Source organism: Echiichthys vipera (genome assembly GCF_963691815.1).
Source record: "Echiichthys vipera genome assembly, chromosome: 13".
Classification (NCBI taxonomy): domain Eukaryota; kingdom Metazoa; phylum Chordata; class Actinopteri; order Perciformes; family Trachinidae; genus Echiichthys; species Echiichthys vipera.
The window spans coordinates 6,657,679-6,946,036 of record NC_139838.1 but is presented as its reverse complement, the minus strand read 5'-3'; the positions used below and the strand labels follow the sequence as shown (position 1 = coordinate 6,946,036).

The 288,358-nt window shown below is 40.8% G+C and overlaps 1 protein-coding gene across 1 annotated transcript; it reads right to left on the bottom strand.

Annotated features, from left to right (window-relative positions):
• Positions 1 to 114,257: 114,257 nt before the first annotated feature.
• On the bottom strand, positions 114,258 to 283,277 carry ptprua (protein tyrosine phosphatase receptor type Ua). The gene is made up of 29 exons (XM_083926147.1): positions 283,194 to 283,277; positions 234,399 to 234,670; positions 218,747 to 218,828; positions 210,729 to 210,844; positions 205,072 to 205,243; positions 202,900 to 203,193; positions 191,921 to 192,241; positions 187,608 to 187,717; positions 183,613 to 183,814; positions 179,721 to 179,823; positions 173,248 to 173,527; positions 168,918 to 168,954; positions 161,874 to 162,012; positions 158,721 to 158,750; positions 158,116 to 158,273; positions 157,583 to 157,770; positions 152,434 to 152,506; positions 150,852 to 150,928; positions 145,221 to 145,257; positions 139,712 to 139,809; positions 138,401 to 138,517; positions 135,886 to 136,040; positions 134,557 to 134,692; positions 132,307 to 132,456; positions 129,174 to 129,488; positions 124,593 to 124,718; positions 118,493 to 118,650; positions 115,427 to 115,562; positions 114,258 to 114,370 (listed from the first exon to the last, which is right to left on the bottom strand). Exons 2-29 carry the CDS (start codon positions 234,660 to 234,662, stop codon positions 114,308 to 114,310), a joined length of 4,137 nt encoding a protein of 1,378 aa, XP_083782273.1. The 5' UTR covers positions 234,663 to 234,670; positions 283,194 to 283,277; the 3' UTR covers positions 114,258 to 114,307.
• Positions 283,278 to 288,358: the final 5,081 nt, after the last annotated feature.

Genomic DNA, 288,358 nt, shown 5'->3' with positions numbered 1-288,358 from the left:
TGGATATACTGACTTGACATGGTCTCCACTCTGTCTCTTGGAAAAATGCATTCTATACAACTGCAACATGTTGATCCCGCAGCCAGTCAGGCTATCTAGCAAGTATTTAGGTATAAAGCCAACATGCTGTCCAACCCACCAAACAAACCAGCCAAGCCTCTTAAGCTACCTCATCCTAGCTGATACAATACCATATGCTTCTCGAGGAACTTGATTACTTAAAAACATGCAACAAATTTGCATCAAAGCTTAATTTAATATGCAGCATACTGTGATTCCCCACCAAGCCCCCACCACAGCGACTTGTCGTGTTCTAGACTTTTGGTCCTCAAAACCACTTTTTTGTGGTCTTGGCCGCAAGACAGTCTTTGGTCTCGGCCTCAAGGTCTCTCGGTCTTGCAATATCTCGGACTAGCCAAGCAGTCTTGAAGGGATTTGTAACCTATAATATCCAAGCAGGCACAGTTGTTTTTATTTACGCCCCTTCAAGTTGTACCAATCACATGCATTTTGTGACACAGATGGCGTCAGGGCTCGTCCTCGTCTGTCTTGGTCTCGATACTCTCTGGTCTTGTTAGTATCTTGGTCTCGGTTTAGGCAGTCTTGACTGCCAAAAATTGCAATTTGACGAGTGTCCACTAGGGGCTGGTTTCACAATAGAGCAATTTCTTGTTGACCCTCATGTTAAACAGGCCATTTTCACAGCATGATTAAACCTGTTTAAGGCCTGGTACAAAAAAAAACCATTCTAGTCTGCATGCTAGGTCCAGGTCATATATCTCCATGACAACACGGGGGGGGGGGGTTGTACCAGGCCGGTTTTTATTTTAACTCCATCATCCCTGGACTGCGGTCATTCGTGTGTTGGTGTTACCATAAGTGACAAGATGGTTTGCCCTGAGATCACCCGTACCAACACATGATTTAGGAACACAATGTGTTAGCTCTGTTATGCTGATTAAATAGCCCCACTTGCACCATGACTTGCAATATAGCCTACAATCGATGGCATATACACTAGATGCTAATCTGGAGCACCGGGAGGATTTGGGCTGTGAGGGTCGGTGTTTGTGAGCATGGTACTGTGTTGAATGTTAGTTTAAATCATAGATCATAAATTCTGCCTGGACTTCACTCCCGGAGCCGTTGTGTTCTCCTCTGGAGTGCGCTTGAATCTGCTCTACCCTCTAAAAAATCCCGTTCCCAGAAAAAAATTCTCAACATTGTCTTCCACTCCCCTTTATCTAGTAACGTGTTCTGATAGCCTAGTTCCTGGGCAGTGGTGCTAATTTGGCTAATCCAGTAAACATCCCCTACAACGACACATCAATGCCATTTTTTGGTAAGAGGAAATGAGGCAGAGTTAAAGTCTGACAAGATGGCGATTCCCGTAGGCGAGTACGATTGGATCAAGTTAAGAGGAAAGACCTCGACAGAGAGGATATGTCCATTTTTTATACAGTCTATGTTCCACACATATTATTATAACATTCGCACAATGCTGTGGACAATAGAGAGAAAAAAGAGGAAGAGAAAAATAGAGAGGGGTGAAGAGTAGAGACAGAACACAACAGAAAGTGTCTACTGTAAAATCCCACAAGCTTACCATAATAGCACAGCGTCAACACTAGCATATGATCAGAAAGTATTCCCAGTATCCACAGAGCAAACCCAACATAAGGGAACATTAATGATGTTACAAGGTAACGACACCTTTCTTCTAACCCACAGCCATCCTCTGGAAGTGGCTGCAGTTTTTCACTGCCTGCTTCAGGCACTGCACACTTATGGCCAGGCCACACATCTCTTCAAAAAGCAGATGTCAGCTGTAGCAAACTAACTGTACTGCCTCGCTAAACCAAATAGCTTTTTTTTTCACTGCCCACTCCGGCTGCGTGTCAGCTGCGGATCATCAAGAGAGTCGAGGTCTTACCTATTCTTACCGTAACATGCAAGCCGTTTGCAGCAACAGTGAAATGGTCTTTTGACAGTCATATAGGCATCATAACAGCACTTTCACTACAGCTTTAAAGTCTGTCAGAGACATGAAGAAAATAACGGTATTTGTACTTATACATTACACTTGCAATGAAATGAAATTAAACATTCTATTATTTATGACCAATAACAGAGGCAATGTAGAAAGGCAATCAGTACTGCAGCAGCACTGCAGCACAGACAAAATGTGGACACCACACGCACCATCCGCAGCAGTTTCATCGAGACAGCGGCCACATACTTTTCTTGCAGTGAGATGGGTGACTGGGTCATTATACCCAGTTTAGTTAGCAGGGACAAGACTGATCTGCCTAGAACAACCCCTATAGCCTACCTCCACTAGGAGGACCTTAGGTTTTCAATCAAGCTTCTCTTCTGCAAACTCTGTTTATCTAAGTTTTTTACTCACATAGGCCATTTCTATTGCATCCTCCCATGGGATTGTCAGCCCCACAAAATGTGTAACTTTCCAGAAACTAAAAGTAATAGGGCTTACATTGTAAGGTATAAAAAAAATTAAATTAAATGTTTTTTGTGTTATTGTTTGTGTCTGTTTGACTGTGAGGGGACACGAAATCTCCACAGCAAATAAAGAAATACATACTGCCTCCATACTGCAGTGTATATGGCTGAATTGTTTTTTAAGCAACATTCAATTACCTTTGGGCCACTTGACGGCAGTCGAACAAGTCGTTAACACAACAGGGACATGCAGGATCTTATGGTGAACGTGTTAGCAAACCAATGGCTGAGAAAAATATATGGCTCTTTAGCAGCCTATACTATTCTATATCATGAGAGCCTTTTGACTCAACTATGGCTCAACTCTAATAGTATGTTCACATCATTCATGAATCGTACAAATTGCACGGCGTGATTAAATACAGAGTCAATACAAAGAAGTGACAAGATATGAATTGGTGGGGAGCGAAAATGGTGCAAGGCCAGATTCTCTCCATTAATCTCCACAGGAATAAAAATATTTTCACTCTAGCAATCAAAGCAGCACAAATTTACACAGCAAATGATAGTTCTAAACATCACACCACTGTGCCGCCTGAAAATTTTACCACTTAAATTAAGTAAAGGAATTATTTTACTTAAATAATTTTCAAAATCACATTTGCTCCCTAACAGTCCTTTTGAGTCCAAAAAATGAGGAAACATTTGAAGTACGTCTGCTGATTGCCTATGGGACATGGAGCATCTTTTGACCATAGTGGAATGTTTCCCTCATCTTCTGGAAGTCTAAGTCACGGTCAGTTTTGTGGTGAAGAAAAGACATGGCCTCCGTACATTAATTTCCATCCATTCAAACGCCCAGTATCTTAAGTCTTGACCACAGTCATCACCACTGGCTTAGAGTGGAGAATCTGCTTCACTCTCTAAATACAATAAATATAATATAGACCAACAATTAACAACAAAAAAAGCATTTTTAACCAAAACAACTATTGCTATCTACTAATTATACAGAAAATCAATTAATGTGTTTTCTTTTTTAAATTGTTGATCTAAATTTGTTTAAGCCTGTTATGGCCAACTAAGTGTTAAAGTATGTAGCAATAGTTTTTGTTTTTTTTGCACAAGTGCTGTTCAGGACAGGCTGAACCATTTGAAATCCATTATTACTTGTGTCACTGCTCAGACTGCTGAGCCAATGTATCTATTGGCTCTGCGGAGGAAAGCCCTTCTCTGTCTTCTTGCAGGACAGTAAAATCTGAGGATTAAAAACACAAACAGCAAGTTCTTTAAAATATTTGGAAGGAGTGCTAATCTTAGCCTTTTTTGACTGACAGGGAACGGGTTCCGCTCGGGTTCACGGACCAGAGTTTGAACTGGACGAATTGTTTCGATCAAAAATAACTCAGTTCAGAACCAGGAAAGTTCGCTACGAAGCCAAAACTGACAATAGCTGTTTTTTTCAGTCAGAACCGGTTCTACCGTGACACCATTAGCAGGTGTGCTAATCAAAAGATAGAGAAACGCAGCCTTCTTCTCTGAGGGCTTGACCATTAAATGACATGAACATGTGAAAGGAGATGTGTTCTGAGTGGTAGAGAGAGCAGAAATAAAGTTTATCAAGATATGTGTGGAGATAAAGTGAATGTACAGCAGCTACAGTTTTCAGTTTGAGAACCAAAAAGATCCATGGAGGAGTCATATGTGTTGTTTCTGCTGCTGAGTGAAGTGACAGAGGTTAGCTACAGGAGATCAAATAAAATTTTGTCCTCCTGTGATTTCTGACCAGGAAGCCTGTGCATGTTCTCATTTGTCCAGGTCATCGTTATCCCCAAAGCAATTTCAGTCTAAAGCAACTGGACTTGGTTATTTGTCTAGGAAGACTTTTCACCTCTCATCCAAGAGGCTTCATCAGTTCACCGACCGTTGTTTTCCTGACCAGGAACAGCTAACACTAAACAACTATAAGATATTTTATTGAGTTCCATCCTAATGAAATGCTCTGAATGAATTTCAGTTTCCTCTGGTAAACAGTTAACTACGTAGTGTGTGTCTAGAGCTTTTATTGTGAAAGGTAAGAATGGAAGAAGTGAAGCTATCTGCGCAGCTTTTGTCAAGGTTAAAGTGGAGATATAGTTCACTGTCTGCACACAGCAGACCTCTGTTGTTATCTGATAGTCCTCTGAAGTAAACAGCACAATGTGATGAGAGGGACAATGACCAGCACATCCAAAATAAGAACTTTCACATGGAACTAAATAATAAGGAGCACTCCACATTATGGCACATTCAGGTCATTTATGAAACCCAGTAACACACAACACATCAGGCTCACTGCTCACAATACATTTACTGCTGTTGTGCGCTGAACACGCCCCCAGTGGCTAAGACATCCTTGGTGGTTCCGCACAAAACTGATGGACATGCCTGTCAACAGTACAGTATTCTGCAATAGGAAATTTGCATTGCTTGATGCTGTGATACCCTTACAGAATGAAAGTAAAGTCTGATCACTTCAACATTGTACATTTAATTGTGATTGTGTGAAAGGAACTCCAGACCGATCCCTTCCGCAAGACAGCACACACATCATGGAGAACTAAGCTTTAAAAACAGATCGAGGAGTCAGGAACAAGTCAGTTTTATACATCATGCTTCTGATCGAATTCATCACCTATTTGTTTTTACCTTCCTGCGTAGCATGACATCTACTTCTGTCTGATGCGTACTGCTCTGTTCGCTGGTCATGGCAACAGTTCCATCTGTACACACTGTACACCCACACACTAAAACTGCTCAATTACATTCAATTCTTGATACTCCTCTAAAATTCAATACATGTATTTTCCCCTGACTCTACCTTTGAGTGCTTTGCAAAGCATTGCTTCCTCCACAAGGTTCTCCTCATTCACAAAGGAAAGTGTAAAAAACATTGTAGGACTGGATGGAAAAAAAAAGAACTCTCTGTACTTTTATCCAGCTGAAATGCAAAACACACCAGAAGCTGAGATAATGTCCAGGGATAGTGATTATCACACTTCCTTCAACTTGATATGTGTAGAACAAGAAGAAAAAAGAACCATGAAAATACTGCCTGTGGTGTTGGGCTGGGTAAAAACCTTTGGGCATCCTTGACCTATAGCTGCCTATATGTTCCCAATTAGAATCTGATATGTACCATCAACTTTCAACCTTTTTGGCCAAAAGTGCAACTATGTTTAATAAATGGTTTTATTAGTAAGGCTGACTGTCCAGAATTATCAGTAGCTGCACTGCACAACAAAAGTGTCAGGAAAAGATCAACCAATGGAAGAATCAGCTACACATGGGGAACAGTGTTCATAAACAAACCCAGACGAAGGCTGAGCAGAATAACCTTGGTTTATTGTTAAATGCACAGTCCATCACTGATGCTCACGTGCTGCCAACTGGTCTGCATCACCCACCATCATATCAGGGTGTGGAGAAATCATTCCGCACAACAATCAACAACAATTCTTTTTCAAGTTCTCCCATTGTCCACACAATCAGCAGCAGCAGCTTTCCACATCACCACAAATGTCAGACGAGCAGTTCAAGCACACAGCATAACATCAAACAAAGATGTGCAACTTTAATTAACCCCACTTGTACTGTTGCAACGCATGGTCAACAAGGAAGAATAGATCACGTTAAATCAAAATACATACTTATGACATTAACACAAACAAACATACTGAAAGCATAAAAAATAAAACTCAGCAGATTGTTTCCACTTTGAAGACAGCTGGCCTTTTTTAATCATCCTTTACACGTCTGCACATCTCCTTTTCAACATTACACACATTACACACTTCTTTCTACACAAAGAACATTATGACTGTCCAAATAAGAGGACGAACATACTTTCTACATTCTTTAGTAGGGATGTAATAGTGCATCGTGACACCAATAAAAATCGGTACAAATGCGTGACGGTTCGCATTTGTAAAATCACGAATGCGAGAGAAGTAGGATACGTTCTTTTCTTCTTTTTGTAGTTATCTTAAAAAAAAGTCAGTGGTTGGTGATTCATTTGTTCAAGGTCAGACGTCAAGACACTTGACTTAGGTCACTGCGTAGGTACGCTACATGGCACAGAATGAACGAAGACATGGCGACGGTAGGCAACAACTTTTAAATAGAGGAAGCACCGAGCGGTTTTGAAATCACCTGTGTGGCGGCATTTTGGATTCCCCCTATACACAGATACATCCGATGAGAAATGGACAGACAAAACCAAAACAGCATGGAAATATGGCAAGAGACTGCTGAAGTATACCGGCAACAGAAGCAACATGCGCAGCATATCAGCCGCCACCACAGTGAGAAGCAAAGTAACGTTACGCCACCTCCTGAGGGAAAATTGCCAAAGGGGCAAACCACACTGACGAGAGGCTTTGCATCACCTCTCCCCCATAACAACTCAAGAGCGCACTGAATGACCAGGGCACGCGGTTATTTTATTGGAAGATTTGAGGCCATTTTCCGTTGTTGAAAATGAGGGCTTTCAGCTGTTGATGAACACCTTGGAGCCAAAATAACCGCCTCCCGTCAGGACAGCACTTTATTCAGGTGGTGATGAAAAAATTGTGAACCGTATCAAATCGTGACTTGAGTGTATCGTTACATCCCTATTCTACAGACAACTGTGGGCTTGTATAGGTTACGTGGAAGCTCACATTTCCACTACAATTGAGGGTCCACATTAGTCTGGCATTCCATGAATGCACATTTCCGGATCCCTTAGTGTTTATATGAATGTGGGTAACAGCCGATCTCCTCACACAACCTCTCCCCAAAACAAATATCCATCATGCCATCTTCTGCTCCTTCTTGGCAAACAAGCTAAAGGTGCATGTGCCACCAACTGGCTGGACTGGAGTTTGGAACAAGAGATGGAGCATGCACAGTTGGCACACTTGCTATAACTTCAGTCTGCACAGTCACACATTTTTGGCGATTTAGCTTTCTATAAGCTTTTTGTTATTGTTTATCTGCATTCATATGCAAATATCTGTTAATAAAGACATTGTCTCTTTTGTCGCATTTTAAGTTGTTAACTGGACCGTAAACAATGACCGCCAGATATCTGCTGGCTACAGACCAATAGCTAAGAGTTCATAGATTTAACAAGGTCAAACAATGTATCAAATAACTTTTCAACACATCACAATAGAATTTGGATAATTAAACCTGAGGGTTGCTTCTTCAAAGTCTCAACAATTTATGTTACACACCGGTTCTGTGGTAGCTATTCTCAATAGCACCAGTAGCTTGTGTAGTTGTAATGTTATAGAGGAATAAATAATAATAACTTCAAAAGCAGATCACTCAGCAGGTCCTTCTTTCTCAAATCACGGACTGTGAACAGTCTGCGAACCCCACAGACATACAGATCACAGTAACACAGTTAACAGTTTTTGATTTGACTGGACCTGAACGCACTGCTGTAAAGCTACTGCGCTAATGGGGGAGAGGTTATCCTGGGATTCTCGTTAAAAAGGAAAGCAGTTTAATTTCTGGTGAAACCCTGAAAAAAAAAGCCAAATTACAACTGCAATGTATTTTTTTGCATCATGCCCTGTCTCCTGCACTCCTCAAAAAGAATTCCCAGTAAGTGAGAATGCATCTGACAAAGAAAACCTCCTGTTGTGTGCTACATGTGAAAGGGCATCTCTGGATGTGCAGATCTGATTCTCCAGACATTCTCTAGAGTTCATATGAGAAAACAGCTCTGATAAGGAAAAGATATGTAATTTTGAATTCATATACATATGAAATGGCCAGCTGCAATTTCCCAGCTTGAAATCAATAAAACATTTGTATTCTATTCTATTCTATAACCTTTTTTGATTCAAACTAGCTTAAATATTTAAAACTAGCAGAAGTGAAACCAAAAAGATGCAAAAACACGTTTGCTCTCCCAAGTCTAATCCTGTGGGTGCGGCTGCTCTGCTTGCTCCATTATTCAGGCGCCTATGACTCTGACCATGATGAATGTGTACTCAAAATCTACAACATCAGCACTTTCAGGACCTTTCATTCATTCAGAATGGTCACATTAATGTGTGACACATGCATTTGTGTGTTATCTCTGGTTGTGGAGTTATAATCTCAAGAAAGTAGTTGGGAACGGAGAGAATGACACGCAGCATATTAACATTTGATAAAGCTCATTAACACATGAGTGAATAGGTGAATGAATAAATCCGGCAGTAATGTACTGTTTGGTTGAAACACCTCATCAATTCAAAGATCTGAAATCCGGAGCTGCTTCACAGAACATTGTTTTTTCTTTACCCACATTCAGTAAGCAATGCAGAAGCATAATTAATATTTGATACATGTGTCTAGCAAGAAATATGCTCACGGGATGACTGGTAACACAACGCACCATCTATTCCAGCTCATCCAGCTAATTGTGCGCTGGAAGTGTAATTATATTTTTTTCAGTGAATGGACAAATATGAGATAGCACAATCATGGCCAATCTAGAACTGCTCATAAATTCCGTCCACCAAAAAAAATTAAAGTACAAACCATGTTCTTAGTCTTCAAATATACGGGCCTATATTTCCCACCACTATCTTCTGGCCGGGTCAGGCCGGGCCTTTGATTGAGTGTTTTTTTGTTTGTTTGTTTTATAATCATTGCTTTATTGGCCTAATCTAAGGAGAAAGATATGCCATAAGCAGAATTATTCCTATATGTATTTAGCAGAGTAGGCCTACGTAGTAGTAAAGAAAAAAAAAAAAGGCACCTTATGTTGCAGCTCACAGTGTCTCCTCCCCCTGCCCACATCCCAACGGGGCTGCTGCTGTGCTATGCAGCTAAAGTGCCACATGGAGCTTGGAATAAAGGATAAAATAAAAACAGGAGAGTTCACTTTTATCAACTCTGGAGGAAAGTCTGAGGTATGGAAGCGTTTCAAACGAGTCGAGGGCAGTGTCAACATACGTATGTGTGTGTCAACTTTGTCCAGTGCATTAAGTGCGGTTCACGTTTCTTTATTTAGGTTCTTTTGTGTGTCAATTCCATTTTGAATGATTCCATTCTGTAGTTCAAACAACTCCAAATTTTATTTGAGAATCTTAGAACAGCCCATGTATTTAAAAAGTTGTCGGGTTGAAATCGGGCTTGGGCTCATAATTATTGTTAGGTTCGGACCGAATATGCACAGGCTCGGGTAGGGTCGGATAATCTGGGCCTGATCTAATCATGGAAATACTTTCTGCAGACAGCTGCAGAATTGTACCGGCTGTATAACCACGATGTTGCATGCATTGTTGTGGACACATGAAAGTCCAAATCTGCCCATGGAGTGTATGTCCGAGTCGTTCCGTGCTGCATCCAGTTGTCTGACATACTCCGATTTAACCTGATAGCATCAATCATCATTCTTATTGTCAGTTATTGATGAAACAGTTTATAACATAGTTTGAATCTACCTCAGGTTTCAAAAAATTAACTGTCTTGACTACTCTCTGTATACTGCCAGAGGCTTTACTAACAGATAATCTACTACTAATCTCTATTATACCCGTGAGGTATACTGTAAACTGGTTTGGTGTTTTGTACAGTTCTACTCTTTCCCTTCCCCTAGTGTGGTCACATTTAAAGACACATATCCTGAGCACAACATTCTTGTCATGATTAATTGACTTGGGACAAATCAATATTGCCCACAGCCAGCGGAAAAAAAAACATGAGGGAAAAGAGACATGTGAGAATCGGTCTGAAATTCCGTGACCTTCAAATCACAGGATAACTCATACCATGTGACAGGAATCAATTTATATAGCTGAGAGTGGACAGGGATGGAAGTTGGTGCCTCAAAGCGGGGAAAGAAGAAGAAAAATGCTTGAAATTGTTACCTGGGCTGTGTCTGTCATTTCAATCTTTGAAAATTGATTGCTTTTTACAAAAACATGTATAAAAAATATTTTTTCTAATCTATCTAAACAAGAATGTATTCTAAAAGCCTAATTATGACTCGGCAGTTTTAGTCACAGTAATTGCAATAACAGAGAGATCGTTCATATTGTCTTTTTCTATTCATGCAGAAAGAAGACAGAACAACATATTCAGTGAGGAACGATAATTCCAGTAGTCTACATGCTAATGATGCACTTAACCATATGCAGCCTGTGGGATTATTCTTAAAACAGCTTCATATAACAAAGCAGACAGATGTGAAATACCCCAGAAATGGATTTCCACACTGACACTCTTCAATGAAACATAACATTTTAACAGAGGTTTTTCAGGTGCCATAATAGACCATCTGGCATACAGCTAATCATCTGTGTCTTGTTGGTACAAATAATGTATGCTAATGAGTTGATACTACTAAGGCAAAAAGAACAACACAAGACAGTTTACTGTCATATAACCAGGTGCTTGAAATCAAAACTACCTTATATCTCTTATTAATTTAACCATTGTTGAACTGACTAAATCCTTGTTCAAGCTTTATTCTTTCAGCCTGGTTGCCTATGTTTAACCATAGTCTTTTTCTGTCAAGATATAAGGTGGCACATATTTGCCATGTTGTACTTTATTTTAGACATTTAGACATCAGCAAAGATGGTTTGAAGCTGGTAAACTACCTGAAAACTGACCGTTTACTGAACTCCTTCCTCATTGTTTTGTCATAACCTTCTCCCTCATAGCTAAGCAACAGTAACTAGGGCACGGCTGTTCTGTCAAGCTTTAAATCTCTTCACATGTTGGTGGTGTGCATAGGGATCTATAAAAGAGATGTGTCTGCTCTAATGCAAGCTGCAAACTCTAGCATGCTTGGTTAACAAGCTTACAACCTACAGCAATAACCCATAATATCAGATAACTATGTGGGGTTATGGGTTATGTTTGTAAAAAAGGGTCAATTAGTTCCAATATATTCACTGTGTTGGAGCCAGTGCTGCTTGAAGAAGGAACTGGCACAAGCTCCAAAACAACTTGAGAAAAGTTTTAGACTACTTTGAAAAAAATAAACACAGCTGGCCTTTATCCCAGCATTGTATTCATTTTTGTGAAAAAATAAATTTTAAATATTTCTAAAGTTTGGATGATTATTTATGACGAAAAAAATCGGCTCAAAATTCATCCTAATTACTAATTTTACATCAATGTCCTGCAGTTATTGCATTCACTATTTGGGTTCATTGTACAGTTTATAATTACAATAACCACAGTACATACAGTTCTTCCTTATTGTTATTGTTATTCAATGAATCTACTATGAAATATCCATACAATATGTCACTTCCTCAGGGGGTTTCATGAACGGTGCAGGGAATAATTCCGAGGAGCAGGACCCAAATGCAGACACGGACAACGAATACAATTAAAACAGATATTTAATCGATGAAAACCAGAAACAAACAAAAAACAGAGAACGGGTATAGGGTCCAGATGGAGACGAGGGGAAAACAAAAACACAAAACAACGCAACACGGAAAGGTAACACGATCATCAATTAGGTAGCCAACCAAACGAGAGACACAAACCACAAAATAGCAATAACGATGTGGGTCACATCCGTTTCTTTATCCAGGCGTTGGCGAGGAGATGAGCCACAGCTGGGCGGAACCACGCCTTCCAGCTCCAACAGACAAACACAAAGGGAATGACACATGCAGGGAGAAACAGACAGAGGGAGACAAACTCACACAAAAGGAAGAGGGAAGAGACTGACAAGACCGGAATCCTGACAAGGGGTCCTTTAAAGTGAAATTCCGGTGTAAAATCATCCCAGGCTCTTTTTAGTCAAATACACTCATCAAATAAGCCTTTGAGACAACTTTTTTCATGTATGAACTACTAAGATATCGCTGACAGTCGCTAACAGCCAAATGTGGTTAACACCGATTAGCAGTGTAGTGAAGGCGTTAAAACTACTTTTTTAACTGCTCGAAATAACACCAAACCTCTGCAGTAGCATGATAAGAGTCCTTACACATTAACCTGAGCACCAACTAGTTAGTGAACCCAGAGTTTATTAAAAGAGTGTTTTGAAAGACTTACCAACTGGCCCCGGTATCAGCTCCTCTCATAGTAAAGTCCATTCAAGTGGATTACTAAATGCAATCCAAAAGGATGGAGCCCATTGATGATTTATTCCAGCAAAACACGTAAATGTTGTGGTTTGTGACAGTTTGGTGAAATATAACTTAATAATAGATGCTAAAAGGTTTGGAAAAGTCCCACACAGCATCATTCCCTGCAGCACCGAAACATTACGCGAGATATTAGGGGGTGGGGGGCGTGTGTTGCCGGAAGGGCTACAGGTAGCTTTAGCTCACAGTGAGTCACATCCAAGCATTACTAGATGGCATTGAAAACTCACACGTAGGAACGAAATGGCTGAGTCAACAGATTTCAGTCAAACAGGGGACTTCTACAATTTCAATGGGCGCCCGAGACAGAATACACAGAGGAAGAGCTGCAGCAACAGGATGAAAGTGGTCGGAGGATGGGAGAACAGCCAGCAGAGGAGGTCGAGGCATCTCGGTGTGCGGGCATTTTTCCGTGTCCTGTGGGCCTTGTGAGCCCATCGGCACTGAAGAAGAATGTTTAGGAGGAGCTGGTACAGGGGCCAGTTGGTAAGTCTTTCAAAACACTCTTTTAATAAACGCCGGATTCACTTACTACGCTGTTGGTGCTTTGTTTTATGTGTAAGGACTCTTATCATGCTACTGTAGATGTTTGGTGTTATCATGAGCAGTATAGGGGTTAAAAAAGCTGTTTTAATGGATTCACCTTGCTGCCCCGAGCTAATCCATGTTAGCCACATTTGGCTGTCAGCGACTGTTTGGGATTTCTCCGTTAGTTGTTCATACATGAAAATAATTTTCTCAAAGGCTTTTTTGATGAGTTTATTTGTCTAAAAAAGAGTCTGGAATGATTTTGAACAGGAATTTCACTTTAAGGAATGAGGTTGGGAACCACTGTTGCAAAAACATACAAACTAAAGGAATAAACTAAAAAGAGATTTTGATAAATTCACGATGTATAAATGGATGAGGTGCACAGGCTTTAGGAATATCTTCAAAGTGTTTTCAGTGGTTGTAAGTTAGAAATAAGATATTAGAAAGAGAACCTTTTAAAGGTTTGGTTGATCTTCACCTACTGGCCTTTTCTGGACCTTTAAACCACATCTTGTAGTCTTCCTCAGCAGATGGAGTTCACTCACTGAGACGGCCAAGTTGTCCTCACGATTTTGGAACTCTGCCACGTTAAACCTGAAGAAGAAAACATCAGAGACCAGTTGAATAAACAAAAGTATACAAACGCATTTGCTAGTCCAACACAGGAAACTGTCACTAATAAAAGAAGCATGTGCTGTGAGAATGACACATGCATACTTCAGAGTAGGCGTACACTCAGTCTACGTATAGACAGATATCACTGTGATGATATAAATTAAGAATTATAAAGTGAGATGTACAAATAAATATGCTTATTTCACTGGTTGTGTTATCATTTCAGCATACTCAGTGTTTTTTTCAAAATAACAGTCAAAGGTGCATTTATAAATTTCATTTTAAATTATTTGTGAGTGATTTCTTTTTCTTTTTTTAGAATTTGTTTTATTCAAGCCACCATTTCCCTATGTTAGGGGTCAAAGGTCATTGGCCAGGAGCCAGATGTATAAGAGATGGATCCACACACAAACCCTGCTTGTGCCTTTCCCCACACATAAAATGGTGTTTATAAAAGAATAATGTGCCATGAGAATGTGTGCACCTCACCCATACTATAGACCATGTGCACATGTTTATTTAAAGCCAGCTGCAGGCAATGTGATGGGGTAGACATGAAAAATAGGGTGAGAGACTGCATCTAAGTAATAAAATATTCTTAATTTAGATTGTTTGACATTTTCCACAAAGTTTGGGATTTTATTTTGAAGTCCACACAGCAATTTGTCCATCAAAGGTGTATATAACTCAAAGACCAAAAGATGTGGTTGCTGTATTAACTGCCATAACATATAAGTCATATTCACATTACTATAGATATAATTATAGTTACTGGAAGTGTGTCTGTCTCTGTCTTTGTGTCTGTCTTTGTCTTTCTCTGTCCATCCGTCCGTCTTTTCTCTCTTTCTCTCTCCTTTTCTTCCTCCCCAACCGGTGCAGACAGATGTCCGTCCTCCACAGAGCTGGGTCTGTCTGACGTTCCTACCTGTTATAGTGAAGGTTTTCGTTGCCACCGTACTCTACGGGGGAATTGTTGGGTCTATGTTTATCATAAATAAGTCATAGAGTGTTGTCTTTACCTAGTTTGTAAAGTGTCCTGAGATAACTTTTGTTATGATTTGGCACTTTAAATAAAATTGAATTGAATTGAATTGAAAGCTCAGGGAAAAGCTAATGGGCATTCATTTTAAAGCACGTTATTGTACGTCATGTAAAGTCACATGTCTCTAAGTTATTAGAGATTTATTATAGGTATATTAAACAGAACTTCAAATGATAAAATAAGTTAACCTAGTATGCTGGTAAACTGTTGTAACCGATTCCATTCCTTCCAAGGTAAAAACTATAATAATCAAGCAGGAAACTGGCTTATTTCTATATTTCTGTAATGAAGGCAGCACGAGGTCCAACCTTGAATAATGACTTCCAACAGTGCAGTGAACCTTTACATGATGGTCTGACTGACTGATAGGCCTGCAATTAATGATTATTTTCATTATCGATTATTCTGCTGAATCATCCTCTTCATCGTTTGGTCTATAAAATGTCAGGGAATAGTGAAAAATTTTAATCGATTAGTTGACTAATAATTAAAGCTTGACTGACTGAATGATTTCGGATCTGCAGAGACTTCTTATTCTTTCCCAAGTGTTTTACAAGTGTTTTGAATTCCTTGAGAGATGACCACAATGAAAATGTCGTCTATTATAAAAGATGGGCAAACTCCTAATTTATAGCAACAAAGGTGTCTTTGTATTACCCAACTTCCTTTAGTTCGATAAAATAGCAGTCATGAGCTTCTACTTGGAATATCCAGTAATTGCTTTAAAGTGGCTGAATTGTAGACATGCCAAGTATATATGGAAGCACTGCTCGTTGCATCCGGTACTAATAATGACTGATCCTACATGAGCCTCAGTCAAAGAGGAGAAGTGGGTATGTGTGAACTTGCTCTGGTTTTATGTGTTTTTTTTTCTTTTTTTACAACAATAGCAGCTGGCTTCCCTACGCAATTGATTGTGAAAAGTGGTTTGTCTCGTCAGTGAATCACTTTGTGGCTCATCACCCACGTTTTACCCCGTCTGAATAGGAGTGTACAAAGTCAATTTATTTCCCCAAGATTGCAATTTCTCTTGTTTATAGAACGAAAATGAGTTTGTATCGAGATGAAAAGGAATCACATTCTAATTTGTTTGGAGCTTGCTTGAATGTGATAATGAGATTCTGTTGTACACCAGCAATTTTAATATATCTCCTGGTGACGATGATGGAAAAAGCCAGTGCAATAAATACCAGAGTGGAAATCATGTCATTGCATCATACACAAAGTCCCTGACATCTTTGTTTCTCCTGGTAATAACCTGGCCTGCTTTCCTCCTTAAATTATGCATAAGGTGAGTGATAACACTGTTTTTCTGTTATTTTATTTGCACACAGTTGAATTATGTGATCAGAACCTTATGTCCAGATGAATAATTAAACAAACTTTACAATGGAATTACATCCATGTCTCTTCAGACTCATATGCAGTGAAAACTCTGAAGGAATTGAATGAAAGGTATCTAATGGATTTTCGGTGAAATGGAAGTCCACTATATTGACATGTATGAGTCCATTTGATACTTTTCAATGAAAAACATGTCTTCACATAGACTCAGGCTCAGACTCAGAAAAACTTTATTAATCCCACCAGGAGTAATTGATTTCAGCAGATTGCATACTGGGACAGTACAAAAATACAATACACACCATAAACACATAGGGATTAAGTTAATAAAGCAAATAAATAGAATAGAATACAAAGGAATACAGTGTCATCAAGGATCAGCTTAACAAAGTGAACAAATACTTAGGTTGCACATGCCCGACCAACAAGATGCACATGGTTAAAGAAATAAAATCATTATGAAGAGTCTATTTTTACAGAGAAGTACAGAGGACGTCACATGGTGTAACAAAAATCCCCTGAAGACCATCAGCAAAACCAATGAGCCGGTAGACTACCACAGGAACAGGTACACGACTGTCCTGGTTGTCATGCAGGGAAGGGTCAAGATGGTGGACTTGTACAAGTAACTCGGGGTCCAAATCAATAAAAATCTGGACTGGATTTACAACAGCTGAGATACGTTCACGAGAATGGCACGGAGGACTGAGATGAGGTCACAGTGACCTTGACCTTTGATTACCAAAACATAATCAGTTCATCCTTGAGTCCAAGTGCATGTGTCCTTCAAAGTTCACGAGAATAGAACTGGCCTAAAAACATAATGCCTCTGTGCAGTTGATATTGTCATACCCAGAATTGAGGTGTGTAGCCTAATAAAAAGCCATGAAATAATTGCTAAAGAATTATTTTACTTTGGTGCGGGAAATATGTTTTATTGATGCAGAGATGACTAATCATCTTGTTGTTTCAATCTTTGCTTAACTCGGTGGATCTTGATTGACGGCATGTCAACAACTTGAAGAAACCGGACAGGAAGGTGAATCTATGGACCTTTTTTCAAAAACCCTGTGTTCGGCCTTGGCAAACAAAAGCCCGGGCAGGAGGCATTTAATCTGAATGTATGAATAAAAATATTCAAGGGTGTTTCAACGAATTAGAGAGTAATATACTGTATCAAAATGTAGTTTAAACAGTATATAGAAATGATAATTATGTAAATGACTGCAAAATGTAAATTTCATATTTACATGCATGCCAAATTACTGTATTATTAAGCATTTGATGATAACGTTTTTTTTTTCTATTATTAACAACTTTATGCGTATGAAGCACAAATGTGACATGCAATTCACAGTAATGTTGCAGGTAACCAGGTGACGTAACAAGTAATACATCATATTATGACACAAAGGGGGACGTGGGAGTTGTTGAAATGTGTTTAAGTGTAGTTCATCCTACATGTTATTACCCAACATTAATCCAACAGTACCTTCTAGATTATTGCACTACAGTACTTCAGGGCTGCTCAGCAGACACACAGCCAAGATAATAATGTTGTTACATGTCTTGAGTGTTCAAGGTGGCACTGTGAAGGTCTCTCTGACACCACTGTGAAAAAAACCGCATTCATTAGGAGCCACAAACAGGCAAGGTTACAAAAACATGAAAAAAAACTGTGTGAAAAAAGTTTGTCTGTAGTAGGGTCAGGCCAGTGTTTGGCTGTCTCCTTCACTCCTCTAAGAAACTGATCAAAGTGCTGAAGTAATTTTCAGAGCACTTTGAAGATGTGGAGGGAAATGAATAAGCTATTATTCCTATAAATAATAACCACTGAGCAGTTGTACCATTTGGCCTTAGATAATTTTGAATTCCTACCTAACATACCTTATTTTATATGGAGGTATGACAACATAATAACGTTAAAAAAGTGAAGATAATTTAAAACATTTTTCCCCCTCAGTTAACTCTATTGAGTGCACTCAGTCTGTCAGGATTCCTGTTTCTGCCAGGCTCTCTCTTTCCTTTTGTGCTTGTGTTTGTGTCCCTCTATCTATTGTTCCCTGCATGTGTCTCTCCTCTTGGTGTGTATCTGTCTGGAGCCTATAGGCGTGGTTCCACCTAGCTGTATCCAGTTCCACTGATGACCTGCTCTGCTGCTTAAAAGGCCGGATGTGGGACACATTCTACGCCAGACCGTTTTTCTCATTTAAGTGGTAACTTCTCGTCGGTTGGCTCCCGTTCTTTGTTGGTTTGAACCTACGCTCTTCGCAGTTTGTTTGTTAACGATTGTTTCTTTGTTCCCCTTTGTTATAGTTTCCCGTGATCCCATTCTTGTCTACCCTCGACCGTCTTGTCATGTTTAGTTTGGTCCCGTTTCCCCTGTGTTTGATGTATTATTTATCTACTTAATGTACTCATCTAGCAATTGTACTTTCTTATTACACAGAACATAATATTGTTATATATTTCTCCAAACAATTCAGACATTCATTGTACTTTCCCATAGTAACCTTAACCAGAGGGTTAAAAGCATTATTTACATACCATATCTGCCTCTGGTGTTGCCTGGTGGACAATAAATTGGTCTCGGGTTCTCCTAGTTTTGGTGTCCCTTATGTTTCTTGTGTGCCCACTGCCCACCACTGGAAGCCTGTCACTTTAGGTCAGTCAGTCCACCATGGGCTATGGGAAAAGTCACAAGAGGTATTGTGCACTTTTTCCACCCATGTTTTTCCTTCTAACCATTCCTCTCAGTATTTTTGCATTCTTTTCTGTTTTTTTCGGAGGAGTAGCTGCATTGCTGTAGCTGCATTGCTGCTAGAAGATGTACCGCCCGAGACCTGTACCTGCTTTGTTGTCTTCCAGTATCTTCGTCGCAAGCAACAATACCTCGACCAATGAGATGAGCGGGATTCTGGCTCGTCATACTCGTGCGTGAGTGTGCTGTCAGCTCATTGGTCACAGAGCAGAAGAGGCTGAGAACAAGTTTACCCTAACTTTTCTTATAAGGAGCCATTTATTAATTCATTCTATTTACATTTTACACATTATTTTTGATTATCAGGGTAATACGGGACAAAGTGTGTCCCTTTTCAGCTCATTACGGGACGCGTACTTTTGTTTCTGAATATGGGACAATTCCGTTTTTCAAGGGACGGTTGGCAACCCTAGCTCAGAATAACAATGTTAACATGAAAAAGTTTAACATGTAAAGTTTACAATATTCATCATACACGTTCCATGTATCATGTAAACACATAGATAGTCAGTTAGATTGGTAGCTAACCTTCTAGACAGCCATATAGATAGCTAGCTAACCAACCTGCCCGATCAACCTGTACTGTCTGTACAAGGCCTCACATAAATAGGGGGGGGTAGAGGGAGCTCCTGCTATAGCATGCCCGTTTACAGGCAAACATTTAGCTATTTATCACTTTGTACAAAGTGGAGCTGAGGATGATGGTCATTAGTTCAGCAGGTATTACATGATAAACCAAAGTACAAATTACAAATTAAAATACTGACCTGATGTAATATGTATGTAAAGGAGCTCTGTATGATATGAGTTTAGGCAACAAAGGGTGATGGTTAAGGTTTGGTACCAAAATGACTTGGTGTAAGATTTGAAAAGAAGGTTGTGGTTTGGTTTAGTTCTTCCGGGACACCAACACTGGCCCCCTGGGTGACAGTCCTGCGTTTTGGGACCCATCCACCACCCCAACCCTCCTCCCTACACAGATTTAAGCGCTTCTTTATTCTACGTCATCTGATTTTCTTCTTTCCGCTGGATGTAACTTCTACAGAAATAAATATGTGGATTCGGTCCAAAAGTCCAAATGAAACTACCAAGTTGGCTAACTAACGACCCCCCGGCAAAGAGACTTCTTTTTACAAGTGTTAGTTATTTTACAAACATATTTTTCTCTCCAGCAGTCGTCTGGGAATAATTTTAAGGGTACATTACTTTTCAACGTTTTTTCAAAGTTAATGTGGGGGGATTCATTAAAATAGTACAGGGATCACAGTGGCAGAGATGAAAAGGTGATTTAATTACCGACATCAGGAAACACTGGAATAATGGGGAAGACCTGGAGCCTTTTGTTAATGTAATTGGATGTTTTAAAAGTCATTTTGAATCACAGTCAAATTTTATAGTGTCTGTCATAAGAGTTTTACATCTGCACTAAATTATTTCACATTTCTTCAGCTCCAGTGTTTGTAATTACTAATACTTTGATACTCCTCTGTGTGTTTATGACATCAATCAGTTTAAGAAATAGTTTCAGCTTTGACCAATAAGTAGCAGATGAGATATGCACACTTGTGTTAGCCTGTCTAATAACTTCTCAAAGTCACTCCAGGTGGTATTTTAACAAACATGTTATTGTGTAAAAAAAATAAAAATAAAATAGGACACGGAGAACAAACACAGAACAGGTGCATCTTTGACCTACCAATTGTATTTTCATTTTTATAACCTTGGAGCATAAAAGAATCAAGACTCTTCAGAAGAACAAGCTGGGAATGAAAAACTTCAGACATAAAGAGGAATAACAATATGATTTTAAGCACAATCAAAGACATTACTGTGACAGTGTCTTTGCTCTTTCCTCTCATTTTCATCTTATCAAAGCGAGTATAATAATAAATTGATGGTTTCGTGACACTGCACCAAACCCTGAAGCTATTGGCAAAACAGAAACGGGCATCCGAGCAGTGGTTCAGCTTGGATTATTGATAGCCATGAGTTAATTCAGGGTCGTGTTCCACAGCACATCAGAATCAGCAGGTCTGGAATAGAGTTGAAGGGTGAGAGAGGGGTCAGGTATGTGTGCTGGATAGTAATTATAAAATCAGGACCATATGATCCTTAAAACATGTGAAACTTCAACTTCAGTATTTCAATAACTATAAACTGTCAAATATGCTCTGGTACACAGATGGAAAATTACTTTTGTGTATGGAAATGGGATGTGAATAAACTTGACTGATGAGCTAACAAATATTTACATCACCAGTGTTTGGGACCAGTATGTTGGAAAAAAAAAGCAACTGTAGACATCGTCCACCAGAGCTGTCACTACTGTGGTCGAGGGGGAAGCTCAGAGATTCTGCACACGCTCTTACCACAATGCTTTGCTACACTGAGAAACCTATTCTAGAAATAAGGTTGATCTTTTGATAGTATTTAATAGGGCTGGGAATATGACTTTGTGATCCTTGTGAGGTTGTGATCCTTGCACGTTATGTTTATTTTGTACCAAAGTTCTTAATAAAATGAGAAAATACTCTGTACTTTTCATTTGTCAAGTATTTAATGTACACTGGACTACTGAATCACCAGAAGACATACTATATCAAGATATATCTCTTGTATCTCTTTAAGGTATGAAAATTACCTTCATCAGGATAGAAGATTTTGGCAGGATTGTCCAGCATTAACATTCAAAGTAGCTCAAAGAAAGTGTTTTGAAAAAATGTCAACAAGAAGTAAAACTAGGGTTGTCTACAAATATTCTAAATTCAAATATATATTTGTATATAAAAAAAAAACAGATATTCAAATGTGAAAATGAATATTTGATTTTGAAAAAACTAGCCTAACTTACTTCACTAGAGGAAAGCTCTCCATGGTGAAATAGTCAACTAGGGGTGGGGAGTGAGTCAGAGGGAACATGCTGAACCGGGGTCAAGCCAGCCGACACCCTCATCTCTCCAAACTAATCTGCTGAAACTATAACTGTAGTGCACTCTTACACTTACATTCAAAGTTAATGCATTCAGTTGAATCGGTTGATCTGACCATGTACACCGGCAGGTCCGACCCCAGTCCAGGGGACGACTGGCTGGACGGGTGGCTGGTTTCTGTTACTAGTTACTAGAATTTACAGGATGCTGTGTCGCTAGCAGCCGCCTCGTCCTCGCTAAAGGTACAGCTTAAGGCCTTGTTTGGCTTTCCGACGTATCTCGGACTTCCAACACGTGCAGCAATGGCGGTTATCTCAGCCTGAAGAGAGAAAGAAAATAATGGAAGAAAATGTTGTTATATAGGCGGGTTCCAATCATTGCTGAAGTGGTGATCCAATTGTGATCAAGCAACGCGACACTTGCGTTTCTTGGGATTAAATTGCATCTGGTCCAAATGCACCTTGAGAGAGAGAGAGGGAGAGAGAGAGAGAGAGAGAGAGAGAGAGAGAGAGAGAGAGAGAGAGAGAGAGAGAGAGAGAGAGAGAGAGAGGTCTAAATTAAGTTTATTTGTTGTATTTGTTTTTATTTGTTTATTTTGTAATGTGAGGGTATGTAGATCTTTTAAAAGACATGTTTATGTTTAAATAGATATACCTATACAAGTAGTTAGGTCTCCTGTTGTATTGGTTTGCCTTTGTATGGACATAATGCACAATCATAGATAACTGATTATATTCAAACCTATGTGTTTTCTAAGAACAAATATTTGAATGTCATTTTTGTCATGTGGAGCAGTTTTAAGATGATGACTGACAGAGGAGCGTCATGCTTGAGGTTACTTAACATGACTGGCAAAGTGTGTCCAGTACAATTTACCAGGCTTGGGGAACTCAGATTAAGCTGTCCAACTAGGCAGTGCTGATCGAATATTACTGTTGCTGTATTACCTATTGCCTAAAATGTTGCACAAACAAATATGAGTGTACTGTGTAGCATTACTTTGAGAAAGTGTCTTACCCAGCCACCATTTCTTTTGCTTCAAAACAGATTAAGCACCACCTCAACTTGTATGTGTCTATGTCATATTGGTGCTCTGATTAGTTTTGGGTCTAATTACATCCAGAAGCATTTTGCCCTGCATTTTTGATAACACTTCTTGGAAATCGAAAACGAACTAAGAGGTACCAAATGAATGTGGATTTGCGATTATATAATGCTTACTTATTATAAACAAGTCAAGTAGTCTACAGCTATTCTAGCCCCTCTGTGAAGCTGTGCTTGGGACCATACTGACATGTGCTCATGAGCACTAAACACAAAATACAGCTGAGGCTTAAGGGAATGTCATTAGTTTTGCAGGAATATGGTCATCAAAGTATAAGATAAATAAAATGTTTTAACCTCATGATGGCACTAGATGAAAAGTCAGAGGATAATCAAAGTTATTAAAATTCATCCTGAAGAGATGTCTAAAACTACAATTTCTGCAAATCCATATACCAGAATTGGATATATTTCACTAAATAAGTGATAAGTCTGACAAGAAAGTTATCTAATATAATTTTGGTTGGTGCTGCTGAAATTTATATGATCACTTTGGTGATAAAAACGTATTCACAACTGCCTACAGTGTCTGCTTTCTCTCCTGCCAGTGACAGAAACATGGCTCTTTCACATTCCCTGTCTTTCTGCATGAATTAACTCAAGGTACTGTAGGTTGTTGTGTTTTATTTTGTTTTGTTTTTACCATGAGTCAATATAGCAGTATGTTTTGTTTGAAACTCTCCGGTAATTTTCTTTAATTAGTGATTTGAAAGGTGGCAATATTTGCACGTGGTGTTACAGTCAGTAAGTTGTGTATGAAACTTGGGTGTGTTTTCAGCTTGATTTTTTTATCTGAGATCTTCCTTCTTGATCTTTGACCCAAACAGCAGCAGATTGCCGCTTACCGCAATAAATACATTTTTCTGCAGCCAAGAGGTGGACTCAAGCAGGAATACATTCTTTGTAAACATAGGTCAACATGTCACAGGAGTCAGAGGACTGGCTGCAGATATTATTCAGCTGCACTTTACAGCAAAAAGTTAAACTATCCCCAACTTTTAGTTTGGCCACACTTCACACAACTTGGTTTGCTTTCAGTGTTACCTTTTCTTCCTTTTCATGTTTGTGTTTTATGTTTACTGTCTATAGATACAAAAATTGAATCAATTTCCTCAAAATAAAATATATATTTTTTGCTATCCTGATACATGTATGCCTTTAAATGTGAAAAAATGCCATGACCTCAGCAGAGTTGAGGGGAACTGCTGAGTCAGGGGATAATTCTCTGTTGGCTTGTCACTAAAACTGATCCCTTTTACATTGCACATTGTAATCAAGCAGCAATTTTTGTGTCTCAAAAAGGGAAGTCAATGTGAAAGTGCCTTATACCTGGATTTTGCCAATGTCCAGCAGTGGCAACTCCGCTGGTTGCAAAAATAAGTCAGATTGTATAGAAGTCAATGAGAACACTTCCCTACTTCTCACTTGATTTATTACCTTGGTAAATTTTGTCTTCAATCCAACATGATGGTGTGGTGGTTAGCACTGTCGGCTCGCAGCGAGAGGGTTCCTGGTTTGAATTCCGGCTTCCTCCCACAGTCCAAAGACATGCATCTGAGCGTGTGTGTGTATGAATGGTTGTCTGTCTCTATGTGCCCTATGATAGACCGGCGTCCTGTCCACGGTGTACCCTGCCTCATGCCTGATGTCAGCCCGTGGATAGATGCTTTAGGGTGGGACTACCTTTCCTTGATGTATATGTTTTAATTCATGCAGAAGCAGGAACAATAATATCAAGACTGATACCATATTCTTGAATAATACCTGCAATTGTCACCAGCTGGTCATTCCTATGTCCCCACACCCCTATGTTCCCACATTTCCAACATTTCTTTTCACTGAAAATTAGGCCCTGTGATCCTACAGCCCTATGTTCCCAGATTAAAAGATTTATTTTCAAAGTTAGGCCCTATTTATTATGGTTAGGTTTGGTGTGAAACGCAGTGGAAGGCATGGACACAAGGGGACTAGGGTTAGGGTTAAAAAGCATTCTGCCCGTCACACCGAGTGATAAATCTCAAATGTGGGAATATAGGACTGTGGGAACATAAGGCTGTGGGAACATAGGCTGTGAGAACATAAAGCTATGGGAACATAGGGCTGTGGGAACATAAGGGTGTGGGAACATAGGGCTGTGGGAACATAATGCTTTGGGAACATAGACTGTGGGAACATAGGGCTGTAGGAACATAAGGCTTTGGGAACATAAGGCTGTGGGAACATAGGGCAGTGGGAACATAATGCTTTGGGAACATAAGGCTGTGGGTACTTAGGGCAGTGGGAACATAAGGCTTTGGGAACATAAGGCTGTGGGAACATAGGCATGGACTCATCATCAGTGTTGGGAAAGTTCACTTTCTACATGAACTAGTTCAAAGTTCAGTTCACAAATTTTAAAAATGAACTGGTTCAGTCCTTAGTTCATAATTAAAAATTAAAATTATGAACTAAGTTCACAGTTCCAAAAATGAACTAGTTTATAGTTGTTTTTTCAATATGTTGCTGCAAGGTATTAATTTTTAAAATTATTGCCACTGCCCATATTGAACCAAAGACAGCAATTATTTTAACAGTTTTAACTTTTAACTGATGGCACGTATTTGGATGTCTGTGTCGCGAGCGGAGGGAGGTCACAAGACACGGTAACGCCAAATTGCCTGTGTTCAAAGGGTAGGACTGCGACAACGCCACCATTGGACTTTCACCCAAAGATTTAGCTCCGTCAATTGATCTCAGGACACGCAAGTAAGGTCACTCATTAGGCATGAGACGTGGTTCACAATCAAATACAGTTTTATTGTTAAATGTTAAAACAATGCATACAAGTTATAAAATCAATAATTCAGCCTGAGGCTCGCTGGTGTGGGGAAATTAGTGAGGGAAGGGGTCCAAACTAAATATAAGTCACCCGGGGACGTGACAATCACACTCACACACACATTTGGTGAATAACGAAAAAAACCCAGGGAAGCACAGCACACAGGGAAGGAAAGGACACCACCACCCCCGTCACCAGCACCACCACCACCACTGGCCTCTGCAAAGAAAACAAACAAAAGAATAGTCACAGTGAAACAAAACTAGTATAAAAATGGACACTAGGCTATATGATTAAACCAAACAAAATATCTAATGCCCCAAATAAACCAGGAAAAGAAAACAGATAGCATCGATTGGATGCCAACACAACTAAACACCACCTACCCTAAACAGAGGAATTGCACTTGTTAATTAAATCAAATTAACCATGTATGTATGCATGTATCGACTAAGACCATGCAGACAGAGAGGACACTTACCACCGCAGGGACCAGCGCACACCAAGCGGGGCACGTCAGCTCAGCCGCTCTGCAGCAAAACGTACATGTGCTCTAAGAACAAAAGGGTCAACACCTGGCTACGTGGTAAGGACAAGCAGTGTGCAATCCTACCTGCCGAGAGCCACAACTTCCAGACGGGAAGTGACGCCTCAGACAGGAGCGCAAAGAGAAAACACCGGGGAGAGCTGCCCTATTTATACTCCGTTCCGCCTACCATGGGTGGCTACCATTGGCCCTCAATTAATGACCAGATATAAAAGCATTCTGCTGCTACTTCTGCAACCCCTTAATGAAGTTTATGAAAGTTGAGCTTTCCACTTTACTCAAAGGCTGCAGGTCCCCGACAGAAAACTGCACCACCAGGTCATCCAGCTGTGGCTGGGAGATGACAGCGGAGCCGCTACTGTACACAGTTAATGGGATTTGGGCTTTTTACTTGCTTGCGCATACCTTGAAATGCCGGGTGCTTCAGTTCAATGTGCCGTTTCAGGTTTGCTGTTGATGTGAGTGAAGGGCGGGCAAAGTTTGCACAGAAGTATAAGGTTTTTCCTATCCTCACTGAACTTGTCATAAAACTTGTTTAAATGAGAATACAACACCCCCTTGCAGCTTTGTCACCTCCATGCTGTTTTTTGTTATGATTACGTGTGCGGCGTAAGATTGGGTGTTTTTTCCGCTACATATTAAGGCCTGTTTAGGATGTGTTTCTGCCTGGGTTTTGCCTGAAAGGCTCTATAGAAATCTGGCGACCCACTGAACAAAGTTAAACTGGGAGAGCGTGCCGTTCACAGACACCAGAATGAACGTGTTCACAGTAACGGTCACCAGGCAGTAATACAGTACGTTCAGTTCACGTTCACCCAAAATATGAACAAGTTCATGAACTATCGTTCACTGAACGTGTTCAGGCTCAACACTGCTTATCATCATCCATGGGCACATCTGGCAGGCATCATCAGTTGCTGCGTCAATTGAGGCACATCATACAAACAGAAAAGGAGGGCACTTTAAAGTAAGGTGGTGAGCAAGACAGATTTTACAAGGGATTGTTACCAAAACAGCATGAGGAAGAATCCAGTGAAAATGAAGCAATGATAGCAGGGTCAGGGTTCAGAAACACAGGAATACACTTTAAAAATGAAGTGCAGTTCACAGCAAGCATTGAAAAATCTCAAAATTTCCACTCACTGAAAGACAGCCGACTATAATATAAACGACAGCAGCCGCTCCTTAAAAAAGCTAATCAAAAAGTCTCTCCTATAGAAATATGATTAAACAATAGCAGCAGTGAGCCATGGGATAACAATGTTTAAACCTCCCCCGATTGATAAAACACTGACCATAACTTTCAGATAGATAGAAAGCAAAAATCAGCCTCAAGGTATCCATGATTTGTTCTGAATTACTGTTATTTTTTATTGTTTATAATTTGATAGAATATCCATTGTGGCTATATGACTGCTGAACTAGCATGTACTAGCAGAAATGAACAGGAAGTGTAGATGCCACAGCTTTGAATGAGTCCAGCACATCTCCGCCCACAGGACATCACTAGCTTCTCACACTGCTCTGGTTTGATCTTGGTCCATTCTTCTTCAGTCTCTTGCACAGTTCAGTCACTGTAGTGGGTTTCTTAGACATTACCTTGTCTCTAAGGATTTCCAGAGATTCTCTATGGGGTTTAGATCTGGACTCTGGGCTGGCCATTTCATTGTTTCAATATTCTTAGCTTCAAGGAACGGCTTAACCCATTTTACAGTGTGACAGGGGGCATTGTCTTGCATGAAAATTGCATCTGATTGGAGTGAGGCTATTGCATATTGCAGAAGGAGGTTCACATAAACATTTACATTCACTCTGCTCTGTAGCTGAACAAGAGGCCCAACTCTTGCTGCAGAAAACATCCCCCAAAAACACAAATAAATTGAACATCCTCTCATCACTGAAGTGCACTCTGGACCAATTCTCCACAACATGCTCCTCAGCAAAGGCAAGTCTCACCTTTTCATTATTTCTGCTGATGAGAGCTTTAGTCACTGCAGAGTGGGCTTACAGTCCAAAAAGTGTTAAACAATGAGACGCTGTGTGCAGAGACAGATCCTTGCCCTGTTCAGCACTGAACTGGCGAGCAACTCCAGCTGCAGTGTTGAACCAATTTCCCATTGGGATCTTTCACTTTGAAAAATATGCGTCCATTAGTCGACTAATTGCTCTAAATGACGACCACTGGTCGATCAAGAAAATCCTTAGTCGGGGAAAGCCCTATTACAATGCCTGCTCTGTCATTCGTGATATCCAACATTTCATGGCAAACCTTTCAATAGGTACACATTTCATTTCAATTTGGACCAAAGCTAGCTTGCTATAACAAAGACAGTTATTGACTTGCTCCATTTTAGGGGTGTCCCCTGAATTTACATAGTTGAATCTGGTCAAGTCTAGCCGACTGACAAAAGAGTTGAAACTTATGGTTAAAGCTTTATGAAGAAAACATGCAAAAACAATAACATTATGGCCGAGGTACATGATGTGATTGCCGCTTAGCTGTTGTTTCAGTGTGTGTATAGGTACAGCATGGTCCAGCTAAAATGGAGTGGACTCAGCAGAGGAGATCAATAGACAGACAGGCTGAAAGACACGTTATTTAGACTGCTTGCTTTTCGTCGTTTTAAATAGAACTTTGGGCCCAAATGAGTTCCCCCTTATAGTATCAATCAACAGACAGTGAGAGAGAGAGGTGAAGCCCCTCCCCCCTGCTGATTTGACAGGGGATCGTTCATAAACACTTCAAAAAATATTCTGGGCTGGGTTGTGCTCGTGCTAATTAATAAATATGTTCCAAAATATGCTCTATATATCACAATATATTGGGAGAAACCAAGCAATGTCCAAGGCAAATTTTTGCACTGGGACAATACGGTAAAGTCTTCTTATCTTATCCCAAACTCTTCCTTATGCTTACTTACTCATCATAGCTACCTGCTACATTCATATCTCTTTAGACATAACTGGGGAAGGATGTTAATGTTACGTATATTATCTATTCACTCCATGGCTTCAGCAGATGCATGCATGTTATTGAATAATACCACGATACAACAGTAATTGTTTAATTTGTCATTTGACGTAATAGTTTTTATTTGTTGATACGACTCTAAGACATTTTCTAATCTAGTATAATCTATTGTGTTGTCAAATGTTACTTCATATTTAGTTTGTGTCCTTTTTTCGTTGTGAAAGAAGGCTATCAACAAATATTCATTCAGTCATAGATTTGATGAAAATGTATCCTGGAACATAAGGGCCCTGTGCAGCTCTTAAAAACCTTATTTCCTGTGTCTGCATGTCTTGCTAACAGCGATGGCACACTCAACAATGTAGCACAGATGGGCACTCACAACATTAGATCCTTTTCTTGGATTTGATCTTGAAGGATCTCAACAGCCTGCTGTCCCTCTAACACAAACATGAAACTTTTCTGTTTTCTTTAAACTAATTGTAAGGCAGAGCAGCTTGAGGCACTCGTTTTCCAAGCAAATATTATTTTGCTGAAACATTCCGCCAGGTTTCCTCATCAATTTTCTTTTGTTCTTGCGAAATCTGTCTATGTATACACTATACAGAAAGGCCAGCTTAAAGGTGAAAAATCTGGCTTGGGGCATGGTAAGCTGCAGTGATAATGGTCTTTTGACCCTCAGAGGGTGATGTGTCTCATGTGATGTCTCTGCGGAGGGCTATAAGGCCGAAATCCAGCTGACAATACTGTGATGATTTATAGTTGAACTTAGCAAATAGCAAAAGTTTCAGGGTCTTTTATTTCAAGGGATTGAGTAAATATGACTACGAAATGAGCTTGGGACATAATCAGAAATACTTTAATAATCCCAGGGGGAAATTGTTTCTAGCACATATTTAATCAATGAAATGTACACACAGCAGTACATACTGTATTTCACCACTCTTTTTTTTGTTGGTGACATTTTAGGGGAAACTGAGCTTCCCTTGCAGTCTTAGAGCAATGTTAGTAGCAATGTGAAGTGCCTCTTCTGACTGAAATGGTCCCACACTTATAGAGCACACAAGTGAAAATTGGTTAATGCATATACAGTGGGGATCAAAATAAGAGAACAAAGTATTAATACTTACTTAGCTAGTATATCATCTTATTCAAATGCAGTTGCAGGTTTTATCCTTGCAGATATGGTCAGCCTTTAACAAAGGCTGCCCACATTTTGAACAAAGTGGCTGCCTTTAAAAGAAATAAAGCGGCAAAGACGAGACAGAACAAAAACTTATAATTGCAATTCTGGCTGCAGTTTCTGCAGTACTGTAAAATTTCTTATTTGTCCAAATGGCTACTTTTCTTTTTCTTGAAAATGAGCCTTTGAACTTTCTTTCCTGAAAGTGCTCTGTGGTAACGGCAGTCTGCACTCACTGATTAGAGGTCTTCAAATGACAGTGGAGGTGGCCCTTTTGCAAAAGCACAATCAAATGGAGGGATTTGAAATCTTGAGCTCCCCTACAATGTCCACTCATTATACATATTGTGTAGACCTCTTGGAACCCAAAAATGGGAACAATAGCGCAAGAACACAGCATTGTAAAGGAGCTTGGACATGTAACTCCGAGGATGAGGAAACTACTTCTGGTTTCTGTTCACTGATTCTTATTCTGCACAAGGGTGGGCTTGATTTTACTTCAGTGCAAATTATATCTCATTCTTAAATTTTGGTAAAGTGTAGGCAGAACAGAAAAAAAAAAACTTTCATAAAATGTCTCCTCAGTCCTTTCTGCAAGCAGGCCGAAAAGAAATCGGTGTGTATTCACAGAGCTGGTTCTGAAAATGGGGAACAAACAAAGGGGCTCTGATGGAGTCATACAACACTAGGGATGGGTATCAAAACCTGGTATTAAAATTGTTTGCGTGGCTAAAATGATTAAAAACTGTATTGATATGGACCGACGTTTCGTTTTGATGTACGTTTTTGTCACGCTGCAGCATCTCCACTGCTCTCTGAGTTGTGGCTGAGCTCCTCCAACTATGCTCTTTAAAATCAGTGCAATAAAACCTCCTCAAGTAAAAAGCCAATACATAATCATACACCTGTTCGACAGGCATAAAGGTCTTTTCAGCACTCTGCCTACATACTTACTTGGAGCCACAGGGTCACATTGCACTCTTGATGTGAATAGACAGGCAGACAAAAGCTCTGCTGGTAAACGCCATACACTGTTACTGCTGAAAGCTAAATTTAGCTAAATTCGCTGTAACTTTAATTAGCTAATTTAAACTATAGGCTATGTAACATTACCTAACACATCCAGTCATATAATCAATCTGCTCTGTCTGCAGTCTCCCATCCAGAGGTGAATGAGACATATCTTTTAATTGTAAACTGATAGAAACAAAAAGGATGAGGACAGAGGAATGACTGATAGTAACTGATGTCTGTGTTCTTTCTAAACTTCACTCAGTATTGTAATACAGGAACACTGGGAAACTTTGTTTCCAGTGGAGTATTATTGAGTTCATATAGTGCCATTGCTGTTGTAAACACAGTTGTTGCTCTAGAAACAATATTTAATTATACTTAAAATATAAATACATTTTAATCTGGTTTTGAATGTATTATTTTCTAAAATAATATCTTTTTAAAAAATCAGTTATTTAGTAATGAAAACGAACCAATGAGATTATCGATAATAGTAAATAAATCATTACAATACCCATCCCTACAAAATACTGCTTGTGCTGGTGCACAAGACAAGAGAGAGGCCATGGATGTATAAAGAGAGATGGGGCTGATCTAATATCATACTGACACACCAAATTATTATTGTCACGGACATCTTTCTCATGAAGAATTTTCATTAGAAACATCAGGTTTCATGATTTTGTAAGTACACGCAATGGTTGGATATGTTCCTATTAATTGGTTAATTTAACAACATTACATACATTAATCGACAGTAAGACCTCTGTAATACTTGTTAGAGTTTAGGACACTTGTGTGGCCCTGAAACTGGTTGGCTGACAGGGTGCTGAGGCTCTTAATAATGACAATATATCCTGAGAGGCATTGCTGCAAAACGGCAGTCAGCCCCTTACCTGATAATCACCTTTGTTGTGTTGGAATGATTCTCTTTTGAAGCTTAAAATGTTTGACTTTTACTTTTGGAAACTACTGTCAGGTGCACTGGTTCCATATTGCGTTCTCTAATTTTAGTGCATTTTAAGTGCCATGCAACAGTGTTTGAAAAAAGTAAAAAAAATAATAATAATAATAAAGGAAGTAAATCAGTTCAAGCCTACAGGCTTGAACTCCGGCAAGAAATAATACTGGAGAAATTACATTTCCTGGTCTCCTGGAGTCCACATAGGGCTGCGGTGTTAATAACTGCTACTGCCCGAAAATACTATTCTAGCCTCAAAGTTGTAATGAGATCCATTATCCGAAAAATGTGTCATCACTATAAAAGCTGATGAGATTTGATGTTAGAGACATATCAGGCATCCCTATAAAATGGGGCTAATATTGACATTCAGCCACACTATCAGCCTCCAATTGTTAGGAGCAGCTGCAGGCTGTGAGACAGCATAGATTACACTCCAGTGTCACTCTTTGAGACGTTCTGAACATTCCCTCATGACTGGACCTCTCCATGCGACAACATAGCCACCACACATGCTCTTAAATTCAGGATCTTAAACTTTGAAGCAACTGAATCATTTAGTGTGTTCTTCACTCATGGCAGCAGTGTAATGTCTGTGTTAATAGCATATCTCACTCACAATGGCTTATCTCATTTGAAATGGTCCAGAGCACAGATGATTCGTGATTCCGGTTTCCTTATTGGTGGGTATTTTTGGAAGCTAGATGCATTTACTGTCTGAAATATGTGGGGAAATGTATACGGAATCACATATATGAATTATTCTCTGCATGCTCTAAAATGTAAGGTTTATCGATCTATATAACTTATAAAATTTACAGTGTAACTAAACTAGCAGGATGCTTTAAGAAGGATACATATTAAGGTAAGAGTTTACCTTTACATTCTGTGATTACACACATCACAATATCTGCCAACACTCCTGATTTTCGCAGACTACCAATTTGTAAACCCTCTCTCCCGCTGTGCCCCCACTAATCTCCCAATTTCATAGTGATATACAAAGCAAATGGGTGTTTCTATGTAGGATATATGTTGCCAGATCAGACTGGGGGAGAGTATAAGCTTCTTTTCTGTGCACATCATGCTTAAAGATATAGTTTATGATGTGGAATATTGGTAATTATTATTAACATCATTTATACATGGGTTATGGTCCTGTAGTCCAGTCTACACAATATGAATAACAAAAAGTACCCAAAAAATCCATTCAATCTCTCAGCCTGTAGAGAAATTAACCAATCGGAGCCTTGATTGACTACCACCCTCCATCCAATCCCCGGGTCTCCCCTGGTACTCATCATTGTCCACGTCCACTTCCCCTCCCACTCCCCCTCCCTCTCTGTAAACTCTGAGAGGTTAGTGATTAGCTTAGCAGCTCAGCTACTGTAGCTTCCGTTACCATGGGGAAAGAAAAGAGCAGCGAGCGGCCTCTGTTTGCCCCAACAGCGAAGGTTAGAGAAAACGTAAGTCGACCAAGGAAGAGGCAGAAATGTGACCTACATAGGAACCAAAGAGGAGTCAACATCGGGGATTCCTCTGACCGGTGGAGAAGGCTACGCCAGGATCTGGGACTGAAAACAGATGCTGACAGTAGACTTTTTGTTGAACAGGTCATTTTTAGTTTTATTGTTACATAAATAGCCTCCATTAGTCGGTGCCAATAATAATAATAATAATGGATTGGATTACTGACTATACTGGAATTCTGAATCATGACTTTGAATGTCCCCAGTCTGATAAACGGCCATGTCACACATGTTAGCATACGTTAGCCATGTGTTTTTAGCATTGTAAACATAAGTAAAGATGCGCCAGAGGGGGCGTGTCATTTGGAGGCCCAGGAGGGCAATACAAGGTCAGGGGGAGGAATCGTGGAACACTGAGCAGAGGGGTTTGGTTGGCCGGGGGGGTCAAATCTGTCACAGGGGCACAACTGACTTTCAGAATGTAGACCATAGCTTTAATTATGTGTTACCTGGCAGCCCTGTCTGCATGCAATATGTCCTCAAACCAGGCTGCCTGACTGAGCACGCTCAACCTGTGCCCTTTGCCCCAATACCTGATGAAACTTAGCAGTTACAGTGCAACACTCACATGTGTTTTGGATGTAATAATCGGTGGTTTCAGTGGCACAGATATAACGGATACTGGCCATAGACAACCTTATTTTTAGGTCCATAAAACATACCCCATAATCCAAACATATTACTCACACAGCCCATTGGCACAAAGACGCGCGCACACACACACACACCTCAAACTTTTGAACTTTTTGAACATTTTGTAGACATTTGGAGCTATGAATTTAAGACCAATCATTTTACTTTCACATGCTGTAATGTAAGGCTACATGGTGGTGTAGTGGTTAGCACTGTCACCTCACAGCAAGAAGGTTACAGGTTTGCATCCCGGCCTGGGCCTTTCTGTGCAGAGTTTGCATGTTCTCCCCGTGTCTGCATGGTTGTCTGTCTCTGTTCGTCTCTATGTGCCCTGTGATAGACTGGCGTCCTGTCCAGGGTGTACCCCGCCTCACGCCCGATGTCAGCTGGGATAAGCGGTTGAAGATGAATGAATGAAAAAAATGCATTACCCCTACCCCCAGAAAATCCCCCTCTTTTTCAGAACCTAATGTTGGCAGGTATGTATTACATGATGGACATTACATATCTTGAAATTGAAGTGCTTTCAGGAAAAAAAAAAATTGATATAGTCTGGAGACGGCTTGGGAAGATTTGGAACGTAATTTTTTGCGGCCGACCTTTGGTCCGTTATGGCTACTCTTCTAATCCTAACCAGGTGCAAGATGTTGGCTTTGGCGTGATACCGAGTTTCTCTCTCTCAATCTCTCTCTCTGTCTCTCTCCCACTCCTCGTCCGGCACACCAATGGCGAACTGCTTCCGTGCACCGGGTGTTGATACGTGTCCCCTCATCTCAGCAATCCTCACGGACCCGCTTATCATTTGCCGTCCTGTTTTCCCGCCTTTCTCTTTCCAGTGCTCTTGCTCCTCCCTTTGTCTCTTCTCCGTCTTCTCTTCGAGACCTGCACACCTGACTCCTAATAAATGTATTCACCCTGGACCAGATCCCACACTCCCCCCTGCCAGTGCACCAATCCCCTTGCTGCTTTCCCAGCATAGGCAGGTGTTTCAGATTCAGTGTGTGCAGCTAATCAGTCACAGGTAACGGGGGTGAAACCAAACAAACCACCCACAACCTGTGACACTCCCCTCAGCCACTGTGTTTAGTCCCTGAAACCCACACGCACACACACCCTGTGACATGAATAATTTAGATTAATTAATTACAAAGCATGCAACTAATAAGATACATTTTTTTATCGTTTTCAGCACTCGTTTCAACATTTTCTTGTAGCTCTCCCTTGTTTTTTATTCATAGGCTTTAACTGTCCAATTGTTCTGTCTTTCTGTCTGATACAAACTGAAAAAAAGGAGCTATTTCTTGATTATGTTCCATCTCATCTGTAGACTGTCAGAATAAGAACGATCATCATCACGATCATCAGTTTTGACATTTCCTTATCATTTATTGAACTCTAAGACCAAAATAAATGTCAAAATCAAGATAATATTGCTAATCTATTCCACAACTGACTACAAATAACTTCACTAAAGGCAAAGCATCTACATATACAGTATTGCAGGCCTGCCGTCACTTCCCTGTGCCCGGGACAAGATTTTCTTTATAGTGCCCCCCACGCAAAAGGAGGTGCTGAGGCGCGCACACTAATGCGCATAATCAAGACAGTGTTATAGAGATGTTTTGTAAAAAAGTGTTGCTGCATCTTAAGTAATCTGGCAAGTTTTAGCTTGAAGCTCAACAGCATCATGGAATCAACCCCCCCATAGACTAGGTGGGTGTCACACAAGCTTATTAGTGAATGAGGCCCCAATGAAGTACAGTATCACTAAAACTGGTTTCATTCCTAAACTTGAGTGAACACTTATTCTTCATAGATCAACATATAGTTATTTAGATGGCTTTAATTAGGCCCTATGCTTGGTGGGCCAAGTTTGGCTCTGAAGCACAGAACTTAACTTGTGGTCACCGTGGGTCTGACTCAGAGGCGGACGCATTGTCTCCCTCCTCCCTCTCCCCGGCACAGCTAGCCTCTCCTGCTCCGCTCTCATCTGCAGACTGACTCTCTCCTATCTGCCCCTCTCTGACATTTGGCACAACAGACAGTGCTACACTTGGTCGCTAACGGACCTAATGTTTCTTTTCTCTCTCTTTTTTTAGTAATGGTAAGCACCCTGGAGGTGGTAGGGGCCCAAGGAGACCTTCCCAGATGGCCTGCTCTGGCCCCTCCCACTTCCAGGGCCCAGGGACAACTGTACAGGTGCCCCCCACTTGACGGCGGGCCTGGCCTGCAGTATTGTATACAGTTTGAACTAGTGATTAAAATATCCTCCATTCACAAAGTCTTCATGTAACCTTTCCCCATCCACCTGTGGACACTAGCTGCCAGAATCCTAGTCATGCATTGAATGGCAAATAACATGGATGAATGCATTTTGGCCTGCTAATTTAATGACAAACTAACTCATTAAAATCTCAGCGCTAAAACCAGACCCCAACACCAACCATCATAACAGAGAGGAGGCTGCAGAAAGTCATATTTCAGCAGGACTTAGACTAATTGGAAGAGATGGATGCGAGCGAAGCTTAGAGGAGGCGCTTTTGAAGGCATAAAAGTAAATACCAAGACAAAATGATTCCCATGACTGCACTAAGTCTTTCTATTTAATACATACTGCCTAGGCCTTATTTATTACCACAACTGTGTTCTCTCTGGCCACAAATCAGTTTAGTTTACTTTTATGCAAGTCTAACTTTGTTGCATCAGCTTATTAACATTCCCTTAGATTAGTATTAGGCCTATTTCTTTGCACAGCTTGTTTGAATTATTCTCAATTACCGATACCTCATTTGGTGATCCTCTGTATTAAATGATACATGGCTGAAAGGATAGTCGTTTATTTGTATCCATCTTGCACTATGAGATAATAAATATGCAGCGCAAGCAGGCATGTTTTTGCATTTTGGGATTCTTCAAAAGAAATCAGTGAGCTTTTAAAAGCCCTTTGTATCCAGCTTCAGGCACAACAGTCAATACCTGCTGCTTTCCATCTAATGGTCCGCCTCTTAGGGAAATACAAAGCTGCAAGCTATTCTTTATTTCCTGTTTTTCGAACTATCAATTTGAGCACCTCTTTTCTTGATTAGCTGACTAGAAACTGCTATAAAATGGGGATATTTTGGAATTAATCATGGAGCTATTTAATACCAAGAAAGAAGGGCTAGACTATGATTCCTGCATTGCCTTTATCTTTACCAGACAGGACGTCTAATGAACAATTGTGTCTACTACCACACATAACTTTCTCCATTTAATTATAGTCCATTACAGAAATGAGGGTATAGCAGTAAAAGGGAGAATTTTTCATCATTGAGTGTTTTTCTCGAGTATTGGATGCCACTGAGGTCAGCAGCCAATTTGGGTTTTGCAAACTGAACTTGTTTTCCTCATTTGATGTGCCAGTGCTTATAGCAACACCTGTTCCAAACTGGAGACTTCATTCAACATGATGCTACAGAGAGCCTGCATAACCACAGAAATCTAATTTGAATGTACCTGTGGATCCACCCCCTGTTGTGTCTTTGAAAGTCACTCTCCTCAGGACCTGCTTTATTTGGCAAGAGTTATCGCTACACCAACAGCACTGTCACACACAATGATGCTTGGGAAGATTTCTGTCTATGCTTATGAAAATCATAAATACTAAAGGAGTAAGTCGTTTGCTAAATCATGATTCCATGTCGAATCTGATTAGATTCATTGGTTTCATATGTGATTCAAAATTGATTCTCAATTCAATACATGGGTGTGTTTCTCCAGTCTGTTATGCTCAAATAAAAGTGTCCATTTATGGCATGAAAGTGAAAGACAAAGACAAAAAGCTAAAAAATGTTCATGCTAAACTTGCAATTAAATAGTTAATCTGCAACAGTATACTAAAACCCCAAATTAGCATGCTTAAAGTAATGTTCTGCAAATAAACCAGAGCTTGGGACTTACGCCATCCCAACATCCGGGGGACAGTCAAATATTTATTTGGAATTAAGTCCTCCCAGGGATGCATGTCAGGATGAAGATTTTCGACATGAAAAATGTAAACTGAGCCAAGTCACATATGGCTATCACTGGCAAACCTTGTGTGTGTCTGAGCCATAGACTGTATAAAAAAATTTCTGGGTCGCCATCTTGTCAGACAGAAAACGGATAAACTGTGGCTGCGGTCACCACTCATAAATGGATTACTAACTGCAAGATTATAATTTTCAGGGAGCCATGGTAACAACAGCAGCATTTCCGATAGCACCATTGAGCCTAAGAGACATTATGTCCTCCAGTCTCATTTATATGTAAACAGAGTAAAAATAGTGCTATACTAGAGAGCGCGCATTTCATACTGCGCCACTTGAATGAAATGGTATACAGTTCTGTTCTCCTAAATGGGCATAGCCTCATTTAATTAGTGGTAGTAGTTAGTGTAGTGAACAACATGTGTATGGATGAAAAGTTACGTATAAAGTATTTATATTTTCTTTTGCAAACATGATATATTTTCACAGCCAACATTTAGCCACATGTAGCGTTACAAAAAGAAATTATCGAAAGATCTGGTGAGAGTTTGTTGCTGAGACAGAAACAAGTCTTAAAAAAAGTTCATTTTCACCTGATTTTTTGTCTGAATGTTCTGTAGATATATGGCTGATAAAAATGGGTCCAATATTTACTTCAATGACTATGGGTGGAAGGGACGTGTCATAGTGTGTGTTCAGGTTCACTTCTCCCATTGGCATCAGTACACTCAGGACCTGCAGCTAGTCTCCTACAGAGGTGGTGCAGTGGAGAAACCCATCTGTTCAAGATTGTTGAAATATGATCAGGCACCATATTATAATCACTAGTTCTGGAATGTATGCATATGTCTGTAATTGTTTCTTTTTATGTCTCCAAAAGGCTGTACAAAAGGTTGTTTTATTATTCTGGCGCCTAAGCAGATAAGGGGGTCCCTGGTGTTTGAGACAGCTCTCCATATTATGTGAAGTTCTTTGTATTCTTCAAGCTTTTGGTATCTGTATCAATGCATACATGCAGTGCCAAGAACTTCTCTGATCAGATATTTGTATTCAACAATTCCATTCAAGTACAACTTGTCAAGGACAATTGAGGCTCTTTCAGTTATTCTTTATCCATCATCAGGAAGAATCCTCATTGAGTATGAGTTTTCTACATCACCATATGAAACTGAAATTAGGAAATTTCTATGATAGTGCCTCTTGCTCCTAAAAAGTCTCCGACAGAGTGTAACAAGTTAATAATTTGGCCTTCTTTATTCTTTGGATTTCTAAGGCAGCTGGCATCCATAATGTTGCATTGCGCAATCCACAGTAACTAATCCAATACTGAAAGTTAAAGTTTCTTCTTGTCAGACAAGTTAGTAGTATGGTAAGGATGTCCTCTTACGTATGACGCATTTTATGCAACTAAAGAAGACATTAGGAATACAATCGATCTAGTATATTACTGTTCCATGACAATTCAGTCTGTTATCAGGCAGCAATATCTAGGTTTATAAAATAATCAATTTTTGGAAATTGAGAATCAATTCAGAATCTTTGAGGATAAGAATCTCGATTCTTACCCCACAACTTAAAGCCAATTTATCTACTCATCTGCTTCCCACCTCCTTTGCGATCGGTTTAATTTAAGTAAGGGAAATCCATCAGGAATAATGGTTTCTACCTGGATTCTTCAGTTCATCAGTTTACTTCACGAAAAAGAGCAAAATGCTTTGTAGTCAGTGTACACCAACAGCTTTACAATTGGCTTTCAAACTCACAGAGCCACAAAATAATTTGCTCCGAAATAATAAAAGCAAATAAATACATAAGATAAGGACTTTTACACTGAATGATGCGGTCTGACTGATTTGGTTTGATGTTGGCTGTGATAGTCGGAGCGGATGTCAACTTCAAAGTGCTGTTGTGGTCTATGAGAGGCTGTAACGAAACCCGGGCGACAAGCAGAGTCAAACAGGGGGACTCTGTGGAATACTAAAGACCAAAGTCAATGCCAGCTGACGGCTCATAACAGATTGAGTGATTTCAGCTGACTGCAATCCCAAATCCAACCAGATCTCAGGTGTTTCATCAGCATCTGGAAGTGCCCAGACTCATCTGGAGGTATGCTGTCCCGAATGCAAGAAAACGTTGCATTTGAAAACAGGCAATTGCTTTTTACATAACAATTTCATACAGGCTGCCTATACTGTATGTCCATCTAATTTCACACAGAGTTCTTAGGTGGTGATATATATGAGAAAAAGGAAGGAGATGCTCTGCAGGTGCTCTCAAACAGCATACAGATGTGCACCAACATCAGAGTGGTATGTTCAACTTGAGGTTTTTTTTTCAGACCAAGCCAGTATGAAAAAAGCCTTTTTTTGAAATACAACCATGCTGTACAAAAATGAGAGACACGCAATTAGTGAAAAATAAGATGATAATAAGATGACAACAAAAATAGACCTGTCAGAACTATGTTTATAAGTAACCACAAATATTGTTTTTACAAGAAAGCAACCAATTATTAAGATTTAAACTGTGTTGATTATGTGTATATACATGAGAGTACCATGCACAACAGTGTAGCATTAAATACCACTATACTGACTCCAGGAAGTCTTATTCCATTGAAGTGAATAGGAATTACTTGGAATATAAATTAAATTAAATTTACACATAAAATGTTTTGCTCTCAAAAAACACAACTTTGCTGTTTGAAACTCGTTGTTCCATTACACATTGACTTGGTCGAGCCCTGCTGACTTTTCGTCAGTTTTAGAGATAGATATCGAGAGTGAAGATATTGGTATAACATGCAAGCTTGTCGCAAAGTGGGGCTAAATAACGCTAAAAAATGTATCAAATAAATTTGGGCGAGGAAAGATGTTCAAAGGGGTCCCTTGACCTAAGACCTCAAGATAACTGAATGAAAATGGGATCTATTGGTGTTCATGAGTCAGACATGCCCACTTTGTGATAATCCCAGACAGTTTTTGGGCAAAAGTAAAATGGTGTATTTGAATATTTCTGCATACTGGGGTGCATAAACAATCTTAGAATTAGAAAAATTGGGGGGGTTAAGCTGATACTCGTGTGTATTCAATTAGCCCCTTGCCTTCATGTGCTATGATGTTGGTCCTCATAGTAGCCATTTTATTGTCGCGAGACCACTTGAGGTTACTGTATAAAATGAGCTGATATTGTTATTACTCTCTGTGTACATATAGTAGTTAAATAAAAAGGATTTAGCATGCTTTCACATTATTATCAATTTAACCCAGATGGCATAGTTAAGGGGTGTTGCAGATATAGATATATATATATATGGTATAATGTATATATATGGTATAATATATATATATGGTATAATATATATGTATGGGATATGTAGTATGGGTATAATACTGATACTAAAAAATACTATACTATGAAAATGTGGACAAAGAATGTGCAAGAGTTTACAGATCTGATTTAGTCCAGGTGGGTGATTGAGGCTCTGACGGTGGTTTAAGAATCGAAAAGTCTTATTGCCGTGGGTAGGAACGATTCCCTGTAACATTATTCAGACCAGCAGGGTTGAATCAAAGTCATCACAGCATCATGAAACTTTCCACCCACAAACTAGAGACCTGGTGCATGCTGGGTATGGAATGCTTTCCTATGTATACTGACAATAAGGGGTTTGAGAGCAATTAACACATGAGAATGACTGAAAAAGGCAACTCTAGTAGAAATCTCCACATTTTTCTATGTTCTTCCTCATGGTCTTGGTCTCTTAATATGGGATTTTGTGACAATTTGTATCAATTCAAGTGATAAGAAATGGTTAAATTTAGGACCAAATCCACAATTTATGATACAAAGCAGACTAAACTAAAGTGACTAAACTTAAATCCTAATGTTCTAAGCCCTTATTCACTTTCACAGATTTTTATTACAAATTTTTCAACTGCAAAACCATGACACATGATGTTATGCTGCATCTCAAATTCATTTTCAGGCTTCCAGCGTTCAGATAATGTACACCACTTCTATGTGACATCTATTGACCTGCTGTCTCCCCCTGAACATACCTTGTCCCCCACCCTCACCCCTCTAGAAAAATGATGAGGGGTCAGATAAAGGGTTAAGGGGATATTAATGCTTATACATTTAGGTGTCTCGAGTGATAACATTTTTCTATTATGGTTTCTTACAGTAGATTATTCTTGGGTTCCCCAGGAAGCCCCGTCAGTAGTGTACGTTAAATATGTCTGTAGGATAGGGGGTTAAGGGGATAATGCGGAAATAAGTGCATCTTACGAGGTGTGTTTGCAGCTTAATAAGAAGATTGGCGGTTCAATTCTTGGCTACATAACAAAGTGTCTTTGAGGAAGACACTAAACCCAAACTGATCCAATGTGGTGTAAGAAATGTAATTTGATTTGAGCTGTCTGTCAAATGAATACAACGTAATGCTGACTGACAGGTGTTACAAATTAGCCATGGTCGTTACCACTTGCTATTTATTGTGCATTTTTACACACCTGGTTTTAGTGACTTCCATTCATTTTACACTTAAGTAAAAACAATATGAAAAGACTGCAACTACAGAGACATAAAAATGACCACAAAATAACACTCCACATTGTTTGTGTCTTGCTCCTACATAGGAGGGGGTGAGGTCTCATTATCTGTCCATTGCTAAACAGAGTTACAGATAGCAGCTTTAACTTATATTACATGTAACTATTTAATGTACACTTTGTAATGCCGCATTCTTTCTCATATTACTAAGTTTCTAAACCTGCTTTCACAACAGTGTTACTGTAAGAAGAAAAATCAAAAACATCACAAATTCCACTAATTACTACCACTCCAAAACCCAATTTTTCATATTTTTCACAGCTGACTGAAAACAGTGTTTTACAAGGCTGGTTCTTTTGCACTAATGTTTTAATAGCTTTAGAAAACCAGATTCTTAAGTGTTGCTCGTCACTCAGGAAGTTACTAAGAATAAATTAACAGTGCTGGTTGTGTAATCTTCACAAACACTTTCTTAAATAAATATAACATGATGACACATCCTAGATGGTGTAACACGCCTCCCAGTACAGAGACGCCAAACAGAGGCAGGCGTGATGGCTGGATCATCTCTTAGAGAAGTATTTGTCCAGCTGACATTTTGGCACCTGGGAATGAAGCAGTATTGATGTCAGCCCCCACATTCCTTCATGGGCATGGAGGAGCCCATCGATGGGATTGATTTACGTGGAAGGAGACTGAGAGCAGGAAATCACAGGGTCAAAAGATTCTTGAGGGCATTATGCTGATGTTCTGCTTTTTTCCTGTCCGGTTCTTCATCAATAAATGGACCAATTTGTGTTTATGATCATTTCTTTGAGTGTTGTATTAACAATAAATGAAGTCACAAGGTTAAAGCTATTAGGGTAGATGTCTACAGGATATAAAACACACCTGCCTCATCAGCGGAAATACCAATGAACGGAAACATTAAGAGTGCGTCTTTCAAACCTGAGTGGACCTGATTGGAATGGTATCACTCCAGTGGATGGTTGTTATCAGTGGTCATCGGTCTCATCTTTATTGGTTAGAAGGGACCTGCTACACCTACTGTAGTATATGTTCAGTTTCAGTTCTCGGCATGAGCTGATTTAACTAATATACACCATAGAATACTGTTGTGTGAATGAGTGAAGTACAGCTCAGTGCAATGTGATTGTTAAGTTTTTACAAGTCATTTCAACTGCATTGATAATAACATTCATTGAAATTATCTAACTAAAAAGCCATTGGAATGAATCTTTTCTTTGTTTCAGGGATAAAAACAGTGTGACAGTAACCATGGCACGTGCACCCACACAATGCCACCAAAGTGAGTAATAGTTACTTTTCTATTGCTATTTAATGTAAAACAGTACAGCAGACTTTTTATTTTATCTTTTACAACTTAGGCTTTTCCTCTACAGCCTACAATATGATCCGTTTCTCACCATTACACATTTTTCTGTCCATCCAGCCACAGTGTGGATTATAGGAGACAGCTACAGAGACCATGGGGATCATGGGGCTCATCCATGGCATTGAGGGAGCTGGCATTGCATATTTTTTGTATTTACTGTATGTATTTTTACATAGATACTGTTGAATGTAAATTTTGCACTAAATCAATTCTTATTTATTTCATTCTTCTGTATATATAGCTGGCGACACGGTGTTGTGGTAGTTAGCACTGTCGTCTTGCAGCAAGAGGGCTCCTTGTTCAAATCCCGGCTGGGGCCCTTCTGTGTCGAGATTGCATGTTCTTCCCGTGTCTGGGAGGGTTTTCTCCGGGTTTTCCGGCTTTCTCCAAAGACATGCAGGTGTTAGGTTAATTGATGACTCTAATTGATGACTCTAAATTGCCCGTAGGTGTGAATGGTTGTCTGTTGGCACCATCTGTTGTTGTGACTGTATATTTACATGTAACGCTCACACTGTGACTGAGTGACTGTGTCTATCGATGCACTTACTTGGCCTTTAAAATCCAGACCCTGAAAATATGATAACCCCCCCCCCCCCCCCCCCCCTCTTTTTTTTAGATGGATTTCCAGGAAAAAAATAACTCTTATATTTCAGAAGAATACGATATTCCTCACCTGAGTCTGGGTCTGACAGATGTTGGGTTCAGGATTAACTTAATTGCCGATCGCTAATGTTAGCTCCATGGGCAGGCAGCTCGTGATCCGTGTCCATCCATCCACCTGTGGGGCTTAACGAGTTGCGCCCAAGGGGCTCTGCTGCCCTTCCTCTTGTCTTAAACTCAGAGTCGAAAACTACCACGAGGACATGCGGGAATGCAAGCACAAGTGGAGGGTAGGGCGAGGCCAGATGCAAAGAGAGGAACAGTAGATGTGCTTCCAGCTCTATCTCTGAGTTTTTTAAACTCCCATGTGGGAATACATGTTAAACAAAATATAAATCTAGAGTGGGATTTTAAGAGCTGAGGAAAGTCTCTTACATCTTGGGTTAAAAATATATAAAAAACTGTCTAAAAATGAACTGTCACTCAAAAGCTTAAGACATGGCTGTTTTATGTTCCCTGACAGGCTGACATTTTGGAGATCCATGGTTTTCAATGGATAGTGCAGATATATTATTACCTTCCTCCATACTCAAAAACACAGCCTTTACCTCTCTCCCTTGACTCAATTTCAGGGGCATTTCAGTGGTGTATCATGCCAGTGGAGGAAAAGAGGGCTTATCGTTTTCCACATTTCAAGTTGAGGTTACGGTAAATAGTTGAAGTGTCTCAGTACTTAACACAAATAAAGCCACGCCACAGAGTGGCTATATTTTCCAGCATTTTTTTTTTTGCTGTGGCCTGGGGCTCTCTGTGGACAGTCGACCAGCAGCTGAGCCTCTCAGATAAGCTCCCAGCCAGAGAGAAATAGAGGGAACAAAAAAAAGACGAGTGAAATAAAGAGCAGCCAACAGCACTGTGTGATTGAGAAGGGCTCCATTTCACAGTAAAAAGCAGGCGAAAGAGGGAGGAGGTCCCGGTCAACAGAACGGGAATGGGAGAGCGGTGGTGATGGGTAGGGGGTGGGGATAAAAGGCACAACATAGTATTAGGATACGGCCTATGAGAGCTCTTTTGGGGGGTTGGGGAGGTGGGGTGTGTGGGGGTTATTGGGAGAAAGTTGCGAGAGCATGTCGGTGACTGCACCCTTCAGTGCCGCACTGCAGGGAAGGCAAGTTTGGTCGGTCTCACACTAATGGGGGTGACAGCCAGCACTGAATGCTGAGATGCACTCTGTCTGTCTGTCTGTCTGTCTGTCTGTCAGTCTGTCTGTGTCCACTGTGAGCCTCTCTCTCCCCCTCCGTTTGTTGATGTATTGCTGGTGTTCAAAAGTTATCATTTCCTCTTTAGAGGAAGTATAGTACATCATTATCACCTGTTTTCAAAGAATATATTTGGAGTAATGGTTTAGACAGACATGAACAAGAGAGCCTACTTTTTTATTGTCTAACAAAGCCTAGAACTTTGAAAAACAACACATCCTTATCCTATATGACAGAATGGGGTGATTACCAATGACTCCAAAATTGACATATACTGTATTGCAATTATTGATTGTTTTTTTTTTATTATCAATTAATGTGTGATTTCCCTGATGAATGTTTAGGTGTTTGGTCCATAAATTGTCAGAAAATGGTTTAAAAATGCTGATCAGTTTTAGTGTCATAGAATAAAGAAAATATTCACATTTGAGAAGCCAAAATCTGAGAATTTTAACAGTTTCACTTACAACCGAGAACTTGTTTTAACTTATCATGATGTAAAGTTTACTGTACAATGTAATAGCTATAGAATGAAGACGCAGACAGCGCTTGAATTGGTTCCCCATAAGCTTCGCTTTCACTATGCAATTCTGTCTTCCACTGGTACGAACTCAACAAACACAAAGGAAGAGGAGAACATTTGAAGTGTGCCTGTATTTATGAAGGTCATAAGGTAAGAAAAGAGGCTTCATAGTATGAACTATGGTGGGAACTAAGACAGCATACTGTTTTCTCTTCCCCATTATCAACAGCTTCACTACTTCCTTCTCACCTTTCACAATAAACGTCCTAGACATTAAATGCTACACTGCATAACTTCTTAGAACATTTCTCTCAGAGGCAAGTCAACAAAACAGCTTACACAGGTTAGAACTGTTCTTTATACATCAGTGAGTAACAAAACCTGCCTTCTTATTAATAATACTGAGTTTTTTACTGCCTTTCTCAGAGCACTAAGATCAGGGTCTCAGTTTAGAATTGGGATATCTGTGCCTTGCTCTGGACAGTAGCCACGCTGCTAGCAGTAGTCATTTTGCTAACGATATGAACAAGTAACTAAAGGACCCAGTGACTGCATAGCAAGCCAAAGAGCTCATGCTCCTTTTTCATATGAAAATCAACCACCGGAAATGTTATAACCATATCCAAGGAACAGTGAAATAGATCTCTATCCAGTTGTCTTAGTGACTGCGGCACCAACAATGCCTAGGTGAGTGGGGGTGGGTATTCTATCTGTTTCCACCTTACAAAATTGCTCAAAACAATGAATCGATTATCAAATAGTTGGCGGTAAATTTAATAGCTGAAAGCTAATCAATTTATTGTTGAAGCTCTAGTGCAATTTCAAGTTGAGATAGCGGTACAGTGGCAGTTTCAAACATGGCCGCAGTGATCATGTGACAGTTATACAATATGTGACCTTTGTATTTAATTTTGTGAAACAAAGTACTTAAACGTTGAATATGGAGACATTTTAATGCCATTTCTCTGCTTTCTCTCAGTCCATGGAGTGAATGCTTGGCCTATATTGACTCTGGTTTTTGCCCCTCTCCGCTCACTCAGCTGCTTGGACAAATAACCCCCCCTTCACTGAGGCTCCGAAGCAGCTAAAGGATTGGAAAACTCCATTTGACCCAGTGCCAGCCTACAGTAGCTGCACCCAACAACAGACAACCCTGGCAAGCCACAATACCGGCCGCTATTGGCTGCTACAATGTAAACAGAACGTGACAGAAAGTCATTGTCAAACCCCAAAAAATCACGGATTGACTTGAAATTAGTTACAGATGTAATGAGGTTGCAGACAAAATTGTTGAGTTTCATAGGTGACATATACAGTAGTCTCATCTATTAAAGTGTTCGTTTGACCCATCCAGCCACGCGGATTGCTTCCTCTTTTGCTCCAGCAATAATTAAACAATAAATGTAAATCAATAAATGCTGATTAAACATTCAACCTATCAGGTCATGTTTTGGGTTAGGACAGCCTGTGGCCAACAGGGGAAACCACCACCTTTATCCCCAACTAAATTGAGTTATTTGTCTTATACCTATATGCGTGTGTCAAAAAACTGCCCTGCAGTAGCATGTTAATTGTTTTACACAGTGTTTTACATTTTTGCCACTATTACTGTGAACACTTTAACAATAACAATTATTTTTGTTCCCTCCAGCATTTTTCTACAGGGACATTTTAGCATTCAAGTTCTTCTAATGGAAATTTCTATTATTATTGGAATAAAAGTTATGACACGACCAGGCCTAGAATTTCATAATTTTATGGGCAAGGCCACTTGGCATGCAGCAGGGCCATGGGTTGAAAAAACCCCAACAACAGCTCAAATTTGATTCCACTTAAATAGACAAATTATTTTCTAAAAGCATTACTGACCAATGAACAGTGTAACACTTATAAAGAAATAAAAATACTTAATATGAACAAATATAATTTTAATGTAATTATAGAATAGAATAATATAACATAATAAAATCATTCATTTTTAATTAGTACTATGAGTAAAGGTTTAGGATTACATAACATCACTACAATTATTGAAACCATAAGGGCACTAAAATGAACAATTAATATTGAAAAACAAGCAAAAATGATTATTGTTATCATGTCATATTACTGAGTCCTCATCATTTGATGAGGGGTGTTCTGTTGCTTCTTTGGTCAGTGTGGTGTATGAGCATGCAAAAAGTGTGCCGTTCATTGAACATGATTTTGGTGAACTGAACGTATTTGTTTGCAACTCATAAATAAACGTGAGTGTCGTTCCATGTTGTAGGACACTCAGCATGCCGGTGTTGTGTTGTAGGTTTCATAAGTCGTTCAACATGCCCCCGTTCACTTCCCTTCTGCACGAGCCCTCAGAGGAACCCCTGTCACCATCTTAAGAGCTGTTCCATTTGTCTGAAAAACTGAATATAACTTCAACCTCAGAGGGCTAAGGGAGTGAGTTGGCAAGGATGGTCACTCCAGAGGTGGATACAACCCACAAGACATTGCTGTCATGCAAGTGGTGCAAGAAAATACATCCATAGTTAGGTGGCATTAATGTACTGTAGAAAAAGGAGAAGATTAATAAATGCAAAGAATGCATTTCACTTTGTAAGCAGATAGAAAGAAACCCTCATTGATAGCTTTGTATTTTACTAAAAATGTAATGTAACCTATTGCAGTTAATATTTACTTAGATTGTTGCAAGTTTCAGCCTGTGCGATTATCTGTAATCCCATGCTGTGTTTGCCGGATATTATAAACCTGTAACAATAATGGTTCTGATCAATCATGAAACAGATCACAAACTATCTAAATCAGAAACTTATGCAGATAATTACCAAGCCTCATTAAAATGAGCCTGCTTGTATTTCTGATGATTTGTAAAAAGCAGTGATAATAAGAATACATTTTATTTTTATAGCACCTTTCAGAAAAGAAATGCTGCATAACTTGTTGCAGCAAAACTTATCTTGTTTTATAATAAGGACATTGCATGACATAAAGAGACATATAATGAACACAGAAACAGGGATAGAATGCCACAGTAATATAAATTAAGAGGGAGAATAAAACACACTTGAAGCTGTAGCACTAAACCCAGTTTTGCCAATTCTTTTCAAATGAAAGTAGCTAGCACAAGCTCATAAAGCAGCCTGGTCTCACCAAAAGGCATGTGAATGACATGCTATTTCTCTCAAGCCATCTCGCGTATAATTACAACGCATGTCATGATTTTTGCGTGTCATTTCACGCCATGTAGTCTCAATTGACTTGTATAGTGCAGAGATGGCGTTGTCATTTCACGCACAAATGTCATTGAGGAAAAACCCATGTGTTCGTATTTCTCCGCCACCTTGCGGAGAAATACGAAGTGGTGGTCTGTTAGAGGGTTGTTTTTAAATCAATATTTCATGTGAAGGATGGCTGAAATAACGGGCGTGAAATGCCCTAACCCTAACCCTAACCCTAACCCTAACCCCTAACCCTAACCCTAACCCTGGGGAACTACGGGCATTAAATGGCACGCGAAAAGCTTAAAAAGCTTAAAAGCTATTTATACGCCCTCCCATGAGTCCACGTAGCAAAAAGTCACCAGCTGAGATCAGTTGCTCATTTGCATATCGGTGACATCATTGCTTTTCATTTAAGCTAAGTGATTGTGTCAGATGCAGCAAGGAAGACATGAAAGGAAAAAAGTCATATAAAAAAGGTAGATCAGGAAATCTTTAACCAAATATTTGCACAGTAGTCAAAGTCACCAGAGTCTGTGCACTGAAACAATAGGTTTACCTCGCAGAACAAGGGAGTAAGATTGATAACACACAAGTCTCAAATAGGGCTGGCTCTGTCACAAAAGATGCTCTGCGTCATCAGACAGACTCCTCTTGCATCAAGGGCTGGAGGGAAGAGGAACTATTAATAAAACGCAGCAGAAGACTGCTCCCCCTGTCGATACAGAACCGGAACCAAACTTTAGCCCTGACCCACAGAAAAGGTGTGCCACACATTTTAACAAGAGGGAAACACTATTCAACGGTAGCCTTGTGAGACCATCCTGATCTCTGAGCTCCATTGTATTTTACTCTGGTGACGTGCAGCAGAGAAAATTTGGAGAAGTTTGCCAAGGACCGAACCAATCAGCGTTGGTTCTGAGGCGGATTTAAGTGATGAAATGAGAAGCGACTGATCGTTGTAATAAATATGGCGGCTTCCACAGATGAGATGAGCGCAGATGTGGAGCAAGCCACTCACTAACTCTTTTTTCTCTTGGATCCTTCTGTTGGAAAATGGACCGGGCACCTGAAATTGTGCCTTTTATCCGTAAATTCACGTTTCACAAACGGTAAATATCCTTTACCGACATGTTGTTCACTTTCTGAGCTAAGCCTGAACGTTGTTAGTATGTCATACGCTTCATTGATCTGATTGGTTGATTTGGCCTATATGTTGGTGATAGACAGATGATTTATCCAATCAGCAACCGGTATGTTCGCCCCTTACCAAAAGAAGAAGAAGAAGAAGAAGAATTACTTTATTTATCCCGCACGGGGAAATTGAATTAGATCTACAAAACGAGAATTCCCAGATGGAAATGCTGAGCAAGTGAGAATCGATCCATCTCGCGGAGTCAGGTTAATTCAACGGAGGAAGAGATTGCAACAAAACAATGCTGTTAGTGAAAAATGGCAATTCAGCTAGTGGTACCGTGGTAAAGTTCTGCAAAAAATACTATGTAGAACATTAGTAGTTAACATTAACAAAACAGGAAAAGGGAACCAAAGTACTCTACATTACATGCATGTATGAATGATGGTGACTGCTGACAACTGTGATAGGTGACAGTATGAAAACCACACTGATATTAAATATGACATGAAGGTAAAGTATCATTGGAATACTGTTGACATTTTTAAAATGTACTCTATGTTGCAGTAAAAGCAGCTGAGAAACAAAATTATTTGTGTTGAGAGCAAATTCTGACTGAAAGTTTGTCAGTGTAACAAAAGAGCTGTTAATGCAACTTCATGTTGAAACAAGTTTTAACTGTGGACCATGGACACTGTTACGTTTGTACATAACAGCGTCTGATTTCATATTCTATGTGCAGTGAGTGTGTTGACGTTGTCAAGGAGGTTTAATAGAACTGTCTCTGTTCCATGAATCCACTCAGTTAATATTCACCGCTGTTCATTATAACGTTAGCAGGAGTTTCTTCTTTCAACTCTCATCCCAAAATTATTCATTTTCAGAAATGTAATTTCATCCTTTCAAATGGCAGATTTGCCGTCCTTCAGAAATGAGATAACCTATATGCCTGAATCAAAATTGCAATATTTTACTGCTTAATCATGCAGCCATATTGTCTGTGGAGCCGTTACACACTTTATACTTGATGTCATTACATATTTGAGTTTTAGGATTTGGATTTGTGAGAGAGTTTTTCATGTACACTTATAGGTTTAGACTGTCATGCTTGACTGACATAGGAATAATTTGGCACTAGTTCCCCTTTAAGGCTGGATTGGAACTTTTTTAAGTTGAACCAGTATATTCACAGAATTTATTTTACAGAATTTACAAGATTTGAGGACTCTGTGAAACTACATGTACTATTCTGTGAAACGATATGAACATTAGCCAGAGCTGCACACCATATAGAAGTTAATGTGAGTGTGCCACAAAGATGCTTGCTCACAGGATGTGTTACAAAGATCACTGACGTAATTTTTAGCGATTTTGCACGAGAAGAACTGATCACTGCCCCAGTCCTTTGAGGGAGCATTTTATATTGCCATTAACCTTGAATTCCTATTTGTTGCAGATCAGTACATTATTTTTTATTGAAATACTTTACAACTTACTGAGAGTTGAAGCAATCAGGAGACAGAGAGTATCCAGAGACGGCCTGCCTGCAGGCATGTCGACTAAATCATAATGGGAACTTTTGCTGCTTCATTACACAATCTTAGCACAACTAATAAGGGACCAGTTTGGATGGTTTACAAGGACAAGACCCATATAAATTATATAGAAATATTGTGTGTGAATGAACAGATGGGATCTAATGCATAGTCAGATATGTGTTTAGCTGAGGGAAATGAGGGAGGCGGAGGGCGGTTATTTTGCTTTTCAAAGAGAGAGTTCTTTCTTGGCTTCGATGGGGAAGTTGGGGAATTGTTGGTGCACAGAAGGATTATGAATCTGCTGCAAAAGCAAACACATTTCTCATGAGTTGCTGTGTTGCTTTGAATGTAAATGAGGTGCGTTGCGTGCTTCCTGAAATATACTGTCACCTGTGATCTCAGCTTTGTAGCTCATGTTCATCCGACCTCTGTCCCAAAAGTGCTTCCAAATTAAATATTCAGCATGAACAAATGTGATAACAAATGGTGCATCACTTCGAGCCTTCAGATCCAAGTTTAACAAAAAGAGCCCTGTGCAATTGAAGCCATTGTTTGTATATTTATTTATGTGCTTGCTATTGGAGAAAACTTGCTAATGGACTTTGGCACAAGCATTAACCTTTTTATATTCAGTTAGACTTTCAGTTATCTCTGTTACTGACTAAAATGCCACAATGTAAAAAACAACAAAATACCATTGCAGTGCCAGTACTGGAAGGAGCTACTATAAATTTGTGTTCACCAGTAAACAAAGGGCCAAACCAATTTGATCTCCAAATGTGAATTAGTTTTGCATCTAACAAAAGATTTAATCATCAACTGTTGGGTGCAGATAAATATAGAGACATGGATATTTCTTTACAGCCTGGGCAAATTTGCTGCAATGTTTCACACAAACAATGGCAACTTTAATTATCTGTTATCAGCTGTTAATTGCACGCACAATTTTTGTTGGAGCCACTTTGCAGTAGTAAGATATTGCAGAGTCAAGGAAATTAGACTTTAACACCAGCAAACCAGGATTGTTAAAGCTTGCAGGGACACAAAGTAACACACTCTGATGTCTTATCAAAAGATAATGAAAATGTAAGTTGAAAATGTAATAAATAAAATATGATAAATATGACTTATGACAGCTTTGTGAAGAAACACTGCAGTTGTTTATTTGTGTTTAAGATGGAAAAGGAGACAAAGAATGATCAGATGCTAAAAGTCAATTCACGACTGTGCTTTAAATGTAGGACAGGAAAACAACAGGTCCTCCAAATGAAATGAAAATACATTTCTGATCTGACATCCATATCAGTGGGATAATATTATTTGTCAGTGACTTCAACAGCTGGTTCAAACCACTGATAGAAAATGAATCTCTTATGTGATGTGACATGATTATAGTGATACATTACTGAAGGTTTAGGCACAAAAACAACTTTGTTAGGTTTGGGGAAGGATAGTGCTTTGGGTTCATATTATTTAAAGTTAGTTGACCTTCATTGGCATTGTTAAAATGTGACAGATTCCTCATTTGCTTTGGCTCAATTCTTGAATGAGAATTATCTTTTCAAAAGAATAAGTTCAAATCTGTGAACAATAAGTATATTGTTTAATAAACAATAAGTTTATTGTTCACAAAAGATTTAAATTCCTCGTTCAAACACATTGCAAGAGGAAGCGCAATTTTCTACAATTTGCACAATGACCACTTGCACATGGTTTGCTGATCAAAACTAATGAGTGGATTTTCAGTGAAATTGTCACACTCTTCACAATTCCTAAACATTCTTTCATCATTTTAGCCATCACATGCAAACTGAGTCATTCAGTTATCTAAGCCTGTCAGATATGCATCTATATTCCATAAATATCCATGACGTGGAATGTTTGTGGTCTACTCAACTGGAAAATTCTACCAGGTGAAAGTTATGAACTAGAAATCATAACCAACCACCAAGATGACAACTTCACATGATAGACCAAAGGTAAATTTTGTGTTTATAGTACATGTAACACATTGCTACATTTACTGTACATACAAATGTGCATATCCTTTTTCTATGTACTACATTATTGTCACTTTTCTTACTACATTTGTACCTACTGTTGAAATAAGAATCTAAAAAACTCCTGTGTTTAAATGGAAGAAGAAATTCCAGGGTTGACTGCCATGATGAAAAAACATCAAACATTTAGAGCAGTATGACTCAAAAAAACAAACTTTGCATTTTGGTGGCACATGCCAATTTACTGAGATAGTAACTGGGGTTTGAAGCATGTATGAAATGTTGCAATAGCATTTCTATGTCCCATTAAACAGTTGTGACAACTGTACTTTCTGTTTAAGTTTATGTTAGGACTAGGGATGCACCGATTTATTGACAGAACATCGGAATAATATCGGTATTGGGCGATGTTTGCCAAGTTGACTGGCATTGGCCCAACGGTAAATAAGACATTTTTCAACAAATGCCGTGGCAGAGGTTTATGTTTTGTTTTAATTGCAGGGCTCCAACAACAGTCTGTAAGCATAAGCTGATACTGCAGCAGCAGAGAAGAAGCTGCTGACGGACATGATGCTGCCAAAACATAAAAGGTCAAAGGGAGCCATGCGCATGCATCCATCTGGGACTATTACACCATCTTTGAGGAAGATTAGCTACATAAATCGCCTACTGGAATCGCTGCATAGGAAAGTTGCTTCAGAAGGCTGGGCCTTATCAAAAAAACCTTTCATATGATTGGACCTGTGAATTAAAGATACCAAACAAACAAAGCCACCTCACCAAACTCTCAGCAGTTGAAGAAAGGATCTCCGGTCCTTGGCAGAGCCTGTGTCAATCTCCAGCAGTTGTAAATGGAGGTCCAGTCCGGTAATCCTCAGCGGAAGCTGAACAGAGGGACCAGTAGAAGATTCTCTGGGAGAGAGAGAGAGGACGCTGATATAGTCACCTTGGCAACAGGTTTTCAGCTCCAAGGGTTGATGATTTTCAGCCTTTTTATCCATATAAAAGTCTTTCCTTTGATGTCGACACAATTGAAGTCTCCAGAAGTCACAGCTATTAAAGTAATGTGCGGATGAGGCTCAGCTGGTTTCTGTTTGGAAACTCCTTGCAAATGTTGGATTTGATATAAACTTTAATAATCTTTACTTCATGAGATGACTGAGCTTATTTCCACCGGCCGAGATAAAACACGAGGACTAAACTTAAAAAACGGGGCTTGGCTTTCTCTGAAAAATACAGGTTTAACAAAATAAAACTGAACTTCCTACAGAGTACACTTTAAACGTGGGCAAAAAGAAAGCTTACATGATCTAGTCAACTAGAAATCTATAAAGTTAGAAAGACGAGGACACAAGTAGGTAAGACAAGACTAGACTGAGCTGAGACAGCTTGTATCTGCTATCTTGAAATTCAGCTTACATGGCGTGTGCTGGGATGAGTTCAATGTAGCGCTTCAAAATGGGAGAAAAGCCCTTCCCTTTGTTCTGAACACGAGGCCTTTATTGGCTTACTGTGTGGTGTTTCTTAGTGTATTATCAATACTCAATAAACCTTTGGGGTTTCTCATTAAACAAACAATAAAACAATCAGAGGGGATCAAAAATACTATGCATTAAAACATTAGATAATAAGCATAGTCATATATAATGTTAATAACCTGTGGGAGGTCATGTTATAAGAATATAGTGACACAATAACATCAACACATCAGTTCATAGACATTCGAACATTAGTTATTCTACTAATTCTTTTCAGTGAGGGTACTTTAATTTTTATATTTGATAGTGCATGAAACTACTTTCCTAAGATAACAATGATGGCATGAAACATTCAACCATATTCAAATTCCGCATTTTAACAGTCTTGGCTTGTAACATTTAATTTCGATTTTACTTTTTCCTCTTGGGGTATAAAATGTCATCTTTCTTCTGAAAAGAAAGAACAGATTGTTTATGATTGAGTCCGTATTACCGAGATGGGCTGACAGACCCCTAGGGATGCGTTGTATAGTTTAATGACCACAGGCAGGAAAGATTTCCTGTGGCTCAGTGGTGCATCTGGATGCGAGGAGTCTTGTGCTGAAGGTGCTCCTCTGCTGGGCCAGTGTGTAGTAGAGAGGGTGGGAGACCCTTGTCTCTGCCACGGTCAGGGTGTCCAGCTCCTCCCCCACGACATCACCGGCCCTCCAAACAGGTGTTTTTGGAGCGTTCCTCAACTTTCCCAGTCTTTTTTTGCCCCTGTCCCAGCTTTGTTGGAATGTGTCGCAGGCATCACATAAAAAATCTGTGAATAATTGCAAAAATAAAAACTAAGTTTGAACATTCAATATCTTTTCTTTGTAGTGTATTCAACATATGTTGAAAAGAATTTGAAAAGGATTTGCTATAAATCATTGTATTCTGTTTTTATTTATGTTTTACACAACATCCCAACTTCATTGGAGTTGGGGTTGTAATACTGCAGGGTTCTTTGATCATTTCATCAGTATGTATAGGAGTTACAGTAAAGTACTTAGATACTTTCTGATTTAGTCTATTACTACATTTCTTTTGTCCCTTGTCCAGGCGCATGTTGAATATTTATGAAGGTCACATATCTGAGCTGTGGTCACAGAGCATGTAACCATGAAATATAAATATGCCTATTATATACAGAATCTGTACAAAAAAGTAAGGAATGAATATTAAGTATGCTCTTGGCATTGCAGTCATTGTAACAGAATGACGAGCAAATCACTGAAAAATAACAGCCACTTGATTCAGCGTGAGCTGGTGTCTCCTGCTGGCTGTAGCACCTCGGCTCGTCGACTGACACATTAAATCTCCGTCTATGCAGCCATCATCCTTCATAAAGCTTACATTCACTCTTTTGAAGAGTTATTAAAAGCAGGTTAGCCGCACTAGTAGCTGCATCCAATTTAATTAACATTCTAGGATATAAAAAAGTCCAAAGATCATTTGCCAGAGCTATTAGGTTTCCTGACTGAAAATTAAGTTCAATTTTTGACCCACGGAGCCCGGGGGCAGATTCCCATTCGCGCTAAATCCCAACGCATCAATTAACAGGAGATACATCCATCAAATGTGGTCCTCCCGAGCTGCAGCTACAGCACTGCCAAATGTTGAACCCCTGCAATTATCAACATGAAGACAGAGGCAGTATCAGTCTATAAACATGCTATGAAGAAAGAGATCAGGATCAAACGAGCCCTATATAGAATCTGTATAGAATGTGTGCAGTCTGTGTTGGTCATGCCATGAGTTCAGAAATTAATTCATGAAAATGCCCCAGAAATAAAAGCCAAGTGGAAAATTGATATATTTGCTACGGCTGTCAGGAGATGTGGGGTTGTATTGTTATCATCTCTGCTTCATATCCGAGATATGTGTGTGTGTGCTTGCGTGCGTGCGTATTTGTCTGTGTGAATGTGCGTGTGTGTGTGTGCGCACGTGTGTGTGTGTTTGCGTGAGGTGGGTGTGCATGCGGAAAATGATTTCAGACCTCCTACCGACATTGTGCAGTGGCCATAAAAAAGCTCATGGAAAATAGATTTTTTCCTCTGTTTCCTTTCACATTTTTGTATGATGTATACTTAATCCAGCTATAGCATTTGAGAGTTTGATCTGAGGAAACTATCGGAGTTTGGGGCAGTTGAGAGAGGTATACATATGTAAGAAGTTGCTATTCCATAGCAGGCCATGAATTCCATTGAACTCCCATGAAAGCAAGTGGATTTGGTGTAAAATGTCAAAGAAATGCCTATGTTTTGACATTTTCAGAGCTCTCCGTTTCATTCGCCCATTGTTTTGAACCTCCTTTTTACAATGACATGCAATTTTTGTTTCTTCCTCTCAGGGGACATTTCTTTTATGTAGTCGTACAAACTTGCAGACAAAAGACAGACCTCAGACAACCATAAATGCACAGCGCTGAGATTTTCCTAAAAAAAAATCCAACTTTTCCTATAATTATATATCAAAATGTGTGAAAAATAGCTCTTGTGTCTAAGATGACAGATTTCTCTGTATGTGCTGTACAATCCCCAAAATAACAGCAGTCTGCAAACACTGCCCATCTCCTCACTGTCTTCTGAGCTGTCATCCAGGACACCTTCAATAAAGTTAATAAACTGTAATTGTTTATTGTCGCTCTGTTTACCCAGCCATCACATCACGCTGGCTGTAAGATTGGCTCTGAATTTAAATATGCTTCAAGGAGCTGAAGAGCTTCAGTGGACAGACAGAGGCCCATTTAGTGGGAGGCTTTGGATCTATTGAGCAATGCCAGACCGTCTCATGTGCCATTATTGCTGATGGCCGAAAACGGGGCCATAATTAAGGGAGAGGCTTGTTTTGTGAGGGTGTCTGAATGTCTATGGATCAGCAACAGCTCTGCTTTATCCATGTGTGACGCATCATATGTGTTATCTGGCCTTTGAGAGGGGTTGGTGTTATATCATCTATTTAGTTTAGCACATAAAATAATACAGCAGTTTGCAAAATTATGTTATCGAATAAAAAAAATGTATTCATATTAGGGCTGGGACTTTAACGCGTTAATTAGAATTAAGTAATTACAGAAACAAAACGCTACAAAAAAATAACACAATAATATAATAACATAATTTATTTTTGCAGTCAGTGCGGAACGTTGGGTTAGGGTTAGGGTTAGGGGTTCGGGTTCGGGTTTTCCTTATTATCGATGCATTTCAACCATCTGCTGTTAATCAAAATGTTTATTATTTTCTGACCATGGATTACACACTGAGCCGCAGATATGATATAGAAACCTTGTTCTCAAAAATCTCCATTTTGTTCTCTTTAGCGGCACCTATGGTGATAAGCATTAATCGCACATCTTTTTTGGATGGCTCTTCGATGGTTTGGCCATAGTAACTGTTTTCTGGAAACACTAGCAGAGACTGGGGATAAAAAAAAACAGTACGCTGCTTCACACACAACTAGGTTAAAGAGCGTGTCTGTTGTTTTAGCTCCGCCTACCCCTCTGGCAGATCAACCTCTGGCACATCATTCATTTCAAATCTGGCTTCAGTTCACCACCTCACTGCCTCTCTAATGTTTTGTTTACTTGGGTCAGAGTTTACAGGCCAACAGGGCCCAAAATTAACTTTTTCACTCAGCGAACCAATGTGTTAGGTAGATGAAAGACACCCTGCTAAGCATATTTTTTTTCAAGCCTTAAAAAATAAATTAACACAAAATTACTTTTATAGAATTGTGAATCAATACAACACATCAAGTCTTGATCCTAAATAAATCAGAATCAGGCACAAATAACATTAATGTATTTGTGTATAAACACAAACAAAGCAGATACATGAAAATCGCACAAAATAGAAATAAAAATGGTTTTGTCATATTGCATTATCATTTAGATTAAGTTAAACATATCCTTCCTAACAGGTTATACCATGATGACTGACATTTGAAGTCAGAAAATGGTTTTGCGTTCCTGCCAATGGCATGAATAGTCCTAAATAATATTTTCATCTTTGTGCTTATCTGCACTGACATTGCCATTAACGCCGTCGCAGAGGTCGTTGAAAGGTGAGTAGTCTTTAGCATACTGTCGACATAACATCATTGTTCTGTAGCCAGTCACTTGAAACACACACATCACTATACCACCATTTCACACAACAAACAGTAACAGCTTCTCCCTTTCTCCTGCTACTCTGCTGTTGCTGCAACCGGTCAGCTGCCAGCTAGCCTTAGCAAAGCTGCTTTTAATTACATGACTATTTTGGTACATTTACCAACCATGTGATGCATAATCCTCTGAGATTTACTCGCCAAACCGAAAAACTGCTTGCATCTAGGGATTGGTTCATTTCGGACCCTGCCAACAGGCGCGCACATTCTCGCACGCCTCTTTCAGGCAAAGTGTTTTCCTGGGAGCAACTATGTTCATCTACAAATGTAACCGACCTTTACCCTGAATTCAATTTCAGATTTCTCTTGTTTGAACATTGTTGGAAACATTTGGGATAATGTAAGTACACAACTCAACTAGATATATAACATAGGTGTTAGGGAGGAATTTCTTGTGATGCCGGAAAAGAAGACGAAGTATCAGAGTCCTGTATGTCTTCTGCTGAAGGAGTTTATTTATACTTGATCAAGGAGAACAGAAGAGTTGTCAACAAAAAGCAGTGCGTGAAGACACCTTAATTCTAAGGTTCAAACAACCCAATCAGCAACAGCTCTGCTTTATCTATGTGTGACGCATCATATGTGTTATCTGGCCTATGGTTGAAATGCATCGATAATAAGGAAAATACTTATCACATTCTCTAAAAATGTTGAGGGCTGTCGTGCCAACTGTGCACACAAGAAACAGTAAATTCATTCATTATTTCAGAAGCTGAAAGTTTAGTTCTGTTTCTTCTGTCGATTTTGAAACTACTTTTTTTGCTGCTTAAATGTCCCATGATAGTTGCTGCAGAGATATTACTGTGTGCATGATTTCAATCACTGAAATCTACCTGTGATCGTAAAGTAAGTCATTAAAGTAAATACTCATACATCATTTAAAAAGTAACAGCCCACAGGGGGATTGAGTATCATTATTTCAGGCTGGTGGCAGGTGGATGATTTAACGTATAAGTGGATTTGGTTGGCATCAGAGATCAATGTTGGGAAAGTTCTATATGAACTAGTTCAAAGTTCAGTTCATAGTTCATAATTCAAAATGTTAAACTAAGTTCACAGTTCAAAAAATGAACTTGTTTATAGTTCTTTTTTGTTTAACATGTTGCTGCGGGCTATTCTTTTTTAATTATTGCCACAGCCCATATAGAACCACAGACAGCAATTATTTTAACAGTTTTAACACTGAAACTATGCGTCAGATTTCATCTTCCTATCCAATTTTGAATCCTTATCCAACCAGGGTTTGCATTAGAATTGATGGGACAGCATTTCCACATTGTTGCTTTAACACTTTGCTGCTGTCCATTCAGTCCACACTAAGAGCAGCTGCAGCTTTCACAGTATATTCTCAAAACCATTAGGAAAAACTTTCTGCTTAAATGGTCTTTTTTTAATAAGGAATTAGAAAAAGAAGACAGGACAGTAATCCTTAAGGCACAAATGTTCTTTTGATTCTAATAATTTTCCAATTCAGTACATTCTAAAAAGGAATACTGGAATCCTGGAAAAATATACCAGGCAGGCTCAACAAAAAGTTACAGTACATGATTAGATCTGTCTTGACTGTCTTTTGATCTTTTATTTGCTCACACATGCCGTGAAAGGCTTCCAGGTGCTTCAGTTCAATGTGCCGTTTCAGGTTTGCTGTTGATGTGACTGATGTGCAGATTCCTTTTTTTTTTTTTTTTAAAGCCGACGGCCAAAGTTTGCACAGAAATATAAGATTGTTCCCATCCTTACCAAACTCGTTTAAATGAGAATACGACGCCTCCTTGCTGCTTTTAGCCCTACACGTTGCTGTCCCTTCCATGCTGTTTTTTGTTATGATTACGTGTGGAAGTGTGTCTGTCTCTGTCTTTGTGTCTGTCTTCGCTCTCTTTGTCCATCTGTCCGTCTTCTCTCTCTTTCTCTCTCCTTTTCTTCCTCCCCAACCGGTGCAGACAGATGTCCGTCCTCCACAGAGCTGGGTCTGTCTGACGTTCCTGTCTGTTATAGGGAAGGTTTTCGTTGCCACCGTACTCTACGGAGGAATTGTTGGATCTATGTTAATCACAAATAAGTCATAGAGTGTGGTCTTTACCTACTCTGTAAAGTGTCCTGAAGTAACTTTTGTTATGATTTGGCACTATAAATAAAATTGAAATGATACATATTAGGCCTGTTTACGTTGTGTTTTAGCCTGGGTTTTGCCTGGAACACTCTATAGAAATCTGGCACCCTACTGAACAAAGTCAAACTGACAGAGCGTGCCGTTCACAGACACCAGAATGAACGCGTTCACAACAACGTTTAACAGGCAGAAATACAGTATTTTCAGTTCAGGTTTGCCCAAAATATTAATATTAATATTGTAAATATTACTATCGTTCAGTGAACGCATTCAGGCACAAAACTGTCAGAGATACTGCATGTGCCATAATTGTTAGTAGTGTTGCATGGTAAACCGATACTAGAAAGGCACTGCGGTACCCTGCCGTTAGAAACAATACTGTTACACTGTTAACTAGGATCGATATTTTGTGTGAGAGCGGGGTAGCGTGTCTGTGTGCAGCTTCTCTCTGCTTCATCACTGACTGAAGCCAGGGTGGGCATGGTTAAAATTAACAGACCTTTTAAAAAGGTCTTTTGTTTCCAGGACCCGTTGTCAAAATAGCAAGGTGCCTGCTGCTGGTTATGCACAAAACACACACATGACTAATAAAGATACTGAATACAACCCCTTTGCCCCTTGTGCCTTACTTTGTGCCCAGAATATGCATCGTCTAACTAGCAAAAGTGGAGTTGGACACGCCCCCTAAATGCATTTGCATCATGACTATGGACAACAGATGGTCTAAATAGAGCCCGCCCTAACTTTAACTAAAAACAACTGAAACAAACTTCTGTTAAAGGACTATTCTCTTTGACCATAGACATTGTTACTGAACTGCTCTAAAATAACAAGAATGGTGGCCCTGAAAGCTCAATGCACCAATAAAATGCAATCACAAACAACACACAGCTTCATTTCCTGGACAACCCCGAGGGACACTACTGCACTGGATGCATATTCTCTCATTAAGCTTCCTCACAAGCATATCCTTAACATCATCTGCCTCAGCTGAGCAGCTTCTCTCCGTTGGGCTGGGGTTGAATGTCTTCTTGGACATTCATGATTATTACTTCCTGGGATTATATCACTGATCCTGCTAGGAAATAAGCATTTCTCACCATTACACAAATTTGAATGTAAAACACAAAAACGTAGCTCATTAATCAACATTGTTGTCACATTGTTTAATAAAGAGTATTTTATCATAATTCTGAACTGAATTATTAAAGACTAAAGACAGGACTATTTATGTTGATGTATAGGCAATGCATGAGTTTATATACTGCTGATTAATGTGCATTCTGCTTATACATTGTGAGTGTTGGGTTCTACGCACAATGCAATCTGCTTATTTTAAATCCAGCTCTGTATCATGACAGTGTGGCATGGCATGAACTTTTTGATGACCTGCGCTGCTCCTTCCCTTTAATGCACATATCAGGAGCAGCGCTCTTCAAGGCCATGGGAAGTGAGTTTTGGTTGGGGCTGCTGTAGTTGGGGGGTATTTTATGTATGTATTTATTTATTTATTTAGTAAGGACAGTGTGCAGTGGCATATAGCAACCTATCTCAGTTACAGGACAGCATACTGGCATTGCATGGCACACAGCACAGATAATAGATTACTGTCAAGAATAGACTTAGACTTCCCACAAGGAAACTGAATTTCCAGCAGCTTACAAAAACACAATGGAGGTATAAAAAATATAGTATAGGATAACTACATACAGAAATGATATATAATATATATATCTATATATATATATATATAAAAACAATAAACAGCAAACCATAAAACTCCTAGTCAAATATATATGAGGTAGAAGTAAGAATACAGGTAAAATACAATTCACGGAAAATGAAATCAGAGAAGCAAAATGATGAGGAAATGTATAAGATAAAATATGTATGACTGTATATGACAGAAATGAGCAGAAAGATTAAATTATTGCACTTAAGTGGGGGACGTTAACGTTATTGCACAAAGAAAAGAAGATAAGTGTCCAGGTCTGTAAGAGTAGATTATTAATTGCAAAGTGAGTGGCTCCCACTCCTTCCCTTCTGTCCTCTTTATTTCCTCCTCCCCCCGAGTGAGGAGTTGTGGCCTGAGGGACAAAGGAGTTCTTGAGCCTGATGGTCCTACACTTGGGCAGGAGCAGCCTTCCACTGAACAGGCTCCTCTGGGTGCTGATGACGGTGTGCAGGGGGTGGCTGGCACACCAGCGAGTCCAGTTCCATGCCGACCACAGAACCGGCCCGCCTGATCAGTTTATCTAGTCTGGAGGTGTCCTTCTTGGATATGCTGCCCCCCCCCCCCCCCCCCCACACACACACACACACACACACACACACCACAGTGTAGAAGAGGACACTGGTGACCACAGACTGGTAAAACATCCACAGCAGTTTGCTGCAGATGTTAAAGGGCCGCAGTCTCCTCAGGAAGCACAACCTTGTTTGTGTCTTCCTATACAGGTGGCTGGTGTGTGTTGTCCAGTTCAGTTTATTGTCAAGCCACAGTCCGAGGCATTTGTATGAGTTCACAGCTTCCACCGCAGCTCTCTCTGGCAGGACTAGTCGTGGTCTTGGTCTGGACCTCCCAAAATCAATGACCAGCTCCTACGTATCTTTATGGCTACACAAAAAAAAATGTATAGCCTTGCACCGAAATTGACGGTGAAAACAAACACATGAAAATATAAACTTAATTAATTAAACTTAATTATTGACGCTTCTGACATGGGCGTGAAAACAGGCTAATATAACCCTATCTCACAGAATTTTAGACAGAACACATTGACACAATGGACACATCCATTAAAAGATGGGACAAGGGAAATATTTTAGGGGTATCTCCAGGGGTAGTGGAGATAAAGTCCTTCATGAGGGTTTTGATGTCTAAAGCATTCAGGATGTCCAAGTGCACACTTAGGTTTATTGTAAGATTATATTAGTGCATAATGGACAGGGGGACGGAGAGCTCTTTTTTTTTTTTGTGAGTGGTATGACACATAAATACTACAGGTGCTGCCGCACCCCCAGCACCCCCACTTCCCACGGCTATGGCGCACTAAAATCCTGGGACACGCTGTGTATGTTTGGACCACCCACTCCCACCTGCACCAATGACAGAGCAACTTGCTCCCGCAAGATTTGGGTAGTCCTTCAAGAACACAATCCCATTGCGCAGGCCTTTAGTACAAGGCCATATTACTTACTGTAGTAACAGTGTAGTGTCTAGTAACTTAGTAATAGTGGCATTGAAAGTTTCTGCAAACCACACAAACATTGAATCTCAATGTTTCTGAACTGCTGCAACCCGTTCTCATTTCCTACTCTTCACATACCAACCCAAGGTTTAAACACGTCAAAGTTGTGAATACAAACAAAAAGTATTTCTTAGGTTTAGGCATCAAAACTACATGATTAGGTTTAGGAAAAGATTGTGGTCTGGGTTAAAATAAGTATCTTTGTTATGTTATTAAGTTTCACTTTCACACAGGACATGAACAGAGTTTGAGGCTTGTTATACTGCATCACCTGACTGCTGGAGCACTTGCTCTGAACCCGTAATACTGCCACAGATGGTTTTTACAATGGAGTTAGTTGATATCCCTCTGCATAGCATACAGACACTAAATGTTGCCAAATATGTGTGGTATCAATATTTCTGTGGTTTGGAGAAAAGTACAATGGCAAAAAGAACTGGTGACTGTGCTGGTAACTCTGCTGTTAATCTCACAATGGTTGACACAAAGGATTAAATTATGTGACTTTTCAGAGTTATCAAATCTTTAATAATATTCCAAATGTACATGTGCAGTGTTGAGGTTTCTATTGAGTATTCAAACTGATAGATCTATAGCTCAAACTTACAGGATTATATTTCATCATCTCATGAGTACCTGACACAACATGTCCCCATCAATGCAGTCATTCAAGCTACTTCCATTGCTGCTTTCAAACTGCTTTTAACATGAGTATGAGTGCATGCAAACTAACAAAAAATAAAGAAGAAGTCAAAAACTTAGGATAGAATGCCTTGGTTCTTAAGAACATAAAATAAACATTTCTAGCACCATAATCAGGACCCCAACACATATCCCTAAAAATTCTCATTCTCCACTGTAATTGACAGTTGTGTCTAATATAATATGTCTGGATGCATGGATGCAGCATGCCCTTTTTTTTGTTAGTTAGAATATTACTTGGTAAAGAGCTCCAATAAGTAAGCAGCCTGTTGTGTGACAACAAGTTATCTGTGCACTTCAAATCAATGCAAAGCTGAATATATTGTTTTTGGAACAAGGGACCTAACCAGTTTTCTTTCTGTAATGGAACAAAGCTACAGGAAAAGTGTTCTGTTACCTATTTATGGATGTGGATTGGACCGTCAAATCAAGGCAAATTCATTGTGATGCAAATGACTTGGCAAAAAATTCTGATTCTGTTTCCTAGCAAGAGGGCACCGGCTATATATGTGGTCCACTGCAACTGTGATTTAACTGCATAATTTGGTACAGTGGTGTAACTAAATGAACAAAAGGTAAACTTCAAAAAACTAAAGCAAACTAATAAGGGCCATCCATAATCTCAGTGTAAGAACGCATATTAGCCCAAACAAACAGTTAAAACTCGTTATGGTCTGCAAAACTTTACAACGTCTATGTCTACGTTAATTACCAGGCTTTTTCAGTATATGTGGGATTCTCATGGCCTGAATACTGAAGGACTAGTGGTTCTAACCAGAAACAACACAAGCTTAAGAGTAAAGTAGGGAGAAGCTCATTCTCTGCACTGGTAAAGAGGAGTGCATAAGTATAAAATCCCAAATAAAAAAAAAATATATATATTTTTTTAGAGAGACAGCAACAGGTCTTCCCTAAATGGCGACTCCACCCCCAGCACTGCTCGTTGATTGGCTCCGTGCAGCAAGACCTGGAGTACTGGAGAGGAGGAGGAGAGACAAGAAGCGGAGCAGACATAGGAGAGGAGCTCCGAGGGCAGAGGCCACCAGCCCTAGGGCCGTAACAGGTGAATATATGGCTCTCGTCCCTTTTATGAACTATAGTCTCTCTTAAAAAACTGTTTCAAAGCTCCTTTAAGACACTTCAGCATCTCTTTAGCAAACAGCTGAAAGCCACTCTGGTAGACTAAAGGACAGTCTGTCGCTTTCCAACTGATTACAGCATCTTCAGCCTCAAATCAGTGTCTTCAACTTGCTCTTCACACACGACACCTACTCCTATCTCTGCCTAAATATCCATCTTAACACACGATATAAGATGCGTCAGAAATGTCAAAAACATAGACTGAAAGTAAGTACCACAGTCCTTAATGACAACTTGAGTTTTATGGTTAAATGATTGCAGTAGCATAAGGCGATGCTTCTCTAACTTTATGGCTTTTTAACTCTTTAAATGAAGCAAGGCTTTCTCGCAGTCCCCCATCAAGGTGTGCATAATGGTGAAGTCCAATCAAATGAGGATTTCCCTTTATAGATTGTTTCATTCAGCTAATTATCAGGGGAAGGCCTAGAGGCAGTTTTTCACAGTGGTGATAATACATTTCCATTGAATATGTCTTTTCCTCTGCTATAAATGATCCAGCAGCTCCTCCTAAATCCAGCTTACTAGGCGGACCTGACGTCTATAGCTGAGAACCGTATCCCCACAACACAACTGACAGCTTTTTCAATGTTACTGACCTACCTTCTTGATGATGTCACAATTATGATGAAAGGACTTACAATTGTACACTGACTGCTCGGCAAGCATTTATGGAGTCTTTTTTTTTAAATGGATACCCACACAAAGACACAGTGCACTCAGTGGCACCTTTATAAGGTGCACAATCGGAATTCTGCTGTATTTCACATTCTTAAAGGAGCAGTGTGTAGCGTTTAGCAGGGAGCTATTGGCAGTAATGGAATATTATATTCATAATTATGTTTTCATATTTACATTTGCTACGGTTGTCCATATGGGACAAAGCAAACACTGGCTCTCACCTGAAGGCCACCATAGGTTCTACTACATGCTTAGAAAGAGAGGATTGAGGAAAGAGGTATTTAGTTCACTGCTAGATGTCACTAAATCCTACACGCTGCTCCTTAAATATTAATGTACATTTTATTTTTATACTTCTTATTTTAAAATGAGTCTGTGACAAAGAGTATGAATGAGCTGCAGTAATCTGACAACAGCCAGGCTAGGAATACTAAGTTACCAAAATGCCACAAAGCTCGGCAAAGCCTTTTTGAAAGGCGGTAAAATACCCAACAGTCATTGCACTACTTGAGCTAGTCGTTGTCCCCTAACGTTTTACGTTTTTGTCATGTACCCTACAATTATATTTTGTTAGGCCTACTTGACTTACTGGATGCATCATTGTGTGTACTCAATTTCATTACATGAAGTTATAACTGAGTTGTCATTCTAACCTCACTCGAGATGTTTATCGACCCAGAGCGGGTTTGATAGTTATGTCTTAAGCAAAGTTGTTGCTCTTCTTGTATGCCTTAATGCACCAACATGTGATGTACATATTACATCAAAATAAGTCAGGAATATTGTTCATTATTATGTGGTTACTGCATGACTGCCCCATTGTCTATGGCAGTTCATCAATGTCTGTGGATTTATTGATGCCACTCACGGTGTACACGTTGAAAATATTGCCTAAATTCGAAACATTATATTCTGTTTTAATCATATCTGCAAGGCATATCACAGAAAATGATGGCTGCATGCAAGCAATCAGTGCCACTTAATTTGTTTGGCCAGTGGATAAGATTATTTCGGGCGCTGTTCATATGCACTGCTGTAACGGATTTGCACAAATCACAAATTGATTGGAAAAACATGCAGCAGATAAATGGGTAAAAAAGTTGTAGACTAATAGTGTACAGAAAATGAGATTTTAAATTGCCTGCATACGCACTCTATGGATTCATGCGGGACAAATACTTCAAGTACCACTAAGTGATTTAAAGTTGATTGGAACTGTCCCTGCCATGATAAATGATGCTGGTAATGAATTGATCTTCGTCCTGGGATCAAACTGCATGCAACGCATGACACCAGTTGGGCTTCCCATACCGCCTGTGCTTCCATCTGATAAAGTGTGAAGTGATTGGTCGCCTTGTGCTGTGTTGTCCCATCAATCCTGACTGGGTCAAGTGTTTGAGGCTGTTGAGTGTGAACCTGAGAGGGTCTCCAGGGGTGTTAATGTGAAACAGGCAAGGCTCTGATGGAATTTGGGCATACCAAGCACAGTGAGAGCCTCTTATCCCTACCAGCAGATACTGTCATTGCATGTGCACCACCAGCCTGAGCTAACAACTGTTTGTTTGTGATGCACTTCCCTTCCTCCTCAAAACTGCTGCTGGCTATTTTTTGATGCGAATGGGAATCAATGGAGAGCCACCGAGTCTCATGCTGAAAAATGAAAGGCCTTTACTTCAGCCATGACAAATGTTGAGATTGTCCCTTCAACATGACCCTCTCTCTGTTAGTATCCCCACAGCGAACCATTCTGACGTGGTTACTGTAGCTGTGATCTGCGCTTAGCAACCACTTTAGTATCTTCATATTCGACCGAATCTCAGAACTCATTGGAAGACGTTTCACCTCTCATCCAAGAGGCTTCATCAGTTCATGTACGTATCTGACCAGGCTGGGACTGGTCCGACCTCATATACTGTAGGTCTGATGACAATTTGGTGGCCATCCACACGAACGTGGGCTCCTGAAACTGGAGCTTTTTGTAACAGGAGTCCAGGGTGAACTTTTTCAAAAAGTCTGGTTTCAGCAGTCATGTGTGGACAGGAAAACCGAGGAAAACCACAATTTCTTGTCGAGAATGTTTGACCTCAGACTGTGCAACGGTAAACAGTAAGTTTTCCATGGATTCTTGATTTTTTTTTTTAACCCCGGGCCATAAAAGTTTGGTTTCAAAAATACCTGTATTCATGTGCATCAGCAAGTACTTCTGTCTTTCCAGGGCAGCTAGTGGATATCTTGGCCAAGACTTCCTCTTCCAAGTGGCAGTCATTTCCTATATACAGTACACACAAGGATGTGTGCTGTCATGACAATGACTGTTTACAGTAGAGCATCTGAAAAGTAGATATCTGCATATCTGTTTCAAGTGCATGGACTGACTCCTATTTCTTGGAAATATTTTGCTGACAACGGAGCAGATGGTACAGATGCTGGAATGCAAATACCAAGATTATTTTTGTGTTGCAGCATTAAACATAATCAGAATTTACATTTCATTATGCAAGAAATGCATAATAAAGGAACCCTGCAAAAGCCATTACTATCACTGTTGGTGTTTGTTGTAGTTAAAGTCACTGTGTAGATTTTAAACATATTCCATAATGGCGCCCCCCCAATGGGTGACTAAAAAAATAAAAAAAACATGGCAGATTGCAAAGCATGGATCCCACGGGTACACCGAGATGAATGTCCTGAAAACAACATTTTTCACAAGTCTTGTCTCGTTTCTCTAAGAATCATAAAGCCGCACTAATCCATATTTTTATATATCAACAATGGATCAAATAACTGATAACAAACCCAGAGAAATATCACATCACCTCAGTTTTCCTCCACTTGTGAATGCAACAATATTACGATGTGCATCAGTGTTTATGTAAGGCCATTTTCCAAAGTTGACTTTAAAGACAGTCCACCTCTGTCCCTGTGAGAGGTTCAACAGCATGAACAGTGAATGTGCAGAGATCTCAGCTTCTGCCTGAAAATGTAGACATGCTTATGTCAGATGTTTTCAGGTGAATTGTTGATGTTTATATAGCCAAATAAACACCAAAAAACTCAACAACTTCACCTGCCTTCAGCGACTGAAGCACAGTGTCCTGGCCCTCGAAGTTCTCTCCGACAGCCAGTTAATTACACCTCATGTCCAAAAAATAAGAGTAGTTCGCTCTTATCCCAAGCTCAGACCCGCTTTGAAAGCACGGTGGTCCGAAAATGCACACTGTTGTTGGAGTCCAGTGACTGTTGCCTTACTACTGTCCAGAATTAATTAACATTTTGCTCAATTTAACATATCTGGGTTCCCCTTTGCACAGACGATACTCCTAAATCATAAGGTAGGACTTTGTACAATTCCTTAAGAAATACTTTTTATTTTGGTTGATATTCAACTTCTGTGATCTAAATAAATTAAAGTAAGATATGTGACGTTACTGTTTAACATCCCAAAAAACAGCCAGTCTGCCTGCCCACAATATCATGCAATTTCATTAAATCAGAATTCTGCTTTGTGAAACATGACAAATTTTTCAGAAGAACTGAGAGAAATGTCTGTTTGACAAGTTAATTAACATTTAAATGAGTACTACAGTAATACAATCTTCAACTGTTTCCTACCGTCAGAGGAACACCCTCCTTATTGCTCAATTTAACAGAGCCAAGCTGAACTCCTGAAAGATAATTTGTGATTACTTACGACCCATAAACTGACACATGGCAGACTAGACTAACATATTCGACTAATGACCCCTCTACCTTCTAATCTGTCTGCTGCTAGAGGATGGTTAATATTAGAGCTACAATGATTAAATAATAAATCAATTGTCAACTATTAAATTAATTACGAACTATTTTTGTATTAGATTTAATCGTTCTCTGGTTTCTCAAATATGCATATTTTTAGGTTTCTTTCCTCATTTCTGTTCGTCACTGAATGTCTTCGAGTTGTGGACAAAATAAGACATTTGAGGACGTCATTTCACGTAACCACTTTAACCATTTTCTGACATTTTATGCCCAAACAACTAATTAATCAAGCGAGAATATAATGTAAAGATTAATCAACAATGAAGATCCTCAGTTGCCGTAGATCATATCACCAACTGGCTGACAGGATGCATCATGTCACGCTGTTTTATTATACTGTTGAGAAGTCGCTTCAACAGTATATGCTTACTCTTTCAGCGTTTGTCTTCAACATGACATCTAGTACACATGCATAGCTTTCTGGCAATCGACGTGTGTGTGTGTTTGTGTGTGTGTGCGTGTGTGTGCGTGTGTGTGTGCGTGTGTGTGCGTGTGTGTGTGTGTGTGAGAGAGTGTGTGTGTGTGTGTGTGTGTACAAAATCTAGATCTCTAAAGGGATAGGCTGACACTATGGATTATAAGAGTATTGTTTTGTATCTATATATTATACCTTTGGACTCTGTTTGGCTGTGCTTGGTGGTGCTGGGAAAACATGATGCTGCCGGGAAATAATACGTTATGTCCAGGCCAAAGAGCAGGATGACTGGCCAAGAATGATTAGGCAAGAATAGGAGAACATTGATTGAAAAACAGGATTTTGAATTCATCATGGGCCAGACCAGGAAGGGCTTTATTTAGACAGTAACATCGGAAACTTCGGTAATAACTTGATTACAATGAATGGCTGTTGCTGAACACCAGCTAGCATAAAAAGTCATACACAAAAGTCATATACAAAAATGGTCATGATATATAAAAATGTTGAGGAATATAAATAAGCTGTCAAGAACGGTACAGGGATAACACAAAGGTGGACTCAATGCAGAAACGGACAAAAGAAAGTTACAAATTAAACGTTTAATAATACAAACGGAAACACACTACAGATAATCAAACAAAAGACTAACTACACAAACGCGGAAATACAAGAACGGGGAGACGACGGGAGATTGGGAGACGGACGGGAAAGCGGGAACACGGGAAACTACGGAGAGAAAACAGACCACAAAACACGATTAGTAAGCTTACAACGGGGAGCGTGAAAATCACTACGAGAAAGGGGATGCCAGTCCGGGGGGAATAGTTTTACCAAGGTTGGGTCGACGACGGTCCGGCGCTGCATGCCTGCCAACCTCAGGCTTTTAAGGTGGTGGTGTAATCAGCTTAACAGGCAGCAGCTTTGGGGAACGCCTACCGGACCTACAGACAGACAGGGGAAGCACATGCAGGGAAACGTAGACAGAGGGAGACAAATACACACAAGACAAAGGAGAGGAGGGCACGGACAGAGCCAGATCATGACACTACCCCCCCCCCCCCCCCCTCAACGAGCGCCTCCAGGCGCTCTACTGGGCCTTTTGGGGTGAGCCCGGTAGAAGTCCCGGATAAGGGACGGATCCAGGATGAGAGATCTCGAGATCCAACTTCTCTCTTCGGGTCCATAGCCCTCCCAGTCCAGGAGATACTGGAACCCACATCCACACCGTCGCACGTCCAGGATCGTCCTGACCGTGTAGGCCGGATGGCCGTCCACAGTACAGGGGGGTGGTGGGGCGATGGCAGGCGGGCACAACGTGCTGGTGGTGACGGGCTTGATTTGAGAAACATGGAAGGTTGGGTGAATCTTGAGGGACGTAGGGAGCTTGAGACGAACAGAACTGGGGTTCACGATGGTCTCGACCTCGAAAGGACCAATGAACTGGGGAGCCAGCTTCTTAGAAGAGATACTCAGGGGAATATCTCGAGAGTTCAACCAAACCTTTTGTCCAGGTCGGTACTTGGGTGCGGGGATGCGATGACGATCCACCATCCTTCGATTCTGCTCTGCCGTTCGGAGTAACGCCCCGCGAGTCTCCCTCCAAATCCGACGCACTCTGCAGAGATGGTGCTGGATGGATGGTACGGCTATTTCTGCTTCCTGGGTCGGGAACAGAGGAGGTAAGTAACCCAAAGATGCCTCGAAGGGGGATATACCTATAGTGGTGCTGGATAAGGAGTTGTGGGAGTACTCGACCCAGGAAAGCTGCAAAGACCACGAAGAAGGGTTGCGAGCAGTCTCCAGATCCTGGTTCGCCCGCTCCGTCTGACCATTTGACTGGGGGTGGAAACCAGAGGATAAGCTGACCTTGGCCCCTAAAGCTTGACAGAAGGCCTTCCAGACCCGGGAGGTGAATTGAGGACCACGGTCGGAGACGATGTCCGCAGGGATTCCATGGAGGCGGAATACGTGGTCCACTAGGATCTGGGCAGTGTCTGGTTGCACGAGAACAGGGGCAGAAGAAAAACGCTTCTTAAGGGCCAAGAAAGCGCTGTTAGCAGCAGGGGACCAAAAAAAAGGAGTGGAGGGAGAGGTTAATCTGGTCATCGGGGAAACTACCTGACTGTAGTTGCGAATGAACCGGCGGTAGAAGTTGGCGAAACCCAGGAACCTCTGAAGGTGTTTGCGAGAGGTAGGTGTGGGCCACTCAGTCACAGCCGTGACCTTGGCAGGGTCAGCCCTAACATGTCCGCTCTCGACAATATATCCTAAAAAAGCCACGGACGAAACATCAAACTCGCATTTCTCGGCTTTGACGAACAGACGGTTCTCCTGAAGTCGCTGAAGAACCTGACGAACGTGCACCACATGCTCATTCAAGTCCTTAGAGAAGATCAGGATATCGTCTAAATACACAAAAACAGAGCGATTGAGCATGTCCCGAAGAACATCGTTAACTAACGCCTGAAAGACAGCCGGGGCATTAGTTAAGCCAAAAGGCATAACGAGGTACTCAAAGTGACCCAGTGGTGTGTTGAACGCTGTTTTCCACTCATCCCCCTCCCTCAGACTCACAAGGTGATAAGCATTACGGAGGTCAAGTTTGGAGAAAACGGTAGCGCCATGTAGTGGCTCGAAGGCAGAGTTGATCAGTGGTAAAGGGTATTTATTTTTAACGGTGATTATTAAGACCCTGGTAATCTATACAGGGGCACAGGGATTTGTCCTTCTTGGCAACAAAGAAAAACCCTGCTCCCAGTGGAGAAGACAAGGGACGGATGATCCCAGAATTGAGCGAGTCGTTTATATAAGTCTCCATTGACTCTCGTTTGGGACCAGACAGATTATATAGGCGACTCGTGGGAAAAGTTGATCCAGGCAAAAGCTCAATGGGGCAGTCGTAAGGACGGTGAGGAGGTAAGGAAAGCGCCTTAGTCTTGCTAAAGACCTCGGCCAGATTGTGAAACACGGGAGGTACGGATGTCAAATCAGGCGGATCGGGTACCGGGGAACTAAGAGCACAAGGACCACTAGGAGGAGCTGAGCGTAGACAAGAGGAATGACAAAAACTACTCCAACTCACAATCCGACCAGTTACCCAGTTGATAACCGGGTTATGAGTAATAAACCAGGGGAGTCCCAGGACTACTGGAGCATTGGTGGAGGACATGACGTGAAACGCAATAGTTTCTGAGTGGTTACCAGCTAGAGCCATGGTTAAGGGCAAGGTCTCTGCGGAAATCTGAGCGAGTTCGCTCCTACTGAGACTGTTGACACTTAATGGGGTCTCTAGCTGGCTCACGGGAATGGCGTTACTGGCCACAAATTCACGGTCAATAATATTAGTGTCAGCACCAGAGACGACGAGTGCCTGAAGGGAAAACTCCCTGCCCTCACACGACAAGACCACTTCCAGATTTATGCGTTGACGGGGATTATTAGGGACCACTGAACGACTCACCAGGACCCCACCTGTGACTGATGAGTCTGACCGTTTAACCTCTTACGGCAGTAAGAAATCTGATGGTTCGGATCCCCACAATAAATGCATAAATGGTTCTGAAAACGTCGTTCGCGTTCCGCGGGGGTCAGGTGGCTACGGCCTAGCTGCATGGGTTCCTCTTGGTTAGGGACGGAGGATAAAGGAACCCGGCGGCTCACGGGTGTCACAGGGATACGCTCGGAAAAGCTAACGGGGGGAACAGGAATCAAGGGAAACTCAGACCGTCTATCACGGCGTCTCTCACGCAGACGGTTATCAATCTTAATAGCGAGGCTAATGAAGGTCAGCAGTCTCAGATCTACCCACCAAACTGTCTTTAACCTCCTCATTAAGCCCCTTAACAAAAATGCTCTGAAGAGCCCGATCATCCCATCCTAATTCTGCCGCTAATGTGCGAAACTCACATAGTAATCCGCAGCGCTAACGGAGCCCTGACGTAAATCCAGCAACCGGTTGCTGGAATCGCTATAAGCGACGGGATGATCGAACACTGACATGATTTCACTAGAGAACTGTTGGAACGAAGCCTGCGTTTTGGAACAAGGGGATTGTTCCAAAACGCAGCTCCCCAGGCTCGAGCCCTACCGGACAACAACCCCAGCACATATGCTATCTTTGTGCAGTCGTTGGCTGCTGACCGAACACCAGAGAGCACTGGAAAAGGAAAATTCCACACTCACCCAGCGTTCCACAGTAACGCTCTGGAGCCGGTACATAGGGCTCACGAGGTAAGAGAGTACTCACAACAGTAGCGGGTGACTCAGCATTCACAGAAGCAGCAAGGACAGGTCTCACCTGGCTCGACTCCAGACGAGAGACGCAGGCCGTCAACTGACTGAGAGTCTCCAGGATTCCTTGCAGCGTCTGAGAATGTTTACCGAGGAGTAAACCCTGAGAAGAAACCGCATGACGCACGGAAAAACCCGGGGGTTCGGTTTCCATGTCCGCGGAGTCCATGTTATGGCCGGACCGTTCTGTCAAGAACGGTACAGGGATAACACAAAGGTGGACTCAATGCAGACACGGACAAAAGAAAGTTACAAATTAAACGTTTAATAATACAAACGGAAACACACTACAGATAATCAAACAAAAGACTAACTACACAAACACAGAAATACTAGAACAGGGAGACGACGGTAGATCGGGAGACAGACGGGAAAACGGGAACACAGGAAACTACGGAGAGAAAACAGAACACAAAACAGCTTTGGGGAACGTCTACAGACAGACAGGGGAAGCACATGCAGGGAAACGTAGAAAGAGGGAGACAAATACACACAAGACAAAGGAGAGGAGGGCACTGACAGAGCCAGATCATGACATAAGCAATCAGAATAATTAAAAATGATGCTTCATAACAACAAGTCAATTCTACACATAGGGGCTTTAAAAGTTATGATTGTAAACCAACTTAATATAAAGGTTATACTGAGAAACAGTGAGATCTAGAATATTTCACTTTGGCTGAATTTTTTCCTTAAGCTCAAGAGGATGATGATGAATTCTTGCTGAGCTCACCCACCTCCTCATTTATTACATCATGACTGGATGTATGCTCAGAAACATTTTCCTGAGCTCCCCTTCACAGCCTTCTCATTACCTGGTTTACTGCAAGTCATACAGGGAAAACCTCTGCACCTTGCAAATGCTCATCTGAATGCAAAGCTGAATGCTAAAAATGTACTCCACCACTCCTGAAAGCCTGAAATAATTACCCTGTGCTGGATCTCTTTTCTGCTGCGAATGATTTCATCATTTTGAGTTTCATAGCTATTTCTTTTTATTCACATGCTCAGTTAAAAAGGAAATGATGCACATTTTCTGAGAACATATATAAGTATTCCATCTTCCCATGAAATTGGGTATTCTTTGTCCTTAAAATGGCACTTGAGCCATACATTTCCGAGCATCACACTTGATAGCTGAATAACTTCCATCCATCCAGCTTCCATCAACTTTTAATTAAAGAGACGAGGGAAACTATGATGTATATTTTAGACCTAATTAGCACGCCGACTCAGGGGAGAGAAGTGATTAGATGAGTAAAGACTCCCCATGGATGCTGCAGACGAGCACGCATACAAATGCATACACACTCGCTTGCATTCTCAGGGTGTTTGCACTAGGACTCTGAGCATTTCAGTACTTAAAGTGAAGTCTCACTTGGTCTGACTATCTTTTTCCAGCATAAAGTGCAATCCTTCTTTTTACCTTCCCTTACATACATTTATATAATTGGAGTCATTGGAGTCAAGCACAGTTATCTATTGAAAGAAGACATACACACAGGATAACAATAACACCACAGGGCTGTTACAGTGGTAGCTTTCACAGCGCCTATTAGTCATGAGAGGGTGTTCTCTGCCTTTGCACAGGCAGAGAACACTGCATACAATAGTGACATCAAGCACAGTCACACATTGTGTTGAAATAGCCATGATGGAGTTTGCACGGTTAAAATGCATTAATCGTGGCTAAAATGACAAGTCTGAAATGATGTGCGAAATCACGAAAATATGCAATCAAATATGCATATTTTTAGGTTTATTTCCTCATTTCTGTCTGTCACTGAATGTCTTCAAGTTTTTGACAAAATAAGACATTTGAGGATGTCATTTCCCCTAACCACTTTAACCATTTTCTGACATTTTATGCCCAAACAACTAATTAATCAATCGCGAAAATAATGTTAAGATTAATAGACAATGAAGATCCTTAGTTGCCGTAGATCATATCACCAACTGGCTGACAGGATGCATCATGACACACTGTTTTGTTTTACTGTTGAGAAGTCGCTTCAACAGTATATGCTTACTCTTCCAAATGCCTGACAACAGCGTTTGTCTTCAGCATGAAATCTAGTACACATGATTGTGTGTGTGTGTGGACGGTTATTCTGGGTATATAATATTTGATAAATGTAAATAATAAATGCCCTTAGACATCTAAACTGATTGGTGTATGAATTGTGTGTATTATTGATGGTGGTGGTTTTAAGCCAAGTGTATTTCTTTGTAGGTTCACACTTTTTTCTAACACCTCTCAGCAGAGTTTTCGATTTAAGCTAGCTTTCAATCATCTATACTTAGTGAACCAGCTGTATGCACTTTGGGAAAGAGGGCCTCCATCTACAAACACTATTTTTTTACTGAGTTCATGGCTTTCATAATACATTGTCCTGTGCTTCTCAGCTGAACTCCATAAACCAGCAATGAGTAGTAAGCCAATTTTCCAGCAACGACACCAGCCTATGGATCAATTCTGGCTCCTACATCAGACTCTGTTTGTGAGTCCTCATCTCGTAATTATCAAGCTGGCTCTCATTTCATAGACATATTGTTTAATTTAGGAGCAGTTTTATGCAAATAACAGTATTATAAAGTCAAACATATTTCTTTTTTTTATCTAATGTATGTAATGGGTTTAGAGTTGGGTTTTTTGGAAATTGCTCATAAAGCCAAAGTGGTCTTTGTCATGCAAAACATTTTAACAGATCCTTGATTTTGGGAGAATCGTGGAGGGATGTCGCGAGCTTGCATTTTCCCATCTCTTGCTAAACAGTGACACTGTGACTTTGGTTGTTAAAATAATACTTTCAATTCTTTATTTATGTTGGAGATGGCTCAATGTTAGGTGTGAGTCTAAATTAAACTCTTCGACCCCACCAGACCTACTGCTGGGTCCATCAATACAAATGCATGCTGCATGGCCAAGCATTTTTGTAACCCACATAACGTTATTTGAAATTCTTGTCAAGATTGCAAAGTTTCCAAAGAAGCTCACTAAGTTCAACTGATCTAAGGGAAGTGTGTGAAAAACTGAAGCAAAAACTAGGAAGAAGTTAGAAAAAGAATATTCTGAATATGCAATATCTGTCATTATTTTCTCATGTAAGCCTGATATCTTCATATTTAAAACAACTGACATTGTATGCTCAATTGACTTGCCCTTACATATTCTAGTCTTCTGACCACTCAAGGAGCTTTTTAGACTGCTTGTCACGTTCACCCCTTCACAGACATTCACAATGATGGAAGCCCATCGTCTAATTTTATCACTCAAACCACATTGACACATTCAAAATACATTGCAGCACAGGGAGCAATTTGGGGTTCAGTGTCTTGCCCAAGGACAGTTCAACATGAGGACCGAATGCAGGACGACCCGCTCTGCCTCACATAGGATGCACTGTGCAGCGTAGCTTCTCCAGTGACTCGCGATCTGGAGTGATCTGAAGCGGTCGTTGCAGCAACTGGTCTATTTTTTCTACAAGCAATCTAGCAAGATCATAAATTATATAAAAGATGATCTGCTACTAATAAACTTCTACTGCCCCACTTGCTGTTTTCCTGGAGTTTCTATTTTCCCCAATTTTACATCCATCCATCTACTATATTTATTTAGATATAGCCTGATGTCAGTGCTGTTTTAGATTGTTGATAAATGATGTACTTGTTCCACACATTTGTCAGTTAATTGTGTCTGAAAAAAGATGAACATGAAGGCTGTCCTCTCACTCCTGCACATACAGATGCACACTCACACAGACACACACACGTAAACAGCAGAGGAGAAGGGCAGAAAATGCTTGTTGACCTGTGTGGAGAAATGCGTTCATGGTGGAAAACACTTAGGCGCCTGCTCGCCAGTCTCTGGATATATCTTGGTACTTCAGCGGCTAGTGAAAACCTGCCATTAAGGTTGTAGTCAACCTAAGAAAATCTACCTCCCTTTCAACCAATTAATAGGTCAATGGGAAAAAAACCTGCACATTATCTCTTGATGACTAAATTGTCCAGTGCACTGAGTGCTACCTAATAAAGTTTTGTGTCTACCAAAGTGTTTTGTCCTAAGGGCAGCATGTGTTTTTTTTATCCTTTGTAATGGGAGTTTTACTTACTCTCTACTCCAAACAGAGGCAATGAGGTGCTGAGTGTTCTGGTATACTGTGCTGCATTATTAATAATACTAATGCTTGCATTACAAATTGACCCCAAAGCAGTTACATTAACGTATTTAGCATAAACACGCTACAGTAGTAGAGAGTGCAATTAAATGTTTCATATCTGCTCTTATGTCCCTTAGTGTATGATGACTGTGTTTTATTGCAGCAATTAGTCAACTTATCGATAGGTCGATCGAACCATTTTGATTATAGATTGTCATCATAAATGATGTTTTCAGTCTCTTGCTTTTCTCTGTTTCATATCATATTAAACTGAATCTTTGAGACTTGGACTGTAAAAACGAGATATTTAAAGATTTCACCTTAGACTTTGAGAAATTGAAATGAACATTTTACTATTACTATTTTCCTACATTTTATAGACCTTTAATGGAGAGAATAATCTTCAAATTAATCAATTATGAAAATGATAGCTAGTTGCAAGTCTACTTAGAATTCATAGTAAATTAAGCAAAGCAAAGCTGTGCCTATCTTATTCTCACTGCACTGAAGAATCTGAGAGGTTCTACACATACAACTATAGAAGCCAAAATGGCCAACAGAGAAAAGGCTGTTTGCAGACTTCGACAAAAGCAGCTATCGCACTCTATAGACATAACCATTCAAGAGAAGGTTCTAGGATAGTGGCAGAACTATAGGCACAAGGCACAAATATAACTGCACTCTATGGTTCCTACCCTGCAGACCAAGGAAGAACAAGGAATTACTCATTTCATTCAATTGTTTTTAGAAAAAGGAAGAAATAAGATCATAACACTAAGAAATAAACATGTCCCTAAAGCCGAAATAATGTCAGCTAATTATGTATAATTCAGGTATTGTATTGCTATGTTAAAGTCCCACTCCAGACACGTGTTTAAGTATTTAAATATGATGAATCTGATATGATTAATATTTTGTTAAACATGGATTTCCCAAATAGAATGTAAAAACAACTCATACGGAGCTGGAAGCACATCTACTCTTTCTCTAAACATTCAGACAAGCTGCTAGCGGCAGACTGACTACAGTGTTTGTTATTCAAAGGCTGTAGTGGGCTCAGTTGTGAATTTAGAGTAAAGCTGTTTGTTAAATGCCCTAAGTCTCTAGTTTGTTGTTTGTTAAGTTCCATGAGCCTGTGATTATGCTAGAGGTCACAACAGCTTTTTTTATACAGGGGGGTCAAGCCAAAAGTTTAAAAAGATGGTCTTACGACAATGGAATGGGACTAACATCATCGCACATGAATACAACTGGGCTCAATGAATCCACAAGAGTCTCAGCTTTACAGTCAGACCCAGTTTATTGAATTCCACACTGTTTATGGACCCCAGTATGCAGAAATATTCTAATACTAGATTTTAGAATAGGACAACGTAACACACATTTGTGCTGGGTGAGAAAAAATATTTTTTTGACTCAAACAGTGTGGATCATCACAAAACAGGCATGTGTAGGTGCAACCGGCATCTAAAGATGATTGTTCATTTTTTGGATTAACTCGAACTGTCAGTTTGATTAAAAGTAGGCCCACAGCCTGCTGAAACAAAGACCTCAAAAGACTAGGCCGAAAGCCTTCGCTTCCATGCCGTCTCCCCCAAAACAGGTCACACCCAGGTGTGAATCCTCCAAGGCACCCAAACTGTTCATTGGCTGAATTCACCCCCAGGTGATGACATCATCCGGGCCTATATAAAGTGAAGCACACAATCTCTCGCTCTCTTTCTACTGGATCTCTTTCTACTGGATCTTCCTCCTGCTCTTCTCCAACTCTACGCGATCCCGATCCAGGAGACCAGCTTCCCGCTGTCCCATCGGCCCTGGACCTGGCCTATGGCGTGGGATCACCAGCAAGGTTAACCAACCGGTTATCCTCAACTGAGCCCCTCACAGAGCGATCCTCTTTTGCCTAAGAGCAACTAAGACAAGCTTCCAACTTCCAACTATAGGACTTTATGAACGGCTAGATACCATTGTAACTTTGTCATAAGAACCGAGAGATCAGGCTGCTTAAAGGTTCACACCGTCTCTGCAGGGGTCCGAGCCCCACCTCTTCTCTTTGTCTCTCTCTCTCTCACACACACACACACACACACACACACACACACACACACACACACACACACACACACACACACACACACACACACACACACACACACACAAACACACACATTTGCTGTTAGCTTTAGTTAGTTTATTGTGTTTTGTTTGTTGCATTTATTAATCTGTTAATAAATGTTTGTGTCTACCATATGTCTGTTTATTTAATATTACACAAAGATGAATGAGCCAGCTTCTACTAAGAAAAGAACTTTTAAATCCTTCAACTAATTAAACAATTACATTTATCAGTGTTTAACCCTTAATTAGTAGTTTAATATATTTAATGAGACTTTAATATTAGTTATCACTCCGTCTATGACGGTGGTGCCCCGAGGAACTCTGGTTTAACTAGAGTCATTTTTATTATTATCTTTGATAATTATTGGTGATAACTAATATTTCCTTGATTAACGATAAGTTTATTGAGAATACTCATTCTCATAATCTGAACGTGAGTCAAGGCCCAACATTTGATTGGTTCTCCGTGTGACGTTGTTAATAAAATGAGGTCATTCATTTTTAGTAATTTTTCTTTATTAATTTTCCTTATCAAATATTTCATTTGATAGTCACACTATTGATCCAATTAAACCCAAAGTACCTACATATGTCTGTAAAGGGGAAACTCATGGGTACCCTATTTTCATTGAGATATCTTGAGGTCATATGTCAAGGGACCCCTCTGAAAAATGGCCATGCCAGTTTTTTTCCTTGCCAAAATTAAGCCTAACTTTGGAACACTTTTTAGCCCCCTTCCTGAAAAGTTACAATGCCATGATAACAATGGATTCCTTAAAGTTTCATTTGATACCTTTATCTTTTGGGATAGCTCCTGGATACCTGATCCAGCTATTTGAGTCAGTATTGCCCCAATTTTTGGATTTTAGTATCGGAACAGTTTCATCCCTAGAACATTTTGTTTTTTCAATTAATTATTTCAATGATTACTTTCAGTTAAAAAAAACATTTGTTTTGTACAAATTATGGTTCCATTACTTAAATCAAATCAAATTTTCTGCCATGTGCTGTGTGGCATGATAAGAAGCTGATGTGACAGTGCATAGTAAACATTTAACCGGAATAAATGGAGAGAATGAGCAATAAAAGCATGACATTATTTCAGCAGTGTATGAAAGCATAAAGAACACAGCCTTCCTGTTTTGGCATTGAGCAATGTTTGTGTATTTGCATGGCTGTAGGAAAAAAATGAACATACTGTCATACCAACCTCCAGCAACATGACTGGAGATGGGCCCATGCAAATGAATGCTATCAGAGACAAAGTGTGATAAATGTGCTGTCAATAGAGATAGTGCGGTGCCACATCACCCCCCCCCACACACACACACACCCACCCCATCACAGCCCAGCAGAGCCAAAAGAAATCTCAGCGGCCCTCATAGGCAGCATCAAACATCATCTAAACAGTGTGTAAAAGACTGCAGCACTGTGATAAACTGTACAATTTCTACTATTTGCTGGTTGGTTTTAGACTAGCTTTCTCTATGCCTCAAAGATTTTGGCCTTGTACCCTTGTGGTCACTTGTTTCACTGTTTTAAGCATAGACTGTATAAGAAATTGACATAGCATACCCGTCAAGGTCCGTTCTCTCAACTTGATCCAATCGTACTCACCTACGGGGGGCGTCATCTTGTCAGACTTTGACTCCGCCTCATTTCCTCTTACCAAAAAAAGGGCATTGCTATGACGTTGGGGGGAGGGAGATACGTCAATCTGGCTGATGTTTACCTCAGAGGGGAAGTGAGGGCCAAAGGCTAGCTGTCACTCAAGATGCTGATAAATTCTAACCTCCAATGAAATAAAAACAAGCCTGGTACAAAAAATTCACCCCCTCCTTCATTGTTGTCAAGGAGATATGACCTAAACATACAGACGAGAATGGGGTTTGGATAGGTTTAAGTTTCAGCATAATTAAAACTTAAATAGGTTGTGAAAAAGGCCTGTTTAACATGGGGGTCAATGAGAAACTGCACATTGAAATCTGCCCTTAGTGGACACTCGGAGAACTCCTGTTTTTGCCAGTTACCTATTGGATCAACCAGGAAATCGTTGTGGTGCAGGCTTTGTTCTAAGACTACTACTACGGTGTGTTTCCTACTAGATTGTCACACGAGTGCTGCACTTGACTCACCGAGCCGGTGTAAACTCCACAAGAGACACAGAGTGCCGTGTCAGTCTTTACCCTCTAAAAAATCCCATTCCCATTACAAAATAAAAAAAAAAAGACTCCCGTTCCTTCCCTGTCCCGTAAAATAATCTTAACATTGACTCCCAATCCCGTTTATCTAGCAGCGTGTGCTGTTAGCTTAGCTCCCAGGCGGTGGAGCTAATGTGGCTAATCCGGTAAACGTCAGCCAGAGGGACGTATACCCCCCACCGTCACATCAATGCTCTTTTTTGGTAAGAAGAAATAAGGCAGAGTCAAAGTCTGACAAGATGGCGGCCCCCATAGGCGAGTACGATTGGATCAAGTTGAGGGAACAGACCTCTATGGAGAGGCTACGTCCATTTTTTATATAGTCTATGTTTAAGACCTTACCTGACCTTCTTAAATATACCGTATAGCTGAAGCTCGGCACTGAACTCCCTTTTGTATAGACAAAAGTACAAAGGCTGATGGCAGACTCCTAAATTATCAGTGGAATAGTCTGTTATCTTTTCTGAATAAGCTGTGGTGGCAGACAATAAGATAACCCTAAAGCTCAAATACTGCTACGTGCCATTAATTTTCTTGCAAAGTCAATCCCTCTTAAACCTGCATATTGTCCCATTGGCAGCTATTCTGTGAATCTATTTTCTGAAGAAAAATGAGAAGGCAATGCATTTGCCCATTTGGAGTTAATGGCTGGTCCTTTTGCTATTCTCCTACATTTTCTCAACATCCCGGGATCTTTCAAATGTTCCATACCTGTAGAGCCGGTCACCATGCATTGTGCTGATAAGTAATGCAAAATTGTCGTTTAATTGCCTACTAGGGCTGCATAACACTGGAAAAAAACATTACATGATAAAATAATCTCCAGAAATTCTCACCTTCTATGGGGGTCACAGAAAAAGCATACAATTACTTACATTTCATAGTTAAATGCATCAATCCGGTGGGACTGTTGCACATGAAATTATATATATTGCAGTTGTTTATAATGGGAGTAACAGGAGGCACTTATTTACAAAGTTTCCATGTAAATAAGTGCTGTAGATGTATGCTGATGTGAAGAGTGGTTCATGTGGATTTTAAAAGTAACTAATAAATAATCATAATATCAAAAGGAACTTTAAATTGTTTCATTTGAGAAAAGAGTTTGGTGTGGTGGTAGCATGGGTAAGGTTTGAACCTAAAGTTTTGCATTTTAATATTTGTTTACATTTTGCTTTTGTTGAGTTATAATACAATTATATACAGTTTGTCAAAATAAAATAAACAAATAAATTTTATTTACTGGAGGAAAGTTAATCGTTTGAATGAATTGATAAATTAGTCAATGGACTAGTGGATAGAAGAATATTCATTAGTGGCTTCCCTAAACGTGGATCTTATTTTCAAAGAATTGGTAATGATAATTAATGTTAATGCTGGGAACTGGGAACACAGTAACATCACTCCAACAAAGTCATCAGGAAAACTGTTTATTTAATTACCTAAACCACTTTTATTTGCTTGTAATAATAACAGAAATCCATAACTTTGTACATGTAAAACTACAGTAAGAACACCAGCTAAAGTTGAGCCTGAAAGTCCGAGTGTAAACTGTGATGAGAGATTCTTCAGGGAACACAAAAACCTAAAAGTTGAGGGATATGTGACCGACTTTAGTTGACCGTTAGTCAGCTAATGTGCTAGCATATTGACTGCCACATCACCACCTTTGGCAGAGTGAGCTTATAATGTCACAGGCTACCCTGCTTGTGGGTTTCAGAATAGCCAGGTTTCCATTCAAATTGTGCATATTTTATCCAAATGTTTTGAAAATTGGCAAAAGAAAATTTAAATTAATGTTTCCATTCATTACTGTCATGTGGATATTAGGATTTTGAATAATTGAGATAAACAGCTGGTGCTACTAATTCTGCAGTTAGTGCCATTAAACCATTGGAGAGGAAAGGACACTACAAGCTGATGTCATTGAGCGCCAGGGAAACCTCAACGGCTGGAACGCGTCCCTTGGTCCGATACCCATACCATACTATTTTTTGTATGCCAGAAAGAGGTTTAATAGGTCCCAATACACAGCATGCAAAATGCAGTATGTCAAAAATACCAGGCCCGCCTACTAAATCCACTCATATTTTGCAGTATGCAAGCCGACAACATGCTTCTCTAGTTACTCTTACCCACAACCATTTGTGCAGTATATACTGTATATGAGCAGAATCATTGTGGCCAGAAAGTTTAGACAGAATCAAAGAATCTCATATTTACTGTATATATTAATTTGTACAATATACTGTATATATTAACATACCATACATGTCATGAACGGTTCAGGTATAACACAAAACGGTGGACCTAATGCAGACACAGACAAAAAGGTAAAGTTACAAAATAAACGTGCTTCTGAAGACAAGTAGAAAGGGGCTAAGTCTCCAATCAAAGATGGCGGTAGCTTTGGGGGTATGACACATGTGCAGTAAAATCTGGTCCTTGCATCTTTCCATAGCTTGGCCTTTACCCCCCGCCCCTTACCCCGAGAATAAATGAATGAAACAATGAATGACCATATTCACCAAAACAACGGTGATTGTAGCAAAAAAGCGACAAGTTTGCAGGTATGCATTTCCAACGTAAACAAAATATAGAATCTTAAAAGCAGTTTTCAAGTATTTGCAGCACTTAAGAAGGTGTAGTACAGCTGCAAACAAAGGCATATTTACCTATTTTTCTCACCATAAAGCAGCAGTGTTGGAAGTGATGGAAGGCAAACAGCGTCTCCTTGGATACCATCACTAAAAATATTGACCTAGGTGAATTTCTTCATGATTTTCTCTCATTGAATGGAAATGGAGTTTGCCCTGCATGGCACCAAGAGGAAACTGAAAGCTTCTAACTTTAGTACCCAGAAAGCCCATGCCAAAAGGATAACTGAATATCCTATAACTTCTTGCAAACAAGGTCACCATATTAGTGCTGTGTTCACAGCCGCCCCTAAAATCAGTTTACACCAGAATTGTTTTTAAGTAAACGTGGTTTTTCATAAAATCTCACCAAATGCAGCTTTGAAGTGACAATCTTAATAATTCATATACGTTTTGTTGGTCATTTCAGCCAGAAAGTCACTGCCGAGAAAGCAGAACATTAAGAAAAACGCAATGAAACTTAAACTAAATGTATTTCCAGTCCGACCTATCACTTCTTTTATTTTATATTTTTATTTTTATTTCTTATTGTAGTTGCTGAACATTGTCCACACCTCCAGTCAACAGGGAAAATCGGCGATGCAGGGCACTCGTGGCACGTCTAGACTCATGAAGGGAATTATATGTAAATCCCTTGACATATTACCTCCCTTCTCACCTTCACAGTGCAGAGCACATTTATGCAATGCAAATGCAATGAGCAAAAGATTTGTCACAAAGCAGATTGGAAAACGCGCAATTTTTGAAGCAAGTGGTTGCATTTCTGAGTGAAATGCTTATTGGTGTGAACAATACAGGCTCAGTGATTTGACTGATAACGCATGTCTGTGAAGGCAGGAGGGGTCAATTGAAAGAAAGACCTCGGTGTGTCAGGCAATCTGCTCGCTCAAACTGTTTATGTTAATCTTTCCCCTGCCAAGGGAGAGTTGTAAGTCATTACATTAGATTGTTGAGTGGATCCTGCGGAGAAAAGAAAGCGCTGGTTAACGATCTGAAGAGAGGGGGGAATAATAGTGATGACAGGATAGGACAGAAGGGACGTGACCATGACTTGACAACCCACTGAAGAGATGTTTCATTAAAGACACGTAATTGTTCCTTTTAGATCTTACTGTCAGATCCTTAGGACCACAATCCCCTATTGTTTTTCAACAAGTGGCTTTTCACAAGATTAGTATCCAATAGTTTTCCGTCCCATTTGTCCACTGTGCTATCATAAAGTATTAAACTGGAACAATTTACCCCCACCTCTATTAGAAGAGGTCAATGCTGCTAAATGATTCCCTTCCAATTGACTCATTCTCTCTCTCGGCATACTCTTTTTCAGCAAAACTCAACAGAGCACTTTCCAGGTGGTAGAGCAGGCAGCATATTTACAGAGGCTGAAAGCCCTCGCCGCTGCGCCTCAGGTTCAACTCCGACCTGGGGTGGCCCTTTGCTGGATGCCCTTTGCTTGATGACCCCCCCCCCCCCCCCCCTCATTTTTTCTGTCAATCCTCAGCTGCGCCATAATATGTCCAAAAAAGCAAAGAGCCAAGACAAAAAAAAAAAAAAAAACATCTTTAAAATGAAAAAAAAAAGAAATCTCACTTTCAACTGTTGGCTACCGCTGTGACATGTCTCACTGGTGGCTCGTCTTCTGTGTCACGGAGCAGTGTCTGAGGCCAATTGTCACTCTTCAAAAAGCTTTCATTCCAGCGTCTCCTCACACCAATGCAGTAACCACAGCACACACAATACTATGTCTATCTTTCTTCCATTTGTGGATCGTGAGGCACAGGGAAGCAGCTGTAGAGATGTAGTTTCACACACACACACACACAGACACAATCAAAAAAATCAATCTATCAATCAATCACACATCTCTATTGTATGGGCCCAATTTAAGTTTTTGCTCAAAGAGACCATCAGAAATAGAGACATGCCAGACACAGAACAAATAGTCTCCTTCAAACAAGAGGAGTCATCAATAATCAATACTTTAAATATGAACTTATGCTAAAAAAAAAAAAAAAAGCTCATGCACAGGCAATGGAGACATAGTCCCTTCAAGGAGCAAAAATGCATGCTAAAGTGCCTGCTAGGAGCCAAAACAAAAAGTCTGCACGCCACTGTGTACAGGTTTGCTTACCATATGTCCAGTGCGACTAAAGTTCCGAGTCTTCATGCATCAGATGTCGGGCATGCTCCTCCCCTTCTGCTATCTCCACTATTGTGCTTAGCACGCGCCCAAGACAATTGTGATGGTTTAAAGAAATACAAACAAGCCAGAGTGTTTTTTTTGTTTGTCCCAGATTGATAAACCGGTGTAGCCAGACCATACACCACAGTTTGTGTAATAATGGAGGCAGAAAGTAGCCCACGGCTGATCCCTTAGGAAGTAGGATGTATCTTTGTTTGCTTTTTGCTTTATATTTGTTATTGCATGAGCCCTTGCAATATTAAAGATTATACGTCTGTTATGTTGTCTGAGTGAAGCCCCTGTTTTCATTAGTCCTTTAATTTTTTTCTGACATTAACACTCATGAAAAATGGTAATTTTATTTTTTCTCAGGTGTGTATTCTTACCTGTCACCTCAGTTGTGTTTATTAATAATCGATGTCCCTCTTCTTCTGTGGGAGAGAATTTTGTCTGATAAAGGTCTTTGGAGCGCCAACTATAAATACATACAAATAAACAGACAATAAATTGAACAGATACAACAGAGAAACGTGTGAGGGTGCTCTGATTTCTTGTCAGGGGTCTTTCTTTTTCAGTAAACATAAGACATCATGTCCTGTGCAGCAGAGATGTCATAGTTTATTGTGCTGGCAATGGTTTGAGTCATATCTCTGTTGGAGACAAAAACAGAGCGATGTAGTATTTACATGCAAATTTTAGATTATTACTGTAAATGCCTGAAGAGATTGGTATTCATTCATAAGACAGCAGCTGTTGCACAAATATTGACTACTTACCGGGCTTGCACAATGTTTGTGCGTTCACACAGACAGACACACACACACACACACACACACAGCGCAATATAAAAAACAAAACAAATGCATAGTCTACATTTGCTGTCATATTTTGTATTTTTTTGCCTCAATATAACATATATATATTATATATAATATATATATATATATAATATATCAAATCCATTCACATTGAGCCTTCTAGTTAAAAAGAGTGCTGATGGAAGCACATGAAATACATGTCGATGGGCCCAAGGGAGTGTTTTTTAAACTATTCAGAACAACACAAGACACCCTCGGCAGAATGAAACGATAAGGGACAGATGAGTGGGTAGGAGCTGGGGGTGGCATAAAGTGATTCACCACGGCCTAATTCACTCCCTGGTCACTCTCAGTCCTAATGTTTCAGAGCAATTTTACACCCTTCCTTGATATGCTGGCAGTCTGCCTCAGCCTCACTCTGGGTAGTCAAAAAGACGAAGGCACCACTGGCTCCCTCCCAGAGCACACGCTGCAGCCCAATATTTCCACAGAGACGCCTCACTGTCACTGCAGGCTCAGACACACATGTGCCCAGCAGAATCAGTACAACAGATGAGTCTGAAATTGGGCCTCGAGGGGAGCTTTCATGTACTAACTCAAACCCTGTCTTGCTAGATAACTACCGGTTGCTCCAACCGAGAGTCGGCGCTTTGATAAAGCGATGAAGGGCTGACGGATGTCTGCAGATATGGGTTCTGCAATCTGATAAATATTAAAGGTAAGAGTTCAGCTTGGTTCACTACCTAGTGGTGATGGCTGGTTTGTTTGGGTTGGATATCTGCCGGCTCATTCCACCTGGCCAGAGATGGAAAATCCAAGAGAAGTCTATATCAGTCGACTACTTAATATTGCAAACTTCTACCTGTCAGTTTCCACAGAAACAGATACTGACTGTGGTTCTCAGTTTATCATACATCAGTGTGCATGATATGCACTTTCCTCACACTCTACAAAACTATATCTCAACGCAATGAGATCCACTGGTATTGCAGTCAAAATAATACTTAACTCCTTCATCATTTCACTGTGACCAAATTCCAAATGCTGTTTGACAGAATGAGGTTGGAGAATTGCCCATAGCACCATTGAGAGATGTCAAAAGGCAGTGTAGAAAGAGATTTTCATTTGACAGTCCGTGAAGCCTGGGCTTCATTTCTCCTTTATGAGTTTTTACTATATGGCTCAAACACCACATTAAAGAGAGGTCGGCTCACTCTGGCCGGTTGGATCACAGGACAGAAAGACTGCTTATTCAATATTTTCAATTAAGACTTCAAAACAAGTTAGCTGAAAGAGCTGCTGCTCTGCACAGACCCTTAGCTTTACAATCAGGAAGAATTATCCTGTTGGGTTTTGTGTGCAGACGGTCAGAAAGCAGGGGAAAGCAACAAAGCCTAACATTGAAATGTGGCCCCTTAGAGTAAAAGGGTTCTGTAGAAAGAGTGTAGTTGAAATCAGTCCACCTGCACCAACTTTCCTCTTTGAGAAAGCTTACAGATAGGGCTTAGAAGCCCTTAGCTATGTTGTTACTTTTAAGCTGATTCTGTTATGCTTAATGATGCTGCTATAGGCCTAGTCTGCCGGGGGATAACCCTGTTTCTGATACTCTGAGTTTTTATCCTGTCCGTCTGTATCATTCATGTCTCATCAATGCATGTAACTAATTCAACTCCATGTTTGCCACCATAATTATTATCATTGCCATGTTCTTTCACTCTAGCTGTGCCTGTTTCTTGCTGTTCTGCTGTATTAACTGCCATAACTTGTAAGTCATTTTCACATTGCTTTAGCTATTACTATAGTTACTGTTACTTTGTGGTTGCTTGCATCTCTGGAAGCGTGTCTGTCTCTGTCTTTGTGTCTGTCTTTGTCTTTCTCTGTCCATCTGTCCGTCTTTTCTCTCTTTCTCTCTTATTTTTTTCCTCCCCAACCGATGCAGACAGATGTCCGTCCTCCATAGAGCTGGGTCTGTCTGACGTTCCTGCCTGTTAAAGGGAAGGTTTTCGTTGCCACCGTACTCTACGGAGGAATCTTTGGGTCTATGTAAATCGTAAAAAAGTCATGGTGTGGTCTATACCTACTCTGTAAAGTGTCCTGAGATAACTTTTGTTATGGTTTGGCACTGTAAATAAATTTGAATTGAATTGAATTGAATTGAATTGAATTGAATTGAATTGAACTTGCATCCAGGGTGATCACAATGTAATTGGATGAAGAAAAAAGCAAATAAAATGATGTGTTAAAGAACCAAAGAGGCTCTTTAATTCAAAATGATGTCCAAACCACTTGATCTTTGCCCACGCATTTCAAGCAAATTGTGAAAGCATTACAGTATTTCAGCATGATCGACAAAGTGCCAATAATAATAAAAAATAGTAACTTTTGCCCCAAAATCTTTAGTCTCTGAGCAGGGGATCTGCAGCCTGTTGTACCAGCTGAATGTAAGTTGTTGTGAATCTTAAGTTTGAGTGTAAATTCAACACTAGCTTTAACACTGTAACTAATTAGTTACAGACCAACCTCAGAACCGGCTATCTGCCTGACGACAAATTAGCTGTAATAAACAGGTTTCAGACACTTCACCCAAACTAAGGCCTCCTCCTCACACCAGATGATTTTCACAAGATGTGTGGAAGAGTTTTAAACGTAAAATGCCACAGTTCATGTTGAATGACAACCTCAGGTATATGGTTTTAGAAAAGATATGGTTATGAGGTGGTTGAATGTGTTTTCCATTAATGTGGGTGGAAAATAGCAAACAGCTGCAGGCATGATATATCTCCTCTTGTTGTACAATATTAATGTCTTATTGTTTTTAAATTAAAAATGACAAATGAAAGCCAAAATACCTTACATCTGATTTACCTAACACAATGTAAAAATATATTCAATGTATTAATATCCGTTTCTAGTCATAATTTTAATTTTCTGATAGGCCTGAAATAAAGGCCTCTGTGTCTTCACTGGCTTACCATATGCTGTGAAGAATTAAATGTTCAAAAGGCCATAATGGAATTCTGTCTTTCATCCACAGCCAAACAGATCTGCTGTTCCTCTGCTCTTCCTCTATACCTGTCTCCACCAGAGCCAAACTAAACTGGATATTATATGTAGCCAACCCCTTTTGAAGGGACTTTTAAAACTTTTGGTTCATCCTATTGCCATTGTAATATTATTGTAATGATTGTTAGCTCTAAGCATTTGAGCTCAATAATAAACACAATGAAGAGGTGGGTCTGTCACCACAGTAACACACAGTGACTTAGATAAGTAACTTTAACCTGACTACTGATTTGGAAATAGTAACGCGTTAGACTAGCCTCCTGGTTACTGGAACAAAGGAGTCAGATTAGAGAAGTGTTAGTAAGTAGGCTAACGTGTTAGTGGCATCACTGGTCATCACTGACACTGACAGGCCGGCACAAGGTTGTGATGAATAGTTTATAATAAGTTTTATTTAATGACAAGTTACCAACTACGTCTAAGGAGCTATTGTGACACTGAAAAGTCATAATAACACAACTGTGTGCCGTAGATTAGTGCTAAACAGTTTCATCGCTGCTGATAATGTTAGCAATAATAACAACCAGATCTTTTTTATCACACGTATTGTAGATAATAAATACATATAAAAATCAAATGTTAAATAACATATAACATATATGATAACAATAACACTTACAAGAACACCTTTGGTTCACCTATCCAATCCATGATATTTCTGCTGTGTCTACTATAGCTGGATGATTGGATGCATGAATTCCATGAAAGAATTGGGCATTCTGCCCTGAGCTCTGGGCTGGAGGTGCTTGTTGTGACTGGCTTTAGCCTGTGCGAGTTGTAGGGCGCGCAACTATACGTGTTGTTTGGTCAACATTTATGTTTTTTTTTTCATTTTTCCTATATTCCATTTTCGGATCTTTCAGTCACAGTGAAAACCGGGGACGTCTGGTCACCCTAAGCTTGGCACTAATTGACCTACCATGAGTCCAGAGATAGCAGACTGTGACCAAGAACGGGGCCTCTCTGTGAAAACGTCAGAGGCTCCTCAGCGAGGCATTAAAGTAAACAAAAGAAAACAAGAAATATCCAGGGTAGCTAATACATCACTGTAAAACTATAAATAATACAATAAATAAGTGATAACTAAGGAAGGGAAAGTCTTTCTAAATATATTATAACGTTGCATTATGTGTAGGATGTTTTTGGAGCTTGATAAAGGCCATCTCTGCATCTGCTGCTTCAATTTGGAAAATTGTCTTCAATCTATCTCACAACTACCCCAACTTAGTGCAAAAGTAAATCTCTGAAGTGGCCATTTAATTTATTTCAAGTAGGGTACATTTATGGATAACAATAATTATGATTAATTATGGTTTCTGTTTTTCTTTACTGTCATAACTGCACTGATTAATTTCACAGTCTGCTTCATTTCATCAATGTTAAAAAACAAGAAATTGTTAATTTTCCTACAAATGATCTCATTTGGTATGCAGTATTGAACAGTGTTGATGTAAATACCAAAAAATATCTAATATAATAAAAATGCCTAAAAATATCAAATGTAGATATCAAATGTATGTTAATTCTGGATGTGAAGGGGGCTTTTGTGTCACAGAAGAATATAATAGCTTCTGTATTTAGAGTAGAAGAATAAAGAACAATGCTCCGTTTGTCCTTCTGTTTAACTCCCATTTATTACTCCATTGTGTGACTAAACCTCAGATCTCTGCTAACAGCCGTGGGCCCTTCAGGAAGCCTGTAACTAGCCAAAACAGAAACTAATTGGTGTTGCTGAGGGCAGGTCTGTAGTGTATGACTCATTAAGTTTAGTTTTAATGAACTAGTGTAGTGCACGATTAGGAGTGCAGGACAAAGACCCTATGCCCTGGCACATTAATGTGCTTTATAGTCTGACACATTGAGTCCTGGAGAGTCGGGGGAGTTGGTGAGTGCCTTCTGATGCCACACATTTATTATGGAGAATCAGTATTGAATATTTCAAGTTAAGGAGAAAGGAACATTTACCTTAGGTTATCCAAATCAAGCGACAAACTCAGTGGCCCAATCCATTTATAGCACAAACCAGTAGAAAAACTTAAGAGAGAGATTACGAAAAATACTGGCGCATTATTTATTAACCAACATGCTGATCTTTAATCATGCTGTGCTGGTTTATGTCCAGGAGCTATATGCTCGGTGTGCTCCACTATCATTAGAATGACAGACATGCATGGCTTCACTCAGCGCAATAGTGCACATCAACATTTTACTTAGGCCTACTAGTTGCTGCAGTGCGACGGCTGGAGCCCACCAATGGGAGCGTCGACCCCAATAAAAAAAAACAAGCTTTAGTGGCAATTAGTTTAAAATGAACATGTTGCCATTGATTTTCCCTACCAAATCTATTTTAATTACTAAATGTGATGTTAACCATATGGATCTCTTAAAAGATAAAGCGTGACTGATCCCCCAGAGCTCTGTCAGTGCAACCTGAAGGCACTTTCATTACTGGTTGCACACCAAAACCTCAGCCAGGCAGATTAAAACACTCAGACATGCAGCCTTGGAGAAGATTGCTGGGAGCACTGGCTAAACGAGATTGCCAATGGCTTCCTAGGATGTTCATGGTGAAGATTCAAAAGCCCCCTGATGAGAGAACCTTAATCTCCATCTCTTTCCTACATCTGTCTCTTTCTTACTCCCTATCTGTCTTTTCTATCTATCTGTTTCTCTGCTTTGAGCTGCTTACATAAGGTAATGCAGGATGTGATATCTCAATGCAGCCGCAAGATATCAATACAAATTCAATGAAAAGACTTCTCAGAAACCAAAAAACTACAGAAAAAGCCTTACTGTTTCACCGGTTGACATACTCTTTTATTACATGTATGTACTCGGCCGGTGCAATTTATCAGACTGCCCTCATCATAAAAACAATAAGCATTGATCATTTGTTCAGACTTAAGGAAAAATATCTCTGATTTGAGAAATAGACTGCTTTCTTTCAAAAGAAAAGGGCAGGAGTAGCATGACATTGGCCTAGCACCACAAAAAACCTCTGAGGGAGGTGGTTGGAGATGGTAATGTCAAAAGTGTCAAATGTGTTTCTTTGATTCATTTCCTACCATTGGTCAACATTGGTGCAGCAACAATTATGGATGAATCTACTGCTTCTTTATCTATTCTTTTTTTTGGATGAATCCTTTGACAAAATATAAGGTAGTGAAAATAGTTAAAAACTGAGGCCAAGGTGATATCTTCATAAGTTGTTTTGTCCAATAGTCTAAAAGCAAAAGATTGTGAGTTTATAATGATAGAAAAACAACTAGCATTTATTCACATTTAGACCCAGAACATAGACTAAAGCCATTTAATGTTTGCTAAAAAAAATAAGACTTCAAATCAATTATCGTCTATTCATTTTCTGTTGATCAACTAATCCATCATCTAATCATTACTGGAATTTTTTTTGTTTCAATATGTACCCATTTGGTTTAAAGCACTTGGTTGATTCTGAAAAAACTCCATTAACAAAAAAATGTGACTGTTCAAAGAAGAGTGCAGCATTGTTTTCGTCAGTCAGATAACACGTGTTGTGTTTATGCTGCAGCATATTAATTGATTTGCGACCAAGATTCACATTCAGTACCAACAGTGTGACCTTTATGTGACGAGGAGGAGCCTAGATAACTGTCCAAATTAGGGCTGAACCAGTTTAAGATGATCATTATCAATCTGCCGATCTGCGATTCACCATTTACAGGTTAACAGGTTAATTCCTGTAGTGCTCCTCTTTAATTTGCAGACTGGCGAATTCTTTCATTTGAGCACCAAGCATCATTGATGTGAACACAGAGACTGCCTCCATCGTCTCTGGGGTGGAGGTCTCTTCAAGATGTGGCCACACTAGTGTCAGAACTCCCTTTGCTAGGCCAGCCCGATTCCTATTTAATTTTCATCCATTACACTTTCCTGTGACCTCCACCAGAAGCTTACCTTACCTGACACAAGATATATTGATTCGCATGATTCCCATTTGCTCAGCATAGACATCTGGGAACTTTCGTTTTGAGATGTTTTGGGAAGGGGCAAAAATATGGATAAACCATCTGTCCATCATCAACATACGAGCAAAATCAACCAATCAGATCAACAAAGCGTAGGACATACTAACAGCGTCAAGGAAAAGCTCACAGAGTAAACAACATGTTAGTAAAGGACATTTACTGTTTCTGTAACATGCATTTACGGATAAAAGGCACAATTTCAGGTGCCCCGTCTATATTCCAACAGAAGGATCCAAGAGAAAAAAGTGTTAGCAAGTGGCTTGCTTGATAGCTGTGCTCATCTCATCCGTGGAAGTTGCCATATGGTTTACACTGAACAGTCACTTTTCGTTTTTGTCACACCTAATACCGCCTCAAAACCAACGTTGCACGTTACCAAACTGATCTGCGAGTAAAATACAAGGGAGCTTGCATGATCAGGATGGTCTCACGAGGCTAGACAGAAACAGGCTACGTAATGAAAGGGCCCAAGGTCCAAGGGGGGCCAGCCTAGCTCTAATCCCTGCTCTCTTCCCAGGGCAGTCACAGGACCCTCAGTGGCACTGTCTTAGGCAGTGACCTCATTTAGCAGCTTAGGGGCCTGAGGGTAGAAGTTCCTCCTGAACCTCTCAGTGCTGACCTAATGTATCAGGTACTTTCTTATCCTTATCAGTGAGAAAAGTCTGTTACCCGGATGGTTTGGATCTTTAATGATTCTCTTAGACTGGTGTTAATATGCTTTAGGGCCTGTGTCCACGAGTTTTGTGCCAGCGTATTTTTTCACTTGTTCCCATTAAGGAAAGCCTATGGAGCCACCTAGAGAATTTTCATTGGACCCAGCAGCACAACATCTTCTTTTATGTGCAGGATGCGACCAAAAAAATGTTGTGTTAAAAACACATTAAAGCGATCACTGGTAATTTAATTTAAAATGCTCATGTGTTTTCATGGTTGGACAGTGTTTACCAAATTGTCTTATGGCAATGTCCACAGTGACACATCACGTTGGACAATGACATAGGCTTTGGGTGTGTCTTATGGGCCACTCCTATAAAGAGGTGCTTTGATTTTAACTGATTATGATGAGGTTGAATTTAAATTTGATGAATCAATATTCAGGCATCTTGCTCCCTTTGTGCTCTTGTTGCACATCTATATAGGTAGACCTTTCTGTTTATTCTCACTGCAGTGCTACTTTACTGAGCACTCATACTGTGGACTGGGGATGTGTAAATCATCCAAAAGGAAATTCAAATCAAACGGGCACAATGTCCATCTGCCCCCTAATTGAAAGGACAAATGAACCAAATGACTAGCTGAGAACAGTTAAACAACATTGGCCATTGGGCTTGAGGGATTATTCTTGCTCTTGGTATTAGTATTTTGACAAAACAAACTTACCTCAAGGTCCATCATCATAGAGTCAGACAACCATTCACACTCACATTCACCAGAGAACCCAGGGAGAACCCACGCAGACATGGAGAGAACATACAAACTCCACACAGAAGGGCCCCAGACCAGATTTGAACTGGGAACACTCTTGTCATGAGGCGACAATGCTAACCACCCCACCACCGTGCTGCCTAACTCATGGTCCACTTACAAAATTTCTCCTGAAAAAGCTTTCAGATACATCTCATGGCCTTAATCAGCAGATCGATACCAGACATGGAATTGATTCAGATGTACACGTCATGAAATAAAAAGAACCCTGGAACATCTCCATCATACTGTCCTAATAAAGATAAAGATGTGGATAAAAGCTCTGGAGGAAATCTGGTATGTGGGCCTTAAGTTAAGAATTATTTGTCAAACACTGGACATGTTCATTGTAAGGGAAATTAATATGTCACCCGATGCATTGATATAGAGTGTCAAGTGTTTTTTTGAAGTTTTCGAAGGATGATAAAATTCAGAAGCAACAGGTACAGTTACATGCGGCTTTGGCAACACAGAAAGAAGAAGAAGAATTACTTTATTTTTATCCCACATGGGGAAATTCAATTTTTTCACTCTTATTATCATACATGTTACACACACAGGCCCGAAATACACACATGCACAACCAGGACCTATACACGCAATTGAGGAGAGATGTTAGAGCGAGGGGGCTGCCAGTGACCAGCGCCCTGAGTAGTTGGGGGTTCGGTGCCTTGCTCAACAGCACCTCGGCAGTGCCCAGGCACCTCTCCAGCCACCAGTCCACGCTCCATACATGGTCCACACAGGGACTTACTAATTCTTTGTTGGATTTTGGTGTTTCCATGGAACTTATTGATAATAATAAAAAGACAAAGTAACACCAAGATTATAATAGCCAATGGGTTTGTTGTTTTTGTTTTGGATATCTGATTCTGTCTACGTATATTAACTTCTACAGCCACTGAGCTAACACGATCTTGAACTTTCACTATATTTCAAGCCCTTTCTTAATTGCACAATAAACAAACAATAATAATAAAAATGAAAATAATAAGACTATTTAAAACCGGTTAACTGGTCATATTTCAAAGTCTGGTGCAGTCTATAGCATGCTGAGAATGGTTTACAATAGTTCCTGTACTCAAAGGCCTTTGTTTTCTCTTCCCTCCTGTTATCACAATACGAAACCAAGTCTGCATTTTCAAAGTAAAGCCTACAGCAATAAGGAGCCATGTGGTTCCATACAGCTGGCATAAAAGTAACAGAAACCGTTGATCATACTCCTGTGTGTTCACAGTGCCATACAGTTATTGACTGCTGTTCCCTTAGGTCCATCTCATGGGCACTGGAATTTCTTTGAAATTGTACATGACAACAAACACACAGGGTAAAGTCTTAATAACAGAACATCTCTTTTCACTCAATGGTTAGTATTTTTGGTATCTTAATTCAAATGGAAACATTTGTCCTGGGGCTTAACTACATAAGTACACCAATTCATGTCTTTGCTAGGTGATTGGTTATTGATTTTCCATCTGTGTACTAGATTGGTCTGTGGCTTTTGCCCAACAGAGACAGAGGAGAGAACTATGGTCCTTCACCATTTCATTTCTAGGACCATTAACACTGAGGAATGCATCAACTATTGTTCATGGACTGTCTGTCATGTTCGTACATGACACCACTTCATTGTGTAAAGTCCACGAAATAGCTCCAGTTCAATAATCAATTCAGAGGTGTAATGGTATGTAGCACATTACTGTGGAGGTATTGACTGAAATCACTCTCCAGTATTGCCCAGTGCTTTGGTAGCCCAGCTTTTCTATTACATTCAATGACAATGCTTCTGCTATGTGCTGCTACCTCGGCTACTCCGGGCTGTTTTTTTTTCACAAAATAAAGGTTATTGTCGAAGTGCCATTGATATTTAAAAAAAACATGCTAGTACAGGTACAGGTGATCTACTTCCTGCTTTGCTACAGTGCAGACGCTTTTTCTGCTTGCTCTCGCCTTTGCTTGCATTTTTTGCTACTATCTGCTACTATTTGCTTCTCCTCAATAAGAAACAAAGAGCAACAGCTCCTGGATACTTACAAAACAAGTGGGATTATATTTCTTTTAGATAACAGAGGCATTTTTCAATATTTTTACGACTTCCTCAACGCTAGGCAGGGAGGCCTACCATTCAAGATAAGCCTGAGCCTGTGCTACAGTGCTAAAGGTAATCAGCAGAAGATGCCTCCCTTCTCTACGGAAGATTACCACAAACTACTAGAGAAGATTTTACTGTTGGAAACAAAAATTAATCGGTTAGAAGTATATATAGAAGTGAATGTATATTGTGGAAACAATACCACTCTAGCACTGACAGTGGACAGGGGCATGCCAGAACCCAGCTAACTAGCAATGATGAAGCTACGAGGAAACGGGAGGTCCCTGTACGGGGTAATAAATCTACCAGCGATAATCCTCCCTAGAACACACTTGGTGCAAAGCCAAAGAGAAGACCACCTCCTGCGACAAGGGAGAACGGATAACTGGGAGGACCCAGCGCCCCGATATCTCTGATCTGACCGGTTGGCCTGCGCTACCATCTCCATCCAGGCATAGTGCTTCATCAACTCCACTGCCACGTAGGACACAGCAGCGGACAGCAGTACCAAGAAAACTCCCCAGCAAGCAAGTGTTCAACTAAAGAACAGGTTTGCTCCACTGTTGCCGGACAATGGATCCCCCTCTGATTGCCTGAATAACCCACCATCACCACGCAGCAGGGTAAGACCTGCTAACTTTAAACCACAGAGAAAGCTAACAAGTGGGCCTGAAAATCTGATTGTGGGTGACTTTTCTGTAAAAGATATAAAAAGCAATAATAGCACCAAAGTACTCTGCTTTCCGAAGGATACGGTGTCTGACTTGAAAAAAAGAATCCTGGAAATTGTGGCTGCACACCCAAATGTCAAAAATATCATTCTGCACATTGGTTTTAATGACATTGAAAAACAACAATCGAGGGAGCTGAGAGAGCACTTCAATAAACTCTTTGAAACAGTCAGCGCTGTGAATGCTGAGGTGTTTATCAGTGGTCCTCTACCCCTGATCGGGAGAGGAGCTGAGAGATTCAGTCGACTTTACTCACTGAATGAGTGGCTCTCCAGCGCTTTTCTTGCTCGTTCAATGCATTTTATTGACAATTTTAGCTTTTTCTGGGACCGCAGGCATCTTTTCAAGGCAGACGGACTTTGTCTAAATAAGCTGGGAGTAAAGCTTTTCATGACCAACATGTCTAACTTCCTGCGTCATCCATCTATCATCACTGCCAAGGACAAGAGACAAGAGGAACCAACGAAAAAGGAAGACACAACACAGCTAATCATGAACGTCGAAGGAGGACCGCCATTGCAAAAGGAGACACTGACCATGAGAGACACCAGAGCAAAGAGGAGAGGTGTCCATCCCCCTCTACCGCCCCCTTCATTTCGAATGCGCGTGAAAAGTCCTATACAAATAAAGTTGCCTTGCCTTGCCTTGCCTTACAGCAGTGGTAAAGCCACAGCGGATATTCTATCAAATTTTGGACGATTTTGATCTCCAGTGTATATGGCAGCATTGTTGAAACTAAGAGTGGTTCCTGAGAAGTCCTGAGAAGAGGTCTAATCAGGCAACAGAAGTGAAAACACCTGTGTGGATGTAGCACTACTATGTAGGGGTTTTAATAATGTTGGATTCAACTGATCATACATGGATTTGTCAAATCTTTAAAATGTATGAATTAAAATGAAATTCCAGCGTAAAATCATCCCAGGCTCTTTTTCAGCAAATACAGTCATCAAATAAGCCATCGAGACAATTTTTTTAGTTTATTAACTATTAATGGAGATATCCTGTAGAGTAGCTCGGGGCAGTACGATACAGGCATTAAAATGTCTTTTTTACCCACTAATACTGCTCAAAATAACACCAAATCTCTGCAGTAGCATGAGAAGAGTCCTTACACATAAAACAAAGCATCAACAACTTAGTTAGTGAACCTGAAGTTTATTAAAAGACTGTTTTGAAAGACTTACCAACTTGCCCCGGTACCAGCTTCTCGTAGTAAAGTCCATTTAAGTCGATTTCCGAATGCAACACAAAAGGAAAGAGCCCATTGATGATTTATTCCAGACAAAATACGTAAACTTTGTGGTTTGTGGACGTATGGTGAAATATAAGTTAATGATAGATTTGTGAAAGTCAGAGACAGTGAATTTTCCTGCAGCACTGAAATGTCACAAGAGGGGGTGGCGGTAGCATCAGACATAGCATGAGTCTCGGTGTGCGGGCATTTTTTGGTGTGCCTGTGGGTACTGAAGAAGAATGTTCAGGGCAAGATGGCGGTGCGTCAGAGGCAGCGGCTGAGTGTGTCCATTTATACTATTCGCGTTAAAATCCTGTTCGGCAAACACCATCTATAGCCAGCAGGATCTCTTAGGAATAGGCTTACCAACAGGGAGGCGCCGGAGGCTGCGCCAGGATCGAAAACAGAAGCGGGATGCAGAGTTGGCCTGTTGCTAAGGCTAAGGAAGCGGCCACACAAACTGCCGCTTCCAAGTATCTTCCTCACAAACGCAAGATCACTGGCAAACAAAATGGACGAACTAAGACAACAACATTGTGAAGGATTGCTGCATGCTGCTCATCACAGAGTCTTGGCTTAATCCTTCCATTCCGGATACAGCTATTGAGCTAGCAGGTCGCACAACATTCCGGCACGACAGGACTAGAGACTCCGGTAAAAGCCGCAAAGGGGTGGACTTTGCATTTATGTTAACAACTGCTGGTGCGCTGACACCAGGACAATAAACAGCCACTGCTCGCCACATCTGGAGTATGTAACTGTCAAGTGCAGGCCCTTTTATCTGCCCCATGAGTTCAACGTTGTGATGCTAACAGCTGTTTATATTTCTCCGGATGCTAATGCTAACATGGCACTATCAGCAGCCAACAGAGTTCGTTTCCTGAGGCTATTAACATCATTGCTGGGGACTTTAACCATGTGGATTTAAAGACTGCACTCCCCAAACTCCATCAGCATGTCAAATGTGCTACGAGGGGAGACAACACACTAGACAAGGTTTATTCCAACATTAAACAAGGCTTCAGGGCTAAACCACTTCCTCACCTCGGTCAGTCAGACCACATGACCCTGCATTTAATACCAACATACACCACTTGCAGGAAGGTGCTTCTACCACAACCAGAACTGTTAAACATGGCCTGAAGGTGCTTCTGAACAGCTTCAGGACTGTTTTGAGTCAACAGACTGGGACATCTTTAAACACCAAGATCTGGAGCAGTACACAACATCTGTCTTGGACTATATAAAATACTGCAGAGACAATGTAACTGTGGAAAAAGTGCATCCGGGTCTACCCAAACAGGAAGCCATGGATGACAAAAGAAGTGCAGTGCCTGCTCAGGGAGAGAAACATCGCTTTCAGGGCTGGTGATGCAGATGTTATACAGCACTGCCAGATCCAACCTGAAGAGAGGCATCAGGGAGGCCAAGGCTGACTACAAGAGGAAGATTGAGAACTGCTTTGAGAGCAACAACCCCAGGCAAGTGTGGCAGGGGGTTCAGCACATCACCAACTATCGACCGAACAACACTTCAGCTGATGCCAGTGACATCTCACTGGTAGAGGAGCTGAACCACTTCTTCGCCCGCTTCGAGGCAACCTCACAGGACACAGCCACACCACATCTTTCAGCCCACAGCAGTCACCTTCTCACAGTGAAGGAGCACAAGGTGCGACGCACGCTGAGGGCGGTGAAGCTGAGGAAAGCCTCAGGGCCGGACGGCATCACAGGACAAGTGCTCCAGGACTGTGCAGACCGGCTGGCTGGGGTTTTTACCACCATTTTTAACCAGTCACTATCCCAGGGCACCGTCCCTTCCTGTCTAATGTCCTCAGAGACTGTACTTCCTGAGAGTTCTCAGGAATAACAATCTGACTCAGAAACTTTTGGTGTCTTTCTATCATTGCTCCATAGAAAGCATCCTGAGCTGCACAGTGGCTGCCCGGAAAGCCCTCCAAAGGGTTGTTAACACAGCCCCAAAGATCATTGGTTGCTCACTCCCCACCCTGGAAGAACTGTACAACTCTCGCTGTCTTGGTAGGGCTAAAAACATTGTAAGGGATTCGTCCCACCCAGGTCACCAACACTTTGAGTTATTGCAGACGTTTCAGGTCTCTGAATGCTCGGACTAATAGACTTAAGAACAGTTTTTATCCAAAAGCTATACCAGTGCTGAACACCGCAAATACCTTTACCTATGATGGTACTAATGATCAGGATCTCTGCAGTCTACTGTTTTTTGTTTTGTCTCCTTAAGATGCTACGGTGTGTGTGTGTGTGTGTGTGTGTGTGCGTGTGTGCGTGTGTGTGCGTGTTGGTCTGTAAGCTGTCGGTTTAAACGTGTCTTTTAAAGGTCTAGCCTATTCTTTTTGATGCTTTTAATGTTAAATTATTTCTGCACTTTAAGGGATTGTACTGTAAATTTCATTGAACTGGTACAATGACCATAAAGAAGATTCTTTATGCTGCCAACAGAGTAACATTTTTCGCTGTGCCCTGGAATCACTGAAAACCGCAACATGCTTTGTGACTGCTATGGAGGATTCCCCATCCCTCATCAACCCCACCGTACTAGAAACCTTTTTCTCCATGTCCCCAGAATAAATTGGAAGAGGCGACCAATTCCTAAATAAATCAATAATGGGCTCCTTCCTTGTGGATTGCATTTGGTAATGGACTTGAATGGATTTTACTACGAGAGGAGCTGGTACAGGGGCCAGTTGGTAAGTCTTTCAAAACACTCTTTAAATAAACTCTGGGTTCACTAACTACGTTGTTGGTGCTTAATTTTATGTGTAAGGACTTTTTTAGCAGTATTAGTGGTTATAAAAGATGCTTTAATGCGTTCACTGTAATCAATGTTAGCCAAGGCCAGCTGTTGGTGTCAGTTGGCGACAGACACTAACACACTAATAGTTCATACACAAAAAATTGCCTCGATGGCTTATTTGATTACTGTATTTGCCGAAAAAGATGATTTTACACCTGAATTTCATTTTAGGGAGGAAGTTATGTACCCTTTAAAATTTATTTAATATGTTATTGAAGGTTTTTTTCTTAATCATAATGTTTTTCCTAGGTCACTTTTCACCTTTTTAAATAAATGGAAAATTGAAGGGATATTGGCTCCTTTAACATCCCAGAACCTTACATTAAAGTAGTTTCATGGATACCTTAAGGATCAGTGCACAACCTGTTAAAAAAAAAATAAAGTGGAAAAGTTTCATCAAAACAAAAGAGAGAGTTACAGCAGATATTGGGAATTGTCATACATAGGCTGTAGGTCAGCAGGTCAGTGTGGCAAGGGGTGGTCATGGGTCAAGGTTGGAATACTAACTGGGCCACAAGACAACAGCCCTGGGGCATCATGACTCCAGGAGCAATGACAGCCTCAGGCTTGCTGTTCGTCAACTAGTTTGTGATGAATAAACATAATATTTGGTTTGGGAATGTGTATCACTTAAGCATAGTATCAACTGGGTATCAACTGTCATGGGCCACATTGCATGAGACAAAGGAGCCCAGCAGGTCATTTTTGCACCTGGGCATCCAAGCAACATCATCCAGCCACTTTATGAGGGAGCTTATCCGCAAGAACATCCAAGTACAACTAAATAAATTACAGTAGCAGGCACCACACAGCAATCACATACTGTACATAACACATCACCAGTATGGGGACTAACTGCCCAACATGTTCTAATGGTCAAAGATAACACACCGACTAACACAGGTGGTGCTGCTGTATTGTGGCAGATTGGTGGATTTGCTTTTTATTTAGAGGCTGGCTAGTTAGCTAGCTAGCTTGCTGGCTAATTATATTTTGGTTAGTTTCTAGTTCAAAGTGAAGTTCAATGTCAAAATCAGTCCAAGTGAAACACTGGCTCCATTAGAGTGGTGTTGGCTCTCGGGACGTGAGTGGTGGTAACAAGGTTCTAACAAATGTATGTATTGTGGTGAAAAACACAGTGTTTCAATACATACCACAAGAGGAGAGTGATTTTCAAAACAAAACAGGAAAGAAACTAAACCAAAACCTAAGACCATGACACTAGTCCTTTCTGATTTTTGATAGACAATGACAAGATAAACTTATGCTGTATTGTAATCTTTACGACAAATAGTTGCTGTACCTGCTGCCCCATCTTTCTTTATATTCAAGAACATGAATATGTAAATAAAGGATTCATTATATTGAGAAATAAAACACTTTATTTTAAGGGTCTAATAATTCGCAAATAAATCTCTGGGAAGAACATCATTATTTGGTGCAAATTGTCAGGAAATATTAAGAGGGTTTGGTGTATTTATAAGCAATTGCTGATTTTGTGTGTTATTAACACATCTTTCTCAATAAATATTGATGTTCTCTTCTTCACCTCATAATCCCTATCTCCAAAATCCTGTTCACACTCCAGACATACAGGGAATGATGAACACGATACCAAACCACCTGCAAAAATGTCTCTTTAGACATATTTTAGGTGAATGGTATACTGCCTGCCTCTATATCCAATAACAGTGAGGTGCTTGAATAAAAAAAAATCATCCTTAAACCCACCTTCATTACATTTCCAAATGAGTAGAAATACTGTCTGTCAGAAATCAGTGTCACATCAATCAGTGCGAGTTGGGCATGGCGCTCTGACAGGTGTGTATTTATCAAAAGTGAGGAGTGTGTCTCAGCCAGGGTGTGCAGCATTACTCATATCAGGCATGTACGTGCAGGTCAGTGGTCATGGCTGGACCCCCTCAGCCTCCCTCCAAGCTCATTGTTATTGTGTTATCACACAGCAAGATGGAAGATGGAGATGCAGGGTCATTATTAACTTGCCCTTGGCCATTGCCTCACACCTTCCTTCCCACCTCAGTAGATTATGCCGTGAGGGGGAGAACAGTCTCATCAGTTTTTTCCTGTCTCAAGTTTTCAGAGCTGCCACAGGCTCCCCCGAATGATGTGCTGCCTTCTTACCAAACGACATATTTGCCATTAACTGCCTCCTTTGCGGACGTTCTATCAGCTGGGCCTGACACAATCGATGATGACTGCCGTACTGAAAGAGACATCTTCTTAAAATACACCAGCTTTTATCGTCAGCAGCCTTACCACCTTGAAATAGGTTTTGCAGACCTTGTGCGACATTATTCGATTTGACTGTGTAAAGAGATGAGAAAGAGGCTTCCGGTCCACATACCCATTAAGAGCAATCTAATTTAATGCAATGTAAAGTCATGTCAGAGATAAGATGAATCCGCAAGGAGCTCAAGTGAGCTCAAATTGAATCTGCCATCAGATACGTACATGCAGCCAGGCTGCGGTCCACCTACCATGGTGAATTTGTGATAAAATAAAGGGGATCAATTGATTTATGTGGCGACCCACTGCGTGGCTGGAGCCAGTGGTGTAGTGGTTGTTCATGAGGTGGGTGTACTACTAGGTAGATGGGTAGGTTACTGAGGAGAAAGTGGGTATACACGGCTATACGATATATTCCAATGGCAGTCAGGCTGATAGATGGATATCAGTGGTTTAGTGCAGGGCATATGCAGCAATAGAGTATACAGTAACCACCTCTTTTTCTGGCAGTTTACAGTATACCCACCTATCAGCTAAAAGCCACCGGAATCTGGATAACCCTGAATGTCGTGAATATTTTGAATATTGTTATTGTTATTATCGTTGACTGGTGAATTGATTGCAGTTTACTTCAGTTTCCTCCAGACGTAACTATTTGTCCACAGCCAATAAGGGGAATTTGTTTTATTTTACGGAATCCATCTTTTCAACATGTGTGTCTTGTGGAAAAAATATGTCTGGGATATCTGTGATACAGTTAAAAAAAATGTCTGTGTCAAGGAAGTGATTCCACGATTTTTTGGTGCCCTTTTTACGAGTTTCAAGCATATTTTGCTGATTATCTGGAAAATATCATGAATCACAATTATTTTGCCAGGATAATCATAAATCATGAAATTTTCATATCGTCACATGCTTTAATACACACTTCCTCCTTGGCAACCTACCTATCTACGTAGTAGTGCATCCACCACATCAACTACCACTACACCACTGGTGGGTATACTGTAAACCACCAGAAAAAGACCTGGGTATACCTGTGTAAAACCTCCACCGGAGCCTTAACAGAGAGAGAGGGATGTGTCTTTGTGTTTGTGTTTGCACAGCTTTCCTCCTGCAGACCTATGATGCCAAGTGTCAAGGCCTGCACTCACATGCTCGTACATCCCATCAGCCCATTTGACCCCGATGTTCTGAACACTACAAACAACCGACTGATTGATTACAAAAGTTAAAAAGCTGTGGACTTACACAGCAGGGGTAAGGAAAAGGTTAGTCCTGCAGAGCCGGCTTGACTCAACTGAAGAAAAACTGTATCCTGTCACCAGCAGATCTGTCATGGAGAGCAGCCCGGCGTTATTTATCATTGGCTTATAGTCTGCTCAAACAGCTCAGCACGTCTGCTCTTTCATGTGGATATTAATAACTTATGAGTGAGAATTCGAACAATCAAAAGGCGTGCATGAGTCTGTTGTGATTGCTCTCATAGTAGGAGGGTGTGACAATGAAAAATGAAACAAAAGAGCAAATAATGAACTATTCTGATATAATAATAATGAACTACACTATACGCAGAGCTGTAGTGAGAGCGGTACTCTGCAGGTAGTCTGGGGCTGAAACACTTTAAACACAGCTTTATTACCACCTTTATATACTAATTAGTTCATCTGTATGTTGCTTTGATTGCCTGAAATTAATAGAATTTGTCTGCGAGTGTGAGTTTGTGTATGTGTGCAGAAAATGTCTTATGATTAATGAAATCCTCAAGATAAGCACCCCCAGATACCCACAAGCCCTCTGCTTGTTTTTCATGGCGTTCAGTCATCTAGAAAGCCTCAGTCTCAGTGCTTGAATGCAGCCTGTCAATTTGAAACAATGGCTTCTACAGTAATTACAGACACTGCCGCTGTGACAATGAGACTCACACTGTACTCTTAAGCGTTCAGATCAGCATCCAAAAGAAAAGGCAGCGGCGGCGGAGACAAATCTGAGAACCTGTGTTTTCTTTCCAGCAACATATGGAGAAGAAACATATCCAGGTTTGTGTAATCTGACATGAACAGATGCTTTGAGGAGCGCGATCCTCGTCCTTTTGTGCGCTTCACACAATAGCGATTGTGTTGTTGTTTTTTTTCATCCGAAGCGCATTATGCGGCATTTCATCTTCTTTTAAATGCAGTAAAGGGAGATCTGTCGCCTCGTAAACACAAAGAAAGAATGTCATTGAACCTTTGGAGAAAACACTGACAGCCAAACAATACATCGAGTGTGGCCTGTGACCTTTTACCGCATTGTCCGACTCTTTCTGGAGTTTATTCTCCATGCTGTATAGGCACTCTCCTCTGCATATGTTCCACAATCATCTGTCACTGTCCCGTCCCTCATTTAAAAAGTGCACAGGCTGCAGATGGAGTACAGTGTATTGATAAGAAGCAGGGCGCAGAGTGCAGAAAGGGGTCAAACAGTGAATCACCAGAGCTTATCAGTCACTCATAAAACAAAGCAACTAGATGTGACATCGCTTGTAAAGCGCCACATGCAGATTAAGTGCTTCAAGCCCTCGATCAATGGATCATCAAGACTCTCCAATTAAAGAGGTGGCTGAATCCAAGAGGCTGTTTGCTGGTAATGATGGAAAAAAAAGTCCATTAAAGTTGCTAATTAAATGATAAGCGTAAATTAAAATACAGGTCAAGCAAGTGAACTGTGGGATTTTTGCTGCTGGTTGCAAGTGGCTGGGGCCGTGGTGGTGATGGTGGGGGGCATCAACAACTCTTCCATGAAAAGTGCTTGAAAACACTTTTGCAGACTGAAGCATGGGTCACATGTGGAGCTGGAGGGACGTTTTTTTTTTAATAGAAAATTAGTAAAAGGGTGTTTAGAGCTTGGGTTCTTACCACTCATAACAGTTACAATAAATGGTTTACAGCTACATTATATAATATCAATAAATAGCTACTATTTTAACTACAAATGTCGACAGATGAGATGATGGGCTCCTGGACACAGACATGTAACCCCCCCAAGTCTCTTTGTGGTCAATTTGCGTCTCTGTGGTCGTTTTGAGTCCCTTTAAAGTCATAATTTTGCGTTTATTGTGTCTCTGGTCGTTGTTGAACCTCTTAATGGTTGTTTTGCTTCTGTTTGTGGTCGTTTTATGTCTCTTTGTGGTTGCTTTGAGTCTCTTTATGGTTGCTTTGCAACTCTGTGGTCGGTTTGCTTCTCTTAGTGGTCATTAAGCATTTCTTTGGTGCCATTTAGCTTCTCTTTGTAGTAGCGTTTAATCTTTTTGTGGTCCCTTTGTTTCTTTGTAGTTGTTTTGTGTCTCTTTATAGTTATTTTGCTTCTCTTCATGGGTTTTTTGAGTCTCTTTATGGTTGTTTTGCCTCTCTTTTTGGTCGTTTTGCATCTCGTTATGGTCATTTAGCATCTCTGTGTTTTTTTTTGTGTATATATGGTCATTTTGCATCTCTTCAGCCCAACTGGAACAGGATTACTTTTACGTGGGGACATGGGATAAGGTCATTTTTACGAGAGGTTTTAGTTGTGTCTGAAGGTGCCATGTCAGTAATTATTCTGGAGAACGTCAGTAAAAAATACGGCAATTTTCACCTGCTGTAAAACGATCCGGAAAAAATACCTCAGGCAAAACCCATCCCATCCAAATACAACCCTCTGTAATTCTGTCATTTCGAGACAATACGCACGTTTTTTTTAGCATAACGGCCCTTGAAGAAGCAGTCTTTTTCTTTAGATGAACCATTCTGTCCATTTAGTTAGTTTTGTGATATCAGGAAGCTACCAAGCACGCACATGGCAACGGGGAGCTGATGGCAGTGTGTATATCGAGTAAGCCCTCTTACCACTGATAGAGTACAGGGATTTCTTATTCCCGTGTGAATTGGCCATATTACAGCGTCCTGAAGTAAAAATATTTTACCCCACGCCCCTGCATTAAACTAATCATGTTCGAATAGGGCTTTGGTGGTTGTTTTGTGTCTCTTTAGCCCCATTTATACCTCCATGTCTCCATAAGCTCGGGAGCTTCCTGATATTATAAAAAAACTAACTAAACACGCAACGAAAGGACAAATATCAATAATATAAAAAAAGGCATGAGTGCTTCTTCAAGCGCCTTCATGCTCAAACAAATGTGGAAACTACTACTACTACTATTTACGGGGTATGGCAGAATATCAACCGTATTTTTTCCGGATTGTTTTACAAAAGGGAAAAAAAAGCCATCATTTTTACTGACATTCTCCAGAATAATTACTGAAAAGGCAAATTCGGACAGGACTAAAACCTCTGGTAAAAATGCCCTTATCCTAGTCACCACATTAAACTAATCCTGTCCAAATAGGGGTTCTGTAGTTGTTTTGTGTCTCTTTGTAGTCATTTTGTGTTTATTTGATGTTGTTTTGTGTCTCTTTGTGATTGTTTAGTGTTTTTTTGTGCTTATTTGATTGACATTCCAACATGAACTGTTAAGAGTCACTTTATACGCAGGTTCCGGTCAAGGAGCCCCTGGCCTGTATCAAATAGGCTTGTTCCGTATTCCTTACATGATTCTAACAACCTTTAGGCTCTGGTGGGGGGTGGGTTCTGTGAGGTGTAAAGAAATCTCTACAAAAAGCGTGGTTGTTAAGCAACAACATATTTTATTTTTATCTTTCCTGTTTTATACACTATTTAGAAAATAAAACACATTGAATAAATACAAATTTAGAAAGCGACAGATTTTCGCCGTATTCTCACAGCAACACGTGGTTATTCTTACGGAGCTCTCTCGGAACTAGCGGACAGATTCACGTTGCAGAATCCATCCTAAAGCAGACTTGGGCCACACACTGCAATGAAACACTTAAGACTTGGCATGCAGATGCTGAAGTGGTCCCCATTTACAAACACAGAGAGAATGGATTGGCACATTGATAAGACGTTGAGAACATCTAGAAACACCCGGGGGTAGAGAGGAAAAAAGCATCTATATACATGGAAAATAAATAAAGAGAAATTAGGTCCAAGACAACTCTCTGTACAGATATGTCCATCGCATGTGACCAGCTTCTTTGCTTTTCACCCTCAGTTTACCTTCAATCGTCAGCCTCACTCACTATAAAGCTCAAATATAGTACAGTACGACATGGGATGTTCACCAACAGCAGATTGCACCATTTACAGTGTTACAAACAAACACAAAATATCAGTGGTTAGCATCAACTGTAGTTCCCTTTCAGCGTTTGTTCATAGTAAGGCAGGATACAGCTGAGCTCTTTGAATCCTGTCGCCGAGTCGTACGACAGGTAGTCCGGCTGCCTTTGCAGTGGTCGTATATAAAATGAACTCTGTTAAGTGTCCTCTGGTTTAGCAGATGTGAAGTGGCACAAAAGTGTACAGGTTGGATCAGAGCGCCGAGTAAAAGCAATAAGGGTGTCAGTAGTATGTTACAAGTTTTCCAGTGAGCTTTTTCAATCAAGTCTTTATGGCAGACAATGTTTCATCCAGGCATGGCAAAGAACACAACCAGAGCTGTATACATGGACTGAAGAGGCAGGAGCACTGATCCAGGATCCAGACCTTTTAATCCAAGAGGGATGACAAGTAAGGGATCGGTGCTATCTGACTTCCAAGCAGTCCAGGTACTCCTGGGCCAGGTCATAGCAGAACCGATACTGCTCCTGGAACAAGCACAGATATTGACCAGGATTATTTTCCATATCCACAATAAATCATTTGCGGGAACAAAAAATTTCCTTTGCATGTTCCTGAAGCATGTGGTTGAAAATGTATTTGTTATAATTTTCAGTGCATTCCAGGAGTAATTTAGGGGATCAAATATTGTAATTCTCTTTCCCCCTGCTTCCACTCTTTGTGCTAGGCTGAAATGATTATTACTTGACTTTCAAGATTTCAGAGCTTCAGATTTAACAGACAAATACATGAGCTGTATCAATATTCTTATGAAACTCTGCAAGAAGGTAAAATAATGCATTTCCTAAAATGTCAAACTATTCATTTATCATTCTTCATCAAGTGTGATATAACTGCTATATTATTAATTTTTGGGAATGCAACAAACTCAGGCCATATGGTCAAATTTAAATATTGTATTTAAATGAGCTGTACTTATATCAAAACAAACAAAAGAGAAACCCACACACAGAGTGACATATTAATGGCCTCCTGAGCATACTCTGCTCAGGAGGCCATTACTCAACTCTTTACATGGAGAATAGCTGTTTGCTTCTATAGTGTTAATGTTCTGAATGTTGAGCACAGCTCCTTTAAAAATGGGAGAATCGCTGGTCCTGCCTTCGAATTTGATGATTGGAAATAAGCTCATTTCAATGGATTTTCAATTTAGAATTAAATCCATGACACCACAATCGCTCAACTTGACACGTTTTCTCAATTTGTGATACCTTGAGAGAATCTGTATCGATTTGCGCCTACTTGCTGCTTTCCTCTGACTGTGTATGCTATATGCCGCATCTAAAATTGAATTTGCATTCACTGTAAACACACCGTAACTGTGGAATTATCCATTTATGCTGTTTTTCTGAATAGATATACTTAGAATAGCAACAATCACTAAAAAGATTGTTAGATATTAGACTTATTTCTCTGTCTTCCTGCAGAGCACTTCTCTACTTCCCTGCCATCCCCTGTCTGAGGCAGCAGCATAGTATGATATAATATGTAGTAAAGAGAGATGAACATCACTGCTTGCTCACCATTGTCTCCACCATGTTTGGCTTAGAGTTGCGCAGTGTTTTGGCAGCAAAGAACACGTCCACCATGCTGTGGTGACGAATCATTTCCAGGATCATGGTGCTGGCACAGAAAGTACCGCTTCGTCCGCCGCCATTCCTGCTCCAGAAGTGAACGAACAAAGACACACAGACACAAACACAGAATAGAAGCATAAAGACACGAGTGACCTAATAAAGATGTTGTTGAGCAGCACAGTCTGACTCTCAGAGGGAGTGCTCAGAGTAAAATGTCACAGATTGACTGAGCACAGATCAAGCATGCTGTCAGAAAAAGGCCAACTAGCAGACTTTTCAAGATGAATATCTGAGTAAAGCTCTCATTAAAATACCGGAGCAGGTATTTAATCAGATATGAGATATGTAACACACAGCCTGACCTCCAGGGATCAAAGGGCCCTGACTTGGAGATGGAAGAAAAATCTAAAGTGTAAAGTCTAAATGTAAAGTTTGTATACTTTTCAGAGTCATTAAATCTCATTAACTCTGAGTTTCAGAGGGGAAAATGCACATTAAGTGTGACCATGACAAGTCTTAATAACAGTAGTGAGGTGAATAATATGAATTCAGTGTGGCTCATTAAAACCGTCTACTCAAGGTCAAAGTCGAGCCTTCAATGGAGAGTCTGAAAGTTGTTTTAATGCATTTTCATTCAGACAAGAAGAACATTTATGACGAGTTTGAATCCATTAACTAACTATAAAGATTGCCTGTCTGTCGTCCTTTGCATATCTCAAAAACCTTCCATCCAATCTGCTTCACCCTTGGTCGGGTGTATTGCTCCATACCCAAGGACATGTAATTTGGACACGCTACATATTCAGTATTAATACACTGTTACTATTCTCTTAATTTTGCTCACTGCTTTTTTCACAAAATAAAGGTTTTTGTTGAAGTGCCTTGGTTATTTAAAAAAACATGCTAGTCAGCAGTGGTATAGCCAAAGCGGATATTTTATCAAATTCTTAACAATAAGAATAAATCAAGTATTAACTTGTTCTCTAACTTTGATCTCCAGTGTACACTTTGGTTAAACAAGCAAACAGCTGTGCAGCAGCAGCAGGGGTGGGACTTCAGGGCTCTGCGGATTAAGCTATGGGACTGAGCCTGTGTCAAAGCTAGCTCACCCTTTCTTAAATTGGGAATGTTGGTATTGGCAATGGTAGAGGAAATACTCAAAACCTATTTTCTAGAGTAAAGCTATGAACTTTTAATAGTACTACTACTAATTCCTGCATTCAAATGTTCACTTAAGGCAGGGACACACCAAGCCGAGTTATTTCCGTCGGCCATCAGCTTTAGTCTTTGTGGTGTGTTCAAGTGCCACTTTTTGGGCGAGACAAAGGCGACACAACAGTCGGCCTTCATCGTCAATAGTTCTCTGAAGTGGGCTTGGAGTGCCCCTGCCTTTAAAGTGATGAGTGAGAGTGAGGCTGTTAAAAAAGCATCAGATTTACTGACTAACCAGTAACATTTCCCTGTAAGGTAAATGTTATAGTACAACGATTTCCTCAGAAGTAGAAGTACACAGTAAGTGAGTCGTGAACAGTTCAGTTGCACGCTTTTTAAGTGCCTTGGGGGCATGTTTAAGTTATTTCAGAGTGCAATGATTTATCTCATCTTCATCTTCAACCGCTTATCCCGGGGTCAGGGTCGCGGGGGTGCTGGAGCCGATCCCAGCTGACATCGGGCGTAAGGCGGGGTACACCCTGGACAGGACGCCAGTCTATCACAGGGCACATAGAGACGTACAGAGACAGACAACCATTCACACCTACGGGCAATTTTAGACTCATCAATTAACCTAACACATGCATGTCTTTGGGAGGAAACCGGAGTACCCGGAGAAAACCCACGCAGACACGGGGAGAACATGCAAACTCCGCACAGAAAGGCCGAGGTTGGGATGCGAACCAGTGACCTTCTTGCTGTGAGGCGACAGTGCTAACCACTACACCACCGTGTAGCCCTGCAATGATTTAGAATAATATAATTCAATATTTTCTTATTAAAGTATAAATCACATTAAATCTTAAACTATTTGGGGTCCTTTTGTTGGGGCCCTGGGCAGTTTCCTACCTTGCCAAATGGTAAAGTCTTCCCCTAGAGTTTTTCCTGTGAACCAGATTGTATTTCACCAGTGGTATTGATTGCAAGTAGGTGTAACATGGGTGTGTGATGTAACCATGCCATGGCAGGGAGCACAGTGTGAAGCTGTTTGGGTGAGTGGTGAGAAAGCTTGAGCTGAAGGGCCACGCAGGCAACATAGTCAGTCCGTTGTGAACAGCACAACTTGAACCGGCTGAAGTTTTGAATGTCACGTCAAGATCACATGAGTAGGTGCTTACAGTGTAATTCCATCATCCCATGGTTTTCTCCGGCACTTATTCATCAAATAAGCCACCGAGGCCGTTTTTTTGGTGTATAAACTATTAACAAAGAAATTAGGTAGAGTTGCTAAAAGCCAGACTAGGCTCTCACGGATTAGCTCGGGGCAATACGGTGAAGGCTTTAAAACGTCTTTTTTAACCACTAATACTGCTCAAAATAACACCAAACCTCTGCAGTAGCATGAGTAGAGTCCCTACACAGAAAACAAAGCACCAATGGGCTCCTTCCTATTGGACTGACTTTGGTAATCCACTTGAATGGAGTTGGATTGGTTGGAGCTGGTTCTGGGGCCAGTATGTAAATCTTTAAAACACTCTTTTAATAAACTCTGAGTTCACTAACTATGTTGTTGGTGCTTTGTTTTCTGTGTAAGGACTCTTCTCATGCTGCTGCAGAGGTTTGGTGTTATTTTGAGCAGTATTAGTGGTTAAAAAAAGCTGTTTTAATGCCTTCATCATACTGCCCCGAGCTAATGAGTGTTAGCCACATCCGGCTGTTAGTGACTCTACCGGATTTCTCTGTTAATAGTTCATACACAAAAAAAACAGTTTTGATGGCTTATTTGATGTATGTAAGTAAAGACCACGGGATGATTTTATGCCGGAATTGCGCTTTAAGTCTGTATGTTAGCGGACTCACAGGCAGTGGACGATGGTGCGTCCCTCTCCACACTCCATCTGCCAGTTGTGAACCTGAGCCAAAAGGCTGAGGAAGGCCTTCTTGGAGTCAGGAACGTCGCGGTACGGGGACCAGCGCAGGAACTGGAAATGACGCACCACAAGCTGGCCTTCCTGAAGCTTTGGGGAGCAAGAATTGAGGAGTGGGAGGAAAAAGTGAAAAGAGGTTTAATTTTGTTCCAGACATCATATGCATAAAACCCACTGCATACGCTCCGCACATCACAAACTCATTCAAACATCTATCTGGTTTTCAGCCGGAGGGGATTTTATCCACACTTCAAATCGGCTCCAGTTTAACTGGGGAGCGCCGATTCTGAACTTCTAATTGGCTGTATAAGCAAACTGTAACCGACCACATAAAAGTGAGACAATATTGAATTCATGTCAACATGTAAACAACAGACCAGTAAGCCATCAAAAGTATCACCACTGCCTTTTTAGGAAGGATCAATGACTGCTGCGTTGTAGCCAAAGCACAAATGACTTTATATGAAGAAAAAAAAAACTGAACATTTGCAGTTGTGTTAACAATCGTGATGTCAGTTAGATTTGGTTTGCTCAGGGCTATGGAAAATTAAATCATCCATCTTTGTTCACTACATCTTAGCCTTTCTCAACCTCGGGTATTGGCGGCCTTGAGAAGCAGGTAATAATCGGTTATCTGTATCAGCTGAAAGAAAAACCTTTATTTTACCTTTAGTTTAGATGAACACAACTACTAACAATACCACTGGTGTGAGTCAGAAGCTATCAATCATCCTAACAATATAACAAATATTTCCAGTTAGCATAAGTTCATTATTGCTTTGCAACATACTCATAGCAACTTTGCTGTATTCCCAAAATATATCTCGGACATGCTTGTGAGCTATGAACCAGCCAGACCCCTGAGTTCATCTGAAACAGGCTGGCTGTTTCCCCTGGACTCGGAGCTGCAGGATCATCCTACCCAACCATGTTAGATGTGCTCAAACACTATGGTTCTTAAAGTGAAATTCCGAAGTAAAATCTTCCCAGGGTCTTTTTCGGCAAATGCACTCATCAAATAAGCCATCGAGACAATTTTTAAAATGTAACAACTATTAACGCAGATATTCGGGAGAAACGCTAACAGTCGCTAACAGTCGCTAACAGCCGAATGCGGACTAACAACACTTATTAGCTCTGGGCAGCACAGTAAGTGCATTAAAATGTCTTTTTAACCACTAATTCTGCTCAAAATAACACCGAACCTCTGCAGTAGCACCAGAAGAGTCCCTACACATTAACCGAAGCATCAATGGGCTCCTTCCTTTGGGATTGACTTTGGTATTTGACTTGAAAGTACTTTATTATGAGAGGAGCTGGTACCAGGGCCAGTAGCTTAGTCTTTCAAAACACTATTTTAATAAACTCAGGGTTCATTAACTATGTTGTTGGTGCTTCGGTTAATGTGTAAGGACTCTTCTTTTGCTACTGCAGAGGTTTGGTGTTATTTTGAGCAGTATTAGTGGTTAAAAAAGATGTTTAATTGCCTTCACCGTGCTGCCTCGAGCTATTGACTGTTAGCCGCATTCGGCTGTTAGCAACTGTTAGCGACTGTCCTGGATATCTTCGTTAATAATTCTTAGATGAAAAAAATTGTCTCGATGGCTTGCTTGATGAGTGTATTTGCTGAAAAAGTCCCTGGCATGATTTTACGCCGTAATTTCACTTTAATGATGATTTTAGATTCTTACTTCTTTAATTGGCTTTAACTCATGCTTTGTATTATTTTTCACATGGCTTATTATTTCTTACTTTAATTGTGTAATATCACAGCATATTGTGCTTCCACCTGGACTGAGCACTACATAAACAAAGTTTGCTTGCTTGTATCTACTTGACAATGGAGTACCTTCTTGGGACAGAGGCTATCGGTGTCTTGCACTGCGGTGTCTGTCTCCTCGGGATCCTGCAGAGAGCCATGTGGGAACAGTTTCTGACATGGTGTCAAGATATTTGAGGGGCTGGGTAAGAGTGGAAGGGTGACGGGGCACTAACTGGGGAGGCTTAGGCCAAAGTGAGGGTCATGTAAGGTGGAGCTAGAAGGGTTTGTGAACTAAAGAGGATTTATCTACAGGAGACTAATGAAGCTGCTGAGGTCAAAAGTGAAGGCTAAAGCTAAGCTAAATTACTCAGATAACACCCAGACATGACTCACAACCCACACACACACACACACACACACACACACTGAGTAAGACAAAAGCCACACTGACATATTGGATATGGTCAAATCGAGAAACGTGTAAAAATTGTATAAAAAAACATGGACTTTTTTAGTGAAAGTTTTGTTTCTTACAATATCACACAATTGCGCAAACAGGATCCTGTCTGTTTATTAAACAAGTCTTGGGACAATATGTGGCTAATAACATTACCATACTGTTGCTTTGATTTTGATTTTATTATGCTGTAAATCACTTTGAGTGCTGGGACAACAAATGCCTGTTGGGACCTGGGTTACCATTCCGGATCATTATATTAGCAACGGGCTTCATTAACCTTAAAAATAAATTAATTGATTCAGTGCCAGAAAATGCCTCCCAAAGCAATACAGAGCTGGAACAGTCTGGCGCTGAGGCAGGACTTAAGTAAGTGTTTTTGTCTATATCCAACATTAAATAAGAAGGTTAAACTTTTAACAGCACATTTACTGTTAAAGGGAAATTTTGGTATTTTTTAACCTTGACCCTATTTCCCCATGCATTTCTGTGTAAGTGACTAAAGACATTTTTTCAAATTGGTCCACTGTTGAGTGGAGCACTGCAGTCTGGCATCTGTGAACCGGGCTGCAATGATATCTAACGGGGCACCTGCACACCACAATACACATCCACTAAAAGTACATGTTTCTGTGAATGACAGAGTGCTATCACAAGTCAAGTCAAGTCAAGTCAAGAGATCTTTATTGTCCCCGGTGGGCAATTTGCGGTGCAGCCAGCAGCATTATGAAATGATGGTGAAGTCTTGTTCTGAAATTCTAAGGGAGGAAGAGTGTGTTGTGTTATCATTGCCATTTTAATAAAAATAAAAGTTTGCTTTTGAATATTTCTGAATTGTGGCAACAATATGCAGAGCTCCACTTCAGCTTCCATAGACCAACATTCCCTTTGGATGCAAACAGGCACAAGTTGTGTATAGTAGTGCTACAGATGGATCCTTATAACTCCAGATACATGGCTCCTTCAGACCATCACCTCTGCAGTTTGACCGGGACACTACGGCCAGACAAAGAGAAGAAGTCATCCTACCAAAGCAAATCTTCATCCAGAAAAATGCTGCTCCAAGAGTGGAGACCCTTGCTGCAGACAGAGCAGAGGTAGGCTAATGCTATCAGCTAAAGTTACTGCGTTGAACCGCATCAGTAGCTACACACCAAAGCATGGCATATCTTTCCATAATTCAGTCAGATACTTCAAATAACAGTCTGAACCTGTCAGTTAATGCGTTTACATGCAGTTTAAAAACCCGATTGTATTTGGGTAAAGGGCATATTCCGGTTTCTCAAACACCATATAAACACTGTACCCCGGATAAAATAGGAGTTTTCGTACCATGGTTGACAGACCGAGATAACTCCTTCAGTGATCTGATTATTCGTGCATGTAAACAGCCTTCCGGGATTACTATCGGGTGTTGTGTCTGCGCACGCTCCATGGGTTATAACTCCCCCTTCCCTCTCCGTGGCAGTGGCTTTTGACCCGGAAATAGAATAAACCAGGTGCCGGAAACAATGTGAGAAATACAACAACAATAGAGCGTTTCCTTTAAACTGAGGGAGGGCGTCGCCACGGCAAGAAACATCACTACCAAGAAGACCCGTGTCTGTTGTAATTCTTTCCAAAAGTCGGCTGTTTGTGAGTTTGACAAAGGGAACATGTTGGTAGAGCACCACCTACTGAACCGGAGGTCGAGTTACTCGAGTTACATTTTCCCATTCAACCCCCTTTCATGTATACGTGGGGAACTTCAATAATGCGATTATTCCCTTAACCGGGGTAAGGCCATTTCGGGTTACTGATGTGAATGTAAACACACTAAGTGGCAAAAACAAACACTTTTAGTTGATGTATATATTGTCGGTGCAGAGGGGCCCCACAGTGGCTGGACTGCAGGTTGAAAAATATATAAATTCACCATTTACTCTGTCAAACTGACATTTTCCATGCCTTCAGAGTGATTCTGAGTTTACACTTGTTTGTGCTTTGAAGGCAGCACAATGAAGGTAATTACATCCTGTCATTACACTGAGTTAGATAAAACAGGGTGGACAATGTGGAAAAAGTAAATAGCTTTCATAAGGGAACTAAGAAAACTTAAAATATGAGCAGCTTCTCACCATCGAGAGCTCGGAGTTCAGATAAGGTAAACCACTGCTAATGTAGAGCTGCACACTACAGTAGTAAGTTATGTTTACTGTAGTGTAAAACTCTACAGTATTTATCTCTGTTTTACTAATACAACTGCTTCCTCAAGGACATTATAATAAGATATAATATTATTATAATAATAATAAAAAAATAATATATATATATATATATATATATATATATATATAATATACATTTATTCAACAACAACAACAACAACAATAATTTGAAATCATGTGCAGTGGGGCACAGACTGTCACACTTTTGTTGCGAGCTGCTTTCAGGTAAATCCACTATAAGAACTAATAAAAAATATATTTTCAGCAGTTAAAATAACTTGGACTACACTATATATATATATATATAATAATAAAATCAAGTTTTCTCCCTGAGACGGATCAACACCTTTTTCTAAGAATGTCAGGGTTCTGTGTCAGGAGGAAGAACTCCCCCTGAAAATGGAAAGTAGCCCTGTTGTCTATCTTTAGCTCTTTTTTCTTTCAATTCTTACCAACCTGTTCTCATCTCAACTCATCACCTACATGAGCTTTGTCAGAACCCCTTGGCGTCACTTGTCAACGCATGGGGTAGCCCTCTGTGTCACACTGTGATATTGCACTACGGATGCTGTTTTAAACATGTGGAACACCTTCATTCAAACAGAACTATGTGGTTATGTTGAGGCAACAATTTAGGGTTTGGTTAAAGTAAATGTCTTTTGTAATGTATGTCTTTGCAGTATTTTTGCTGTTGGTTTGTTCACACTATTCTTCAGGGTTCGTACACCTTTTATTTGGTCAAATTCAAGCGCTTTCAAGTTCCATTTTCAAGCTTTTCCAGTACCTTGCACTTGGTAAAATAACATATTTCCATGAATACATGCACTGATGACGATTATTTCACGTTTCAGGCTCTGTCTTATTGTATTTCTACACAATAGCTATTTGTTGTCAAATAATTGAAGATTCAGATTCAAGCACTTTATCCAAAATTCAAGCACTTTTTCAATCTTGAAAACACAACATTAAAATTCAAGCCTTTTCAAGAATTTCAAGCACTCGTACGAACCCTGATTCTTTTTGCAATGTGAGACATATTGTATTTGTAATAACAAGTAAGAGGCGGACACATGGCTTTTTTCTTTTCTGTGTTAGCATGGTGTTAGCTGTCCAGGTACTGTTTTTTGGCAGCTAAGAAGCTAAAATGATTACTAAACAATACTGCCAGAATATTAAGGGGAAATGAGCAGCAAACCTAAATACGTAGAAAACTACCAATCATGTTTGTTTACACCTCATTCAAGCTACATGGTTACTAACAGAGCCAGCTCGTTCACAACAGTTGTGCTCTAATTGTGTTTTCCAATCCAAAGAGGACGTGATTTCATACAGAGTCAATGGAAAGATGCAATTAGACATAATTTCACCCGCGGTGGCACGAATTCAGTGTTTTTCACTGATTGCAGTTCATTTAACCGGTGTTTCTCGAAACTGTGTTCCCAACTGGTACATTCTGGATTTTGGATTGCAAAAAACTGTTTTTGCATGTAGTCTGACAAGGTTGGCTCCCTGTTTGCCAGATACTTGTATGTTCAAATATCACTAATTTTAAATCTTCATCTTATAAACAGGACAGTGTGACTCATCCGGTGGTGGATTCACCTACCCGAGTGATGTTCTGAACCCGGAAGAGACGGATGATGACATCATCGTCGGCCGTCCTGGACAGAAGCTCCACCGTCATTGGACCAAACTGCTGCAACCCCGGTTCAGGCCAATACTGCAGACAAGGCTGAGGAGAGGAAACAAGGAAAGGAAAGGAGGAGAGGAAACAATACGAGGATAGAAGAGGAAAGGAGTACAGGAAAAAATAAGAGGAGAGGAGAGGAAACAAGAAGAGGAGAGAAGAGGAAACCAAAAGAGGGAAGGAGGAGAGGAAACAATAAGAAGAGAGAAGAGGAAACGAGAAGAGAAAACAAGAAGAGTAGAGGAGAAAAGAGGAGAGGAGAGGAGATGACACAAGACAAGGAGAGGAAAAAGGAAGAGGAGAGGAGAGGACACAAGAGGAGTGAAGAGGAAACCAAAAGAGGAAAGGAAATGAGAAGAGAAGAAGAAACAATTGGAGGAGAGGAGAGGAAAAAAAGGTCATTAGCCCACACTTGCTTGAGGCAGGACAAATGATGGTGTCAGCAGTAGCCAGTGGTGTTGAGGCCAAGTAACAAGACACCTGAGTATTGACAGCAGAGACAATTAGCCTAAATGACAATGATTATCTACAAATAGCAAGCGTAAATTAAATGAGCAAAAAAAAAAACAACCGGCTCATGGCCAGGAACCATCCTGCACATAAGCCGCGCTCACCTGGCTTGAATTATTCATGAGTCTAAATCATTACCGTTAGCTCATTATGAATTAATGGAGAAGGAGACCTTGGCAATGCCTGGGAGAGATAAACAGGAAGTCAACCAAGAGGCTGGCGCACTCAAAAGCCGAGGCCCCCAGTACTTCAAAGACGCATCCCCCCAGCCAATGGGAGAGGGCAAAAAACACAAGGGAGCGGTGTTGACACGCTGACGAGTTCTGCGGTGACTTAGGGGTTGAGGGGACCCCCGGAGTCAGAAGCGATAATGGCATTTCACAGTGACAGAAGGATATTAACAGGTGACATTGGGCAGGAGGGGAGATAAATATGTATACATTCAGACAGACGACAGGCAGCTCCAACTCAGGGGGGCAAACTGAGGGGGAGTGAACAGATAATCCACTGGTAGTGAAAGACAAGGAAGGAGAAGAGGTAAAGAGTGACAGAGGAAGAAGGACAGGTTGCAGCCGACGGGCACGGTGGAAATGTTGAGCAGGAATCCAACATGACACAGTGACAGAGAGGCGATAGGGAGACTGCAGAACAAACCCACGCATGAGCAAACATGGAAGGAAACGATAAGAAGGTGTTAACGCCATGACAGCCCGTGTCAATTAAATGGACAGTCTGAATGCTGGATTGAGCTTTGTGGCGGAGCACCAGTCAAAGGCCAGATATGTGATGACCCATCCTCACTGTACGGTGAGACACATTCACAGCTCATCTGAAGGAAAGATGTCACCACTACATGTTACACCAGAAGAGTACAAGCAGTCATGTTTATTGACATGCAGCAACCCTACTCCTGGAGGACCATTGCCCTGCATGTTTTAGGGCCCTTTCACACCAGCCTTATTTAGTTTGGTTGAATCGGACTTGAGTGCGTTCCCTCCCTTGCTGCAGTTTGTTTGTGCAGGTGTGAATGAAGACTCGGGTGCGCAGCAGAAGTGGCCCAAAAAGGCGGACGGAGGCCTGGTAGAAGAGGTGGTCTGTCTCCGCTTCCAAGCGAACTGTGGTGCGGTTCTTTTGTGGTGAGAACGGGATTGGACCATTCTGACCAATGAGTGAAGTGCTTTTTTTCTCCCCTTTTTTTATCCCAAACCTTTATTGAGCCGAAGTGCAGCTACATTTTAGCCGTTTCTCAGTACTAAGTACGCAAAGTTCAGACTTGTGGACTTAGTAGACTTTGCAAGTACGACTCAGGAGTCCAGACTCCGGAGGACGGGAGGAGTCAGGACATTCAGGACATTCTGCAATTAGAACAGAAGCGGACTTGATCACGTCACCATCTCAGCTCGTTTTGGTTGTCAGGGTAACCCCAGGACCTCACATCTCCAAAAACTTTGAAGCAGATTTTAAAATAGGCTCTATCTTGATACATTGACCACAGATTCAAAGTTTAAACAACTATAGTCTCGCCAAAAAAATCATAAATCTGCTTTTCTTGTCACAAATACAGAAGCATTTTGAAATTATAACTCAAAGTTGTGTGCAGTTGGGTGAAATGCATTCTAGGACACCTGGCTGTCTGAAGTCCACACAAGCGACCTCCGATGCATCCTCGATGATATGGGAGGAGCAAGTCACATCCGGGCATTTGGACTGTACTTGGCGAGATGCGGATTATTGAATTGGAACAGTACTTGGGATGCGACTGATGACGTTTCACAAGTCCACCAGAACACAAGTACAGAGAAGAACGCAGATTGAGAAACGACTTTAGTTTCACTACAGCACGTCATCGACTGATCCGGATCAGATCAAATGAGTGGGTGTGAAAGTGAACCACAACAGCTGGGGAAAAAAAACCTATTCATTTTCACATCTGGTGTGCATCAGGGAAGTGGTCTAGAAATGGACTATCAGATGTGGATGTGCGCCTTCAGGTTTCTCCCTGCTCTAACACACCTGAGTCTAACGATTATCAAACCTGTGACATGCTTCAGCTGCTTGATAACCAGCACATCATTAGACTCAGGTGTGTTGGAGCAGAGAGAAACCTAAAACATGCAGAGCAGTGGCCCTTCGGGAGCAGGATTGCCCACCCTTGCTGGAGTGAGTAGGCTCATAAAACATGATGTCATCCACAGCAACCAAATCGTCTACTCTTATCCTAGCAGTTCTCTTTGTTCTTTTCCCAAAGTGTCTCTCGGCAGCTTTGTGAATAAGAGGAAACACTTTAGTGCCATTTAGGCACTATGGCCCCAGGTTACAGTCCCAGGTGTCTCACCCTAATTCATTACACTCCTCATATCAGGTGATTACAGTGTACACTTGACACAAAGCAGACTAGCAATACAGGGTTTAATAGTCCTACAATTAATATGAATTGACAGATATGAACGACTTTTCCAGTTTTCATATTTATTGGAGTAAAAAGCTCAGGCGTACTGTGAAATTCAAATGTGAAATTCTGTGTCAGAGTAAGGGGTACAGCAGGTATATTTTGCCTTCTAGACAACAACGTCAGAGCTCCTCTTCTTTGACAATATCCAGAATTAAAAGGGCTTCTTTTTATCTCTCAGGCAGGAGGAGAACTGCTCTTTTGCAGGAGGGTCTGCTGGCTAAGTGGACAGGACTTCAGAGAGAGCCTGACAGCTTTTTTGTCTCACATTACTTTTCGTTGTTGTTTGGAGCTGGTTTGCAGCTTAGAGTGAATGCCTCACAGTGTTTGGTACGGGTAGGAAATTCGCCCAGACACTACACTCCCCATATCTTCTTCTAGGTAATAAATGCTGCACATTTCTCAGAGGTAAGGCTTCTCTGGTAGCAGAAGTAAAAGCTCAGTGAGCTGAGTAAATAAGAACAAGTAAGAATAACTCAAGTGGGCTTGAAATCTTTCATTACCTCTGCCAAGGAGGTTCGGTTTGTTGGTTTGTCTGTTTGTCAGCAAGATTGTCGAAAAACTACTGGCTTTATTCTCACAAAACTTGGTGGAAGGCTGAAGCATGGGCCAAAGAAGAACCCATTACATTTTAGAGCGGATCTGAATCACAAGGCGGATACACTAATATTTTTCACTTTCATTAATAGTGTGTGAGAAGACATTTGGCCTTGGTCCTCTGAGAATTTTGGGTCCTTAAAACAATAGCTAACTTTTCTGTTTTAAGTCATCATAATGGGGTAAATGTTGATTGCACAATGTAATGTTTATAGAACAATGACACCACTGGCGTTCAGACTGGTTCTCCATAAGCCTTGCTTTCACCATGCAATTCTGTCCACAACTGGGTACCAACTTCTGCGAAAATAACGCCTCGATTTACGGCACGAAGGAAGAGGAAAACACTTGAGTTGTGCCTGTAATAATAACACAGAGGCTCCGGCAAACTTTATTGACACTGTAACAATATTGCCTCCTATATTGTCAATAGCAGCTCATTACAGCTTCACTACTTCCACTCTTGTCTTTCACAATAAAAGCCCTAGACATATAACGTTACGCTGCATCACTGCATTCTACAAAGAGGCAACTCAGTATAGCTTACAACTCAACAGAACAAAAAGGAGAAAGAGGGAGAGTGATAAACTTTCTTCCTTTCAGCTAAGCTATATCAATAAGTAACCAAACCATTATTAATACCACCTGGTGTTTTACTCTACCTCTATCAGTGCACTGATATCAGGGTTTCTGGTTTTAAGCTGTCTGTTTCCACTTTAAAATGGGCTCATATTCCTGAAAATGTTAAGAAACCCTGTTCTAATATTATACTGCGGGAATGTATTATTTAAGTATATGCAAATGGCACACAGAGGGTTTTCAAGTTCTCCATGACTAGAAATGAGAAGCCGATAAGATAGAAGTTAATAATGAAATTACTTCTACCTCCAAGATATATGTAGACAGTTTTATCCCAGCTGGATTAACAGCCCCTGTTCTCTTACCCAAGCAGAGTTGGACTGGTTGAGCTGGTTGAGCATCACCACCGAGGTGCAGCCGTAGTCGTACAGGAGCCTCCAGAAGTCAGTGGTGGTGCCGGGCAGCGGATGCGGCGTCACCACAAAGGCGGCGGGCCGGAGAAAGCTGTCGGCGAGCGCTGCATTGATGTAGTTGCTGCTTTCTCCCTCGGTTGTGACGAGGAAGGCCAAGGAGCGGTCCGGGGGAAGGACGTCCATGCTGCGATTCTTCTCACGGTTTCTGGGCATCAGAGAAATGCTGCACTCCTCCACATCCAGGTGAGGAGTCACCGAGTTCAGAGTCTGAGGGAGGAGGAGTAGAAGGAGGAGGAGGTGGAGCGGCAAAGTGAAGAAGAAGAGAGTGCGCAAAGAAGATAATTAAAAAGGTTTGGGAACGTGTTCACATTCTAGATGCAGAGATAAAATGAAAGCCTGAGAATAAAGATTGTGATAACAGGAGACAGACGAAGCGGAACAGAAATGGGATCAAAGAGAGATGGACAGAGGCTGTGAAAATACTCTCCACTCAAACAGCCTGACTGTCGATACTTGACAGGCACAACTATCTCCAATCATCTCCGGGAAACTTAAAAACACATTAATTATCAGTCAAAGTCCCCACAGGGCTTAATGGATAAAAACACAATCTCATACATTATGAATAAGCATATTAAGAAGCAATAGAAATTTAAATGAACTGATTATCTAACTTGCTTCATATTGTCGATGACTCCCCATTGGTTTAGACAAAATGAATAGAACATTCCAGCTCATAACTGGAATATTGCCTTCGGACTACAAATCCCAATTATGACAGGCTGTCTTATTGGATGAGAAAGGCTAATTGTGTTGCATGTGGGAAGGAAAAATCCTAATTACCCCAGCCAAAGGTCACCAATCAATTACATCATTATAACTGGACAAGGCAATACCATTACGTTAAAGACAAATACACGTTTGACTGCAATGTTAAACTTTTCTGCGGAGCAAAATCTTTCTTATGTTTAATGCACACTAATTAGAAGAGCAGCTTCAGCCATGGTGGCTTTCACTCCCATGCTGACTATTGATTTTTATTTCTAACAAACCGAGCCCCAAGGACTTACAGTGCACGACGCAGTGTGTTACGAAGGCGAATGAAAAAGCTATCATAACTAGGATATACACTCGATCAGAGACATCGGCGAGTTGTAGTGGTACAGACAATCCATCAATGATTTTGAAGATGTACAGCCAACAGTAGTAAAAGTTGAGTAGAGCACATCTGAACTGTTTTAGTTCAAATGCCAAATATCATTTGCATGGTAAAGTGTTGTTACTGTACACATTTAAATATGATATATATAGCTACACACGTCGCTGCCAGAGGTAAGTAACTAATGCGCACCTCCTTAGAGCGTAATTCCGGCACAAATCATCCCATGGTCTATTTCAGCACTTACATACATCAAATAAGCCATCAAGACAGTTTTTTGCGTGTATGAACTATTTACGGAGAAATATGTTTTATGTGTAGGGACTCTTCTCATGCTACTGAGATTTGAGCTACATTAGTGGTTAAAATTGTTTTGATGTCTTCACCTTACTGACCCGAGCTAATCAGTGTGAGCCATGTCCAGCCTTTAGCAACTCTACAGGATTTCTCCGTAAATAGTTCATATATGAAAAAAACTGTCTTGATGGCTTATTTGATGTATGTAAGTGCTGAAAAAGACCATGGGATGATTTGATGAGATTTTTACACTTTAAGTGTGACTACATGTGGATGTGTGTTTTCTGATGAAAGCTGAGATTGTTGAGAGAGAAAACAACAGAAAACAAGTTCCAGAATGAAAAAAGGCAACATGGATACTGTTTTAGTGGGGAATGTGATGAAAGCATGACACAGTCTCACCATGATCATCTGTGGAGTGTTGTGCCAAACTGAAATGGGGCAGAGCTGATCAAATATGAATCAAGATTCTATTCCTGTATTGCCTATTTATAAATGTTTATGTTTATAAAACAGCGTCATCCAAAATGGCTTCTGGTAAGCTGAGTCCCAGCCGCCAGCACAAGAACTTGACCATAAACATAGTAAAGAATATTGGAATTCAAAGATAGATTGTGCTCTAGGCAGCTAAACGATATATATATATTATATATATATATATATATATATATATATATATATATATATATATATATATATATATATATCGATATATATTATTTCTATTGTCATTCATTCATTAGCCCCATTTGGGTCTAGCTACAAATTCATTCTCCACCGCCAAACAAACAGAAGAATAGACTTTTCTGTGTGTAATGCTTTTTATCGGATGACGGATTTAAAGGGAAAATACAGCCTTGGTGTGTTAAGATTAGCACTGGTAGCCAACTGTGGTTGGCTTGTTATTCAGCCTTGTAGGTCTGGGTATCATTTCTCTGATACCATGGTCATGAAGCAGTGACTGCAGTGAATAGGGTCTGTTTGAGTCAGAGCACTTCCACAGGTAGGGGAGGTATGTGTTCTCTGCCATGTTTGTAGTTTTGTGCATTTAAATAACATCCAAATTCAAGTTGTAGTTAGGTGTTTCTACTAAATATTAAAGCTGCAGTTGGCAAGTCTGGCAGATCGAGTTGACTGGGTCAAATTTCGAATGTTTACAACACTCACCGCCCTCCTCAGCTCCCTCCAAACGAGTGCTTGTCAGTGCGCGTGCACCAGAGTCCATTGAACACACCCTTGTCTTAAACTCATAGATAACAACTGCTAACATCATTTAGCCTAGCTTGAGGCATGTGCCTCTGATATTGTAACATGCGCGAGGGAGGGGGGGTCTGTGGCGTGTGCACGAACTGTGAACTGTGTTTTTTCTAAAACCGGATGATTTATTTTGTTCTATCAGAGCATAGTGTCGGTTTCAGTGAATATGATGACAAATGTTGCTGACTGCGACTTTAAATATAAAAACAGTATGTTATGTGTGGAAAGGTAAAGGGTAAAGTAAACTGTAGCTGCAGCGATGAGACCACAAACACACAAGATGTTGGCTAGAGAATGAGTGTAACCAATCAACAAACATCACACAGACGCTAATACCAACTTAAATTCGAAAGGCGTGTTTGTGTGTTTTACCTGAAACTCCTCTCGGAGCTGCGAGGTGTTGCTCTGAGAGTCAACCTTCAGCATCTCCTTATAGGTGAGAGCAAACTCATTTACCGGGATGGCAGTCTCTCCACACAGGCAGGCCTCCAGAATGGCATCATGGATGAACACATACTGCTCCTGAGAGACAGACAGCAGGGGAAAAACATTCACACAAAACCCTCACTGCACTTACATGAGCCTCCTAACTGTTAATTGCCCACTTGTGAAGGACAATGTAGAATTTAATTACTGCTGTTGAATGTTGACTAATAGCCCTAACTGTCACACATTCTTCAATCGCCTTGCCCACTCTCAGGCATTGTTCCCAATCAGAATGTGTCTATAAATGGGGTAAAAAGTGCAGAAAACACACATCAGAGGAGCAAAATCACTGCCCACACACAATAATAGTTAAATACCGTCATGAGCTGTGCAATTAACGGGGAAACCAAGAAATATGTTTTGACATTCAAGCACACAAAAGATCATAGAGGCGAAGATACATTCAAAATCACTGGCAGGAAACTGTTCCTCTCCCAACGTATTTATCTTTTTTAATGTTTTCTGTAATTGCAGGAATATTTTTTTCAGCTGAAAGGTGAAGAGATGAAATTAAAAGGAGGATAAATACTATTGTTTTGGTATTAACTGTACTGCCTCAGCTTCATTTAAAAAAACTTTAAATAGTTTTACTTGTGTACTCTAGTAATTAATGTTTTCTGGTCTGTTTAGTTGAAGATTGTGAGTTCACAGTAAGTAGACTTTAAAAGAATAACTTGCGTGTTTATAAATACAATTAAAGTGAGTATCTCAGTAAATTAAGTGTAGACTTGACTCGTCATATTATTCTCGCCAGTTAGACTTCTTCTCTGGAAGCCAATGTTTTAATATAATTAGCATTTTAAATGAGTGTTGAATAACGATTATACTACATGGCCTTTAAGTCACGAACCCATTCTTAAATAATTTTTCCTTTCACGTTGAAGAAAGCAAGTTCACTAATGTCCTTGTATTTTATGCTGCTTATACCATTATATTCATATTATATTCACTATTTTTCAGGAGAAATAATGTATCCATTTTACTCTACTACTGCATGAATTCATTTCACAGATAATGGTCAAATTAAAATGTTATAGGCGTCTACTAGGAGTAAGTTTTTATTAGTATATAATCACCTGTTAGCTTAGAATGAGCCCTTCATATCTACATAGGGAGCGAGCCATGTTTCTACAGTAGCCCAGAATGGACAAACAAAGTGAGGGGAGGGGGATTAGGCTGCAACCTCACCGCTACATAAAACACAATCTTACACCCTGCTCCTTTGGAAATGATACATTGTTATTAAACTGCAAAAAAATTAGCTCCACCGATAGCAGCTGCAGTATCCTTTTATTATAAAATTATAAATTATAAAACCTGCCCAGCCCCATACTGCAGACACACAAAGTGAGCAACTAGCTGCTTACACTGTGCCACTTGAGTATTTTATTGTCTAAGGTCTTTTTTTGTTTTTTATATTGTATTTTATTGTATTTGTCATTTTATATTTCATTTTAGACTTTAATTCATTTTTTTAATGCTGCATATATTTTATTTTACTATAGTATGCCTTTATATATTCATTGTTTTTTCTTGATACTTTATATTGCTTCATATTGTTTATTTTATCATATTCTATATGTTTTTATAGCTACCGTTTTTCTTTAATTCATATTTTGTATTGCTGCATATATTTTATCATTTATATTCGATACATCTTTTGATTTTCACAATTTTTTCTTGTATTAATGTTTTTTATCACTGCATATATTTAATTATATTACATTATATGTATAAATGTATTTTTATATTTACATTTTGTTTATTTAATTCATATTTGTTATTGCTGCATATTTTTATTTTAGTGTATTCTATATGTCTATTCATATCCACAGTTTCTTCTTTAATAAAGTTGCCCAGCAATGATGTACACACATGATTGTACATACAAATTGAAGTGACAACAAACCGTTGTCATTTTGTGTTAATTAACCCTACCTCCACCCCTGCCAGAGGTTTTTGGAATGCTTCAGCCTGACAAGATTAAAACACTAGTGCATAAAATACAAAAATTAATGGTCAGATATATAAGCAAGGATGTGGGCTACCAGCAGCCTTGCGTTGTGAAGATCAAACCTGTGAACTTGTGGTTAACAGTGTCAGCCTCTCTCAGAACACCCCGGCCCTCCCACTCACTTCAGTCTGGATCATGTTGATGCGTCGGGAGCAGAGAGTCTTGACGCAGTTGTAGATGTCCACCACTCCTTCGCACTCAGCCATATCCAGCATGACATCCAGCACAATGTAGCAGCCGGTCCTGCCTGCCCCCATACTGGTGCAGAGGAGAGAGGAGAAGGGTCGACAACCTGAATATACCACTGAAATTATGTCAGCAGGGTGCCTTTAGTAATGATCCAGGGACTCCGCATAAAGTCAAGTGTAATAAGGGGCTTTGTTCAGTAACCACTGTGTTCTGGCTTCATAAAAAAAAAAACAGCTTGAGTTTGAAAGTGAAAAGCCTTTTGGTTGGAGAATAAGAAGACATTTAAACAGCAGCTGTACCGGCCTCCATGTCTGGGTCTGACATGGAGATAAATGAATGTGTGGAAGTGCCTCAGACTGCTCCAGATAGAGCTTGGTTACTTTTAAAATCTTCTGAGTTAAATACTTAAATACTACCCTTCCTTTTTCCTACTGAACAGGGGAAAAAAAATCTGCAGTGAATCAATACTGTTCTTTTAAGATAAGATGCATCAAAGGAATGGTGCCTTATCAGAATCGGAACCCATAGTCAGATAGCTGGTGTAATGCAGATGACAGGTTTAAAATAAAAACAAAAACAAAGACCCATTCAAAAGAAATAGGTTTGAACTAGTCCAAACAAGTGAGGCATCACAATGGGGGAAAAGAGACGGAGAAAAGGGTGACATGCATCAAGGACACCCTCTGGACTTTAACCAGGGACACTGTGGTGCCTTTTATCACTCTTTCTGGTATAGTGGAGGCTTATACCAAGGCTGGCAGAATGTGTGTCTACAGTTAAAGAGGCAGAAGCAGTACTCCAAGCCAAGTATCAGAAAACTAGGTTTCCATTTCATCTTATTGCATCTCCCATTGAAAATTGTTCCACCTCAACTGAGCTAATCTTATTAACGATATTTCTTATTTTCCCGTATTTGCAGGGATTTAAATGCAAATATTAACAGGTGGTTGGAAATATCCTACAAAGAAACACTATCCTTGCCTGCCTACGTCTTTGTGAATTTCTTGCTGTTTATGTGCGAAATGCAACATCCTGATAATCTTATTTAGTTTTTTTGACTTGTTATTGTCACTTTCATGCTTTCCGCCTACACAGAACCGAGAAGCTAAAAAGTTAATTTGGAAACTATGAAGTAGAAATAAACAGAGCGAATTAAGTGCGCTCTGAACATCAAGAAATATGATATTAAGGAGCATGAATACATGAGCCCATACATCTGCTCAGGGTTTAGGTCAGTATCAGCATGGAAAGTGATGGGATACCTGCAGTGGACCACCACAGGCCCAGCATCAGGAGGTGTTGAGGCCTTGACCCGGCGCAGGAAAGCCAGAAGGCCCGTAGCGTGGTACGGCACCCCATGCTCAGGCCAGGAGGTGAAGTGGAACTGACACACCTCATGTTTGGCCGGGTAACCTCTCTACAAGACAAATCGAATGAGATGCTATTATTATTTAGTGGAGTGGCATAGCTCAACACACCATAACAATTGTTCATTTTATGATAAAAGCACCAAATCTGGCAGGTTTTTGGATTGATATTTATATACATTAGGACATTAAAAACGGATGCAGTGGCAAACAATTTTCAAAATGATTGGTTAAACTTCCCATAGAAAATACTCACTTACAATTCTATGGACTTATACAAACTAATTGGAGGTTTTCATTTTATTATATTTTTATTATATAGAGCCATGAATCGTTAAAAACATTTCACATAGTATCTTGTCACATGGTGGATGCTAAAGAAAACATTTTTTTCTTAGTTTAGAAAAGTAAAGATTATTTAATTATGTAGATTGTTTATGTCTCATTAATTAATATAATCATTGCCCCAAATCAGTAACCTGATGCTGCCAGATGGATTGATATGCATTTTCTCAGCAAGTCCATCTGGGAACACAGATTTGGAGATCTTTGGGAAGGGGTGAAAATACTGGTTGCTGATTGGATAAAACATCTGTCTATCACCAACATACGGGCCAAATCAACCAATCAGATCAATGAAGCGTATGACATACTAACAACATTGAGGCAAAGCTCAGAAAGTGAACAACATGTGGGTAAAGAATATTTGCTGTTCCATATTCCAACAGAAGGATCGAAGAGAAAAAAGCGTTAGCAAGTGGCTTTCTCGCGCACATCTCATCCGCGGAAACCGGCAGGTTGTCTGCACTGAACAGTCGCTTCTCGTTTTTTTTCACACTTAAATCCGCCTCAAAACCAATGCTGGTTGGTTCGGTTGCTTGGCAATGGTTTAAATTGTCACCTGCCACCTGTTTTCCTTTACATAAATAAAGAGACTTCCACTATACATCCAAAAAAGGCTGAAATTAGTACAAAAAAATAACCAGAATGCGGGTTATAAGGGCTCTATCTTCCACCCAGCAAAAAGCTGCACAGAGAGCAGCGCAACTGTCATTGCTAGTTTCAGGCCGACACAGTCATTTTCATAGTGCCCATGTTGTGTAAGTAGCAAATGTACTTGCACCTGTCTGTGAGCCCATCAGGGTGTTGCTCTTAAAATGAGATGTAGGAAGGCGTTTTTTTAGCACATTGCTATCTTGGGGCAGCAAAAAGCATTTGCGCCATTGACCCAAAAAAAACCTTGTCTAAAGTCAAAGGGGCAGTGCTTTCCTGCTATTTCATCACGTACATTAGTTATAGTGAGATTAGTGATTGACGGACTGCAGTTACATCCACTGCTCCGTGGTTAACCCATGGATTATTCATAAAAAAAACATTCTGATTGATAGCACATGGGTGAAATACATCGTTAATCAGGAAAACATGAATCACATTCTCTAAAATGTGAACAGAGCAGAGCTGCTGTCTGCTGCTGCTCCCCTGTGAGCATTTCTGAGGGATGTACAGTAACTTCAATGATTATTTTAGAAGATAAACCTTTAGTTGTGCTTCCTCTGTCAAGTTTATAACTACAGTTTTAAGTTTTGCTGCTTAAATGTCCCACAATATTTGCTGAAGAGACTTAATTGTGCACATGGAAACGTTTGCATTTACTGAAAGCTGCCTCTGATCAATACAACACATTTAAAAAGCTAGTTAAGATAGATAGGTAATCTAAATAAGGCCTTAAGTGTTTGACGCTCAAAACTTGATGAATCTCAAATGTGGTCAGCAGAATCACAGGACCTTCATGTCACCAAATTGTAAAGCATTTGTGTTTTACTGAAACAGGGTAGTTGTGGTGAGGTGGGCAAATTGTATGTTTTGCCATGACACAGTAAACTGGTGACTGTTGTAAATGACTTTACATTGTCCATTCTGCCCCAGATTTCACATTCTGTATGATAGTTCAGACCTGAAGACACCTACATACTCAGTTTGAGTCAGAGTCACAGCGCCACCTACTGACACCTGGAAGTAAAGCTTCCCAGGAGCAAAGTGTGGGGAATGCTTTTTTATCCTCACCCTCATGTGATGTACCCCTTTCCTACTCTCTTTTGTAAAAGAATCTCCCCTCACTCAATTATAAAGTATAATTACTCAATTAATCAATCACTGCTGAAATCATGGAACAGCAGCTTGTGGGTTGCCATTGTCATCATCATTTTCTAAATATACTGAGTTATACATGTGGCAATTTTGGTGCTTTCATAACAAGAGGTTAGCCATGTTGCCCCTCTAAGAGTGTGATATTGAGAGGAGTTTACAAATAGAAACCACTTGAACAACGCCGGAGCTGAATGAGAAATGTACTGGTACATGATACAGAGCCTATAGAGAGAGAAAAAAATAATGTTAGAGTATGGCTCACCCTCTCCATGGCGAAGGTGCGCACGGTGTACTCTGCCAGTGTTTCTGTCTTCAGTAGTGTTATCTTAATGTCGCCGTAGAGCTCAGTGTCATCAGGCCAATACTTACAGCACTTCATCTGGACAAATAACAAACAGCTGCATTTAAGAGAGGTTCACTGCTGATTCATCTCAACAACAAACATTCACACCACCAGAGATTTCAACAACCAAATTGCAATGTTCTATTGCTAAATATTGTGACTCTGCCACAGTCATTCCAATCATCTCCACAGTCACAGCTGACACATACTGTAAGTTTTGACATTGAGGTTACATAAGACATGTTTCGATCTGATTGAACTGTTGTTAATGGTGTTATTTTCCTCTCTCTGTCTCCAACCAGACAGCTCTCCAAACCTCCCCTTTTAACTTTTCAATTACAGGCCAATTTACAGTATATTTCCGTTGATGCTTTTTTTTTTGTGCAGTCGACATTTTATTCAGCTGCTGGTTGTGTGGTGTCAACAGTTTCTACTGCTTCAGGCTGTGGAATCATTTTCTGATCCAAAGGTGCCTGGGAAAGGCTCTCAAGTCAAGACAAGTCAAATGTTATTATGCCACCAGGGGAAATTTGGTTACAGCCAGGTAGTGCCATCCCCTATTCCCCTATGAAATATAAAAGGCACTCTTGGTTATATATATATTTTTTTACATTAACTGTTTCCTTTTCCCTGTCTAATATGTTACCCTGGCTGACACACTTTTTCCGTTTTTTGAATAGCGTTACAGATGTTTCCTAATAACCAATTTACGCATCACTTAAATTTCTGGAAGCACAGGCTCTGTAACTCGATTAAGTAAATTACATAAACCCAACAGAAGCTAGAAGCTACCGAGACCTTAGGAAGGACTGTACACACAAACATGTAATTTATAAACAGTGCAACCCCATCCACAGCCATAGAACACAGGTACAACTGTGCATGACTGTGGTACCAGCACATTTTATAAATGGCATGTTCAGTGAAAGCCAGAAACCTCATGTATAACACATTTTGAACAATATAGGCTCATGTATTCACCAAAGGCACGAATGGTTAATAGAACAGAGGCCACAATGTTCCTTCATATACATCAAAGCTTTGACCTTAGAGCACAGCCACAAAAGCAAAAAGTGATCACTCACAACCAGACAGTGGCAGCCATTTCCTCCCACAACACAGCCCCTCTGATATATAGTGTATGATAAAGGGAGCCCCAGAAATACACTCCCTTCATCCATCTTCACAGGTGGCTGGAGAGGTCACAGGACAAAGGGAAGGGAAACCTACCCTGCCCACTTCCACCAGCTTGGTGATCATGACAATACTGAAGCAGTTCTCCTGCCAAACCATCCGCCAGAAGTCATAGATCATCTCCTGCTTGGGGCCTGCAGAGGAGGAGATATACAGTGGTGGTGGAGGTGGAGATGTGGGAGGAGAGAGAAGGTGGAAGAAGAGAAGGAGGGGAGGATGAGGAGGGCGGAGAGATGAGCCATAAGTCAGAGAAAATAGCAGCAATAACCATCAATGTAGAGGCGCTGTGTAATCCATGCCAGGGAATAGAGTAACAATGTGTCATCCATGAACTATTGCTCGCTCTGTGTTCTCCTAATACTACAAAGAAATGTCATTTCAATACGCCCACAAATCCTCAGCCATTGTGTAAACACGCTCCTGTATTGCCTTTCTACCAAACACCAGCGGAAGACACAAATCACAGCCCCCCCCCCCCCCCCCACGCCCAGAAGAGATGACACTTTCATTGATTTCATTACAGCGTAGCATTGATATCACAAGACCCTCCTTCATCCTGCCTCCTCTGCCAAACACACTTACGCACTTTTATTGAACAACAAGTCTATTCAGTTCTACCCACGCAGATTGTTTAATAGGAACATTATCTTGTCTCCTGTAACTGACCTGGATGACTCTGTTAAGAGAAGGTTGCACCTTATCATCCCTCATAGGTACAGGCCGAGCAGAATATATTGTTGACTCTTTATTATATATTTCTTTTCTGTTTGTGTTTGATAGTTAATTCCAGCTTTATTTGTACAGCAACATTTCATACCAAAGCAATTTTATTCAGCAATACTGTTTGTATTGATAGCTTTATGACCCACATTGAAACTGTGACATCACATCCTATTTCGCCTAATAACTTCAATTGAAGCATGTGTTTCTGGTATGATCTCCAAACCACCTGTAGCATTTTACCAAGAACCTTTCATATGATTTCCTGACAATAAATAAGAGAGTTGACCTAAAGGCCTTCACACACCAGGAACATGATCTATAAGATCTACAAAAATGCTTAATGCTCACCTATGAATATTCATAGTGGCAGGTAAACAGTTATAGTCTTGTACCATTTTTCCATACACATGGGCTGGCTCAGCTAAGCTCGGCCTAGTTGTATTTAGGCCATTTTTGTATTTTAAAAAATTACTATTTAAAAAAAAATGTTGTACTGCTTAGTAGGCTGTTATTCTGCCAATGCTTTTTTAGAAAACAGCAAGTCTGAGTGGTCAAAGTAGCAGCTGTAAAACTTTGAATAAACATCTTTCATTTCCTTTCATTTGTAGGGTTTTCCTCAGCAGTAACTTAACTGGAAAACCTGGAAAACATGACACGCTTCCATTTATCTGAAAGAATAAACAGGGACGCCTGAGAGAAACTAAACTTTAAATGACAGAGCTTCAATAAGAAGCAACTAAAGTCCTGAGAGTTGAGACTTTAAAAAACATCTTTCTCTCTGGTGTCCATACACGCCTGTTTAAGGGTGAGAAGGTTGTGTCTCCACTGGTTGGCTGCGGTCAGCATTACATTACCACAGCCTGCTTGGAGTAGGGTCGGGCATGCTTTGGCCTAAAGATGCGTTCAGACCAAACGTGAATGACGCGAATTGAGCGACGCCTCTACATTGAAAATCAATGTAAATGGCGCAATGACACACAATTCAGGCGGAGGCGGGGCGAATGGAGATTCTGGCAGGACGCAAGTGAAGTTTAAAATATTGAACTTTTCAGGTTACATCGCGCCGTGACATCTAATCAGCGACGAGTTCAGGCCGACGACGTCACTTCCCTCACGTACTGTTGTTTGTTGACCAACATTTACGAGAAATTAATTGTAGCTGTGTTAGGCACCTGGTGCTCTACGACACCACTGCCGTCTTCTACTGGGACAAAATAAAAAATGGGTAAAGGTCAGTGAGGAGGTGGGACCCTCCGGTAAGTTTTGAAGCCATCTGCGGCTTGATTTCCAACGTTGCTGACCGTGTTTCTCTATGAAATGACAGCACCAGTTAGCACTTGCTGAGAAATTCCACTCCCCCGGCGTCAAGTGTGAATGATGCGAATGACATGAATAGTCCAAAAACACATTGCATTGCCAGATGAGATGTTGGAGAATCAGAGTGATGTGATTGAATTTTGGATCCTGGTTAAGATAGGGTCCAGATTGGAAAGAGCTGAAGCCATTGAATTATTTTACAAGTAGATTAGCCAAAGGGGCATTGTTCTAAACCCTTCTGCTGATGACAAAGAGGACAAATGTGTCCCAATCTGACTAACAAAAAAACAAAACAACGCAAAGCAACACATAGTCCTATCAAGGTGTTTGTCTCCACAAATAAACAAATAGGAGAAATACAGTGGTGGTTGTTTGTCCACAGATGTCTTAATAAGATGAATCAAAAGGTATGTATTGATCACATGCCCCAGGGCAAACATGGCTGAGAAACATGGAGAAAATGGAGAAGGCAAAGAATCAACCTTACTTGTTAAAAAACAGCACATGATCAGAGCCTTCTCTTTCATAACACCAGATACTGTTTTTTTACTGTAGCTGACCTGAGGTGAGCTGACGCCAGCCTGTGTACGTTTTAATATGAACATGTGGGCAGCTACTTTAATCGCTATTTTCCCTCCTCTTCACAGGGTTATTCACATCTCCCTCCCTTGTCAGCAATCACCGTGCTGGTTTCTGTGCGTATTAGCGATATGAGATGTTAATTTTTTTAACAGCAGCAGGAGAAGCCCACTAATGCATCGCCAGAGGTACAGGGCAGTCAGCTCAGAGACAAATGATGTGTGATCCCAGCGGCTGGGGTGAATTTGTATTCACAGCGCAACATGCTGCCGCTTTGGACTCGGGCTTTCAGAGTGCGCTTGGCATTTCTCCTCCTTGTCCGCCTCCTCCTCGCCCGCCTCCTCCCTCTCCCTCATCTCTGGACATAATAGCAAGTTAGCCCAGAGCACCTGCCGCCTGCTGCACAAGCACAGCTGCCTTAAGACTCATCTGAGATACAACAAATCAACCTCAACCTGCCGTGACAGCCAACCACACACTGCCCGCCACGGGTATACGTAGAGCGAGTTGTTCAGCGCATACAAATTGTGAGGCGCAAGTGACAGCTTTAATGATGCAGTGTCTGTATAGTATAGTTTGTGTGTGTGTGTGTGTGTGTGTGTGTGTGTGTGTGTGTGTGTGTGTGTAAGTCAGTGCACATGTAGAAACTCTACTTTTAATGTGTCCCAGGCACCCACACTCATGAATGTATAATTAACAACCAACATATTGACATTTGCATAAAACCAATAAAGAAATTTCTATAATACATTCCTGTACGTCAAAAATCTTGCTTTCCTTTTGAAATTAAAATGGTCTGTTAGAGACTGAGTTTGCCAACTAATCAACTACCTGAGGGCTATATAATATGTTTGGAAAAAGCAGCACTTGTCTTTATCCCTGTATACATATTCTGCTTCAGTGCAGTGCTCAGACAGTGCTCGGGGTTCCCACTCTTTTTAAGAAATCATTTTCCAGGACCTTTCCAAGACATTTTCACAAGGTTTTCTTAAAAAGACAGGACAGCACTTGCTCAGAGACGGTTATATCATTTTCAGTAGGCCTAGTATTGACACATTTAACCCCAGTTTTATTCCTGCTTTTTTAAAAGATGTGATGCAGGGTTCATGATGAAGTGTCATTACAGCTGACGGCTACACCCATCGCTGCTAACTGTCTCCTATTTTAAAAAGCCTATATCTATCCAAGTTACACCTATGCCCGGTCTTAAGAGAAAGAACATAGCAATGTATTCTTTTTAAAGATGATAGTAATATTCCAATGTCATTTGTTTGTATCATCTTTCAGTTGGTTAGAAAGCGCCTCAAGGAGAACATCTTATATTTCCCGCAGGACTTGCTTGAGCCTTTGACAGTTCTGGGAGCCAATTGGAGTTGAGGGGGCTTAACTCAAACTGGTTCTTCTGCCCAGCTGACATCAGAATATGTCTACAAGTCCTTTTAATTGAATTTAAGAATCCTTAAAGTGTAATTCCGGTGTAAAATCATCCCATGGTCTTTTTCGGCACTTAAATACATCAAATAAGCAATCGAGACAGTTTTTATTTGTAAAAGGATCTGAGGGAATGTATTCAGAATGTATCCAGATCTGTGGCATGGCAGTGTGGAGCTCGCACGGAGCTCTGAGCACTGAAGGTCCGTCGAGACTCGATGTCATCCTGATCAGCAAGATGATGGGGAACGCAGCGTTCAGCTGACCTCTTTTGCTCTGTGGGGATTTTCGCCACAAAGGGAAGCCAAACGTAGTTCATCTGCACACACTGCCCACATTGCAATGACACAGAGCTGGATTTAAAATAAAAAATATGCTGTAGCTACCACATCGTTCTGTACAGTGACTACGATCTACGATAATGATTCATGTCAACGGTACCTATTTTTGTCGCAAACTTTAAAATTAACTTTGCATGTTCCCGTTAAATGCAGAACATCATGCTACTTTACAGTTTTGTATGTACATATAAACGTTGTGGTAGTCTTTGTGCTTTATATATGCCTCTGTAGGTTATGTATGTTGATGTTTCATGACAGATTCAAATAAAACTTATTGACTTTTAGGCATTTTTCAGGCAGTATTTTTAGCACAGGAAGCTTTTGTTTGTTTTTAAGTGAAAATACTAGGCAGTATTCTATTCAATGAATAAAGAAAACTTACTTTGTTTTTGTTTTTTTACATTAAACTTTAAATCAGTAACTACTGTGCAGGTAGAGGTAAAATTTCCCCCTGATTGTATATTACACTGTGACATGCTCTCCACCTCTGCTTGCACTCTATCCAGAAAGACTTTGGAGCAAAATGTGAAAGAGAGAGAGAGAGAGAGGGATAGGGAGGGGCCTTTTTAGCGGTTACTTTTGTGAAGCGGTAGAACTGAGACCAAAGTGAAAGATGGAAAGAAATCAGAGGGGGATTACGAAGTGAAAAACATATTCACTGAATAAATAGGATCAGAGCTGGTTGAGAATAAAGAGAATGTCTTGCTCTCTTTCTCTCTCAGTCTCTTTCTCTCCTTCTTTGTGTGTCTCTCTCTCTCTCTCTCTCTCTGTGAGTGTGTGTGCCACTTGGGGAAAGCAACCTATATCGTGTATCAAACTGACATCAGATAGATGGTGCACCACAAATGCAGATGGCGGGGAGGAGAGACACAAAAGCAGAACTTCACAGAGAGCGACAGTCAGTAGTGTTACAGTGCAGATTGACTGACAGTTACAGTCGACTGTCGTGGGAGTGTTTCTCACGGGCGGGGGAAAGTGATGCGTTATGGTGGAGATCCAGATGTGAGCATGAGGCAACACAGGCTTCTTGTTGTTTACACATTAATAATTCAGCAAAGTCATTTAAATATTGTCAGCTGAGTTGCTGTGTAAAGGACGCCACAAAAACGCGAACATTAGCAGTCAAAGAGTGCTACTTGGTATTTCACACTCACCTTGGGTGGCGATGAAGTGATTTGATCGCTGGTAACCCTGTGTGAGAGGGAGAGAAAGATGGTGCAGAAGAGAAAGAAAAAGAGACGGTAGAGTGTTAATAATTACAAGAGCATGTGATGAAGTGAGACTCAGGGACCTCTAACTTTCAATTCACCCCTCGCTCCATTCTCTTTCTCCGTTTGCAGTGTCAAGCAATCTCTTATTCATCTCAGAGCTCTCTTAAATTTCTGCCTTGCCTTTGACTGAAGATACTTCAGCGGCAGTGAAAACTAATCTGCACCGTGCCATCTGCTGATGCTGGTGAGGCTCTGCTTTAAATACATCAGCACGTTTGGCTGGTCAAATTCTTTGCACTGTTAAGGCTCTGAGCTTGGGGTGAAGGATCACGCTTGTATTATAATGTAGAGAGTAATGGCATTAATTCCATTTTTTTCCTCTGTCTGCCTGCAAGCCAGGTCATTGCATGCAGAGAGAGGGAGCTGCATTTCAATGTTGTCCCGGCGTGTGGTGCTTTGCATGCAGTCGGGGCTGCTGATCAAAGGTAGATTGACAAGTGAGGGATCTTCAGCTCTGGGAGTAATTCTACCTGAGTCACACTGACTGATCTGGCTGTCTCCTCTCTGCTCAGCTCGGCATTAGTGCAGTTATGATACAGTGTGCACAGTCCTGAAGGCTATTAGCGTCGCCCTGGCCCTCCACCAGGCAAATCTGTGTGCTGAATGCAAAGCAGTCAAGCATGATAGATCCCAAGAATTAAGATTAGTGTGCTCTCTCATCACTCATGGGTAAAGTGATTCCAACTGTTGTGTTGGGTAAACATTTGTACAAATACAGTACAGATGCCCCAACACACACACCAACCCCTCCCACACGCACTGATATACACATTATACAGCCAGGCAGGCACACAAATTACATTCCATAACTGTCATGCCACAGAGGGAAGTTGAGATGGATGGCCATCACTATGAAAAAGTGCAGCAACCCTCATTCCCATGAGCCTCTGTTGCTGAACGTCCCTGGGCCGACCAGTTTCCTGTCTGTCACCTTGGCAACCACAGTTTTGAACAGCAGACGAACAGAAAACATCAAGCAATGTAAATTCACAATGGATCGAAAAAATAAAAAATAAATAAAACATGCAGACGTGGAAAGCTTATCAGAAGCTTATCAGCAGAAATCTGACCTTGATATGTAAGTAAATGGAAATCAGAGTTCATATTGATCATGCATCTCAGAATCATATGAATGCTGCAAACTTTAGTTTAAATGTTAAGAGAAACCCTCCATGAAAGCACTGGAGGACCTGAAAGAGACATTGAGAATTTATGACAAGGATCAGGGTTTTGTAAAACCTAAGTTTGTTTTTCTGTCCGTGGAAATCAACTAATTTAAATGATTTACAGCCTGCATTTGAAAACCAGCTGCATGGAAAGTGAGACACTGAAAGAGTAGCATTGCTTGTGGTTGGACAACAAGCTTCCTAAGCACATGTAGAGGCTAGGAATAAGCTTATACAGTATTATACAGTTTCAAAGTACACAAATAGTAGTTGATGTGTTTTTAGATTCAGAGGGACCACAATTACCCCTGCTTTAGCTTCATTTCCTTGCCATAAATTGAAATAACTCATTACCTGTGGAGCAATAACTAGCCCAAGCAAAAGCTGCCACTGTCACAAAATGTGATTTGATTTATTCAATATATTTCATGAGCATTTTGGTATTTTTGACTTCTTACTTGTGTCACACTATAGGAATTCAAATAACTCTGCTAACCCAGGGTAACACACAGTGAACAAGCTATCTAACTTAGTCATTGGCAGTTAACTTGCTAACTAGTAAACAGTCCTTTTAAACTTGCTTACTGGGATTTAACAATCTTCATAACTAGCCAACTGACAATTATCTAACTTGCTAACTGGCAGTTTATTATCTTTCCAACTTGGATTCTGTTAGTTAAGCCAGTTTTGCTGGCTTTTGTGGCAAGCTATTGCTAGTTACTGCTAGCACAATACTTTGCCAAGTAGCCCTGTCAATGAATGCTGATGCCTCATTCTTCTTTGAGATGCTTGATGAATATAGGCCCAGAGAAACAGCTCTGTAGGTTTCTCTAACATAATTCCTGCGCTTTTATCTGTTTTTCCCCAGTTCACTGTGATGCAATATGTATCCAGTGCTTGCTATGATCTGACCTAGTCAACTCTCCTCTTTGGCATACTATCAGGTCTTTTATAAAACAGCCTGATGTTAGGCAATAACCCCAGGTGAGCATCTAACTATGAATGAAAGAGGACACTGCTGCACTCAGTTTGGAAAGCATTTCTCTCAAGGAAAAAGTGGTGGCGGACAGGCTCAGCAGCTCAGAGTGGAAAAGGGAAGGAAGATCTTCACTTGGAGAGGAGCCATAGAGGGCTTGCAGGGACAGTGAGGGGGCAGGATGAAAAGGCAGAGGAGATGGGAAGAGAAGAGACGCAAGATACTTACTTCCCTGTTTATCCGAATCTAAGAGATGCCAAAAGGTTGAAAACGGGGGGCGAAAAACAGAGAGAGAAAGAGAGAAAGTAGGGGAGGAAACAAGAGCTAGTTATTGTGATTAAGGACAAGGAAGAGAGGGTGATGAAATGTTTCTAGCAGCTTTCCCTAAAGGACCTGTGGAGACAATAATGTTCAGAAGACTCAAATTCCCATGTTTATACACAAAAAGACCGCTTTTGTTTATAGTAACCAGTCTTTCTTTTGTATTAATCTCCCTATCACCCTAAGCATGGTACATCTTTATTGAGATAGCGACACAGAGACAGGCAGAGTGTAATGTTTCTGATCTGAAGCCAGTGATGATAGAATTGTCCTTGGTGTTAACACAGATGACATTTTACCCAAAGATAAATGTGAGGGATAACATTTCAGTAAATACATCATGCCATTTGATGCATTCTCTCATTTGCAGTGACTCTTTCGATTGCATGGGTATGATCTAGCATCTACCCCCAGTATTTCTAGGGATTATATTCACAATGGATGATTCTGCACTTGATGATCACAGAGTTCAATTTAATTCACATATACGCATGCAATTAATATAGTATGACCTTTTATTAATTACAATCTTATCCCTAATTGTTAACATGCTCAGTTACTGAAGTGAACAGTAGATGTGCTCAGCAGCTTCATGACATTTAGAAATGTGTATTCACTGAAACAAGTCAGACAAAGAAGCTGGACTATCAGACTGGTTGTAAACAAGCCAACATATTGTCCAGATTATCTAAAGCACTTTATTTGGTGGTAAAAAACAAACAAAAGTAAGCTCACTCAAAATATTACTCCATGAATTTAAATTGTGTATGTGCAGAGTTGACACAGGAAGTAGGTCTGTAAACTATAATGGATCTGGATCTGAAATGGATCTCTATTTAGAAAGTTAGTTACTTAGTTTGGGTAAAATGTTTATTGGTCACCATATTTCACTCCTTGTGTTTCTTGCCACATCTAACTTTAAAGTGTAATTCTGTTGTGAAATCATCCCAAGGTCTTTTTTTGACACTTACACTCATCAAATAAGCCATCGAGACAATTTTTTTCGTGTAACAACTTTTAACGGAGATATCCTAGAGAGTCGCTAACAGCCAGACGTGGCTAACACTGCCCACTCAGGGCAGTACGGTGAAGACACTAAAGCAGATTTTTAAACCACTTATACTGCACATAAAACAAAGCACCAATGGGCTCCTTCCTTTTTGGATTGACTTTGGTTATCCACTTGAATGGACCTTACTACAAGAGGAGCTGGTACCTGGGCCAGTAGGTAAAAACACTCTTTTAATAAACTCTGGGTTCTCTAACTACGTTGTTGCAGCTTTATTTTATGTGTAGGGATTCTTATCATGCTACTGCAGAGTTTTTGGTGTTATTTTGAGCAGTATTAGTGGTTAAAAAGGCTGCTTTAATGTCTTCAGCATACTGCCGTGAGCTAATAAGTGCTAGCCAGCAGTTAGCGACTGTTAGGGACTGTTAGGGACTGTTAGGGACTCTCTGGAAATCTCGGAAAAAGGCCATGAGATGATTTACGCCGGATTTTCACTTTACAGAAAAAACTACACATTTAAGAAGCTGAAAGTTGTTTGAACTAAGTTTTAGGAAACTGGAATTCTTTACAGCATGAGCAAATAAACCAGGTTATCCCGCCCTACCAAGACGGCACACAGACAGTCAAGAAACATACAGAGTATAATGAGTTTTAAAACAAAGCAGAACTTGTCTGCAAACGAAATTAAGTTTTTGATTTGTCTGCTCAGCCATGGCTTCCCATGCTCATTCCCATTTTATCTTATTCCAAACTAATTACTGCTGATTTTAACAAGTGTGACAGGCGTCCCTTCCTGACCACCGGAGCAAGAAAACACTAGCTGACAGTGGGTGTTAATAACAGCGAATGCAGAGTGTGGCGATTATGGTGTCACTTTTGTACACCTGTCAGCAATAGACGGCAGCAGAAGGGAACATCTAAAGATTTGACACAAAAATGTAATGTCTTGCTACCCATGCCAAAGACAAATGATGTAAACCTGCATGTGAATGAGAGGAGAGAGTGCTGGAACTTTTCAGCTTAACCTTTCAAAAAAGCAATGTTCCATTTATTCCAACCCTGGCGTCCCCCATGAATCATTGGGAATCATTTGGCTGCAGTGTTGTGAGCCAGGGGTCTTGGCATGACATGCAGGCGCTGCTGTAGACAGCACATTTAATGACACAAAGGTCCTTGGAGTGTTCGTCCTAATGGAGCCCTCACGGAGCCCTCACGGAGCATTAAGGGGTTATAGTGGCCACGCACAGCACTCTGAGCTTTGACGTTCCTCTTTAACCAATGCTGCCAGCGTAGGCAGTGAAACACCCAGTACTGATTGTGCCCCCTTCTGTCCACTTTACATTTCCTTTTGTTCAGCAAACAAAAGAAACAAAGGACGTTATACAGCATGCGGAGACCACTCACTATAAACGCTGCAATGAGTGCCGCAGCAGGCAGTGCCAAAAATGGAGGAAACACTGTTGAGAGCTTTTTCACAGTCACCCACAAGTGACCCCTCCATCACGAGTGAGCAGCTGATCTCGGACCCTGGCCTGTGCTGGAGGAAAAAGTGACTCCAGGTAGTTTGGGTCCATCTAACGCAAAGCTGCCGAGATAGAATCTGGTAGGAGTGCACACTGGAGAGGCTTCCTGAGGTACTCACTCGAGCTGAACTGTAGGTGAGATCAAAATATCTAAAAGTAGATGAAAGGATCAGCTGTGTTATATTGAGTCCAATTGCGGTGCAATTTTGCCTTGCTAAAGCATTTGGGTGAGTCATGAGGCCTGCTGCTCGGAGCTTATGGGCTCTCGTAGGATCTCCGCAGTGGCTGCGATCAAATCTCGCCTCAAAGCCTGCTTGTACTAGCACACAGAGTGAATGCTATATGTTGTGGGTGCCGTGTAGAGCTCACACAACCCTCAGAGTTCAGCGATTGGGAGATGTTGTCTGGTAAAGCACTCGGTCAACCTCAAAAATAGAAGATGACTAGTACAAGCTTTTAAGGCAAAATGTGGGAGGAGGAGGTAAAGGAGGAGGAAACATTAGACTGAAGGTGACTTACGTCTATGTAGTTAGCATTGACATAATCAGAGCTGGGGTCTGCAAGCAGAGAGTGGAGCTTCACTCGATGGCGATCATCTGAAATACACAAAAAAGGATTGAGGGTTCGCTGATTAGACAATGACAAGACCCATCTCCTCTATCAGTCAATATTGGCTATCATTAAAGGTTGAATATGGAGGATGAGCAGAACACCTCCATCTAGTGTCTCAAGATCATAGTAGCAACAACAAAGCAGTCGTTGCAGAGTGTGTCAAATGATCAGCCTGCACCATGTCAAGTGATGAATCATACAGGGTAACTACTCATTTAACTAATCAGTTAATTTGACAACAGTATTTAACGTTAGCCAGTCTTCAACTGGAAGTCATTTGTAATCCATTAGCTAGTCCTCAACTCAAAATGATTCCTTGTTTCTGTAGCAACAACAGACAACCCTGGCAACTAGCAATGGCGGCCGCTAAAGGCTGGTACAATGTTCACAGAATGTGACACAAAGTCATTGTCAAACCCCTCAAACATGATTAAAATAGTAATTCAGACTAAATATTTTTTTTATGGAAAAACAATACTTTCATTCTGTACCCCTAAAAAACGCCCCGTGGGTGTATTACTTTTTTTAAATATCGTTTTTAATAAAGATTATACATATTCAACCTTTAATACAAATACAGTTGCTATCACACCTGAAAAGTTTCATTCATCTGGGTATAAATGCAGAGTTTTTGACTCTGAATATAATGCCGACTGAGACAGTTTTCTCCTCCATATCAGTGTCCTTGCTTGTGAGCAGATACACGCACAACTGGTTAGTATGTGCTGAGTGCCAGCCTCTTAAAACTCTGTTCAGACCCTCCTGCTCTCTGTGGTACTGTGTTTTAATAAGCCCATATTCATTGTTTCTGTTATCAGCTAAAGGAGCATGAAAAAGTTATTTAATCATGGCCCATAAACACTACATGTTAAGCAGTATTCATTAATCTGATGCACTGCGGCGATCAAATCATTGTTTTATAATGGCGATGTTGTCAGCAGCTCTGCTGTTGTATGCATTCAGCTTTACTGGGATTTAAAAAGAACAATTACAGAAAAAGTTAAGAGACAGCAGTAAGCAGAACTTTAGTGAGAAAAATATGCATTTACAAATGAAACCGGCTTAGTTTGGACATACACTACTATCTGTCATGAAACAGTGTGAAATAAATGTGATTTTCCACAGTGACTGTAAAAGAACAATACAATGTATGGAAGCTGTGATACTGAGTGTACCTGTAAATGAGACTATCGTTTCAAAATCACTATTAAAGCCACTGTCAAACAATCAATTTGAATTAATCTAAACATAATTACATTAAAGTATAACAAGAGTTGTTTCTTTCTAGAATTAACAACCATTCAACTGGGAGTAAAAATAATTATTGGAGGGCTTTGGTAGACTTGTAAGACACGGTGGCCGTGTCGTTAAATGGTAATGCACTTTACAGTGAATGCCTTAAAAGCTATAAATGTTACCGTGCAAGAGTGAACCAGAGCCAAGTAATAACAGCATCAGTGTTTCTTTGCCGTAAGCCCACAGTACTCACGGCTAAGCAGACTATCGTGCCTTCCTTTGGTCTTGTCCTTCTTTTTTGTGACGTCCCAGCCATCAAAAAAACTCTGCAAAGTAAAGTTAGAGATCACACGTTAAGTTGACTGTAAAAACAGAGGTGGTGCACCTTGAAACTCACAAGAGAAACAACTTTGCAAATTCCTTCCGAGCGTTACCTCTAAGGTTACAGCATCTGGCCAAGTCGTCAAAATACATCTGCCACAACATAGAGACTGAGGCTGAGAGATGACACGCAGCACTGAGAGATGGCCGCGGCCTTGAGAAGGAGCAGACGCCTAACTGAAGTTGTTCTCATTGTACACACAGTGTGAGCCTCGCTGCTTTATAATACATTGGTGTTAAACTGCAAAATTTGCGACAGCTATTTACGACACACTTACTAAATCTGCTGGTGCAACAAGATGAGTCATTGAACCTCAATCAATACTCAATACTGAGAGAAGAGCGTGGATGGGCCTTGCTCTAGTCACAGCCTGATCTCCCTACTCTATCGGTAGGCACATCCAGGTTCTCATACTGAGGCATGCCATCTCTCATCTGCAGCCCAACAACCCCCCCCCCCCCCCCCCCCCCCCAGGTGAGGGTCGACCAAATTGGGACCCCCTGAGGCCCCAGGAGAGATGCACAAAGCAAGCTGATGGAGGGATTACCACTGTCACTGGATCCTGTACAGGTCGTGTGTCCTGCTCTAATCCTGCTTAACAAACCTGCCATTGTCCAACATTGTGTATTTTTGGAGCCTCAACAATATTCAGTCCACCTTCATGGAGCTTTACTTTATTCATTTATTTATTTATTCTCTATTATGTTATCAGTTCAATTAAACATGCTCAACATTTAAATCCTAAACACTTGGATACAGTTTTCAAAGCATTACTGTGTGATATTAAATATTCATGAAGTAGGTATTATTTATTAATAATAGTCAAAAACCCAGCTAATCTACCAGGACTGTTGGGGCTGGCAACATTAGCAAGCAACCCCACAACTCCAATCCACAGGGGCTTTCTATTGATTTGTTTACTTGTCCATCATGTTTTAACTCTCACAGCTGATTATCAATGATCTGATTTTGACACATGAAAAATATATGTGTTGGCAGATAACTAACTAAATTGCTTCATCAGGAATCTGTCTTAGCTAGAGACCTGTTTGACTAACCATTACCAGAAAGCACAGGTCTATTTTTCTGTTATATATTCCGTGCAGCACATATCTTGCGCACTAGTTTTTAAAGCTGCTGCATTAATCCACTATGTAGCCACAAGCTGCGACAACAAAACAAAGCTCCTTTAACACATGCACTGTAAATCTTAAAATATAGACGTTTATCGGTGGAGCTGTATGCGAGAAAACAAATGTCTGAATCAGCTGGATCGGACATTACAAAGACTTGAAAATGTTGTGTGTTAGAATTCATGGTGGGCAAGTGGGCATTTCTATCATGCAGCTCACGCAAAACCGGAGGAAACAAACATCCAAGTGTGAATCATGGATGTATAAAGACAAGTAGATACAGCTTTCGAGGCGGAGCCCCGTTCATTGGAAAGTTGCTCACTGGTGCATGAAGCCAATAAGGTTCAACTGCCACGTCAGCACTACTTTCTCACTGTGTGGCCCATAGAGCAGGCGCACTAGAGACTTCTGCAGCCCAAATCAGCTACTTCTGTGTTAGCGCTCCACTATCTGAAATGGGGATTAAATGATTTAATCATGCGGCTCTTCTAGACTTTCAAAATGTTATCGGACAGAATGGATGTGGAGTTATTTCAACAGGGTTGTGACGCTAAAAAAAATATCGCTGATTTCCCTTTCGCCATGTAAGTCAATGGAAAAAAGTAAAAGGGCCTGGGGTGAAGGTGAATTTACAATTAGACACTAACCAATATGTCTAACCGAAGAAACGACCAGGTTTGGGAACTTCTGTTGGTTAGGACCAACACAGAAATCATCGCAAAAGGGACTTGTTTGTTTATGACCAAATTAGGACCAGTTCCGTCACCGTGGTGTAATCCACATCATGTCCTGCCTCCTGCACTCTCACCCAGACACCACCCCTCGCCTAAACCAAACTGAGCATTTCCAGTAAGTGAGAATGCATCTGACAAGGAGAAACTCATGTTGTGTGCTGCATGTGTGAAAGGGCAACGTGAGGAGTTCCCATGAGAAAGCTGCTTTACATCCCATCACTGTGTCCCAGTGTTGAGGGGGAGATACAGTTCCAGGTGAAAACAAAATGACAGATTTACCCACAGGAGGGCTGCATCCGTCATGGGGGATGACATGCTTTCTGTCACTGTGTTTATTCACTGGCTCTGGTTCCAGATGTTGGCTTCCGAGCACAACACATACCCTCACCACACCGAGGGCCTGACTCATTCACAACCCCCCACAATGCCTTGCAACATGTGTGATCAATGGCACCAGCACGACCCTGAGGGAAATAAGGGTTATGAAGTCTGACAGCGGTGTGCATGCTGATCCCCTTCATCTTGTTTATTTCTCCAGGCGCTGGGGAGCCAGGCTAAGGAGTGAAAAAGTGACCCATATATTGATTTTGGTGTGTGTGTGTGTGTGTGTGTGTGTGTGTGTGTGTGGGGGGGGGTATTTGTTAGCCCCTCTGGGATCTTAATGAATCGAAAAAGTGCATCTGGCTTCCTCCGCATAAATGTGCAAAAGAACACTCATCACCGGTGGTTGATGTGAAGGACATAAAGCACTTAAAGTAGCTGAAAGGAGTAACTTTGAAAAGCTTAATTAGTCCACACAGCACCAGAAACTATCTGCTTTTCTTTCTGTAATGCAGATGAAGTAAAACAGCATTTTACCGCTTGCTCATGAATATTAAACACTCCATTTAAGCCTTCTCAAAGTAGACAGTAGTACAGAGATAGGCTTTCTACACTAACTGCAACTAAAAAAACGATCCAGAACTTCTAAATGATGCCATCTGTAATATTTATTTTACTCTATTTTCTTTCCAAGCTGCAGAAAGCGTTGTCTGTGTTCGAGAAATTCAATCTCACAGGTCTGTGCCCTTTAGCTGGATGGACATTTCAAGCAAAAAAAAAAAAGAAATCACTGGGAACTATTTCACTCTTGTTTGAAGATACGCACACTCCACTACAGTTTGGTTCAGGTTGGCATATTTCTGTCAGAACCACGGTTTACAGAGCAGCTCGGCCGCATGTTTGTCTGTGGGCTCAGCTAAAGCTGTGTAGCTGCTGGCAGACCTGCAGACACTCAGTAAAAAGAACATGAAGCAACATCATTTGTAAACATTTGTCTGAACCCTGCCTGACTTATTGGGTCACACTGCTACTGAACACTGGAGACTAAACATGACGTGGTACATGACAACGCTACCTTACGTTAGCCAACAGTGAATGTGGTAGGACTCTCAAGTATCGTTTCACTCACTACTATAACTACACACTATAAACAACAGATTCAATCTTCAACACATAAATCATGTGGTTACAGTCCAACCGCACTGCACCTCGTTTTCTCACACAGAACTTTTTGCTGTAGCGTGTTTCCTGTTTGTACAGTAGCATCTAGCCCATCTTACAGGGTGTCACCCCTATGTTCCCAGGGTCCTATGTTCCCCGGTTGCATAAATCTGTGCCTCTGCAGATTTAATTCAGCATTTTGTTAGGGTTAGGGCGAGGGTCAGGGTTAGCGGGCAGTGTTAGGGTCTACATAAGCCTATTTGCCGTGGAATTCGGCACTGATTGTGGAAAAAATAACAGACCAGGGAACATGGGACCCTTTCTGTGAAAAGTGGGGAACATCGGACCCTTTTTCTAAAAAAGGTCTGGTGTTCCCCGGTCACATACAAAGTGGGGAACATAGGTACGCTCCCTCAAACAGCTGTGTAGCAAATGTTTTATTGCCTTTGTGTGACAAGAGCCGAACTGAAATTACAGCCCATTACGTCACGCAATATTGACTGGTGCCGTGAAGAACATGGGAAGACAAAATGATAGCCGCTTAAAGCAATTTTTTATTTTATTTTTTTAATTACATAATGACTATTCAAATTTTTCAATCATTCCCATCCCACAGCTGTCACGTGTCTGTTCTATAAAAAATGCAATGAGTCACTCACAATCACATGCTTCACAAATAAGGCGAAAAGTATGTGGGCATCTTAAGCAAGTATAAGTGCTTTTCAACTAACAAACACAATAGTCAGCCATTTGAATAGAGGCTCTGAAACCATCCACTCTCAAAGTTTCAGTGTTTTTAGCAGATGTTGGAACCTGGCTGCAGGGATTTGATCCCATTCAGCCAGAAGAGCTTAAGTGAGGTCCAACACTGATGTTGGATGATGAGGCTCACAGTGAGGGTTCCATTGCATTCCAAATCTGTTGAATGTCGCTGAGATCTACAGCAAAAATGTGTCCTAAGCGTCCTTGGTGTCAAAAAAACAATAGCTAAACAGACATTTCTGTTAAGCGAGTGGTGCCAGAATCAATGTCCAGTTTAAGTGAATAGCATGCAGCATAAAATCACACTTGTCCCATTGTCTATTTCAATGAACTGCTCAACACAGTACTTTGTGCAGCTTTATGATGTTGTCTAAAATAAAGATGTAGTGTAAATACGGTGTAAGGGCTCTCCCGCTGGTAGTTCAGTGGTTCTTTCAGGGAATTTAATTAAAAATAGCAATTTGCTAATATAAAAACGTAACTAAATAACTGACTACCTGAATTGCAAAACTAACAGGTTATGTTAAAGTAATCTGAGAACTCTAACATGTTACTTAGTAGCACGTTACCTCCAACACTGGTTGTAACTTGTATAGCTTCAGCTATATTTATAAGAAAACCTCCAAATGAAATGACAAAAGAACGACCCAAGCCCACTACATTTTAAAAATAAGCTATGTTTGAATTCACACATAGAGTAGTTAGTGCAACAGCTGAGAAAATCAAACTGAGAAAAACAGTAAACTTTCAACATGGCAAAGTTGGAAGCACACTATCATCACACATTGTAAACACAATTACACTTATTTGGAACTACAGAACGTAGCCGAAACCTAGAAAAACAGCATGAGACGCAATGTGCACCGAAGTGCTACTGTAGTGCATCTTTCTCTCTCTCCTCCTTCTTACCTCATATTCTTGTTTGAAGCCGTATCCCTCGGCCGTCTTCATCTGGTTGATGTGCTGGAGTAGATCAGCCACCCGTACCGCAGGGTGGAGCTGACCCGTGTGATAAGGGGAACTCTTCCTCCGACAGTGACGGTGGGGCGATCCCCCAAGTAAGCTGCTGGACTCGTTGACGGAGCTACGCTGTTCGTCTGGGAACATGAACACACACAGCTCAAGGCATACTGCAGACATTACGCACTCTGCGACACAGACTCTGTACTTTTTTATCAATGCAAACTTGACTGAAAGTCTCAGGGGCAGCTCAAGGGAAAAAAAGTCAGCCTTTCTGCCCAGACTTGAGGGCTGACTGGCACTGCAGAATATTCAACTAGACCAGAGACCTGTAGGAGATTTTCTATTGGGAGCACCGTATGGTATTGCAGAACAGATTGGATACATGCTTGGAAGTAAACATGGCTGAAGGTCGGGAAGGAGGGAGCTTAATCTCTCTAGACACTTTCTCAAGAGTACCCATATGTTCCTAGCTGTCTTACTTCGAGTGTTGCAGCCATGGGCGTCCATGAAGGAGTGGGCCATCCTCTCATCCTGCTGGAGAGTGCTCTGCTCTGTCATGCTGCAGTCTAAAGAGCTCAGCTTCCGACTCTTCTCCTGCCTGTAGGACATGGCTGCCTTGTTTATGGCCACCTTCTTCCTACTGTAGAGTTACAGAGAGAGGCGGGAGGATAGAGAGAGTGGGGGGGGGGGGGGGGCAGGGGGTAATAATTGGCAGAGGACAGCAGAGAAGGGGCAGAATGAGAGAAAGACAGGCAAAGAGATAAGGAAGAAAGGAAAGGAGGGCGAGTGAGGAGATGAGGAATTGGACTGAGGGGGAAATATAAGGTCTACAAGATTGAAACTGGACAAGGGGGAAAGTGCGATCTGGTGATAGCAAAAGATTGTCGGGGGTGGCGGTGGGGGTGTGGTATGGCGAAAGGAGAAGGAAGAAGGAAGGAAGGCGGGGGGGGGGGTCTATACTGGAGGATGGGGTGGAGATAGCAATGCTCATTTCCACTCTAGTAATCCTGGGACTACGAAGGGCAAGCAAGGGGAAGATGGCGTCAGGGTGTCGGGGTGGACGATGGAGAAAGGAGTAACTTACGGGTAGTAAGGGTAAGAATAGAAGTCCCTTCTGATTAGCATGAAGGAGGAGGTAAGGAGAGAGACAGAGAGTGAGAAGAAAAAAAAGAGAGAGGTGACTATGGTTTATCAAGATGGGCATCAGAGAGATAAATGAAGATGTTCAGTGCGTTGGAATGTTCCCAGCAAGCAATCATGAGGCAGGATCAAAGCCTAAAGGATGAAGAAAGAGCATGCTGCACCCAAACTCAGCTTTGGACCAATGAAATCTCCACATTTATACATTTTATGGCATATTGTATCTGTATTTGTGTTGCTGTATGTTCCCCTGCCATCTCTTAACCTCTTCTTGCAGTAACATGTTTGATTCCTAATGAGTTCTCATGTAAACATCATAGAATCATGGGTTAAACTGGAAAACAAATGTGTATTACAAAAAGCACAAACATAGATTATGTAATATATCCATGAATCAAAACATAGAAATAAAGCGTCGAACAGTGTTCTAATTTCCTGAAAAATGCACCTAATCTGATCAAAAATGTAATCGAAGGCAATAATTTCATAACTCGCCCCAATAAAAAAACAAAAAAAAAATGATGATGTCATATTTTGACAATTAATGTTATAATGTAAAATAAACTGTCCAAACACTGATTTCATGTAAATTATTATGTAGAATATGAAATGTTACCATATAGCATGGTACGTTGTTATCAGAAAAAGATGCATACGACTACAATAAGCCCTACTGTATGGTTATTGGTCAAGGATCGTCCATTAGACCAGAGTGGATTAAATTGACACTAACGTTAATCAAGTGAGCGATGAAGGCAAAACAGTGGATTTAAGCTCCAGTATATGTTCTATTTCATCAGGGGCAACAGTGGAATTTTTTTTTTTTTATAAAAACAGCAGTAATGGAGTTTTGCTGTTCGCTCACACTTGGCCCAGATGATCCGTGCCGTGTTTCAGCGCGATTGTCCCCCCCTCCCTCTTCCCCCGCAACCCAGGCCCGCTTACACTCACATTACTTGAAATGATCCAGGCCTCGGCTCGATTAGTTCTTGCTTACAGACGTCATCGCCCCTTCGAGATTTAGTTTTGTCTGACTGATTTTTAATATTTTCATTCGATCAGATCTGCAGTAAACACTCCTCCACATACGCATCAGACCACCGCGGACCCTTCGGCGGAATCTTTTTAAATGTCTGTCATGGGAACAGTCGTATATAAATAGTCTCATGACCTCCATCAATACTCACACTCCTGCCCGTACATGTGCATCCGTGCTTTAATAAAGACCACCTCTCTCAACAGGGCCACTGCCGGCAAACGTGCCGTGCCAGGGCGCGGAACAGTTGTAATCACACTAGTCAAACGGATTAGACTTTAGCCGTGAAGTGTGCTTGCTACATTTCCGATCATGTTAAGTGCATTACATTATTACAAATAATGACAGTATGCTGTGGGTGCTACAAGTTAGTGATGCCCAAATGAAGCTTCATGAATATTTTCTTTATTTTCTGAGCCAACTAGATCTCTGTTCATCAAAGGATTGAAAGCACACGAAATGCAGAGCGCCGTCTAGTGGCCTAAGAAAGTAAGTATGATTTATGAAGCTTCATTTAGCCATTGAGCCATTAAAAAAAAAAAAAATAAAAACACTTACATTACTTTACAGTGCACCTGCTTATTTCTGTAATCTTAACTGACTTTTATAATCTTTAATTATAAAAGTCTTCCAATTTTACATGTTCTAGTTCCCGCACTACCTGTCCACAAATGTACAGTATTTCCTATTGATATAAAATCACAGAGGGTTTACATGGCACTTAGTAGGCAGTGAACCTAGGTGTTCTTTTGTGTGCCAAACCTATCCAAAGCAGACGGAGCTCGCCGTGAGTTGGAGCAACCGAGGTCTGCAGAGAGCGATTTTGCAAGGTGTTATGATCTCTCGCCCTGTATCTTGAGCATCCATTGGCTTTAGGTCGCTGCTGCTGTCATTGCCAGTCAAAACAATTTTCATACTACAAGATTTGGACTAGCGGACAGGTCCAGATATTTAACCTGCTAAAAATCACTTGGGCATTTGCGAGGCATCGGTTCATCCCTCAGATCGCGTCTTTGAAAATTGTTTGTATAGAAAATGGAGGGTTGGTTAAAACCTATCCAAAATGTCCAGGCTCTCGCGTGAGCCTGTTGAAGCATGTGCAAGAAAAAAGTTGCACTTGCAGAAAGTGACAGTGTGATGCTGGCCCAGAGCCGAGTTTTAGTGTGCAGCACGCTCTTTTTTATATTTCTTCCTTTTCATTGCCTGCATTTGACCAGCACCCTACTGGATTATAGTGCAGGGGATCTCTAATTTTCCCACTGATTACAGAACCAAAAGAGATTTACATATACAGTCTGACTGTACATGAGTGACAATATCTGGTGGCTAAATATAAACATGTCTGCTGCTGTTTTCTCCATGTGGCTGTCTCGTTCCTAATGTGCCTGTGAGATTTGCCCACTGAATATTATCAGTCACTGCCTTCTTCCAGACATCCCATTCACTCTCCCTCTATTCTCTGTGAGAAAATTCCTCAGGGCACAGAAGTTACTCTTTCAAAAAAAAAAAAGCAAAAACAACCTTCCTAACCAATTACCAGCCCATCCACTGGCACCTCACAGCTGCTCGCCTCATGTAATTGAGTGGGCAATGGAATAACATGCCCCTTGATGAAATATTTCACACTCAGATGAGTGTTCCGCCATCGCCCGGCGAGCGAAGGAAGAATATACTGCAGGTGCGATCGACGACAAAGGTAATTTGGAAGTGGAAAGCGGCCAACAATTCCAGCGTGAGCAGGTTGTGTTTGAATGTGCTCAGCCAACATGCAGACCTTGAAATTAAAAGATGAGATGAAACACAAAAGCTTGGCTGAGGCTGCAGTGGGAGAGTTTAGGATTAATGCTCTACCATTCCACTAACTCTGGTTGTAATTCACTCTCATTGCCAAATGCTTTCTTCAATAGACCCTAGCTGCCAAGTGGGATAGAGATAAATGTACTCCTTTGGATAGGCTACACTGGACCAATACGACTTGAGACCGTAAATGTTTGACTGTAAAAAGGTCTATCTCACATCGACTGGCTAGCAGACACACACAGCGTTTTCACAGCCACTCACCCTTTCTTGACGATGATGACTATGGCCCCGAGAAGCAGAATGAGGACCACTAGACCGCCGGCGCAGGCCCCAAGGATCAGTCCCATGTCTTCGGCATGCTGGGATACCTCCAGAGCTCGCTTAGAGTCCTTACAGGCAGCTGCAGTGTGACAGAGAGGTGAGGAATGCTCTACATCTTACAAAGACATCCACTACTGATTATTCAGCTCTAATAGCAAAAACAAGATGCTATATGCAGTTGTTTGATATCAATAAATCATTGTCACACCATAAACAACGAAAACTGCTGCATGGAGATTGAAAGCGTCTGTGTCTGCGATTTCTTTACTGATTTATGGCACAAAACAAGAAAAGTGCCCTATGTGTTTAAGCAAATTGTTTTGCTCTAATCTGTCCAAAAGTTAGGATATATGTAAATGGAATTTCAGAAATACAGTAACAGTAGGTGAATGATGATGAGGTAAATATCGTGGTTTGGGTTAAAATAAGTTTGTTGCATAACTTTTGTACGTAACAAAAGTTAAAATAAGTCTACGTTGACTTTCACACAGGACCCAAACTGCGGTCCTCTGGGTGGAAATCCTGTGTTATCCACCTACACAGACTTCACTCTTTATACTACATTGCCTTTCTCCTAAGAGGAGCCCTGCACACCCTGGCTCAAAATTACGTGGGTTATATACTAATCACAGTGCATTACTTTTCATAGGTATGAGTACAAACAGTGAATGAGAACAGCCTCAATGCAGAAGTGCTCTGCTCAAATCTGCTCGGTTACTTCTTTAATGTCATTGTGAACCACTCATAGCATACGTGTGGGCCTACCTGATGTAATATTCTACATGTTGTGTCATCACTGTGGGAAGTTAGTGCTGCTTTTATTTCGTTCCATTGTGGGTATTTTTGAGGGCACCCTAACCCTTACTTTGTTACGGATGTAGCCTACATGCTGTTTCTCTAACCTGATGTATGGGTACCTGAGATTGCACTCTGTTCAAATACTTACATAACCACTAAAAAGTCTCACTCACATACAAAGTAATTATCATGCATTGAGCTGCCTGGTGATAATATCTTCATAGAACCTATCACCGTAATGCTTCACGTTCAAGTCTAATTCATATAATACGCTATCAGCTATGGATACAAACAGGTTGGTGATGCTACAGATCCTAATGGAGTCTCCTGCAGTAATTCTGCGATAGTTAGTGCAGTGCACAGGATAAGGCTCCTCACTCTGCGGTGTGAAATTCAGACAAGCCGGGGAGGGATTGGGGTGTGTTAGAGGTCACCACAGATCCAGCCAGAGCTTTAACAGGAGAGACAATAGTCAGCAAGCTAGTGTATTACTTATTATTAGACGGTATCAAAGAGGGCTCCAACACTATTTCGGTGCACTGGTATCAGCAGGGGAGCAAGAACTGTTTGGCTCTGGTTATCTCACCAAACTGATGCATGCTCTCATTCAGGCAGCTATTTCCCTCCTACCCATATGTCACAGTCTCAGTGCATTTCTGTCTGCATTACCATCTCAGCTAGCCAAGAGCATGAAATCTCCCTCTATATGAATCATCTGGGCTCCCTGTTGTATTGTATCCAAAGGTGAAAAAAGGCTATTAAGTATGAATGAATGGAAGGAGTATTAATACACTTATTTTCATTAGCAAGCCGTCTCCCTGATGGGAAACAAAGAAGGTGGAGAATAAAACAAAATGCAGAGAGATGGAATCATTTAAGGGTCTCAGGCATGTCTCGGCGAACCGAATTGGACGACATTGCTGTATTTTAACAACGCAGTGATGCTTCACAGGGGGGTATTGTCTTTTGTCTGTCTCTTGTGAAAACAGAGGAAAGAAAATCCTTCACAGCGAGGCAGAATGCTGAGTTTGGCATGATAAGCTGCAGATTGATGGTGACTATAGCTCCTGGCAGACAATACAGCATGACAGCCATGCCATAATCACACAAATCATGCTGGGTGAGTCATTCTGCTTTTAGGGCCATATTTAGAAATTGGCTATCACAATACAATTCATTGCACCAAAAAAAAAAAAAAAAAAAATCCAGCAATGGTCCTGCAAGGAAATCCACAGGGATAACATTACACAGCATATTACAGAGGAATGCTTTCTGTAATGTGTTTTATGATGACCCTGGTGGAGGCCATAAGCTGAAATGTGCTAATTGGTTGTTCTTCATACTGTAAGAGTTGCTGGAGTTTTGACGTCTTCTCCTTCTCAAAAGCAGCAAGGAATGGCTTAACTGGATTTGTTCAGGATGTATTTAAGGTTCATATTGTAAAAAGTGATACTTCCATCTTTTTTTTTTATTTACTATTAAGCAGGTTGAGTTGCCTATACTGTATATAGGTAGAAAGTCTAGTTACAGTGCCGTTGCTGTCATTCCCGGTCTGCAATAACAGTGCAGAGACACAGAGAGCACAGATGAGAAAGAACCAGAAACACTCATCGCTAGGGCTGTGCAAGACCAGAATGTATCATTTATGGTGAGAAGCTAGCTAATGATAGCATTAAGTGAAGTAGAATCAAACAACACCAGGAAACAAAACCCTAGGATCTTAGAAACAGGTTGGGGGCACTTTAAGGAAAAAAGGTTGAAAACCACTGAAACCCAAAACAGAAGTACGCACCTGAAAATGAGCATGATATGGGACCTTTAGGTTTCATCGACAATGGCTCGACACTGATCCAAAAAAGGAGCAAATAAAAACCTTTTTTCCATGGAAGATAAACTCAGAGCAGCAGGATGTTGAGTATGGCATAAATTCTGTATGTGTCAGGGCTGTTAGGGCAGTGGAAATAATGCTAGCTTCACCAAGACAACTGGAAAACATTGACTTTGCATTACCATCAAACAGCAACATTAAAAGGGGGCAGATCAGAAAACAATTTACTGAAATCACATTTTTCTATTTGAAACCCACTTGTCTAATATAATCTGTTTTAACTAAAGGTGTGTGCCACTTGATCCAGCTGTCACAAAGATTTTATTTTATTCATGAATAAAAGCCTCCTCTTGTCGCAGAATGGTTAATCTTTTTAAGACAATTTGATTTGAAATGAACATGTTCTCGCTGTTCTTTAGTGTCTAATGTTGGCCACATTTCATCTGAAGACAAAAAAAACAAAGAAAAAGCGTGCGGCTGGCATGGGAAAAACACACTCGCTGCGGAGGCTTGGCCAGGAGCTCCGGTGAACACAGCTGGCAGCATCTGTTTGTGGGAAGCTGGCAAGAGAAAATCAAAAGCAGCCAGGAAGGGTCTTAAAGGGACTTCTGTGTCACCTCTGTGGGAACTGAGGTAACATCAGCATGTCCTCTGGGCCTGCCTGCCAGTCGTATATGCACAACTACAGTAAAAAATTACTCCTATAAATATACCTGCAAAACATCCCTTCCACGTATGTGACACGCAGGCAGACTATTGTGAGGCACGATTCTTTGATGTCATCGCACTTCAGATAAGAAAGAGTTCAGGGAGAGGAATCCAATTTAGCTGCCACCTTTCTCAAGAGCACTACAAACTTCAGACATAATTCAGTGGGGAGGAAAGGGGGAACAACTTCATTTCACCCTCTGTCTCTCTCCCTCTCTCCTTTTGTTTGAACTGAGAGCCTTCTATCTGTGTCTGTCTCTCAAGCAAACACTCCTGGTCGCTTCCTCTCTCAGGGAGAAAAACGGATACATTGCCGCGTTCTGGATTTCAAAGCCTTCCGAACCCAAGAGGGGTTTGCCAAAATGTCAGTGTCGGAGATTCAGAAGGAGCAGAGAGAGAACACAGATGCGTGTTTGCTTTCACCTTTCCTCCTGTGTCTCTGGTGAGGGGAGATTGGCAAGAGGGCTTCCTCCCTGCAGCACCCACAACAACACTTAGTCTGTGTCAGATCCCCTAAGCGGCAGCCTGAGCCAGGATAGCTGCCGAAGTCTTTGACATGCACCCTGTTAAAATGTCCTACAGTGGTTACGTGTCACAATTTCACTAATTCAACATCATGTTAGCCATGAAAGAGAATCTGTCTTACCCATGTGCCCCTACTAATGTGGTAGCATAGTATAGCTTGATATAACCTGCTTCTTATTTTCACACCCTCATTACAATAAATAATGATAATGTTTTCTACAGCAGCTTAATTGCTGAGACATGGGGATACCACACTGTTTAACAAAGGAGTCCATGGGACAACCACATGAGCAGACAGATGTTAAACAAGTACCCAAAATCACCTCAGTATTCTCACTTATTATAATCATTATGCTCCATTATAATCTTCCAATCCATGTCACTGCATATACAACTGGATATATTGCAACCACAAAGTGGCTCTGCAAACACAAAACCTCACAACTACAACTAAGTTAAGTTGATAACTGTAATCTTCATTTTTACTTTCACCTCAGAGTAAGTGATTGAGGGAAAAGGCTTCAATCAGGTTCACAACCTGTCTGATTGCTAATGATGTTTGCCCCAGGACCCCAGCTGTAAAGCTGTCATTAAGAACCCTGCAAGCCCATACTTTAACAATGAAGCTGATGAGTGAATCATATTAATATTTCTTACACAGTTTTGTTGATTCTGATTGGTCAATTACAGCATTCTAGTCTGTTATTAAATCTAAAGTTTTTTCAAACACTAACTTTTGACCTGGTAACACCTGAGGGTTTGACTAATACCTGGAACAATCATTCCCATCCCATAAGGGGCAAGGCCTTATGCAATGGAAACATTGATTCAGTACTCCAGTAAATAGGATGGAGCTTGGATATGACTTGGCAATGGGGATATTTGTATTTTATGAACCCCAGCTACAAGCCAGAAAGCTAATGCTACCTTTATGCTAGCAAGATTCAAAGTCAATAACAGTGCGCACGGTTGACAAACAATGAATATTATTTGACAGTATGATTAACAACAAGACAAGCTATCCAGCCATGTCACTGTCCCCAATCACTATCAAGATGTTCAACAACGATGATAAGCCATGTGTAACGTTACTGTTGAAGAAGTAGTTTACAGGGAATGGGATGTGAGATGATCACTGTGATACAAAGTTCAGATGGGCACAGTAATGCAGGTTGTGTGTAGCTGTGTAATAAGTAGCTGTGTTATAAGCAGGATGATGCTTAGAATAATTCAAATCCTGCCTTCCCCTTTCTGGGTTTTGATTTGCAATAATAACAACCAGCCATTTCTACAACAGGGGTTCCCAAACTTTTCCATGCCAAGGCCCCCTAAACAGCATTAGCTTCTGGCCGGGGACCTCCTTTGCAAACCCACCAACAATTCTACAAAATATATCACACATCAATTTTAAGGACGTTTTTGTTTGTTGGTAGAAGCAAATCCTCTCTTATTGTGTGAAGTTTTTTAACACAAGCAATATGGCATGAAGCTAAAAATGATGCCTTCAGGGCTCACTCGGGAACGGTAGCTTGCTGTGTGAATGCAGCAGATTGCCTGACCAAATGATCTTCTTTACGTCTGAAGAAGTCTGCTGTTTTTTCAGCCTCTGCAAGATGTTTTTGTATCAAGTGACGCTGGAGTTCTAAAGGTTGTAAACACTCGTTTTAGAGGATCTCCAGACAGAGCACACATTTCAGGAAATCATGGCCATTTTTCTGTATTTTCTGTGGCTGCAGAGCAATACTTAATGTATTCTGCCTTATACCTTCTGATTTTAGTCGGCCAGGAGTTCTGAGGCTTTTTGCAGCAATGTCCTCCACAGCAGGGCTATTGGTCTGTTCCTTTGGTCTCTTCCTTGTCAAAAGCCTTTCCATTTTGAGCTAGCTTGAGGAACAAAGCAGCTTGATAGGTCTATACATGATGTCATGGTGTCATGAACAATGTTGCAGGCAATGTTCTGTTATTATAAATTATATTTTATAATTATGCCTTTAAAAAAAAAAAAAGATTATATTTTGTAATAATGATTAAAAAATTAGATTATATTAGTCTTTCCTTTTTTTCCCTCATCTTTCCTACAATTTCCTGAGGCCCCCTAAAGCCCCCTGGTTGCCCCCCATGGGGCGGCGGCCCCCACTTTGAAAACCATTGTTCTACAATATCTCTTATTTATCAACCTTTAAAGTTGGTGGGCTTTAATAAGGACAACTCGGGAAAACAGTCACAATGACATGTATAACACCTCCAATATGTGCATGTGTATTGTCAACAGTAAAGCAGCACACATACTAAATCAGGCGTTTTTGGCGAAAATGCCACTCCTAGTATTCATTTTGAATGTGGTAAGTGTGTTTAGGCTATGCTGGAAAAAAATGCAGAAGAAGTGAGAAGTTGAAAGAGAATCAAATTATGGGGTAAAGCAACCCAACGCGACACTGCAGTGGCCAATCATGTAACCTACTGACGATCAGAGTAGACACAATGGATTTTAACACAGTCAAAACACACCGTAATGACAGACCTTGTATCCTTGTTAGTTATTGTAAGTAAATGTGTTTTTTCAAATCTGTCAATGCGGACACACAACCCCTTGTTTCCACAAACGCAAATACACTGAATAGTCATTGCTGAAAAGTATCAGAATACTGTAAGCTGGTTAGTGCAATATCTCATTCAGCATGTCTTTCATTGGTCTTCCTGAACAGATTAAGCATGTTACTGAGATTAATACCCATATATCTTTAGGATGGGGGCTGGGTATGGCTGAAGTTTTTGTGATGTTATTACAAATGCCAATGTGAATTTGAGTGAAGTTTTCTAACTTCAGGAACAGAAGCTGAAGGATCTAATTTTACTTTGGCCTCTCAACTTCTTCTGATATTTGCAATTGCCATAAAGTTAAGGCTCCACATGAACTAAAAGAAGAGCACTATCATCGTGTTTCATTCTGTAAAGCCATACGCCAATTTGTTTAGCTCACAATGAAAAAGTCACAAAAGATAGCCCAGCAGATAGCCTTTGTGCTTGTTAATGGTAAACCGAATTATAATTAATATGAAAATGATTTATCAATGTGAAAATGTTCATAAAGCAACTTCAACACTGAAAAGGAAAGCAGGTGTTACCTTTGCGAGCAATCCGAATGCAGTTTATTCTGGTCTCCTGTGAGTAAAAGAAAACGCTGTGTTAATTCATTTGTCTTGATATCACAAAGGCACAATGGTTAGCAGGAAAATGACCACAGTGCAAGTTAATTATGAGTCAGTCTATCCAAATCCACAACCTTGGCTAAACCCTACAACACAGGCTGCCTTGTGTGTCAAAGTCAGCCTGACCTTTCCTATGTCGAGGAAATAATTGAAATTTCCAAACGGATGACACTTTTTGTAATAAGAGAGATCTCTGCATCCCTTCACCATGTGAGGTCTGTCACCGGGTCCACCGATTGGCTCCATCACCCCTCTAAAGCAGTCACCTCTATCCTGGAGATAGAGGGGCATGTTACCAAATTACAATTTAAGGAAGTTAAATCAGCCTTTATGGGCAATTATGCTAATCTGTGCTCTGAGATTGGAGTCAAAAACCTTTAACCTAAAACAGTTGCCAAATTAGCTCTTTTAATTGGAAATCTGTTTCAAGTGGATTCTCATCTCCTCTCATCTCTTACAGTGGCAGACACGTCATATTTACTCCCACCCAGGGGTTATTTAGGCAGCCGCAGGTGGTATGTCATGTGTCATCCTGTCCTCTGTCAAGGTATGCTTTTGACCTTTTTGGAACTGACACCTGTGCTCGTCAGAGCAGCAGTCAGATGCAAATGAGCCTAAAATCGTGTAAAGAAAAGGGATATGCAGGAAATTGAAGAAACCTGATCCCTGGGGTGGATTTTGATAACATTTGATTTCAGTATTGGATCTGCTAATCAAATCTGAGTCCTTTCTTATCTTTCACAGAATCCACTGTTATGAAGTTATGAATAATACAAAAACTCAAAGATTCAGTTGAGATAGGTAACCATGTTTCGTTGTAAGAGTGTATATAAACACAGCAGATATGAGTCAAGAATTGAATATGTCCCCTCAGGGACAACAGAACATGCTGAGACAGCATTGACAAACCTTATCATTCATCCTCCTCTTAGCTCTGTTTTTGGTCTCCCCCAACTCCCCAGCTAGTTGCTAACAGTATGCTATTTTTGTGCTATGTAGGTAGCGTACAGTAACGCCTCGTGTCCACAGTTTTGTTTTGTGCCCCCTGGTGTTGAACACAGATCAATGCATCTCTTCACAGATGGGGAAAAAAAATCCCCAGCCAGTCCACCCGGAGCATTAATGAAACCAAAAACAATGCAAAATAAAAGTATAATAATAATAATAAACTCTCTATAATAATAATAATAATAATAATAATAATATTAATAAACTCTTATCTTTTGCTTCAATTTAGGTGTTGTAGCCTTTGCTAACCTTATATTCTAGCAAAATAACATTACTTAAATTCACAATGTGTTAAACTAACTTAACTAGTTTCTTATATAAAATGACCCAATTGGACGATAAACATAGTCAAACAACTTAATTTCAGGAAAAAGCTTGTTAGCTTATTTGCTAATTGAAGATTTCGGACAGATACACTATATGCTGCAGGAAGATAGCACTGTATGCTAAGATACATGCTAACTTCTTGAGCATCGTATGCCACAGGAATTAAGCATATAATGTGGCATACAATGTGGCATACAGTGCATATGGTTCGTCTGAAATCTGACACAAGAGTGCAAATATTTTAATGTACAACAAACAGAAGGAGGAGTTGTACAAACACATCAAAGATTTTGTATGTTCCCACAGGAATGAATGGACTTCAGGTTGGCTCACATACTGTACGTACACAGAGCTATGTGAAAACGAGGCATGACTTTGTCTTTTATAATGAAAACATCTGCCTGCTGCTGGATATGGGAAATTGATAAGAGCAGTTACACAGAACCCAAACAGTTTAAAGATGCTAAAGTGCTAACAGAGCTGTGTGGAACTGCAGTCAGGTGATAATTATCATCTGTGAGTTTGTAACTACGAGCGATACTTTCACTGTACCTGGAGTGCAGACACTGACTTGTGAAAACTGCTGGCTTGCTTAGATACAGAATGAACATTAATTAACCATAGCTGATATAAACTGCCAGCAATATTTGCTATTCAAATGAAAGCAGTACTGTCTAAAAGAGAAATGCCTGAAACCTGATGTTTTCGTACATTACTCTTTGCTAATAAAAAAGAAGACAAGGACAGATAAAATATACAATAATAGATCTGTTAGCTTAGCAAAGGTGGTTATTTTTTTCTGGAGCTGGATTAAAGAGACATCAAAACCCAACCATACCTAGTATGCATGTCAGTATATCCACTAAGTGAAAAACTGGGAGGAGTGACAGGTAATTCCAGATGATGAGTAATGGTAAACGCAACAGAGGGTTGAAAATGAAATATCTAATGTTTTTATTTTTAGTATAACACAAGCCCCCACTACAGCGACTGCCTGGCTGATCCAATACGGAAGTGCCAAAAAGTGAAGTTCTCTGAGTGTCCACTAGGTTTGTATAATAGAGCAGTTTCTCATCGACCCCCATGTTAAACAGGCCGTTTTCACAGCATAATTAAACCTGTTTAAGACCTGGTACAAAAAAAAAAACACCAGTTTACCAGGCTAGTTTTTATTTTATTGGAGGTTAAAGTTTATGAATATGAATATGGATCAAGTTGAGAGAACAGACCCTGACAGGTATGCTATGTCCATTTTTTATACAGTCTATGGTGTAACATAGTTATCTAGATATCGACTCCTACATACTTGATAAAACCTGCGAAAATACAGGGAGAAAAGTGTGTGTTGTTTCCTGATTGTGTGTTTAAAAAGAAACTGGCTGCACCAATCAAACTTTAAAGCCCCAACGAAGGCACATCTGCCAAAGCAATTACTGCTTCAATTCAATGGCAGCCTATGGTCCACAGTAAGCCTCCTACTTCTAATTTATTCACGGTAATTGTCAAAATGATATTATTTTTTCTTCACCATAGTTTAGAAAGTAGACTGGAGATGAAAATGTTTTCAAAATGATCAACATGAATTATTATATTCTGTCTGTTGTGTTGGCTGATTTCTGGCTCAGATCTGATCTTAAGTTGGCTTGGCATTTTTCAGTTAGAGCACTCAGCGCTTCCCTCCAACATCCCACCCTCTTCCCTCTGCCTGACCTCTGACGGTCTATTGAGAGAGAAATGCTGGTGCCATGCGATGTCTGAATTTTTGGACCTCCAACTAGGCAAAGTTCACTATAATGCCTCCTACTAACCTCCTACTAGTCAATTCGGGGGAGATCGGCCAACCCCCCAATTTGCTAGTAGGAGGTTCCTCTCTGACAGGTATTCCAGTGCAGTTTGCCTAGTTTGACGTTCAGAATTTTGGATTTCCCATGGCACTTGAAAGCAGCATGAGCAGCGCAAGTGAAACAGAGCAACAAATGACAGGCAGGAAGCTCAGCAAATCAGATTGGTCAGATTTTTATCAGAAATATATGAGAACTGAATAATTTTGAGTTTCAACCCCTGGTGGATTTATTTTACATTTTAGTGTGCCATACGCTTATTAGGAGCATTTGAAGATCACAAAAGAAAAGTTTAAAAACCCCCCAAAAGGTAAAAATAGCTTTAAGGGAGAATTAGCCCAGATGGGGGTCCATGATGGGAAAAGCTCACTGCTGATGTCAGACATAGTGTGTCAACTCTGACCTGGACCAAAGGCTTCAAGGCCCACCTTGCAGCTCACGGGGGAAACTGGCTGCATCCGCTCAAGAATTGGGTAGCGATAGATAAAGCTGATATCAAGATGAGAAGCTGAAGGCAGGCAGGCGCATAAGCTCCATATGGGCCTAATGATTCTGCACACTGGCCAGCACTTTCCGTATTCATGCTTCAGTCACTTTTTCAATTGCTAAAGGAGTTCCTTTTTAGAGCGTTTTAAGCCTTGGACGCAGTCTTTGATTTTCCACACAAAGAGAAAGTTTCTTAAAGTTTTTAAAGAGCTTATATGAAGCAATCTGACAAACGGACAAAACATGCAAGAGTACACATTGTAATTTTCTGTGAAACGCTGCTAAGAGTCATTTGCCCACTTTTCTCTTGTGGTGTTTTTGAGAAATTTTTATTGAAAACTAATGCAACACTAAGAACAATTTTACCAGTGGGAACAATCAACCCAAAGCCATCCTAAAAATGCATAACATACCTCACCTAATTTGGTACAAAATACAGTCTCATTAACAGTAGCAGTAGGACTGCTTTGTCTTTCACAGCACCTTCAGCCTCTCTTCCCTGCCTCCTGACTTCCATGAAACAAATCGAAACTGACTGTCAAAGTTACTTGAGCCTTGTCAGGCTCCTTCGTCTTCGTTCTTACCCCTCTGAAGTTGCTGGTGGCCTGGAAGTAGATGAGGTAGTTTTTGGTGGGGTCTAAAGGGGTGTTCCAGTAGCCGTTGTAGGTGTGGTTGTCGCCCACGGTGAAGGGCGTGGCCTCGGGCAGACTGCTGGGAGCCAGCTCAGCCGTGTAGTAATGTTGGGCCCCTTTGGCCTGCGCCTCGCTGTGGGAGTTTGGTGTGGGGAAACAGTCGACGCCACCCAGCTCCCTCCTCCTCACCCGACGGGAGCCATCCTCCTCCACCACCACCACCTGGTAGGCACTGGAGGAGCACAAAGTACTACTGAAGCAAAAAAAAAAGTGCTGGCATCATACTATACAGTCAAATACACACAAAACTATATGACAAAACAATATTTTGTGCATTGTATGAGATAAAGCCTGTAAACTGTAATGGCTGTTTAAAACAAAGTTTGAGTGATACATTCACTGTCTTTGTTTTCTATTTCAAATACATTTCCCTTACCTGAGGATTTATTCACAGCCTGTCTGATTTTCTGACTGCTCGGGTTTCTCCCCTGATCACTTTTTTTTAAAGCAGTGCCACAAATTCCAGATCTCCTCAATTTATATGGTGATTAAAATATTATAATTAATGTTGTCCCAAACCACAATTTCCCCCTTTGTTAGTGATTCAACACTTGTGTGTAATTGTGCCCATTCTTCTGATGGATAAAAAACAGAGATGTGTACAAAACTATGTTTTGTTTTTATGGAAACAACTACAATTATTATTATTATTATTTCAAGAAAACTGAATAGTATAAACTAGTGAAAACTAAAGTTTAAACTTTCTTTTTAAATTAAAGCCCTAGATCATTCATTGTATTATAGGCAGCGGTGGAATGTAACTACGAACATTAACTTAAGTACTGTACTTAAACTTTCAAGTTACTTGTACTTTACTGAGTATTTACATTTTCTGAGACTTTATATTTCTAAATCACAACATTTCAGAGGGAAATAATAGACTTTCTAATCCTCTACATGTAGGATTACATCTGTAAATGAATGTGTGGCAGTGGGGTGTGGTTAAGGTGTCGACTGCTGGAGGAGAGGGAGGAGTGGCTCGGCCGGTGATCAGACAGCTGGACAGAATCAGGTAATCAGTCAGCTATATAAGCACGTTTGTAACCTGGTTCTGTCTCTTGCAGTAGACTGGGTCCTATGGGAGGACCAGAGCGGGGACCGAATAAGAGGCAGCAGACGCCGGACCACGGCCGTCAGAGGGACGGCCGCTCGTCCGTACAGCTTTGAAAGACGTTGAGTCACGTTTGGGGGGGAGAAGAAGCCGGGAAATAAACGGTTAACCGCTGACAACGCTGTCTCTCTCATTTACCGTCTGTCCTGTGAGCAGGGAGGCTCACATCTGGCGCCTGAACAGGGACAATGTCGGAAGCCCAAAGTCAGCTGGCGCTGGCCCTCCAGCACCTGGCCGCGATGCAGGAGAGCACTACCGCTCTCCAGCAGCAGCAGTCCCGTGCCCTGGCCGACATCGCGGCGGCCCAGAGGGAAGATCGTGCTCTCCTGCAGGGGCTGCTGCAGCGCCCGGCCACCCAGCCCGACCCGGAGCCCAGTCGCGGCCGGCCTCCGCCTGTTGCCCTTCAACGGATGACAGCAGAGGATGATCCGGAGGCATTTCTGGACATCTTCGAGGGCACGGCGGAGGCGTGCGGGTGGTCGGAGGAGGAGAGGGCGGTCCGGCTTCTCCCCCTGCTTACAGGCGTGGCGCAGCTGGCCGCACACAGCCTGCCGGCGGCCTCTCGCCACGACTTTACCCACCTGAAGAGAGCCATCCTGGACCGGCTGGGCAGTACGCCAGAGGGACACCGGCGGCGGTTCAGGGGGTTCTCTTTTGAGGAAGCCGGCCGCCCCTTCGCCTTCGCGCAGCGGCTCCTCGACGCAGCGAGGCGCTGGCTCCAGCCGGGGACCCACTCCGCCGAGGACGTCGTTGGACAGGTGGCGCTGGAGCAGTTTATCGCCGGCTTACCCTCGTCCACCGCCAACTGGGTCCAGTGCCACCGTCCCCCCACCATCGAGGCAGCGATCGCCCTCGCGGAGGACCATCTCTCCCTTCCCCGGCGGAGCATGAGGGAGGAGGCCAGGCCAGCGGCGATCCCTGCGGGCCGTCCCACCCCGGCCCCGAGGAGGAGATTCCCGGCGGCCGCTGCACCGCACCCTGCCCCGCACACGCCCACACAGCCGGAACCCGCCCCGCTCTGGTCCACTAGTAACGCACTGCCTTCTGTTCCGCAGGGCCCAGCCTACGTGTCTGATCGACCGGCACCCCGGGGGGCTCCTCAGACGCCAGGGCAGGGGTGCTGGCGGTGTGGGCAGCCCGGCCATCTCCGGGCGGAGTGCCTCCTCATGGAGGTGGGACAAGTGGTGCGGGTTGCGGGACCGCCAGCTCCCTCCCCCGGTCCGGAAGGGACGTACCGTATACCGGTATGTATACAGGGGGGTACACACCAAGCTCTGCTGGACTCTGGTTGTGAACAGACCATGATCCACCAGCGCTTGGTTCGACCGGGGGCTTTGCTAGAGGCATCGTGGGTGAAGGTGAGGTGTGTGCATGGGGATATTCACGATTATCCGGTGGTGGCTCTAGAAATTCTTTTTAAAGGGAAAAAGCATAGAGTTAGGGCTGGAGTTAGTACTCGCCTCACGCACCCTCTAATCTTGGGCACGAATTGGCCGGGGTTTGCTAGCCTAGCGGGGGAAACTATGAGGGTGCGGTCACGTACGTCAGGGGAATGCGAGTGGTGTGCCATGCTTAGTGGTGAGACGGGGTGCCGCATCCCGACGCCGTCGGGGGGGGGCGTGGGGCCGGCAGATAGCCCCCATGGAAGATTTTCCACTTGAGCAGTCTCGGGATGAGACCCTCCGTCATGCCTTTAACCAAGTGATGAAAATTGATGGGTGCCAGGTCCACCCTAACACAGCACTCACTCACCCATATTTTGTTGTCATTAGGGACAGGTTATACAGAGCGAGTCGTGACGCTCGGACAGGCGAAGAACTCACCCAGTTGTTGGTGCCCAAAAGCCGTCGGGAAGCAATTTTCCAGGCGGCTCATCATAACCCCATGGCGGGCCACCTAGGCTATGACAAAACACTGAACCGGATCATGGCCCGATTTTATTGGCCGGGCATTCGCGCAGATGTAAGTCGGTGGTGTGCATCCTGCCGCGAATGTCAGTTAGTCAATCCGCCGGCCACCCCAAAAGCGCCGTTGCGCCCAATACCACTAATGGAGGTCCCATTTGATAGAATTGCCTTGCATTGCATTAGACCGGAGTGCACGGGGATATCGCTTTGTGTTAGTCCTAGTGGACTATGCAACCCGATATCCCGAGGCGGTGCCTCTGCGCAATATCTCTGCAAAGAGTGTTACACAGGCACTGTTTCAAGTTATCTCCCGAGTTGGGATCCCAAGAGAGATCCTGACTGATCAGGGCACATCCTTTATGTCACGTACACTACGCGAACTATACGAATTACTGGGCATCCGTTCCATCCGGACTAGTGTGTACCATCCCCAGACCGACGGCCTGGTGGAGCGGTTTAACAAAACGCTAAAGAACATGATTCGTAAGTTCGTGCACGAGGATAGCCGTAATTGGGATAAATGGTTGGACCCTCTGTTGTTTGCAGTGCGGGAGGTTCCCCAGGCCTCCACGGGATTTTCTCCCTTCGAACTCCTGTTCGGCCGAAAACCGCGGGGTGTCTTGGACCTGGTCAAGGAAAACTGGGAGGCGGGTCCAAGCACCAGCAAGAGCGAGGTGCAGCACGTCCTGGACCTGCGAGCAAAACTCCACTCACTGGGTCAGTTATCACGGAGAATTTGCTCCAGGCCCAGGAACGTCAGCAGCGTCTGTACAACAGAGGGGCAAAACTTAGACAGTTTTCACCGGGAGATAAAGTGCTTGTATTGCTACCATCATCACCAAGTGACAAGGGCCCTTTGTGGTCACACGGCGAGTGGGGGATGTTGACTATGAGGTTGTACGTTCAGACAGGGGCGGAGCCACACAGGTTTACCACCTCAACCTCCTTAAAGCCTGGAGGGAGGTGACTGCTGTTTCTCTGGCTACTACGGTGATCGAGAGAGATGAGTTGGGGCCGGAGGTGGCAAAATCGAACTATTCAGCACCGGTCCCCTTTGATGACCATCTCTCACCGAGCCAGATAGCAGATGTGGCCTCGTTGCAGCAGCGTTTTGCGGATGTGTTCTCGCCCCTGCCAGGACGCACAAGCCTCATACACCACCACATAGAAACACCCCCAGGTGTGACCGTGCGTTCACGACCCTATCGGCTGCCAGAACACAAGAGGAAAATGGTTCTGGCAGAGCTTCAGGCCATGTTGGAGATGGGGGTAATAGAAGAGTCCAACAGTGACTGGTGTTGCCCCATTGTGCTGCTTCGCAAGTCTGATGGGTCAATACGGTTCTGTGTGGACTATCGCAGGGTCAATGAGGTGTCCAAATTCGATGCCTACCCAATGCCCCGGGTCGACGAACTCCTGGATCGGCTGGGCACGGCTCGCTTTTTCACGACACTGGATCTGACCAAGGGCTACTGGCAGATTCCCCTGTCGCCGGAGTCCAGGGAAAAGACGGCCTTCTCCACTCCGTACGGTTTGTACCAGTTTGTCACACTTCCGTTCGGGCTGTTCGGGGGCCCCAGCTACTTTCCAGCGCCTCATGGACCGGGTACTGCGGCCTCACTCTGCATATGCTGCGGCCTACTTGGATGATGTAATCATTCATAGTGAGTCCTGGGAGCAGCCTATGCAGCAGGTGGGGGCGGTGCTCGAGTCTCTGAGGAAGGCGGGGCTCACGGCCAACCCGAAGAAGTGTGCGGTTGGACGGAGGGAGGTACGGTATTTGGGGTACCACTTGGGGGGCGGGCAGGTGCGGCCACAGGTGCAAAAGACCGCAGCAGTGGCGGCCTGCCCAACACCCAAGACAAAAAAGGAGGTCAGGAGGTTTCTGGGGCTGGCCGGTTACTATAGGAGGTTCATTCCGGCCTTTTCGGAGCTGACCAGCCCCCTCACCGACCTGACCCGAAAGGGTGCCTCAGATCCGGTCCAGTGGACGGAGCCGTGTCAGCTGGCGTTTGAGAGGGTGAAGCGAGCCCTCTGTGGGAAGCCACTCTTGTACACTCCTAACTTTTCTCTCCCTTTCATCCTGCAGACCGATGCCTCGAACAGTGGGCTGGGGGCCGTTTTGTCCCAGGAGGTGGAGGGGATCGACCGCCCCGTACTGTACATTAGCCGAAAGCTGGCTCAGCGGGAGGTGAACTACAGTACGGTGGAAAAGGAGTGCCTCGCCATACGGTGGGCGGTCGGGGCCCTCCGCTACTACCTCCTGGGGCGCTCATTCTCCCTCTGGTCGGACAATGCCCCGCTCCAATGGCTCCACCGCATGAAAGATGCCAACGCGTGGATCACCCGCTGGTATCTGGCATTACAGCCGTTCCGGTTCAAGGTGATCCATAGGCCGGGTAACCGCATGGTCGTGGCTGACTTTCTCTCCCGCTCCGCGGAGGGGGGGGGGGAGTGGGCTTGCGGCCGGTGGGATCCCGGCTTAAGTCGGGCGGTGGGGGTATGTGGCAGTGGGGTGTGGTTAAGGTGTCGACTGCTGGAGGAGAGGGAGGAGTGGCTCGGCCGGTGATCAGACAGCTGGACAGAATCAGGTAATCAGTCAGCTATATAAGCACGTTTGTAACCTGGTTCTGTCTCTTGCAGTAGACTGGGTCCTATGGGAGGACCAGAGCGGGGACCGAATAAGAGGCAGCAGACGCCGGACCACGGCCGTCAGAGGGACGGCCGCTCGTCCGTACAGCTTTGAAAGACGTTGAGTCACGTTTGGGGGGGAGAAGAAGCCGGGAAATAAACGGTTAACCGCTGACAACGCTGTCTCTCTCATTTACCGTCTGTCCTGTGAGCAGGGAGGCTCACAGAATGATACAAAATATTAACTCATAAATGTTGTACTTTTTATTTTTAAGTAAGATTTTGAATGCATCGGAGGTTTTATTTTTCACTCTTTGTCTAATCCTCACGCTTCCAAATTTGTGGACCTGGATTCCCGACTGTAATTGCAGTGTGGTGCTCAGTACGGTGACACAGCTGTCGATCGGCTGACGTGTGATTGGTTGGCATGTGGTGTCATTCCAAAAATGTCTGACATGGTGAGACAGGTTTCTCACTAGAGAGAGAGCAATATTTATATTCTTTTTTTTCCCTTTTGGCCGTTGTAAATTCTGTTCAAAATGTTCTTCATACATTGCACTTAGAATGGTATCTGCTACTACTACTCCACAAGCCTGGAGTAGTGGTTTCTGGCGCTACAAGAGAGCTCTTTGTGACTGCAGCCATAAATATCACACTGCGGAAGGAAGACTACCGAATGAATGCTGGCGTAGGAGTGAACAGTGTATTAGTTGTACCTGACTGGAGCCCCTCTCGCCAGCGCAGGGCGCAGCAGCACAGTGATGGTGCTCTCCGACTCACTCAGGGGAGAGGGGATGTCTTCGTAGTCAAACACCGGGGCTGAGGAAAGAAATAATGCAGGGAAGCCACAGAGAAGGGCAAAGGCAGAGTCAAAGGAGTTGAAACACTGTGGAAGAAATCATTTAAATCCTGCATTCCCAGAGAAACATCAAACATGTTTGGTTTAGATTTGAGTTTAAAGACATGTAGCTGCTCTTGGATATTTACGCAATCTTTCCGCCCCTACATGAAATAAAAAGTGTGCTATCTTTATTCATCACCCGCATATGTCCCCTGTGTGCTGTGGTGTGTGGAGGCCTCCCACACAGTGTCATTGACTGATGATGACTAGAAACAGCAGCCAACTACAGAGAAAACAAGAGGCCCTTATAATATAATTAGGACAGATCTCAAAGCTGCACAACCTCAGCAAAGCTCTGGGGATAATGAGGTTGAGTGCTCCCCTCTCTGTTTACTACAGGGAGTGAATTAACTGTGTGTATGTATGAGTATGTAGTGGAGCAAATGGCTTTCGTGGTACAACAGATAAGCCGAAACAAAAGGCCTCCACAATGGAATAGGAAATGTTTCTGCTACCGAGGCAGGGTGTTGCATTAATGCTTGTTGTAAAAATCTGCTTGTGTAACCCACCGTCTGAAAAACACACACTCACTGCTTGCAAACAACAGCTGAGGTCTGCATAATGCATAAAGCACAGAGCGGTGTGGGAGCCGGCGCATGTTAGGTGGTGAAATCCGACGTGAATTATGAAAAGACTAATAGTGCGACATTACACTTTCATGTTTGCTTCCAAAATCTGGCTTCCCACTGGGCTTTTCTGACGGCTGAGCCGGGAGAGAGCATGTGATACTGGAGGTTGAATACCTTGACGGCTGTGAGCCCACATAGACCACCTTCTAAACCAGATGGTACAGGTACAGATAAGAAAGAGGGTTGGAGAACAGGCGGCGTTATTTACAGTGAGGGGACATGGCAAATAAAGACCTCATGGTGTTTAGATCTGTGTTTTTTCATATTTAAATTTTTTATTTATTTATTTTTTAACTCAATTTACTTTACATATTCCGTAAAAGTCGACCAAGCTCCGTCTTTGCATCAGAAATGTCATCCTTCAGCACAACCCACTTTTGCACCTGTACTACAACCTGGAGGTTGAGTATAAAGCCTAAATACACTACAGCAAAACATAAAAAGTGCAAGATTATTATGATTATGATCATTCAGCTGCGTTTGTGCAAAAATGCTTCCCCTCTGATCCATAGGAACAGCTAGTGTGTTGTTCCAATCCAGTTATAATATGCAGCCCTCTTAGAGGATCACTCTGCGCCAGGAAGGAGCGATGATGTGATACATGACATGATGCTCAATCCTCCTTTCAAAAGGCGGAGCTGTGCTGGGGGAAGCTGCGGCGGTGGATATGGTTATTGTTTGTACGGGTACAGATGTGGTTGGATGTTTACACTTGGTTTTAAAATGGGTCTTGGGCGATTGTTCAATCCACTTAAGGCTCATTTATACTCCCATTTTGTGCGTAAATAGAGACGTACATTATCAACATTCTAATTGTCACTGCCCTCATGCTTTCATGTGTAGTACAGATTTAAAAAAAGGTTTATGACAACAACAAACATGGCGACGATGGGGGAGATAACTTAATACATCCTAGAGTGTGAACGGAGAGCTCAAGTCATTGGTTTTACAGATGAGAGAAATTAAAAATCGAAATTTTAATGACTTGCTAGCTCCTGCTATTCAGACCACTCTTTGTGTACAGTGACCAACACTGCCCCCAGGATTTATGGTGGTACTGCAAAGTTTAGTCCGTATGAAATATACGCAGAGTATAGACAGAAGGCTCCGTCCGTATCCTTATGGGTATTTCATGTAGAGCATAAATGAGCCTTTACAGAGGTGGTCTGGCACACATCTGACCACATATCTTTGTAATGTAAACGCTAGTGCATCTTGATGGTCCCCAACAAGGAAATAACAGGAAATACGTCCTCAATGCAGGACGTTGTGGTTCATCCTATAACTCGGCCATTTAACGACAAGTTGGGCAAAGTGTTGCATGAGTATCATTTGACTCTATGGATGGAGATGTGTTGACATCTTCTGTGATATCTCCAGCTGTATTGACACAACCGCTAACGTGAGAGGCCAGATCTATGGAAGAGGCGGTAGCGCCCAATGTAGCGGCGCGCAGAGCTCAGATTTGCCTCTCTGCCGCTGCGCTTTGACCAGTTTTCCGCTGACCTTTCAAAAGCGCAACCAATGAAGAAACTTTGAGCGTGACATTTCCGTTTCCAAGGCAATCAGAGAGTGACATCAAGCCCGTTAGAAAGATGTAGGAAAAACTTATTGTGTGTCCGAGTTTCCCGAATTTTACAATAAAGTCGTATCTCAGAAGAAAACGTAATGCTTGGAGGTTAATAAGCATCTGACCAGGTTTGTGAATAGGCTGTTTACCGGTTGTTAACGGTTGTTTTAATACTAACGTTGATTTAGCCGTTTACTGGGTCTCTGCGCCCAACCTCGCGGTGAGCCCAGCGCAAAAAGATTATCATTTGTAGGGCCTTTTAGCATATAGCACACAAACACACACACTCACAAACAAATAAACAAACAAACAAACAAGCGAACAAACAAACAAACACACTTGTTGTTGTTAAATTGTTTGGGAAGAGGCTCCACCCCTAACGGGAAAAACAAAACTGAAACTTATCAGAGATCCTTTATTATTTTGTTTGAGACGATGATTCACTTCTACAAAAAATAAACAGAACTAAAACAGAAATAAACAAACTGAAATTTTTCTTTATCTTGTTAATTTTTTATTTAACTTTAGTCCGATTCTGTTGGGAACATTATTTGGACCTTTTTGAATTATTCGAGTGTAGCTCATTGTGCAATACACTGATTTAAACTGAGTTTTCATTGTGGCTCTGATTATTGCTTGCTTGTGCAATTGCGATCCTTCTGTCCGGTGATTTTTGATCTGTTTGGGAAGTCAACTTTTAACTATTCCTCGAAAATTCCAAATCATCCACACACTCACTTGCTCCATGTGTTTTCTCTTGCGGAAACATCGCATTAGCATGTGATGCAATTAGTGAAACAGCTTGCAGACACCCATTTGTAGATGAGCCTTTCATATTCTCTAGACACATTTTCCCAGACCAATTTTAAGATCCACACAGGCAACCTTTTCACTCACAAACACAGCTTCTCTCATTTCGGAGCTGCGGCGTCTCCTTTTGAATGGTAAAAACAGATTCAGTTTGTGGTGATGTGTGGCTGAACAAAGCTGTTTTCACCAAAACCGTTCAAGCTGAACATTCCTCGTTTTACTATAATGCAGGTCTGCTTTCATTTCATCCAACCAAGGTATTGCACCTCTAAAAGCTGTTTGGCTCTGGGAAAATGAAAATAATTTGTATAATTTAAACGTATATGTGTTATTAAATCAGAAGCACTTCAAAAGAAGGGAATTACAAGTCATTACTTGCTATCTTCTGCAAATGCTAAACACACATTTTTGGGGAAAAATAGTTTTCTTCTTTTAAGTGCCGCTTCTTATGATGACTGAACTCTGCATTATTTGCATGCATTACCAGCATATACTGTAAGTGCACTCTGTCATTACTGGTGTTTACAGTTCAGGATCATACTTTGATCACACACAACACACACACACACACACACACACACACACACACACACACACACACACACACACACACACACACACACACACACACACACACACAGACACACACACTACTTGAAGCAACCATAACAGGTACAGCAGTCAGCACGAGGCCTCACCAGAGATGTTGGTGGTGATCTCGGTGAGCGCGGTCTGGCCAAACCCCTTGGCGGTTCTGGCCCGCACTGACACCAGGTAGGTGGTTCCAGGATGCAGGCCAGAGAACATATGGTAGGTCTCATTCCTTAGTTTGGACACTGTACGACGAGGACCTGGCACGTTGATGCCTGGGTCTGACGACTCAATACTCTGGTAGCTGATCTGGAAATGGTGAAACGGTGACACTGGATTAATACAATTTATGCTGGCAGCTCTCTGAGGTTTTACTCACAATGATGCTTTTGTGCTAAATGCTAATGTCAACGACAATGCTAACATGCTGAGAGGTATTATGTCTACCATGTTCACGATGGTAGTTTAGCACGTGTACAAATACAGCTGAGGCTGAGGACTTGCAGATATTTGGTCATGAGGCGAGTATGAAACATAATTAATCGTCCCATATTATAAAAAGTGAGATATCCATGTGTTCTGTTTCCATGTCGGAAACACGTACCAATTAGTGCAGACTGGACTTTTTCAGGAGGGAGTCTTAAAGAGACAGGCGCTGGTGTGATTATTGCTTTGTGATTTATATTTCTACAGTATTGTTTCATATTTAATATATGTAAAGTGTCTCTGAGTATTTTGAAAAGCGCCATATAAATAAAATGTATTATTATTGTTATTTTTATTATTATTATTAAATGGAGGGTTCAGTGAGAGGGTGAATACATGTGTATTCAAACGAAAATTATGAGGAAAATAATGTGTGTAACATGAAAAGCATTTAAAATGTAGTATGAACCTGAAAATAAGCATAATGGGTCACATTTACATTATGAGGACGCCGCTGGATGAACATCTAGCACAACAATTCTGGACTAAAGTTGTGGACCAGCTGACTTAGGGATATACACCCAAACACCATCCCTGTGGCTGTGATAGAAGGCCCATTATGAGCCTTGAGTTGATGAACTTTCAAAAGTGTCAAAGATTTTTACCTTAGCATGTGTTCAAATTACATCATATATCATACTAAGTATTTGTGTCATTGATCGGTCAGTACAAATCTAACTGTACAAGCTAGACACAAGACACACTTCACGCAGGCTGCAGTTTATGATTCATACTGAAAAGATTGAATTTAGATGGAATTTTATTGAAAGGCTCTCTCACGAGAAACGCCTCTTGATTAATCTTAGAAAGTCATCTCACAGCGCAGATCTAATAAATCTTGTGCTGCAGTTAGCCACTGATAATCAGACTCAGGTAGATTCTGTGTCATATCCTTGTTCTAAAGCACCGCTGGCCTGATTTGTTACCCTTTTATGGATTAGCTGATAAAATAAAGCCAGAGACAAAATAACAAGCACTGAAGATGACAAGTATGAATGAAGACCAGCATGATGTTATTACTTGTTTTGGTTGCAGTTTGATGAATGTGTTAAAGTCTGTAAATCAAGATGAGGAAATCCGCCAGGCTGCTTGTAAAATTGCCCATTTGTCTTTCTCGGGGTTGTTCTTCAGCATAGTGGTTCACTTCACAGTGCAACCTCAAGGATTACAGTTCCTTTCCTCCCTGTCCACGTTTCTTTCCTCTAGTGAATATTATTCACCCCCACAGTCCAGAAACACTGACTGTATGTCAGCTGAAAGTGAATGTGTTTGTCTGGCTAGGTGTGTTAGCCCTGTGATTGACTGGCAACCTATCCAGGATGTTAACTCCCCATTTACCCAATGCCTGCTGGGAGAGGCGTTCAGTCCCCTATGTCCCTGGACATGATAAGCAGTTTTGAAAACAGATGAGTAAATTGATGGATGGTCCATGGATGACAATAAAATGATGTCTGTACAATATGACATTTGTTTTTCATATAACGACATTTGTTATTCATTAACCCATAGATCGAATACAGGACATGACTCATGACAGACAAGATGTTTGTTATTGCCTAACTTAATATTCTGTCAGTCTATATAATTTCTCCTTTTCAGTATAAGGTCTATCAAATGAAGCCAAGCCCTCTATGTAATGTTGACAAAGTCCTCTTTTAAAGTTTTTTTCTCGGGAAATACAGTCATCAAATAAGCAATCGAGGCATTTTGGCTGACAGCCAAATACGGCTAAAACACTGATTAGCTTGGTGCAGCACAGTTAAGGCATTAAAACATCTTTTTTAACCACTAATACTGCTCAAAATAACACCAAACCTCTGCAGCAGCATGAGAAGAGTCTCTACACATAAAACGAAGCACCAACAACATAGTTAGTGAATTCTCAGTTTAACAAAATTGTGTTTTCAAGACTACTAACTGTAGCAGCTCCTCTCATAGTAAAGTACATTCAAGTTAAATACCAAATGCAATTGGATTGCAAACACAATTTTAATAAATCCATCTGATGTTAGTGTTTTTATGACATTTTGCTATGATTGACTAAATTCCTGTTGTAAGAAAATATGTGTTAGAGTTTTTGAAGAATTATTTCTTTTGAGACATGTTTGCAGTGTTTTGATAGACATAGTGTATTGTTTTAGTGTATTATTGTATTCTGAAAATTGTTGTTGGAGTTTAGTTTACAATGTGTGATTTTGAGCATTAAATTAACTATTTTGCCAGTTATGTGTTTTAGGTGTGTTTCTGTGTTAAGAGTTTTCGAAAAATTGTTCAATGTATTGAAAAAAAGTGTTATAGTGATCATGAAAGCCTGGATCATTGCATACAGATGTAAAAGTGTGCCATCAACATTAAATATCAATGTTTCTTTGGTTTGCAGAAACATACGATGCCAACATTTTTTTCTTTTTCAAATGAGGCGGACAAAACACACAGTTCATAAAATACGCACAGCTGAAATGTCCAATGGTCCCTTTTTTACATATATATCTTTCAACATTACAGTTAGGACTGAAAATTACAACAGAAATCAACAAGTTTGTCGATTTTACATATCTCTGTAATGTAAATCAACTGCCAGTTGTCTACCCACAAGTGATGTGTTGTTAGCGCAACATCACAGTGATTCAGTCTGTACCTGTAGTCGAAGATCTGTAGTCAAAGATCTCTGGTGAGAATTCAAAAGAAAACGCTGGATGTTTTATGGCTTTTTAAAAAGGGTTCATTGGACTCAATCGTAATAGTGTGTTAACCTTCATATTTGAATTGTTGTTGAATACTTAAACAAAGCTTGAAGCTTTTCTCACAAAGGATGTATCATTTGTCAAGTTTGTGCGAGGATCCATCGGGTGCTGTCCCATACATATATTGGCTGATATTGTGTTAGCAATTTGTGTTTCTCAATCTAATAAGGGTATTTTCCTCAGAAATCCAGTGTTGACGGTTCAGTAGTATTTGGATGTGGACAACTCATCTGTATGCAGAGCAAGGTCACGGCATCACTCAGCTCCTCACTTTCCAAGCTTCTTCTGCTTGTGAATGGAAACTCGTTTCTCTCTCCATTAGGTGGCCATGTGTTAAACCATAGTGGGTCTTCACATCTACTTACAGAAAAGGCTCCAAAGCCCATACTACAAAGGTCTATGGTTGATATGGGGCCATCAATAATTAATTAGAAACATTTAAAGTTGCCCCCTCGTGGAGGCATCTCTTAGGCAAATAAGTAATTAGAGTGGTTGTCCCCCATGTAATTACAGCCTGAAGTCTGTGCCTCAGCTTCATTACCATATGAACATGTACGGAAAATCCCATGAACTGTGAAAAGTGGGTCCTCCCGACTCTAGTGGCTCAGGCTTGCGTGTGCTACCAGCATTTGGGCAAGAACCAGAAAAAACAAGCCTGGGGGAAATCAAAGAGGGGGAGCAGCGCAGTCTTTAAAGTGAGCAGAGGACACTTTTCCTTGATTTGAGTCATTATACTGGAGGAGGGTGAATAAAACAGATATTGGCAAGGGGAAAATAACATCCTACACCTGGAGAGGATTAGTGTGCGATGTGAAGGCGGCCGTATCGCTGTTTATTGTGAATCTCTTTGCATGACTAACAAGGTATCCTACCTCGTACTGTGTGATGAGACCATTGGGCTCTACCGGCTCCTCCCACTTGAGGAAGATCATGTCATCGAGCGGGGTGAAGGTCAGGGACTCTGGAGCAATGCCGCCAGGAACTGCAGCAGGAGAGAAAAACAACCTCTTGTGAGATAAACACTCCTCTCGGTTCTCAAGTTAATGGACTCGTGCAGTCACACCAAGGGGTAAAAACACTTTTGACAGAGCGGGAAGGCACAGGGCCAGGGATAGAGGAGGAAGGAAAAGATGAATAGAGAGACAGAGCAGAAGGGAGGTGATAAAAGGAAGCGGCGGGCCTTCTCGCTCTCAGCCCTCAGGATGAATTGAGATCCTGGCTTCTACTGTCTGATAACAGAGCACCGTGTCTTGGAGGATGACAGTCGATTTTTCTTATTTAGCGTCTTACTGACAGAAAAACAGCAAAGTGATCCAACCTGTGAACTGCCCGAGTATCTCTCCGTGTTTTTTCTTAATGAGATGCATCTCTTAAAGTAGTAAAGAAGTACACTTACTTTCTTGATGCCAAGTGCTGCATAGATTACTAAATTCTGAGAATAAATCCCCTTTCAAAGTGGACTGTTGGCTCTAGTGCCCTTTGGTAACACTATGAAACACACACTGAAAACAGCCTTTTAGCATTAACATGTCACAGAAAATAGAATTAAGTGAGCGCTCAGGCTGAGTCACTATTCATACATAATAACTTATTAAGTCTGATAGTTGTGTGTAGGTGCTCATTGAAAGGACTTCAATATAAAACTGGCTCCATCTTTGTTCAGTGACTCATATTTCCAAGAGAAAATGTATGCAATTCAGTCAAAGTGAAATTTTAGATTTTGTTTTAATTTCCAGGCTATTACAACTTGGTCCTTAGTTTAAGAGTTTAGACCATAATCTCTATCAGTTTAAATATCAAGCTACAAAAAATACTACTCCATCATTCCTGATTTAAAAATATCATATTATATTGATATAAATATTGAATTTGATCATATTTATTTTTATATATATTCATATATCCACTGTTAGTCAAATCTGATGAAACCACATCCACACAGTCCTGATCATTTTTGTTTTACTGAACTGTACTAAAGTTGCTTTTATCTTTTCAAACTCCCCTTGGGACAAATTAGCTTCACCCTACTGCACACACAGGAAAAAAACGTAATTGTCTCATACTGAAGATTCAAGAAGTTTATTGTCATAACAGGTCATCTCGGTAGATGAAAGGAAACAAAATTATGTAAATCACCATATGTTGTAGTTGTAATATTTCCAAAGCTTACAAAATGAACTACCTGTGACTTTTTATTTCTCAAAAGGTAGTTGGGAGGTTGTGACATATGAATGCTTGATGAAGACACCTTGGCGTGACTTTTTAATGCGTTGGGTATCCCTGCATTTTTTTCAATGTGCTGATATTAACACATGGTTAACGTTGTGAATTGAATAAGGGTTAAAAAATGTACATTTGTTATGTAACTTAAGGGGTATTATATGTATTTTTTCCCCTAAAAAATCAATTCAGAAACAAATATAAAAGTAATCCCTTTGAATCATTACTTATGACCCACTAGAAGAGTGTGTTAGTGTTTGTATTTGTAGAGACCCTGCCCTCTTCATGGATTTTCTCTTTTCTTGTTGTTTAGAGATGACCAGAGAGGTTTCTGGGTGTAGGCTTGGCAACTGACACTTTGTGATGCCCCTCCCCCTCAGCATCAGATACGGCTGCACAGGGTACAAGGCAGTGTGTTTGTTACCAACACACAGACAAACAGAGCAGTGATGCTCTGCGTTCACTCATAATCTGAGAGCACTTACCATCACAACTCTGTGGGGGTGTGCGTGTGTTTATTTATGCTTTGAACATAACTGCTTTTTTGTAAAACAATCATAAAATACCATTTTATTCATCTGATTCACTGCTTTGGCCTCACTAAACGGCACCTGTCTCTTTACTCAGTATGTTGCTCCCTTAACCATCACTGCACGCTTTCTCTTGTGTGTTTACCAACAGTGAGCGATACTTCCTCCATATTATGGGCAGCATATCCAAGAAGGACACCTCCAGACTGGATAAACTGATCAGGCGGGCCGGCTCTGTGGTCGGCATGGAACTGGACTCAGAGAGGAGGACACTGGACAAACTGCTGGACATTATGGACAATGGCAGCCACCCCCTGTACACCGTCATCAGCACCCAGAGGAGCATGTTCAGTGGAAGTCTGCTCCTGCCCAAGTGTAGGACCAACAGGCTCAAGAACTCTTTTGTCCCTCAGGCCGTCATCCTCTACAACTCCTCACTCGGGGGGAGGAGGAAATAAAGAGGACAGAAGAGAAGGAGTGGGAGCCACTCACTGTGCAATTAATAATCTACTCTTACACAACTGGACACTTCTTTTCTTTTCTTTGTGCAATAACGTTATCCACCACTTAAGTGCATGTTGATTTTACCCATATTCTTATTTCTACTTTATATATATTTAGCTAAGAGTTTATTGTTTACTGTCTATTGTTTACCTTCTATATTTAACTAAAAGTTTAGTCTTTAGTGTTTATTGTTTTACTTTACATATTCATTTACCTAAGAGTTTACTGTTTATCTTATACTGTGTTTTATTTTATGCGACCTTATTTTCTACACAAGTGTTCTGTAAGCCGCTGGAAATCCAATTTCCTTGTGGGAGTCATCCCAAAGGGATCAATAAAGAGAAGTCTAAGTCTAAGTCTAAGTCTATTATAACTTTAAATTCTGTCCGTAAGTTATGTATGTGATGCACGTGATGTAAGTATGTTAGTTCATTTACATAGTAAATCCCCTTTACTTACTGCTTTACTTCTGTGTCCGTCATAACTACTACGGTCACTAGTGGCGGCCCTGCATGTGCACAACTGATGCTAGAGGGTACGTGGCGCGTCACAGGTTGATGTGTAAAGTCATTTCACTGACCAAGCATCTATATGGCAATGAAAACTGGTTGGTGTTTTAGCTGTGACTTAATTACTGAATATTACTCTCCTGCACTATCAAACTTCTTTGGCCTGTCGACTTGTTTATCCGAAGCTAAAGCTGAGGTAGGCAGGTAAGGAGAGGTATGCATGCAAGAACAAAATCCCGCTGTATCCATGAATTCCTGACAGCCAAATCTGTTTCCTAGAAGCAGCAGCAGACACACCGCATGAGCAAAGTGCTACACCCGTGTTTGATTGTTGAGCCCATAAGAAACAGGCAGGAGGAACTGTCACCGGCTGCGCCTCAATTACTGTAGTTGTGAGGGTGACGGTGGCTCTCTTTGTGACAGGGGGATGGGGGGCTGTCAGACTGTCAGACTGGCATTCAGCGGCTCAAAAGCAAAACTTTCCATCGGTGCTGACATTCAAAATATCAAGTAAAGCAGGGGGAAAAAACAATCGCGGCTTGGTTTTTTTTGACACGTGTGTTTTAACTTGTCACTTCCTAACCAGTCAAATTTAATGAGTAAAAAAATAGCAGGCTACATTCTATATGTTACTCCATTTAAAAAAAAATGTCCTCCTGCCTACAAGACAGTAATGCATAGGTGTAGATAATTAAGTCTGTTTTCCATATCCCCTCAACTGCCTGGTATTATAAGTGTTGCTGTGAGATTGAATGTAAAACAACAATCTATTTTTTTTTGCTAATACTTGAATGCATTTTGAAGATGCAATAAAAAAAAAGCCATCATTCCATCTTACTCTCTCACAGGGTCAAAAACCTCCCTGAGTGGCATTCAATTACATTGAAAAGACTTGGTTATTCCATGTAACATTACGTGTTTGACCTTCTGCACTTCCACTCTTTGGGAATTTGCATTAGAATGTGCCTAATCTGCTGATGTACACAAGAAAATATTAATACAAAGATAAGCAAAATCATTTTACCATTTTGCTTCCAGCCACGGCCCAAGCTGATTAATGTTCCACTGGTCTCCATTTAAAAGACTGATCTTCCATTTAGTTACGCTGATCCAGCTTATTTTGAAAGTCAATATTAGTTTTCTTTTCCACTGGTACTGGATGACTAAAGGCATGGATTTGTGTAAGCAGTCCACAATAATTATCTGAGTATGAGGGGGCATGCAAAGGAAAGTACAAATATAAGATGTTCTGAAGCCAGAGCTGAGAAACTATGACAATAAAGGGGTTCAGCACATACGTTAAAAACACCCTGCTCTCCATAATTATGTTGCAGTTGCGCGGATGTAACAATTGCATGCCTTATTTCAGAATATTTTGTCCTGTCTACTGGTCACTACGTGAAAATAAATCTGCCCACTCACTGTCTTCCTCAGTCTGGAAGGTGACCTCTCTGCTCTCCTTCTTGCCTTCTGGGTTGGCCAGCGCCAGTCGGACGTGGACCGAGCGAAAGGGTGGCAGGTCTCTCAATGTGAAGTGAGAGGTGTTACGATCCACGGACAGGCACTCTCTGACGGTGGCGTTGTTCCCTCCGCTGCCCCCCGTTGGCATGGAATAGCGGTAGCACAGGGACAAGGAGTAGGTGTGACAACGGGTGAGGTTGTAGCCCAGCGGCTCCCACTGAAGCCCTAGCTGCCGGGGCTGGATCTCTGCAGCTGTTAGACCCCGCAAGGCACGCATGGGCTCTGAGAGGGACAGGAAGAGGAAATAATATTAATAAAGTGCAAACAGTGAGCTCATATTTAACAGCTTCGGCAAAGGATACTGAGGGGATCACAGAAGAAAAAACGTTTCAACACTGCGAGGAAGAAGCTCACTCACAGTATTTTTCAATACTTGTAAGCAAAGAAGTGTCTGTCTAGTGTTTGAAATCTTAGTGTTTAATTTCATTCACTATATAGTCCACTATAAAATACCCACGATGCACAGCTAATTTGAGTATACATAAGATGTACCATACATTTTACTCCCACATACCACAATGCAATGGTGTTTTCCCAGAGGAAAAGAACTAGCAGAAGAGGTGCTAATGGTAGCCAGATATTAGAGAGCTAACTGCAGGTACGAACAGCCAACATTCACAAGTTTACTACTGTCACTTGCTCATGAAAAAAAATTCATCAGGACACATAACCATTGTTAACAAAACCACACTTTAACACAATTTATTTGGGATTTTACAGTTAAATTTAACATGCAAAATTAATAAAACCTTTTACTGTCCTGAGTGCCTGGTTTACAGCTCCGTTTGTTTACATGATGCTTCCGTTACACATATATCCAGTAAATCTACTGATGCAACAATTAGATTGAATGAGAGAATGAGGGGAGGATTTCGAACACAGCTATAGAGTCATAAAGTCTTGCTGTGACTTGGTTGAAAGACCTGATCAATCAAGGCTTGCTGTCTTTCACAACGAACATAATGTCATCAGGAAGGACGTGCTCGGACCAGGCCCCCAGGAAGTACTGGACTTTGAAGCCAATTTGACATATTGGCCATGTTCCAGCTGTGCTCCTATTGACGTCCCGTCATGGAATGCAAAAAACAAATCTAACATTGTAGTCTTTCTGTGCAGACATCATGTGGCGTCCCAGATGCAGCATAAGTCTTCGTCCACCGTGACACACTTCATGGGATAAAACAATCGATTGGTGCACCAGACACCTATTGTTGGCACTAATCCGACCCAACACCCATGTCTGCCCGGTCTGGTTATAATGGGGCTGATATTGTGTGACCTGAACCTAGCTTCTTGTACACTGTGAAGAGGTTATAAGCATTAGCATTATAATTCATTTGGAGGTTTTGGCCACCTGGCAAAAACAAGTCCAAGTCCTTAGCAACATTCACCAGCTACTCAGTAACTCTGTCTGCTATTAGGAGCAGAGAGTGTACATTGGGGTTTTCAGAGCGTCTGCCTGCTGCTGTTGGAAATAAGGTTGAGAAAGTAGTGATAGTGAACCAAAACTGTAAAGTTGCAAACAGTAAAACAACCATAAATAACTATAAGATGTTATAACGGTGAGGAGAACTGCAGAGTTGGTACTGATAATTTTTGTTTTCATCCCAAGCGACACCTTTCACATAATGCGTGGCTACTTGTCACTTAAAGTCACATTAGGGGTTATCAGCAGTTATGTGATACATTTAACCGTTATGACTCCTTTCAAAGGGTGTTATCAGTGGTTTATCAAGCTTATAGATATGGGTCAGTGTTGTCGATTGTGGTAGCATCTGGATCGTGGTTGCTGTTGTGGAAAAATCTGATAGCCAGTGATCTTGGAGACCAAAGAAGAGTTTGGGAGATCTGGTCTGATGTCTTACACTGGAACATTTATTGACCACTAGATGGACAAAGGGTTGAAAACACACTGAATTACCATTTATTTAGCCTTTTACTTTAAACCAAGAGTCCCCTCTAGTGGACTCAACAAATACAACTAATGCTTCATGAAGCTTCATTTGGACATCACTATGGTTTAATGCTATCCCAACCCTGAACGTTCCTGCCTTCCTGTAGAAGTACTTAAACTCATGCTGGACAGTGGTTGCTGTGCTTCTCTGGGATTCTATCCCCCCTACTGGTCAAGGCAGATGGCCACCCAGCATAGAACCTGATCTGGCCAACGTTCCTGCCACAGGAAAGTTTTTCATTGCCATTTTTTTGCAAGTTGCTGTTTCTGATGTTGCCGTTACAACTTGCAGTATGCTCATGGGGGAATTGTTGGGTCTCTGTAGATCAAATAATGTTGTCTAGACCTAGTCTATATTCTTTCTGTAAGTGTCCTGGGATAACTTTTGTAAGGATTCGATATTGAATTCAATTGAAGTCTACTACACCTACCATTAGGTACAAAAGGCCATTATCCTCTATTCACATGGTAATGATTGCCGTTAGCTTGGTCAGGGCCCCATGGCATCACTTTTTTAATGGTGTTGAAGTCCCGTTGAGAATTCAAAGACTAATGTTACTTGGTTAGGTTTAGGCAACAAAACTATGTGGTTAGGTTTAGGAAAAGATCATTGTTTGGGTTATTTAACACTTGTTCCTGACATTAGTTAGGAACGTTACCTAAGGAACATTGCAAAGGTTAACTTACGTAGCCTATACAAAACCCTTTGACCCCACCTTTGATTCACATGGGACACAAACACCGGTCTACTGGGTGAAAGTCCTGTGTTTTTTTCACCATCCAGCACCCCAACCTATCTCCTTGTGCAGATGGCCATCAATCATCTTTAAGCTCTGTCCAATATGGGTGATCCAGCTTACCAATAGAGTAGACGTTTTCTGCACTGAGCCAACTAGGAGGTAGAGTGGGGTCATAGCACCTGATACAGTATCTATGGTAGACATAACAACTGATAATGCCCATTCATTTGGCTGATAGCATTCAAATCAGGTGTCCAATTTCACAGTTAGAATTTGAGCGACAGTTGTTGACCCACGGCAGAGCTTGGGCGTCACAAGTGAAGTAAAATAGAGGATGAGATTTATCAGCGGACAATTTGCACTCCAACCCTCTTAGACAGTTGTGAGCTTTGACCGAAGAGACTAGGTTTACAGACAAGAGCCTGTCCTTTTCAGTTTACCTCATCATCATCCTAAGGGGAGGGCTGAGGATGTCCACACATACAGAAGGATTGTGGAGTAGAACCACTGGTTTTCCCAGTTTTTGAACTGAGCCTGGTTCAGACTTCTATCCCTGACTAGGAAGCCTCAATGCCTTGGATGCTCTACACAAGGTATCTTGAAATGACGCAAGGGCACAGCCAGAGCATGCTGAAGGGACTACATACCCCATCCAGTCTGAGATAACTGGAGAGATAAATTTCTGGATACTTTGCTGCTGCTGGACGTTGACACAATAGAAAATGAATGCATTAGAAAACTACGATAAGTTAGAGGAGATGAGATGATGCTCTCTGTTGCAGCACAATTTTCTGATTTATGCTGAAACTGCTAAACTCTTGCCCTGTACAGCTTAAAAGAGAAATACTGATGGGGGAGGGAGGAGACAGTAACAGTTGCAGCTGACTTTACAAACTTATACTCTGAGGTTAAAGAGGGGTGAATCAATGAAAAAAAAAGAAAACTCCTATAACAAGTAGCATACAACACAGCATTCTACATTCCCATGTCACCTAACATAAATGAGGTTCAGTAGGAGATCGGTGTACGGCATTGGCAGAGAATCGATTGTGAAGCCTAATTACCACTGCCATGTGTAAAAGCTGTAATTGCAGATGTCCATGTCCCTGTCATGCACGGTTCCAAGCACACAGGGGAGGGGGGGCTGACCTGGATCTTTAAGTATACTGCTGAGACATCAGATAAACCAAGAGGAGGGCAATACCTTCAGCATGGCACAGACTGGCAGTGCAGAGCTGCAGACTGCTGGGAGGCCAGGAATAGAGGGGTTTGCTAAACATAGATCAGAAGTTGCTGCATAAACAAATGAAGCAATGTAATGGAGGTGACATCAGTTCTGAGGGGACGAGACAGAGAAGAAAATGACCTTAGACATCTCGCTGATCGGAAAGACATTTGCTCTTTCCCAAAAGGGTGAAACAGAGTTTGGCTGATTTGTGCCTTCACAGCCGATACTGATACAAGCTAAAATCTTCCCCTGGAATAGTATGGATCAATCACACAGTTAATATGTAACTTTGAAAAATTGTCCAATGGCTGTCAAGTGAAAGGTGCATGACAATAACTGGCTTGATGTCAGATTTTTTTTTAACAATATCTGCTCTGTGCAGCAGTCTTAATCCTGTCATAACCGGACCTGCCACCAGGGACTGAATATTCTCTTTCAGCTTAAAACACCATTACTCATCATTACAGCAGCACCGCAGCAGGCTTTGTCCTGTACTCTCCACCCGCCATTCCTTCACCAGTCCTACCCCAAACTGACATTTTGCTTGATTAGCCTAATCAGAGGGATTAGGCCAGAGGCAGAGGGAGTAAAGGGGGGATGGGGGGCTGGAGGCCAGACCAGAGATGAGCATTGGAAGAAAAAGAGATGAATGACTGAGACTCCCTATGGGACTGCACATTTCATCTTATGCTCCTCATCTTTAACAGCTGCCTCACTGAGGCCTGTCCCTCCTGCCAGGAGCTATGTTGGAATTATGATGGACTATCAGTGCACACCCTGATACTTACCACTGAATCCGCATGGGGTTTGGACTACTGAAATGCATATTTCAAATGACTTTCTGGAGGTATCAATTTCTTGAAATGTAACCTCTAAATCATGCTGATGTTCTGTAGCTTCATGACAGTTCAATCTGATACCTCACACATTATCCTGTAATGGTTTCCAAGAGGAGCAGAGATTGGCCTACCAAAATGAATACGACTTCCAATAGTTTTTGACACGCTTATTGCTATGTGTCATGGACTGATTACATGTCGTCAACAACAAAAACAAGCAGTACTGAATCTTTAACCTACAGGACAGATTATGCTTTGACAATGCGGGAGTCAAGTGCATATGCAAAGAGGGGAGAGAGATAGTTCCTGAAACTCCTAGCACTCCTAACTGTGATTCAAACTGTGATTCCAGCCAACTACGTCTGTTTGAAAAATACACCACTTGTATTCGGGGCAGAATGCGTCAAATCTGCGCATTAATCACCAGCATGAAAGCTGCAGTAAATCTGGCCCTGTGTTTTGTGTCTCTGTTGTCTTGACACAATTTATTGTTCAAATGGGGAAGAACATCACACAGTTATAGAAAATGTGTCCTCAACAGCGTTCATGGCATTGCACTTGGTTAGAGTGGTTACGTTGATTGAATATTTTAGTTATTGAAATTTTTTAACAATTATGGGAAGTGTGCTCTGTCGAGCAGCAGCAGAGTTGCAGCAAAGAGTAGCAGAAGTCAGGAGAATTTACCAAGAAGATGATTCATTTGGTGTCAAAGCAAAAAAGGAAAAGCGCCTGTTTGGCAGATTTTCTGACTTAAAGTCATACTCTATAAGATTTGAGATGCCTTGTTTCCTGTGGTGGTAAGATGTAACTGCAGGTGAGCCTGTTCTTTCAGAGCCTCCATCTTGTCACATTCACGGTCACTATATGTGTTTGTTTTTATGCTCTTTTGTAAACTTTATTGAAAGACATTCACCTCTCTACTTCCAGCCCGTCCCCTATATGTTACCTTCTTAATTCCATACACACACGTTCCTATTTTCATCCTGCCCTTACAACAAGCCAGACTCAGAAGTTGGAATGTCCGCAAATTACAAGTGAACACAGCATAACAGTTGGTGATGATCGGGGCCGACAGACCAATCGCTGTCAGCAGCGTCACTAACATGGTGGCTTATTTGAATCCAGCCCGGGAGTGTCACCAAAGACATATTGGAATACTTGGTTAAAAAGGCAAGTAGAAGTTCTTTCATTAGTAGGTCATATGATCAGTCACCATTGTTTTAACTCACTCTTTGATAGATAGTAACGTAAACACAATTAAATAGATGGAAATCCTACGGAGTAAACCTTTAAACCCAATGATGATAACTTAAATCAGCCAATCTGTAAACTGTGCACTCCGACAGCCACCTTTGCATTCGGAATGCAGTGCAGGCAAGCCCGCTCCATAGAAGCCATGGTATCGGCTATATCGCTACTAATGTCTATAAACAGATTATATATATGAATGTAGAATCTGCAGGCAATGGAACAAGATTTGGGAAGTGGAAGCGGTCTGGTTTGTAGTCCAAGTAGTATTGATCAAGTTGCCCCCAGAAGCTAAACTGTCGTCAAACGGATAGCCGATGGGTTCCCAGATTGTATCGCTACATACCTTTGCAATATGTCCCCGGCAGCTGAATGTGTGAAGTTTCATTGAAAAACCCAATAATTGTGATGGCACAATGGCCGCAGTGTTTTTAGTGGCCCAAAAAAAAGCCCTCATCTGCTTTGTGTGGTGTTGACAATGAAAACTGACCGCACAGTCTGTGTCTCTGTTCTCTCTCCATGCCCTTATAATCTATAAGATTATTATGTATATAAATTATTAAAAATGTGAAATAATAATTTATAATAATCAAATGATATTAAATGTTTAATTATCCTAAAAAAAAAGACAGGTAATAATAGATTGTAGGGGTCTAATGCAACCTCTGCTTGGTTGAAAGAAAAAAAAGAAAAAAAATACAAATTGTGTGGTCAATGGGGAGCTTGCAATGCATTTTCTGCAATAAAATGAACTAAAAGCTACAACTGCAATGCAACTAGATATATTTTCCTTTGTGAAGGTTGCTGCAACAGAACTGCTGAGCCTGCTGCTGAAAATGGAAAACAAGCGTTTTGGTGGGAGGCAAAATCGGTTTGAAAGAAGATTGATATCAGATAATCGAAAAGATGCAGTCGATAAAAAGTGGTGTGTAAAACTGTTACGTCGAACTGTCTCTTGTCATGCTCAAGCGCTATTCGGCCTTCTTTTCCTCCTTTTCAACTCAAATGAACGAAACAAGCCTGAATAAATACTGATGTAAATGACCCAAAGCACCTTTCTGAAAAATAATTATCCCTCATTGAAAACTCAATGAAATCTGCCATGTTTGTAAAATTAAATATGGAAACATATGGAAACACACAGGAAAAAGTAATATGATGTTCAGTTCATTAACAAAAATGTGTCAATCACTATCTTTAAAACAGATGTTTTTGAGGTTATTGATAGGAACCAAATAGGGACACTATCTGTTTTAATTAAGTTGATACAGAATCTGCTCAGTGTTTCTAGCCAGAACAGGTTATGTTTTTCAGAGAAGTCTACTTGATTTTGACCCCAGCAGTAAGAGAACATCCTGGAGCACATGCTCTACCAGGTGAGCTAAACAGACACTGATGACAGGGTTTTATATATATATGTTAATATCTACTAGAATCTCTACTAAACATTAAAGCTTATGCTTATATTTCAATGAAGAATGTGTCTTTAGGTAACCCGACTCCGCCAGAACGATTGGTTCGCATTTGCTCAGCATATCCATCTGGGAACTTTCGTTTGACATTTTTTTGGGAAGGGGCGAAAATACAGGTTGCTCATTGCTAAACCATCACCAACATACATGCCAAATAAACCAATGAGATCACTGAAGCGGATGATGTACTCACAGCATCAGGGCAAAACATTTAGAAAGTAAACAACATGTCTGTAAAGGATATTTCCCATTTGTGTAACGTGAATTTATGGATAAAAGGCACAATTTCAGGTGCCTGGTCCATATTCAACAGAAGCATCACAGAGAAAAAGCGTTAGTGAGCTGCTTGCTCCATAACTGCACTCATCTCATCCGTGGAAGCTGCCATGTAGTTTACACTGAACAGTCGCTTTTCATTTCGTCACACTTAAATCCGCCTCAAAACCAACGCTGATTGTTTCGGTCGCTTGGCAAATTTCTCCAAATTTTCTTTGCCACACGTTACCAGACTGATCTGCGAGTGAAATACAATGGAGCTCAGAGATCAGGATGGTCTCAGGAGGCTAGTCTTTAGGGAGGCTGGTCAGCCAATATGAGCCAACTTTGAAAGAACCTTTCTTCTGGACAGTTGGTCATTCTTGTGCATCACACCACGTTCTAACACCCTCTCAAGTAGCATGAACACAGGGGAAAAAAGCCCAACCCGCATCACTCATTTAGCATCTGAACTTTGCCTCTCTGTGGCTGGCTCCCCTCAAAAATGGCCCATGGGATTGCAATCCTCTGCACCAGTAAGTATGAAATGTCACACTCAAAGACTGTCCAGAATGAGGAGTCACTGTGCTAAAAGAAATGGCTCTCTGTGACACATAGGAAGACAAATTCATCAAGAGTTTTGTGTCACGCGGGGTCTCTGCTGCCTGCTGCCTTCGCCCCGGGGATAAAGCTTCACATCTGAGCAATGGGAGTTGACTGGAGGTGGGCAAGAGGAAGATGCTGACAGGAGTGGATCAAAGAGTGTGGCAGGTGACAGGGGCGTCACGCTGTCTACTTGACAGAACAGCAGGGCGTCTTTTGCACTTGGATGAGCGCCACTGCGGCTTAAACACAGATGAGAGGCGGCGAGAGGAACCCATTGTCTGCTCGCGTGATACAAGACATGATCTTGAGCTTGACTTTCTTCTGCAGCTGGGTTCAGCAATTATTAATAAAACAAGGGTGTTGTTTTTCAAATATAAATCATCATAATTATCTGTTTTTCCACACAATTCACAAGATCCTTGCCTTGTGTGTTAATGACTGTAGATCAAAGTATACCTCTCCACATACGCGTGTTTTCATTAGGGGAATGCCAGGGATAAATAAAAAGGATCAGACACCTTCCGTGCTGCGATGACAACAAACACACCTTTGTTCTGAATGGCTTCAGGCAAACAACAAGTTGTTAAGTGATGCGTTAAAACAGTCTGATACGGCTCCAAGCTGTACCGCAGAAATCGGGTAAAACTCAGAACATCAGAGCAGGAAAGAACTTTGAAAACAGTGTTTTCTGTATCTATGAACTGCAGGACTAACCACATGTTCTTCCGATTTTTGTACCGATGTTGTAAGTCCTCGGTTTTTGTTACTGTATACTGAAGACTGTGCTGTCATGGCAACTCCTCAAGTACCATTTATAATTACACTCTCTATTTAGGGAGAAGAAACCTCCTCTGTTTATAAAAAAAGTACTTTCCATTAATGATTAGTCAGTCATTAGGCAGTGCTTCACAGCACCACCTAGCCAACTCACGTGCATGCTACATCGAATTTCACACGCTTTTGCGTCACAGTATGCACGCAGATTTCCCCCCACAAGACACTCGTCTAAACGCGGAATAAAAAGTGAGAATGCAACGCCACAAGCGTTTCCTTTCTAGATTATCTTTGTCTAAACAGGGCCTCAGCTAAGTACGGCCTATAATGCTGTATTCAGAAAAAGCTGTGCCACTCAGAAATTGCATCACCTTTGCATATCAATGGTACTGTGCATCCTGCAGTTTTTAGGAAAAACTAGAATTACTGCCTTGTGGTTGTTAGCCTTCGCCAACCAGTCAAGTACTAGTTTACATCCAAACTGTCCAGACTGACATAATATATGTTGTGAAGACTTTGAAGGAATTTAATAAAAGGTATGAGGTGTACACACACATCTTCAACCTGGCTGCACAAAAGACCTAAACAATCAGCAGAAGTTTCAAGATTCAAGAAGCATCAAACCAAATGTCTCCTCTGGAAATGGAAATGGAAAGAATCATTCTGATGTCACAGTGAAGTATACTTTTGACCTTTTGAATAAAAAAAAAAATTTCATCCTTTTAGACATTATGAAATGTTGTAATGATTAGCGTAGGGATTCTGACTTATGGCCAAAAATGTGTCTTGTGAGGTCAGAGTGATCTTAACCTTTGACCTTCAAGATCTAATAAGTTAATCCTTGAGTCCAGGCTTACACTTGTGCCACATTTGAAGAACGGAGAGACATTGCGTACCTTGTTGTACAGAATAATATAGAACAATTAAAGTTTTTCACGATTAGATGGAATTTATCCTGAGGGACTTAAATGTTATAAACTAATTTAATGGCAATCCATTCAAACAATGTTCCCCATAGATAGCAAAAACATTTTCATGGTGCAAAATTCAGAAAGATAATTTTAATGGGTTTTGTCACTGCTATTGATTTTCTTTTTCGTATTTCTAGCCCCGACAAACATGATCAAGGTTTGGCACTACAGTTACTAATAGGCTTTGGGTGATGCAAATGTTGAGATAGTGTCTCAGATTGCGCACTGCAGTGAGTGTACTGACATCCGTGCACTGTGTGCCCTATGTACTTACACGATCAGTGCACTCACTTCTCAGTAAGTGCTGTCTGAAATCACGCACTGCTGCCCTGCACTTACCGGAAATGACAATCGTATTTCTTCTTCTGTTTATTTTTCCACACGCTTTTCCAACAATTCTTCTGTCTCAGCACACTGCCAAAAATTATTGTGATCCTCTTTTTACATTTATAAATTAATCTAGTTGTCTCGCCATGTTTCCAGTTTGAATTAAGTCCCGCCTCTTCCTCTATGAAGACAAAATGGCGGCGATTGAGGGCGTTGATTGTTCATCGATCCACACTCGGTGGCTTAGCCGTTTTTGAGTGTGCGACCAGATAAATGCAGTAAACTTAATTTTACGACTTCCGGCATGAACACACTTCCACCCAGTTTGAGGGTTGAAGTGCGATTAGGGACACAGCAAGTGAGTGATGTGGGCTCCACATTTGTCTTACAGGTCTTAATAGTTTGGCAGCAGCATGGGCTATTAGCAGTTCCCGTTGCTGTGTAATCAATGCTTGATCGGACTCACCTGCACACTTAGTCCTGCTGGTCAGAGGAGGTCCAGGTGCTCCTGTGCCCCCTTCCCCGGGTCGGGTGAGCAGGACGCTGATGCGGTACTCTGTGTCTGGCTCCAGATGCCAAATCTTATAGGTGAGCGAGCCCACACCGTGAGTCTCCGTCCAGGTGGACTGGCTGGCTCGGTACTGGATTTCCCGTCGAATGACCGGTCCGTCCCCCACGATGGAGTTGGTGTTGAGCTGGATGATCAGATAGGTGGGGCCAGCCCGCAGGAGCTGAGGTGGAGCAATCGGTGTTGGAGGCACTGCAATAGTATAAGTATGTCTTGTCATTATGCTGTGTATACAGTATAATCCTAGAAACATAAAGTTTCTGTTACTTAATTAGCCATATTACATCGAAACAACCGAAAAATGGTTCTGAAAATCCGTCCTTGAAAACACAGATGAAAGACAATCAAACTGCCATTTTCTGCAAAAAAGAGCCGAGTCATGCCAGCAAAGGGGAAGTCAAGGATTTCTGTCATTGATTTTCTCTTTTTTGTTTTACATCTTCAATAACATTATTTCTGCTCTGTTAGAGCATTGAGTCATAAAACTCTTCTAATCACATCAGGACTATGAGAGAAAGAGAGAGAGACAGAGAGAGAGATGGAGAGAGAGACGGAGAGAGAGAGAGGGAGTGAGACCACTGAATGCTGTAAATTCTTAATTTTCACTCTAATGAATAAGAGCTTATTTGCATGAATAATTGTATAACTAATTCTGTCCTCTCTGCACATAAAAAACCCAGCCTTGATGGATAACACGACCCTTATCAACCCGGCGAACATCAAATTAATTCATCACATAGCGTAGCATGTGAGGAAATGTGGGTATGTGTGTGACAGAGGGAGGGTTGACAGATACATTACACAGTGGCTACACCTGCCTGCAGAGTATTTAATGACATTATTCATTAGAACATGAAACGAGAGACATTTTAAATGCCTGTTAGTTAGAGAGTGAGATGAGAAGATTGATATTTACAAACGTCTTTGTGTCACTGCAACTTGTGAGATGGGGCCTGGACGTAGTTATTCTAACTTCACATTTGGACTGCCAGCAAGGGGGAAGAGTTAGCCTGGCTCTGTCCAAAGTTCCAAAATAGACCTTCCAATTCCTCTAAAGTTAACTCATATATGTCTCATGACTTTCACCTTTGGAATTTTGGAGGTTTGGGCATTTGGATAGAGGGTAGATATAGAGGTAGCCTCTAAAAGCGAAACATCAAGTTTTTCTCTCTCTTTTTTAAACTTAATGGCATCCCCCTTTTTTATGCACACTGAAAGATGGCATGGTTAATGTCTTTCTAACAAGTTTTTAACTCACATGGCTTTTAAAGCGCACCTCTTTTTAATGGACCAAGCAACACCCTAACAGAAGCGAAGAACCAGACCAATAACAAGCAGGGTGAGTCCCTCGTTTGAAAAGCGTGTGCACACTGATGACTACTCACGTTGTCTTCAACTGGGGCAGGCATGGGACATTAAGTATTTTATAACATGTTAGGGTTAGGGGTTACGGTTAGGGTTAGGGTGAGGGTCAGGGTTAGGGGGTAGGATTTTGATCTACATAAGCCTATATGCCGAGGAATTTGGCACTGGAAAAAATAACAGAAGACCCTTTTTTAAGAAAAAAGGTCCAATATGACCCAGGGAATAGGTACACTCCCCTCTCAATATCTTACAATGTATGCTACTATGACAAGTGGCTAATTCCAGCCACCAGGCTAATGAGTACGGTAATGGTATAACCTTAAAAATGACACGCAACACACTAAAGATAAAGTTATTTTAAGTAATACGGTTTTGACCACACATAACATTAGCTGCAGTATGCCAGCTGTATGAATAGTTGACTCATCTAATCTTTAGTTAGCAAATAAACGTTACTTTAGCTAGCATTACTTGCAGCTATTTCTTTAGAATGAAATTACATAGTGTGAATGAACGTGAATCAATGTAACATGAATTAACCATTTTCATTGTTGGTTCACAATGAAAAACAATCAGTAAATTTAATTTTGGACCCTATTCTTATGGTAGATGTTTTTTAGCGAGTACTCTATAATAATTTTATACAAGTTCCTTTAATATGGAAATGACTTAAAATGTCCATCCCTTCTTCCAATAACAGCCTACCTCTGACAATGAGTTCTCCAAAGTTGGAGACGGCGGCGCCCCTGGGGGAGAGGGTGATGCAGCGGTAGAGGTCCTGCTCCCCACGCTGTGCCTCCACTTGGAAAGTCGCCATCAGCCGCTTATGGCTCAACCGAGACAAATAGGGCGTGTCCAGCACCATGGTGTTTCTCCGCTGGCAGACCACACAGAGAGAAAACAGAAGTGAGCAACCCAACCACACGTTCACCTGAAGTCTACTCAAGTGATTAAAAACCGGGCGGCAAGCTGAGAAGCAGACAGGAAGACAAAGGAGGGCTGGATTAGCTACATATGGAGGGGCAAGATAATAAATGTGTGATAAATGTCACCGGTAATAGTGTTTTTGCTCGGGAGGCTGGTGACAGCGGCCTCATGGGTTGTTGTTTCCGGTACAGGGACTCAAGCTGACAGCTCCTCATCTCTCGCCATGCTAATGTGTCAGCGCTGCAGGCACACTGGCAATTGGCTCAACCAGTGGAACAGGAATTCTGAGGCCAACTATCAAGTTCATGAGTTGCTCCAGGTACGAGCCACAATATAAGCAGCTCTCTCATGGAATAAGCAGTTATGCAAACTGTCGCCTGCTCTGGCTTTTAACAAGTAAGTGGGTTTGACATCCGCATGTTTGAATTGGTTTAGGAGGATATGGGGGGGAAATGTAGTGCTGCAAGAAAATATTAAATAAGATGAACAGTGGCTGGCTACTACTGCCTAAAGCTACATATTCTAACTCATTTTATCTTTGGTATCAACACAATCTGTCTCTTCTTTAAGACAAGCCCAATGAGGGTTTTTTTTTTTTTTTAAATATGTTTGCTCCTTTTTTGTTTTCAACACTCAAAGTTTGAAGTGACTCTTCAGAGGACAGCATGCACATTTTTGATATTTCACCTGAACACTAACCAACATTAAAGTAGATCAGCTTCCATTAGCCAAGTCTGCTGCCATTCCTGTCTGTCAGCGAGCCCCAGCAGCATCATAATCGTAATTAGGACTTGGTGCAATAACTGATTCAGGTTCGGACTCAGATCACGTTAATGTTAAAAATGTAAATAGCATCTGAGACAGCCATCAGCAGTTTAGGTCAGCGGGGGGAATGTGATGCTAATTGACTAAGAAACATTATGCTAACAATTTGTTTGGGCTACCTTAATGGAGCACAGAGTGGAGAAGAGCAACTAGACTGGTCCAGAGAGGACCTCCATAGCACCGGAGAGATCAAAGAAAGAGCAGCAATTAGCAGACTCAGTTTTGGATGATCAAACGGGCCCCGAACAACAAATGGAGGAACAGGAGGCAGTAATGGTTTGCGATATATCTCTATTTTCTGCCGTTACAAAGTTTTTTGCTCTTAATGAGAAAAGTAGGGAGGAGCTGAAGCGAGTGTTGACTTACTAAGTGGAGTTCACTGCAGCATACTTTCATAATTACAAAAGACGAGCCTTGTACTGTTGTTTGCATCCTCCTCCTGTGTGTGTGTGTGTGTGTGTGTGTGTGTGTGTGTGTGTGTGTGTGTGTGTGTGTGTGTGTGTGTGTGTGTGTGTAGCTCTGTCAACAAAGTCGCAAACTCCGAAACTGATAAAATGTCTCTTTCACATGCCGATGATCTTCAAAGGCTTCAATTCAGAGAAGAGAGGGGGTGGGAGGGGGCTGTGAAATAAAATCAGGCGGAAACACAAGGGATGGATCACCAAGTATACTGAGATCTCATTTGCAAAGCGCCTTCTCCCTCCTGCCATAATTTCAAAAGCACTTAGATGTGCAGGCTTCAAGGCCAGAAGAAGAGTGGAGACATTCAGGGATGGATTTTTGAAGACTAATATTAGCTCATATTCAAACTAGGAAAATTGAAACTATTTTCAGTTGGTGCGATGAGAGAAATGACTTTAGGGGCTTTGGTAAACTAAATGCCACACCAATCAAAAAGCTACAAAAGCAGAGGCGCAAACTTTATAATCCTCCCAACCTTTAAATGACTCAGTTCCTTGCAACAACAAAACTGTTATAAGATTCACAAACTGACTGCATTATTTTCAAAGTATCAAATTACAGAATTATTACTGGTTTTATGCTGACAGTTAAGATACTGGCTTCCATTTCCTTCTTTAAAATGTAATTCCGGCGCCAAATCATCCCATGGTCTTTTTCGGCGCTTACATACATCGAATAAGCCATTGAGACAGTTTTTTAAAAATATAAACTATTAACAGAGAAATCCAGTAGAGGCGTCAACAGCCAACAAAAGAGTGTTTTAAAGACTCATAGTAAAGTCCATTCAAGTGGATTACCAAAGTCAATCCAAAAGGAAGGAGCCCATTGGTGCTTTGTTTTCTGTGTAAGGACTCTTCTCATTCTACTGCAGAGGTTTGGTGTTATTTTCAGCAGTATTAGTGGTTAAAAAATATGGTTTAATGCCTTCACCTTAGTGAACTAGATTTCTCTTGATGGCTTATTTGATGTATGTAGGTGCCGAAAAGGCCATGGGACGTTTTTGTGCCGGAATTACATTTTAACAACTACCATACAGTTTATCACAAGGTCAGAGGAGGTGACCCCAGCTCTTTATCATCAGACAATTCCATTTTCGATGTTCATAGAGATTTAGTGTGTGTGTTGTTAAGTTAGGGGACTTGTGGTGAACAGATTTTTAAAAAGAGCAGTGGAAATTTATTTCCAGCAGAAGCTGAGCTATCCTGACTTGTAGTACCATATATGGGTTAAGTTTTAACAGTGTATCCTATACCCATAATGCAACTGATGTTTCTTTTTTTCTAAACCCTCCGCACACAATCTTACAGGCTTGCTATTTTAGATTACAATTAGTTGTGTTCGAGATAAGAAATGTCACTTCAATTATTATTTCAGACAGGGCAAAAGCAACTAGACAGGTTTCAATCCAAATATAGTGCAAATTTTAAAGATCCCATATCGTAAAAAGTGAAATTGCATGTCTGTATTATTATAAAGAAGGTGGAGGTTCTATATAAATACTGTGAAAGTATTAAAACGCTCAATCCACAGAGAAATGCACACAGCCCATAGTCAGAAGCTGGCACTTTAAACAAGCCGGGTCGAGTACCTCTGCACCCTGAGAGCCGAGACTGGTTTTATCACTCATGATGGACTTTTTCGGTTCACTAAGGTCCGGCATCAGCACCAAGTGCATTCCAGAAGATGTCACAGATTCTGGCAGGTTTGGACAGTGTTACATAGACCATATTATTGTGTGTGCTGATACTCCTATGCTGCTTGAGACACGACTCAAAGCTGTACTTCACCGACTGAACAACAGCGGACTGAAACTAGATGTGGAGAAGTGCCTGTTCAGGAAAAAGGAAGTTTCGTTTTTGGGCCACGTTTCTCTGGTTCAGGCATCCGTCCCAACCCAGATCATGTTACTGCTATAACAGAGGCTCCTCCCCCTCGTGATGCCACAGCCCTACAGTCCTTCCTAGGCCTCACAGGGTGGTAAACAAAGTCCATTCCCTGCTCTGATGGAGCCCCTTTGTGCTCTGCTGAGGAAAAATGCAGAAATTAAATGTACGGATGCTGCTCAGGAGGCTTTTTCTCACCTCAAAGATGAAAAAGAAATCGGTATTGGCCCTAAAAAAATCCATATCGGTCGATCCCTACAGTCAACTATCAAACAGTGGAAAACATGTAGAACATCGGTGTTTGTTTCGTGTATTAATTTGAGGAATGTTACAGTCAAGGTTAAAGTCTTCATGTGTCACGATATATTTACTTGGTCTGATTTCTATTGCACATTTTGTTTTTATCCAAACACTCTCTTTTCCATCTCAGCAAAGCGTGAAAATGTTTTCCAAGACTTCCAAGGTTTTCTTCCAACTTTTGTTTTCAGACTAAAATATCAACTTGATAATGGCTCAACCCGACAGATGCGGTGTGATGGGGACAAAATGTGCATCGGGCGTGACAATTGCTCATTTTATCCAGCGGATAAATCACCCACACAGCATCTGGGAAACTTCATCTGAAACAGTGATCAGCTTTAAAGGCAAAATCATTGTGTAGTCTGATCCTGTCATTATAGTCCTCAGTAATGTACTGTGCTGCAGTTATTTGTCTAGTGATGCGTTGTGACAGTCCTCATCAACTCAGAGACAATCGCACTCTATCATATTACATTTTCTTTTAAATAGATTTGTAATCTTATGTATTTAAACTTACTTATAAAGATGCCACTGCACAATCTAACTCACATAGAAGGAGTCTCTGTCTGTCTGTTCCCCAATATTCTCGACGGCCACTCATCCAATTGACTTTACACTTGGCTGGTGTGTTTCTGAGGACCCAATGAAGCGCAGTGTCAAGTGCAAGTTTTTGAGCTTTATATCTTCATCTATTTTTATTTATTTATTTATCTATATTCAAATGTCAAATCATGACAAAAGTTATCTCAGGATACTTTCCATATAGAGTGGGGTTTGACCACACTCATGATTTATTTCTGAGACCCAACAATTCCCCCATGAGCAACAGCAAGTTGCATTGCAGCAATCTTGCACACTTTGGTAAACCTTACTTTTTAACAGGCAGGAATGTCCGAACAGACACTCTATGGTGAGCGACCATCTGCCTTGACCGTTAATATCGGAATATCTACCACTGAGACTTCTGACCTTTTATTGGACAATATTTCACATTGAAGTAATATTCTTTATGAAAACTTTTCATAGTCAGGTCTGTGGATATTCCTCACAGGGGCACTCCTTTGAGATGATGCCAGTATGAGGCGACTTTGGGCATCTAGTGACTAACCTTCACTCTTCCGTGTGTAATTCAGGTGCAAAATTATCCCATGGTCTTTTTTGACACTAACATACATCAAATAAGCCATCCTGACAGCTTTTTTGGTGATATGTAATGTAAATGTGTAATGTAAATGAGATGAAATATAATGTAAATGACAAAAAGACCATGGGATGATTTTGTGCACTTTAAAGAGCGAAAGCACCAGGAGCAGCACCCAGCACAATGGACTATCAGTAAACACCCTTTCAACTGTGAGGCGGAGGTGTTCAAATTCAACCTCAGAAAAAGCCACGCCACATGGCACTGGACACACTAAATGGATTCTCAGAGACCTGGAGGTGATCTCTAGCTTATTTCCTGAAACAGATTATCAAAGCATGTACTCACACAATCCACTGCTGTCCAAAAGCAGTGCAGTGAAAAATATGGACTAATGCAATTACTACAGGGAGCTTTTTTGCTGATTGAAATGCATCACTGCTAAGTAAAATATAGGAGATTTACTAGTAACTAACTGTTTTTCAGACGGTTGGGCTGGTGGAACTTGTTGGGATATTCTCTTAACTGGTTTGGACTCAGTGAAGTATGAAAAGCTCCTGTAAACAGCAGCTTTGAATAAAACTCTAATGGGAGGGTGGCCAGCAGCCGTGCATGCAAATTAAACTACTGTAAGCTGTTCTGGATAGAACTGTCAACTAAATGCCAAACATGTAAAAACGTCTTCCTCTTTATCCTTTTGTGCTGCGTCTTGTTCCTACAATCTCCAGTCCCATTCTATTATTCAGGTGGTGAGATGTTGGCTTGAATTTTCAAGCAAAGATAATACATAAAAAAAAAAACCCACACACATCTGTTGTTCTCACCTCAAGGAGGAAGGGCTCAGTCTCAGAGACTTTGCCTGTGGCGACACACTGGAATGAGGCATTCTGCCCAGCATTCACCTCTACGTCACCCAGCCGAGAGAAATGAGGCACCTTGTCTGTGGAGAGAGGACACACAAGACACACACACACACACATACAGTGATGAAAGAGGCACATCTGGAGCCAAGCATCACTGTCTAAATATATTAAACACACAGTAGTGAATAGTAATTTATTCAGAGCCTGTACAATAACAACACACAGGCATAGATACAAGCTCACAAACTTAAATGCATACATATACCACAGTCATGTATAATGAGCATACAGAGAATATACCAAAACCCTGCCACAATATTCTTCTTAATAAATCATTAAACCTTAAGTGAATTTACATTATCAATTTTAAAATATCAACAAACGCTGTTCTTGAGACAAGTTGAAGCATCCTATTGCCATTAGCAGAAGATTGTTTTGAGAAAATACAGATAATTAGGCTGCATATCATAAATTATCAAGACACATTTTTTTGAAGATTACACCCGCCCAGGAGCTCACACACGCACGCACGCACGCACGCACGCACGCACGCACGCACGCACGCACACACACACACACACACACACACACACACACACACACACACACACACACACACACACACACACACACACACACACACACACACACACACACACACACACACACACACACACACACACACACAAACGCACGCACGCACGCACGCACGCACGCACGCACACACACACACACACACACACACACACACACACACACACACACACACACACACACACACACACACACACACACACACACACACACACACACACACACAAACACACACACACATTTCCATTCAGTTTGACAGAAAAGCAGTTGCCTACGATATCACGGCCATTGCTTTTCTGCAGCATCAAATACTGTAATCATTTAGGCTTTTGTTAGGATCCTTCTGACTCTAGAGTCTAAATAACATCATGATTTGAAGTCCTATCAATTGAATCCTTGTTGCTGAAGAATACTACTTATTCTAAATGTGAACAAATATGAAACAGCAAAAGAGAGGCATGAGGAATGTGCTGTTGATATGCATGTGCATTGTGTTTATCAGATGACAGATCCTGCATTACATTTGTTTACTATAATGCAGGCAACACCATATGGTAGCCTACAGTGCTGATACATCCAGTGTCGTCATTTAATATAGCGCACCGTATTTTCAACTCCTGTGGAGTTTTTTTTTAGACGTGTTTAAATTCACATTTTGTTTTTCTAACTAAAACACATTGTTTTATTCTCCTTAAGGTCCAGCAAACGGGTTCAATGCATTTCCTTCCTCATAAAACTTTTACAGTTTTTGAATATTTTCTGTTTTGTTTTGTGAGCAGAACAGACTTCTTCTTATCAGTCTTATAGCCTTTTGTTCGCACACCACTACATGGAGAGTGCTGCGGAAAGTAGTCCTACTACCTGGAAATTAGTTTTTGATCTGGTTTTTGGTTATATGCCTGAAATAAGCTCTATGGTTAATACATGATTAAGAGATGTTCTTTGGTTCCACAGTATTCAAAATGGCCATCATTTATCAAACGAACGTACGGCAGAAAAACGTGCGTACGACCATTTCCTGGCAAACTTCGGCATTTATCAATTTGGACGTGAGCGGGAGCTACGATCAAATATCACGTCTGGTCTGAGATCGTGTACGCAAATTTCAGCCTGTGTATTTGCGGTGCAGCACAGCAAAATCTGGCTGAAAATAATGAACAGCTGTCATTAAGCATAAGCAGTCACATATTAAGAACAGATCAAAACGGATTCTTAAAAAGAATAAAAAAAATAAAAATTGTGGTTGGAGCAATTGATTGTACTCATGTGCGTCTGAAGGCACCATCCATTAATGATTACGCACTCATCAATCGCCAAAACTACCACTCGATAAATGTACAGGTGATTTGTGATGCCAAGCTATCGCTTTTCAACGTGGTGGCACACATGATTCTTTTATATTTCAAAACAGCTCGGCTCCAGCCCCCCGCGACCCCGACAGGGACAAGCGGTTGAAGATGAATGGATGAAAAGGAAGGCGCACTGCAGAGCCAAAGTCATCTCCTCGGTTAGTGGCTACCCTCGATAAATTGCATTACATCAAACAAGGTATCAGATGATTAACATCTTGGTATGGTTCTTCTAGGTCACAAAGGTTATCCTCTAACGGAATACCTAATAACCTCGCTACAGAGCAGGGTCACAATGGAGCGCTGCTTCGGGTTGACAGCCTCTGTTATTCTTTTCCATACAGCGTTTTTACGGGCCCCTTTTATTCCACTCTTAAGACTGCCAAAAAGCACATCTTTATTTTGCTCCATGTCGGATGTCAGGATGCCGATCTCTGTGTCGGAAAAGTGTCTTTTCTTCTCAGCGTTTCTCCTCTCCGTGTTTGACCTCAGTGGGCGAGGCCTCCGAAACAGGAATATTTAAGGCCGTAACATGTTAATGACGATCAAATTCAGTCGCCGCATTTATCAAGGCCCGCTCATTCGTATGCTGAGATTGGTCAGATACGAATGTTTCATAAATCACACGTGTGTCCTGTAGTACGACCAATTCTGCGCTCAGATCCGCGCCCGTTTTCACGCAAGATTGATAAATGAGGGCCAATGTCTGTAAACACACCACTCGTACATTCTGAAGCTTTCAGTGCCATCACGCAAAATCTAATTACAAGATGATGCTAAGTGGTGGTGATGTCGAAGTAATTAAGTAAGTAAACTTGTATGTATCATAAACTTTTGTATGCCACAGAGCTTATTTTCAGCTAAACAGTAATCTAAAATGTGTTTCTGAAAACATTTGAGGCGAGAAATAGGGAATACATAACAGAATCCTGATTCATATTTGATCAGAGCTGCCTAGTTTCACAGTTTGATCTGAGTTATGTGAGCCTGAAAAGTAGAATGCCAGTTACTGTGCGTTCAGAAGGCACACTGATGCTCCTCTGTCAGTCATCACCTTAAACCCGCCCCACAGGAGATAAGGGACTGTGATTGGCTTGTCCTGTGTCTTTCCTGCTGGAAATCCGTCTGACTGGGAGAGAAGCCAGCAGAGTACAGTAAATATCATTTGTTCCTTCTCTTGTCTCGGAGTCTAATTGTCTGCTATTCAGTTTCATAAGATTCTGATTTCTGGTTCAGATCCCCTGTTGCACATCTGCCGTATCAAAGTAGCAGGGGATCATTTCCATTGTCAGGTTGTCATTTTCAGCTCTGTTCTGATCAATAAGCAAGGAGCACAGCACGGAGATGCTATGTACACACAGTCAGTGTGTTTATCATTGATACATCAGTCTGACACCATGATTTGTGTTACTGCAGTTTAGACAAAAAACATTTCAGTGTTCTGGCAAGCAGGCACACCTGTGATACCGAGCAAGGATTTTTTTTCCTGCCCATAAAGTCCTAAGAAATGTCTGTGAGCGAGTGTTGTGCTTGAAAATGTCATATAAAAATTTCAACTGAAAGCAGCTCATACTAACATACCTTGTTTTAAATCAGGTATCTTGACTTTGCATAGTAAGAATCACAATTGTTGGTACTAATAACATCAAAGATGAATGAGCCAGGACAGAGTGACAAGCATGCAAAATACCAGGAGCCCAGAAGTGAAGCACTTAAATGAAGTTCAGCAATCATTCTATCATTTTATTATTTACGCCTGCTTTCTTACTGTGACAATGTGTGAAAATGTCTTGGCTCGCTTTTAAGAATGCTATAAAGCATCAGGTATTTGCTGTAGAAAAAGTGCTGCCCCTTTTCTCATTACAGTGCACCTATTCATAAGTGGCGCTTAGTAATTTCACTAATGCCTTGCTTGGCTGCAAAATTCATTGCATTATCTAAAAAGCATTGTGGTCATCACTTTATCTCACAATTACCTTTGCAATATTAGCATTTATATAAGCATTTCTAACCCTCAAACATTAATTAAAAAATTGGCACATAGTATAACATCAAAAATGCCCACGCAACTGTATCCAAAATCTTTCTCTCACTCTTTTCACAAGACAAAAGTTTCAAAGAGTATAATGCTGTCACGCTTGGAGCATAGCTGGCAGTAATTATATTTTGTGGTAAAATATAATAGAATTAAATTTAAATTTTAAAACGTTCTCTGTTTCTTAGATCATTAGTTGTATTTTTTGCAGGCATGGAAATGTCTGAACTAGACATTGGCCGGACAATAGTAAAAGCTCCCATTGACCTATTCTTAAAGATATTTACTGGCTAATTTCGCTGCAGCAATGATGTAATGAATGTATGCAACGGACTACACCCTTCTACAGTATATCACACTGAAATGATACAACAATACAATAAAAGATAATAACCTCCATCATATGAGAGATGAACCACAAAGACTGAAACTCCTGTGTGTGATAGGATAGGTTCTGGGCAAATTGTTTCTACTGGACACCAACATGATGAACAAAATCAAATGACTCGCACTATTCACACAATACACATTTCACCTTGGTTTCCACAGTAACCAACAGAAACATATGACTGAGGATGGGACAATAGACATTGCATCTCATATTGTATCTATTGCTCATTTTCTCTTCTCTGCAGTCCTTTTCATGCTCTGTCAACCAGTAGGCATTGTGAGAGGGCTTTGAGGTAAAAAAAAATTAAAAATCTTCAGATGGATATATAAAATACCAGCTAACTCCAGAGGTAATGCAGTGAAGAGTGAAAACTAGCAAGGCTTACAGCCTGTAGACAATTGCTGTGGTGCCGGTCAGAGTATATTGTCGGGGAAAAATAAGCATAACTTTTCAAGTAATCTTTTAAAACCAAGCAATCAGAGCTCCTATTACAGAAGAAGTAATTTTAGGATGAGAAAGTTGTATAACGTAGTTGCTGAGAAAATGTAATTTAAAATCTAAAAACCCAGTGTAGATGGATGTGTGACTTGTCTAGCCTTAATTAACACAGCTAAACATAAATACAAGCAAGGTAATTTGAGTCTCAAATGCATTCTGACGGCCTGAGACATTGCTTCTCTAAATTAGTAATGCTGCCTCTTGTTCTTGATGCAGGAGAGATTGGTCTTGACTGAAACACGTGTTTAGAATATAGACACGGTCACCAGAGGAAACAAAACAAATGTCAAATGAGTGGAATTGCAAACCGAATAGCAGTTTCTTTTGCCTTGAATCTTTCCTAAGGGGGTATACCATTATTCTTGCTGCCTGTGGGGAAATTTATGCCAGCTAACTAATGTTTACTTACATCTTTGTCTGACTGTGTGTGTTTTTAAGAGTCGTTATGGGTGAGTGCTCCTGCAGCTACACCATCTGGTACAAAGAATACGTGATCGTGCACATGTATGCTTTTTTTCTGTACTTGGCATTTGTTCCTATATAGGAGTAGATCAGTGTGTATATGTGTAGTACACACCAGGCATACTCTATGATTCATTTATTTATGGTATATTATACACAATTCCAGGCATGGACACTAGCTGCTTATGTGAGCTAACAAGAATGTGACGGGTCCAAGCGCCACCATCTGCATCAAGGCTGAACACTGTGAGAGTCACCAAGTCATCAAGGGGGCCTGGCAACATTACCTACACAGAGGCCCCATCCAAAAATCACCATGGATAAGCATCCTGCTCCATTGACGATAGGGCATTGAGGCAACTGGCAATATTTGAGATAAGCTTGGGTAAAAAAAGAAAAGGGTTATTCAAGTTCTTCTGTCTGTTCCCTGGTGAGGATTCAATGATTTATAACATGTGGCCTGCCTGATTTTGCAGTACAGCCAGAAAAGGATATCTGAATTTCATGAGCTAATGAATATCCTACATTACCATTCATTAACATTCCCTACATTTTTGGGTCTACAAAACAATATTACCATTCTCACAGAAGGTCCAATGTGGATCTGATCTAAGCAACAAGGCTGGACAGAAATACTAGGTTTCCAGTGTCAGTATTGTTGGATATACAGTAAGCTGCAGATAGTAGAGATTTTACAGCACAGTTTTAAGCTGCAACGTGTAGTTCCTGGCCATATGCTCCAGAATAACAGGGTGCAGTACTTCACCTTGTGCAAGAATTGCATGATTCACTAACTGTAGCAACGACACTGTTAAAGACTGTGTACAGTTAGACAAGCAATAGACCTTGCAATGTCCTCAAAAATGTAACAGAGATTTTGCGTTCTAGAGAAGAGCATGTTTCCAGTCGAGATAAGTTTTAACGAACTTTTGAAAAGTTGCAAAAAGGAAATGCTAATTACATGCATTATAACTAGTGTGGAGCAAATAAACTAGGCGACAATACAGCATAGTTTGGTCAGAAGTTGGCGCTATAGGCTCGTAATAGGCATAGGCTGTATCCCCCAGTAAACAGAGAAGAGGAAGGAGAGGTTGCAAACAGGAAACTGGCTATCTAACCCATCTACTCTAGAAAATTGAGAAAAGGTCTTTAGGAATTTGGTTCAAGTGGATAAGTTCTAGTTGCTCATGCATGTCAGCTACTAGTGACAATGTCTCATGCTGTCCGGAGAGGGTGATGTGTTATGAGAATGTCCAAGAAGATCCCGGCAGTGGAAATGAGGGGGTTTCCATATCCTATTTAGCTCATCAACCCTTTTTCAAAAAAGGCAAAAACCACATCCAGGCAGCGTATAAATTGCATTTGAGGAAGTTTTTATCATATTTTGCTGTTTTCACAACGCTTTTCTAATCCAAATCTTTTAGCTGCGCACTAAAATATGTTTATCGTAACATAACTACCGTTGCAATGGACGGGTCCTCTCCGATGGGCTGTGGTGTGTCTGTGTCCTCAGCCAGTTTCACAAGGAGCTTTTTTAACTGCAACCCCGATAGGAGATGTGTAGCAAACTTAGTGCCAACAGTGTATACTTTTTGCCAGCAATTAGCTGTGACCTTTGGTGGTGTTGATGCGTTTCTATTAGCTTCTATCTGGCCTGTAAGTCCAATCACACACTTTGCTGTTTAATAAGTTGTCTTTAGTTACTTGCATACAGTGTTTTCTGTCAAATCTTTGCACATTATGGTTCACAGAAAGATATCCATTGCTGGCAGCTAGCTAGTTGTTATTGCTAGTTGTCTTCTAATTAGAGATACACCCATTTTAGTCCCGTTATTGACAAATTAGCTGGATCGGTTATCGAATAATAAGCCAGATCCATGGACCGACCCATTAAATGGTCACAAGCCAGCTTGCTGGTTCACTCAGGGCCAACACCAGCAAAAACATGGAGCGAGCGAAGACTCAGCTGTATGGAGGTACCTCACCTAGTTCAGCTGCTGCTGTATTCGATTTGGAATTCCCGTTCAAATTATAATGTGTTCACAATACCGTAACAGTAGCCTGTTCTACGATTTTCTTTTATTAATAGTTACAAAAAAATAAGAATTAGCATGGATGCTAACTTAAAATTAAAAATGCATTGCGCGATTAGCAATGTAATATTAAACCCTGAACCAACAGCAGTTTTAATAAAGTTTCACTGGTCAAAATGTGACATATTCAAATCAAATATAGAAGGTCACTTATAGACATGTGTCCCTTACGGTAAAGCTGAGAAAAAGGACAGCAAAAGGAAACACCCCAGCTTCACTTGAACAGCTTAACAGCACAGCAACTACGGCAAGTCTGAGAGGACAAACAGCACCTTCAACTTGTTACTATGTTATCAGGGTCAGCTGCTGTATTTTATATTCCTGTTTGCACTTTTTACAAATAAGTTACAATACTGTTTGTTATTTAAGTTACCTACTTCTCAGGTTGAGCTATTACATTTTGTTTAAGCTGGTGTACAATTGTTTTAACAAATGAATAAATATATAAAAGTTCAGTACATTTGTGTGTTCATTTGTTACATTTTTTTTTACAAAGTTAGGTCAGACTCAGTAAAGGTCAGCAGGTATGCTATGAGCAGAGCGGAATGGGTACTTACAACAGGGGTAATTGAGCAGCACAATGTCGTCCAAGGCTATGTAACCCTGTCGCTCCTCGGAAATGGTTGCTTCAAAGATGACCTGTGGAGACAAAGGATAAATGAAATGACTAGAGACCATTACATCTTGAGAGGCAAGTAGACTGACAAATCAGGAAATTATAGGGATGGGGGTCCAAAGTCCTGTCAAGAACAGGCTTGCACAGATTTCCTATTAGTTCCATCGCACCTTCAAAAGAAAGCCGCATTGTATATTTTGATATTGCCATTAAAATGTTAATCCGGAAGGCTTCTTGCATTTCTGTTCCTGCTTTGTTTGTGTATTTTTTCAAACACAGTATTCTAATATGAGCAATAATAGAATTAATTAGCAGGACCTTTTTCATCTCTCTAAAACACCAACAGGGAAATATCAGTGTTTGGTATAAGCCCCTTAGAATGAAAAAAACAGTGCTCTTTAGAGCCACTATTTTGTCATAAAAAGCCATGGGTCATACAGGAAAAACATATTAGAGGCACAGACGCCAATTACTGCACCTACACTGGCCTGTACAGATCTGAATGCAAGGCAGCCACCTGACAGTTTGTGGTTTCAGCTGTGTGTAGTGATTGCAATGATGTCTCAATGCTCATAAATAGCCTGGAAGGCTAGATATACAGTGCTTGAATCCACACTCCCAGGGTAAATCGTAGAACCAGGAATACTCATTTGCAATCCAATTTTCAGGCAATAAAACCAGTTGCTTTAAATGCAAATCTCCGTGGTTATAAGGTCTATAACAATCACCAACCACACCGTAACCAAACTAAATCTAAATCGTATCTTGTTGCTTCAATCTCCATTTTGGGGGCAGGAGTTTTTCCTCAAATGAATCAAGGTCTAAGTACAGAGGACACATATTTGTATATACATTCAAACCTCCTGTATAACCTAATAGCCTACATAAACAGATACAATTTTATTATTAAATATATTAATAACAGGGAACTAATTGTGTGATCAAAACCATTGACAGAACTGTTACTTAACATAACAACCCATACAGTATACAGACAGTTGGTAAGGAAACAGCCACAACCTAGACGCCCCATTTACACATACAGACTGGAAGACTGGAGCAGAGGCAGGATACCTGTCAATATAAATTGAACGCCGGTGCAAAAGCTGTCACTCACACTTTAATACCCATTTTTAAACAAAATTTTTCACATATATGCAGTTTTCTTTAAACATGGGAAAGATAGGCATTAGACCCATTTTCCATTGCCACTAAATGAGTATGCCTCTGTTTTTTTTTTTTTTTTTTTTTTTTGGGGGGGGGGGGGGGTACGTTTAATGTCATAAAAGACAGGGTAAGTCAACCGTAAAAAGCAGCATGGAGGCCAATGGCAATATTTGTTACTTCTTTTTTCATTTTTATTTCTCTTCTTTGTAAGATTATTTCATTGATTGGCCATTCATGCCTTTATACTGATAGAACGAAGGTTGACAGGAATTGGGAGAGAGAGAAAGGGGCCGACCTGCAACAAAGGGCCACAGGTCGGAGTCAAGCCCTGGCCGCTGCAGCCAGGACTTTTGGCCTCATCAATCCATACGGCAGCTGCAGGAGTCCTTAAACGCAGCCTGAATATTCACTCTGTCATCTGAGAGAGCCGGTTACATGCAGAGCCTCAAAGTGAATCGGGAGGCCTCCCAGAGTGCAACAAAGCCATTCTGGGTTTAGTAGTAGTAATTACAGTCAGCAGAGCCCAAACAATTCTCTCTACAAGAAACTCTTCACTTTATACTGCAGCACGACAAAAGTCTGAACTCAAGGGTTGAGTGCATTAACAGCTGGTAACATGAAAGCTGTAACTGTATAATAAATTGTGTTTGTGTGTGTGTGTGTGTGTGTGTGTGTGTGTGTGTGTGTGTGTGTGTGTGTGTGTGTGTGTGTGTGTGTGTGTGTGTTTGTGCCACTGTTTCACCCACTCTTACTACATCTAGTTATCTATGCGATAGCCTAGTGGAAGTCAGACTGTGACCATGCACTCAGACAGGCAATAGATTGCAATGTTGACAATACATCAGGCTTTAAGTGCCTAGGGCCAATCAATAACACAAAAGGCCTTGGCAGATGGATACAGACTAAGGCTTTCTTTCCACTAATTTATTTTTATTTTTCATTCCTATGTCGGGCCATTAGAGACGTCAGACCGATTAACTCTTCAATTCATCACGCGTCAACGCACCCACCACCATCGATTCACTCAGCTCCGCGCTTTGAGCCATCATTAAGCTCCTTCGCATTTGCCCTCACTTCTAGAAATGTGCGTTTGAGTCTGACTGTGCCAGACTCCAAGGAATTTGGTATCCAAAAGCTGCACACATGCAAACACAAGATATTATGCAAATGACTACAGTAGAATCCCCTTGCACTTTGTACATACAAAGCAGGGCACTGAAAAAGAGAATATTTGCTCAATGCTTGAAGAGCAGAGTGACGCTGGACTGGGAGAAGTTACGGCGACCCTGAGAGCTCAATGCACTGCATATATTGTAGCTAAACCAGTTATCTTCACCAATTACATAATACATATATAACATATCTGAATTTACTGCAAATTAAGGAGAAAGCTAAATAACCACTTACTGACAACACAAGCAAGGAACATATATATATATATATATATATAGTTGTACGGAAAAAAAAACCAAGGTAATGCCCATTTCCGGGCATGCTTTTTGTTGCGATAGTTGTGACTGCTAGCCTAGCATAGTCCTTGCCAAAAAAGAAAATCAGGTGAAGTAGTATAAGAGCGCCAAAATCCTTGAAGGGAGAAGGGTCGGGGTGGTGGTTGGGTCCCATAACACAGTTCACCCAGGGGTCACAGTCACGTGCTGGAGCCTTTTCACAGCATTAAAATAGAATGTCATATTTAATAATATATCATGCAAATCTGTTTCGGGCATATTTTCGAAGATATACAAGGTTCAGAAGGTATGTGAATAGATATATATCACTATGGAACTTCCCCAGTTAATTATTTACAGTACATTTAGACAAATATGTGTTGAACTAAACATTTTCTGAAATGTAATGTTTAAAATTTGGAAATGAGGCATTATCTTGTGAAATATGCACTAAATTGAATACATTTCCAGAACACAAATGTGGACATTGTATAAAGCCATTGGATATTGCCATGTTTTTTAGGAATAACATGTTGTATAAATCAGGCCATGAATGAAAAAACCTGCGGAATACAGATAGAAATGAAAGTGGAACATTTAGTTCATGTAAGTGCTACTGAAGTGGAGATTTCTACCTCTAGATAAGATAAAAAAGCAAAAACAGTCTTCAAAGACCTGAGTTATAAAATTCTATACATTTTGTAACACACCACAGGTGAATAGGGTCAAATATGTCATCATGAAACAGTTGATTACTTACATTAAGAGAATATTTTTATATTTAAATATGCAAATACACAAATTGTAGTAAAATAAACACTTGTTTTTTGGGTTGTTTCCCCTAGTCTGAAAGAAGACGTGTTATTTAAGCCAAGTAGCCCAAAATCTCAGAGTTGGCCAGTGCATAAAAAAACGAACTTTTTTGCTTGTTGTGTCTCCCCTTAAATTATGCTTAAATAGAGCCTCATAGTACGTAAGATATCATAGGAACTGTATTGCATACGTTTTTGTAAGATCATATGAACCCGTTGATAAGAATACGTTTCTGTACTTGGTGGTGTTATCTGTATTATATGTTTCCGTATTTACCTTTTTTGACTGGATTTGCATTTATTTTCTGTGTTTCATATGTTCGATGTGTGTTCATAGCAGTTCCTGCCAAGCCCCCACCACAGCAACTTCCTGGTTGATCCAATAAGGAAGTGCCAAAAACTGCAGTTCTCCGAGTGTGCACTAGGGGCAGGTTTCTTAACAGAGCAGTTTCTCATTGACCCCCATGTTAAACAGGCTGTTCTCACAGCATAATTAAACCTATTTAAGGCCTGGTACCAAAAAAATAGTCTAGTCTGTATGTTTAGGTCATATCTCCATGACAACATTTTGTACCAGACTAGTTTTTATTTTAGAGTTTATGAATAATTAGGGGTGCGGCCTACTGAGTGACAGTTAGCTGCTGGGCCTCATTTCTCCTCGGAGGTGAATGTCAGCCAGATGGATGTATCTCCCTCCCCCCAACGTCACATCACTGCCCTTTTTTGGTAAGAGGAAATGAGTAGGAGTCAAAGTCTGACAAGATGGCCACTCCCGTAGGTGAGGACGATTGGATCAAGTTGAAAGAACGGACCCCAACGGGTATGCTACGTCCATTTTTTATACAGTTTATGGTTCCTGCATGCATATTACCATATGCATTTCTCAATTTGTCATTGTTTTACTTCTTAAAGCATTTTTTTCTAAATGCTGTGCATGTGTTGTTGTTATTATTGAATTGGTGAAGCTGTTGATATCTATGTTGCAGTGTGTTGAGTTGTCAGTGCCACAATAGGAAGGAAATATAAAAAGATGTATATATAGAAAAACAGTGCAAGTAAAGATAGCGGAGAACACCTTGCATAGGAGGAGGAGATAGAAAGTGGAGGGTGGAGGCTTAAGCCACACTGATATAGTTTGCCATGACAGGGCCTGATAGCATCTTTAATATTTGATAGCAAAGTTTCACCCTTTTCCAATACTTATACAAGTAGGCATGGAGGAAAATCTATTTCTGCAAACTATAAAAGAGATGGATTTGTCCAATTGAGAAGCTCAAGGTGATGTCATCCTCCAGCCTTCTCCCAGCCAGACAAGAATGGGCAACAAAAAAGAGGCCTGTAACATTACAAAGGCACAATCTGTGGTGTGTGAATAAGGTTTGGTTCACTGCGAGCAGCAGGGTGCCATCTCCCAAGGATGGAGCGTTGTGTCATCATAAGCAACCAAAGGAAATGACAACAACGAATTCAAAACAGGAAGAAAGTTCTGGCACTAGAACAAGTGGAGACAGTTAGGGAGACAGAAGCAGCTGGACAGTCACATTTGATGTAAAAAGCATGCAAGCATTTTAATATGCACCTCCTGCAGTGTCGTGTTTGGCTCATAAAATTCAATGTCGGAGAATTGATAGTGTAGAGTTACAAAATCCATACTGCATCCCAGGAGGCCTCATAGTGAATACATTAAAATCAGGGGTGGCAGTAAAAGGGATTGCATTAAAAACAAGATCTGCACAGTAATTAATATTTTCAGCTTTTAATTTCCGTTATAGCAGAAATTATTTATGTGTGTGCATTAATGACAAAGCTCTCAAAAGATATTTGGACGCCATCAATCTTTATGAGGACTTTGACTAATCGAACGACTTACATGCAATCATTTGAGGAATGTGGTGAATAAAAATTGCAACAATGTTCTGTTAATTGATTTCTTCAGCTAGCGTGAGGCCAACATTGTCGACCCATATTGACAAAGTGGCAGTAAAACACTGAAATATATGACATGCATTTACACCTGCCATCTCCTCTCTGCAGGCTGAAGAAATAAAATGAGGTGAACAGTTGTTCCACTGCGGTGTGCTGCAGTGCAACAACACCTTCACCAATAGGGTACCTTTTTGCAGGTCCCGTTATGTTCCAATTATGCTGAAACCATGATCACATCCATAATCCTTTGCTGAATTTAGGTTGATTTTAGTTTGTTGTCATTCTGAGGGTGTCAAATATCACCGTATTGTCATGTGTGAATGGCATGCAGCCCAATGCAGGCTGTCAACTGTAGTGGATGTCCAAAGCTTCACATTGTATTAAAATGAAGGGGCTAACAAAATGCAAAGATACAGATTGACAGGAATGCCCTGTTCTATAGAACATAATGTCAAGAAAAAAGAATTGTGCGCATTATTCTTATGAGAAAATAATCATTGAAATTTCTGAGAGGCTACTGGCCGCAGCCGCCCCTCTGAGGCAGTGCCCAAAAAAAAGACAAAGTAAAATTGTACTGACACTACTGGTGAAGCAAACTTTTGTTTCCCAACTTAACAAATTACGTGGGATGCGCACATTGACCCAGCCCAAAGTTAAATATGCATAAACTTAGGCCAGACAATTCGCCCGTTGTCACATGACTGAATGGGTGTGATCAGTTGTTATCACTACATTAGATATGAGGCAGTGTGGCCCGACTCTACCTGCTAGTTGCCTCAGAAGGCTGTTTATATTGTAACTGTAAACTGGATCAATAATCAACATAGCTGTAAAGGGCTTAACCACAGCTGTGTGATGATGTGTCACCATAGGAAATAATACAGAACCAACAGGTTGGCGTGGTGGTAGAGTTAGACACACACTGATCTTTCACACGAGTTTGAGTGTGGAGTGGAGTGTGTGTGAGACGACAGCTTTTAAAGTTAACTTTCTTCCTATGGTTCTTAAGTATTTGAACCTAACCAGGTATTTTTGTTGCCTAAACCCAACCAAGTAACATCGGTTTTGTTGGCATTCATAAAGTGACCCAGACAATTAAAAAGTGACGCCAAAGGGTTTTAACAGCGACCGTTATCATGTAAACAGATGATGGCAGTCTTCTGGAGCTGCTCTTATTTTGACAGAATAAATAAACACGTTGAAAGAAAGCACTAATAGTCAGCTATATGTTGCTGCACTAGCATACTAACATTATGTTCTATATAGAGGAATGTGAAATCAATGTAGTGCATGACTTATTAAATGTCTGCATATGGAAAAAGATCACTGCACTGAAAGTACGATTTTATTTTGTATTTTTTTTTTGTAATTCCTGCCTGAGAGCGGCGGTTGGAGCCACACACTATGACAGTGGTATAATTCTGCTGTGATTACAACACGGAAGAACAGGAAGCTTTAGCTGGTGCGAAACGTTGGTCCTCGGACTTTCTGTTACCTGGATGGTTGCAAATGTGTGAAGCTTGAATGAATGAAGAAGGTCCACACTTGAAAAGTACAGTATGACAAAAGTCCACACTGTTTCTTAGTCTTTTCTTTTTTTTAGTATGGAGCAACGTCCCACTCCAGGTTTAATGCACAATGAAATCAAAGACACCAGCCTTATGAATGAATATTTAAAGTGATGGAGTAGGCAATGATTATGGAGTTTTTCCAACTATATTTGTACAGTGGCAGTTAATTAGGAGGAGAAGAAACATGAAGTTAATCAAGTAGCTGTTATTGAGCCTGCTCTGGATGATTAATAGAGCAGAACATTTTTTCTAGTGAACTGCCTCAGTTCACAAAAGGTGAAGAATTACATTTGTGCCACAGCTTGACAACACAAATACGCAGTTCACAAATTCATGGACTTTACCTGTCTAATCTTATCAGTAGGCTGCTCACCTCTCTGTGACTTACACATCAACAGCAGCAAGCGAATAATTGAAGCAGGGGACAGAATATTTTAAAAATGGAAATGTGTACCGCCCAGTACTTGTAATGGCCAGTCATCACGTCCGTCCAAAAGCTAAAAGACAGCCAATTTTATTCCCTCAATATTCCCTGTTAAACCAGCTTGTATCCTCCGCACACCATGCGCACACACACACACACACACACACACACACACACACACACACACACACACACACACACACACACACACACACACACACACACACACACACACACACACACACACACACACACACACACACACACACAAACACACACACACACACACACATACACACACACACACACACACACACACACACACACACACACACACACACACACACTATCTGCATGCATAGTTTCCTGTGAACCTCTCATGCTTAGGTAGGCAATCTGAATCCAGTACAGAAATGGCAGACCCCTCAACAACAGATTAAAAGTATATGGAGAGGTTATAACTGAATGTAAATTAAAGGTATTAAAGGTAGAGCATAATTGGAACACACTACCCCCAACTATAAGGGAATGTCCCACTCTGGCCACCTTACAGAGCCAAGTAAAGGTGTGGCTTAAAGCTAACCAAACATGCAACCACCTCTAATTGTATGCTCCCATACTAGCCCAGTAGAGCCTATTAATGAATTGAGTCTTTGTTTTTACGTTTACTATTAACTTGTTCTGTTTTTCTTATTCTCTCTTTCTATTTCTCCCTGCTTTTTGGCAGATTTTAACATTGTATATTTTTTGTCTTTTTTATTTTTTTCCTTCTCTTGTAACATCAACCTGCCTAATGGACTACAGATGGAAAGTAGCCCCCGGGCAACAATCTGGCACATTTACACGTACTGTTGTATATGTTCATTATTGTGCATTGTCCAGAAATAATAAATAAATACATGCAGGGGAAAAGAAAACACGCTCACCATGAGTAGTATCAAAAATCATGTTTCATTTCATTAAGTTTCATGAATTAAAACTTTGAAGTCAAAGGCAAGATTGCCACGAAAAGAGAGCCTGACCTCTGAAGTTTAGGTCCCGACTGGTGGTACTTTGCCTTTTAAACACTTAAGGTACTACTATATCCAACTTTATACTACCGCACTGCTTCACTGCCTAGGTGAAAGAAGGCGATAGGTTAATGGAAAAAAGCAATAAAATAGGTAAGCGAAAGAGAGAGAGGGAGGAAAGATAAGAGAGAAGGTGACTAAATAGTGAGATGCGCTTGGAATTAAGATGGCGAGATAAGGAGGATGCAGCGGTCAGGGAGTGAAGTAGGAGTAAAAGAAATATAAATAAAAGGTTTCTAAAAGAGCACCTCTTTAACACCTACTGTACTTTCTAAACCCAGGCTGACAGTGAGAGAGCGAACAAGTCGGATCAATGTTCTCTTCCATCCTTCAATGTCATGACAATCTAAGGTTCAATCACCGATATAAAAGTCTGTTCACACAAGTCAAGCAGTGTCTGACACGTTCAACGCGAGTTAGGTGGCAAGGTCAGCACTCAGTCACCTGCTTATCAAATCAGATTGTCAGCTAGTGAAATGTATCAGTGCTAACAACTCTCTAAAGAAGAGATGATACTGGTTGCATTATGGGAAATGGAGGACCAAGCATTGGGGGTGTTTGAGTCAAGATCCCGACCTGTGCAGCATCAATTTTCATGTTCATTTTTAAATCTTTCTTGTGATTCCTCCATCTTTGTGGAAAAGCAATACTCAGGGTTCGTACACCGTTTCCAAGGCCAAAGCACTTTTCAAGCACTTTCAAACTCCACTTTTTAAGCTTTTCCAGAACCATACAGCTGTGGTAAACTACATATTTTTAGAAATACATAGATAACTAAAAAATATTATTTCACGTTTTCATTTCAGGCTCTCAGACTTATTTTTTTCTATTCTACAGCTTTTTGTTGTGATAGAAATGCAGATACAATTCCAAGCATTTTCAAGCACTTCATCCAAAAGTCAAGCACTATTAAAACCTTGGAAACACACCGTTAAAATTCACGCATTTTCAAGAGTATCAAGCACTCGTCCGTGCAACCCTGAATACTTGATCGATAGTTCCACTCTGATGGACAAAGTGGACAACATGGCAAAACTTCTGTATTTCTTTACACTGGTGCTAGCACACGCAGTTCCACCAGGGATGAAGAATGAGCCTGTCTCTAAACAGATGTCGTTTAAGAGACTTTTCCACCCCGCCATCACTATAATGTTGGATGAACCACAAAATTCGCCATCAGCAATGAACAATTGAAGCCCAGAAATATTGGCTTTGAATTTGGAAATCAGTGAAAGCAAAATGCAAATGCTTATCGGAGTCCAACATATCTCTGTAGCAGTCTGTCTGTCCTGAGGGGGTGTTGATGCCCACTGATTACAAGATATTTTTCTTTCTTTTTTTAAATTTATTTAATCTCAACCACCAGCACCCATCCACCCACACACACTATCCCCTCAAAGCTTTCTCAAATGGTAGTCCTCTCACTCTGTGAAGCTGCTTCTCTGCGGCCTGCGGGGTTGATCTGTTGGCTGGGAGTGCTGGACAGTGATCTTTATCGACGAATGAGTGGAACCCTATGGGGCCGGCACTGAGCTCGTAGCTGTGGGAGCTGGTGAGGAGAGGGGGGAGTGTTCCCGCGGCAAAAAAAGAATAGGAGAACACTAAAAAGAGACACCAACCTTCAATCCAGGCTCACTCCTGTGCCCCTTCACACAACAAGTAGACATACTTTGTTCCTTCAGGCCTATGTTTAAGCCTTTTCACTCATCTGCACAGCTTTACCTGCTTCATTATGTGCTGGCGATCAGTCAGGTTTATAGGACAAATAAAGCAATCTGTCCAGTGTCTACATGACTGGCGGGAGGACTTTAGAGAACAGAGCCTTCTCATCACTCAGGCAGCTTGGACATACATCACCAGAGTAGTAGATTACATTGCTTATGCACGCCTATCCAAATGGTAAACACTACGGCGCTAAGCAAATTCCCCACCTGGGTCGACCCGTCTGATTGTACACCTCAGTTTCCCCCTCTGAGAGCACCCGCCCACTACATCCACCTCCTCCTCTGCTATGGTGCGCGGCAGACAAACTTCTAACGTCCATACAGAAGGAAAGAAAATCATTACTTTAAATCAGTTTGGCTGTTTGTGCGAGTCGCTCAGGACAGGGGAGCTGAGGATAGTAAAGCGCAGGCTGTCCTCATTGATCTGTGCAGCACTCTAATCTCATTAACTGGCTCTTGATTTATTGAGATGGGGCCCAGAGTGCGCCAAGGTTATGGAAGCAAACACCCAGCCCGCTCCAACGCACTGGGGGTCGCATGGAATTGAGGTCAATTGACTGTTGGCGGACCCACGCTCCCACAATCCCTTACACCAGCCATTGCCTTCTCATTAACGCGTGTTTCCGGGTGTGGTGGGGGTTGTAGGAGGCGGCAAGCGTGGTGAAAAGAAAGAGAACATTAGGGAATAAATTATTGGCTGTAATGAGGTGAATCAGGGCTGCATCTAGTCATAAGAATCTTACAAGCTACACAACAGTGCTAATAATTCAGCATCGACAATACAGGCATCAAATGGAGCTATTGATTGCACTGCAGCATGCAGGTAAATTGACCAATAAATAAAGATACAATGAAAACACACGCCCACTGTAATTATACACCCATTGAGCCATTGTGATATATGATACATCTGCAATTAGCTAATTCTTTCATGTAGTTTAAATGATGGGGGGCTCATAATAAAGCTGCTGAGGCTGAGAGGAGCCACAGTTCAGTAGTTGGTGACCACTGAGCAGCGCTATGGAACAGCTGGTGGATTAGTGTCCTGCTGACACCTCAGGTTTTTAATGAAGGGGACAAAGCTTTTTACAAGGGCTGAAATCATAATCATAAAAACAAAACTTAAAAAATCCAATATCCATACATATACAGTATATCTAAATATATATCTATATCTATATATTTATATATATATATATATATATATATATATATATATATATATATATATATATATATATATATATATATATATATACTGTATATTCGGTATATACAGTATATATGCAAAATGAGGTGACAACACAATAATCAGGGTTGACCTGCTAAAAATTGCAATACTAACATGCTGTTGCTGAGCAGTATAGAGCTCAACAGTGACGGCCCAATTTTTGAACTACTGGTTACTGCAGTGAATTTACCAATTAATTTGCTCTATTGATGTTTCAGAAAATCCTTAAGAGTTTTAAGCCTGGAACATGAATGCAATATTTCCATCAGGTTTTTTCCATCTTCTTTAATTACGCCCAGGTGAATTGATTCTCATTTGCTCAGCATATTCATCTGGGAACTCTTTTGGGAAGGGGTGAAAATACTGTTTGCTGATTGGATGAACCATCTGTCTATCACCAACACACAGGCCAAATCAACCAATCAGATCAACGAAGCGTATGACGTACTAACAGCGCCGAGGCAAAGCTCAGAAAGTAAACAACATGTCAGTAAAGGATATTTATCATTTGTGTTACGTGATTTACGGATAAAACGCCCAATTTCCCGGTCCATATTCAACAGAAGGATCCAAGAGAAAAAAGCGTTAGCGAGCGGCTTGCTCCATAGCTGCGCTTATCTCATCTGCGGAAACCACCATGTTGTTTACACTGAACAGTTGCTTCATGTTGCGTCACACTTCAAAATACTCAAAACCAACGCTGATTGGTTTGGTCGCTGGTCAAACTTCTCCAAATTTTCTCCGCCATGCGTCACCAGATTGATCTGCCAGTAAAATACAATGGAGCTCTTAAGATCAGGATGGTCTCACGAGGCTAAAGCCAACCAGCTTCAAGATGAATCCTGACCATCTTTTACAACATTTGCATAAACACATTTGAAAAAAAGTTAGAGTTACAAGAGCTAAACCATCGTTTGACAATCTCATAGCTTGTGATTAGTCTACCTTTGATGGTTAAGACATTATGGCTGATAACACAAAACCCTGAATCAGAGTATGGATGGGATTTTTCACTTCTGGAACCTCTCTGTTGAACTCTACAGGGACATAGCATACTTTACGTCCCACCCACACCTGAGAGGAAAACAATTCTACACTTGACAGTAAGAAACATGTGTTATATAGTGGATAAATTAGAAGGTGATGCAGTATTATGTTTTCAAGTGTCTTCGCTTGCTAAAACATAGCTAACATTAGCTTACTAATAAATAACCTGTCCTCACTTGGTAGACATAGGGTACAAAAAAATATCCTTTGACATGCTTGAAGCTAATGTTTTTAGCTAACTGTTTTCCCCCTATGGTAGGGGTGATATGTATGAGTATGATGTGCTGTGCTCCGTCTCTACAATGTTATCTTCACCATCTACTAATTATGCTGCTGTATATGTTATTATGCTAACACACAGCTGGCATCAGACATAAGTCTTTATATATGTTAAATGTAAAACCGTAATAGCTCATTTTAGTGACAATTTCACAAAACAGTGACAAGTACAATTTCATTATAATGAGTTCATTGAGTCAATATTATTAAATGATTGCTCAGGTAGACTCTGGTAAAGCTGCAACTAACAATTATGTTCATTATTTTTTGATGACCAATTAATCATTCAGTCCAAAAAATATCATACATAATGGAAAACGTCCATCACAGTTTCACAGAACCCACTCTGATGTCTTATTTTGAGTAGGTTATCATATATGCTATGTCAACTTTATATTCATAAGATATCAATCTGAGAAGGGGAAGAAAATCCATTGAAAGTATCAATTTCTGATTCTGTGACCAGTATGTGTGATTACTTTGGATAAATCAACAAAGTGACAATTCACTTATCAAAATTACAATCACTTTTCTGTCAATCACCTTATTATTTAGCTATCGGTTAACTGATAATGTCATCACTGCTGCATGGAGAATTGGAGTTCTAAAGGAGTACTACAGCAATTCAGTTTTGCCCTTCCATAAAGCTGGGGACTCACAAGAGACAGATTTAAAAACGATCGAAGCAGCAGAGGCAGAAATATCCTGCCTTTTAGTCCCTGGTATTGATAAAGCTCCAAAAATCAGTCTTTTAAAATGGACATTTCTAGTTCTAACTAAGGCTTTCTGTAAAAACTTTCCATCCTGTACACAACAACCCTGATGAGACATTAAAAAGTTCCCTCCAGAAGACAATTGCTTTCACAGGCCAAGCTGCAGTCTCCATGAAGAGTAAACTGATCTAGGGTGCGCTCTGTTAACTCATAGTGACAGTGCTCCTGTGTTTATGTCAAATCTATATTTATCACATAAAAGAAGAACAACATTGCAAGACCAAACTGTCTTGGAGCTACAAATGTTCTTCCTCTTTCATGTAATGCAAATTACTCTAAAATAATGGGAGCATTTGACACGGAGTCTATTTTTTTGGAAAGATACGTTTTAACATTTTTGGATGTTTTGTGAACAAAATATGGTGGGTATGCGTGGGTTTCTTTCTACACTGTTTGTATGGATGCTATTTACAAATCAACCAGGTTTAATTTCTGACTAAATAGAGGCCAATATAGAGTAGTGTGTACAGAACAACATGGATTGATGGTTTACTGCAGAATCAACTAAAAACCTGGTTTCAAAGCTTAAAGTGTGGTTGTATGAGGTACACATCCATAGTCATTTGTTACCTACAGCAGATGGTCGTTGACACGGTTAACACAGCACTTGGGCAGGGGTAGCAGCTAAACATATTTTAGACACCTAAAAAAAATCAATATGAGTTTATTTGTTCTCTTAATTTAGAATATATTCACTGCTTCACTTTGCCGTCAGACAGCCCATTACGATGGGTAAATGAAGCCATTATACCGTATATGCCCTCTTAAAAGCCACCAGACTCCTTTGACAAAAACAGTCATTAAACCTTGCAGAACGGAGTTGCTGGTCTACCTCTGCCTCCATCGGCTAGTTTGTTTGTGTTACTGTGTGACTTCTGTGTTATTAAAGTGTTCATTCGGATTCACCAGTGTCCCACAATACCACAAATATCCCCAAAGAAATTGAAGTCAATGGCATCTGGACTTGGTTGTTTGTCTAGGAAGACGTTTCACCTCTCATCCAAGGGGCTTCATCAGTTCATGTATGCATCTGACCAGGCTGGGACTTGTCCAAAGGTCTGGTGTGGAGATCCAGTTATTGGACCAGTCCCAGCCTGGTCAGATGCATAAATTAACTGATGAAGCCTCTTGGATGACTTCAATTTATTTAGGGATAACGATGACCTGGAAAATGAGAACATTCTCAGACTTACCACAAATAAACTAACTGATTGGGGCATGTTTTGTGAGTTAAAATGACTGCTTGGTCGAGTGAGCGTTGTGGCCTTGATGAGAGCCTAGATAGATATAACAGCTCCAGTTCCCACAGAAATGGCTGTCTGATGGCAAGGTTAAGTGCTGAAAATATTCTAAATATGGTGCATACTTAAAGTTGTAATTCGTAAGATTTTCATCTATTTAATTGTCTTTTAAGTTACCATTTATCAAAGAGTGAGTTAAAACAATGATGATCGGTCATATGACCCACTAATGAAAGCACTTTTATTTGCTGTTTTGCAGAGAAATACGATCGAGTTTGTATAGCAACATTTCCGCGCAAGGTTAGTGACAATTTTGTTTCTCTTCTCTCTTCGGACCTCCTATCAATGTTCAGTTTCAAGAGGAACTCTGGCAGATGAGGTCCCAGAGGCTCACCTGCAGTTACATCTTACCGCCAAAAACCCTCTAGAAACAGCCTATCTCAATTCTTCTGGATTTCAACTTTAAAGTGATAATGATTTTTTTGAGAGAAAAAAAAAAAGTTTGTTTTATAAGTACATTGCTTAGCTCCTATGTCAGTACTTCTGCCTGCTTCAAACTTGGGTCCTGCCAACCGCCATCTACTGAAGGTAATGCAATGACTTCGACATACAACCCTACTTCAAAAAATCCAAGCTATCCCTTTAAATATTGAAAGTAAATTAGTACATATTTACAGTATACAAACATAGGCTTTACCTTGTGGCTATTTCATATAGACTATATTTATTAACAATATATATATATATATATATATTGTTGATAAATATAGTCGGGATAGAAGATTTTGGCCATATCGGCCTGCCCTAGCTTCAACCTTGCTGTTGGTGTGGATGGTGGTATTATTGTAATACATTATTACTATATTCGTGTTACTGGTACCTGGTATTCACTGGGCCAGAAAGTGCTAACAGCCAGCTCCACTTGGTGCCACTGGCGTCCCTGGGAGCCTGAGATATTCCACACAGCGCTGCCCTTGGGGCCCCCGTTGACCCGGATGTAGACCTGCAGGTCCCCGGGACTGTGGCCGTCACGGCTGTACAGGAAGTAGCTGAACTGGATGCAGTGGGTGTCGTTCTCGCTGAGCGGGAGCAGGAGCAGCTGAGCTCGCTGGCCCACGAAATGCTGCGAGGAATTGACCATCATGAAGGACCCTGGAGAGGAAAACGGAAGTTAAGGGCGTGTTGGAGAACTGTTTCAAAGTATTGAATACTGCTCAGTTCACAGTGAAATTATTATTGCCAGGCTCTCAAAGACAGATAAAGAGCAGTTTGAAAGTTTTAGTGAGAATATAACAACGGCCTTGCCGAGCAAAGACTCTTCTTCTTAACAGCAGCTGCTATACCTACATTCACTTCACAAACAGCAGCCATTTCAGCATTTTCACCTGCCAGATAGCACTGAGTGACCTGAAGTATAAAAATAGCAACACCCAACTCCTTGGGCTTCACCTGAAACACCTCAGTCCAGGATAGATATGTCATGTTAGTTTTCAACTGGTGAAAGGTTTTCCTTCTTGTTTCATTTTTGCACCTTGAAAAAGAGCCAGAGAGCCATAGTTGACAGGCTCAAGGTTGTTACCCAGCATATCTTTGTGATCCTCTCCGGCTATTTGTCTGTATTTGGTCTGTCACTGCTTATCCCTGCTTCCTGCTTTCACAAGGCTTCCATCAGTTTTGCAGTGCTGCCTCAAATCTGGTGTGTTCAAAGCTGAACCGCCGGGTGTCAGATTGGGCTTTCATTTTTGACCGAGGTTCACAGTCACTGCTGGCTCTGTCATCCTGGCAGCACAGCAGAGATCTCCTGGCCATGACAGGAGCACCACAATGAGGGGAGGGGTAATAAAGGGGGAGCTTTGCCTTCACAGCAGCAGGAAGCTCAGTTTAAAATGAAAGGAAAAAACACTATTACGTTTTTAGCTCACAGCAAGTAGATGACGATTCAAGTCAGATGCCGTGATTCGTTTTTTCATCCTCCAAAACAGTGCCTCCATTGAAATCATTAAAGATTTTAAAAGAATCCCACCCCTTACGTATTTTATTTTCTTCCATTGTTTCCTCTGGATTATGAGGCAGACATGAATTAAGCAAAACAACCAATGAAGGGGTTAATACTACACAGTATTTATTGTATTGTATGACAAAAAATGAAGTGCTCCTGCAATGACTTGGCCCAAAGAGAGACGTCAGACTAATGATACTTTTTACAGCATAACCTGGTTTACCAGACGTACACTTCCGGAATAAAGTCTGAATGTCAAGCCTCTCCCACTATCTCTGCTATCTGTTTTGCAAGGTCACCGTCCTGGGCTTAGGGCCACACAAGAAATTTTAATGAAATTGAGAAAGAGAAAAGAGTTTTTTCTCCCCTATACCAAAATTGTGAACTCACTTTGAGGTTCAGAGCATCAACAACCAAAGGATACCTTAGGCAATGTCAAACTAGGCAAGAAGAAGCAAAAAACTGTCTAATATGTCATGCTGGAACAGGTTTTTCCATAACAAAAAGCGCGGAACACACTCTAGTTGTTTGTTTGGGGGAGATGATGCATCGGTGCCTGAGCAATGTAGCCCCCCCCCCCCCCCCCCCCCACACACACACACACACACACACACACACACTATTAGATTTGGGGGAGAAAATGTGTGTTTTTGCATACCCACTTTTGAACACACAAAAAAAAAAATACTCATATCTGGCCATTTCATGAATTCAAAATTACATTTCACTGTGGTTGTAGTTCAGCTTTTCACCAGAAATAAAACTTTTTTCATTTTTTTTACAAGAAATCACAGCATAACCTTTCCTCCATTAGCGCGGTAGCTTCATAGCGGTGCGTTCAGGCCCAGTCAAAACAACAACTGACAGCCAGAGAACTGTGTAAGAAATGTTACCTGTGTTACTTTCTTTTTTTTCTTTTTTTTTAAGCTTTATTTGCAATTTTTTTACAAATATAGTACAAACATATGTAGGACAGTTTGGCATCGCACTCGACAATGATAGGAATGTATATAGAAACAGTGAATTCTCCTTTCAATAAATTATACAATTTTAAATTATAATGACATTACATATGTAAGGGTACTTAGACACTTACAATACAATACAGAGGCATAGAAAAAAACAATAAATAACGCAAAAATAAATACATACAAACAAATTAAATAAAAATGTTTCTTATTATTAATACTTTGGATGGACTCGAAATAGTTCAAATTCAATTCTTAATGGATTGAAGTTTGGCCCCGATTTGGAGAATTTAGATTTATGGATATAGAACTTTCCCTGAAGAACTAGTAAACTGACATTATTCCACTGTATTGTTTTGTTTTGGTTTTCATAACAGGTAATGATGTCTTTTGCTTCCGATTTAATTTAGTGATTGATGTGATAGTGACTGTTACTGTGGTCTGAATGTCTGTGGGGCCGTGCATTAAAACAGTCCTTGATTTGAGAATGAAGATTTAACACGATCTGCTTTTGAAGTTTTTCATTCCTGTATAACATTACAACTTCACAAGCTAGTGTTTTAAATTGTGAAAGCAAGAGTTTGTTAAAGCTGTTGGACTTTGAAGATGGCCTTGTGAGGACTGAGAATAGCAACACTCAGGTTAAATTATCCAAATCATATACATTTTGTCACATTAAGATGGACACAAAGAATCAGTATTACTTTGAGGTCATTTCAGATATCCCCTTGTGCAAAATTTTGATGGATCATAATAAAAGTTTGAAATAAAGCTCCAGAAATGTAAAGAATGAGAAGAAAGAATATTCATGTGATGCCTCTTTAGAAGATGGTATTTAGAAGAAAATTGCTCACTGAAACACTTTATAATCACACACTTATTTATATATATATACATATATATATACATATATATATATATATATATATATATATATATATATATATATATATATATATACACAATATATTTAGAATGTCTGCTCTCAAAATCTTTCATTGTAACAGCATCTAAACAAATGTTGATGAAGATGAACACGAGGAGAGAAAAGGACGGGCAGTAAGCTGTCTGGACTGGATAAAGTGGCCTTGGGGACCAAATGGTTTCCTCCCTAACTTCTAATCTCCCAATCATCATCATCGCATCGTCTCTTTGATGCCAGCAGGGGAGAGAACGCATGCTAATTGAACACATAACCTTCACATCCGGTGCGGTGGGCGAGGGATGGCCATGGTGGACGAGCACAGACAGCTGGATCTTGGGTAGTGTAGTTGCCTTGGTACTGTAGTTGAGCGAGAGTGCAATCAGAGCCCTACCTCTCATCATTAATCACATTGACACGGTTATTAGGCCATAATGGCGACCAAGGGAATGCTTAAACCAGAGAGATGGCTGTAATACTTGCACACTGACATGCAGGACACATATCAGCGCACACACTCCCCTCTCTCAGACATACAGTTTAAAGGCCCGAAAGCAGACTCAGACCCAAGTCCTACTGACCTTCCCTAAAGAAAGAAGTGGCTTCCTGTTTCCACTCTCCCATCAGTCCTGTTCCTCTATCGACTTACTTCCTTTTTGTCCTTATTTCCTCTTCCTTTCTTTTTCTACCCCGCTTCTTTCTCCTTCTCCTCTTCCTGTTCATCCAAATTCTCTAACATACAAACAATCTTAATGAAGCGTTAATAGCATGTGGATTCATTTGTGCAGGGGTCGTCATCTGTTTTCAAAGAAAAGTACCAGTGAAGGTCTTTCATTAACAAGTGATGTGTGGACTCTCTCTCTTTCATCAAGAGTGAGAAATGTTCCAGGAAACGATTTCTGCTGTTGTTTTAGATTTGTGTCGTTTTTTTGTCTGGCCGGTTGATAACAAACTGCTGTTTAATGTGCTCTGAAGAAATGTTCTTCTGAGTGGAGTTCTTTATTTAGAAAGAGGCAAGTGTAGTTTGTGTTATCAAGTCATTCTCCATTTGTCAGCCATGATGGACTTGCTCCCTTTGGTATGCAAAAGCCAAAAAGTCACCAGGAGCCTGGTTTAATGTGTGGCCTGGAGGGTGCCTTGTTTACTCGATAAGGAATTATAGAGGAAAAAGAGTGGAGCCAGATCGATATATGGGTTGGCCGATAGTATCATCCTATATCGTCCTATTACAGACGTTTCTGTATCCATCCGTATCTGCGTATTTTCTCCGATATAAAAATATGCAGAAAACGATGCTTGGAGTGATTTCGACATGGTGTCATATAGTTGTGGATTTTATTTGAATGTGTTCTTTATCTAAAGGGTCAACAACTAACTGATACTGAACATGATTTTTATTTAGCATTTTTTTATTTGAATATATTCTTTATTTAAATTGACAGCACCAGTGCCTCCCAGCAAGAGGGTTCCTGGTCCAAATCCCTTCTGTGTGGAGTTTGCATTTGTGTTCGCGTGGGTTCTCTCAGGCTTCCTCCCCCAGTCCAAAGACATGCACGGTTTGGTTAATTGATGACTCTAAATTGCCCGTAGGTGTGAATGTGAGTGTGAATGGTTGTCTGTCTCAGTTTGTCTCTATGTGCCCTGTGATAGACTGGCGTCCTGTCCAGGGTGTACCCCGCCTCACGCCCAATGTCAGCTGGGATCAGCTCCAGCCCCCCACGACCCCGATAGGGACAAGGGGTTGAAGATGAATGGATGGATATTCTTTATTTAAAGGGTCAACAGCTAACTGATACTCAACATGATGTTTATTTAGCATTTTTTACTTTAATGTATGCTTTATTTAAAGGGTCAACAATTGTCGATACTGAACATGGTTTTATTTAGTTATTTTTTCATTTTAATATATTCTTTACTGAAATGGTCGACAATTGACTGATACTGAACATGATTTTTTAGTTACCTATTTTTTTCTCAGTGTTTATTTCTAGAATTGGTCTACAATCAACATGACTTCAAATTCTCAGGCACATGCCTGATTTCATGAAGAGCAGTGTAATTCATGAACCACTTAATTCAATGCAGTTCACATCTCCTCTTGGCAAACTTTTCAGTCTTGCGAATCATCTATCGCTGTAACCCCTAAATGTAATACTTTGTATGTATAATAATGTTAAATATTCTTTAATAAAGTCATCTGTTTAGGACAGCAGCCTTCTGAGTACCTCTGCAGATTCATATTGGTGAAAAATCCATATAGAAAAGGTCTGTTTTCATTCCAGCTCAAAAATAGCCAATATAATGGTAATCAGTGAACTTCTCTCTTGTAAAAGCGGTATTTACCTAAAAAAAAAAACAATATCTGCTGGGCCTTAAAAGACAGAAGAATATAGCCAAATATATAGAGGGAGTATATTCTGTATGTTATTCTTCAGGTTAGTCTAGGGCAGATCCGTGGAAACGTGTACATGAAGAGCTTTAAAATGCATGTCATGAAGCCTCCCTAACCACTGTCCGTTCCCTCCCCTGGCTCCTTCTGCCCTGCCCCAAAAGTATGGATGAGACGTCAAACTGCCAGAAATATCCTGTGATAACAAGCAGCTGCTGTCCTTTGAGATCTCGCTGAATTCTTGGACAGTGCTGATATTTTTTCTCTCCCTCACCTGCTTGCAGGCGAAGCCAGGCAGGCTCTGGCTTAGCCCCCACCCCCCACCCCCAACCCGCCACCGCTGCTGCTTTGATGTGCGAGTTCTCGGGGGGGCTCTGTGGCTAAATTGCTTTTTCTTCAGCTACGAGAGCTGGACCCCCTCATTGTTGGAGGGCAAGTCTCCAACTGTTCTTATGACAGGAATACAGTGGGACGAATGAGGGGGAGACAGTGCAGACACATCCATACAGGAGTAATGCTGCTTTTTTTTTTTTAATCCTATATAGACACAGCCTCTGCAGAATCTCTTCTTCTTTACCTGAAGCCACCTAGTGGTGGTAGGAGTGCAGAACATGCCTTTGGAGTCATGAAAAGGCGTCTTTACCTTCTCAATGTGATGTAAGCTTGTCTGAGATGAGTCGGGCCTGCTCAGAATCGATTACCGCACAAAGCAGGCCGGTCAGATTTATCTCAGATTTACTGTGATGCTGTGCTGACATCAGCAACGATAACCTCATAAAGCTGCAGGTTGTACATCATGCTACAGAAATACCATTTGCATGATAGGAAACATCTGGCATTCCACTGATCGACGAGCTCAGACATGTCACCAACAATGACACATTCTCTTCAAACTCTTCTTTTTTCATGTATAAACTATTAACGGTGAAATCCGGAAGAGTCGCTATCAGCCGGACGTGGCTAACACTGATTAACTCGAGGCAGTATGGTGAAGGCAGTAAAATGACTTTTTTTATTTTTTTTATCTAATACTGCTGAAAATAACAGCAAACCTCTGCAACAGCATGAGAAGAGTCCCAAAACAGAAAACAAAGCACCAATGGGCTCCTTCCTTTTGGTTTGACTTTGGTAATCCACTTTGATGGACTTTACTATGATAGGAGCTGGTACAGGGGCCAGTAGGTAAGTCTTTAAAACACTCTTTTAATAAACTCTGGGTTCTCTAACTACGTTGTTGGTGCTTCATTTTATTTATTTTTTCAGGTTTGGTGTTATTTTGAGCAGCATTAGTCATTAAAAAATCAAAAACGTTTTGATCCCTTCACCGTACTGCCCCAAACTAATCAGTGTTAGCCACTCTGTCAGTGACTCTACCGGATTTTCTCCGTTAATAGTTGTAAAATGAAAAAAACTGTCTCTGTGACTTATTTGATGTATGTAAGTGTCGCAAAAGACCATGGGATAATTTTGCACCGGAATTACAATTTATCTATGTTTTTCAGCTGCTATCTGTGTCTGTCTGCAGTTTGCTGCTGGCTTTATTGGAGCTTTTTTGCTGCCTGGAAAATAGGTTGATGAAAGCAAAGAAACCAAAAACACACACACACACACACACACACACACACACACACACACATAAACTGTATATATATATATATATATATATATATATATATATATATATATATATATATATATATATATATATATATATATATTGTTATTGAGTCTGTGAGAAGAGATGAGAAATCAGCTGCTGAAGGGTAGCACACTCACACAAATCTGTCAACAGGCCCAGCGTCTCTTTTCGTTTTAGCTTGATGGAGTAAGTCAACGTGATTGATGCAGTAATTAGAAACTTGATAAAATTCATGACAGCTCTGATAACCTTACTCAACATCCTTGAGGACACACACAGAGACACATACTGTATACGCACACACAGGATGGTGTAAAAAAATACAAAAAAAAACACCCAATGTAGAAAATTCTCCATAAATCCATAAAAGCTGATAAGGCCCCATCTATTTCTCCTATGACCCTGCCAAGGGCGAGGGAACATGCATTAAGAGATTAGGGGACGGTCTCGGCTCCCTGAATTCATATCAGAATGTGAGGTGGGAACCTGAGTCATAGGTCTGCCCGCTTTTATCACACTTACATACAGAAAGAAAAAAAAATAGAGAGGAGCTGAAAGTGGAAAAGATGGGCAGGAAGTGCAGCAAGAAAAGAGGGAGAGATAGTGGGCGCTTTTATCTTTATGTTTGTTGTCGTCATTTTTCGTTGGCTCTACTCTGCTGCCATCAGTAACGCTTTGTATAACTCAGGCAGCCCAGTTCTACACAATGACAACACCATCTTTCCTTGCAAAAGGCCAAGCAAAACCTGATGCATTTTAATCAAATTTTTATCTAACATTTTCTACCTTCCACCTCAGCCTCCACCTGCACTCTCCGTGAATAACCGTTAACAGTGTGCTTTCTGGTGATGTTGATCGAGATTGTGTGATGGCTGAGAGTGAGCCAGACTATTTTCCTCGACCCCCACCCCCTTCCCCGCTCCTCCAGGGCAACTGGAGAAGGTCATCCAAGATTTTCAATTTGGTCTCTGAATTTGGTCTTTCAGATCTTCATTTGCTTTCTCTCTTTGATTCTTTTTTTCTCTTATATTGCAACCCAGAGCCATGGGGACCTCAGATGATACTGCACATACAAGAGGAGGGAAGTATGGCGGGTATAGATGATTGTGAGCGCACAGATTGGTCTCACTGTTTGCTCCTCTCTGTATGTCTGGCTGTAGTTTGTGAACACTGGGGCTGGGGCTTGTTTACTGGAGCCAAAATGCAGTGCAGATTTTGCCATTTACAAAGTGACACAGTGCTTACACCATGCAAATGGGAAATCTGCAAACCAACAGCAGCTGGTCATGAATGAGACAAGAGCCTAACTGCCCCGCAAACAATACAAGTGTGACTGCAGCTGACAACTTGAGCTAATGAATACCCCAGGTGAGCCTCAAGAGCCCAGCAGACAACTTGGAAACCACTGTCAACAGAGTCATTACGGTGTTTTTACACCGACGCTTCCAAAATACAGCAACTAGCACATCATACTGAGTGAAATGTGCCAATAATATGCCCTTTCATTGTCTGTGCAAATGCTGCATCACATGTAGAGGTAATATCTGAGCTGCTCTTCTGTTATAGCCTGGCAGATACATCTGGTCCAAGACCAGATCCTGGTTGGGCCAGTCACAACTGCTTAGGTTTTCGTTGCCACCGTACTCTACCGGGGAATTGTTGGGTCTATGTTTATCATAAATAAGTCATAGAGTGCGGTCTTTACCTAGTTTGTAAAGTGTCCTGAGATAACTTTTGTTATGATTTGGCACTATAAAAATATATTATTATTATATTAAAATTGAATTGAATTGAATTGAATTGAATTGCTGAGCCTTCGCACTGTACACAAAATACGCAAAAAAAAAAAAAGTTTTCCTGATAAAAATCGATCTCCATTTCATTGTTTGTGAATCCTATATAGATTCGCAAAAATTTGGGGAGGTATTTACGGCATTAGTTATATGAGAACCTCATATTCAAGCAAAAGTGGTTTGCAACTGAACTATTCCTAATTGAATTGATATTGAATCAAACTGAATCAGGAAATCAGTGTAGATACCCTGCCCTAGGACATGGTCATTATTCAAAATCAACGTGTATTGTGATATGTATCGTATCGTGGCCTCTGTATTGTGATACGTATAATATTGTGAGGTTTAACTCAAGACCCAGCCATATCACACACCCTCACAACTGGGACACTTCGGCGAATATAAACTGAGCTTAGTACAGAGGAGCGCCATTGTGGCATTTTAGAAAAAAAACCAAGATGGTTGCAGCTGATATGAAATGCTCTGTTGAAGTAATATTTTTAAATTCTGATGGCAAAAACAGACATATTGATGCAACACCGTCACAGCTCATCGCTGCACTCTGTAGTCTGTTTACAGTTGTCCATTTGGTTGTAGGTCTATCCAATCACGTCTAGAGGCAATTTGATATGACCACTTAGATATCTAAAATAAACTGAGAGGTTCCAGTCTAGCTCATAACTGAGATTTGGTCTGCCATTACCAGGCTAGTTCTGTTTGTGCTGCAGGACCTGATTCCTTCCCAGATCCTAAACCCTTATCCCAACTTGAGTCAAATATAAGCTCATGATGATCGATGGTGCCACAGTAATTGGTACCAAACCAATATATGTTGATTTTCTGTTGTACAATTTACAACAACATATGTTTACTTCCAAGTGACAAAGCACTCCAGTGGCTTTAGTAACAGGAGCAAAGCTGGAAGTCAAATGAGACAGACCACTTTTCCAACCGACAGTCAACCATGGTTTCTTCTAAGCGTAATCTATCACTGTGTTGATTTTCGGCCTTGTCGCTTACGTGCAGAGATTTCTCCAGATTCTCTGAATATGTTGATGATATTATGGACTGTAGATGATGAAATCCCTAAATTCATAGCAATTGTACATTGAGAAATGTTGTTCTTAAACTGTTGGACCGTTTGCTCACGCAGTTGTACACAAAGTTATGAACCTCACCCCATCCTTGCTTGTGAACGACTGAGCCTTTCGGGTATGCTCTTTTTATACTCAATCATGACACCTTGATGTCAATGAAGCTGTTCACCTGTGGAATTCTCCAAACAGGTGTTTCTGGAGCATTCCTCATCTTTCCATCTTATGTTCCCCCTGTCCCAGCTTTTTTGGAACGTGTGGCAGGCATCTGATAAAAAATTTTTTTGAATATTTGAAAAAAACAATAATGCTTATCAGTTTGAACATTACATATCTTGTCTTGTAGTGTATACAATTGAGTATATGTTGAAAAGGATTTGCAAATCATTGCATTCTGTTTTTATTTACATTTAACACAACGTGCCAACTTGGGTTTTTTATTTTTTTTCAATACATTAGGTGTAGATATTTAGGAAACATGGATTCCCAGACAGAATGTTGATGGGTGCAAGTTGTGTGAGCGTCCAAAATAATTGTGAACACTAAATTGTGAGTATTCTTGAAAACAAGTCTTGTCTAATGTTTTTGTGGATTGATCATCTGGCCGCTTGTCCTTATTGCCATTTTGGACTTGTCTTAAGAAATGTTTCAGAATTTTGAGATCTGAGCAATTACTTTTATCAAAATTGATGCCTAGAGCTACAAAACTAAAACCCACATTGTGATTGGTTTGCCTTTGAGAAGCTTCAATAGAAAAACCCAATTTGTTGAGTCTTGGGTGAGATTTGCTGTCTAAACTATTACTTCTGAGCTGTAAAAACATGGAATAACACAAGTTCTTCTGTCCAGAAGTGAAGCCAAAGTGTCAATGTTTGCAGCTGGGACATTGGTAAAATTAAAAGTCGAAGTACACCTCAAATAAATTCATTAAGTGTTCATTTTTCTTGTACGTTTGATTTTCATTAGTTATTTGATGCCATAAAAACAGTGTGAAACGTCCTGATTGACGGCTGTGACAGACTCACGCAAATGGTCGGGTGGGTGTATGGACGTAACTTTAATGATGTGACATGGTGCCAGTATCTGGGATATTTTGGTTTCACTATCTATACTTTACAAGGAAGTGGAGCCCATCATTATAAACACAATCTGTGATTTGGACCTGACCCACGGTATGATGTCAAACTGGGAAAAAACTCAGTATGTACCTCTTGATCAGGTTAGTATAACACTACATATGGTCTAACTTCTATTTGAGCAAGGCAATAGAGAGGACGGGGGTTGTACTAAGCCAATAGCTCATACAAAAAGTATCGCAACGGCCTAGAGTGAGTGCAGCACTCTAGAATCAAAACAACTCAGAGAGAAAATTGGTAGAGAAAATGTTTCACAGATACACAGTAGGTATAATGTTGTTCAAATAAAATAAGTAAAATCTGCACCACAATTTTCTAAGCACTGTCTTCGAGGCAATTATTCCTGCAGCCTTAAGTAAAATTGGTTAAAAAGGAAATGTGAATGGCTGTAGTCAACATTTTGTTCATTTTTGTTTTGAATTTATGGTTCACAGACAATTGTGGCGTTGTTTTTAAAGGGAGAAAAAGTTAGAAGAGCAATCTCCTTGGCTGCCTGTGGCAGATGAAAAAGTTTAGTTGTGGCCAACTTTTTTCACTGATAGCCCTCACTTCAGGAGAGCCTCCCTGGAAGCAATGCTTAGTAATAACAGATGGACTTCCTGCTGTTGCTTGCAGCATAGAGTTCAGGATTCCTCGAAAATAAATCTAATCCTAACTCTGAACCCTAAACACTGGTCCTAAGTCAGAGTCCAGGCCATCTGATGGGCAGGGATGGATGGAAGTGGACGCAGGATGCGGGGGGAATCTTCCCAGTGGCAGAAATCAATAATGCATTAGCAGCCGCCTAGCGACAATGTGTGGGCTGTGGAGCTATCCTCCCTCGTACCACTACCAGCTCCCCGCCCTGCTGCTGCATCTTGATATATACCACCCGCCCTCAGCCTCTTCATCTAACTCCTGTGATCTACTGTTTGTTTCATCTCACCATCCCGGAGGCCTTCTGGGGAGCTGGTGTTCACTCTGCTCTTCATGCCAGTATTCCTCGCTCTCTCTGCCCTATTTCTTCTAGCTTTCTCTGGTCATTTAGTAAACAGAGCATGTCATTTCCCCGGCCTCGCTACTTTCCCCTGCTCTCTCTTGTTGTAGAGGATCAGGACTCATGCAGGGACATCCTGGACTAACAGGTACAGTAGCAGGGAGCTCTCCTCTGAGGAGCCTCATCGCCTGAAGGGAATTATGTATAGGGACCTTTAGGAATATGGTACTGTTTTTCAATACACATATGCCGGCTCAGCTCGGTTTGAGTCAGCCTGATCACCACTAGCTCTTTTGAAAGTAATTCTCATGTCACAGAAACCACTGAGAGAATCTTGGGTTTTGGGTGTTATTATCATACTGTCTCTGCACAGATCTGAGCTCTGTGTGCCTCTGTTACCTGAAAAGGTGGTGTTGGTGGCAAGGAGGTCACCAGGGACCCCTGGTGGACAACATCTTAATATTTTCAGTTCCATTAATGGACCCAAATTCATGAATATATAGGATGTTACTAAGGACTAGAGATGCACAGATCAGCTCTGACGCCATCGAAATCTGTGTTCCCTCTAAAGTAATTCACCCGCCGCCCACCCAAATTAACACATGAGACCCTGTATGACTGTATTCTGCTTCAGCAGCACTCCATGCGAGGGTGCCACTGAAGGAAGCCAAACATTGTTTGTGTACATTGTTCACCATTCAGGGAACTGCATTGGAGTTCTGCTCTGCAGAGCATTTTGTGGAAAGTACGCAGAACTAAACATAAAGCCTCGGAAATAATCACTGAAAGCTGCTGCTCCTGGTGTGTAAATGCGCACACATTGTCTCCCTTAATGTGGACACCGAGACACAAGCCTGATGAAAAATTAAGCTGTCTGCTGCTGCTCTCGGCTACATTTATGGAAGGTTTTTATATTTTTCCTTAATAATGTATTATTTCACCCACCTTCACCCTGTCTTGTTAATCAGAAAGTTATTTTTTATGAACCCAGCCGTGGACACCGCATTTCACTACAGATCATCCTGTTCTTAGGTCACAGCATCTGCTGTTGCTATTTATAAACCTGCGAGCCCGGTCAAATGAGCATCTGTAAAACGGTGTTTACGTTATTTTGTTATTTGAAAGCTTTATTATGAATCAGCAAAATAAGGAAATGTGGGGTTTTAATCAGCAGTAACTTAGCACAACTCTGAACCGAGTAGAAGTTCAAACAGGGACGCAGGAGAGAAACTTAAGCTTAACTAAAGAGATTCAATCAGAAGTTACAAAAGCACTGAGAGCTGAACACAGATTTTAAAAACGTATTTCTCTCGTGTCTCCTGCACAGACATGAGTTGAGTCTCGCAACACATAATTGTTTGTCAGTGAGAAAGTTGGGGTGTCTAGGCCACAGCTTGGTACGCTATATATCACAAATCAACATGGCATGGTTTGACTTGGCACGGCCAAAAGAGCCAATCAGCACAGATGATGATTGAAAAGGTATGAGTCTCTGGAATAAGTATACAAATATAATTATGTTTTAAAGTACTAATATATCTTTCTTTCCAACAACGTGCAGGCAGTTATATTGTGTGCTTGAAAGATTAGGCAGGATATTGTCCTTAAAGGAATACACCACCGGTGGAAACCTTAATCTGTATTGAAAGTGGGTCATATATGTAGTCGAAATGTCACAGAAATCTCTAATTTGGTGCCTTGTCGACCAAGAAAAGGCAGAAAGTGACTTTATGGTGATTATGTTTGCTTAGGCTATGTTAGCTTAGCTTAACTTAGCTTAGCTGCCAAGTAAGATGGCGAGTGTTAGTTTCGGCAATTTAAGACCTACCCGCTGATCTGTAATAGGTAGAAAAATTATGAACTAGTGCTTGTGGTTTAACCAGTGCCCGTCTCTCTAACCCTTCCTGCTTTAAATGGCGCAAAATGACAATTGAAGGCATTTACAGCAGGAAGTGTAGGGTGTAGGGTAAAATGACAGAATGATGCATGACCATTCAAAAATATGACTTGGTTACAAAGTTTGATGCAAATGGGTGAAGTATTCCTTTAAAATTGAGCTTCATTGTGTAACTAAAGAAAAACATGTTTGTACTTGCATTTTGAATTAAATATGCAAAACATTTTCCCCTGCAGACCCTTCATTTTCCATCCATCTTAAAATGCCATTTATAGATACGTGTTAGTTAGACCTTTCATTAACATTTGAAACAGAGATGTTCAAGTGTTTTGCTTTACCAACACTGATGCATACAGCAAACACGGTCTCTCTAACAACCACACTGTCTGTCTGAAAAAATACATTATCTGAGGCTATGTGTTTGTTTGATTTATGTTCATGTCGGCCTTGCAATGCTACATAACTGCTTTCTTGATAACAACTAATGGATGGGACTTAGGGCTGAGGTCTATCAGTGTGCGCAAAAAACATATCCAGACAGACATATGATCATTTTCTTGTTAACTCCTAATGGGTGTATCCTCTTGCTGCGAAGACAAATGGCTGAAGTGGCCGTAATGTATCAGGCTCTGTCACAGCCAGGACCCCGAAGTCTCTCAGACATCAAGTCATACAAAGAGGTGAGGGAAACAGGAGACTTACGACATCCTGTAAGTGCAAGTGAAATTACACAATGCAACAAGAGAACAAGTTCTCAGGTGGAGTAACCTGAGGTAAGAGGAGGAAAAGGCTGATCGATAAAACCAGGACTTGCAGAGGAGCCGTCCTGAGTCCCAGGCAGCCGTGCTGCTTGGCAAAGACAAACAAAGTCTTCTATTCCCCAAACCCATGTCTTCTCAAGATAAGCCCATTTCTTGGCTGTATTTGCCCTTCACTGATAGGGGCCGGGAGAAGTGGGTGGGAAGTTTGAGGCCAATAGCCTAAAATCAGATTTTCATCAGCTGGTGCAGTGCAGAGCTGCAGCATCTGTGCGGAAGAGGAGGAAGCGGGTGGGGGCATTATTGGATCTGCCAGGCTGGATCAAGGCCCAGTGCAGGTCCCACTCCCACCTACCCCCTCTACCCACCTCCACACACAGAGTGGATGCGATAAGGCCCTATCTGTTACAGCCCAACTGTGTGCCAGTGGCAGATATGGAAAGGTAAAGTGCATCTGGAGGAGAAAGGAGACCATCTGGTCCAGATCACCTTCAAGCTGCAAAGACCAGCACTTCCTTCCCTCCACCTGTCCCCTCCTTAACCCAGCCACAAAGCCCCGACCCCAGGAACATATTGTCAGCCAGGGTGAGGGTGGGCGGGAAACTGCTGAAATGCTGGATGAGGAATCTGAAACAACAGCAGCAATGCCTGGGAGTTTGACAGTAACACTAGTGTTTTCCTGACACAGGGGTTTGGAGTTTCCACTTGAAGCTGCTGACGACTGAGTTTTTGCAAAATACAAATACCTTTGACTTCTCTAGAGTATAAAGTGTTTCCACAGGGATTTAATTATCTTGTTTAGCCTCTAGATTAGCATTAAGATCTAAAATGTATTCAATAAATGAGACAAACCCCATAGAGGATCTCTGGAAAATCCTTGGCGATAAAGTAATGTCTCAGAAACCTACTACAGTTACTGAACTGTGGAAGAGACTAAAGAAGAATGGACCAAGATCAAACCAGAGCAGTGTGAGAAACTAGTGATGTCCTGTGGGCGCAGATGTGCTGAAGTCATTCAAAGTGGCCTCTACACTTCCTGTTCATTTTTTAATCCTATAGTCCGAAGAAAACATGAATTCAATATTCTCTTCTGACACAATGGTTACTGTTCTAGAATTTTTCACAAAATAAAGGTTTTGTTGAAGTGGCATGGTTATTTTAAAAACACATGCTAGGACAGCAGTGGTATAGCCACAGCGGATATTCTATCAAATGCTGAACAATAAAAAATAACAATATTTAAGAGTATTTATAATTTGTGTGAGTATTTGTAATATTAAATATTCTTTAATAAAGTTATTTCCTTAAGAAAACAGCCTATTTGTGGAGTCATATTAGTGCAAAATCCACAAAGGGAAGATCTATTTTCATTCTAGCTCAAATATTCACTACATCGACTGACAGTGAATATTGATATCAGTCTCAAATATCTATATATTTCAGCCGGGCCCTAATTTTCATGGACTGACTTTCAAATCTTTTCCATGACTTTTCAAGGACCCACAATTACATTTCCATAACCATTCACAAACTATAAGTTCACAAACAGAATTGTATAATATTCTTTACTCCAAATGTTAATTATTGTCTGGAAATAAACAATTTTTCAATCTCTCATAGTTGTATTTGTTCATATTCACTCAAAATAATCTTAACTACAGGCCCAGTCATCACATCGTCCTACATTTTTTTTTTTTAAATGCTTTTTTAAAAAGCAAAAGGAAACGTATCAGATGCATTTTACTTCGACAGCAACAAAATAAATGAATTCAGCCTTGTATAGTATTATCCACAGGAGATTATTTAACCTGTAACTTTTCCATGACTGTTGGAACCCTGGTCATATACAGAGAAAATGTATGTGGGTCATGCAATAATCTCCAGCTCAATATGAATATTATTCTACCCCGTAGCTTCACTTTAATCACTGCAGACATCTTTGATTTTATTACAGCATTATGTTTCAAAATATCCTGTTTCCAAAAAGTCATCAATCAAGACAACCAGGGAAGAACCACTGATGTGATTGGCTGGTCACTGGCAACAGCCAATATGTTTTTCATTAGTAAAAAGTATTATTTGAGGTATTCAAAATGTATATGATCAATTCATTTTCACTTCAGTATTATATTATACATTTTATCTGCAAATCGAATATATTTATATACAGCATATATATATATATATATAGATATATATATATATACGGTATATATATATATATATATATAAAATGTTGTATTTTTCATTTAATTCTGAATCTTATAGGTCTCCATATATTAAGAGAATAAAACCCCACTTTTGTTTTAATTACTTCTACACTAAATACAAAATTAGACAGATATTATACATCCATCACATCAGAGGCAGAGCTTTACTAGCTGACAGTTGTCTTAAATTCACATCATTAAGTGACTCAAGACAATTTTGAATTTCAAATATATATCAAAAATAGACCTCAGTCTCTGAGTAGACATGGTTGGGGGCTTCAGTCTGGCAGTAGGGGGCACACTAATACTGGCCTGCATCATTCACTCAGGCCTTTCAAATAACAATGAACCTGTATGTGTTCCTAATCACAAGACAAAACACATGGCACCCTGTTGGATTAAAAACAAAGCAGGGTGGTTTAAATTTTAAATGTGTCATTGAAAGGCGGACCGTTAACTGTCAAGGGCCTTTCAAATCCCTTTTGGGACTGAAGCAACGGACTAACGGTTTAACGTACCACACACAACGCTGGGAGTTATTCAAATCACCCACACTTCAATTCAATAGGTTGGGAGGACACACAAAAGCAGCCAATGGCCTTGGCTGCGGGATTCAAATGGGCCAAACAAAAAGCAGCCATTACTTCGAGTTCATTGACTTTCACAGATGCACATGCACAGTGTTGCTCATTCAAAAGTCATTGCTCTGCCAGAAACAATTGAAAGGCATTTGTAATCCCCGGGATCTTAATTCATACCCTGTGTGGCTGCAGTTTTAATGGTACAGCTTCCAGCAAATAAAGCCTTGGAAATTGAAATCAATAGTCATAAATCAGCATAATAAGCATCTTAGCTGAAGTTGCAGGGGGGGAAAGCAGGCTGTTCTCAAATCTATCATTTGACATTTATGAGCGGAACTCTTAATCCTCGGATCCGCTAACAGTGCGAGCAGAGCCGTCCGACTGACTACAAATCACGGTAGGAGAGCGGACAAATGTCCATAAAGGGGCTCCAAAAGCTGACCCTGCACCCGCGCCAGCCTCAGGTCTGTAATTACAAGCAAACGCGGAGATGAAAAATCCTGATGAAACCCACAGGGAAATATCCACACAAAGTTGCAGCAATTATTTTTTCCCTTCCAAAGAAGAGAGAGCAGAGCATGTTCGGTGCAAGGTCACTTGCTCTTCTGTGAAATGTGCTCAGGAGCGAATGAGTGACTGTGGGCAAAAACAACCATTCCGTAATAATGCTTGATCAAGCCCAGAGGAAGCAGCGGAGGATTCTCATCAGTTGTATTACAGAGAGCTGCAGGCTTGATTTAGGCGACAGGTAGAACAACAAATAAAAGAGAGACACGATTTTTCAGCCATGCAGTCAGGGTAATTTCTCATCTCCTCTCCTTTACTGGCTGTGCAATGCACTACATATGAACTTAACGGCAGCAGCCCCCTAGCGTGGTCCTAGAATTCCAGGAGAACAACAAAAGTGGTTGTGGCAGTGGCTGTTGTAGTTGCAACAAGGCAGCAAGTGGCTCGAATTGTGAGGGGAAGGAGGGGGGAATACGTCTTTGTGTGTGTGTGTGTGTGTGTGTGTGTGTGTGTGTGTTTAGAGGGGTTCAAAGAGGGAGTCCGGCTTTGTTCGCCGGCTGTTGCTCTCCTATGGGGGGAGTGACAAGGGGGTTGGCAGAGACAAAGGGTCCCAACAGACAAAAACGAGGTATCCAGCGACACACTAAATCCTCGACACACATTTGATGACCCACCCATATACACACACACACACAAGCATTTTACGCAATCTCATGACAGCGCCCAAGCGGAGCCCCTAGGAGAAGGAGGGGAACAAACTGGAACTAGGTCAAAAATCCAATTAATCCATGACAGGAGAGAGAGTTTGGAAGACACTCAGAGAGACAGAGCAGGAAAACCACAAGAGATGGGAAACAATACACCACTGCCCTTTGACTGGTGTTTGTCTGTGTGTGAGAAAGAAAAGAGAGAAACTGGTGTGTGTGGTTTTGTGGAAAATTTTATTTTGGACCAAGGTCAGGCTCTTTATTATGCAGAGTTAAGTGCTCGTACTGTACTGTAACTGGCATTTTTTTTCATATACCCCTTGAAGCTGTCTTAAAGAGTTATCAACTTTCCGAAATTGTACATAAAAAGCACTGGCTTTTATTGCTTTATTTTACAGATTGATTGAGCACATCAAACAATTGGGGAGTATTATTTCTCCTACCTCAGCCTCACATTCAAACGATCTTATCTAATCCCTCCACAGTTGTGCACAAATCCCACATCCTCTATGGGAGTGGGTAGAGCTGAGGAAGTTTGAAGGCTCTTACCACCGAGTAAAAATGGGAAAAGTGCATGTTTGGGTTCCCCAGAGATCCCAAGAAGTTAATGTGAGGCGAATGGACTGTGGCAGTGGGGTGACAGCAGGGATGTCAGTGGGGCTGCAGAGCAGTCATAACGGGTGATGGGTGTCAGCTGGGAAGATAAATAATGTAATGCCTTCGGGATGCAATAGCATCGGTATGATTCAGGCCGATGACACTCCTAGGAAACACTCCATTCTAATGGAGGACAAATTCATAGCCGCTGCTTCCAGAGTCAGCAGCCCACCAGAGATGGGAAGAAGGAGGAGGGTGGGAAAGGAAAAATAGGAGGGAGAAAATAAAACTAAAGCAACAGATTGAGTAGATTGCTCCGTTAAGTTGGTTTGCCTTTTAAATCAGAGGAGAGGAAACTCCCTACAGAATGGCTTTTTATCTTTCAAGCATGTTGTATTCTTTATCACACCCAGTGTTGTCACAGTAGATGTATCCCATCAGCTGTCACAGTCTAAATATCCTTTTCATCCAGTATGGATTTACCCTTAAAATGACCAGTCCAGTTCAAAACATGATGACTTTCGAGGACTCTTTGGTGGAATTATTGTCAGCTGTCACAAATAAACTTGTCCCCCGCCCCTCCCCATCTAAGTCAACTTGTAACTTCTTCTAACTGAGTGATGCTCAAACACTCACTGTTAGAAAAGGACAATTTGTCTGTTACTAAAGCAAGAAGAGCATTTGTTTTGGTTCTGTAATAACTGTGGAACTTTTCATATTCTGAATTCTGGCTAAGATTATGATACTGAAAGATCCAAAGGACAAAAAAGTGTAATTCTGTCCGACCACATTTTGGTAAACGGCCTACTTACAGTAGCATGCTGTAACTAACCTTTGCTTGGATCCGAATAGCTTGGGCTAACGAGAAGCAGAAAAAGATACGATCTAGGGATGGGCATTTTAACTAGCTAATTTCCATATTCCTTATTTAATTATTCTACAGTAAGCTTTTGGTGAAATCTTGTCATCATGTCATTTTATTCTTATAAAATAGCTGCATTGTTTCCCACAGAATTAGATTTGTGGGGACACATGGACCTTAAATTAGCTGCTGTAGCAACTTGTATTCAGCCAGTGCAAACCCTAGTGCTGGGGGTCTGATAAATGATTAAAATTGAACTTCTTAGTAACAACAAATGCCCTTTCCCACACACTCGTGTAACAGCGTATTAAAGCACATTGCTATCACCTAACAACTTTGTTCAGCTCATTTTCTGTAACCTGGGTAAAACATGTGTGAATTAGCAAATTAGTAAGCTAACTAGCCAACTGTCCATATGCTCCAGATATGTTGTCCACTCTCCTCGGAGGGACTGTCGACTACACATCTGCTGTAGCTAACGTTACTGTATAGGGCGAATTCAAACATGGGCCAGACCAGCGCAGTTATCACCTGGTAAAAACAATCAAACTAAAAAGAACTTGCATGTTGAATGTTATTTAATGTTACCGTATGCATCAACTCGATGGCTTCATGTACTCTGGGGAATGCTTAACGAATACATCCAAATCAAGTACTCAAACCCTCATCTAATCCAACCCCAGCTAGATTATCCACTAAATAAAACGTAAACCTAAAATGTGTACTTTAACCATTGTTCAGTATTTGCCCTTAACCTACCTTTTCCAACGTATACTTTAGAATGTGAAATTCACTGCTAGATTTTTTGGGACGAGATGTCAAATACCCAACTAGTATTTTTTTCCCCAATTACCAAAGCAGAGTGAACTAGGCCTTAGGCTCTCTAGGACACACTTGTGACTGTGCTCTTTCTGGAGAAATAATGGAAATGGACACAGTGTGACTGAATGTTAATGTATTTATTCATGACTTGATGGCAGCAAGTTTAAATTGTCTGCTTCTACGGTCTGGAATGGTCTATTTAAAAAAAAAAAAAACAGCTGGTTGGTGGGTGTTATTGAGGTGCCAAGCTATTAGCGCTTACGCTTATTAGGCAAATTTGAAACAAACTGTAACGTGGCCAGTTTGTACATGAAAGATGTAAAGAGACCCGTTTTCAGTGACCTACAGTTTGTGTAAAAGCCCAAAAAGCTATGTTTACAAGAATAACCGTGTGTGGACCAGGCCATGGATGTAGAGGGATGAAAATAATAGCAACTGAGGACTGGACAGAAGAGACAATAGGAGGTGAGTAAAAAATTGTTTAATCAATTTAGAAGAGATGCCAAGAGGCTGGACAAGAGGAGAGAGGAAACAGAAAGAAAGAAAAGAGCAGATGGGTGAATGAGGGGGGCGGATAGATTAATCTACAGACAGAGAGAGGGAGAGAGAATGAAAGAGAAAGAACAATGCGTGAGAGGGTGAAGCTTTGAGTGGCTCTCATTTCTGGGGTCATCACTGCCTTAATCAAGGCTCTGAGGCACCCGCGGATGCACCATTGGCCCAGGAATGTGCTCCTGTAGTCTGAAAAAGGGCGATCAATCAGAGCCGGTGGCCGCCACGCAGATGCTCCACTGTACCGTAACTAACACACACACACACACACACACACACACACACACACTGAAAGCGACAGTGATGAATTAGGAAACGCTCAGACAGTTTAGGAGTCGCTGACTCTCCTCATCTGCATAATAAACTGTCGCATGATCTCATCTCACTTTGTTCCCCCCTTTTCTCCGCTCTGACTTCAGTTTTCCCCTCTTTCAACCTGTATCAACCTCTCCCTCAGTTTACCTAAACTCTTTGAAAACACTGGTGTTTCTTTCCTTATATTTTGCAGCTTTCTCAGTAAAAACTTTAGAAATATGGCAAAATATATCTCAAGTTGAGGTGACAGGACACTATTTTCTCATTCAGCACCAATAGCAATCCAAATAGAGTTGTGCATTTTGACCATAGAGAGGTCCCTATCGCACATGAAAAAAAATTAGCATGCCCCTCCTGTGGTTTCCATGAATCCTCTTGCTACGCTTCCTCTTTTTGTCCCCCTGCAAAGTGGGAATGAGTTCTGCTGTTCCCTGACGGAGGAACCAGGGCACCTTGAAAATAATGAGATCCTGTTGGCGAGAAGACACTCTCTCATAACATCCCACTCGAGTTTTGTTGACATCCAACAAGGTCTAAAAACAAGCACAACTCCTCAACAGCAGAACAAGTGAGAGGGGAAGAACAAGATTTAACACATAACACATCAACTGTGAGACACGTGCACAGTGACTATTGTATCCCCAAACTGTTGCATAAAGCAGAAAGATAACTTGTTACTTCCAGGGTAACTTACCCTGAAAAGTGGTACATGGTGATTAGTCTTAGTCTTAGTCGACTAGGGAGAAAAGTGAGTCTCTGTGAGTCGAGAGGAATCCAGGTTCACATAGTTGTTGTACAGATCCCCTGACGATTCCTTGAGTGGGCTGACATTTTTGGTTTAGTGTGAAATGTCATGACACATTTGGTACAGATATTCACGGTACCAAGAAAACATATCCTAATGACTTTGGTGATCCACCTGACTTGTCCCGTAGTGCCACCACAAGATCGTCATTTGTGGTTTTGAGTTTAATGTTTGGAGAATCATTGGAAAAATTTCCACTAAATCTGGTGCAGACGTTCATGTTTTTCAAAATTGTTTTTATTGAATTTGGCAGACAAGTATACAATAAAAAACATTACATCTGTACAGTGTGTCCGCTTTAAATGACGAAGAACAGAGACAAAAATATGGCCTTTAACACCCTGCTCGCCAGGTGTTAAAGGCCACGACACGCTGTGTAGTAATGGGCAGATTTTTAGACAGAGGGAGCCCAAAAAGAGCAGTCTGGGGATTGGGTTCCACATTTGTGTTAAGAGCCAGTTTGAGGGTTTGAAATATATCAAACCAAAATTCAGCAAGCTTCTAACTTTTGATGTTTTGGGTGATCGGATTGAATTCAGATGGTGCTTGACCACATGATAATACAGGTGTAAATGCACCAAAAACGCCAAGAGAGCGGATTAAGATCTGATTGGCCAAAGGGATGCACTGTGACCACATTGAACACAAGTGCAAATGCAACTGCATTTTTAATCCACATACAACAACTGCCACTGATACAATTTACTAAATACAATGCCAATGACTGTAAGTTCATATGCATTTAATCATATATAAACATATATATATATAACACAGCATACAACCAAACTAACTTGGTGCCATTAGGTGGTATACAGTACAAGGACTCACAACTGATTTTTTTTTCCCAGGGTACTCTGGTGGCTGGATCCAGCCCTGACCATGGCCTCAAGTTTAAATACAACTTAAAATGTTATTGATTAATATGGTTGACTTTTTAAACTGTACTTCATGGGGGGAATTAAAGTATTTGACAGTCTAAAACCTGGAGTACTCAACTTTCTTGCCAAGGGGCCACTTTTGCAAAATGACATGAAGTCAGGGGTAAATTAATAAACAAATATTGATAATATGTATCAGCTAGAATGGATGAACATTAAAAAGGCTCATGAATTGAAAATCTTTACTTACAACTGAACTAAGATCTGCTGTATGAAGAAGTATGTCCTAATGAACCTCATTCGAGGGGATATACTAGCTCTATGTTGATGTATTTTTATACATTCTGGTACTTTATTTACATTAAAAGTGAATTGATTTATTTCATTGTGAATTAGAAAATGGTCGGTGGGCCCTATCATGGGCCCAACCTGTCCTGTGGGCCATAAGTTGAGTTTCACTGATCTATGTTTGTTTGTGAGACATTTTTTAGGTAGAATCTTGTTTATTCTTCCTCATGATGAATCCTATCCATTCACGTACTATTTTTCTTTCTTTTTATGTGTGACAGTATGTATTGAAGGAGGACGCTGTATGCACTCGGTGCATAGACTCTATTAATCACGACCATGTTCTGCACTCTGAACAATGACAAAGCTCAAAATCCAGAGATGAAAAAGTGCTGCCACAGCAGAGCTGAGACAGAGAGAACAAAAGCTGGCTGATTTCAATCTTCCAGAGACTGGAGATTCAGAGGCCGGGGTGGATCAGTTTAAGATTCAGAGGACTGCTTTGGTTTTATTGTTGGCGTTGTTGTTGTTGTTTGTTTTGTTTTTTACTACCCCTGCCTACTTCTTGAAATATATACAGTGTATCACCACAGCAACACATAAAAATGGGTTAACAATATAACATTTCAAAAACGGAAAATTACTTGTGGGATTAACACAACAAAAAGAGATCCTGCTTGAGACCTTACTTACAGCTACAGTAACAGTTGTACCAGGGTAGAGGATATCCGCTTCTCCCCACCTCTCCTTCAAATGAATGATGCTAATGCAACACCATACCTGAAATTAACATCTATCACATAGTAGGGATGGATATCGCTACTGTTTTTATGTTGCAGTGTCTTACACTGAGAAATTTCTCAAATGTTAAAGGCTGTCGAGGAAAAATCATCCATACAAGACCTGCCAAAATAAAAATATTAAATTGGCTGAATTTTGATTCAAACCAGGACAACCAAACCATACAATGCCAACTGTAGGTACTTGACAGTTTTTGGAACTCACTAAGGACACATTTCAGTCAGTACCTAAAGTATTGAGGTTCAAACAAGGGGCTGTATCCAACAATGTTTGACACTTTCCAAAACCGATCGGAAAACACTGCCTACTTTACGCAGTGATTGAGCAGGCCTGTGGAAGTGTGGAAGTATAGCACTGGTTGACTACCTTTCTCAAGCTTTTCATTCTTCACAGTCTTGTAAGATTCATTGTGTCAAGAGTGCAACGATGCGAAAAATATACAGAATTCTTAGAGAGAGTTAGGGAAGGCAGTGTGATGCAGCCAGATGGAGGCGATGATGATATGATATGAGGCTTGGACAGTTTCAAGATATGATGGTGTACTAGATGATTAAAGTGAAAGGGGTTAGCCCTGTAGTTAGCAACAACTTCAGCTCAGGCTTAAGTAAGGTGGACAAACCTTTAGGGTGGATTAGCTACTTTTTGTTTAGTAACAAGTCGCTCCTCTTAGTTCTGCTCAGCACCACCTTAGTTCACCTTTAAGACGTTATAGCTAGTGACCTTTTAAGGTGGGCCATCAGCCATGAAAGCAGCTCATCTTTTACATATGGCCCAAGCCTAAATTATATATTTGTAAAGATGGAAAAAAAACTCTCAAACATTCTTCATATTTATTACAGATAGAGGAAGATGACCATCTATTTATCCAGCACACAAACCCAAAGATTACTTACCCCAAACAGTACCCGTAACGGACTGCTCTCTTTTTTTGTTTATGGACATTTTTCCTCTAGTTGCAGGGGAGGCATCATACCCCCCACCCCTCATCTGTGCTTCTAGCTGACAGGTGCGGCAAACAAAAGCGCTGTTATCACAGCTGTAGAGATGCACCTGCAGGCCACAGGGATTACACATTATGTTTCGAAATTAGACTTTCTCCCCCTGTAAAAATTACTTCTACACTTCTGCATACCCTACAGAGTTCTAAGATCTCTCAAGAAGAAAGGGAGAACAAAAGAAAATGAGGACCTGCACAAATTTAATACTAATTCATTACAGCTCTTTTGGAGATACGGCTAATGCAGCATTCAAATACCACTTGAAGGCAAAAATGACTTTAAAAAACTAATTCAGTGTGCAGTGTCGAGAGAAACTTTCCTGACTTTTAATTACTTTATCGTTCTCATTTTCTCTATCTTTACAGTATTTTAGTGTGAACCAAAGAAAAGGAAGGGAGATAAAGGCAAGAGCTTAGGAGAAAAAAAGACGGGGTGGAGGCGATGTATTGTTGAGATGTGGACTTTGTTCAGTTTCTGTCAGGTCTTTTCAGCCGGGCTTTGAAGTGCCTGGGTCCGCAGTCCCAGGACAAGGCTGGTTATGGCCCGTGGAAAACAGGATTACACGATCCTCTCTCGTCCAATTAATTATCCACCTGTTTGGGGAAATAAACTCTCCTTATCTCCCTATGCCATCTCTGTAGAAGACTTTACCGCTGCTGATGGTTGGAGGAGTGTCACTGATAACTCTGGAGAAAAGTGAAACCCATCCACCAACTCTGGCTTCTAATCAGGAGGGGTCGTTCTACATCTAATTAAAACTGTACAGAATAAATTGCCCAGCTCAGATTCATCTGAACCATTGTTAAGTAATGAAAACACTGACTTGATTGTTTCTTTTGGGGACTCTTAGAGACCTGTCCACTTCTAGAATAAAGTGAAGTATTTTTTGTGTTTGCGATTTTGTTTTTTCTTTTTGTAGCAACATCTCTTTAAGGGATTAGTTCTCCTCGTGGAGAAGAGAGAGCACAGCAAAGCAAAAGTCTATGCTTATCTAAGCCGAGGGCAATTCTCAAGGTCACAACCTTCTATTCGTTGTTTCACTCTGGCCCCAAGAAAAAGTGCACAACAACAACTATGATACAACTAAGCCTCCAGCTCTGGCCAAAACATTGCACGAGTGTAGGCGGCCCAATCAAAGCCTTGCATTCTTCTCTGTGGGAGTTGCAGCCCCTGGTTAAAGATAGAAGCCTGGAACAGCACATCCTGAAGTCTGGATCAGCCCTGCCAAGTGTAGATTCCCTTGCTTTCTCCCCCTCTCTCTTCCTCAGACGGCTGCTCCAGGAGAGCATGTCAGTTCATCTCAACATAAAGATGTGCCTGGGGAGCGCCAAGACAACCCCAATCCACTGTTGAAGCATAGCATAGGAACCATGAGGTACCCATGGGTGCAACTCCCAGCATCGCTCAGAGTGGTCGGCAGCCTCTCGGTTGCTTGACTTTAACAGGCACTGTGGGAACGATGTGGTAATTCAAAGACGAGCAGGCAAACAAGTGCAAAGACAGAAACCAGAAGTAATTGCCAACTTGTCACAAGAATGAATGCAAGTTCTGGATTTCTTAGAAAAGCTATGTTAAGATTTGTGCAATGAATTTAATTCTAAAAATGTCAATTATGTATGATAATTCTTAGGGATTTTAGTTACAGTAGGTTTAGATGCCATAGGTTCTCCTATAGATATATTTAAATATTATCTTTTCCTTTATGATAACTGTGGGCATGCTCACCAATCTGCTGCTATAAATTTCTCATTTTTTATTCATTTCCTGCAGAGGCTTTTTAATGCAGAACATCTGTGCAGGGAGTGTTGATTTTCATTAACTGTTGCTTAACAAGAATCCCCAAAACTACAAAATGGAAGTCACAGGATTTGATTTTATTCATTACTGCTCGACTTTACCCACCTCCAAACTCATCAAGGAAGGCCAAATATCTTTATTCTGTATTACAAAACTGTCTTTTCTTGATGATTAATAAATTATTCAATGTGTAAGTCACTCTCCATATCTGTGTTGAAAATGACTGCAGGATGATCATGATCACCTCAATTGCTTCTGCACATTTTAATTCACCGTTAAGTGCCATCAAGGGCTGTTTCGAAAGGATGAAGTCCTTTGAGCTGCTGGAGGGCTTTTTATGTGCAACATATGCTACTGGAGTGTTGAGCTGCATTAGATCCAAAAGCGGGAAAATGTAGACGAGAGATGAAAAATGATTAAGAGAGTGAGATGAAATATTTCTGCTAGAGAAGACGGACTGATAGGTCGGGATGACATGACTGTTGCTGTACAACCTGAATTATTAGTGATGTTTCTATTATAGTTGAATACCCTGTATGAGGCGGGTCTCCCTCAATGAATCACCCCTAATTTGAATGTGAGCCATCCCTAAAGGCTGTTTGACCAGGGTTTTGTTGGTCCTTTTTTCTCCCTTGAATATAAATCTGATCAGATGTAGTAGTATTAGACTTCCCTTTATTGATTCCTTTGGGATGACTCCCACATGGAAATTGAATTTCCAGCAGCTTACAAAAAGGTATTAAAGTATAGCATCTACTATATACAGTTTAAGATAAACAATACATCTTAGCTAAATATATATAAAAAGTAAAACAAAAAACTCTTAGTTAAATATAGATGTAAAAATACAGGGAAAATAAGATCCAGGGAAAATTAAATCAGATAAGTTAAATATAGAGAAAATGTATAAGATAAAATATGTATGGTAAATGGTAAATGGTAAATGGACTTGTACTTATATAGCGCCTTTCTAGTCTTCTGACTACTCAAGGCGCTTTCACATTGTTTTGTCACATTCACCCATTCACACAGATATTCATACAGATGGCGGTGGACATCTACATACCATCTAATCTAACCATTCACACCACATTTACACAACCATGCGCTGCACCGGGAGCAATTCGGGGTTCAGTGTCTTGCCCAAGGACACTTCGACATGTGGACCGGGGGAGGTGGGGATGTATGACTGTATATGACAGAAATGAGCAGTAAGATTTAATTATTGCAATTAAGTGATGGGTAAAGTTATTGTACAAAGAAAAGAAGATACGTGTCCAGGTGTGTAAGAGTAGATCATTGATTGCATAGTGAGTGGCTCCCACTCCTTCCCTTCTGTCCTCTTTATTTCCTCCTCCCCCCAAGTGAGGAGCACAACACACCACAGTGTAGAAGAGGACAGTGGTGACCACGCCACGGCAATACGCGCCATTTTTATAAGCCGGCGAGATAGAAAGTAGACACTTTTATCCAGTGGTGCAGTGCTACTTTTTTACTACCTGATATCTCTGCATGGGCATTGTTAAAATGAGTGCCACAGCAACCCGGGTTGGCTTCTGACCCGCAGTCTTTGCTGCCTGACACTCCCTGAAACTTCCCCAGCGGCAATATTTGACCTAAATGGAAACATGACTATTTTTGTTAAAATGAGAATGACAGCTAATTATTGAAGGAAGGACGTGATAGTAGCAACATTAAATTAAAATGAAAGCAGATGATTAAACAGGGAAGAAGTTGAGGTAAATAACATGTCTGGCCACTATTTGAGATTTGACAAAAAAACAGGATAGTAAAAGGTCGTGAGTCAGGCAGAGTAAAGTTAACACTTTAGAGGCACTTCAACGGGTTTGAAAGGACGCCAGATGATGGCTTTCTATCCCCAGAAAGAGCTTTCACATATGGATGTGAGCAATTGACAGTGAAAATACTTCCTTTTGACATCATCATCTTCACTGCCAGCCCTATTTCCCACGTTGCCTCAGCTTTTTCAAATGCCAAGCAGAGTGTAGAGGATATTTAGCAGCAGCATTTCAAATTTTAATCCGACAAACTTTCAATTTCACCGTAGTTGAGATGTGCAAGAAAGAGCTAGTGAGAATGTAAGAAAAACAGAGATAGTGACAAGCACTCATCACTTGGCAGCAGGCAAGAAGAAGAAGAAGAAGTAGAAAAAGAAGCAGCAACAGCAGAAGAAGAAGCCAATTACCCATGTGGCCAAGCCGACCGTGGGGAAGTGGTGCGCCGGGGCTGCCTGTTCTGAGTCCGATAACCCTGCTGTGTCAGCCAGAATTTTATCTGCCACTTGGAGGGAAAAAACAGCCACCGCCGAAGCAACAACAACCACCTGCAGCCAAAGTAAGGGCCGCGAGCCACAGACGAAGACGAGAATTAAGAGAGTCAGGCAACCACAGGGGCAACTGATACGCAACACATGAGCTGAAAGGAAATGAAAGAGTAGTGGGAAGTACTAACACACACGGAGGGATTCATCACACACCACCCTACCAGGAGGGAAGAGGAAAGATGTTACAGCCATTAAAAAGTGGGGCTAGATTAATAGATTGGTTGGGTTATGTATCTTATTTTTCTTTATGCAATCTATTTCTGACATGACATATAGTCCTATGCTGCTTGTACCACTGCTGAGTCTTGGTCTGAATGGGATAACATTAAAAATATCATCTAACGGCAGCCCAAATCACAAATGATCGGCATTACAATCCAAAAACTCACAGGCAGATCCAGTTAACCAGCAGCTCTACTTTCAGAGAGAACTTACACATTCACCATGTCCCCTCGGTGTGTATTTGTGGACAAAGTGTACAAACAGTTTTCACCGTTTGCTGCTTCAGAGAAAAGGCAAGAGAGGAGAGAGCTGAGAATTTCTGAGCTCAACAATATTAACAGCCTGATAGTAATTAAACCCCTGACGTGTTGAGTATTTACCTCGATTAATCATTCCCACATTTTGGTGGCTGTAGACATACGGGGGGGTCGATAAAGGCAAAAAACGCTCACTCAACTTTTGCTGCAGCACTGTGTGACATCATTTAGAAAAGCACTGCATTGGCCAATCAAATAAATACATTGTACTGTATGTGTTGGGGAAACTGTCTGCAGTATAATGTAGCAATGGCTAGTAGCTGCCTTCCATTAGCATTGACTGCTAAAACAGGGTATAAATGGAAAACGGATATCAAGTGTTTGAGGAAATGGTTAGGAAAGCCTTCCACAAGGGTTATAGGATGTGTCCATGTGAGATACGGGGACACAGAATCACTCCAGGACTCGCAGATATTGGAGACGTGTTAAGGAATCTCTCTGACATAACACCCAATACCCCAGAGGGATGTGAGAGGAATGTGGTGCTTAGGTGAAATGAAGTCATTTTGCGTTACAGCCGACAGACCAGGGGGCGGCTAGTGTGAGCAGCTGAGTCGACGGAGTCAGGGTCAAGCAAAGTTGTGAAAGAAGTATGTCTGTTTAAATAGTATCAACATTAACATCACACACACTCCGGCCCTAAGGACATAGCTGCGTCACCATCTTGGGAGTGATGGCGGTTATTATCGAAAGTCATAGCAGCAGTGCTAAAACACGACTCTCAGTGCATTAAATGCCATAGTACTTTAATGCAGTTATTGTGAAAGTATTTGTTTTGTCTAATTTAATGTCCCTCACAAACACACAGTGTGGCTGGAACAGCGGGTGACCAAGCATGAAGCATCACTGTTTTGTAAGAATCTGGCAAATTTGAATACAAATCCTGTTATGCAAAACAATATCATTTTCTGACTCGTAGTAACTGAAATACAAATTGGCCGCATAACAAACATAGTTTCAAGTAGCACGTCAGTGTCAGCTGATGTAGGCCAGAAATATTACCACCAATGCATCGAGGGGTTCCCTCACCATCAAATGTCTTGCAGCAGCTTCAGTCATGTTCAGGTTCAGAGGGTTCATGAAGTAGTTGATTCATGTCAGTGACTGAATTCTTTCTGATCTGAGCATTAAAAGTAACTCTCTCAGTTTGGGTCGTTTTAAAATGCTTCTGTTGGGTCTTCCAAGACCAAGGTTCAGAGATCCTGTGGTCTCAGCAGGTGCTAGTTAAAGGAGATAAGGAAGTTGACAAAGTTCTTTGAAGGATTGTGACTTTGTTCTGGAGTTCAGTCAAACTGAGGATTTCCTGTGTATTCTCATTTTGCTCGCTACCTAGCTCCGTAGGTTTTGATCTGGCTGGAAAATATCACTTTTGTGCATTATTTAAATGGTCATTAGTCTCACAAGCCGTATCCTTCCTGGGCACGGCTCTAGGCTTTCATTATTACATCAGTTATCAGCCCATTATATGCAAATGACTCATCCTAACTTTGGAACATAGAATATATAATATATCAATTACACCGACAGTGAGACAGTGAGGCAGCGAGGGGATATGGAAAGATTTCCTAAAGATAGCCTGTCAGCACCTGAGGGAAGGATAAAGAAAGAGAAAAAAAGATATGAGAAAGAGATATTAGAAAGAATGGACATAAGAGCTTCTGCACACCAAGTCCCTGTTATCCATATGCGTTTTTTCATATGCGTTTTTTTCATATGCGTTTTTTTTTTGTCAATACGTTGCACGATGAAAATCAGTTAAAACCGAATGGTTGCACACTGAGTCCGATGCAGTTTCTTATTCTTTTAATTGCAAATTCGCAATACAAGATAAAATGGAGTCACCAGTGGCCAGGGTTGCGTTCTATTAAAAGTCAAAGCCTAGCAACGGAATGAATTATGTGGGTTTAATGGATAACGCTGGTTCCAAACAGGACTACTGAATGAATGACATTAGCAAGAGGCTATCATTTAGCTGCCTAGAGCAAAATCATTACTGTAATCTTTCGTACATTGTGCATTCCAAGGACATACTTTATGCCATTTTGGATGATTTGTATGTATGGTGGCTCTCACACCTGTTCTAAAAAAGTTGAAGATGGACAAAAGTTTCAGAGTCTGTGTGTAAACGTGATTAAGGATTAAAAACGCCTTTAGGGTGGCCAGGTAACGACAGAGTTTAAATCCAAAGGAAATAAAACTATAATAGGCACTGTTATGACCCCAACCATAACCGTAACCATTCAAACATTTGTCAGTGCAACTTAACTCAAAATGAAAATTCATATTCACATTCCAACATTATGAGACATTTTTATATTCTATTAAAAATAATCAATTTACTATAGTCAATGTGGAGGTGAAATGATAGTGAAGAGATGGATGGGCAGGATAACTTTATCTAATAGACAAGATCCCACTGCCCACCAATTTCTCACGAAATAATGATAAAATCATTAACAGTTAATACCATAAGGTAATTTATATAAGTAAAAAAGTGATGCCCTAATCCCACTTATTACAAACCTAAATATAAAAGCTCAGATAATAAGCAACAATGTCAGGTTTTACTACCTGTCTAAGTAGTATATCTAAATTTTGTATTTTATTAATTCACTTATACTTCAGTATTTCCAGGGATATTTGTAGTCAGGATATGAAAATGAAAAAGTAAGCAGCTTAACCTGAGCAAGACTTTAATCAGAATATGAGCTGTTAGCCACAACACTGTGCTCATCGAAGTGTCCTCATCCAAGACTGTTGACTTGTGCAACATAGAGATCCATTTACACTTATATTATACTTTACTCCAGAGCAGCGTTACCATAAATACACCTGGAGTGATACCCTCCTCGTAGAGTACTGTTTAAGTCACATGCATTTATATCTACAGTGAAGAAAAGCTATTTAGTTTGTATATTTACATATTCATCTATTTTAAAGTGTTCTTAGCCCATACTGCTGTTTTAAATGTATTTTATCTGTGACTCTCTTGGCTGCTTACATTTGTAAATTTAGTGACAGGAACTACAAATAGTCAGTAGCATGTCTGTGGGTGTACATGATGTGTGTAAACTGATGTGCGAGGAGAGAGATAAAGTAGTAAATAGCCTTCTATTATTCAGTGGTAGTTACGGAGAGGCCCTGTTGGAGCAGTGGGACCTGTTTGTAGGAAGAGTCACTTGCAGTGCAACGTGCTGTTAATGCCAGGTATTAAAAGCTCAAGCAAACATTGAAGGGCAAAGGCAAAGCTAATAAATAATGCAAATCCACTCAATGCCTTTCATAAACTGGAGAGAGCTTAGAGAGGGTGCTTCCATTGACCCCCTTGTTAGCATAGGGCTGCTGGCACAAAAACTGAAGGAGTGAGTTTTAGATAACATTTAACTCACACATACACAATTTGAACTTTGAACTGTTTGTGAACTGCTAGTTATTACTGTCAGCTGAACTGATTGATCTGAGTTTAACAGAATTGATGGTTTTGATTGAAAACTGAACATTAAATCAATGATAGATCCGGAAAAAGGAACATGCTTTTGGGTTTGGTTTACTAAACTGCAGCTCGCCGACCACATATAAGATGCAAGCCACATATTCATGTTTACCTGTAATTTAATAGAAGCTACAATTAGATGTGGCTAAAAGATTAAAGAGATTAAACTGAGGGACGTAACGAAACTTAGATTCCTTGAGACACCATGCTGTGTTTTGGCTGTGTAACATGCATATACTATAGCAGTTTATTCTAACTACTGAGGCATGTAATGGCCATTTTTAATGCATCCTGCTAAGACATTCTGTTTCAACCATAAATACACAAAACTATGGAAGCAACTCACCAAACCTTAATTCAGCCAGCTGGTTAGTTAGCTAGATAACAAAATAAAATAGATAGAAAAAGAAATCTGCCCTTTTAAGCTAAAGCTAGCTAATTAGATAAGCTAGGGATGAAAAAATAGACACTCGGGTATCGCAATATTATATTTTGTGATGCTTCATTGATTCTCCAAAACATTTTTAATCACATCTCTGTGACCTGTAGGGGCCGCCAGTGATCTTAGATGATTATACCGTCTTTAAGAGGCTCCAACTAGCTCCATTTTAAAGCAAGAGTGAAGATATAGGTATCACATACGAGGCAACCTAAGAAATCCACTGGCCTACCAACATGATATGCTAGCTAGTCAGAAAGGGTGATTAAAAAAAACACTCTAAAGTTAAGCTAAATTTTGGAAAACTGGCAAGGCCATTTCCAAAGGAGCACCTTGACCTCTCACCACAAGATATCTGAATGACAATGGGTTCTATGAGTAACCAAGAGTCTCCCCTTGCAGACTTCCACTTTATGGTAATCCCTTGCAAAATCTAACTATGTGTATTATACTACCTACTCCTAAACTGACAAGGAGTAATGCTCATTTTGACTTGTAATATTGCTGTGTAGTTACAGGAGCCTGTGAATGTTCTCATTTGTCCAGGTCATCGTTATCCCCAAAGCAATTTCAGTCAAAAGCAACTGGACTTGGTTATTTGTCTAGGAAGTGTGTAGGTGTGTTGTTACACCAACACGCTCTTAGCCGTTACCTGCACAAGAACTTTCTTCTTGGAAAACCTTTCTATAAACCTGCCCCTCTACACCCCCACATTTCAATGAACGGCAGTATTAAAAAGGATGTAAACATGACACTGGGGTCCATCTTAACAGGGTGAGTCATACAGGCCAAAGCTGCCATCCCACTGCCAATGGAGTGGGTCTTATCATTGACAAAATATTGCTGCCTGTTGCTCTAATGAGGTGACCAGCTTCACACTGTCCTCTATTTACAGGGCTGTCATTAGTGTCGGGTTAATTATAGAGGGACGGTCACATTATTGTCATGTTGAGACAGAGTAATCTGCTGTAGATGTGAGGACAAAATTGGCACCGTAATTTAAAATGCCTACTCAGGCCTGTGACTGAACACGACATGGCGTTGTATGAAAAAAAAGAAAAATGGGGGAGTTGGGGTTTGTCAAATTTGAGACAAAACTCTTATTAGTGCACATATTTGGTGCATCTAATTAGAATATTCTGGAATAACAGCTCCCCCATTCAGTGTATATTTAAAAAAGGTAGCACAGTGCGGGTGGATTCAACTGCCAATAATTATCTTGTCAAAACCCATTAATGATAACTATCTATCTATCTCTATCTATTTTAAGAATGTAGTTGTATCATGATATTTGCCATTGAACAATCTTGCCTATTGAATCAACTGATTACAGTGGTCAGCAGCAGTTCTCCAAAGACAATAGCCAATCAGTTGGCATCGGCCTAATCACATATCTGTCTAGCTGCATAATAAGCCAATCAACATGTGCTGTCAACATCCTTTCTATAGCAACCTTGTGGTTGATTCACAGAGATAAAAAAAAACATGCTTTTACTCTTTGACAGACCACAGGGCTTTTAGATGGCTTTGTTATCGGTTTTCTTCTGCAGCAAAGTGCAATTTAACTGTTTGTCCTGAACCTTTATCATCCAGCATGCCACTTGAGGATAAGAAAGCAACAGGCAGGAAAAAAGTTCAACATGGTAAAATCTGGTGAAAAAACAGCAACAAAAAAACAGCTTTATCACTCCTGAATATCCCCACAACACATCGCCTTACTCCCTTGTTATACTTGTGCATCCTGTTCTCATTTCTCCGGTCTTTGTGGTCCATTTGTGGTATTTAGTGTGGGTTCATTCCTCCCCAAGATCCACACACATGGTTTATGTCCTCCCGTTAACTTTCCCCTGAGTCTGATAAAAGAAAGTGAATTTTAAACCTCAGAGGGAACCAACGATTCCAATGACAAGTGTCACTATTTCAGGGAGAAAAAGGGTCCAGATTCCCAGCAATTTACTGATTTTTCACTACAAAAAAGTCCACTCTGCTTCTGACACCGATTAATGGCAGCCTCTAATGCATCCATCCAGTTCATTGAAGATCCCTACCATATAGTAAAAAGTGAGATTTCCATGTCTTTTTGATAATAAAGCAGGTTGAGGTGCTATATAAATACTGTTAAAGCACACACAGTACACAAGTACAACAGAGAAATGCACACAAGTCACATTCAGAAGCTGTGTCTTTAACGAGCCGTCAGGACTTCTGTATGTCTGTGATGTGTATGAGTGTGTATTCTCTCACTTACAGAAAGTATGGCACTCAGACAGATATAAGAGGAAAAGAACGAGAAAAAGGAGGTGTTAAAGCAGTTCAGTTGTTATATGCGTTGAGCGTGTTAATTATAAACTGGTGGAGACTGTTAAGATCTGAAATGTAGTTAACAAAAATAAGAAAAAGGGAAATTCACTCTATACTTATTTCATTTTTTCTAAAATTACTATTTATAATCCCTCCAGTTCAATGTAAAAACTGACAAGAAATATTGTTGAAATATCATTGAATTTGTACTTTCTTTATTTAATTGACAGTTAGTTGTTGACAGACGGCGATACTTCAATACAGCACTGATTCATTACGCAACTTAGACATTGTGATGTTCACAACCTCTGCTTGAGGAAATATTATCGAATTATCTGTTAAATTAACCTGTTAATGTAATACCCCTGCCCTAAGGCCTGCACTGGTACCAACCATGTCATGCCATCTAGTCGGGAAGAAGCTGAATAACACTCCAAAGTAGGCCTGTCACAATAACAAACTTTGCTGGCCGATCAATTGTCCCGGAAATTAAGCGATAATACTGCCTTTTGAGACCCTTTTCAACTGATATAATGATAATAGCATAATAATGCAAGTGCACCCTTTCAAAGATCAATAAATGTTTATTTCTAAAGAATATTTAACACTAGAACTGGAATACATTTGAAATAACCAAAATTAATAAACAAAACAACCAAAAATAAAATGGTCTCTCAGTCTATTTTTTTAACACATTGGCGCGTTTTGTTGCTACTGTTTTAAAACCAATGCGACCACAGAAATGGTTCACCGCGGTCATACGGTTTGAACCTGAAGTGCTCTCCCAGAGCAGCTGTGGCATTCGGCTTTGAAACCATCTCCATCATTGTTTTTATATATCCAAATATCATGTGATTCATTGATTAATTGAGTTATGGATTGATTGATTTATTGTTTATTGCGACAGGCCTACTCCAAAGTTAGGCTAAATTTGGGCGATGGAAAAATTGGCAATGCCGTTTTTCAAAATGGTGACTTTGAATATTTCTGCATGTATGCAGAACAGAGCATAGCCTGGATGTATGTATAACATTGGATTTGGAAATGGTTGTCACTAGAAGGCTAACTACCAAGAGCTTGTTTAACATGGCCTATGTTGGTATGAGCTAAGGGTGGGTGGTGCTGGTGGTGCTTCGTGTCCCTGTCCATAATTCCTAATGGCTGACCTGCTAACAGATGCTGATGCCAATATTTTACTATAAGCACATGTATCCTGCATATCTGGTTGGTACCCGTATTCATGAATAGGCCCTTCAGCAGTACATAGACCCTCCTGTACCTCCACAACAACAGACTCTCCAATGCTGACAAATTCAAATAAGTCATGCGATCACGAGAAACCGCTCTCTGTTAATGTGCCATTTAAATGCAAAGAGTCATTCTGCCTCCTCTAGTTAGTTTTCCTACTGTGGGCCGTGGCTCATCAAAGCCAGCAGTGTTCAAGGAAAAAAAAAACCCGGCAGAGCGGGGACTGGCGAGAGGGCATCGTGTGGAGGCAAGAAACCATAAACGGTTTGAAGTTCTGCGCAGCAAATGAGCATCATGTTCAAACCCCAAGAGGGAGGTTTGAAGGGAGAAGAGTCTCAGAAGTCTGCTAAGCTTTACACAACTTTGCGGAGTTCTGTGAATACTGGACCAGCGCTGCAATAGCATTCACACCTCAAAGGTGATTTATGCTGAACCAAAGCTGCCATTAATCATAGCTTTTTTTCTCTGAACCAAATGATATTTGCATTCCGTCTGTTTGAATTGGCGTTTGAGTGTTTGAAGAAATCTAAGAGCAGACACCGCTTTGTATGATGACGGTGGTGCTGCTGTGCTTTTTTTATGTGAATAGGTTTATTCAACAGTAGGGGAATTACATATTATACAATGTTTTGAAGTATTACTCAGACTGTATAAAATATGGGCGTAGTCTCCATGCTGTCACCCATGGGTTTCTGAAGAGCCAATATGAAGTTTAAAGTAGGTGGCTCCAGCTGTCGGCTGCGGGCTGAATGAAGCCTGCAGTCTCCTGTGCAGGACCCACTTGTCAATCAGAGCGGCCAGCCCTTTATCATGCAGAACTTTAAGCCTTAATTCAATTTAAAGGGATGATTTATTAAAGAGTAAGGATTTACCACAGTTACAGTTGTTATGGGGGGGGTATGTGGGCACCATCTTGTAAGTTTGCACTCTGTTTACCTGTGTCTGTTACATGGTTGCCTGCTTACCTTTTTGTTTAATTTGGCTGAATAGTTGTTTAAAACTAGTCAAATCTGAAGGAGGTGAGAAAGGAAATGTTCAATAACATTAAGCTTTGTGATTACTTTAACGAGTGGGTTCAGTCACAAGATGTTAATAAAATAAAAATTTACCAAAATCTTGCACCTTGTTAAAAATACTCATTATTACCCCCCTTCCCTTTAACACAGCCTAACGTCACTTCACGGTCCCTCTAAAGACTAAAACTGTTATTCTGTATCAGGCAATAAACATGTTTATTCCTGCTGTAAATTTGGACATTTTAACATAGGGCTGTAAGAGGAATGACTCTTTTGTATTCAGAGAACTGCAGTTTTTGGATCTTTCTTTTTTCAGCTCTGGTGATTGCTGCTTTTTTAAAATATTCTTCCTGATAATAGCCCTCATTTTCCAGATTTACACCATGTGCAGTGTTTCACTTTGATTTACGGGTGTGGCTACGATTTCGAAAGCTAAATATGATTTTGAGGACAACATGGGGTTAATAAAGCATCCTGGTATCAACCAAAAAGCAACTATTGACTGTGTCTGCTTGAGTCAACTGTGATTAAATCAACTGACAACCACTTTTAATTTGGCAGACAAACGAGTTTCAGTGCTTAGGAGTATTTCAAATATCTATTTTTGAGAATTTAATCTAGACTAACTTCTATAGGAATTGCCCTTTCTCAAAGTAGGTTAGGGGATATCAACTAAAACAAAGTCCAGTTTTTGAGGTGTCCTCTGTGGGCTCAATTTGGTTCAACTCCAATAAAATCTCCTTCAAGGGTCTCTGAATCCAGCAACCTGTTCAATTTTAATATTAAAAGAACACCCTGTCCACCATGCACAGCAATCATGTCTGCTTTCCCACATAACTCCAGACTCTGAGTCTCCGCATCTCACATCCTGCATTACAATACTGACAAGCAGGCGGAGAGATTCACAAGAACCATTTTAGTGGGAAAAAAACCCCCTGCAAAGCTGAGGGGCGTAACATGTTCCTTTTTAGCTGCAATGTTTCATGTCATTGGTATTCCACTGGCTGGTGGGCGCAAATCAATACTATTGAGCTGCTGGTGCCCAATAAACTAAGTTGTTGTCTCAATTGCAGTCTCTTTAGCGTCTCAGAAAGAATTTAAAGCCGTTGGAAAGAATTTGAGGTAAAAGGTATATTTGCGATGCAGCTTCAGTGGTCCTTGGAAAACTCTGACCTTGCATATTCTTTCTGAGCTGCTGGATAAAGCAGAGGGTTGGCAGATGTGTCAGTTTTCATTGCAGTGTGAAAACACAACAGATGAAGCTGAATTTACACTGGGGATGAACGGGTAAAGTCTAACGGCAGCTTCACTTACAGCGAAATCAATTACACTTCCCTGCATTACATGTCGAGGCAGAGTGTTAAATAAAGACAAATACACATAGAAGCTTAACAAGCAGGTGATATTTGTCTAACTAGACTCCATATTAATTCAGTACAGATTAGAATATATGTTCCAATCCCATACTTAATATTATAGTAGGGCTGGGCAATTAGAAATAAGCAAAGTATTTGTGAATGTATATGTGAATGTATATGTATGCATCACTGAGTGCTGTGGTCTCGTAACAACGGGTGTGTCTAATTGCTGATGTTTAGAGATAGAAGATGAACTCAGATGCTTTACTTGCAATACATGTAGCAATGCCGCTCTGCAAAAACTCTGATACAAGTTCTGCAATGAAAAAGTAGAAATATTACTCTCATAATGTACCTCACATTTCAGACGTAAAATGTGAATGCAACATTATTACTGATGTGTGAAAATATAAGTAGCATTTTAATGTTGGTCGAGTTAAGGTTACTTTTAAGATGTAACTGTATAATCCACAACCATTTTTTCAGATTTTTTAAGATTATCATTTGTTTTGCGTGTGAAATCTTCATCTGAAAAGTCAACATTAACTTTCTAAAAGCCAAGTCAAGTCATTGTCGTTGCCTCATTCCACATGTTGGATCTGGAACTCCGTCGTCAAGGAGATTCAGCCTCTCCTTGTGTATATCTGTGTCTCTCTCTTTCTCTCTCTGTTTGTGTCATTCTTCTATTTGTGTGAATGATGAACTTCTGTTCGGCTTCTTGTGTGCTTTTTTAGGTCGCACTCACACTGTCCATCCGTACCGTGCCCAAACAGGTTTTACGGGTAAAGCCTAGTTCGTTTGACCAGTGTGAGTGCCGCACCGCGCCTAGGTGCAGCACGCTTGCCGGCCACGGACTGTTTGGGAGAGGTGGGCTTTTGTAAAGCACGTTCGCACATGTACGAGCACAAGCGTGCACACGTGCACAAGCACGAGCACGAGGCCTACTGCGGCTCTGACGTCATTTTATGTGCGCCTGTTGGGACATAGAAGAAAAAAAAAAAAGAAGACGGACCATCGGCGAATGGTTCACGTTGTTGTGATGCATAGGTGGAGTGTTTACTGCAGATTTGGTCGGATGAAAATATTCAAAAACAGTTGGACAAGACGCACAAAAACTCTGAGGTCTATGGAAAGATTTGTAAACAACACATCGCGATGACGTCAATCAATGCGTGTAACGTGTTACGGCGTGATGACGTATAGGCAGCAAGAAGCATTCGACAAGGCCCAGTTAGTGTGAGTACAAACGGGCCTGGCTCGTGGGGGGAGAGGGAGGGGTGGACAAGTGCCCTAAAGCCTGGGTCGCGGTACAGACGGACACTGTGAGTGCGCCCTTAGTCAGCATTCAAACTCTGCATAGGGAGGAGGTCGGGGTGGAAACAAAAACAGAACTTTCACCCGGGAGACTGTTCTTCACTTACATATGTAAGGAAGTTAAGTGAAGTATTTAATTTACATCAAATAGCCCATGTAGCATACTACACTTACAAATGTAGGTTACTGATTTGAACCCAAACCATGATCTTTTCCTGAAGCTTATCAAGAAGTTTTGTTTCAATTCATAACGTTAACTACTAGTTTAGAACTGCTACCGTTTCTCAACGTTTTTTGTCGGTACGAAGGCATGTCGAAAGAAATGTCATCTTGGACAAAAGGAGAGTACACACATACTTGAGAATGCAGCTTAATTGTGTGGGAACATTATTTTTATAAGACAGGGCTGATTCTTTGAACACATCTATTGCACATCTGTCCGTCCTGGGAGAGTAACCCCTCCTTGGTCTTCCTGGATAATGTCTAGCTGGTAACCCTAGATTTGCAAAAACTTGCAAAAACTGTTCCTAACCATCTATACTTACTTGAACCATAAGATTTCAATGTCTAACCTTTACCATTTAACCATAACCATTCAAGTTCAATACCTAACCTTTACCATTTAACCATAACCATTCAAGTTAGATGTCTAACTTTTACCATTAAACCATAACCATTCAAATTCAATGCCTAACCTTAACCATGCGCTGGACTTTCCCAAAGTTACCATCTAGACCCAACCCTCTTCCTGGGGTTCTTCCATTTTTTTTCGTTGTTAAAGGCTTTGTTTGGAGAGTTTCTCCTTATTCGAAAACGAGGGTCAAAAGTGTTGTATGCTTTTCACATAATCAAGCCCCCAGAGGAAAATTTGTGATTTGTGACATTGGGTTATATAATATAGAAAAGCTATAGCCATAAATTAAATATCCAAGGGTTGTCAAATGATTTGCATGAGAAAGCTTTGTCTCTATTAATTCAAAATTAAAGCCTTGGACTAAAATGTTTCTGTCACGACCTGTTTACATCGTTTCTATAGCCCAGCTCGAATAATGCTTTTAAACCACAGGGTACACGATCTATAAATTAATTAAAACAATGTACCATTTTGTAAGACATAACAGAGCATAGGCTAAATGAAGGTAAGAATTAGCATTTAAAAATATAAATAGTATGCTGATGGCTGGTGATAGGGACTAATAGCAAGTTATACACTGACATTATCTCCTAACACAGCCTATGGTTTATGTATGACCCCAATAAGTAGCTCACAACAGGTTCCTCTGATGATGAGATCCCACACAGCCATATATCAAATCTTCATCTCCTATCCGGCTGCAGCTGAGAGGATCATCCAAGTCGTTTGAGCATATCCATGCTCATCCTGTCTGAAATTGACCTTCTCTAATGGATGAAAAGAAGATGAAAAGCAGCCTTTGTGGGGCTGCCGGCCCCTGAGGAACACCAGGAAGTGTAATCAGCAATGACCCATGCTAGACTGCACCAATCGCAGGGAGTTCCTTAACATACCCCGCTTGCCTCGGGGGAGCTGTGCCTGAAACAGCGGAACAAGCACTTGATAACTGCGAATGTATTATGAAATCCCGGACGTCTGCTGGCTCCTTCCGTGAATTGCCATAATTTAGCCGAGCCAGTAGCCTATATCCAGCACCTCTTACGTGGATGTTTTCCTCTCAAAACTCTTTTCCATGTAAAAAAAACTCCTGCTTTAAATAAACATATATATTAAATGTCAGCGCAGATTGGAAGCAGGCCACCCGTGTGGATGCATGACAAATTTAAATAGGAAAGCAGCGAGGGGCTGAATGTGGGAAAACAAGTTGTCAGTAGGTTGATGATTGGAACGGGGTCCAAGGTAATAACATTGTTTGGCATAAATCCCTGAGGAAACCTGGTGAGCACGCAGGCGTAGGCGTTAAGTCCATTTCAATATCCATTGACATTCAACCGGAGTGGAAATAAAGCATATTCACACTCAAGACACAAGTGAGAGGCTGTTGTGATTACTGGTGAGAAAAGCCAGACTTCACAGCAAGTCAGCAACGTGAATCATTATCCACCAGCCTTTTCTTTATTTTACCAGGGTGACTGCGTATTTGTTGTATGATCTTCTAAACTTACAGTTACTACAGTTACTCGAGGCTGTTGAAATGGTATAAAGGGAGGTTTATCTGTAGTTTCTTTTCAGGAGGTATAAGCTTAGAAGGCATAATGACATTCAAAAAAGCTGAAGCAATTAGTCGGTTGGCTGAATTATTGTTTCAGTCATTTTTCAAGAAAAAATGTCATAATGTCACCCAGCTTCTCAAATATGAGGATTTGCTTTTCTTTGTGATATATGATAGTAAACGGAACACCTTTGGGTGATCTAAGAAAGAATATCTCTATTTTACTGACATTTTAGAAACAAAATGATCCATCAATTATTTAAGAAAATGATCTGCAGATAACTGGATAATGAAAATAATTCACAGCAGTCAATTGAGTAATTAATTCAATTTTAAGTGACCTTACAGTGATATTAAAAACAAATTTTAAAGCTGCTGGGTTTGTTTTTGTTATATATTTGGTTTCATCTTATCAAGCTCATATGGCTTACGTGTTAGCAAACTGTTGTGTATTAAAGACCTTTTCAACGGAATTCCCTTGCTAGGCAACAATCTTGGTCCTTGTTAACTTCCTGTCAGCTGATGTCATTAATCAGGACACATTTAGAATGTTTATGTTTACATCTAATCTAGTAGATACAGAGAAACATTAACATTCATGTTGAGTTATGTTTGTGTCCACCAGATGAATTTAAGTGCAATATTCACTCTCTTTGAGCTCTGTTTTGGGTGTAAATATTTGGCTCGTTTGCTGCTAAATCCTCAACTATGTTCACTAGCTAGTTGCTAACTGTGTCACTATGTTGTTTGCTGTTGTTAAAACATCTCCATTGGCAACGGGTTAGGCTACATGAAAATAGAGATGATAATATTAAAGCAGTATTAATTGATTTTTTTTTTAGCATATTAGCAACCAGTTACCTATTTACACAGCAGACATACAGCAACATTAGCGTGCATTTGTTGTTGTTTTTTTGTCCACCTCACAAAATGAAGTCCAATATTCAATCTCCTTTTAACTTTGTCAACGCTTTCAAAAAAATATGCTAAATGTTCTACTATGTTCACTAGCTAATTGTAAACAAAAACCACAAACACAAGCTGTGTGAGTTGAGTCATCTTCAGTTTTGAGATTATACTGAGAGACAGACAGAAGTAAGTAATATAATGTTCTGCTGCATATGGAAAGGGCACCAAAGGCCATTTGGATGCAAGTAAACAGCTGAAATTAAAAGTGCAAAAGCAGTCAAAATACCGAAATCAGCTGTTTTTTGATAGCTCACACCACATTTGGAGGGGATAAAATAACCGCAGTGTTAGTACAGAAGGATCACATGGTCAACTTTGTACTGTGCCTAGCAAGACAATTCAGCAAAACACTGTTTAATTGTTTGGCACAAGGTGATAGTTCAAGGCCACCCTGAGGCAACACATCCAACAGTTACCATGACTCTCTTCTCTAGCTGCATAGTCAAGCAAATGTGTTTCCCCCCCTGCTTAGGGGCAGTCCACTGCCGGTTTACTGCCTATAGATGAAAAGTGAGTCAAGAGATAAGGATGGGGGCTATTATGGGGGGCACTTCTGCTAAAAACAACATTCATTTGGAAAAAAACAGTGAGTCAGAAGGCAACATTCTAATCAAGATATCTGGACATATCTTGATACAGGTTTGTAAATCTGAAGAGGTCTAATGAACAGATCCAACTCTGTGCAGAACCCTGTCCTCTTCACATCAATTCCTATATGTAAACCTCACTCTTTATCTCCTTCTTCTCTTTTAAATCAAAATTTGAGCACAGCAAACACTGTATTTTGGTAAACTGATACTGCCGAGTGGCAACCTCTGGGCCTGAAACTTGAAGCTAATACCATAGAGTCCAGAAGGCGGGACGTCTCAAGTAGCTACTCAAATATCTAAATATGGCCACTTCTGGCTCCGAAATACACAGCAACAGCCCAAATGGCAAATTCAAAGATTTGAGGTGGTAGTGCACAAACCAATGGGTAATGCCATGGTGGTTGGTCTTTGCATACTGCTTTAGTGCTTGGAAATCAATTCACATGGTCTGTAATTAACTGCAGCATATTTCTGTTAGGGAACCATTGTTTTGGATAATCCAATGAAAAAGGTACATTTTTACCCAGGACTATACTGTTACTAGGTATTAGAAATGTTATCAAAAATATCAAACTTTTGAAAGTAATTTCTGCAGCAAAAGCAGTGATAATAAATATATATATATATATATATATAGCCCATTTTCTTTGGCCCATACTCAAAACCATACAATTATACTGGCTTGATTGCTCTGAAATGATTTTGGACTAGATGTTTGGACTTGCAGTTCCCCTTGGTAATTGACAGAATTCTGCACAAACAGACGCAGTCACTTTGCAGTGAATTTGTTTTCATTAAAAGTGTCATTATTTTATTCTGAGCATTCACAGAGCTCCCATAATAAACTGTCTGAAAAGCAGCAATGCACATAAAAGTGGCCTCTTTTATAGTAGAGTTATTCTGTGTTGCACTTTTGTACCAAAACAGCTTTGTTTATAACTTAATTTCTAGACATGGAGCTTCTGTGGTTCATGTTTCTTTTTGATAAATATAAAATATATACCCAAACACCTGCTTTGGGAACCTCACTTCTCTTAACGTAATAAACTAAAACTAAATCATATATGTCTATTTCAAGCTCAAACATTGCACGCCTGGAAGTCTGCTAATATGCTCATCATGTTTCTTTAGAAAAATCAGAAATACTTTAGTGATTGATTTGAGTGTCCTGCACCAAATGATTCCCAGCCCATATGGGTTTACAAGACAGTGGACAGCAACAACCAGTGTTGTATTCTACAATCTATAGCAACTCTATATAAGGAAAAATAGAAATTAGAAATAAGTATGTGCAGAGTGTCTATTTGCACCCGACCTGAAAATAGTCACACAGCAGCATTTCAGCTATCATCCGGGGCTGTCTCTGTGTACACCTCCTAGTGGTAAAAAGAGCAAAAAAGTACATTACGATGGATGAGCAGGATTAACCATTGGACTTCTACCCAGGAGATTTGGGTTCAAACCCCATGAGAATATGATGTTAAAATTTAATTGACTTGCAATTTGGTTAGGTTTAGGCAACCAAACTACTTGGATAGGTTTAAGCAAAAAAAAAACACTACTTTGTTACGTTTAGATAACAAAACTGGCTGCAAATGGACAACACTGGACAAGCTGAAGAGCAGCTTCAGCCACAGACTGATCCAACCCTGCTTCTCTGAGTAACGTTACAGGAAATCGTTCCTACCCACGGCAATAAGACTTTTCGATTCTTAAACCTCCGTCAGAGCCTCAATCACCCACCTGGACTAAATCAGATCTGTAAACTCTTGCACATTCTCTGTCCACATATTCATAGTATAGTATTTTTTAGTATCAGTATGTATATTATACCCATACTACATATCCCATACATATAATATTATAAATATATATATATATATATATATATATATATATATATATACATATATATATATATATATATTATACCATATATTGCATGTACATATACATTAGTAATTTATTTTACCATCACCCTGCCTCTGCACCTTACTATTCATTGATCTTGCTTTATCTCGTGCTTATGTCTAAGTGCACATGTTCCGTTCTGTGTTTCTACTTGTTTTCTTATTTTTATTATATTGTATTGTATCATATTCAGTTGTACCAGATTGCTGCAACAAAATAATTTAAAAGTAATTATCCATCTATCTATGTACGTATCTATCTAAATAGCATTGTTGGCTACTTGCACGAATGTGCGAATAGCATCTGCCTTTAATGCATACTAGGGCTGTACGGTATGGTCTAAAAGTTATATCCCAATATAATTTGTTATATCACGGTGTATGAATTTATCTTAAATGCTACTGAATTACTTTCCAATTACTGTACTAAAGTACGAGATTGAGGCTCCTGTTTTTTGATTTTAAAGTATTTTCTCTACTCCACTACAAATCAGTGGGTAATATTCTACTCTATTTTACTCCATTACATCTATCTGATAACTGAAGTTACCAGTAACAAACACGCTTCACAGTGATAGTTATAAACAAATACTTTACTCTGTCCATTCGCTGTGTCAAGCTTTCGTTTTTCAAAGTAGAAAGAAACATCGTGATGGTGATTTAACCGTGGCTTTAACCAGACTGAAATGATTGCAAGAACAACAACAGGCGTGGGGAGGAGCGATGCAGAAGCGTGCAAAGAAGAACGTAGTATGAGTGCACGGAGAAAGTCTCCCAGCGTGCCGGTATCTGACGCACTGAGACAGTTGCACTGATATGCGAGAGAGGACAGCAGTCAACATCCGCCACAAATTTCTTTTTCACATAGGGCCACAAAATATCCCCTCACAGGTCAAATTTGTTTTTTGGTTTGCCTGCAAAAATTGTGTGCTAACGTCAGAGCTGCTCTACTGGTTACACAGTAGCATCAAATACCATTCCTACCGTCCTACCGTTTATACTGTACACCCCTAATTTATACTACAATTTGTAACATTGTAAGTAATAACAGTGCCAAGAAGTGTGCTCTATTGTTAAGTGTAAATATGTAGTATTATGGCATTATTAACTGGAGTATTGTACATTATTAATATTAATTTGAGCAGAATATTCATTCAACAGTCACTTCAAGGCACACAAGATGCTTAGGCAACATGACTTAAGATGTTCATAAGTTTTGGAGTGGTCTGAAACTAAAAACTTGAAACATGAATTGCCTTGAAATAAAGAAAAAACAATATATTTAAGCCCCTGAACAGCCACACAGGTGTTTTCAGTTCTTCTTGCTGATTAGACCTCTGCTTGGGTTGAAGGTGGGCGGGGCTTTGATGAGAATTTGGTGGGAATTTATAAGGTCATAAATGTCCGTCTACCAAGAAGAATGATAAAGGTGTACTTTGTCCCGCCTTAACAGGTGACACAGAGCTAACAGGAGACTCGGAAGATGTCAATCATTCGCAGTAGACACACCCACTCAGTCCTGAGAAGAGGTTTAATCAACTAGTTAACTGAAAACACCTGTGTGGTTCAGGGGCTTTAACATCAATCACAACATGTTAGATGATTCCAGTAAATTCTTGTATGATGTTTTGCGGTCTGGCCTGTTAGAAGCCATGACTGTGAGACACATTTTACCTCGTAGTAGATCTGGGGTCGGGTGTGGCCAGTTGTAGGTCCTGATCAGCTGCCAGTCAAAGTCGTCGTCTTGTCCCTGTCGGTACTCACACAAGCCAGGGTCTGAGTCCTCGTCAAAGGTACAGCCAGCTACAGCGAGGAAAGAACAGAATGTGTTAGAGGTGAGAAGACTTGAGGTGATTGAAATATATAACGTATATATATCCAGGAGAATACTGGTGAAGGATTGACATTATACTATAGTATCTATCCAGAGAAACACCATTTCTCTTGTCCATCACCACAGGCTCCCTGTAAATGTGTTAATACATCAAATCCTGGAGAATCTTTGAAGCTATAAACTAAATTACAGCTAATGGTTGGCACCAGGCGGTCAGTTTGAACTGCCTATCTCATCTGTTCACTCAAAATCTTTTGCTATTTGGTGCAATTAGCCCTGTGGTGTGAAAATGACATAACAGCCACAGGTCACCCAAACAGCCAGAAATAATGGGCAGCAGTGCCAGCGCAGCGAAAGGGGGTTTTTCAGTTGATGGAGGACAACAACAGCCTACCTCCTGGCCTGTGAAAGTGACCCAATCCTGTCTGGCCTCTAATGGTTGCATTCACTATTCTGCCATTATCACAGAATAGTGTAAGGGCTCCAGCCCCCCCCCCCCCCCCCCCCTGCGACCGCGTTAGGGACAAGCAGTAGAAGATGACTGAATGAACTGTAGCCAGAGATTGTTTGCTTGAAAAATAATTAATAATAATAATTAAGTTTCCAGTACCCCGCTATTATAGACTGGAGTGAAGTTAAATAGACTATTTTCAAGGCATGTCAAACACAGCTGTAACTGATAACATCACTTAATGCTGCATTCCGGTCATTGCTGGACATCATTCATGTTATTAGTGATTTCCCTGTGAATCTGATTCCTTTGGAAATAATAAAAAAACAAGAGTGATGTGATGCTGCGAGGATATCAAGATTCAGGTTAGCAAGATTTATTCAGAAAACAAAACATGTCAAATACCAGATGGAGGGACTTGAAACAGGGTGATCATCGATCGAAAGATGCGCATCGATCAAACATGTCAGTCTCAATTAAAATGAAGAAGTCTCTTCCAAAAGGGCCTGATATAAATAGCTGTCTTAGAACATGTCGACATTGCTCATAGTTATTGCCTCATTGGACATATTTTTTAGAAGTCAGACAACTAGGCCTATCCAGTACAGTTTTTTAGGAAATCTACTGCTGTACTTGGACTAGTGTTGAGCTCTGCGCTCCAGTATGGTAGCCTGGGAACCAGACGAATCTGCTGAGCTCATGTTTCATGCGCTTTGGCAGACAAAACGGCCCCCCTCAGTTTCAGACAGATTTCTGGCCAGGCCCTTAGCAGACCAATCACAACTTTTTATCGCATGTGGGCCCGGTTTAAGATGATGACTGACAGAGTAGTGATGCTACCAAACATTACCAAACATAACTGACATCCCCCATTGACGCAACTTATCAGGCTCATGAGACTCAGATCAAACTAGACATCACAAATCATGTAGGAATCAAGATTATAAAGATGCTATAACTGTATTGCTTATTTCTTGCCTCAAATGTTTTCAGATACACATTTTAGTGTACTGTTAAGCTGTAATTTGAGAAAGTTTGTGACCAGGCCAACCTTTTTTTCTTGTTTCAATATGGACAAAGCACCGCCCCAATTTGCATCTGTCACTGAGTGCTACCTCGTATAATTGCTCTAATTGGTTTAAGTCCTGAGTCATTACTTTGATTAGTTGAAGGTAGGCATGTGCCGGTATCAGATTCTGACAGTATGACAACCTTTGGCAAAAATATCATGGTTTCACGGTATTGCAATTACAGCTCTAAAATGCATTATTTTGAAATGTCTGGGTAAAAACTTTTTTCCATTGAACACTATGCATTTTATTTTTAAACATATATATCACTACGATAACTACTACTATGAATAATGTGTGTGTGTGTACAACACAAATATTGTAGTTGCAAAATCAGATGTACACAATAGTGGAAGACTGAAACAAGACTACAGATGTGATACCAGCTTAATTTAATTTTAGCAAAAGTACTTAGTAAAACTACTCCACTTCTCTTCTCTTCTCCTGAAATCACCTTATCTGCCACAATAGCAGCCTATAGTATCTATTTCACTATTGTTAGACACCATAAAGACACCGTTAAACCATAGCTGGTTGCAAACATTTATTTAAAGACTGCATTACGTTACTTCTCAAGGACGTTTTACATGCTGGGTGACCTTCCTCCGTCTTCCACCCTCATGCAAAGACACAGACTGACTGCTCACACCGATAACCGGAGGAGGGGGGGTGTGATACTCTACGCTGCACACTGGCAGAGGGATTCATCTGCACTCTGTCCTTGACGACTCATAAAAAACAGCTTTGACGCAGGAACGGAATGACGGAACATTTTGGTGATTTTGAAACTGTGACTTTTTCAAATCGTGGTACACCTTGAAACCAGTAACCAGCCCATGCCTTGTAGGTCTACCTTACTGCGTCCAGAAACATTTTGATAACGTAGCTTGGAAATCGAAAATAAACAGAGAGGTTCCAGCCTAATACCAGGCACAATGTTGCTGGGTTAGATAGTTGTCTTGTTTACAACCTGTCTGATAGCTTACACTGACATCATTATTGATAAAAAATTGTATATTGAGCAACAAATACTGATTCAAAGTTGTAGTAAATCATAGTTTTAGCAGCAATGTTCTTACTTTGCAGCTTTAGTCAACTCCAAACACTGTGAGCCCCCTGCGGTCCCAGGACCCTGTTTACTAACACTGTTGGAATTAAGGCTTGGCAACAGTGCTGCTGGGGTTAAAGAGCTACACTGACTCCGTGCCAGTTTCTACTTAATGGTATCCCATTTGGCCTGCTCCCCCATTGTTGCATTTTGTTAAGAAGCTCAACATATTTTCTTTAATAATGAACAAGTTTGAGTCTGAAGAAATATTATACATTGCAATAAACTGCTAAGACTGTTCATTTTGGACCCCCGCTTTTTGCCCTTCCTGCTGACAAACAAATATCACCATCCCACCACCAGCGAACGTCCCAACCGCCCCGGCCCTCTTCCCCTCCGCCGCCGGCCAAGCGAGTGTTTCCGGGTGTGTAGGCAGATCACAGTTTTAATTGCCTCCTGTGTGAGGGCTGCTTGTTGTGCTGCGACGTGCCTGGTTATCTGAGGATAAGAGGGCTGAGTGGTGGAGCAGGCCCCACGGTGAAGGCCTGCCTTTCATTGAGAGGCCTCCAGCTCCAGGAAGAAATGTCACCATCAGACACGTTCCACTGATTCCCCTCATTAAGACTCATCCTTCCCAGCCTCCTTTGCTTTTAGCGCACACGTTCCTCTCAGTGCCCAAATGAGCTTCTGTGGCAGCAGGAGGGCAAGCCCATGTAATTAGAAAAGCCATGTGCATTCTGCTGAGTGTGTCTGTGTGTGTGTGTGTGTGTGTGTGTGTGTGTGTGTGTGTGTGTGTGTGTGTGTGTGTGTGTGTGTGTGTGTGTGTGTGTGTGTGTGTGTGTGTGTGTGTGTGTGTGTGCGTGCATTTCTTCGTAAGTGTGTGTGGTTTGCTGAGGTTGTTTGCCGTTTTGATGTTTACTTAAAAATGAATGAAATTATAATGAACCTGTCAATGTCACAGGCTAAAGTCGTAACGACTGTGGAAATGAATTATTTGTGTTCATCACAGGGACTCGGGCCATCATGGGACTTAGATTGCTCAAGTTTCCACATAATAATAATAACTTGAATGTAAGAAAAAACAGCTTTGAGAATGCTAATTGCTTATCAGAGGCAATAGTGCAGCGCCGTTCGGCACACTCCCCGAGCAGTGCGCCGCCATGCAGAGCAGCAATAATACCTAGAGACGTGGTCGATGGGGCCAGAGATAAGTTTAGTGAGCCACTGACACAGCAGACAAGTTCCTCAGGAAGACAACAAAGAGGTAGAAATAAATACATGTGCAAGAACAAGGCGCCCTCCTTTTTGAAAGGTGGAAGAAGTAATTTGCCAAACAATACACAAACTTGTCACTAGATACTGTGCCTGCAATGTGTTATCTATGCTGGGCTTGTCCTCCTGTTTCATCTTAAGCACATTCTCTGCTTTTCCTTCTACCTGGCAAATTATAGATAGCGAGACTTTGAATGTTCCTCATGGGACCATCCCACCTAAAGTGTACCTTACATACCGTCATAACCCAGTGAAACCAGACATTCACTTGTACTGTCCATGTCCAGTTACAGAGGTTCGTGTCCAGGCCACTTTATTGCTCAGATTAGAAATATGTTGCAATGTTTCATAAGATTCCACATTAGTCAGCAATACAATGTATTGTTAATAATTTTATATGAGACTGCTGATCAGAGAAATCCTCTTTGTGGTGTTGAGGGATTTTGCTCAACGGCCGACAAAGCCGGCATGAGGCAGCTAAAAATCTCATTAACACAACTTCCAGTGACAGTCTGCATCCTGATTCAGAGGCTTTCCCATGATATGTTAGAATTCTGAGGGGAAAACCCAATATGAGTAATTTCTCGGACTATATTTTTTCTATTATTTGGTGAAAGAGATATCCGCACACTTACGTGCAGTACATTCAGTTCTGCTCAGTCTAATATACCTTCATCAGAGCTCCGGTGATATCCTTTTTTTTTTTTAAATGGTCAAACTTAAATGATAAGGTATGCGTTATTATCTCATGCCTGTTCGGTTACTGAAGAATGAGCGAAATATAAAGTTTATATTTTAATTTCTAAAAACATGGCAGCAGGACATTGTATGTGGTATTAATTCAAAACTACACTAGTGTGTGTGTGTTTACGGTCATGAAGGAACATGTCAGTGTGTCATTGATGTGTTTTTATAAGAATCTGAAACACACTCAACACTACACGATACATTCTTTGTTTTGGTCTTTTCAAGGGATTCATTGAAAAATAACAAAAGTAAAAAGTATCACTATGCTTATGTCGTAGCTAGTATTAGTGGTTAAAAAAGCTGTTTTTATGCTATCACATTGCTGCCTCGAGCTAATCAGAGTTAGCCACGGATATCTCTTTTAATGTCTCGATGGCTTATGTGATGTATGTAAGTGTCGAAAAAGACCATGGTTGA

What these genes read in the sequence shown, in the direction of transcription:
- ptprua (XM_083926147.1), bottom strand. Translation starts at nt 234,662, where the DNA reads ATGATGGTCAATTCCTCGCAGCATTTCGTGGGCCAGCGAGCTCAGCTG. An exon ending in CTGAGCCCTTCCTCCTTGAG is followed by an intron (nt 205,244 to 210,728) that starts GTGAGAACAACA and finishes GTGGTCTGCCAG; the next exon opens with CGGAGAAACACCATGGTGCT. An exon ending in CATTCGGATTGCTCGCAAAG is followed by an intron (nt 162,013 to 168,917) that starts GTAACACCTGCT and finishes GTCACACTGCAG; the next exon opens with CTGCCTGTAAGGACTCTAAG.